Source organism: Rhipicephalus microplus, chromosome 2, assembly GCF_043290135.1.
Source record: "Rhipicephalus microplus isolate Deutch F79 chromosome 2, USDA_Rmic, whole genome shotgun sequence".
NCBI lineage: Eukaryota > Metazoa > Arthropoda > Arachnida > Ixodida > Ixodidae > Rhipicephalus > Rhipicephalus microplus.
The window spans coordinates 98,262,915-98,551,272 of record NC_134701.1 but is presented as its reverse complement, the minus strand read 5'-3'; the positions used below and the strand labels follow the sequence as shown (position 1 = coordinate 98,551,272).

The 288,358-nt window shown below is 45.3% G+C and overlaps 1 protein-coding gene and 2 long non-coding RNA genes across 11 annotated transcripts; 1 reads left to right on the top strand and 2 right to left on the bottom strand.

Moving 5' to 3' along the window:
* Window positions 1-97,411: 97,411 nt before the first annotated feature.
* LOC142796333 (uncharacterized) lies at window positions 97,412-159,835 on the bottom strand. 4 transcript variants are annotated; one of them, XR_012893754.1, is made up of 3 exons: window positions 157,940-159,835; window positions 156,232-156,457; window positions 97,412-97,733 (listed from the first exon to the last, which is right to left on the bottom strand). It is a non-coding gene; the product is annotated as an uncharacterized LOC142796333 (long non-coding RNA). The 4 variants fall into 4 exon arrangements; XR_012893753.1 differs by lacking the exon at window positions 97,412-97,733 and adding an exon at window positions 129,487-130,378; XR_012893755.1 differs by lacking the exon at window positions 97,412-97,733 and adding an exon at window positions 149,614-150,076.
* Window positions 159,836-161,462: 1,627 nt separating this feature from the next.
* LOC119170775 (uncharacterized) lies at window positions 161,463-278,476 on the top strand. 5 transcript variants are annotated; one of them, XM_075886692.1, is made up of 6 exons: window positions 161,479-161,614; window positions 183,343-183,401; window positions 217,533-217,718; window positions 228,420-228,530; window positions 258,252-258,377; window positions 278,303-278,476. In XM_075886692.1, exons 1-6 carry the CDS (start codon window positions 161,494-161,496, stop codon window positions 278,441-278,443), a joined length of 744 nt encoding a protein of 247 aa, XP_075742807.1. In that variant the 5' UTR covers window positions 161,479-161,493; the 3' UTR covers window positions 278,444-278,476. The 5 variants fall into 5 exon arrangements, with proteins under 5 accessions (XP_075742809.1, XP_037277928.2, XP_075742807.1 ...); XM_037422030.2 differs by having other exon boundaries at window positions 183,313-183,401; XM_075886694.1 differs by lacking the exon at window positions 183,343-183,401 and having other exon boundaries at window positions 161,463-161,614.
* On the bottom strand, window positions 184,157-204,431 carry LOC142796334 (uncharacterized). Of its 2 annotated transcripts, XR_012893757.1 has the most exons (4): window positions 196,854-204,431; window positions 188,735-188,958; window positions 188,019-188,115; window positions 184,157-184,300 (listed from the first exon to the last, which is right to left on the bottom strand). It is a non-coding gene; the product is annotated as an uncharacterized LOC142796334 (long non-coding RNA). The 2 variants fall into 2 exon arrangements; XR_012893756.1 differs by having other exon boundaries at window positions 184,157-188,115; window positions 196,854-204,423.
* Window positions 278,477-288,358: the final 9,882 nt, after the last annotated feature.

The window sequence follows — 288,358 nt, the reverse complement described above, 5'->3', positions numbered from 1 at the left end:
AGACACTTTTTTTAGTATTCATCCTAGAGCAATAAAACTTGAGCTGTTTATGGAAATTCTTATGCCGATTTCAAATGTATAGTTAGTTTTCTTGCGTGCTACACTCTTTTCGCTCTGCAACATGACAACGTGAAAACCTTAGCCCTTTTGCCCCCCCCATCTTTTCATCCCTAAACTTCTGTAATTTTTTACTATTCATAGTTCATAATGCTTCAAATAAAGTGTAGCGTGCAAATAACTAATTAGGAAGCACATACAAAATATGTAATCCGCAGGAAAAATAATAGACGTAAAAATTCGATATTTCGCCTACCCTAGTAAAGGTACACGTACAATTTTTATTATACAATATAATATTGAAATTTAGACTAGATAATTGCATTTGTCATACTTTGGAAAAATTTGGGCAATATTTCATGCAGATCCTTGCACTAGAAGTGCCCGAAAAAGAAGGGGCACATTGCAAAAAATGACAAAATTTGTGTTTTCAAAAAAACGAGTCCTAAAGTTAAAATTGAGTTTTATTTATGAAATATATCAATAAATCAGATGAAATTCGCACACCAAATATAACAACCTTTCTTTTAGTGGCCACTGCGAGTAAAATACGCCAGCACCACGAGTTTGTCCCTCTCGGGTTTTTCGAGCCGACTCCTCACATACATTTCGCTCACAGACAGGGCCATGAAACGCTTGCAAAACATCCGCTTCACCTCGCAAAGCTTTGCGCCAACATCAAGCTAGGAAGAAGTTCAACAGGACTGCGAAATTCAAACTAAGTCCAGTGTCATGCCATTTTGCAGCAATGTTTGTGCCACATACCATCGTACATAATGGCAATGTCGTCCCTGAAAATTTCTCTCACTCAAGATTCTCAAGACTGGTGCTGACGTCATCCATTGCCACATCACGAACTTTCCGGCTGACGGGTGTTAAGGTGTTAATGACTTTTGATGCATTGACTTTAGCAAGCCAACAACTGCCGCAAATCAGACCAGCTGCTCGTAGCCTATTCCTACAAAGCGCGCCGCACAACGGCTTTCACTTGCGAGCAATGCCGTTTTTCATTCACAACGGAGATAATTACACGAGAAAAGCATTGTTCAGCTGCACTGCTCGACAAGACATTGACCCCGCAAATAGGTTTCACAGCACATACAGGCGCGCAGCGGCCAATGGCAGTCACCAATTCGTACCATGTGATAAGCCAGGCGCGGCGCTTGAAAAACGCGCAAGAGTACTTCTTTTTATTATTTCTTGCGGTGCATAAGCGAGAAAAACTGTTATTTGAAGAGTGAGGCTCGACTCTTCAACTAATGTGATCAACAATGGCGAGCGACGGCGCACTATCGGCAAAAGGTGCTCGAAGACTGCACAGTTTGGACGTTTTAACAGGCACCTTGTGCTCTTTAGATGCAATTTAAGGCATTTCCAATCAAGTCTTGACCTGTATTATGTTTTTCATAACAGTAGAGGTACTAATCTTATCAAAACAGGTGAAAATAAAAAATATTTAATTCTGAAAAGAAGTTGCGTTTTTCGACCCACATCTCCCCTTAAGTATAAATTATTGTTTTCAACAACTATTGCCTTCAGCAGATTCTTATAAAGTAAAGCAAAGTTCCCTGTGGCCTAACTTTGCGGCTCAATTGGTCACGAAGAAATTAGGTTGGAAAAAGAATACCTTCATCTCGCGTTGCTCTGTTTGTGCTAATTTAAACAATACAGTGAATACACGTTCCTTGATTATGTGCTTAGTCGAACACACCGCATGTTTACACTGCTCCAAACAGGCGTGGAGTGTGTGTTTACTGAGCTACCGGAAGCTGCTGGTTCTGGCGGAAGCTGTCATGTCATTGTTTATGAATGTGATAAGCACTCCTTTGCTGTTCATTGCCTCATGCTACTGCGACCTGGAAGTTTAGCGTACCAGAAAAAATTGGGAAATATTATTGGAAACATTGCTGTTGCACGTTTTTACCTATACAACGGAAGCGTAGCAGTAAATGAGAATTTCTAGTACGTCTACAACTCATCTGCGACAACGTTTTGGCTGACGAGGCAGACTCTGGAAAGTTACCATTTGTTAGCGGAAAAGACTGAATATACCACACACTGTTGCAAGCAATGCGGTGCGCAGACGCCAGCAAGGGGCTGAATATATAGCAGTGTTTGTCTTTGAAGCCAACGAATCCATTCCTGTCGTGAGATGTGCGTCACTGGTGCATGTCTTGCTATGTTCGCATGCACCTACAATTTGGTGTATATCATTACACTAAATGCCTGGCTAATAGAACGCATCACGTAAAATTTATGTTCTTGCTGCACTCCCGTCAAGTCATAATAACGTTTTCATAAATACAGCTAACGAAATGACCGCCACCAGATCACAACAGCCTCGTGCGAATCATGTGATTCGGGGTACGCACATGATTTACGTGTTATTATAATGATTCTTGGGTTTTAACGTCCCGAAACCACCATGCGGTTGTCAAAGGGCGTATGGTCAAAGGCTTCGGAAATGTTCACCACCAGCTGGGGTACTTTAACTGTTGCCTAAATATGAGCACACGGGCTTCAACCATTTTCCCCTCAATCAGTAATGCGGCCGCTGCAGCTGAAACTCGTTCCTCCGACCTACGTTTCAGCAGCCGAGTGCCTTAGCCACTATACCAGTGATTTTCATGTTATAACTATAGTGGCTGTTATATATAAGCTCACCATACAATCACTCCAAGCAATAGTAATTTCCGTGATATCAAGCTTACTAAACGGCAACCAATGCAACACTAAGATGTCAATCAGTGATGGTGCACATCATTCGCACTTCATGGCATTCAGAGTAAGTCCTGTGATTTACGTTCATCTTACAGGCACGTCGCGCAACACCATTATTGATGTATACCAAGCAATAGCGATGCGTCCGCAGGCACATCATGAATGTGGCACGGTGTAAGAGTGGGCTCATTGGTATTCTTTTATGTCATGACCTAAGCGCAACATGTACGCATTGGACAAACAAAGGACAATGACAAGCGCTAGTCTTTGTCATCCGCTGTGTACCTTTGCACCCATTTTTCTATATTATGTTAACCGAGCTATACTTCAGATTTATATAATCATTAGTCGTTGTCATGTGCCATATAAGCTTGTCATATAGACACATCACAAGGCATACAATTAAGGCTTAGCAAACTACCAAACAGCTGCTGCGCGTTCATTAAGAACGTGCCTTTGTAAGACGTAGCATACAACACATGCCTGTCAATATTTTTATGAAACCACCAGTTTTACACGTTTGCCATACACGCGCTTCGCGAATAGTGATTTTACTGTGTACTCATTTTGTTAAATGGCTTGAATTGCCTCGAGGTCACGCGATGTTAGGTAATTTTGTAGATGCCGAGATAGATAATTGATAGGCTCAAGTTAGTATAAATTTTTTATGATATACTTGTTTTTTTCCAAAACCATGTGCGTGATAAAACTTCGGTATGAAGCATAAACAGCCTGTAAGAAGATCATGCAAGCAGTATACAATCACTCAAGCGAATTCAATGAATGCTGCGCATTTGTAGAAATAAATGCTTGCAGATATCATACAGTGGGATTATGCAAGTAGAACTAACAATATTTTTTCAACTGTAAACGGGCGAACGCATCTTGTAAGCTTCATAAATATAATAAATTATTGACTTCGCCGTCTCTAAACAAGAGTTAATGTCGAGTTAATTATATTTGTCGGCACCTACAACGTTAAATATAAAAATCTGCTTGCTAAAATATAACATTGAACTAAAAGTCAGATGCTGAATCATGAGAAAGAGACAGTGAGATACCAGGAAAAGTCAAGGCAATGAAGACAACGAGACACGAACCACGGTTGAAACGCTGCACTGTGAAAACGGGAAAGCTGGTTGAAGAAGAAAAAAAAAACAGAAAGCGAAGATTGAAACTCCTTTCGAGAGTGCATGTCGGCATAGCAGTTTGTCACTGAGGTGTACAGGAGTCGCTTGTTAGACATATTTAGGTTTATGAGGTGTACATTCTTGGAATGAGGCTGTGCATCGTATGGAGGAAACCTCTAAAGTCTACAGAAATCACTAGGCAACACGTTACGGCACGATGCACCTCGAACAGCTCATAAAAAGGTCTACCAGTACTTGAGGACCTTTCTCAGCAACAAGTGAATTGAAACGGCAGCAATATCTGACACCAGGTTTCACAATCTACGCACGTTTACATCAGAAAGTTTTTAGAAATGGCTGCTGTCTAGCCCAATAAACAAATGAGGTGCATACACGCCTCAATTCGGGTGGCCTTTTTTTATGGCTTCTCCCTTCTCCCTACGGCTATGGCGAGCAGTTCCTGATAACATGACTTGGAATTCTTTGATATTCTCATTTCAGATCCTATATAGCAATTATTAAGCACTAGTTTTCTAGAGAAACATAACTCAAAAACATTTTAAGCAGCAGCTTTTTCTTTAGCAACTTTTATGAGAGTGACAGCAGCAATCTCTGTACGGTTGAGACACATGTACCCTAAAATATGTAAAGTAGCACTGCCGAAGAAGCACAGCTACTGGTTTATAACACAATAGAGACATGTGACGCCACGCTCACGCGACGCCTGATTCGATGCTCATAAACTGAAGATTGAAAGATGTGAGCCAAGGCACCCAGTGGAACCGGCTGTCCAGTTGGTTCATTCCAAGCAGACTCTGGTTGTCTATGCTGTCAACTGACTTATGGTAACAAAGAATAACTCTGAGCGGGCTCAATTTGCCGAAAAACGCTTGGCTGTCTCAGCACTCCTTGCAAACCCCTCTCCCTCTAAAATGCATGGTAGGTGTCTTGATTGTTTTCGATACTTCTTATTATATGAAGTGTATGATGTGAGAAACTGGAACTAATGCGAGCACCAGCAATTATGGAGGAGATTCTATAAGCCATGACGTGTTTCGCAGATGATGAGATTATCACCAACTCATTATGGAGCTCATCGCTCTCAGTGCAGAGCAGCCATTTTTTTACGTTTTTTTTGCTTTGTCTATTTTAGAAGACCGCATGATAAAGCACGTTGTATTTACCACTAGTTATGCTGCACTCTTCACGCTCACAAACACATGGAAATTTTCAAGATAGTTTGAAAAAAGGGGAAAAACTTTTGTGTGACATACCTAACCCGCAAAGAGTTCGTGAGAGTAAACGGACGTTCATGCTAAGAGCTAGCACACCTCTTGAAGTTTCATGGAAAATTATCGTTTATTATTTTGTGTTCTTTATTGCTCGCTGACGTCAACTTCAATCGCCACGTAATCGTGTATCCACATAGCATCGAACAGCATGGTCGATGACTCGGCACGAAAGTTAAAGTAGACATAGAAATATTGTACACCGGCCGATTCTCCTATCTAGCTGCCTTCACATGCGAGTATACGTAGAAAAGTGATGAATTCGGTGGGCTCCACGAGGGATTTCGGAAATACAGGAACAAATGCTATTCAAGATGTTGGAAGACTACTTTGTCAGGAAACGTTGTAAAACACTTCTAAATACCTGCATAAAAATCCTACTGAAGCTATGCAGATTTATTCTCGTAAAGTTGGCCTGCGAAGATCTATTGAGATGCAAATGCAAAGCTTTCTTCTTTAGTCTACTTCTCACAAAGCGATGGCCACCTGTGTGGCGACAGCTTCGCAGCTCATTTATCTATTTATCTTAAAACTCGAGCTTGGTTTGAGAAAAAAAAGAGTTTCGCACTTCTGTTAGTTAAGTCTGCAATCACGTTTAACGAAATCCGGGGAACAACGGCACTGGACTGCGGGAGCAGGCACACTGAATGCTTCGCGTAGAATACGCACATCGAGTTCAGAAGATGTCCAACGAAGTTTGAAAACAGGAGGGTCTTGCCTGCCTTAACTTTTCCTACGTGCCTTTGATAATTTAGGTCTAAGTCTGGCGGCGTGCTGCAATGTCGTACTCACTCAAAATAACCGTGTTAAGCTTCCTTTTTTACTCATACGCATGCGTGAAAAGGTTGATCCATTGTTTTTCCTTAATAACCTATTGAGGTTTAGCACAACAAAATCAAGTTTCACATTCCACGCAGGCTGTGTTGATAAAGGGTCAAAATTACAATCTGTTAGTGATATAATATAACAACGTAATTGCAGTGCGTTCTTAGTTAATCTGTTCGGAATTAAAGATGGTGTATGGCAAATATATAGTCAGACAACTAATTTTGAAGTTTTCAACTAATCGTAAAATTCAAAACCGCGATCTTACAGGACGTTTTCCGAGTACTATAATGGCAAGAGTTAGGGAAAAGAGTTTATGGAGAGCACCCTAAACGTGCGCTTTGCTGGTGATATTGCATTGCTGAGTAAGTCATCCAAATAATCGCAGCTCATGATTACTGAATGAGACAAGGAAAGCAGAAAGGTAGGTCCTAAAATTATTCTGCAGTAAACCAATGTATTGTACAACAACTTCAAAAAAGAAGCGCCAAGATAGCAGTGCACTTGAAATTGTAAAATAGCACGTATACTTAGTATTCGTAGCAACCGCAGAGCCAGATCACAAGATTGAAGTAACTAGAAGAATAAGAATGGGGTTGAGTACATTAGGCAAGCATTTTCAAATCATGAATGGTAGATTGCGATTATCTCTCAAGACATGGTATTTAACAGCTGAATCTTGCCGGTACTTACCTATGAAAGAAAAACCTTGAGGATCGGAAAGAGGTTCTACGTTCAGATGAGGACGTCGCAGCGAGACTTAGAAAGGAAAATTGTAGATATAACCTTAAGAGACAAGAAGTGAGCAGAGCTGGTTAGGGAAGAAACCGGTGCCAAGTATATGACAGTTCAAACCAAGAACAAAAGTTGGACATGTGCCGGGCACATAGCACGTAGGCAGGAAAATCACAGGGAAAAAAGTGTAATTGACTGGATTCCTAGTTAAGGTTAGCGGGCGATAGGAAGACATGAAGTTACGTGGGCAGATAAGATGAGCAAGTTATAAAGTTAGATAGTGACAGCAGTAAGCACAGGACCAAGGTGACTCGGAGTGCATATATTTATATACGAATATATATATATATATATATATATATATATATATATATATATATATATATATATATATATATGCGTATCAAATTGATTAACTACCTACGTCTGGATGCTCTCCGGATCAAACCTTGGTGTGCACCGAAACTGGCACGGGCAAGAGGTAACAGTATATGATTATTAACACCATCTTGTCATCACGTCAATGACGTGGGAACCTCGTCGCATTCACCATACAAGCCTTTCCACCAGACTCACGTGGTATATACTTTAGGCCGTTGTATGAGCCACAGGCAAATAATAGTATACATGTAGTTAGGAAAGCGAGAACAGACATTGGTCGCATAACCGTGGGAGTGGGAAGAAACAGCGACATTAGCGTCATTGACGTGACAATTGGAGATAAAATTGTGCATTCCAGCGGAAGTCAAATCCAAGCGTTCTGCTAGGCACTCATTTGTTCTATTACAGAGCCACGCCACGCGTAGACCCTCTTTTGAAAAAAAAACAGCTCCTGCAGACGTAATGTTACTTCAACGTTCTTTGTGGTTGTGCTGTGGCTAGGCCTGAAGCCAGAATATTTTTTTTCGGGGGAGCGAGGCCGCAGTCGACGACGTTCAAAAACACAATAATTATATTTTCTCGTTAAAACAACCGCCTTCATTCGCATGTCGGAGTTGGAAGAGGTAGGTGCATGGACGTGCTCTTTGGGCAACCCTGTTGGCTACAGCACTGGGGCTTTCTTAGTAAATTTATACCAAAGCAATAAGCTCTGATTACGTACTCCTGTGGTGAAATGATTTCTCTGGTTGCAGTGCTGGCTCCATTTTTATAGCGGACTAATAAACATTCTTATTGCATTACTATTTTGCAAGCTCTACTCAACATTTATGTGACCTCACGATAATACACTAACAAAACTTCCGTGTGAAATTTACATCAATGCACTGTATAGTGCACTTAGTTTCTGTGCTCTAATATGAATGTTGACGTCACGCCGGAACATGTTACTCCGTAAATACCAGTCTTGAAATGCCCGTGAGCCCTCGACAAGCGCATAACTTCACAATACATCGATCCGCTTTGTCACACCTGGTTTAAAGCGAAAAAGACATAGCACTGCTCATTGATCACTTGACATCATGCTAGTTTGATTATTGTGTGGCTTCTGCCAAATTTTTATTTCTATTATTACTATTCAGCGCCACAATCATATGTTCATATAAGGAACGAGTCCGCCACGAGTGTCTGTCCACGAAACTAGATTCTCAGGCCCCAAACACATCCCGCAGCAATATGAAAACAAATCTGTTGGAATAGAGCACTGGTGTTGGTGCCACCGTCAGCATTGTCTGAGAGGGAAATTGTTATTGGCAAAGTAATATATGGGCAATCTTGACGTGATTTTGTCGTCTCCTTCACCACCTTGCCCTGTATAAAGGTAATATCAATAAGATCGCTCGGCGAACTGTACATTTTACTTGCGGGTATTAGCACGAGTAGGGTCGTTAATGCGGCTGGATCAGAGATCAAACAAGCCGGCTTACCTCCATCGCGGTGCAGGCGGTAACACCTCCACACCTCTTGAACCGGCTATAGAATGCTCAGGCAGAAAGTAAACGCCCCACCCGTCTCAAACGAGTTTTTATTGACGCGAGAGACTAGTGTGGAGGGTTCGAGTGCAACGGTGAACTTTGATATTACGGGTGCGATTGCCAGCGCTATTATCGGCAGCTATCATTGGGTGGCTTGTGCACCCGTTTACGTGCCGCGCTCTCACCGCCAATAGTGTCCCTGGAGTGGCCGTAATTTCTATCCTTTTGTAGTCTTTGGTAAGATCGCATACAAAACAGTCAGCAGCGAGCCTCATCTTTTATCACGATATGATTTGTTGATATCATATTCCTGTCAGCGTTTTGATGAAACATTTTTAGTTCAAGGGGAAATTTCATTCCATACTTCTGCGTGGCAAGCACGTGTTTGATCACAAAGCCATGCCTTCATTTGAAACCGGATTGTCAGAGTAACCTTTTACTACTCTCATGCACTCGGTCAATACATTCCGGCCTGAGTGATACACTACGCAGATATCGTAATCTTGTAGGCGTAATGCCCATCGGTCGAGGCAACGACATGGATCTTTTATTGACGACAACAAGCACAGGGAGGGGGTGGTCGATCACGAAGTCAAAAGGGCATCCACACATGTTAAGGAGAACATTTTTCTATCACTCAAATATTGGCAAGACACTCTGTTTCAGTGACAGAATTGTTGCTATTGGCTTTGCTAAGAGTTAGGTTTGCGTAGGCAACCACGTACTCTTGGAAGCCGTCTCACCGCTGCGCAAAAACAGCGCCCACCCAGACACCGCTAGCTGTCTGTGTGGATCTCTGTGAGTTCAGATGGCTCATATAGTCGCAGAATAGGCGGCGACGTGAAAAGGTGGCTCAGTTTTTTGAAAGTATTGTCACAAGTGGAAGACCATGCCAAAAGATCACTAGAACCGGTGATGAAACGATGGTCAAGGGAGCGATGGTTGTCGCGAAATTGCGGGCGAAGCGTCGAAAATAAGATGGTGTCTTGGTCAAAGGCCAACAAAGCTTGCAGGTCTACAAAATTTACGATCACAAGAAACACAAACTCCCACCAACGAAGTCATACAAACACACACAAACCACGCATTAGCGAATTCGCATCCGTAACATCACCCAAAAGTCATGCGCTCTAGGTTGATTCAGGCTCACTAACTTGAGTGTTCAACGCGTTGAGCGAGGCGTAGTGCTTAGACATGGTGACGAGATGGGTTGCTGAGTGGTGAGAGGGAAGCTTCAGACAGGTTGGCACTGGCCCCAGGAACTCGAGAGAGATCTTGATGCTTGCGATTGTGATGATGAAGAGACGGATGTAGTTCGCGACTGCATGAAGCCTGTAGCCTAAATTGGTGGACCGCAATGGTGACGTACGACGATCTGTCCAGCCACCCGACCACATCCAACCACTCACACCGACGGTCTTTTCCTTTTTTGCGCGTGCATGAGCTTTCTCGCCTTCTTCGTCCACTACCACACACACACAAGCTCACTCGCTCCTTGGCGTGCACAACACACAAGCTCCCACATGTTTTTTTCATCAAGCAATACAATCATAAGGCGAAACATGAGTGCGTCATATTAAGGTAAAATATTTCCCTGTACACGTGACTTTAACGTCGTAGTCTAAATACGGATCATTTAGGCTGGCTCAAACTTGCAACGCACCACATCAAGCAATCAACTGCACGACTCATTGCCAATTTACACAGCCTTCAAACTATAGTGAGCTCAACTCTAAACAAACGACAAAGGAAGTACTACAGAAATAGACTCCACCAAAGCCATTTGCAACGCACATATGAGGCCTTCATGCAAGCACTTGTGTGGCAGGTGACAAAACAGTAGAACAAAGCTCTAGCAAACTTGATCACGGGATAGCACTAGCTAGCATGAGGTAGACAAAGTTGGCGTGTTGTTGTGGCGGAAAGTATGCGGGCACTATTGATCGCTGGGTTAATTTCCAATCTGGCTACAAACGACGCTGATCAGTTCCTTGAAGGGAAGCACGGAAGACTAGCGCATAGAAAAGAAGTACGAGTCCGTCGTTTACACGGTTCATGAGCAGAACCGTCTAAGTAGCGCCGACTTGGGGCCAAAAGGGGAAAACCCACCGGGAGCGCGTCTCGCAAGAACCAAGGGATGCGCGGACGCTTTGTTTTAAATTGATTGTTTGAAATTCACGTGTGTTGTTTGAAAATGCCGCAAGGGTCAACCAATGAGTCAACCAAGACATAGTTGTGGTGTGGATTCATCTTTTGGTGACAATGCGGCTTTCAAAGCATGTGAGCGAGCTTGCCCCCCTCCTTCCTAATAGGTCATTGCCGAGTGTTGTGGTATGTTTTTTAACAAAGCTTCGTTTCATGCGTGAGCTGAGAGAGCTCGAGCCTGGGAAACGGCTACCGGTGGACGTCAGCCAGCCAATTTACTGGCAAACAGGGGCGTAAAGAGCGGTGAACTAACACGGACCCACGGACAAACGGTGGAGAGGGTATGACGCCACGTGTTCGGCAAAGAACCTATGGCTTTGCTTGTTGTGTTCTGTAACGTGTTTGTTACCAATTCAGTGTCTGTTATGAAAGTGCTCCTTAAATTGGTTATGGCTTTATGAGCCCAAACGTGTGTAGGCTTGTGTGAAGACCCATTGTTTGATTGAGGATTAAAAAGAGGGTGTTTGGATGTGAAATGAGAGCGGAGGTTTGGGCATGGAGTTAGACGCCTGAGTGCTGCAATAAACCGTCTCTTCACCATACAACCACTCTTCCTGCAAGCTGCCAACAAGCACTGGAGTCAAAGCTCTTGCCGAACCTCGCACACCTACTGTCCATATGTAGTGTTGAAGCTGGCCGAGGAGAGGAAGTAAATTGCACTTTACCCCATCTTCTGCGCAAGATGCTGAACTTCTTTGTAGCGGTGGGATGCATTGGCCTGTTGTGCCTTTCTGTAAGTACTGCCCTTTTATTGCATCCAAAGCATCTAACTGCTGCACAAAGGTTTAGCAGAAATTTAGCGGTTGTCTCTGACACATAGCTGGGTGCTACGGACGCTACCGCTCCATAGTGCATCTGATCTGTCTTGCTTTTTGCTTTCTTAGAGGTGGCTTCAACTATATGCTGGTCTACTTCTGCATACATAAGAGTTAACTCATTTCAGCGACTGTTCTGAGCCAGCAATGGCATTTTCACCTCTATTATGTCGGGTTGCCCCAACAACAACTGCTTTCTTGCTCATAACTGCAATAGCGCTAGCGGTCTTCGGCTGAATCGAGAGCCAAGGAAGGCGATGCTGCGAAAGATTATGTTGTGCATATGTGTATTTAGAATTGGACCAACTAGAACAAGGAAATACAAAGTTCTATTCTTGCTCAGTTTGAGAGATTGTGTTAACCGGCTTCCCTGCTAGGATTAGAGACTCCGATAAGCACACAGGCTGCTAGATAGCTGCAGGCTATTTTTTTAAATTTTGGCAATGCACAGCTCAAGACGTTTTATTTTCGGCGAAGCTTGCGTCATGGATGTGCTTGCACGCTCTTGAGGCATCAAAACCGTGTGTCAAAGAGAGAAACTTTCTGTATTGATTCTGCAGTTCTTTGAGCTTAGCAGACTTGATAGGCGACGCTGCTGCCCGTCATTCCTTTTTCCAGTCAGCGTTGGTGAATGCTACAGGGTCTCCTACTTCGAGAATCGCCAAAAGAAATTCGCCAACTACTGAGGGCCAGTCTCTTTCAGACCTGTACTCTCATTGCGGGTTTGCAGCCTTAGTAAATAGCCACCCGGGATGTTACCGATAATTGCACCGATTATAGGAAGCTCTATGCATATACCAAGCAGCTTTCTTGTGTAGTGAAGTGACGACAGATACAACCTTGCCTCTGGGAGCTAAAGTGAGGTTCTATTCACAAAAAACTATTGCACTGTCACATCCTGTTAGCGCCGCGTAAGGCACCAGACTTCAATTACCGACTTCTGTATTACTACCGGTATCACGTAACGCTCTCATCTTTTGTCCGAACACTTGCACTACGAATGTAGGGATGAAACTTTTGGTAAAGTCTCCTATACGTCGATGATTCTTGTCGTTCGTAACGACACCGAGAATTATGGATGCGTTCGTGCTTCGAGACACCTGAGAATTGGCTCACTCCTGTGTCATGCTTTTTTTAGTGTTAGTACAACCCCTGACTTCTCAGCTAACACGCCCGCCACCTGATTTGCGGGCCTGCTCTGCCCGCATTTGGCCGCAAGACGCCCCGTTCTCATACAAGGCTGACAAAGGGGTGCCCTGTTTTAAGGGGCGAAGCTTTTTATAGCGGCACCCGTTCGTCTTCCGTAGGATGTAACAAGTATAACATTTTGACCTCCAAGGTGGTGCCAGTGAGAGACTTCTTCTGTGCGTTGTTGAACAATAAAAAAACAGTGCTCAATGTACATGTCAATGGCTGCTAATGGGGAATGAGAGACAGGAGCATTCGGCTTTTAGTTAAGGCGCAGACTGCGACCACCATTAGCAGCCATTGGCATAAACATTGAGCCCTATCTGACAAGAAAAGGTTGCTACGTTATACTCGCTGGGTGTAACCTCCTTAGCTTTAGAAAGGTTTAGCGAGCATTGAGCCGCAGTGCCATGAATACAATGAACTTGTATATATCATGAATGAACTCGAGGTGGTTAAAAATGTGAAGTAGATACGAAGCGCAAGCCATAAGAAAGTAAAAGCCGAATTCTCCGCCTCTCATTTCCCATTAGCAGCCATTGCCATGTACATTGACCACTATCTGACTGAAGAAGTTTGCTACGTCATACTCGCTGGGCGTAACCTCCTTGGTTTTCGAAAGGTTTAGCGAGCGTTCGGCCGCAGTGCTATGAATACAGTGAACTAGTATATACCATGAACTCGAGGTGGTTAAAGGTGGGAAGTGGACCCGAAGCGCAAGCCGTAAGAAAGTGTGCGTGTGCCACCTCTCGTTTAGTCCTTGGAATGTCCGCTGGATGGCGGTGCTTCTACATGGGGAATCTATGATGAAAAGATGCGAGATGGTGGTACTTGGAGTGTTGAATAGATGGACGAACGGACACATAGACAGATGCATGGATGGGCGCATGAACGGACGCAGGGGCGGTTGCATGGATGAACGCAGGCACGGACGCACGAACAGACGCACGCACGGACGGGCTGATGGACGCATGGACGGTCACACTGACGGACGCATGGACGGACGGAAGCAAGAACGAATGGACGAACGAATTCTTCGCCCCACTCTTCATCATTCACTTCGTGGATACGCTGCAATTTTTTTTTTTGAACGACACGCCGCAGCGGCGTAACAGAAGTGGTAGCGAAAAAAATCATCGTGTTTGTGGCTGTGGCGGAGAATCCTTGTATATACATTCAGTTTGGGCAGAAGGGTCTCCGCGTGTCACTCGGAACTGGCACACGTTTTTCTGTCGCTGAGCTTCCATGACATGGCCGCATGCTCGTGACATTTGTGCCAAGGTTTTGCCGCTTCTCTCTTTGCTAAGTACTGGCAGCGTGTAATGACAATTCCTTCAGCTCAGCAGATAGAGCAACCCTTATGCTCTCATATGTTTTATTTGTACCAGGCAATTTGATTCATCGATCGACGTAGCCCTGAAGACGAACAACAAGCTGGCTACCTGTTTCGAGGTCATCAGGCTTACGCAACTGAAACTCTTCGCGGTGCTTGTATGCTTGAACCACAATCACTGTAGTAACGCTTTATTCTCTTTTTCATAGTCTAGCGAGTCTGTGGAGGACAGTCGTCCATCCACTTTGAGTGCCTCGCCCGTGGAAAGCATACTCAACGCGGTGTCCTACTTCACTCTCGGCCAGTGCTACTCTGTTGCCACCATTGTGAACCACCCGAAGTAAGCATCAAAACAGTCTTATTTTTTTGTCGAATGTCGAGATAATATTCCGGGTACATATTTGCAGTGGCACAGCAGGATCAGGAATGGCAGGCATCGCACTTCATCTACAAAGCTCTTCAGAAGACGCCCGGATCATGCATCGACTACAGAATACTATCCTAACAGTACGCAGCGACCATCACCATGACAGAACCGTCAGCTGACCTTTACTTTAACGGACCTGTACAAAACTTGCACACTATCTTCCAGCTTCAAGCAACAGTGGCATCCTACTGGGACTGGAAAATGGTCACAAACTTCAGCGAATACATAACCGATAAGGCATACAAATTTTACATCACTTACATCTTTCAGATCATTTAATAGGGGTAAAAGATTACAGAGAAAATTATTATCCAGTTTCAAGACCATAATTAGGGTTCAGTTACAGCACGCCTTCTCAATGCATTCGAACTCGGTAATCATAGTCCTCGGCAGCCTACACGTAATTGAGCAAGTAGCATACCATTGCGATTCCCTTTAGGTGATCTCAGACGTGTGGTCATGGAAATACATTCCGGCCACTTTCCCGTAAGACCCCATCTTCCACGTATGTTTCCATCTGCAGAAATATCACCAATACTCACCTTTTGCAAGCAGTGGTCAATGAAACTGAATATCGATAAATCAGTTGTCATGCATATAACAAATAAGAAACGCCGTTTTCATTATACGTATTCTCTCAACAACTGTCCATTGACCGAGGTTAACGAATATGAATATTTGGGCGTCACAATTACAAGCCACCTAACATGGTCAAGCCACACAAATAAAACGTGCTCATCTGCTTCTAGTAAGCTCGGTTTTTTGAGACATAAATAAACAGCGCCCTCAGAAATCAAAATGTTGGCCGACAATGCTTCTATAAGATCAGAGAGAGAGAGAAATAATTAAAAGGAAGAGACAGGGAGGTTAACCTAGACGAACTGGTTTTCTACCCTGTACGGGGGTGGGGAAAAAGGTCGGAAAGAGGATATATAAAATAAATTAGGAAAAAAACCACATGCACACACATTCAGGTAGTTCCGGTCACAGTCGTTTGGACAGGCCGGTTGAACGCAAGAAGAGAAAAGCGCCTTCACAGCCTTTTTATGCGACATAAAGTCCTGTCGGCAGCGCAGGAGTCTTTCTTCCGAAAGCGGCTGATTGTCCAGTTCATCTAGTGCACTGCAGAGTGACTGTCTCTGCGAGCAGTATTGTGGGCATTCACACAAAATGTACCAAGTTGTTTCATCACTGCCACAATGGTCACATGCAGCAGTGTCAGCCATTCCTATGCGGAACGTGTACGCATTGGTAAATGCGACGCCCAACCATAATCTGCACAGCATAGTAGCGTCTCGTCGGCGTAATTCTGGAGGAATTCGAAGACTGAGGGTTGGGTCTAAAGTACCTAACCGTGCATGGATGAAATGTGACTCGTTCCATTGTGACGTGGTGCGCTTGCGAGCAAGCATGCGGAGTTTCCGTGCAGCGTCAGTTCTGGAAAGTGGAATGGATATTTCATCGCTTTCAGAATGGGCAGAACGGGCAGCTCGATCGGCCCGTTCATTGCCAATTATTCCACAGTGACTTGGAAGCCATTGAAAGGCTATTTCATGTCCTTCGTCAATAAATTTGTGAGTCTTTACTGCAATATCAAATACCAGCTGTTCGTACGGGCCGTGACGTAAAGGTGATAAAAGGGATTGCAGTGCCGGCTTTCAGTCACTGAAAATTGTCAATTTTTGTGGCTGTTGATTGCTGATCAATTCCAATGCGGCACGAAGAGCTGTGAGCTCTGCTCCCGTTGATGTCATGAGGTGGGAGGTCTTGAATTTTCTTGTCGTGTCTTTTATCGGTATAACAAATGATGCCGTTGAACTCTTCTGTAAAACAGAGCCGTCGGTGTATACGTGTATACAGCCTTGATACGTCTCGTATAACAAGAGCAGAGCAAGCTGTCTAAGAGCAGGTGACGACATATCTGCCTTTTTCTTGATGCCAGGTATAGTTAGCCTGATGTTAGCCTCAGTCAGGCACCAGGGAGGAGTCGAACGCCTGGCGGCGGGTGTGAAGCATGTTGGCAAAGAATCGCGGTATGTGGTGACCGTTCGGCAAAATGACAAACGTGGTCTGTCTGCTGATAACGAGGCTAGGTGGTGGCAGGGTGTCCGAGCAATATGCCTTATATGTGTCCTGAGTGCCTCAACGTCGATATGTGTCGTGATGAGGTGGTCACCGGCGATAGCTATAGTAGCCATTGTTGACGCACTAAGAGGCAAGCCGAGGCAAATCCGGAGTGCCTGGGACTGAACACTTGTAGCGTTCGAAGGCTTGTTTTGCTTGCATTGGTCAATGCCGGTAAACTGTACCGCAGAAAACCGAGAAAAAGTACTCTGTACAGCTGTAGCATTGCACTGGGAGACATTCCCCAAGTTTTCCCTGCAAAGAACGTCAGTATATTGCAGATGTCCATTAACCGTTTCTTCATGTACGAAACGTGATCGCTCCATGATAGATTCTTGTCAATTATGACACCCAAAAACTTGTGCGATCGAACGTATGGTACAGTTTGACCATTGATGCTTATAGTGTACTTATCCATAGGCTTTCGTGTAAAAGCTACGAGGGCGCATTTCTCGGAAGAAATTTCCAAGCCTCGATTTCTGAGGTAGCGTAATGTTTCAGTGGCAGCTTTTTGAATTCTCCCTCGTAACTGCAGGCGTGTTACAGCTGATGCCCAAACGCAGATATCATCTGCGTACATTGATAGCCTGACCGTGCTTGGCAGATGCTCACTGAGAGCAATTAACGTAAGATTGAACAGCACAGGGCTGAATACGCCACCCTGGGGGACGCCACAGTGGCTGTAATGTCGAGATGTTGGACCATCTTCAGTGCTCACAAAGAAGGATCGCATTGACAAATAACTACGTATCCAGCAATACATCCGACCACCTACTCCTATATCTTCGAGAGCGGTGAGAACAGCTTCATGCGTAACGTTGTCATACGCCCCTTTAACGTCTAGGAACAAAGATGCGCAGAGACGCATACGGCCTTTTTCGTGTTGGACATAAGTGACCAGGTCGACTACGTTGTCACTCGATGCTCGACCACGCCGAAATCCTGCCATGGCATCTGGGTATATGTTGTTATACTCCAAGAACCACTCCAGGCGTCCAAGGATCATCCTCTCCATAACTTTGCATACGCAACTGGCCAATGCGATCGGACGATAAGATGAGAGGTCCAACGGTGACTTGCCTGGCTTCAGAAGTGGAACTAGGCGACTTGTCTTCCAGGTTGTCGGGAGCGTTCCATCTTGCCAGGATTTGTTGTACAACTCCAAAAGAACGATTCTCGCGCGTTCACCCAGGTGACACAAGGCCCTATAGGAAATTCTATCGGGCCCTGGTGCCGACGTGCATCCATACAGAGCTAGTGCTGCTTTGAGCTCCACGATGGAAAAAGGCATATCCATGCGGGAATCCAGTGTTTGTGGACAGTTAGTCGATGGCAATACGCTATTTGGCACAGGGAGTGGCCCACACACTCTGGCACAGAAGTCTTCTGCCACGTCGATGCCGCGTCTCTGTTCAGAAAGTGCGAGAGCCCTGAATGGTGACCACTGAGTGGGTTTTGTGCGGAGACCTCGTACCGTCTTCCACAATTGGGATAAAGGTTTTCGTGGGTCAAGTGACTCACAAAAAGCAGTCCAACGTTGTGACTCGAGTTTATTTATCCGGCGCTGAATCTTCTTTTGTATACGTCGAGCAATCCGTAAGTCTTCTATTGCCTCCGTGCGTCGGTATCTTCGTTCAGCACGCCGTCGGATTGCTCGAAGTCGTTCTAGCTCGACGTCAAATTCCGTTACTTTGGGAGAGCAGGAGAGGGTACACGTAGTATCGTGTATTGTGCTTTTAATTATCTCCTCTATGTCGAGGGATATGTTTGCTTCACATTGCTCTTCCATGCGAGACTGGAATTTCAACCAGTCCACTGTCTGAACACTATCGCGTATCTTAGCATGGGACAATCCTTCGATTTTGACGTAAGTGGGAATGTGGTCACTTCCATGCGTTCCTATGTCTGGAAACCACTCAGCATGCCTGACGAGGCCACGTGAGACAAAGGCCAGGTCAAGGCAGCTGCTATACCTTGAACCACGTAGGAACGTTGGACTGCCATCATTTAGCAAGAAAAGTTGGTTGTCGGAGGCGAAGGACACCAACTTTCTCCCTTTAACATTAGTTTTCGAACTTACCCAGATTGTATGATGGGCGTTGAAGTCGCCAATTATAATGTATGGGTGAGAAGTTGCTGACAGGATACCTTGTAGTCTTGTATGATCGAAACGGCTTGACGGAGAGAGGTAGGCACTCACAACCGTGATGGTAAGTCTCCTTTTCACTGTTATACTTATATGTTGATTGTCGTCATGGGGTGATACCGGATGATGAATGTAGGTGAGGTCGCGGCGAATAAACATCAGAACTTTGCTATTGTCCGCAGTTGTAGACGACATGAATGACTCATAATCAGAAAGTCTGATTTCTTTCTGCAAATTTGGCTCGCAGATGACAATGATGGGGAACTTATTGGTGTATACGAACCGACGGAAATCGGCGATGCGTGACCTCAGTCCCCGGCCATTCCATTGAATAATACTTGCTTTTCGGACCTCTTCTCTGAAAGCCTATATAAGACCAAAGTTATATTATGCTAGTGTCGTTTGGGGCCCACTTATAAAGAAAGATGTTAAGAAGCTTCAGATGGTGCAGCGAAAGATGGTTCGCTTAATCTTTATTGCCAACCACAGATTTCACTCGCCAACAACAATCATGGCCATTAATGATATCCCTACTTTACAATACCGAAGAGCTGTTGCCCGGCTGAAATTTCTACACTCACTTTATTTCCGTAAATTTATCATTAGTCCAGAAACTTATGTGAGAAATTGAATATCAAGACAAACTCGACATACGCACAGTTACTCTCTCGAACCTTACTTCGCACGTACTAATCTTTTCATGAACTCGTTCTTTCGTTGGACGATCAATGATTGGAACACATCACCTTTTGAAGCATTCTGTGATAATGCAAATCCTCACTTCGATAACTATGTATCTTTCAATTTTAACCGTACAACTCAAGATCTCAGACTGTCTCACGTTGTATCTGATTTGCATTCTCTGGTTGCAATTTGCAATTTTTTGCTGCCATTTTACTTTGTTCAAATGTTATCCTGTGTTCTACTGCCTTAACACGTTTTCATTGCTTGAAGTCTCTTTTTATTGAAATTAAATTGTGAATCACTTTTTATTAAGCCCCCCTGCTTGGTCTTTCGACCGAAGTACTCTGTAAATAAAATAAATAAAATAAATATACATAAATGAAGCCATTTTTCAGCCAACCAGAGAACTTTACTCCTCATCTTGCTTACGTAGCGACCACCTAGGTTGCGTAATATAGCTCTTCTGGTGATCATCACTCTCACCATACACTTCACCTACCGCTACATGCCTGACAGGCCATTTGAAATATTGTATAACTACCTTCTCAACCACTGCCGCTCTGAAAGCAGTCGCACTTTCGGGACATTTGGCTCAGTTTTGCCGCTTAGAAACAGCCACTGGCAATTTAAAGCAGATTACATGTTTGCGGCAATGTAATCTTCAACAGCTAGCCCAGCAGAAAGTCCAAAGAGTAAAACTATTGATCACAAGTGGCACTGACACGAACAAAAATTCAGCTACTGATATCGTTGACACAAAGCATGTTTGCATTTCACTCGTAAATTGAGCTGAGACTATCAACAATATATGCTCATTCAACGACGGTGACCACCTGGAATTTCCACATAGCGTCCTCAGCAAAGCACGCAATGGCATGTCCACAAACTCGCGCGACAACAAGAGAAATTGTAGCAAAGAAAACGACCAATGAGAACTTCAACGAAGGTGCACTTAGGGCTTGAAAAACATCAAAATATAACTTTCAATCCGAAGACAATGTTATGATGCAAGACATTTTCGCATGAAAGAGCGTCGCCGGAGACGCACTCTGCGTCTGAGATTCCACCGACTACAGCACCACAAAGAACACCAAGAAAGGCGTGGAAGCACTAATTGCACAACGCAAGCACTCGTACATCACGCAACTACAATCTGCGAAGAAGACGCAAACTAGAAGCACGGGTAAGTGCATCATAGACGACAAAAATACGACCAAGACCACATCCGAGCTGCTGCTGCTACAAGGTTTTCCAACCTTTCCTATTCCCCACAGAAGTTCAAACAGTATTGTCAGTATTCATATGTAGCCCCCACTGCTGGGAGCACAATAGTCAACAACGCCCACCGGAGTTGTAATAGAATATACCAAACTGCTCCCCTCGACCTTGAAGCTGTAGTGAGATTGTGGAACTCCGTTGAGACGTGAAACTATGAATTCGAACATTATTCTGCCTTATTCTCTTATTCATTTTGTTTTGTAGTTTTTATATAATGCCGTCTTTTAGAGGGACGGGGAATCCTGTGACGAAAGGAGGCATGCAGGAGGGCTGGTTGAAGCCTAGAAAGAAGACGTAAGATGGAAATAAATGTGGCGTATGAGCCAGGCCACATCTCCCATATATTGCGTCACACATCTGTGCAGAGCGTCACTAGCTTTCATTGCACAAGTGTCCGCACTGTGACATCAAGAAAAGCAGTAAGTACACAATGAAACAGCGTTTTGTTTAAAGCACTTAAATAACACCGACTTTTTTGAGGAACTAAACTACGCACAACTCCTAAAGCATTCAAAGAAAACTTATATTCATATTAGATAATATCATCACTACGACGTGCCACTCCCCTGCAATTTTAAGCGGCGTTACAGCGTTACTTTAGTTATTGACAATTCTGTCTCTAGCGGTTGCCCTGATCATGCCTTACTTTCTAGTAGAAATGGTGCCCTTTTGGAAGTTCATAGGGGCCAAATTGAATCAGTAGCTAATACAGCTGAAACACTGGAGCGCAATCGTTAGCTGAACGAACACGTATTTTTTTTATCGAGAACAATAAGAGATAACGCTTGCGGTGAATCACTGTACAATGTATTGCATTATTCAAAGTGCTAGATTATTGATTCTGGTTAACAAAAAAAATGCTATATAAGCAAAACAAGATGATGGAATGGTTGTAATTAATAACAATTTCTTCTGAACGAAAATACAGATTAAACGGGGCAGAAAGAAGCGCCTAAGTTCCATTATATAAATGAATTATTTAGAATTATAACATAAAAAATACCCTTGTTATTGTCAAATGATATATACTTTTTCATGGCCAACAAAAGTAAAACGAAAATTTGCTGCGTGAGAGGAGCTACATATTGCAACTGACCGTTTAACTTTAACGGCTGAAGGTGTATGATACTCAGGGCAGATTTCATCCCAAAAGTAAGAGTTCAAAGGCCTTACTGAATAAAAAGAAAGACACTCGCAGTACCCAGAAAGAGACTCGGGGATTTTCGCATCCCGTGGGCTGACCGTCACCCATTAGCGGCAAAAGAAGCGATGCGCTTTTGCATTTCTATGGCGCCCTAATTGGATAATTACTGCGCTGGCATATGCAGAGTGTAGTCGATGACGCTTCAGTTTCAAGCAGACGACAGAATTGATTAGGAGTGCTGGTTTTCTGAGATATGATAGATTGTCGGCTCTCTCGTGTTTTCATATAAACAAGTGCGACTGATGATGGCGCTCCCCGAGGCATTCTAATAACGCCTCGCCTCTGAGCACTTGCGGAATCCTTAATCAAGCTGTTCGCTTATCAGCGCGCTAATTTACTCATATTAACCACGTAAGGGGCTTGCAGCGTCAAACATATTAGTATTAGAGGCTAGTAAGTACACCATAACAAACAAAATAAAGCAATGAGGAAAAGTGAACTGGTTTGTGATAAGCAAAGCTCTTGTACATGCTGCAACAGTAAGAGTCATTCGTTATATCCATGCGGGTAGAGCTATTTATTTCAATTTATTAAGGAAGTCATACTTCACCTTGTAGCATAATTTATAAAAAGCTTTGGCAGCATCACAAACGTAGACATCCAGAAAAATAGGTCAAAATATGCCAATTACGCTGTCACAAAAAATACTCTTGTTTATAGGTGAGTAATGCGTTGTTGCTTTTCAGTAACACTGGACACCTGTGGTACTGCTTATGATGAAATTTCTTCAAACAGTTTCGGCTAGAAATCATATGTATAGACGTGCTACACTCAGCGTAGTATATAAATGTCTACCAGAACTTGCAGAACTTGCATGGGTTCTTCATTTTGCCTTACTGTGGCTAGTAATTATGCCATCTAATGTGACAAGGGATGGGAAAGTAAAAATATGAGCTTCCGCGTACTGCTATTTGAGTAACGAGTGGGTCACTTTCGACTTCGAACGCATTACAAATCGGTCAGCTATAACTCTTTGTCGTCCTCAGCCACAGCATTATTAACCTGACATAGTTCCTTAAAGAAAAGTAGCGGGTGCCTCGCTTCTCCGCCAAATGACAAATAATGGAATAGAGGGTGATTCGCTACGTTGCAATAATTTGATGATTTATCATGTTGGCTTCGCCTCGCAAATGCACTTGTTGTAGTCGCCCGAAAAGCGTTTACAGCATGGTCTGACAACACACCTCTTTCAGTTTTAGCTATTGTTGTACTGAGTGTTTCACGAAGGCCTATCGTTCTCTTTATTGTTTTCATATTTACACCACAAAAAATGTTCTTGTGACTTAACATTTATTGCATAGAATGGAAGTGATAGCGCTACGGTATGAAGCAGGCTGCAATGTCAGCCGGGCATGTGTTAGAGGAAGACGAAGTTGTCGGGTGCGGCCCGTGAACTTTATTTCTTCCTGCTATTGCTGAGTATATTTCTCTTTTTGTAAATAAACTCCACAACCTTATTTGAAAGGTAACAATTTTGGTGGAGGTGCTGCGTAGCCGACGAAGTACCATGGTTCTGCAAGCACGTGATTTATGCCGAAGTCGCCACCTTGCTAGGTTGCCTCGGCTACCACTAGCGAGTGAGATGAGCACAGAGGGAACCTGGATCCCCGCAGCTGCCGACTGTGCCCCAGTCCAAGCAGCACCACTAGTGCCAGCTTCAGCCGCAGCTGTTCTCTATTTACGTCAGTACCTGATAATTTCTCGTATACTTGTAGGTAAATCTTGCGAGGATGTGGACGCCTGGCTCATAAACTACAAATGCGTGAGAATATACTGCTAGTAGGACGCCATGACCCACCTGTCCAATGTAGTATTCTTATAACAGGCACAGTGCCCTGTAATATGAAAATCACGAGGATGCCCACACGTCATGGCATCGTTTCGTGTCTGAAATAAGGGCGTGCTTCAGACACTCTGTAGTAAAAGGTAAGCAAGCGCAACAAACGCTACTGCACAGAGCCTATATCTCAGGAGAGATGTTCCCGACTTATAGCGAGGCTATTTTGAAGCTCTGCGAAATCAAAGGAGGACAAAACTGACCACACGTTGAAGGGAATATCCTAGGATGTACATAAGCTCCTGATCACCAAAGAGAGCCTTGGCACAGTAGCCGATCCCACGAGTAACAAGCTCTCATTCGAGGCTATGAAGATGCGGTGTCTCACAGCGATGTTCGGTTGCCTACCGAATGTAATCTCTGTTGTGAGTGTTAAAGAATACACGCTAGATCATACTGACGAATACACGTCAATTGATCTCGCATCCACAATACGCGCGTCCACAATACGCGTGATCGACACGTTCACTCAATGGCGTACGAAGCTACACCCGTGCCACTTCCCTCTCATCATCACGTGTCGAGTGCCACAGCAGGCGTCAATGACTACAAGTACAAGCCAGGCACACCACCAGGCAACAGCGCAGTATTGCCGAGTGTGAGGACGGGAAAGGTGAACTGGTAAATGCCACCTTGTGAAATGAAGGCGGGCATAGCGTTTCCTAAAATTAACGAGAGGGACTCTGGTGGTGTGATCGTTCAGGGACCGTGAGAATGATAGGTAGTACGCGAACTCGTCTAGCGTTCGTACTTCGTAGCTTTGAACGGAATTGTGGCTTTGCGTATTGCTGTGATTTGGTGTTATTTCGAATGAAAGAAGAAACCATCTTTAAATTGTGAGCTGATTTGAAGTGGTGAGCCTAGAAGTTTAGGGTGGTGAAGTGCAACTGCTGAGCGTATGCTGAATTTCAGTTCTTGCCAAAGCAGACTCAAGCTACGCGAAGCGAACCAGGACCAGAAGTTCAAAAATTAGACAATTTCGTGCACTATATTTATCATTCTCATGATCGCTTAAGAACTCTGTGCTCCACCTCCCCTAGACACTAGCGCCAGAGTTCCCTCTAGTTTATTTATAAAAATGGCAGCATATCCACGGAGAGAATGATGGGGAGTGGGGCGAAGCATTCGTCCTTCCATTCGTTCTTGCTTCCGTCCGTTCCTGCATACGTCTGTATAACCGTCCATGCGTCTATCCACCCGTCCGTGCGTGCGTCTGTTCGTGCGTCCGTCCCTGCGTTCGTCCATGCATCCGCGCCTGCGTCCGTTCTTGCGTCCATCCATGCATCTGTCTGTGTGTCCATTCGTCCATCTATTCAGCACTCCAAGTACCACCATCTCGTATGTTTTCATCATATATTCGCCATATAGAAGCACCGCCATCCAGCGGACATTTCATGGACTAAATGACAGGTGGAACATGCACACTTTCTTACGGCTTGCGCTTCGGGTTTACTTCCCACCTTTAACCACCTCGAGTTCATGGTATATACGAGTTCACTGTATTCATGGCTATGCGGCCCAACGCTCGCTAAACCTTTCTAAAACCAAGGAGGTTACACCCAGCGAGTGTAACGTCGCAACCCTTTCTTGTCAGATCGTGCTCAATGTACATGCCCATAGCTGCTAATGGAGATCCCAGCGTGCGCGTTACCTAAACGCCGAATGCTCCTGTCTCTCATTCCCCCTTAGCAGCCATTACCATGTGCATTGAGAACTATCTTTTATTGTTCAACAACGAACAGAAGAAATCTCTCACCGGAGCCACCTTGGAGGTCAAAATCGTAAGGACCGCTATTTCGGGTATGTGCCACTGGTGCTTCCGTAATACGAGGGACGCACAAGCCACGCCGTAAGGAGCTTCGCCCCTAAAAACCTAATGAGTGCGGGGAACATCGAGCGCCAAGCCGGAGTTATTTCTCTCTTAAAAGTGGTGGGTGCTCGGCAGCACTGTTAATTGTACCCAGTAACGCCAACAATGGAACCGCACCTTCTAAATGCTCGAAAACCAGCCTACACGGTGCTTGCCTCTTTATCAAGCGTTCAGATACTGTACTGCTTTAGCCGTGCTAGTCGGCAGTGAAAGAGAGGAATTAAATGTCGCTTGAACTGTTACACCTAACTTTCAGCTTACAGCTGAAACAATAACCAACTAAGATGTGTGGATTATTCTAAAAGTGAGGCGTTCATGTTGTTACTTCGAAATGTACTGCGTGGTCCTTGCATCCACAAAAAAAACTTTTTACCACTAAAGTGTGTTTCAAACAGAAATTTTGGCATAGTTTCTCTTTGCCAAAGTTCTATTGTTACTTAGCTTATAGCACGAAAAATTCGAACCCTTGGTCATTATTGGGTGGGAGCGTAAACTTTTTTTTTTGAAGGGTGAGCAAAAGAATAACAGAAAACTGATGCCATGAGGTCCATAGCCTTGCGAATTCACTATAGTGTGCTCCAAACACAAGACACAATATTTATTATTCGTTCATCGGTCGTTTGGTTAGAACAACACGAATGATCTCTGGAGGTAGGATAGAGACACGTTTAAAGATTTTCAGTTTGCTCTGTCATTGTATGAGGTAAGGGCAACAGGCAAGTATCTGAAAACCATACAGAGCTGGACGAGGAAATTACAGCTTTTGCGAAATCGTCGTCTTGTAAGGGTTGCGTGCCTTCATTGCGATCCTATTCACTCAATATTGTCTCAAGGGCCACATAGTCTTGTTTTTGACTTGGAGCTCAACGAATAAAATTGCTAAGCACGCTCTTTCTTAGAAAAAATTATTTTCGTCCCCGATTTTTATACATGAAACGTGGGCAGTTGGACAAGATTGGAAGTCATACAGCAACTCTCCATGGACTCCTACGGCTCCTCGATTGCCCGAAGTGACTTGAATGCTTGAAGAGCACAACGCCAGTCAGAGTACATAGTAAGAATAAAACACGCGTTCCTTGTGGAGCCAAGAGCAATAAGCCTTCCTTAGCGCGTAAAGTATTCATCAAACGTGCGTGGCCAGGCATTCGGAGGAATATTTTTCGACCAAAAGCGTGGCTGAATATCCAAGTTGTGTCTATTTTTGTTTGTTGTGCTAGTTTGACGTCATCCGTGAAAATTCGCCCGGGTTAGTGATGTCATAGGAAAGTTAGAGTTCACGAAAGAACATTTCGTTCAGGATTTACTGAACTTTTCTCTTGCACCTTCGAATAGTGTAGATTTTTTTAAGAGTGGAGGTATTTAGGCTTTTGATTATGTTGGGTAGTTCAAACAGTAATTAGCATCATCGTAAACCAGTACGTGCTCGTTTGGTCTTTGTGAGCTCTGTTTTACGTCCAGAACACCTGCGCCAATTTTTTCACTCTGGAAAATTAAGACTAGGATGGACAAGTCTGTTATGAGACCAAAAGGCATATTACACTCGCAAGACCAAAAATTACGGAACATCATATAGCTGGCTAGAACAATCTAATATCACGTAACCTCTCACGTGGCTCAGAATTATGTGACATTACGCAACATCTATTTGCATGAGAAAATCATGTACCATTTAGTCACGTCATTAAAATCACGCCACACAGCTTAACAGCTCGTCACGATACATGTCTAGCCAAATATAGCTATGCTTCGTACTATTAGCATGAGCTTACCGTCTCTGCTAACAGTTTTCCATTATGCAATAAACTATGTCGAACACTACCTCTGCTATAGGGTTCGGCATCCCGCTACTAGTACAAGCCACGCTTTTTATTGCGATAGAAATTCTATGAACACTTTTGGCTGAATTTTGCAGCCAGCGTCGGCGTCACTCACCGTATATGTTTACGTCTCTAGATATATAATAACGCCAGAAAAAATCTAGAAAAAGGCTCCGGTGCGCGGAATCCAACGTGGGACCTCCGCGTCATGAATGCGAGGCGCTACCATTGAGATTCTGAGGAGCACCTCATTCGACGTTCCAACTGTAAGCTATTTATATTTACCATTTACCTCTGTCGGCGGGCATCTGGGGGGGGGGGGGGACTATCGTGTTTAAGTTATCAGCAACGTAGCACAATGAGCTCACGGAGGCTTTCATTTCTCGGTCGTAGTTTGGCCCGCGGAGAGGAGGGGAGTTGACAATCTCTCGCACGTCCTTATCTCCCGGTGGGGAGAATCATACGTATTCGTTGGCGTTCGGCTTGCACTGGAACAATTCTGTTGTAGTTACGGGGCGCGCAATAGACACTGCAATTGTTGCACAGCCTTCGTTTGTAAAAATGCTGCGCTTTTCAGTCCCAACGAAGTAACAACTGAGACGCTTATTCACGTGCACCTGTACCTGTGAGTAGGTTTCGTGCGTCAATTGTGCGTGAGAATCGCAGAGCACGTTTTAATCTGCTGTCCATTCTGCATGTAACCTTCCAATTTGTTGCTATCGCGTTCGTTGTTTCACCTTTGCGGCAAAGTTGTGACTTTTTTGTTTGTTCTATTCAGTGGGGGAGTCGACGATATGATATGTATGTTGTAGCCACTCGGCCAATGCTGGTTTATGTTCGCAAGGCTATTCCGTAACAACTAAGGCAATTCGCACAATATTTAGGTTTTGTGGACAACTGCATTTCAACAAAGATATGAACCTATTCGTATCACCTGATACTTTTTGAAAGTCTTACCCCCGTATTCACAAACGCTCATTGACTTGACTTTAACCCTTCACTTGACAGAGTTGCGCACTGCGCCGCTGCTCGGCTGAAAATGACGCTGCGCTACTCAAGAATAGCAACAAATTATCAGTGATATGCAGTGACTTTCCCTGCCTAGAAATGGCCTCCCATCCGCTTTCTCAAGTGAAGGTACAGCGTTAAGTGAAGGTGCGTTCTAGAATACTGGGGTGAAAGTCCTTTGTGGGGTCGTGGCATTCACATGACCCGCCTTTAGGAGGGAAGCCACTGCGCTTATACAAACACAGGCAGCGGCGCTTCGTTGCGTGTGGTCTGAGCTGATTGTCGGCGGATAAAATTGGTTGACTACAGTCTACTGCTAATATCTACGCTCTTTTCTATTGAATCGGTGCACGACGCCTATGCAACGTTAACATTACCCGCGAGTAAAGCGAATTCCGCCTTTCATACGGATGCTCGCCCTGGGTGACTCTCTTCACGTTTTCACGCTGAATCACGCCTTTGCTGTGTTGTTTGAACGTGGCTAGGATACGTTCCGCCTGTTGCGCACTGCTGTAGTGTGACTTTAAAATCTTTCTTATCTGCATACTACGAAAAAAAGAGAGAAAGAAATATCGCAGAAAGCCCGCATATCAGTTAGATTAGTTCAGCACCACCGTTCGCAACTTATACGCATTTGATTATTTTCTTTCATTCTCTTCCCCAATATATGTAGGACATTCGATAAGTCTTTTCGGAAAGCTTAGTGGTTGAAGGCGCGTCGCGCTACAGTGCGCTTTTCACGTGTACGCACATTTTGTTGCACCAGGAAAAATCTTATATAAGACTTGAGCAGAAAGCTTTAATTGAGGAAACGTGTATGATGGTGCTACAACAAAGGCTTCGTTAAGGGGACAAGCATGTTTGTTTTTTCAGACGAAAAATCACCACTGCTTTCCGCCAGTCACTAACAGCCCCAAACAAACGCTGAAAACTGTGGTCACCAACAGTGCCCCACAAACGCTGGAAAGAACGTAAAAAAGATGTAATTTTAGTGAAATCATGAGACATTATATGTAAAGCATACCGTCTGAATAATTTTCAACATGTGGGCCGTATACAACGTTCTTATAAATAAGCACACGGTTGCGCATGGTAACTATGGTTTAAGTACAGTTTCAATGCCGATGTGTCACAGTGTATGCGATAGTAATAGTTCTGTGCAGTGGTACCATGGCTAGATAAACGCAAATGGGCTTAACGCTCCTCGCATGATCGATGGACTACAGAACCCTAGTTGTACACCTACCAACCGCGTGCAGGTGCATGGCCTAGAGCCTGTGTGTTTTTTTTTACAACTGAGTCGCTATAAAACGCTGCATCAACCCACCATTTAATTATTGTGATGTTAGGGAGGATGCCAAAAGCATTTCGTGATGTACTTGAAACGGAGAGTGGCATCCACTCTGCAATTATTCTGACAAATAAAGGGTACACTGACAATAAATAGCACTCTAAAAAGTTGCAGTAGCCGTTTCTAGTACAATGCATTAGTATGCAAACAAGTTTAAATGATTTCGTGCGTCGTTTCAGGCACACGTAGAAAAAGTTGCACTACCGCTGACATAAACGGATAAACCACACTTTGAGAACATGCATGAAGTACGTGCACTTAGCAACGCAACTTGGCTAGGAGACGATGCAGGAGGAATCCGCAGTTCGCCTGGTCGGCCAGTTGCCGCCAGGCGGCAACTCTGCTCGATTTCGCGGCCAATACCTGATAAAAAGTTGAAGGACAACTAAATTCAGAAATGAATGACACTCTTGTTCTAAATAAGAGCACCTCTGAGGAATCACTAAAGAATTATGCTATATATACTTCGTGCATTACGCATTCCCTTTTTCGTAGTGAGTACTTACAAACGTTATTTCGCAAACTATCTGATCTATGGTAATATTATAATTATTGTTTCCTGTTGTCCATGGAAACACCTTACCTGCAGAAAAAGAAAGGAGTTTCGGGTTTTTAGTATAACCGTACAGTCACGTCCAAGAATCGATGTTTCTAACAATAAAGGAATGTAGCATAATGATCGGGAAGCAATTCTGCTTCATCCACGTTCGCATTGTCCATTGCTTGAATGCTTTTATTTTCGATTAGGCCTTGGCAGAAACTTATGAAGATGTCCAGAAATGGGGCATTGGGTGTGACTAATTCCAACCGGAAGGTAGGGGAAGTTGATTCGAGCTGGGTGCATTCACGCCACAAGCACTCGAAAAACACCTCTTTATGTAAGTTGAATGATTTTTCACAGTTATCCTTGTCATGTGCAAGTTGCGTGTCATTGTTATCTTAATGAGGAGAGCTACTAACTCCAAAATTTACTAATTTTTGACAAACCTGACAAGTGTGCCTCATATCATAAGTCAATGAATGCTGCAAAAAATTTACTTACGTTTTTTTAAATGCTAGACTCCTCCGAACGGCCTGATACTACTCTAAGAAGATAAATCACAACACACCACTGACGTTTTTAGGTTAGTAATGTTCAGTTCTGTTGTATATCAGGTACTATTTACAACAGAAACATTGTTCGTTACTATATTTCTTTTGAAAATACATCCCACGTTGCTAGAAAAATGGCTGTTGAAATATACCGGCACAAACTTTCTATTCGTAGATTTAGTGCGCCTTCATATGCGTGCCCTACAGTGCTATCACAAACATGAAACGTGAGCGGAGTGGTGGTGTGTTGCCATTCCAACTGCCTGATGAGTTGTTTCCGGGACAAAAACTCGTTAGAAATCTGGCAGCGCATGCTCGAGAACATTCGACGCTAAGTACACAGTGAATAGAAAAGTTTTCCTGCTTTGCGATTTACATTGAAAACTGCCGTGAAGTATTAAAAGGTAGAATAATATTGGAGGCAATATTGCAATGACTGGAATATTTCCATTGACAAAAAAATGAACTAATACTGCGTCCTGAAGGAGTCGATGTAATGCGAAGCATGCAGGGGGAAATTGACTGCGGTGCAACGTTTTTTTTATCATTACCTACACTGGCCGAGCCAAAGCGGTTTCGCCTGCACGTACAAGAGCCATGCTAAGCATGCGCAAGGAGCAGTGACGTCACGCAGTGCACAGCTGGCCCACCCGTGAAAGCCTGCAAGCACCTGGAGTGACGTCTTTATTGTGGGTAGGCGCTTGACTCGCGTGAGCTGACTTGTTAGCCTCATTATCCCTGCATCCGTGTGGCTGTCGGTCTGTCTTTCCATCCATCCATCCATCTGTCTGTCTGTCTGTCTGTCTGTCTGTCTGTCTGTCTGTCTGTCTGTCTGTCTGTCTGTCTGTCTGTCTGTCTGTCTGTCTGTCTGTCTGTCTGTCTGTCTGTCTGTCTGTCTGTCTATAGCTCACGCCTCGTATGTCCTGGCATATCCGAGTTAGGTCGCTTGTTTTTTTAATGCGAAGCATTTCTTAGCGCACTTTAGCGACATTGAGCGTATCTATCTATCTATCTATCTATCTATCTATCTATCTATCTATCTATCTATCTATCTATCTATCTATCTATCTATCTATCTATCTATCTATCTATCTATCTGTTTATCTATCTAGCCGCTTACGTTTGGGTGCTTTGGTGGTCACCCCCTTAACTTGGCGTGAACGAAAATTAGCATGGGAGAGCAAGATCATTTGACGAATATGACGTGCTGCTCAAGACCTCAAAAGTGTCGCAATCCCGTCACGTACGTCGTCAAACAGTTTCCGCCAGACAGTGGTACATATCCACGGGCGGGTATGTGCCACAGGTGATTGACACTTGGTATCTACCCAAGAACGACGAGAACAGACATGGGCAATTTTAACGTGCGAGCGTTAACAAATAACCGAAATTGGTAGCGTCAACCTGAAGAATGCAAAAAATGAATGTCAGGGTCCCAGCTGGAATCGCACCAAAGCATTGCGCGTGGCAATGAAGCATTTTAACACAGAGCTACGCCAGGTCTCGGAACTACTTTTCAAATAGACGTTAATCTTCGTGAAACGTCAATAGTGGTTACAATACTGCCTACCCAATTTTATTAACATTACACATGTGCTCCTTTCATACATCCGTCTCGTCAGGTTAGCGTCAATTGTGGTTAGTTGCCATGCACTCAAGTTGATTTATGTGGCAGTCAGTGTTCATGGTCAGCATCCTCGCGAGCATGAGTGATTCATATCAGCTTTTGGTATTGCCAATACGCATGTTCAAGTTGGCATTATTGCGCAAGTGCGAATAACTGGTTGTATAAACATCTGCAACTCTTCTACGCATGTCTGTGCGTGCGACATTTGTACATATACTTAGCGTCACTTCATGAACTGTCACACAATAAAAAAATTTGCAACACAGTAACCTTTCTTCCGCATGCTTCGTATAACGTTGATTCCCAGGTACGTGGGTTCCGCCAATTTTTTAGCTAGAGAAACGTTGGGACATGTTGTGCAATGACGCTAACAATTCGTACAAATGTACGCGCAGAATTATGCTGAACATTCGCCTATATTTTGTATAGGATGTTTAAAGCTGCATAACGATGTCAACAGTAGCACGGATGTTACAATTGCTAAAAGTGGTGAACTGATCTTCAACGCTAGTACTTCGAAGGATGTAGCCCTCACTACAATTGCGAAGACAAACGTTAGTGGGAGGAGCCTAAAAGTACAACTGGCGTAACCCAACAAGACGCCTGTACCATAAAAGCACGTTTGCAACGTTATAGGTTAATACCACAAGCACAGAAATCATAAATTACACTTCACCAGCCTTACTCTTCCATACGGTGTTTTACTGAATCAGTTCCAAGGTCAGGTGGAGCTTTTTGGCAGAATACTTGTGTCACGCAGAATGCATGAAATACTTTACTGTTTATGACACTGACATAAATCATTTGCATTCTTCGAATTACACCTGGTGATTTCAGCCTTCTTAGCACCCTCACACTGTCACCAATGCTTGCTTTTGCCGTTCCTTGGTAGATATGAACTGTCTTACACTTGTGGCACACACCCGCATAACGCTGCCCATGGTTTACGGGGTCCACATAAATGTGCAGAACACGGTTTGACGACGTAAAAGACGGTATTTTATGACTACTCTTTCGTGACCAGCCAAACATTTTCGTCAACCCTTCAACGCTTTCATTCTACGGTATAAGTGGCGCCATCACTACTCTGACGGCAAGGACACCTGCTGCATGGACGACGAAAGGAACCACTGGTCGTGATGTGACCAGAAATCATTCTGTCACTCTCCAAGGAATGGCGGTTACACACACCTCCAACCATACTCTAAAATGCGCAACGGTAGAAAGCATGGTTATTGCCTTCTTGTTCAGGGGCACACAGAGTTATGAAAGATTCGCAACTGTCTTCACACTCACGCAAGTTGCCCATCGAGTTACCTAAACAGAACATTCATAATGCTATCGGAATCCGAGAACTTCTGGAAGTTCTAGTACCAAAAAAAAAAGGCCGACATGCAAAGTAACAAAGAGCTGGGCACAGACATCCCAGAGATTCATGAGACGTGCTACAGAAGGTTTCCCGTGAGCATGCCACCAATATGAAATCAACAGAGGAGGACGACACCTAGAACAAGTTGATTAAACAGTTCGCACAGAAAGGACCTGCCAAAAAGAGCTATCCATATATTACGCTTTAGGCCATATTTATCGGAAAACGTAAGACAAGAATTTTTCTCTCGCATTAAGGACAGACTGTGAGGCTGTACGCATAACACTATGCACCAATAATTCATCATCATCATCATCATCATCATCATCATCATCATCATCATCAGCCTGACTACGTCCACGGGAGGACAAAGGCCTCTCCCATGTTCCGCCAGTTAACCCGGTCCTGTGCTTGCTGCTGCCAATTTATACCCGCAAACTTCTTAATCTCATCTGCCCACCTAACTTTCTGTCTCCCCCTAACCCACTTCCCTTCTCTGGGAATCCAGTTAGTTACCCTTAATGATCAGCGGTTATCCTGTCTACGCGCTACATGCCCGGTCCATGTTCATTTCCTCTTCTTTATTTCAACTATGATATTCTTAACCCCCGTTTGTCCCCTAATCCACTCTGCTCTCTTCTTGTCTCTTAAGGTTACACCTACCAATTTTCTTTCCATTACTCGCTGCATCTTCCTCAATTTAAGCTGAACCCTCTTTGTAAGTCTCCAGGTTTCTGCTCTGTAGCTAAGTACCGGCAAGATACAGCTGTTATATACCTTCCTCTTGAGGGATAGTGGCAATCTACCTGTCATAGTTTTAGAGTGCTTGCCGAATATGCTCCACCCCATTCTTATTCTTCTTGTTACTTCAATCTCGTGGTTAGGCTCAGCGTTTATTACCTGCCCTAAGTAAACATAGTCTTTTACAACTTCAAGTACACTATTACCTATCTCGAAGCGCTGCTCCTTTCCGAGGTTGTTGTACATTACTTTCGTTTTCTGCAGATTAAATTTAAGACCCACCTTTCTGCTCGCCTTGTCTAACTCCGTAATCATGAGTTGCAATTCGTCCCCTGAGTTACTCAGCAATGCAATGTCATCGGCGAAGCGCAGGTTACTAAGGTATTCTCCATTAACTCTTATCCCTAACTGTTCCCATTCTAGGCTTCTGAAAACCTCCTGTAAGCGCGCGGTAAATAGCATTGGGGAGATTGTGTCCCCCTGCCTTACACCCTTCTTGATTGGTATTCTGTTGCTTTCTTTAAGAAGCACTATGCTAGCAGTTGATCCCCTGTATATTTCTTCCAGAATGTTTATATATACTTCATCTACGCCCTGATTCCGCAGTGTCTGCATGACGGCTAATATTTCTACTGAATCAAACGCCCTCTCGTAATCTATGAAGGCTATGTATAGTGGTTGATTATACTCTGAGCATTTCTCTATTACCTGATTGATAGTATGAATGTGGTCAATTGTTGAGTAGCCTGTTCGAAATCCTGCTTGTTCCTTTGGTTGATTGAATTCTAATGTTTTCTTTACTCTGTTAGCAACTACCTTTGTAAATAGCTTGTATACTACAGAGAGCAAGCTGATCGGCCTGTAATTATTCAAGTCCTTGTCATCTCCTTTCTTATGTATCAAGATGATGTTAGCGTTCTTCCAAGACTCTGGTACCCTTCCCGTCAGGAGACCCCTCGTAAAGAGGGTGGCTAGTTTTTCTAACACAATCTGTCCTCCATCTTTCAGCAGGTTTGATATTACCTGATCCGCACCAGCAGCTTTGCCACTATGCACGCTCTCCAAAGCTTTTCTGACTTCTTCTATCATTACTGGTGGGGCGTCATCTGGGTTACTGCTAGTTCTTATAGTATTAAGGTCGTGGTTGTCTCGGCTACTGTACAGATCTCTGTAAAACTCCTCCGCTATTTTAACTATCCTATCCCTATTGGTAGTTAATTTGCCTTCTTTGTCCCTTAGTGCATACATCCGACTTTTGCCTATCCCAAGTTTCCTCTTCACTGCTTTGATGCTTCCTCCGTTTTTCAGAGCGTGTTCTATTCTCTCCATGTTATACCTCCTTACATCGCATACTTTACGTCTATTACTCAACTTCGAAAGCTATGCCAGTTCTATTTTGTCTGTAGTACTTGACACTTTCATGATTTGACGCTTCTTAATTAGGTTCTTCATTTCCTCGGAAAGCTTGCCAGTGTCCTGTCTAACTACCCTGCCTCCAACTTCCACTGCACACTCCATAATGATACTCGTCAGATTATCATTCATTGTATCTACGCTAACGTTGGTTTCCTCACTAAGAGCCGAGTACCTGTTCTGCAGCGATACTCTGAATTCCTGTACTTTCCCTCTCAGTGTAGCTCATTGATTGGCTTCTTGCGTATCAGTTTCTGTCGTTCCTTCTTCAAGTCTAGGCGAATTCGAGACCGTACCATTCTATGGTCACTGCATCGTACCTTGCCAACCACTTCCACATCCTGCACGATTCCTGGGTGTGCAGTCATTATAAAGTCTATTTCGTTCTTATTTTTGCCATTAGGGCTCCTCCATGTCCACTTGCGGTTTTCTCGTTTTCGGTAGAAGGTAATCAAAATCCGCAAATTATTGCGTTCTGCGAATTCTACTAGTAGCTCTCCTCTGGCGTTTCTAGTGCCGATGCCATAATCTCCTACTGCCTGGTCTCCAGCCTGCTTCTTCCCTACCTTTGCATTAAAGTCGCCCATCACTATAGTATACTGTGTTTTTACTTTACTCATTGCCGATTCCACGTCTTCATAGAAGCTTTCGACTGAAGCGTCATCATGGCTGGATGTAGGCGCGTAAGCCTGTACTACCTTCATTTTGTATCTTTTATTCAGTTTAATTACAATACCTACCACCCTTTCATTAATGCTATGGTATTCCTCTATGTTGCCAGCTATGATTCTGTGAATTAGGAACCCCACTCCCAGTTCCCTTCTGTCTGCTAAGCCCCGATAGCAGAGGACGTGCCCATTCTGTAGCGCAGTATAGGCCTCATCTGTCCTCCTAACCTCACTGAGCCCTATTATATCCCATTTAACACCCTCTAGCTCCTCGAATAGTACAGCTAGACTTCCCTCACTAGATAAGGTTCTAGTGTTAAATGTTGCCAAGTTCAAGTTCCAATGGCGGCCTGTCCGGATCCAGAGATTCTTAGCACCCTCTGCTGCGTTGCAGATCTGACCGCCGCCGTGGTCAGTTGCTTCGCAGCTGCTGGGGACAGAGGGCCGAGAGTTATTTGACGTATGCTTGTGGGAGGTAGTGGCCAGGTACTGCACCAGGGTGGCCAATCCTTCTCTGGTGAGGGAGTGCGTTCCCGGCGGTGGTTACCGGTGAGGCCGCACCCCAGGCCTCTTAATGCAGATCCATCAACACGCGGATTTTTTTTTTAATCTGGTTGGGAACTGCGCGGCACCGGAATTTGAACCACGGACCTCATGCATGCGAGGCGGATGCTCTAAGCACTACGCCATAGCCGCGAAAATTATAAGCGAAAAATATATATATATATAAAAAATGGACAAAACATTTGAAATGAGTAGAACTGGACTGAGTAGAACTGAGTAGAACTTGGTCGCCAAATGGAAGGACGCTGTGAAGGACTGGGTCTCGACCAAGCATTATTTTCACGTAAATTCAGAACAGTGACCACGAAACACAGTGCTCAAGCTCTTGGCGCATTGCGAGACACGAAAATACAAAGTTGACACGGTAAACCAAGTGGCAATCGTAGAATCGTCAACGAGCCGCAAAGGCCAGAGGCACTTTGCCAAAGAGAACGACCATACCTAAAAGGAAGCGGATAATTTTGTATCGCTAATGTTGCTACGAGAAAAACAAATAAACAAATAATTGTTGTATTTTGATTTTCAACTACCTCTTTTTGCCAGGGATGACCTGCTTTTTGTATAAGGACTGTACAGATATACGAATTATGACTTATTTTCTTCTTGAAGTTACTTGAACAATGCTGCTTCCCAGCGAGTTATGCTTAAGGCAGTGTAAAATTACTTCAAATAGCTTTTTATGGTAATATAGATTTTTAACGAGTAGGGCTGCCCCTAAAAGGTAAGTGGTGCCAAGGTTGAGATGTAAGCAATCGCTCCGTACTCAAGGAGACAACATTTACTATTTATACGCTAAAAAGAGAGAACCTTTACATAGAGGATGAACTTTTTTCTGGACACTCGGAAGTTGGATATGGTTGATTTCATTAGAATTATTGTAGTATATTTTCAACGGCACCCTATTTGGGTTGTACATGTTAAAAGTCTATGTTCTGAGGTGTCATTGGCCAATAGTGTCCTTGGACGTCTGCGTTCTATTCTTCCTATTTCTTCCTTTTCAATCTTATATCTTCTTTGTTAAAGTACTTTAGCATAGTGTCGTGTACTACTGGAGTGAATATTTCTCGCAAGTTGTATCTTCTACAAAAAATAGACTTTGAACAATCAGCCTGTTCTGACATAAAAAGTTTGTTAAGCATGGTACCAATACCACAATTATTCTTGTTTAGGTTCAACCTCAATCCAGCTGTTCAAATTACCAGGCACAAGAGAGGTTGAACTGTACCTAACCGAAAAAATGTTTATGGCGAACAACTATTGTACTTTAGGCTACTTTCTTCACTTGAATTCTCAATCCGCAGAGATTTTGATCCTCCGTCTGAACAAAACTGCCACTATAAACACTTCGTTCAGCTCATTCATTTTTTGGCCATTCTTCTCACCAACTGTTGCTTTTTCACGTTCGTGGCACTTCAGGACTATTTATGTCAACTATCTTATTTCTATTTCGACTGAGTTGTCTGAAACATTTTTGTATAATTTATGGAATGTTTTGCGTGTAAGTTCATTTTGTATTCTTTAGGCATATTTATCTATCATTCATGCTGCTTTGCCGACTTGTAACGTGGTCGAGACTACGTCAAGTTCTTGAGATTTTGGTCCTGTACTGCTCTCATCAAGAGGAAATAAAATGATTAAATAACTGATTGATTGATTGATTGGTTGGTTCGTTTGTTGGTTGGTTGTTTGATGAACTACGCGATATTTATGATCGTCTGTATTAATTAACAGAGCGGCTACACCGATTGCAGGCATCACTTCTAGCTTAGCTTCTCAAATGTGCTTTTAAGGAAGGAATGTTGACATAATTTTGAGGACACCAAAAAAGAAACATTTTTTTTGTTTTTATAGTGTACAATCTCAACGTTCCCTATACAACGAAACATGACAACACCCTGAAAATATTTTACCTTTATCCTAAAGTTTGTTATTGAGCAATGTCAAGCCATACCCACCACAATGTATGCTATTACAACTCAACATAGTTCATGAGTTTCAGAAATTTCAGTTGTGCTTGTAGCCTCAATCGAAAAATTCCCTGTCAGTCTCTCTGGACTGCAATTCACTCATCATTTTTTACGTGAACCACGTGCTGCTGACAACAAACAGGCTGGCTGCTGTTTTAGCATATATGTCGCGAGTCGCAGTCTTCTCGTCGGAGACCTCTCTTCACATACTGCTACGAAGCCACCTTCTCGATACCGAAACCAAAACTCTTGTTTAATGATAGTGGTAATAAAGATATTTTCAGTGACTTCAAAAGCCTCCACACCACTTTCTTGAAACCTGGCTTTTTAATTTAAAGAAGCAACCAGAAAATATTCACAATTCGTATCAATACTTCTTTGAATGAGAGCTGTCTTAGAGTGCGCTGCACGACGCTATGTTCCAGTGGATCCCTCAATGTGCAACACCAAGTTTACCGTAATGTAAGACATTGGAACAAAAGGCGACAAAAGCTCTGTTGAAATTCCTACGCCACACGGACTTGAACAAGCGGCTGTAACAGCAATGTCACACACCGCGTAAGACAAGACTGGACTATGACTGAGTGTGCGCGCGTGTGCTGCCGAATGTGCTGTGTTTATCTCTCTTCATTCTCTGCTCTCTATCTTTAATCTCGCCCATCCCCCTCCCATGCGCAGGGTAGGAAACCGGCTGCCTATAGACTGGTTAAGTTCCCTTCTTCTATTTTCCTTCTTTCCTTGCCGTAATGTAAAGAGTGCACAGCAGTGTACACGGCATTGTACACTGGAAACGGCTGTTGTATATCCTTCTCAGTGAAACACCTCACTCTAGCTACCAAATTGTTCGTATACTTTGTTCAGGGGTATACAGCTTCAATGAAATAGAATCCTCCATAAAGATAAGCGCAGAGTAGACTCCTTATTTGAGAAATATTTTCATTGTAATTCGCAACGAAAGTAAACGTCAGAAGCCCTCTTGTTTGCACTCGCTGCTGCGTTCCTTCAAACAGAAAAGCCTTCCTTGTTTGTCTTGGAATATACCGCGTGACCGAGGAACCTTCTGGATCTCATTTTGTACCGCGTGATGGAAACGCGATACGTATACGCGGCTGAGCAGAGCCTTACACATGACCGAAAGGTAATAGGATTTCTGGCTCGAAAGTCTTAACGCCGAGTGCCAGTCTTATCGAACTTTCTCATTCGCTATTTCATCGAAAACTTCAAAACACAGGATTGGCGCTAAATTGAACTACGCCAGTGGCAGTCGTCCAAACAGAGAAAGAGCAAAAGAAAAGTATTGAGAATGTATACGGATTGCTGATACATGGCACCATTTTAGGTGTGTATAGAACACGCAATATAACGTCAGCACATCGACTCCATGACCTAGGCACTTTGACACACTGTGTTATAGTGGTTATTTTGCAAAGAAAGTATCAGGAGCGTGATATTAGAAAAAGTGTTTCTTAATAGCTTATGATCTCACTCGGACAACTTGTACAGTGTGCTTTATATTACTGAGTTTCTGCTTCTCTTAGATCTACGTACTGTTAGAAAATACTGTTAAGACGAGGCTAATATATGTTCAGGGCAGTGGCTTAGATATTGGATTAGCTGCAGACAACAGTGAAAGACAAAAAAAATAAATTGCGCTTTTGCAAAAGCACGAAGACAAAAAAAAACGTACGCGCAACGTAATTGGCAGTAACAAAGGAGTGCGTACAAAGCTATACTACAGTGAAGAGCTAAGTAAGGCAAGCTGGGCGTTCAGTGATTTTGTTGGCAGGTTCATTCCATTGGCTCATGGTAAAAGTTAATAAGTGTCCGTAAATTTGATTCGTTGTACAATCAACCTGCAATCTTTGCCAGAGGTTCTAACTCCTATAACATGCAAAACGACGAAGCGAAAACTGAATTCCTTGATGACTTTTACTTTTAGCTTGTCATATTTATTTTGAAAACCATCATTAGTAGCATAGTAGTTTAGCTTACACCAGCATAATAACTACTGCCCAACATACTTTAGCATTACTTCATTTTTATAAAAATAAACACGTGCAAGCATTGCATAGGTTGTTAGTCAAAGCCTAGTATTGAGACCAAATGATGTTAGTGGAACCATGAATAAACATTAACCTCTTGTAAATCAATTTTTCAGAGCCAGAAAGATCTTGCTTTATGTCAAGAAGTGAAAAAGGTGCTCTTATTTTTCTGCTAGTGGCCCGCTTCGTCGAACGACTGTGACTTCCCAGTGTGTGTGCGACTGTGACTCCCCTATTCTCTCTCATTTCCTTTTTCTTACTTTTTCTTCTTGCCCTCCTCTTCCTCAGGGCAGGGTAGAGAACCAGATACTTGCTTACTGGTTGACGTCCCCGACTTTTTTCATACCCATTAAAATATATATATATATATATATTTATATATATATATATATATATATATATATATATATATATATATATATATATATATATATATATATATATATATATATATATATATATATATATATATATATATATATATATATATATATATATATAATGTCACCTGACGAAGAAAAACTGCTATTCCAAGGACTAAGCTTCCGCGCAACACAAACTTTTTGACGAATTCTACGTGCTCCGTGACCTCCACAACTTCGCTAGAAACTTCAGGTTGCATGAATATTTCTTGGACAGGCCTTCTAACCACGAAAAAGTTCACCGTAATAGAACAAGTGATTGGACACCGAACAGTAATCGAGACAACTGTCTGGACCTTTATATTACCGCAGTACGGAAAGATATAGTACACCAATACCACAGACAGAAAGCAAGAAACTTGAGAAAATATGAAAAAATGAGTATGAGAAATCTGGCATCTAGGACAGACATGACAATAAAACCCGCTGACAAAGGAGGAGAACTTGTATTCCTAATAAAACAGACTACTTACAAGAAGCTTACCGCCAACTAGACGACTCAAATTTTTACGAACGCCTCGCAGGTGATCCGACACACGAATACAAACGTATCGAATCAACAGCACTATAGAAACTGCTGGATTCAGAAAAGAATACCAACACTGACCACAGACTGAAGCAAGCAGCATGCCCTCGTCTGGGTCGCTTCGACATCCTCCCAAAAAAACATAAACCAAAAAACCCAGGTCGACCAATCATACCAGCCATAGGTACAATAACTAAACCCATTAGATGGTACGTGGAAAAACTAATAAGCCACGTTACATGCACCCTCAGGTCGTACATAAAAAACACCACACATTTTTTTCGCCACATTGCAGGTCTTTGTGTGCCGAAAAACTTGTTCTTGGTTACTCTTGATGTGTCCTCATTGTATGCAAATATTCCTCACGATACCGGCATAGCTGCATTAAAAAAACATGTAGACAGACCTTAGACAACCTGACACACCAGATTTCTCTGCCATCGCAAGTCTGACGAGAATGGTCCTAGAATAAATTCATTTGAATTCAATCAACAGTCTTTTCAACAAATTAGCGGGACCGCTATGGGCAGCAAAATGGCAACCAATTATGCCAACATAATTATGGGAAAGCAAGAATCCGAATTTCTTACCCAAAGTTTCTTGAAAATACTTTTATACAGAAGATACACAGACGGCATCTTTTTTATTTGAACCCGCAGTGAGGATGAATTTCACAGCTTTATCGACGCTTACAACGCTGTGCATCGATACATGTACTTCACATACACACACCTACACACAAGGAACCGTAAACTTTCTTGATGTTACCATAACGACAGAAGAAGAAAAGGTTTCTGCAACTCTATATCGCAAACCAATGAATCGACAACAATACCTCCATTACCAAGGCGATCACCCACGCCACTGTAAAAGCAGTATTCCATAGAGCTTGGCTCACCAGTTTAAGCGGATCTCCTCAGGAGACCCTGATTTTGGCACGAGCTCACAGATGCTAAAGCTTGTGCTCGATAAACGAAAATACCCGCCACGTTTAGTGTATGATGCCGTTCAGAAAGCAAGAAAACTGAAGTGTGATGACTTACTTATCAAGTGACCACCACAAGAAGACCCGCAACGAACAAACCGCTGCCTAACTTACAGCACGAACTTCCCTAGTTCCCCAACAAAATCCTTAAACGACATTACCACATTCCGGAATAAATTGATTGTCTGAAACGCGCATACCCGTGAGCATTTGGCGTCGTTTACCGACGACCACGCAACCATAAAGTCACACTTGTCTACTCTGAAATCAATGCTTCACTCCTAATAATTAATGCCGACATTGCTTAAAGTCACGATGTTTTGTATGTAAAGCGATGCAAGAAACAGACAAAGCAGCCAGCACACAATCCAAGCTTTCGAATAACATACGGGCAAACCTAACAAGCCATGCCTCCAATTTGGTATACCTACCCGAATGCAACATGCGCAGAATGCAGTGCATTTGGCAAACAGAAACACCATTTAGAAATCGTTTCAATAATCACAGAGCCCATGCGAAATCATCCCAAATTCTACCTCTATCGAAATATCTCAACTTCTCCAACCATGCATTCGGCAAACTATCAGTAACACTTTTCAAATGGGGTTTAAATCAAACCGGGAATGTGAACAACGCGAGGCATACCTCATCCACCGATTTAACACCATCGAGAGGATAATAAATGAGAATCTAGGTACAATTGCAGCAAATAACAGCTTATAAAACAATAACGGCCATAACAACAATGATTTCACGGCACTGCAGCTGCGATGGTCACTGCACAACTGTAACTACTTCTACATGTAACTACTCTTTCGAAATACAGATTTGGCCTTTTTCTGTTTCTACCTTACAAAACATTTAGTTGTGCCAAGCACGAAATGTCCGAAAGCGACCCAATGCAGAATCAGAAGGCCCGTATACTGCGTAATGCAGGAGCGGGCCAAAATTGACATTGCACCCGCTTGCCAGCCTCTGCGGCGATACCTGGCGCCTCTCTTTCAATGACAAGATGTTCACGTGACAGTGAGTAGGTAAATGTTTCTACTTTTAAAAAAAATTTTTTTCTCCACCCCCGACACGCCACAATAATGTGGCGCCGTCTGGCCGGGAACAATACGTTAGTGAAAGAAAGGATAAGCAGACCACGGGCATCTTAAAGAAGATCGCCGAAAAAAAGTAAAATGAGGAAAAGTGGGAAAGAAAAAGAAAAAAGAAGGATAAAAAAGTGGAAGGGGGTGGTCGGGGGGGGAAGGGGAGTGTTTACCTCGTGTTTTCAGTTTGTTAGGTACTCTTTCTCTCTCTCTCTCTCTTTAATATTGTACAAAGCTGAGCACCAACGAATTGTACCCTCATTCCTGATGAAGGCCAGGCCCTGGCTGAAACGTCGAAAGAAATAAGCTACAGTGTGACTCCTCATGGAAGATCTACCTGACTACTCTCACTGCAATGGCCACTCTGCTGCCAGGCAGACCTGGCTACATATAGTGCGTCTTTGTCTAGAGTGTTTTGAGGTACTCTTTGCATTATTGAATGAAGTGATGTATGCAGTCACACTTGACAGACGGCGAGGCGACCAGAAACGCTGACGACCACAGAACAAGAATCACAGCATGAATCTAAACATTTCCATAATTATTCATAAAAAACGACAGAAATATGCATAGGATTGCCAAACGTGCCAAGGATAAAAAATTACCGTAGTTTCCCGAGTGGGAACACTGGTTAGCATGAAGAGCATATATGTTGAACTGCGATAAATGTGGTTTGTAATTTGCGACAAGCGTGTGTGTTATAAGTGAACACGAGTAAACACGAGTGAACATGAGTTAACACGCACACCTGTATGCTGCGAAAGACGATGTTTATTGATGAGACGCTTTATTATTTTGAGCAAGTTGGCTTTATGGTCCGTAAAGTGAAGGGTGGGTGGGTCTGGTTGCAGCTGTCGAAGGTCAAAATTTGCAAAGACGTGGTCGATGCACGTCCCGCGAACCGTGCTCGGATGATGTTTGCCATCGTGCGTTGTTCACATGCGAGTGCCACAACTCCATGTAGTCGACCACCCAATCGTCCTTGATGACGTCGATGTTGAAGTCACCAACTATCACGAAGGATTGTCGTTGCGGTCATTGTTTCAAATATCCTTCCATGGCTTCGTCGACGTACTTCTCCTTGGTGGCACACGATAGGTTGGGCGCGCAGTATATCGTCATGGCGTCGACTCCGCAGACGCTAGCGACGCAGTGCTCGCCGTTGGCGCATTGTTAAGCGCCGGGCCGCAGTTGGAGGTCTTCGACGAAGTTGACGTCGTCACGCTTGACGTAAATTCTTATGCCGCCCGCAGGTCGTTGGAACCCGTGCGTGCACGCCGCCGTAGCGCATTCAACAACGTCAACGTCATAGGTGGCGCTCCACGTCTCAGTGAAGCAAAGCACGTCCACTCTGGGGAGTACGAGGTCTCGCACGAAGTCAACCGCGTCAGTGCCCAGTGACGTGGTGTTTAGCAGTGCCAGGGTGAAGTGGGACTCGGAGTCAACGTCGTCAAGCGCGCAAAAGCATACATATTCACCAGCGACATCAGAAGTGGAGCGACCGCAGAAACCAACCAACGAAGGGCGGCGCGCCCCGACACTCGATAGCGAGAGCCAGCCCCAGCCTGCGCATTTAAAGGTCGCGCGGCGCGCGGAGGGGAGAAGTGAGCGCAACGCGCACTGTGTTGCTTGAAGGAAAGGATGCACAGATGGCTGGCGGAGGAGGAGGGGAGGCTGCGGACGGCGACGGTGCATGACTAGCCCCTAGTATAACATGCTCCGCATGTAAAAAATCGCAGCACACTTAAGGAGCGACTTATCATGTGTGGTGTGAAGCTCACGTTCATCCATCTGTTCATGTGTCCATCCGTCCGTACATGTGGTGATGCGTCCAATCGCGTTCGTGAATGTAGACGGCGCTTTGGTAACAGCGACGAGACGTGAGCCAAGAAAGCCGAGCGCAAGCGTCTTAAACGCTCCCACCACTCAGCTTCTTCCATGCCCCACCAACGATCCATCACGTACATCGACTATCTAGGGGACATAAAGAGGAACTCGATCTCCACGTACCCAAGCACAGCCCGAGCAACAGCCAATCTGAGAATAGTGGTACAACGCTATCTAAAATGCCCTCACTTAACTGCAGTTTGTATTTTTTTCCATGAGACAGCGCCATCTATTACACTGTTCGTTAGATACTGCCTTCTTTTCTTTCTCGTCTCTTCTTCTCTCGGTTACGCGTGATGCGTGGCAAGGTTAGACTAAGAGGAGCTTCGCCCCTATTAGCCGTGTGTGGGTACAACACAGGAATCGGGTGCAACAGACTACATCTCCTAGAGAGCATATTGTGTGTGCAAAATTGTGAGAACTAAAAAAGAAGACTCCTGCAGGCATTTATACAAAAGTAACGTATTTTATCTGAAGGCTGTACTGCGTTAAGCACCAAGCAGTTTCTTTCAGTGTTCGTAATTTTTTTATGCCGAGAACGGCCGGGAGACGCACAAATAGTACAGTCGGCCAAATTTTAGCTATGTCGCATGATTAGCAGCTTTTTCTTTGTATCTTTGTCATAATACTCAACCAAGTTTTATGAAAGATGACAAAAAATGAATGTCCGCAAGGTACATGTCCACGAAGCTCGTTTTTGTAACTTGGTTTCATAATACGCCACTGACAGTAAAACAATTGGCTTGTGACCACAATATCTCCAGTTTCGGTAGACTGCACAATTTTAAGCCTCGTAAATTGTATGTAAAGATTCAACTATAGCCCTTGAGCATGATTTCTCGAATAGAAACACCGCACATCATGAATTGGCGGTATCTAGTTTTACTCTGAATAACTACACTACCCAAGCAACTGCAAAACTCTCAATACTTCAATCGGAAGTCGGTGCGGCACCCATTCATTCGAACTTTAATGCACTAGTCAGGACTTACTGCGTGTTCACAGTGACAGTAGGAGAGAAACCTAACACGCAAGTTCTGCAGCAAACCTAGTTAATGGATGTGATAGAAGAACGCTAATTTCAGAAGAGGAAAACGTCTCTAGTTAAAAAACAGGGACCGATGCCGCACATCTAATAAAGCCCTAATGACCCACAACGCACGCAATGTATCATGTTGCAATCATGAAACAATAAGACAAACTGCTCATGCGGCACAAACACAACCACTCTTCTTTTGTTGTTACGCAATTGGTGCTTTGCTCTTCCTGCTTCGTGCTGAAAAATTACCCGGTGTGTTTCATCGTTCGCATTTTTAATAACCTAACTGCTTTCAAGTAAGCTTTCGAAAACTGTAGCTGAACCTTTCCTTCAGCCATAAACGGCATTGCTGCCATATACAACAACAACTACTACTACAACTACTACTACAACTATTGCTAATATTGATAATAATAAGAACTTCATCTACAACAATACTACTACTGCTGCACCTCCTTCTCCTCCTCTTCATACGCTGGTCCTTCATGAAGACCATTCCTTGTCTACGACCCATGACAAACCTCCACCCTAACGGATTTACTGTAGTCAAACAGATTGCTTAAAGGGGCCCTGCGACATTATTTTAGCATGTATTTTTCATCCGTTCTTCTGGTGCTGTGGAAGGCTCCGATATCGTTGTGCTAATGGCAACGCCGAAATCAACCCTGCAATAATTTTATTTCCCGGGACACACTACTTTCATTTCAGACTATGGCGACACACATCGGCTATTTTTGTTATGGAAACTGACGTCATGTCAGGTGACATGACGATAAACAGTTCACTTTTGATTGGCTTGACGCAATAAGTAGCGTCTGATATTCCCATTGAGGTAGCTAGGCCATACAAGTGAATGCTAAAAACAGCTAACATCCTTTTTTATACTTCTTCAAAAAATTATTCTTGCTTCTAAATGATGTATTTTCAGAACAACGAACACAACACTTATAGCCTGCAATTGAGGCTACGATACGCTAGTAACTATAAGTGGAAAAGCATGCCGCGTTTTTAGCGAGCCGAAAATGCGACACGCGGTGGGCGCCGGCGTCGCCATAGAATGCGCCTTGCATGCAAGCCGAGAAGTGACCCCATCCAAAGCATATGTGCGTATCTTGCACAGTGTGACTGTGGGAGCGTCTGCTACCAGACGCATGTGGTTCGTAGTAACAATGCCAACGAGGCCGTCAAAAAGAGTGGTCATTTCCGGAATGTTTTTATGAAACGCGTGGTGTGATTGGAAGTGGTCTTTCACGTCAGCAGGCGAGTGAAATGGGAAAGAGAACGTTTCTCGTCGTCGTCGTCTCGAGTTCTGAATTTTGGGGACTCATAGGTTGACTTTCCGCGCGCCAATTTACAGTTTTTGTAGCATTCGTCTCAGTATCATCGCTATACGCATTCCGATGCTAACTAAGGCTTTGCCAAAAGTGTCGCAGGACCCCTTCAAGAAATGTTATGACATTCGTAAGCTTCACTTTTGTAAGTCTATGGGGCACATGTTCCTGCTTGCAAACTACGATGTGCGTGAAAACTGTCATGAGGATTGTGCCATACATTGCCCTGCTCTGTGATTGTTTGTGAATAGTGAATACGACTCATAATTCTCTTGAATTGAATAAAAAAGATTTGCACTGTTTTAACGTGTGCTCATCCTTATGATGAAAATTTTTCAACGTTAGAAAACTATATATTATTAAAAAAATAAGGTGCAAACAAAAGAAGAGAGCTTTTGCATGGAATGTATGAAATGTTACTTTGGGACATGTGCTCGCTGTATCGCTTTGATCGAGCTTCCTTGATATAAATTTTCTTGGGATATTGTGCATGAAAACTCAATAAGGTGGTATTCATTTAGCTGACAATTGTTGTCTTGGAATCAGTAAAATGTCCCAACCATTAGTACAAACCTTTGAAAAATGTCTCTTAAGCATGACGAAGTACTATGGACCATCGTGCAATGTGGATGCTTTCTGTGCGCAGACGCTAAACCTCTGTTAACAATAATAACAATTGATATGCCTCCACATACATCATACATTAGCACAACTACCATGCGGGGAGGCAAAATATCATGGGATGAGTCAGCTAAGAAGGCCCAAACACCACGTACCACACGTACGCCAGCAGGGAAAGAGGTCACCATAGATTTGTATTGTGAAGGTGTGCCATGCTATCGAAGCTGCTGAAGACTTCCTTAGAAAGGCTATTCCATTCAGTTATTGTGCGAACAAGAAAATAAGAATAATACACATTAACTCGTGAAGTATAGGTCAAGAAGCCCTCACAGAAATTGGTGCGAAAAGCGTTTTTATCAGATGAAAGCAGGTACAGCGTTTACTCAAGATTGAAATTACCAGCTGATAGCTGATAAGAGGTATTTAAGTGGCCGATTACTGTCCTGACATTTTTTGTTTGTAGTGCTGGGGTTAGCTTGACTTGCAGATTTCTTCGGGCTGTAGTATAATGACCAGAAAGATGCGCAAAGATTTTGCAAAAGAATTAGTTTAAAAGGGGGCAACACAGGGGTCGAGTTCGACTGACAATAATAAGTACGTAGATAAAACAATTGGCAGATTGCGCATACAGTGAAAATTGATAATATGCGAAGCAAAAATGAGAGGGGTGTAAATTTCACTTTAAAATCAGCACGACGTTGCGATGCGTAAAGGTGTAGTACACAACAAGCACGATTATAATTGTTATGCGCCCTCACGTACCTAGATAAAAGGCAATTATACGTTGCTTATAGTTGTGTAACGATGGCACTTCTAAAGTTTTCAGTACCAGCACCAAAAGTGGTAGGCATATATATCATGTCGCACATGAATTTCATGTCGTAATTATCAAGTTTGCGCCTGGTGTTTGCGTTCGTCATCCATTTACGTCATGTAATACTATATTGGTATATTGAAAGCTAGCAAAACGGCCGTGAGTGCACCATGAGCGTAACATGTATTTTTGCTTTACATGACACGCATGCAATGACTATCATACTTGAAGGTGTAATTTACCTTCGTCGCCCATTGACGTCACGTAATGTCAAATTTGGTATATGTGAAGCGACCGCGAGTGGAGCATGAGCGTTGGATATCGTCATGTTCTTATATGGCATGTCTGTCATAATTATCTTTTTTTCTACCAGTCATGTACCTTCGTCATTCATTCATGTCTCTTGATAGCAAATTTGTTATGTGTGAAGCTAGAGAAACAATCTTCAGCGCACCATCCGCGTGGCGTGCAGCCATGAATCACATCACGCGCACGTCATGATTTCCATAAAAGGGCCTGTCACTTGTGTTCGCCATGCAGTCGTGCCATACCATACCAGTTTTCTAATATCTAATGTGGAAGAAACCACCGCAAGAGCAGGGAGACAATGGAATGTGACTCATAATATTCAGCACATACGTCATCATTTTCATGTTATGACTGGTTCCTTATGCTTGTCATATAGTCTTGTTATGCCATACCAATTTTCGTATAGATCCCATTATTGAAACGGCCAAGAGAGCTAAATGTCGTAGGTGGATAGATAGATAGATAGATAGATAGATAGATAGATAGATCGATAGATGGATAGATAGATAGATAGATAGATAGATAGATAGATAGATAGATAGATAGATAGATAGATAGATAGATAGATAGATAGATAGATGAGGTTGATGTCACCGAAATTCACTGAGAAATGCTTCACAATAAAAATGACGTCATTATTCCAACCTTCTAGGTTGCGAGCTGTGGGAAGTGGAGTCTATACTGCGAGGTCCTGTTGGTTAGTGTGGAAGTTGTCATTTTACTTGTTCACTGCTTCATTCAATGTCAAATGAACGAAAAAGAACGCAGGCATTCCATTGCTTGTATGTGTGAGTGCGTGCATGTGCAAATGTGGCATATTCGCTTTGACCCTTTCGCTCCCGTTGACCAGTACAGCCGCCATGATTTTTTTTTACAAATGACTAACGATGACTATGCTATTTATTGAAAAAATCAGTCGCACATGAAGCCAATAACAATTATTTTGATCATAACCGTGCTTTTTTTTACACTTGAAGGAAGCACTTGTGCATGATGCACCGTTTTCGTATCGGCTTTGATTGTATGGTCATAGCCCATTGTATGATGGCTCGGTAAAAAACTTTGAAGCTAGCTTTTTTTCTTTCAGTGTTTCTTTTTTTCTCCTATTATAAAAGGTAAAAATTTTTATGAAGTACCTCCTGCTGCCGTAGACTTGTGGCTAAGGTAGTCGGCTGGTGACTAAGGCCCGTGTGTTCTGATTTGAGTGCACGTTAAAGAGTCCCAGCTGGTCCAAATTTCTGGAGCCCTTCACCACAGCGTCTCTCATTATGATATGGTAGTTTCGGGACTTTAAACCTCAAATCTCTATCAATTTTTTAAAGTACCGACTATTCTTTAACTTTAAATAAGTGGCCGCACGTACGCCATCTGATAGCGCGTTGCAGTTTAATTGAAATTAGAGATTTCGTCACTTGCTTCATGTTCAGATTCGGCCATATGAAAGCGGTGTTCTGATGAAGCATTTTACACAAGTTTCTCCTAGCATGAAGTTAACCTGTATTCTGAGCTCGTCGCCTAGATTTAGTATTGCTGTCTTTTTCTCTTATTTGCCATTATCTATGTTGACTCGTGCAGACACGGATTTCTTGAAAACTAGCAAACCCTTCCTATACCACCAATCGCGAAGATCGGTTGATGGCATTGATTTCCGCTTATCGTTTTTGCTGACCACATGGCGTCGTTTTTTTAGATGCTCCAATGATATACTTAAATCGATGTCGAACCCCACCGAAATCTTTCGTATGTTGCTTTCTAAAGTTCTATGCCAAACTATGCGGTGACCTGACGATGTGGAGCTTTTCCCAATTTCTTTTATTTTTTATTTTCTCTACTTTTCTACAGCATAGATGGACGGATGCTATGCCACTAGGCAGGAAGGATTGCACTTTTCTATTATTGGTATGTATTTTTTTATTACAGAGCTCGAAATTATTCGTATTCAATGTTGATCTCCCTCAGTTTATGTACTTTTGCTTTACCCCTCGAACGCAGAAACATGACTATTTATCAGAATACTATTCTGTCTTTAACATCTCTCTGAACAACGTTTCGTATCGAGAAATACGTCATAAGTGAAGCTCACTTTTAACAAACCCGCGTGTATATATGGCGATGCATGCGTGAATGAACTATGTGATGATAATCGCTGAAAATAGTAGTGCCAAGGCTGGACAGTTAATGTAGACGCCAAGTTATAGCTTGCTTTTCTACATGTTAACCTCGCTTTGTGCGTTGCTCGACATTCTTAAAAAAGAGGGGGAGGGGGCTCGTGAATAATCCACAAAACAAGCCAGGACCACGTGCAACAATTAAAGGTAGCACCAGCAGGTAAATCTGCTTGCTTCTTGCATATTTTTCAGCTGTGTAAATGAATACAACTTTAAATACTATGCACGTTATTGTCGCCTCGCCACGCATGCCACCCAGTGAGTTAATCAAACTCTAGGAGGAAAAGAGTTTTATCAGCACGAGGTAGGTGCATTCGGACAAATCTGGCTGAACTGTAAGTCGAACCTAAGCTAGGGGTTTAGGCAAGGACCCGTGAAAAAACAGAGGGAAAACGAACAGCAATAAGACGGGTCCAGGGCCATAAAAAATTTTTCCTTCGGTAAAAGGGGGGATGTAACTTTCTTGAAATGTTCCTTTTTCTTAATTGAAAACTTTGAAGCGCACTAAAAACAGACGGACAGGAGAGGCTGACAAGGACAGCGCTTGCTCTCACAAATAAAGGTTTATTAGTCAGAAATATTGTTAACGCAGATAAATGGCCTTTCGCGCATGTGCATCAGTACAGGGTGCAACAGAAACCACTCGTGTTAGGATTATAAAAATTGTGCATATTATGTGTCATTTATTATAATTTACAAGTACTAGGTGTCGAGATTAGTGTCGGTATTTCATCAAATCGTACAAAGACTGCTTAGCAATAGTGGGTTTCAATGGAGACATTTGTTTTCGATGCACAAACTCGCCCTTTTTGTGTGGTATGTCAGTTTGTACGATGGGATACGAGTCACAATGTACGATATTTTATAACTTTTGGGTGATATCCACAAGAAGCAGTTTTGTTTTGGAGTAAAAACATGTTGATTTTGAAAAAAAAGAGCTTAGCAGATGGTTTGTTTTATAAAATCTGGGAGTAAATTGCTCGAAAAACATTATGTGAAGAGTTCCAAATAATTTGCAATTAGGACGTTTAGAAACCCATGCAAAATTTGGGAGACCCTTAAGCTTCGGCTTTAAGACTTCAATGTGATAGCAAAATCTTGCTTCTAATGCACCCTTAAACACCTAAGTGCATACTTATTCACATGTTTTGTCACATACAGACGAACGCACACAAACACGCACACAGTAGATTGGACCAGCGCGCGCTATTATCGCCGAATGGGCTCATTTTCTTTGTGATGCCTGTCGAACAAAACGCATTAAAGAGTGCCTGAAACACTTTCAAGTAATCATAGAATGAATTCACTAGAAGAGCTTATTGCCTCACGAATTCAACACTGCAAATTATTTAAGAATCCGTCCAGTGCGAGTAGAGTTACAAAGGTTTGTAGCATGGTGCAATCGCATTATCTCTTCTCTCGTACCGACGAAAGCGCTGAAGCTAAGCAGGGAGAGGCGGCAGGGTAAAGAAACTACGACGCCTCGTTACCTTGAGCACTTATTTTTTCTTTGAATGCACGGCTTCATCTGTGTGACTGCGCGCGCACACGTGAACAAGTAGCGGCCTCCCGCGGCTGTCTCAGTAACTTGATTTTTAGGCTATAGACGCACAGACGAGTTTTTGCTCACAACCAACGAAGCTGACGCCAAGGGCAGCAGTTGTTCTGTGACACCAGCTGTTTAAAGCTATTGCGTTAAAACCTGGCTTATATTCAGGACATATCGGTGATGTTTGGGACACCGTAGAATATGAAAAAGTACATAAAAACTGCACTCATCCAGAAAATTGCCATGTAAAAGCTGGAAGAATTTTTTTTTAAATTTTGAAACAGAATGTAACTCGCGAGATGAGACGTATTGGACGGAAGTGGCGTTTTTAGATATTTTTGGGTCGAGTAGCCGGCAAGAGAGCGCAAAACTAACATTTCAACAGCGTGCAAAATAAGCACGACATGTTCGCAGCCGTGTCTGTCGAAAAACATTACTGTTTTTGTGTCGTTTGCTTCATATCTTTTCACTTATTCTGCAGTGGTCGTTGGTTTACGACCACCATGATCGCTTCCATGGTGTGGCAGTGCTTCCATAAACCTTCATTACATCGACGCAGGGATACACGGAAAATCTCCGCATCGAAACAGGAACGTGAAGAGGGTCGTCTGAATTGGTAGCTTTTATTCACTTTTGGTATTCAACATTCGCTAGCTTTTTTCACATTTTTGAATCTTCTTTTTGTTTTCGTTGTTTTAGTGCTATCTTTAAGGGGATGGTGAATACGGATGAGTTAATGTACATTTTCTGTGCAATCTTGCTTTCTGAAAGCAGAGGTGTACATCAGCATTATCCTACTGTTACCTTCTTGCGGAAATATGAACGGAATTTAGTGCACATGTTAAGGTTGATTAGAGAGAAAGGTTACGTGACAGGCGGGGACGTTACCCGAACAGTTTTTGATTTTGCTACCGAGCACAGGGGAAAGTATAATCAGGCACCGAAAGGTAAACAATTAAATATAAGGAGAAAGGATGCAAAAGATATTTACGGATATGATGAGTACATGACGCTTGATGTACTGTAAATAAATTTGTGAATTGAGCGTCTGGGCTCTACAGACAATGTTTTGGCGATGGTGCGCTACGTAGCTCGAATTCATCAGCCTAGTTACACCGATATTGATTATGGGGGCTGCAGAAATGCAGCACATTATACAACCGTGCATAGTGAAGTACTTCCAGATAGGAACCCACTTGTTATACTCCAGGAAGTTCCATATCTAAGCATGTCTCTTCCCAATTCACCCACCCACCCACTTTTTATCTTTCCGCTAGCTGTGGCGTTGGTTTGGCAGAGCCAACTCACAGAGGATAAGGTGGCTGATGCCTAGGGGAGCAGTGTACTCACTTAGATAGTATGCTAAGAAAGCCAGTCTTCCTACCAGTTAGAGTGTTCATGCAGATATACGCATTTTTTGGTCGGGCACAAGCGTTGATGCATGCCGAGAAACACGACAACTATTGAGGCACTTTAGTATAGATGCCTCAATAGTTGTTGTCAGAGGTCATCTGATTGTACACTGACAATCGCATCAGTTGAAGAAAATTTAGAGTTAGGGCTGAATTCTGGCACTAGAGAGTGCTAAGGAGTTTTTTAATGAATGATGCAGACCTAATAAAAAAATTTGATGCCTATATCTAGGAAACAGTGTATCTTTATAAAAACTTAACGATGCAATTACTCATACTAACATATTGCCATCGCAAACACACGGGGCAAAAAAAGAGGCCACAACAAGAGGAGACTGAAACTTGAATTTATTCACACAACATATTATGTACCGAACAAACATGAATGGAGAGACATACACAGGAGGGAAGGGTCCACCGTAGGCAAGTGTCATTGAGAAACGAGATTTTACTATCTAAAAGCAAAATAGACGGCTACCTGACACCATTTCGATCATGTTTTTCGTGAAATAGGGCTTCCGCGATCTCCCTGGTATTTATGTCATGATGGGGGAACGTATCAACTTTGCGCATAAAAAAAATCTGCCAGCCTGGCTATACAGTAGAATGCTCGGACGCCATACATGAGGATCTGGGGCAGAATACCGCTCAATTATGACATTTCTTTCCGATTGTGCACGACTGCAGATACAGGCACTGGTGGCGGCGACGAGTACTAAACCAGCGGAATCGGATGTAGTGATCTCACCGCAGCTTTCCCGCAAAAGTGAGCGCACTTTAAGTAAACTAGATTGTTCTTAGCTCTCTGCACCTCCTTTTCGATAGGTCGCACACCTCTTATTTCTAGCATAAACACGTGGAAATTGTGGTGTGCCCTCAAAGAGCTTAACGTAGGTTACCACTAAAAGTCAATGTACTTTGTATGTTGGCCTTGGAAATAAAGGCCCTCAAACTTACTGTTCCTCGCGCGTGCGGGCACAGATTGATTCATCAGCTCGAGAGTGGACGAGCGAATAGAAAAAAAAACCACTGAACGTGCCAATTCACTCTGCTCTCTTCTTGTCTCCTAAGGTTACACGTACCACTTTCTTTTACATTGCTCGCTGCGTCGTTCCCAAATTAAGCTGAACCCTTTTTGTAAGTCTCCACGTTTCTGCTCCGTAGGTAAGTACCGGCCAGATGCAGCTATTATATACCTAACTCTTGAGGGATTGTGGAACTGTATCTCTCATGATTTTAAAGTGCTTGCAAAATGTGCCCCACACCATTCTTATTCTTCGAGTTACTTCAATGCCATGGTTCGGCTCCGTGGTTATTACGTGTCCTAAGTACACATAGTCTTTTACAATTTCAACTATGCGATTACCGACTTCGGAGTGCAGCTCTTTTCCGAAGTTGTAGTACATTACTATCGTTTTCTGCAGATCATTTTAAGACCTACCTTTCTGCTATCCTTGTCTAACTCCATAATCATGAGTTGCAATTCGTCCCCTGTGTTACTCAGCCATTCAATGTCAATGGCTCAGCGCAGGTTACTAAGGTACACTTCTTTTGCTCTTATTCCTAACTCTTTTCATTCAAGGCCTCTGAAAACCACCTGTAAGCATGCTTTAATAGCACTGGAGAGAGCGAATTTCCCTGCTTTATGCCCTTCTTCTCAACAATCTCCTAAACATTCTCTCAACAATCGACCACATTCATATAATCAATCAGGTAACGGAGCAATGCCCACAGTATAGCCAACCATTATTATGCATAGAATTCATAGATTACGAAAAGGCGTTTGATTCAATAGCAATACCAACAGTCATGCTGACACTGCAGAATCAGGGCGTCGATGAAGCATATATAAACATCCTGAAAGAAATCTACAGGGGATCAACTGCCCCCATAGTGCTTCAGTTACGTTTATATCAATGCAATCACTGCCTCAATAATTTATTTTTCGCGTAAACAGTTCTCGGATATGGAACATTAGGAAGACATTGGCTGGTTTATTGCCGCAGCACAGGCTGGGAAAAACTTTTCTAGGGCCCTGAGGAGATGTGTTTGAATACAACAGCACCACAGGTTGCATTCACGTGCGCAGAGAGACAGAAAACTGCACGTGAATAAACATGGCCACTGAGATTGCGGGTGCACGGCGAGTTTCTCTCCGGCCGTCCCAATCGCACGGGGACAGCGTGTTTCCGGAGATGGGCGTGGCTCGCTCTTTTCTCCGCACCTCGGCACTCTTTCTTTCGGTCGAAAAGGCTGCCACGCTGTTGGCTAAGCTTCTGTGGGGCAGTGAAAAATGGTATTGCGTTTTTATATAATTTTGTGTTCGTTTGCAAATGTCGGGTCATGAAGAACAAGAGGCATAATCAACTCTGAAGCGTTTCATTTTCAAATGGCTTTTTTATTTTGCTGTAGATTGGCGCCGCCCATATTAGGCCAGTAAAAATTGCGATGTCTCCGTAAGAGATCCGCATGTGCGTGAAACTTCGAAGTTTGTGGGCTGCATATAAAGAAGGGCGGGTCACCGGCGAAGTAGAGGAAAAATGGCAGCACAATCCGCAATAAGGTTCAATCCGCAATAAGCGTTCTATGTCCATGGATCTCTTTTCACACTTGATTGGAAGGATTCTTCTTGTTCTCATTGAACTATCACTGGTTTTCATTGTAACGCGGCCGCGAGAATTCCTGCCTATGCACTAACGTAATCACAGCTGCGCTACGATGTGGTTTTAGTGCTTCTTAGAAGCCTTCTTCGCTTCTTAGGCTGGAAAGCTGGCCGTGAAGCCATGCTCGCCCCAACTGGTCTTCCCTATACATGAGGCATGTTCAGTAGGACTTCTGAACGACAAGTAAAACTCTGCTCGGCACGCGAGGGATAAATAAACAAAATCAAAGCATATGCATGGAGTGAATCATTAGTGGGGCGATGCGTCCGTTCATCCATCTGTGCATTTGTTCGTCCATGCGTTCATCGACTCCTATCACAGTACAGCACGCATATGACGAACGGACGGACGCTTGCCCCACTCATCATATATTTCACTCCGTGGATATCCTAGCTACACTGGATAAACAGAAGACCTACCAAGTGAGCTATGAAAAGCTTGTTCCATAAAAACAATAAAACCACGTCGCGCTATGCGTCGCAGCTGTGATTACGTTTGAGCGCCTGTTATAAGTCTCTAGAGAGCGTCCAATCTAAATCACGAGTAGTTCCACGAAATGAACAAGAAAGTAACCCATATATTTGCATGTCCCCCGCGAGTGCAAAATGCAGCATTCTCATTTCGCTTGTGGATTGGGCTGTCTGTATTTATGATTGCCGAGCGTTTTATAATCACACCTACTCGAAAATCCGGCGTTGGTGGCGCCGTTGACACCTTCAATGCACATGTTAGCGTCTAGTGCCCACGTTTTTTAGGGGCGAGGCTCTTTAAAACGACACCCTTTCTTCCCTCGTAGCCGTTGTAGTACGTACAAACATAACATATTGATCTCCAAGGTAATGCCGGTGAGATATTTCTTCTGTGTGTTGTTGAACAATAAAAAAATAGTGCTCAATGTACATGCCAATGGCTGCTAACGGAGAATGAGAGACAGGAGCATTCGGCTTTTAGTTAACGTGCACGCTGCAATCCTATTAGTAGCCATTGGCATGTACATTGAGCACCATCTGACAAGAAAGGGTTGCTACGTTATACTCGCTGGGCGTAACCTCCTGAGCTTTAGAAAGATTATCGAGCGTTGAGCCGCAGTGCCATGAATACAATGAACTAGTATATTCCACGAATGAACTCGAGGTGGTCAAAGGTGGGACGCAGATACGAAGCACAAGTCATAAGAAAGTAAAAGCCGAATTCGTTTGTCTCTCATTTCGCATTAGCAGCCATTAGCACGTACATTGAGCACTATCAGACAGGAAAAGGTTCTTACGTTATACTTACTGGGCCGAACCTTCTTGGTTTTAGAAAGGCTTAGCGAGCGTTGGGCTGCAGTGCCATCAATACAGTGAACTAGTATATACTATGAACTCAAGGTGGTTAAAGGTGGGAAGTTAAAGATGGTGGTTGAAGATGGTGGTACTTGGAGTTATGAATACATGCACGAACGGACGCACAGACAGATGCATGGATGGACGCATGAACGGACGCAGGGGCGGATGCATTGACGAATGCAGGAATGAACGCACGAACAGACGCACGCTCGGACAGGTGGAGGGACGCATTGACGGTCACACAGACGGACGCATGGACGGACGCAAGCAAGAACGAATGGACGGACGAATGCTTCGCCCCACTCTCCATCATTCACTCCGTGGATATGCTGCCAATTTTTTCTGTCGTTCATTCTCCCTGCGCCTCGCTCTCTCCTTCCTGTCTATCCCTTTACCTTTTAATCCTATCCTTTTAATCCCTCCTTTACCCCCATCCCTCGTAAGCTACTGTTGAGGTGTCCTTCCCCTTAGAGACAATGAAGGGGCTCACTGCTCTTTTCTTTCGATTTAGAGCAACCCACACACTTTTTATTTCTCAGTAGTGTTCGTCAACGAAAACTTGATTTTCTGAAAGACGCCATTAGACCGCGTGTGCGACCATTTGATTTGAAGTGGTCGAGATTACTGTAAATGAACACAATACTGATATTGCCATTGTGCTACCAAAATATATTCAAAATATAGATGACGAAAAAAAAGCGCTTTCACTGAGAAGGACGTAGGGGGTAAATGCAGGTCAGCTAATCGTAGCTTTTCACAAATTCCGGCAAACACACTTATCACAATATAGGTGAAATAAGTGGTACGATTACGGCACCTAACTTCTAGAGCGTAAGTAGAATTCGGTTGACAACCTGATAAATATTGGTGCACAATAAAAGAGTAAAACAATCTTTAACGATAAGAGGGCAATGTAATTTAGCGGCGATAGTTAGCAAAGTCTTCACCCATATACGCGTTTCCAGAAAAAAAAAATGCTAGAATGCTTCTGTTAAACAAAATATTACCTCCTTGCAATGATACATATAAGAAAGATTAAAGAGTTGCCAGGCTTTTATTCGCCAATTGGACCAAAATAAAAGCCCTAACAGAAAAGAATACTTGCCTTCAGTGCACCCAGAAGATTTGTTGGTGATTTTCGTTCACACGTGAAAAGAAACAAAAAATTGCAGATTCCACCTACAGTGGGAATCGATGATATGCGAAGCAGAAATGAGAAAGTGATATATCACTTTGAAATCAGCACCACGTTACGAGGTGGAAGTTAATAATGCCGTACATGACTTCTGTGTCATGATTTTCATGTTTCGGTGTGTTATTTACCTTCGTCATCTATTAACGACTATTAACCATTTCGTCATCCATTAACCTTTTCGTCATCTATTAACCTTCGTCATCTATAAACCAAATTTAGTATAAGTAGACCTAGAAAAACGACCGCGAGCATGTTATGAGCGTTGTGTAATGTCATGTTCTTATATGACACGCTTGTCAGGATTATAATGTTTGCACAAGTCATATACTTTCATCATTCATTGACGTCACGCAACACGAAAATTCATATGTTTCAAGCAAACAAAAAGGCCGCGATCACATCAAGAAGAGTGCAATATGCTCCAATGTAGCGTTGATGCGCGCACACGCTGGGCACAGCGGAGCTACGTTAGCAAGATGCGAGCACTCTATAGTCAGACGCCAGGCGCGACCAGCGTCCGTCGGTGCGGTCCAACGGCGACTGACACAAATTGCGACATGCTGCATTTTGTGCCGATGCGTTACCCAGACAACATTGCATATCTTTCTTATTGTGACGGAGGGATGCCGGACGTACTGAAACGCGCATGCGTCAAAGCAACGCAGCGTGGCACGGGCCTGCGAGTATATGGCAGGACCGGCGCCTGACAAGGCAACGCTGGCGTGCCGCGACGAAATGAACAACCGGCGAGCACGCGCACTATGTCACGTCGGAATGTATTGGCGCCTTGAATGTGGCATGTAGTCATGTTGTCACATGACACGCATCTTATGATTATCATGTCTCTACCAGTCACAAACCTTCGTCGTCCATTGGCGTCACGTAATGCCTAATTTGGCAAATGTGAAGCTAGCGTAACGGCCGCGAGCGCATCATGAGTGCGGCATGTAGCAACACCTCCTAGAATGCATGTAGTCATGTAACGTGACACGCATGTCATAATTATCATGTTTGTATGTGCCATTAATTTAGGTCGTCTTCTTGCGTAGCATAATGCTGAGTTTTTTACATGCGAATCTATAAAAATGATCTTGAGTGCATCATGAGCTTTGCATGTAGTCATGTTTTTACATGACATGCATCTCATGTTTATCACGTTTGCACCAGTATTATATCTTCGTCATCCATTTACGTCTGGTAATACCGAGTTTGGTATAAGTGAAGCAAGCGAAATGGCCGCCAGCACTGGATGAGCGTGGCATGTATTCATGTTGTTACATCACACGCCTGTCATGATTTGTGTGTTAAGGTCTGTCACTTGTGTTCACCATACAATCATGTCATACCATACCAGTTTTGCTACATGCCATCTGAACGCAAGACTATGAATTGTAAATTATGACATTCATGACATACATGCCATGTTTTTTATGTTATTACTATACGAATACATTCTTCAGTCATTTTATGCTACACCAAGTTTGGTATCGATAGCATTATCAAAACGGCCAGGACAGCTAAATGTCTAAGGCGGATAGATAGATAGATAGATAGATAGATAGATAGATAGATAGATAGATAGATAGATAGATAGATAGATAGATAGATAGATAGATAGATATGCGCAATGTCACTAAAGTTCGCCAAGAAATGCTTCTCATAAAAAAATAGCAGATCCCACGTACAGCGGGAATTGATGACATGCGAAGCATAAATGAGAAATGCTGATATTCACTCTAAAGTCAGCACAACATTACGAGGTGGAGGTAAATGATGCCGTACATGACTTTCGTGTCATGATTATCATGTATGGATGTGTCATTTACCTTCGTCATCTATTCACGTCGCGTGATACTAAATTTAGTATATATGGAGCTAGAGAAATGGCCGCAAGCACACTATGAGCGTGGTATATTGTCATGTTCCTACATGACACGCATGTCAGGATTATCATGTTTGCTCAAGTCATTTAATTTCGTCATCCACTGACGTCACGTAACGCGAAATTTGGTCTAGGTGGAGTTCGAAAAGGGCTGCGAGCACATCAACAAAGGCCCAATATACTCCAATGTAGTGTTGACGCGCGCGCATACTGGGCACAGCGACGCTACGTTAGCAAAACGCGAGCACTCTATAGCCTGACGCCAGGCACGACCGGCGTGGCCAGTGTCCGTCTGCGCGGCCCGGCGGCAACCGGCGCGATATGTGGCATGCTGCATTTCGCGCCGATGCTTTGCCCAGACAACACTGAGTCTCCCTCTTTTCGTGACGGAGGTACGCTGGACGCACTGAAACCCACATGCGTCAAAGCAACGCAGCGCGATGCGCACATGCGAGTTTATGGCAGGACCGGTGCCTGGGGTGGCAACGCCGGCGTGACCCGACGAAGTGAACGCCGGTGAGTACGCACACCACGTCATTTCAAAATGTATTGGCGTCTTGACTGTGGCAGGTAGTCATGTTTTCACATGACACGCATCTCATAATTATCACGTTTGCAGCAGTCACATACCATCGTCAAACATTGGCGTCACGTAATAGCAAGCTTGGTACATGTGAAGCTAACGAAACAGCCGTGAGCGCATCCCGAGTGTAGCGTGTAGTCATGTTACAAGACACGCATGTCATGTTTATCGTGTTTGCACCAGTATCATACCTTCGTCGCTCATTCACGTCCTGCACTACCAAATTTGGTATAAATGAAGCTAGCGAAACAGCCACCAGCGCATCATGAGCGTGGCATGTAGTCATGTTGTTACATGACACGCATCACCTGATTAACATGTTGGCACCAGTCACATACCTTCGTCATTCATTCAAGTACTGTAATGCCTAATTTAGTATATGCGACTGTAGCGAAACGGCGGTGAGCGCCTCATGAGCGTGGCATTTAGTCATTTTGTTACATGGCACACATGTCATGCTTTTCTTGTTAGGGTCTGTCACTTGTGTTCGCGATGCAATCATGCCGTACCATACCAGCTTTGCAACATGCCATGTGAACGAAACCACTGCAAGAACTGTAAGACCATGAAATGTAAATCACGACATGCATGATACACATGTCATTATTTTCATGATGTGACTGGTTAAAAATGTGCTCCATATACTCATGTTATGTCATACCAAGTTTGGTATTGTTACAATTATTGAAATGGCCAGGAGAGCGAAAAATCGTAGGTGGTTAGTTAGATAGATAGATAGATAGATAGATAGATAGATAGATAGATAGATAGATAGATAGATAGATAGATAGATAGATAGATGGATAGATAGATAGATAGATAGATAGATAGATAGATAGATAGATAGATAGATAGATTCAAAAGATACGCACGCTGTAATCCCGCGTGCTCTACTTTCTGCCGCAGTTTCCACCGCTCGAGGATAGATGGATGGATGGATGGATGGATGGATGGATGGATGGATGGATGGATGGATGGATGGATGGATGAATGGATGGATGGATATGGCTGTACTCTTTGGATCGGGTGGTGTCTAGAGGATTTAAGCTGTAATACTTAATGAACCAAAAACTAGATTTTTTTTCTTGGTAATAGTGAGGTTGAGGATTCGTACTTTGCACAGAAGGGTTTAATTTTCACTCGTGCCTTGAATTTAGCCACCAATCAGATAACCTCCTTCTAGTTAATTCTACCCGCTTAAAGTCTATTTTGCCCTCCCTGTCCCTAAACCCCAGTGTTTTGAAAAACTCTGTACCATCATCCTGAACTATAGGGTGAAGCCCTTTACAGAACATTATCAAGTGTTCGGCAGTTTCTTCTTCCTCTCCATACGCACTGCATACCATGTCTACCCCTTCGTATTTGGCCCCATATATCTTGGTTCGCAATACTCCCGTCCTGGCCTCAGACAGTAGAGAATTACTCCGAGTATTATCATAGATCCTTTCCTTGGCAATTTCCTGCTTAAAAGTTCGATAGATCTCTAGTGCGGACTTCTTAATCATGCGAATTCTCCACATGTCGGTATCAGCTTCCTTCACCTTCTTTCTAACCGATAATTTTTTTTGTTTGGCCCCCTGCTGTTTTTTAAGTATTTACCGGTCAATTTTCTGGTTCGCTTCCTCCATTTTGTATCGACATTCTTCATGTACAAGTAGCTGAATACCTTCCTAGCCCAACGCTCCTCCCCCATTTATCTCAATCACTTCTCAAATTTTGTCTTGCTGCTAACTTCCCTGCCCTCAAATGATGTCCATCCCATATCTCCTTGTACTGCCTGACTTGGTGTATTCCCGCGAGCTCCTAAGGCCAGCCTACCTATTCCACGTTGCCTAATTTCTAATCTTGCTTGAACTTCTGATCTCATGCACAAGACCGCATTGCCGAACGTCAGTCCAGAAACCATGACCCCTTTCCATATTCCTCTCACAACATCATACTTATTGTAATTTCACAGTGCCCTGTTCTTCATTACCGCTGCATTCCTGTTACCTTTAGTCGTCACGTATAATTCATGTTCCTTTAGGTACTCGGCCCCATTGCTTATCCATACGCCCAGATATTCGTATTTATCTGTTATCTCTGGTGTGACCTCCTGTATTCTGAGCTCACTACCTTCATTGTCATTAAAAATCATGACTGCTGATTTTTCCCTACTGAATCTGAAATGGAACCCACATTAAACTCGTCCTCTAGCGCTAGCCGAGCGTGTGAGGCAAGACTCGCTGGTTTTGCTGGGAGCCTGGCGATTGGGACGGCCAGAGAGAACGACGCCACGCGCCTGCAATTTCGGAGGCCATGGAATAAAGTATGCGAAAGAGTTAAATTACTTCTGCTCATGCACCAAGCTTTCTGAGCGACGTACAACTGGGCACCAAAAGGGAATATACGCCAAAGAATGAGAGCCGTTGCCGAGCATCTGTGGCCTCGTGGTGTTCTAAATTGGCTGCAAAAAACATTCTGTTCAAGGAGAATAATGCGGGTAATGGTGTGGCATAGAGCAAAGTACTGAGAAATTGTCCCTCTTCGTTGATGCCGCTCTTCTTTTGACTCGGAGAAGATGACACGCACTTGCAGGAAGAATTTATCACGCTCGACGCATATTTCGTGCCACACGCGCCGCTCACTAAGCCTAGGGCTCTCTTAGTCTTTGTTCTAACGTCTGGAACAGGGAGATCTCCTTTGAAGTTGCGCCTTTATTGTTTCATCGGCAACTCTTCTCTGCCACACGTTCACTGCACTCGTAGCATTTTCCGGAAGTAAGATGCCTCCAGGCGCAACCTTTGAAGTTTTACGACCGTTAGAAGAAGAAAAGGAAAAATGCAAATACCGTCGTAATTAGAATAGTGGTATCATCACGCCTGCAGTACACTGTCGCTATTAAAGACCATGTAAAAAAGCATGAAGCAGACACAGATGATGCCGAAGAGTGCGCCAATGCTGGCGCTTTTTTTTCTATCTATACATGTATGTGCGTTTGTCCTTATACGTTCCTTCTATTCCAAAGATGTAATCTAGCAAATTTTGTCCATTAAGGTATAATTTTTTGTTGAAGTTCCAAAGCTTTCAATTTAAACATCAGTTTGATTTTTCATCGAGAAATTGGTGTTGCTTCAATATTGGTTTATTTGTAGTTGCTCATACCTGAAGAGAAAAATTCTGGAAATGATAATGTTTGTGTTTCATTCTTCAACTATAAAACCCCGAAACCTATTTATTATAAATATCTGTCCAGAAATTTCACGAGACCGAAATGCATGGGTACGTACTAATAAAAAAACGGCATATAATATTTATTACGGGAAACTGGTGCAAACAGTAGGCCACTTAGTACGATAGCGTGGTCTTCATCGTCCGTTTGCCCCTCCTCCTTTATTTGTGTTATTGATCGATGAACTAGTACTATAACTGCAATGTCTATCTATCTATCTATCTATCTATCTATCTATCTATCTATCTATCTATCTATCTATCTATCTATCTATCTCTCTATCTATCTATCTATCTATCTATCTATCTATCTATCTATCTATCTATCTATCTATCTATCTATCTATCTATCTATCTATTTGTCTGTCTATCTATCTATCTATTGCAAGGTTGCATAACAATTTTCGTAATATACGTGCTTCGCAGTTTTATTGAAGCAACGTTCTCTGACTACAACTGTGAACTCTAGGCAATGTCTAGTTTACATTAATACTGTTTGGTTCCGGCTTAAATATCACGCAGTATGCAAATACTTTATAAGAAAATGAGAGCTAAAGTAAGGCGAACACTGTTATATTTCATGTGCAATACAATAGGTTTGTATCTGTAACGTCTAGCTAGCAATGTGTGTTTTCCGTACGTGATTCTCAGGATAAAAATCGCTTGTCTCTGTTTCAGCCATTTGTCTTTGATGCAGCTGGAAGCCGCTTCTAGAGACAATAAAGAATTCTGCGAAATGTTATCCTACACAACTTATTGGGTCAACCAGACCATGATCTTAACGGCTGCTGCCTACACCTGCGTCGGACTGACGCTTTCGCTAACAGTGGTGGTTGTTCAGCAGCGGTTCGTACAGTTAGCCAGAACATAAAACATCGAGCCCCCATGAGACAGTTTCACGCTTAATCCTAGTGAGTCACAATGGTCGCTCCACTTACTGCGACCTGACACCCAAATAATTAGGAGCCAGCACACCTCACAAATCGTTCAGATTCCCGCGCGCATAAACTCGCCCCTAGAATGCAGACTCTCGTGTGTGTTCTCTTGCTCGAGTGCTCCCCTCTCTATAAGGCCCTATATCCCGAAACGAGTCCACTTACGACTTCGAAAGGCAAGCTTATAATCCTTTCACTCGGTGCACGTCCTGTGCGGAGTTTTCGAGCCAACGGCACCATTTATCTAACGCGCACTTTTGAAGCGACACTCGAAAGCAGGATGATTGCTGGTTGTTTGAAGCGCCATATGTCCAGATTCTTCTGTACTCTTGAAACTTAGTTTGCCTTACGTGTAAGAACTTGAGCTAAATAGTGAAGGAAGAGCAAAGCTTTGTCCGAAAGTTTTCCCGAACTACGCAGATTTTGGGGGACTATGGAATCAGAGGATGTCGCTGGTGCTGAGTGTGCTCTGCACAAAAGCTTTTGCAGCCGTTCATTCCTCTCAACCTCTGTAGACAGCTTTTGCAGTCTGGGATATCACATAACTGTGTGGACGTGAAGCTTTAGGTATCCGTCTGATATGCTGCTTTCATATAGAAATTTTGTGTACTTGGAGAACATCTCCTCATAGTGTATTTTGCTGTCGAGGTATGTGAATGCATTTTTATGTGTGTATGCCTGTGCTTGCGCCGAATATATGTTCTTCTGCCAATTACGTTTTACTACTAAGCACTGTGCCATTACCACTTCGGCGTTTTTGTTTTCCTGGTGTTGCGCAGCGGACATGACCTTCTTTGGAAGACCTTGTTACCACTCCCTACTAACTGAGCTTTCCTCCTGAAAGATGAAGCGCATGATATTTGCAGCATCCTCCTTTTTGTACTGTAGAAGCCAGCTCTTGAAAGCAGCACCTTAAAGTGAAGTCAAACATCCGGACAGCCCAATAGACAGGAATTCTGTTCGAGGAAAAAGGGGGGCACCTTTTGAAAGCCTTGGAAAACACCTTTTTATCAATATTCACGGCAAAATACAGACCTCCCTCTGAACTGCGGGGAGAGGGTAGTGTTAAGCAGATATCTTTGAAGTTTTTACTTTGTACATTTCAGACACATTGTTGAAACGCTTACATAATTCGGGCAGATGGCACTTTTAGGTCTCTGTTGAGCACACCATTAGCCGGAAATACTTGATAGTATCTTGTTTGAAGTTAATATGTATACGTGAATCAAGGTTGTGCACTGGTGCATTTTCTGATAGCAAATTACAAGGCTTGGTACGAACTGTTCGTAGCTAATTTCTTCTGAAACGTTGTATGCCGCTTGATATATGTGTGCGAGTACTTTCCAGAATATTGACTGCACGTAATCTCTAAATACTATGAAAGGCACTTCAGATTGGGCTACACACTTGGCAATGTAGTGGTTCTAACAGAATCCAGTACATTCTTTTTGTTGTTTTGTGAAAGCCACGCCCTTCTCTAAGCGACATCATGGCTAGAGTTATTGAATAACAAACATATATTTTAATAACAAATACAATTTATACACAAAGGAAAGGTGAGGAAGTAATAGAAAGCATTTTCTTCATGAGGAAATTTAGCAGTGTTATGTTCAGTTGACTCATTTGAACAGAGCTTTAAGACACTTCCAAAAGCCCTGATTGGCTGTAGGTGTTCAGGAGCAGATGCACCATGCCAGTAAATGTTTAGGTGCATTCTAATAGTAAGCTAGCAACCTCATGTATTTAACATCTGCGTTTAGGTTATGAAAATGTTTTAGCACAAAGGTTTAGTCGTCCATCCTAACTTAAAATACCATCCCTTCATGTGGTGACCATACACGTTTCGATCAAGGAACGCGCTCGAGTGGAGATTTGCGCTGACACAAAAGACACTTTGTTGACTTGTAGGAGGTTGGACTTGTAGATCGGTGGCAATTAGTTGTAGTTCACTGCTGTTCTAGGAAAGAAAGAATACTTGTAACAGTTAACACGCGTCATTGATGAAGTAAATAATGAAGGCTTGTACCTTGTCGCATAACCTGACGAATATGCAAGAAGGTCATGCGCGTCAGTCTTGTAATGACCTTTCTTGATAAAAAAAATATAATTAATTGACATACACACTTTCGGTAACGCACTTTTACATAAAACTGTGACATTGTGTACATACTTAGTATCCTTCAACAATAAAAATCAGTAAGTTATCGGCACTCCGATTTGCGTTTTTGACATTATAGAGTTATTATTTTTTCAGTTTGTTTCTTCACAAGAGTGTGTTGCTCTTTCAAAGTGGTACTAAAATTTATATTGTCCTGCGGTTCAACAGCATGAGGACCGGTGGCAGTGTCACTCATTGCACTGCCAAGGTTGGAGTGGAAATGTGTGAGTAAAATCAGCTGATGTGTAGGGCGGTATAACGTTGAAAGTCAAAAGCACCTTACTATCTTGGTAAACTACTCGACAAGCAGGTCGTGCTGTTCATTGATGGACATAAGACACCTGATGCCATTGGAGACATCGCCTTTATGCGCAGCGAGTTGACGATCACGTATGTGCAGAGTTTATGACGAGGTGAACGTGCTCTTTGGGCCCGAACTGTGGCATCATAGCATAAAGCCGCCTCAAGACTCAGTAGAAGACTATCAAAGCCACCAAGTGACAATGAACTGCCATGTGAACGTGCGAGTACTAAGTTAATTTTTAGGTGAATAATAGTAAGCTACTTTTTATATAGATTGGCACAGGCATCGCAGAGAAAGTGCAGCATTTGAGGTTTAGAGAGACGATGCAGAAAATGGCGAAATCGAAGTAACGGGTTCTTTACGCATAACAACATTTGTTTTTTTTTATTTTTGAACAACATTTTTATCACAAATTCGCGAGCCTAAAAATTCAGAGAGAGAGGTACACGTGCTAGTACACTTGGTTACAATACAACAAACGGGCTCACAGTATTTTATGGCTTTGCCGAAGAAAACTAGAAGGGAAAGCGATTCTCTTGTTTATCCTTCTATACATTCTGTGTGTTTTACTGAACCTGAAAGCCACTATATGACCGATCTTGTACACCACCACGGTGAGTCTTCTTTCCAACCTCTCGCCGTACCTTTTCGCTCCGTCTAATTGTTGAATTTGATTTTCCTTAATTCTTTTCGAACTCCCTTTCCCCCTCCCTACATGTGCTAGCGTTTTCGACACCACCTGTTAAACTCGGCATAATATTTCATGTGGCGTGAGAACTCAGAGTCCTTATATTAAAAAGAAAATAATTATTACCTCAATTCTGGCGTTCCTTCATCTTTCTATTACCCTAAGGACCCGCTTCATGCCTAATGTGTGATTAGAACGAAAATGCTTCTTAAAGCACTTTTATTTCTGACATTCCCTCGTTTAACTCCCCGACCCGGTTGAAGTATAGGTACGTAAATATTTAGCTTTCAATAGCTGTCAGCACATGGTTTAACAACGTGCTGCCCCTATCTACACCTAGGGCGCAAGTATTGCCTGCGCATTTTTTTAAATATGAAAGCGACCGAAGAAGCTGATTATCTGTCATCCCTACGCGAATGAGCTTTGGAGCCTGCTAATTAGTGGTGTCGCATGATTCTTTACACTTACGCAACAGACAAAAGTTTTGTGAAAACTCATCAGAATTTCTGATGTTTTCACAAAATTTCTATCATATCTTAACATTGTGGTTAGAAAGAATGCGGCAGGTTTGATCTCAGCGCCTCCAGCTTGAATATCAAAGCTTTCGCAGCAACCTTATCTGAGCTTTCATGTATGTGGAATCCCCGTTCTTTCCTAGCCTATGTTCATTTATAAACAAAAGATTTACCAGTTTTCAAGCAAACAATGCTAACGGAATGACCTTTCATTAACTAATGACGAAGTACTTAACTATTCTAGAAGTTCATCACGAAACATATCACGAACTATTATTAGAGTAGCGTATTCTCATATATTGCGAGCATGGTAAAATGCGTTCAGGAAGGCGGTTTCAAATGACACTATCAAGGTATTTAAAAATTAACTTGCTGAAACGTGCACATTCCGGTTGTCACAGTGCAGGGTTTAGAGACTAAAGCTTTTTTCTTACAAAAATTACCATGCCTGCGTGGAAAGCGCAGTACAATCACGGCGAAAGCAGGAAGAGCAGCCTTTCAGCTTTCAGTTGGCCTTTCAGCTTCCAACTTCTAAGTACTCTTTGGGTATTGCTACAGAAACACCTACGTGGTACGGACTACATCATTATTGATAATTTTTGTGTAGTAGTGAAGCATTTCCTAAACCATCAATCGTCGTTCTTCGGAGAAGGGCGGTACCCCCAAAACACATGCAGAGACTTTTGCGCACTTTCGTGATGCTCTGGCTAACGACACCAAAGAATTTCGTTTGAAGCTTTTGTGATGGTTTGGAGCATTCGGCAACCTACTCGTTACGCAGTTCATATTGTGTGACGCCTGGTTGTTTATTTAATGTTCTGAAACGCTTTATTAAACACATTAGGAGAATTATTTTTACTAAACAAAGCGTGCCTAGTGTCAGTTTGCAACTGTGTTTCAAGCAGCACCGTGGCTCATGGTAGAATACTCGGCTGACACGCAGAGGACCCTGGTTTATTGTGCCATGGGTAGTTTTATTTGCTTGTTTATTTTTTTTAATTTCGCATGATAGTGGTCACGGACACCGGCGCAGTTTTCAGCAGCGGCGGCGGCCAACAACGGCTCACGCGAGCCTTGAGTCTAATAACAGCTTTCACTATCAAATATCAATTCAAAACAATGTTTACTTCTCACGACTAATCATTTCAGATATGCTCATAAGTTTTGTTTTGGAAGCTTCGGTGCTTGCGGCAGGGGTAGCTAGCAAACGTGGATACCTGTTTGCACGTTAAAGTTGTTCAGTAACTAAGTTTTCGATTCCAATCGGCTTCTTCCTCATTCGCATTCCATTTTGCAGAGCGGTAAGACGTTGCGATCATGAGTGCTACCGACTGCGCTTTAATAAATCGCCAGGCCTACACGCGGCACAGTCACAGCAAAAGATGGAATAGCGGTCTTTCAGATGATTTCCTGAACAATCTTTGGGCAAGTGCTACAAGCACACTTGCAGGGTACCCACTATGCCATAAATAACCGTACTTTTTGTGTAGTGGGCCGGCATTCACCATGTTATCCTTCATCATTCTTCGAAGAGTGATATCATTCTTCGGAGAAGATGATGCAGCAAACAAAGCTCCGAAAAATGGCGTGATTGATTCTTTTCCAGTATAAGACGTGATGCAGGAGTAAGAATGAACACGCTCACGAACGAACTCGCAAGGTCTCTGTTGAACACGCGTGGTTTTCTTCACGCCCGTCTTCATCACCTCGATCCGTGCTTACAACTTATGATTCCATCTGGTTTATCCCGAACTGAGGCGACCATTCTCTGCCACATGTGACTTGGGATGTCTTATACGAATGCCTATGTTTACCGCATCGGGTGGACAGACAGTGCTTCGTATGACTATTGCTGCGCCGAAGAAACTATCAAACGTAATTTGTGTCACTGCCCTCAGTACAGCTGTCAGAGGCAGTCCCTGTAAAAAGTTTGTGCACGCTTTGACGACCAGCTGGTTTCCGGAAAATCATTTTAGGAATGTCGGAAAGATCAAGCTTGACGCTGAAAAATGACGAAGGCCCACCCACTGACGATTGTGACATTACAGGGTGTGTGTGTTTTTTTTGCGCCTACCTCTTTCGCATTATCTCTTCTTTACTTTTCTACCTCCCCTTTCTCCTTGACTATATATATATATATATCGCATGAGCTTGGTATCCAGCACACATTGCAAGACGTTTAGTGCAGTTTTTTTATGAAGTGGCCGACGACGGTGAAGATATATATATATATATATATATATATATATATATATATATATATATATATATTTATATATATATATATTGTAATAAGCGAGACAGACACAACACCCCTTCATCGGGCAAGCTGTTCTATTCTGCCTCTTCTTCCTCGCTTTCCAGCCCATGCCCCACAGCTGCCACGCCGCTCTTCGTTACATTCAGCCACACTGCGGATCTGACAATGAAAAAAAAATTACAGTTCATTGCATCTGCAGCGGTCCGACTGCTTTTTTCAAGCGCGACACGTGCACCGCAAAGTTGTTTCTTTTGCGTTTATCGAGAGTGAAGTTCGCATCTGAGGTGTTCACAGGTGTTCTTGCCACAGGTGTTCGCATCTGAGGTGTTCTTGCCAGGCCCGCTGGTGCCCCTTTGCACCCAGACCACGTCACCAATGTTGTAAGTAAGAGCGGGTCTACGGCGTCTGTCATAGTGGTGCTTTTGATTTTCTTGTGCGTGGGTGGCTTTCTTGATCGTCTCCGTTCGGATCTTCTGACAGGCCGCTTTGCGATCGTTGGCACGTGGAATTATAATGGGAGCATCCAGACTGAGGACCACTTTCAGCTGTGGTAGTTTCCCATAAACAATTTCGTAGGGCGTTTTCCCGGTAGACGTCTGCAGTGCCATGTTAATCGTAAAAGCGGCTGACGGAAGGTGGACGTCCTAGTAGGCCTCTCCTCTTTTCCCAGCCTTCGTATATGGAGGCAGTCGTGCCTGGATGCACTGGTTGGTTCTCTCAGTAAGGCCGTTTGCTTGCGGATGAAACGCGGATGCGAAGTGGTGCTGCACGCCTGCCGTGCAAAGGTACTTTTTCAGTTCCCCACTAAGAAACGTTGTAGCCCGATTAGATATTAACTTTTGTGTTAAGCCATGTCTCCATTCAAATCGGTGCTTGAGGAAGTCGATTAGGTGAGTGGATGCAAGAGATGTCACGGCCTCCACTCCCACGTATTTTGACAGGTAGTCTACTGCTACAATGACGTAACGATTTCCCGCCGTGGTGGTGGGTAGAGGTCCCATGTAATCAATGCCAATCCTGTGGAAAATTGTTTCGGGTATCTGGATTGGTGTTAGTAATCCAGGTTGACACCCAGGCAGTCGCTTAAACTGCTGGCAATTTTTGCAACTGGCGACATAACAACGGACGCTACTTTGCATCTCCGGCCACCAAAGACGTTCTTGTAGTTTCCGGAGTGTGGCTCGTTGGCCGGTGTGTCCGCCTTCTGGGGAGTCGTGAATGACTCGTAATATTTCTGACCTGTGGGATTTCGGGATCACCAGGAGGTAACGTTCTTCGGATCGGTCCGCTCGCCAGACACGCCGGTACAACGCGATTTTGCGCATCACAAAAGCACTGTGATTTCCCTCGTCAGTGATAGATGCAATAATGAATGCCGAATCTTTATTCTACTGTTGGGCTCGGGATATATCCATCTGGGCGAAAAAATTTGGGTTTGCCTGGTTTGCTGCGCGCAGTCAAGGGGGCCCGTGAGAGTGCATCGGCGACGTTGTTTAGCCCCCCCGGCGTGGTGGCGCACGTCAAAATCGTATTCTTGAAGCGTGATTATCCACTGGGCAAATTTGTGCTTAAGTTGCTGCTTGGAAAAAATCCATACTATAGCAGCATTATCAGTCACAACAGTGAATTTACGCCCGAAAACATGTCTAAACTTATCATCGACGCTCCATACCACTGCATGATATTCAAGTTCGTTGGAGTGATAGTGGCGCTCGGTGTCTGAATGTTTTCGGCTGGCATAAGCGACCACTTGTTCCACGCCATCTGGATCATGGTGCACTAACACAGCTCCTAGGCCGACTTGGCTGGCATCAGTGTGCACTTCGGTGGACCAGTCTTCATTGAAGTGACTTATTATGGGGCAACAAGTGAGCTTTTGTTTTATAGCTCGAAAAGCATTTTCTTGTGAGACGCCCCATTAAAACCGCGCGTCTTTTTTAAGAAGACCACTCAAGGGAGCTGCGATCGAAGCGAAGTGGGGAATAAACCTTCGCAAATACGACGCCATACCCAGAAATGACTGAAGCTGCTTCAAGCAGGTTGGTGTGGGATACAGCGACACGGCAGCTATTCGCTCCGGGAGTGGCTGAATGCCGACAGGAGATATACTATGTCGCAGGTACAAAATCTTGGACACCAAAAACTGGCATTTCTTTTTGTTCAAACGAAACCCAGCTGCATAGAGTCTGTGTAGTACTTCGTCCGAATTGCGAAGGTGTTCATCCTCCGTTCTACCAACGACCAGGATGTCGTCTAAGTACACCACACAGGCTTGGTTTTTCAATAGTCCCAGCCCTGAATTCATCGCACGCTGAAAAGTGCTAGGAGCCGTTCTTAGTCCAAACGGCATGCGGTTGAATTTATACAAACCGAAAGGTGTGCGAAAGGCCTTTTATATCTATCTTTCTCCGCGACGTTAATCTGCCAGTACCCTGCGCGTAAATCAAGTGACGAAAAGAACTTGCAGTGACGTACTGTATCAACAGCGTCATGAATGCGGGGTAGAGGGTAGGAGTCAGGCATTGTACACTTATTGAGCTGCCTGTAGTCCACGCAGAAGCGTAGTGACCCGTTTTTCTTGCGAACAAGGACGACTGGCGCTGCCCACAGACTCGATGACGGCCTAATAGTGCCCGCGGCAAGCATTTCATCTACTTGTTCTGCGATCACTGCCCGTTCTCTTTCAGCGTATCATCGCATTGGTACGCATATTGGCGGATGATCTCCCGTTGACATGCGATGGAGCAGCAAATTAGTGCCTGGCAGTTCTGCTGTATTGCTAGCGAATACTGGCTGATGGGGAGCCAATATAGAAGATAAGGTAGGCGGAGTGGACGGCTCACCTGTCGGTGGTGGGAGGGTTGTGGCGGTAGTCCCAGCTGTCGAAAACCGGAGCTCTACGTTGCCGCGATGTATGGTGAGCTCAATGTCATCAGATAACAAGAAGTCAGCACCAAGGATCATGTCGGCCGGGAGGTCTTCAAAGACGAGAATGGCTGGAAGAACTTTAGTGCCCGCTGCCGTCCGGACTGCAATGTCGAGCATTCCGACTGGCATAGCACTTCCTCCAAGTCCGCATAGGGAAGGTTGCGTCCACGGTCGAATAGTGTCCGGAGCATGACGTCGGTGTAGCGCCTTTCGTTCGCACCAATATCCAGCAGAGCAGATAGGTCACCTATACCCTCAACATGAATGGACATCCGAGGAGTTTGACAAGCTTGGTAGTGGATTCGGGTCTAGAAAGGTTGACGACACTCCTTGGCGTTGTGGCCAATGCGACCGCACTTGAAGCATCCGTATCGTGTGGAGGCGTAAGTCGAACGGACTGTCGGTAATGTGTCCAAGCTAAGCTGACGGCGCGAGTTCTGCTGAAGTTCAGCTGCCTATTGAGCGAAAACCTGGGGGGACGCTTCAGGTGACTGGCAAGTTAGGATGGCAGCATGGGTAGGGTCAGCCAAGCCATCAACTACATACTGGCGGGCAGCCGGAGAGATCCATGTAATGCCACATTTGTCGAGAAGCCCGAGCTTATCGTAGACGAATTTACGGGCGTCTTCCGATGGAGCCCGCCGACGTGATCGCATGCACATGAAATGGTCGCCGTATGCGGATGGAAGTGGTGGGAAGGCCGTGACGAAGGCTGTAGTGCAGTCACTCCAGGATTTGTGCTTGCAGCCATCGTATTGATGCCACACTTTGGCGGACTCACCAAATCCATTGGGGTTTCCCCACACAGGTTCGGATCCTGCCGACTGCATCATTGTAACAAGCGAGACAGACACAACACCCGTTCGTCGGGCAAGCTGTTCTATTCTACCTCTTCTTCCTCGCTTTCCAGCCCATGGCCCACAGCTGCTGCGCCACTCTTCGTTACATTATATAAATATATATATATATATATATGTATATATATGTATATATATATATATATATATATGTATATATATATATGTGTGTATATATATATTATGAAGTCTTGGTTTGGAAGACCTTTATTAGGCCCGAGGAACCGGCAGCCGACAGCGGAGATGCACGAACCAAGATGATGATGATACGTGACAACGATGAGGATGCATAAGCAATACATGATAATGATGATAATGTACAGATGAAGAGGATTGGTATACTAAATGCCCACACTGATTCCCCCCACGTGAGAGCGGCCAGCCTGGCCGCGGCAAGTCAAGGGGACAAAGAACGTCGCATGAAGGGCTTCATACGGGAGACATGGACGACTTCAGTAGTTCAATAACGGCGATCTGCTGGGGCTACAAGTGGCGTCACGCGATAATTTACTGGTGAAGTTTCTTCAAGAACTGTGTACGGCCCGATAAATCGTGGCTGGAACTTGTCGCACAAACCAGGTGTGCGAATAGGCGTCAAAAGAAGCACTTCGTCTCCAGGTTGAAAGGATACAGCACGATGGGATTCATCATAAACCAGCTTTCTGTCTTGCTGTCGGGCTTCAGTGTTTATACGAGCACGTTGGCGGATCTCTGCGAGCCGTAAAACGTATTCCTCTGAAGAGGATGGAGATGAATCCGCATGGCAGGTAAAGAAGGAGACGTCCAGCAAAGAAGTAGGGGAGCGTTCATAAACTAGGTAAAATGGTGAGTAGGCGGTTGTCCGCTGAATAGCCGTATTGTAGGCAAAAGTGACGAATGGTAGAACTGCATCCCAGTTCTTGTGGTCTGGTTGAATGTAGGCGGCGATCATGTCAGCAAGAGTGCGGTGGAATCGCTCAGTGAGGCCGTTAGTTTGGGGATGATAACTAGAGGCAGTCTTGTGAGTTGTGCCAGAGGCGCAAAGAAGTTCGTTCACTAGTTGTGAAAGGAAGGCCCTTTCACGGTCGCTGAGCAATACACGTGGAGCACCATGACGCAGTATAATGGCTCGGAGGATGAAGTCGGCAATTTCAGAAGCTGAACCGGTAGTGACAGATGCCGTCTCGGCGTAGCGCGTCAAATGGTCAACGGCTGTTACTATCCATCGGTTTCCAGCAGCACTGACTGGAAGGGGGCCATAAAGATCGATGCCTACAACTTCGAATGGTGTGGCTGGGCATAGAAGAGGCTGTAGTGTACCGGCTGGAGCAGATGTGGGTATTTTTCTACATTGGCAGGTAGTGCAGGACCCAACGTACCGAGCTACTTTAGTGGTAATACCTGGCCAATAAAACTAACTTCGAAGGCGATCATAGGTTTTGTGGTAACCAAGGTGACCAGCCATCGGATGGTCATGAAGTGCTCTGAGGACTTCGGACCGAAGCGATCGGGGTAGAATGGGAAGCCAGCGCTGACCGTCAGGATGGTAAATTTTGCGGTACAGCACCGAGTTGTCCAGCGTAAACTGCGAGAGTTGGCGACGGAGCCTCGCACTAGGTGGACGGGAACTGCCAGTGAGGTAGCCTATAATACAACGACAGTATGGGTCAGCCAGCTGTCGAGAAGAAAAATCGTGCGGGTCGTCCGAAGGCAGCTGGTCCATAGAGGCGAGAGAGGAAACCGCCGTAGACGTGGACTCCGAGGGCGTGTTGTGCGAATTGATTGCGGAAACCCCGAGTGGAGTCGCTGGTAGTGGGCAGTGAGAAAGAGCGTCGGCGTCACTATGTTTTCTGCCACACTTGTATACGATGGCAAAATCATACTCTTGTAGGCGTAGAATCCAGCGGCCGAGGCGTCCCGACAAGTTCTTGAGTGTCGAAAGCCAACATAGAGCGTGGTGGTCGGTCACAGTTGTGAAATGGCGGCCGTGAAGATAGGGACGAAATTTCTGCACTGACCAAACGACGGCGAGGCACTCCTTCTCGGTGATCGTGTAGTTCCTCTCGGCTGCGGAGAGGACGCGGCTGGCGTACGCAACGACTCGCTCTCGCGAAGAGTTGTCGCGCTGGAGGAGGACGGCTCCTAAACCGTGGCCGCTAGCGTCCGTATGGAGGAAGGTCGGTGCACCATCGTGAAAATGAGAAAGTACAGGATCGGTCGTGAGGGCACTCTTCAACCTGTCGAAAGCCGATTCACATTCCTGAGACCACTGAAAGGGCGTACCAGAAGCAAGTAGCTTATGGAGTGGTGCGGCTATGGAGGCAAAGTTTTGTATGAATCGCCGAAAGTAAGAGGCGAGACCAAGGAAACTTCGCAAATCTTTCGGTTTCTCAGGGCGAGGGAAGCGAAGCACCGCAGCAGTTTTCTCAGGGTCTGGACGAATTCCGTCCTTGCTCACAACATGACCAAGGACCTTGATAGATCTGCTGGCGAAATGGCACTTCTTGGTGTTACTTTGAAGACGAGCGCCCGCAAGGCAAGTCAGGATCTCGTCCAAGCGTTGCAGATGTTGAGGAAACGTCGACGAAAAGACAACAATGTCATCGAGGTAACATAGGCAAGTCTTCCATTTCAGGCCACGCAGCACGGTGTCAATCAAGCGCTGAAAAGTTGCGGGCGCATTGCATAGACCAAACGGCATAACATTGAATTCGTATAGGCCTTCCGGGGTTGCAAACGCCGTTTTTTCTTTGTCATCTTCGTGCATGGGGATTTGCCAATAGCCGGAACGCAAGTCGAGGCTTGAAAAGAATTCAGCACCTTGTAAGGAATCGAGGGCGTCGTCGATACGTGGCATGGGGTATACGTCCTTCCTAGTGATCTTATTGAGTGCTCAGTAATCGACGCAAAATCGTACGGAACCGTCTTTTTTACGCACCAGAACCACTGGAGACGACGAAGGACTGGTTGAGGGTCGGATTATCTCCCGTTGCAGCATATCGTCTACGTTTTCCTCAATGATTTTCCGTTCGGCTAGGGAGACGCGGTAAGGACGACGATGCACAATGGATGTTCCGTCGGTCTGAATACGATGTGCTGTAGCAGTTGTCTGACCCAGGCTGGATGAATGAATGTCAAAAGAGTTTGCATGATTTTGCAACAAATCAAGCAGCTGCTGCTTCTGTGAGTCTGTCAAGTCCTTGTTGATGGCTGCTGTAAAGGCCGAGGAAGCAGTATGATCTCCAAGATGGCCTTTAGGGAAGGCAGGGGTAAGAGGCACGACGCACACAGGTTCCAGATCGGCAACGCAGGTGACAGTAGTGCCCCGCGGCAGTAAAATTTTATCTGGTGTGGTGTTCGTAGCAGCGAGGACAGCTGATCCATTGTTGAAGCGAGCCACACCTGATGCGAGAGCTATGCCTTTATTGAGGCAACGGGGCGATGGAGTGACCAAAATGTCACCAGAGTCAACGTCGTTGGACAAAAGAGTGACTAATTGATGTTCATTTGGGGGTAACTCGATGTCTACAGCAGCGACGAGTCAAAGTGGCCTGTAGGTTTCGTCACTAAGCAAGTGGTCTGTGTCAGTAAGATGGACGACACGTTGTGCACAACAAATAGCCGCGGAAGCAGATAAAAGAAAGTCCAAGCCTAAAATGAGTTCGTGGGAGCACGGAGATAGCACAGCGAATTGTATATAATGAAGAATGTCGTCGATTAGCACACGGGCAGTACAGAGAGCGGAAGGGCGAATCACTGTTCCCTGGGCTGTAACCAGTGTTGGTCCATCATAAGGCGTCGTGACTTTTCGAAGACGGGTACACAAATCAGCACGAATAATAAAAAACCCAGCCCCAGTGTCCACCAAAGCATCAACGTCCACTCCCTCAACTGAGACTGCAATCATATTGTAAGGGCGCGCTGGAGGAATTGGAGTACTGTGTTGGAATGCAGTTTGTCCTCCAAAAACTGCATCGCTTAGTTTTCTGGACGCCGATCAGAAGCGAGGGAAGCAGGCTGAAGAGGAGAAGAGGAGCGGCGGTAGGGCGATGGTGAACGGCGTCTGGTTGATTGATGACTACTGTGCAGTTCACCAGATGCTGGCGGAGATGGAAACCGACGCGGCGGTGACGAATAACGACGGCCCTGGTACAAGGCTCCTGCGGTATAGTCTCGTTCGCGTATGTCGTACCCTCGGCGCTCATCTTGCTGGCGCTTGCGGCAAAAGCGTGAAATGTGACCACGATAGCCACAATGATAGCACGCAGGGCGAGTCGATTCATAAGAAGGGTAGTAGCTTGTGTTAGATGCACCGGGAGAGAGAGCAGTGAGAGGGACAGATGATGGCTCAGGCGGTGGTGATGGAAAGCTCGTGGGAAAGGTTCTGGGAGGTGCGGCAACAACCGACGCGTACGTTGGTGGAGGCGGCGTCGAGCTGACAGTGCCTGATGGTGCGGCGACGGCATGCGAGAACGATGGGAGAGTACGAGCGACAGTGGGCTGCAGGTGGGCCATGTGGGTCATGGACGTGAGCTCCTCCCTGATGACATCCCGCAATGACGTTGAAGAATACTGCATGGGACACACTGAAGGTAGTGTGAATCCCATTGATTCTAATTCTTCGCGTATAATCACCCTTATTGTGTCTCGTAGGTTTGGATCTGCCGTAATACGGGCCGCGTCACTGTCCGGTTGTAGGCGCATAGACTCGAGTTCTTCGAGGCGCTGAAAGGTTGTCGCAACGTCAGCAACAGTAGCTGGATTCTGGATTGCAAGGGCATTGAATGCGACGGGTGCAATCCCCTTAAGAAGCTGGCGTACCTTGTCTGACTCTGTCATTGGGGTTTCAACCCTGCGGCAAAGTGAAAGGACATCCTCGATGTAGGATGTATACGACTCGCCGATGTGCTGTTTCCGAGCCGCGAGAGCTTTCTTTGCGAGAGCCGAACGAACAGTCGGTGTGCCAAAGACATGCCGAAGCTGATCTTTGAAGGCGAACCAGTCGGGGATGTCGATGTAGTGGTTGAGGAACCACGTCTTCGCGACACCCGTGAGGTAGAATGACACGTAAGCGAGTTTGTAGGTGTTATCCCACCGGTTAGCAGCGCCGACACGTTCGAAATCGTCCAGCCATTCCTCCACATCTTCCCCGCGCATACCAGCGAAGAGATGGGGCTCACGCTGGGGGCTGTTAATGACGTGAAAAGGCGCGGCACGCGGTGGCGGAGGGGAACGGTTGCAGCACCGACCTCTTCTTGGTGCGACATATTTCCGGACACCTGGCCCAAGCGGTTACCTGAACGTAGCTCCAGGGGGTAGAGTGGTCGAGAGGAGAACGAGGGATCTAACAGCACCTCCACCACGTATGAAGTCTTGGTTTGGAAGACCTTTATTAGGCCCGAGGAACCGGCAGCCGACAGCGGAGATGCACGAACCAAGATGATGATGATACGTGACAACGATGAGGATGCATAAGCAATACATTATAATGATGATAATGTACAGATGAAGAGGATTTGTGTACTAAATGCCCGCAATATATATATATATATATATATATATATATATATATATATATATATATATATATATATATATATATATATATATACATATATATATATATATTCGCATTAGCGTGGTATCCAGCACACATTGCAAGAAGTTTAGTGCAGTTTTTTTATGAAGTGGCCGATGATGGTGAAGAATTATGCCTGAAGGTTTCGTAATGGGTTGAAGTGTTCGACTTCGCACTCGTTACGAAATTTGCACTCTGTGGTGCCTTGTTGTTTTGCTGCTCTAAAACGCTTCGTTGCTGATATAACGCCATTTTTTTCCCGATAGCAAGCCTCCATGAGACAAGTTTCCAGCAAACTTCAAGCACCGACGCGGCTATGTGACAGAAATCTGGGCTGACACGCAGAAGTCCCGGGCTCAAATCCTAGTGTGTTGTTTGTGTGTTTGATCTACTAAGTATTTTTTTCTAACTTCGTGCGATAGTGGTTATGGACACCGGCGGCATCGGCGCCGGACAACTACAGCACACGCGACCCTTGTGATCTCATAACAGCTTTCTCTGTAAAAACGGTTCGATGGCAGTGGTGTTCACCAAATTTTTATATATATGTTCTCCCCGGCCGTGAGCCTTTCAGGGTTGTCGATAAGGTTCACTTTATAATGTCTTATCTCTAAGTCCGTGCTCTTCATCGGCTGCCATAGCACTGGGCTCAATACAGGCTGCTTTTCAACTACACTGTTCACCTGACAGATGAGTCTTGAAGATACTGGGAGTCCTTTCTGCATATCACTGACTCGGCACAGCAACGCCGGATAATCTTACGCGCATTGGAGGCCATGGTGTCCCAAGGGATCTCCGCTGACCTCCTCTAAGCAGCGTAACCAACCTCTCGGCCGGTCCCCTCTTTTTGGAATAGTAAAGTTTTAATCACCATCATCTTGAATCATCGTTACTGACTCGACAGCAGCGCGGAAGTCTCTGAAGTCTCCATGCACGCAAGATCAACTAGTAATGAATAATAAACGCTTGTAAAGCAAACCATATGACCTCCATCACCACATTGTTTTGTACAGGGTACTTTTTTACTGCGGAATAGAAGGAAACGTTCAGGATAATGACACTGCCAAACATGGACATGGCGCCTCAAGAAAAGTCATCAAAAATAGCTTTTTCGAGAAAAGACTCTCCGATACTCACATCTGCAAGTGACTTGGTGCGTCAAGCGATTCCTCTTGGCAGAGGCTAGTCACCAGTATGGGCCTCTTCAGAAGATCGATATCTCGTGTGACTTCAATACACCACCGGAAGAACTCAGCAGGCAACGAGAAATATGCTGGCACCATAGCAAATCGAAGAATGCATTCACCAAATTTTTAGGAACCAGAATGGACGAATGGACTGTCGTACTCTCCAACGCACGATCAATGCAACGTCCAAAAGATCTCAATTATGTCCTCTGTGATTGGTGGCTGTAAACGTCAGATAGAGTCAGAGAAAGGTTGCAAGGGGACTTTAACTTTAAGTTGCGACACACTCTGGGCCCACGGCAAGGCAGTCCCAATGTGTAAAGCACCACAAAGAAGCTATTAACATTGTTGGGAGCTTCGAGGCTGAATGAAACTCAGTAAATAGCGTAGTTAGAGCGTGTTGGGCTCTTTGTGTTATGTGTTTTTTGTGTATATATCCAAATCATCACCCCGCATCTGGAGTAGCAAGTCAGGTGGCAAGACACGAAAAGATCTCCAGCTCTTAGATTATTTATCTCTCGATTCTTCTGCGGCGGTTTCCCCTTTGCGTGACTGCTGAAACAAGCGATGAAGGTGCCGATTCTCGAACTCCTGTTGACCAATGTTCCCCCCCCCCAAAAAAAAACTACAGAACTTGAAGCTTGCTCCTCGTTCTTTCATTACTAACTTTTTGGCAAGGCTTAGTGTCGCCGCTGCGGTTCACTGTGCCCCTTTGTCCGAAATCTTGTCATAGTGCTATAGTATCTGTCGCTTGCCACAATTACATTGCCTAGCTGTGGCACTTTTTTTTTATCTTCGTCATTGCTGAACGACAAACTGTGCCCAAACGACCTCTTCAAGTCGCTTTGCTGTTCACGGACCTCGCCCTGCTTGTAGGTTGTCAGTTACGCAGGGCTTGAGTGCTGGGCTTCCTTTAGTAAAATGGAAAAGGTCACGTATGGAGCCCGATGGACATTGCATGCATATAAATCCGTAGGCTGTTGTGGACAACACCACGCGCTCGGACAACTATTAGATATCATGACAACTGAATGACCCTAATAAACGGCGTTTACATTGCCAGCACTTTCAAATTATATAAATGAAGCTGATGTACCAGAACTCCTTTTTTTCTAAACATTCAATAAACTAGAGATGTCCCAATGGTACTGCTTGATGATCTTAATCGGATGGGTGAAATGGGCTTGCATTGTGCAGATCGGCCTGCCTGTCACAGCTGCCGCTACTCAGTGAGTTTGAAGATTGCCAGAGGTCTTTCGTCTTTGTATTTGCAGATTTTCTGTTTACCATTCCAAGTACCATGAGCGATGAAACTCATTCTTAGCTCCCAGCGTATCTAAGAACGGTTAACTTTTGTGATGGACACGTATTCGCTACGACAGCTTCGTTTCGATTTTCAGTGTCCCACAGATTCAGCTCACATCATGGTGCTGAAAAACACCTCTTGCATTAGCTTTGAAAAACACCTTCGGTGAGGCGGACAACTTTCAGTAATACACATACGTAAGAATCTTTGAGAAACTAAAGTAGCACCAGAGATACATATAGCAATATTTATCTGACGCACCCCCCTCCCCACATCTCGCTTTGCGCACTTCGTTTCTGGGGTTTAGGCGGCCTTCATGGCTCCAAGTTCAGCTCGGCAGCTTATCTAGCCATGTCTGCTTTCCGCAAGATGGGATTTTTCTAGAAACTAAAACGGGGCTTTGACCCCTTTAACCTCAGCTTTTTCCAGGCAGACATCTGTTGACGACATTCAGAAAGAGTTGTTAGTAACTGGGATGTGTTCCAATTGTCGCACAGGAGGTATGATTTTACGTTCTCGTGCGGCTTTGGATTAATGTAGTACAAAATACAAACAAGGCTTTTATGCAACAGGGCAGATTAGCTTCATTCAGCAAGCACAAGCTGTGGATAAAAAAAAGTGATCGTACGCACAAGCGATAGCAGAACACACTCTTCCACTGCATGAGAGATGCATTTATCGACGAGGAATAGGGCCAAGTTCTGAATAATGAATAATTGATGTTTCCTTTCATCCGATCAGGCTGCTTCAATCTTTTCCGATGTCGGTCGCATAAGAGAGGTTATTTACTTGAATAATGAAATCACTAATTGGATGCCCGAGTGATTTCGACAACATCAAACGCAAAATGCGGGCGGTATTACTTTACGTTAAATCAAGCTAATGTCTATGCACAATTTCTTTCTTCACTAAAGTGTACCTGTGTACGAAGGTTTGCATTTTGCCATTAATAGGAGTAAGTCAGGTACACCTTAAAACATGGAACTCATTTAAATGCTCTGCAAAGTGAAATTCAGAAGCGGAAGAATATGAGTCTGAATAAGTATATAACAAATATAACTGGCGTAGGCTATGGAAGAATTGAAGCGCGAAGGAAGTGATCATTTTATTATTAAAATTGAAAGAACACGTGAAGGAAACCTTGGCAATAAAGTAGGATCTCAGGCCTAGAGCCTGAGCGCTCATGGAACGCCTACGGAAAGCATGCCATGACGACCTATGAAGAAGAAAAAAGTCGTGTAGCACTTAGCATGTCATGATTTCTTATTAGAATACTTGCCAATTTCGCTCGTCATACAGTCAGATAACCTAATGCATATTTGGCAGAAAGCTTGTGACTATCGAACCCCCAGTTTTTTTACTAGTTGTGCGTTCACCGCTAGACGTCCGGCTTATTCCGGCTCCGATGCAAATTTAGACATCCCTGCGCCCATGCCAGGAATGGCGGCACCCGCAGTGGCAGTCTCCAAGAAGTGCATGGCGCTTCATAGCACCACAGATAGCGGCGACACCCGTGTCTACTCGCTTAGCAGCCAGGCCTGGTCTGATGAAGACTTTAAACTCGTAAAAAGCTGTAGGGCGAAGCCTAGAAACCAAAGGTAGTCCCTGACTTCAGAAAAGTTCACTGTAAAAGGTAACCAGAAGGCTGTTGTCAGTACGGTTGTTTATGCACCAGATTAATGTACCAATAACTTGAGGTCACCCATCGCACAGCATGTCTCGGCACTTATCGAAGTGGTGGTGTGAAATGAAGGAAGGGACGTGGGAATGAACTCTCAAAAAAATGTTCTGGGTACCGACGTTGCACACGAGACAGCACTAAGTACATTGTGTAAAATTACCCGGAAATTGATGTCAATAAACTTCACTCGTACATCCCATTTTTGGGCAGTGATACCACTACTGGTTTATTCTGTGATGTCGAAATTTATGTTTTCAACACAGGCTTGACTAGTATTGTGAAGATAATAATTGGTGGCCTTCGATATAATACATACGTCTCGCATAAGCACATCTCGCTGTACCCTACTAACATTCAGAATATTGGCCCTTCCATATACAAGCAATAATGCTAATCATTATTCGGGTTTCACACCCCAACACCACTTCATGATTAGGAGAGATACCGTAGTGAAACGCTCTGGAAATTTGACCATCTGGGGTTAAAGTGCACCTAAATATAAGCCCACGGGCCTCATGCACTTTCGCATCAATCGAAAAAGCGGCTGCCGTGGCCGGAATTTTATCCCAAGGGAATAGGAAAGGCTAAGTATTTACCATTACTGAGAGGATAGTTGAAGTAGCGGGTGAGTTTCACAGAGGTCTGCACAGTACGCAGGAGAACCAGGATCTTAATGCAAGAACTAGCAGTAACTGAGATGACATTCCACCAGTAATGACAGAAGAAGTCAGGAAAGCATTACTGGGAATGCGAAGAGGCAAAGCTGCTTGTGAGGACCAGGTAACATCAGATCCACTGAACGACGGAGGACAGATTTTGCTGGAAAAAATAGCCGCCCTCTTTACGATTCATGAGAAGGGGTACGACCAGTGCTTGAAGAATTACAGGCCCATCAGTTCGCGGTTCTTCGTGTACAAGCTATATACATAGGTAATTGCTAACAGAATTTAGACAACATTAGAACTCAATCAATCAAAGAAACAAGCAGGATTTTGAACAGGCTACTAAACAATCGACCTCATTCATACTACCAGTCAGGTGGTTGATGAATGTTCAAAATGCACCCAACCACTGTATCATTTAACCTTCACAAATTACAAGAAGGCGTATTATTCAGTGGAAATTTCAGCAGTCATGCAGACGCTGTGGAATTAGGGCTTTGACGAAACATGTATAAACATCCTGGAATAAAGCGACAGAATGCTGATACCAATAAAAAGGTGTAGACAAGAGAATACAATTTTTTATGGTATTTGCCACGTGCTATAGGAAGTTTTCAGAGGCCTATAGTGGAAAGTGTTTGGGATCATTATGATAAAGTAATTTAGTAGAATGCGCTTGGCTGATGACATTGCGTTGTTGAGTAACTCAGAGAACGAATTGCAATTTATTATGAATGAATTAAACAAGCACAGCAGAAAAGTAGACGTTAAGATTATTCTGCAGAAAATGAAAATATTGTGCAACAACGTCGCTGGGAAACCTGCTTCCAAATAAGTATCAGTGCACTTGAAGTTCTAAAAGAGTATGTCTGCTGAAGACTGGCAGGACCTACGGAGCCGAACCCCGATATTGATTTAGCCAGACGAATAAGGCGGTAGAGCCTATTCGGAAAGCATTCTCAAATCATGACTGGCAGAATGCCACTATCGCTCAAGTGGAAGGTATAAAACAGCTGAATCTTGCCGGTACTTACCCACGTAGTAGAAACCCGGAGAGGCTTACATAGAGAGTTCAGCATAAATTGAGGACGATGCAGTGAGCGATGGAAGGAACACGATACGTGTATCCTTAACAGACAAAAAAAGAGCATATTGGTCAGGGCAAAAACCGGGGAAAAGGATATGAAAGTTGAAATCTAGAAGAAGTAATTGACAAGAGCTGGGCATATAGCACGTAGACAGGATAACTGCTGGTAATTATTGGTAGTTCACTGACTAAATTCGCTGAAGAGGCAACGTGTGAGGAGGAGACAGAAAGTTACGTGAACATAATAGATTAGGAAGTTTGTGAGTATAAAGTGGCCGCAGCAAGCACAGGACCAAGTTGACTGGCGGAGCTTGCGAGAGGTCTTTTTCCTGCAGTTGGCGTAATCAAGGTGAAGATGCTCACCCTTGACATTCAGAATAGGCCACCTTCGACAATCTTCACAATCGTTCAACCCACGGCCACTTCAATGCAACGAATGTTTTAGGTTTGAACACATATTGCACATGTACGCCACCTCCCTCTATCTCTCCTCTACTATGCACTCCTTCAATCACCTTTCAACGTAGACGCAGGCAGCATCTGCTTGCGTTTTTCTCCCTCTTTATTCTGTGTACTTGTGTATCTGTGTATGCAAATCAAATAATAATTAAATAATAGATAAATAGAGGACTGCTCACGCAGCACAACCATTTACTCTCCTCTTCGTACATATAGACGTCAGACTCTGGAGTTTTGCAAGCATGCAGCGCCATCTGTCCGAGCGATGGGTAGTGTATAGTCCGATCCCTATTAACAGTTTGCTGTGGAACCAAGTGCAACTAGCCTGTGTGAAGCAAGCACTGATGTATATATGAAGCGCGTTTGCACTGCGAACACTCAGAAAAAATAGCCATAAATTTATCTCTGCTAGTCTCAGAACGTGTTTCTCTCTCTCGACTTGATTTTGGAGATTCGCTAGTCAGACGTGCAAGCCAGCCACTATGAAGTTCTTTCCGGATCACTTACCAGAACGACGCGGAATCAAGAACAGATGCTACATCTCCGCGTGCTAAGAATAAAGGCCTCATTCGACGCTAATGTTGCGTTAGAAATTTAGGTATACGTGAAGTATTCCAGTTTTACCAATTTCCGCAGCTGTAGTACGAAGCATAACGGTGAGAGCGCTGGATACGGCACACTTCTAACGTGTTGGGTAAGCAAATCACTTGCGTTCTTCCCAGCCACTCACATGCGAAAGTGTGATAATGTAGACCTTCTCTTAGTGTTCAGTGTAGCCTTGACAGAAAACTGTGGTAACCTTGAGCAGGACTCGGACCGGAGTGCGCGCTGTGCAATGGTTAAAGGCAGATTGGCTGCGCGAGTGCGCGCTCATGATCCCTCTCCGCGACCACCCATACTCTGAAGTCGTTGTCACCAAGCATCATCGCGGACGTACCCATTGAAGGCTTAAAGTTCAGACTTTAACAAGGAAAAGTTTGCACGTGTGACATACTAGAAAATCGCTAAATGTCGGCAGTAAATTACTTTTTTATTCGTGGTCTCCGTGATTACCACAGCTATCTCGGACGCTTCGGTTTCGTCTTTTGTGGTACGATGAGAAAGTGAACACACAAGTATCCGCATTCGCAGTGTATAGAAACGGAAGACAATTGTCAACAGATAATGCCAGGAAGCGTAATAAAGCTGTTTAAGCCCCACGAAGCAAGAGATGAATGCAGAACGAAACTGCAAACGCGGAAATTACCGGGTTCAATTGGGTCTGAGAAAGTGAGCATCGCACCACTGATCGTAAGATACATTGCTCCTCTATGTCCGTCATCGCTTTGACAATATTTTGTGTGGGCAAGTTTGATGCATTTAGGCGTTATAGAACGCACGTTGGAGTGCTTGCCTTGAATCCGACGTCATGCTACGTTTGAGTGTTTTTGTAACATGGCAAAATAACAGAAATATATTTCGCAAGGTTCCTCGCCTTCAATTTAATAGGCTTCTTACTTTTCTTGTGTCATGGTGAAATGATGGAAAAGCTTCGAACCTATTTCATTTTCTATCAATCACGCCTCAACACCAACGAAAGAAGAAAAGCTATGCACACTTGTTAGCTCACGGCTGTTGTACTAGCCAGGTATGACCCGGTGGCGACAAGAGTGCTGGTGGCAGCGTTTTTCATAGTGCCACCTGTGTAGATTGTAATATCCGTATTCACTGGATATTTCCCTCAAAGGTAGTGCCGCTGGGAGATTTCTCATTTGCGTATAGTTGAAGAATGAAAATTGCCAGCGTGCGCGTTCAATAAAACAAACTTCTGGTCCCTGTGTCAAAATCGGAATTTTCTGTCCCTCATTGCCTAATAACAGCGATTGGCATGTTCCAGTAGGAAATACCCTTCCACCACTGCGTGTTTTTCTCCTCCCCAGGTTTGTCTCCTGCGCAATGACACGATGAGTTCCAGCGTCAACGCTGCCGCCAGTGTAAGTGTTAGCGCTCGCTGCTTCGCAACCGCACATGGCTCTCTTTAGCGGGCGTGATTTTTACTCCATTTACCTTTGTCCCCGATGCAGGGTATCAAACCAGCTCCGCCATGGTTGTCTAGTTGCTAAGGTACTCGGCTGCTGACCCGCAGGTCACGGGATTGAGTCCCGGTTGCCGCGGCTGCATTTCTGATGGAGGCGGAAATCTTGTAGGCCCGTGTGCCCAGATTTTAATGCACGTTAAAGAACCCCGGGTAGTCGAAATTTTCGAAGCCCTCCACTACAGCGTCTCTCATAATCATATGGTGGTTTTGAGACGTTAAACCCCACATATCAATCAAGGGTATCAAACCAACCGATCACAAGGTCAACTTTTCAGCATTTGCTCTTCTTGATTTTTATCTCTACATATCGAGCCAAGGACACGGCCATGAGCGAACAATGCGCGTAGTAGCATGTAAGCTATGCTGTACATCTTATTGACGTAATGATTTTTATGTCACCAGTTTTCATTTCTTTTGGTCATGCAGAAATGTCCCGTCAGAATAATTTTAGATATCTGAAGTTAAGAGAACATCTGCAGGAGCACTATCTTCATGGCGTGTAAACTACACCATTATTGAGAAATTATTGACGATGTTCTTATCTGACCAGTAATTAGTGGTTGTCGTGCCATCCCTTTATGTCATATCATATTTGGCATAAAATCCCGTCAACGATATCACAAAGGCACTGGCCGCTAGATGGATAGATAGATAGATAGATAGATAGATAGATAGATAGATAGATAGATAGATAGATAGATAGATAGATAGATAGATAGATAGATAGATAGATACGCCCAAGGTCGCCAAAGTTCGCTAAAAAATGCTTTGCATTTAAAAACAAACTGGTTCATGCAAAAACTCCCTGCCTGAATAAAATTATCCCAATAAAAACTGATAACTAGCAACAAGCTTCCTTCTACCACAACCACATCAAGAAACCAGATTATCTTTGTTTTCGCTGAAACCGAATGCTCTGGGTGTTCAAAAACAGGGAAAACACATTGCAGCCGTTTGTTCTTCGTGCGGAACACACAGACTATAAGCACTCTACGTGTAGAATTCAGCGGAGCTGCCATTACCAGACAGCGAGCAACAAAATTTGGGAATGCATTTAACAAGGAACACGGTGCAATTTAGTTTTGTGATGATAACAAAAAGATTCCATAAGTGTCTGCGTAATAAGAGGTGTTCAACATTTGTTCTGACGTCACGAAGGCAAACTCTAGACAAATGATAATAAAAATGGTACAGCAATTGCTCAAGGGAGGCCTTAGGGAAAGACACAAAGCCTTATAGTTAACGAGATGGGTGCTAGGCCTTCTTGTAGCTGAGCGTGCAGAGTAGAAAGTGAGAGTTTATACTTTTACGTTCGCGGCTTTCAGAACCGGCCATTGACACAGGAGCATGTTGAACCAAGGGGGAAGAAAAAAGATGAACCAGCTGCTGTACACCATATTGGATGCGTAGTACTTACAAACAGTGTAAAAAAAACAATCCTCCCATTATCATCTTCACAATTATATCGAACGTAGGCTGTCATTTTTGTCAAAAATATGTGCACAACTTCTAGTACCGAAGGTGTGACCTTAAAGACATGTACAATGGGGTGCCGAAACTTCAACACTACATTTTTCGCGCACATAACACGGCAAGCTTAAGCATAGAGTATTCTTTCTTGTGCGTCAACCGCAACCAGGAAGGGGACTTGCAGGCAAGCTTTTCAATGTTCCCGTGATATTGAAGCTGGTTAGATCGGGAATTATTTTCGTGTGCACACTCCAAAGCATACGCTCACTGAGAAAGAATTAATGGTGAACTATCAGCAAGAAGTTATTTGGAAAACATCACGCAAAAATAATAACGCTTGCTGGAATGGTTTCGCCGTAAATGCGACAATAAAAGAGAAAAGTGAAAGAACAAAAGATTCCGTTTGCTTATGCATGTGCAGTACCTGCTTTCTTTGGGTTAATTAGCTGTAATATGTAGAATGTAGTTGAAGCCGCGTAGTCATAATTCGTGTAGTCCTTTTTGTGAAGCTGCTGCAAAAGAAGGTATAAATTACGTCACAGCGAGGATGAAGATGCACACTCATGCCAAATACGTGCAAAGTGAAGCAAACGCACACATCAATGTTAAGGCGTAAATATAATATTCGTGTGATGTAAAGGATCAAAGACAGATTTAGAACGACATATCGCAGGAGCTCGATTGCAGCAGTCGCAGCCATCACTTAGAGGAGCATGCGAATCACCGCGCTCAACAGATTTGCCGAGGTTTCTTCGAGCGTTGTCTGGAAGTTCCTGCGAGACCATCATCTGCTGCTGCTACTAGAGACCCTCGAGCCAGTGGTGGCAGGGCCGGAACCCCAAACGGCGGTAAGCTGGTTTCGAGTAAGCGACGGGGAAACCTATTGTAAAGGCCACTAATTTCGTCGGAGTTCTGAAGCACAGCTGTAGTCTGCTTGCTAAAGACCCCGTCAGCCCACGCCTGCGTACTTCAATTGCACGACATACAAATGAGCTCGCTGGAATTTCGTGCAACGCACTTTGAACTGGTCACAGAGGAGCGGTGAGGCCTCCTTTTAGTGTGGCAAGTGTGCCAGAGGCAGCAGCTCACGACAGAGGTGAGCACCCTTGATGAGCATTGGTCCCAATGGCCGATAGTCTGCCAATTTCCAGGGGGTCAAGAAGCACAGGCAAAGCGACGTGGAAGGCAGGCTTCGCGGTACATTTCGGACACGTCGTATCAAGAACAACATCGACCAGCTTGCCAGAAATAGCAACGAAATTCGCACACGTGGCTGGTACGGCATAGTTAACGATGATCACATTCTTATGAAAGAATAATGTGCTCATTGCAGCCGAGAAAATAAATGGTAGAGAAGTAAAGGTAAGAAGGTCAACTAGTCCAAGATAACCGGTTCGCTACCCTACACGGATTGCTGCCGCAAGTTGAAATTATGGATCCGAATGTCCTACTCTCCTCTCGGCTGCAATAGAGGTTTAGGTGCACGTTGAAGAACCCCAGGTGTTCTAAATTTCCGGAGCCTTCCGCTACAGCGTCTCTCATCATCATGTGGTGGTGTTGAGACGTCAAGCCCCACGTATCATCATCTTTTCTCACCTGCTATGCCCAATCAGGGGCGATGCAGCGCCGTGATACGCCAGGAAAACAGAGCGTGCGTGGCGTGGTAAATAGTTGAGACCAGCTGACTTATGCGGGTGGCGAAACGTTAAAACAGCGCCCTGAACTCACCCACGCGCAAGTGCATATCTAAAGAATCATTAGTTAGTTTCTATATACATTGCCGAACTGCTTTTGAGTGCGATGCAACCGCCAACACGCCAACACTAACACAAGTACTAAGGCTGACCCAAGGGTGAAAGGGATTGTTAGGTCCCTTCGCAAAAGCTTGCACACGGAACGTATCTCTGCACACAGACCACAACTCGTTTATTGGTGATCTCATTGGAAACTAAGTGGTTTGTACACGGCCCGCATTCCTCTGTGGTTGCCCCATGAACGGTATATCCGTTCATTGCGACCTTTTATTCGTTTCTGCTCCTCTTTCGGGTGTTTTTGCCTTACAGTGTGCGATATTTTAGGGAGCTTTAGAAACTGGTAGCCTCATTGATTCGGCTCCTGCTTCTTCGATACTACCAGGAAAGCTTATACATATGCCCATAGCGGGAAATGAACTGGTGTTCAGTGCATTTCATCATACTCCTAATCAGTTTGTGCATGTCCTAGAGTAGCACTTCCATTGTGTCTCGAAGGCAATATCAGCCGACAGACCCGCATCTCGTATGGGAGCAGTAACAAATGAACGTCGAGGTGAATACAAAACAAGGTGACGTAAAGGTCGCGAAAAAAGCGAAGCACTTGGAATAGACAGCATTGGAAAACGATCGAATACGATGGAGAGGTAAGCTGAAACATACAGCTATATACGTAAGCACCAACGTTATTGCTTGGTTCTTTGCATACGATGTAGGAGGAACGGTGGGATCGATGCCGTGACCTGCCCTCTTAGCTATCGACGGCGACGTTCCCACTTAGAGAAAATTGAAGGCCGCCGCCGCACCATTTGCCGAGATTGTGGTGCCATACGAAAGATATAAATCTACACACAGTTATTTTGTCCTCGAGCAATGCATCTCGATTTATTTCACTTTTCTGTTTTGCGAAGCCTCTATACTACATGAAATGCTACAAACCAAAAAGGAGAGATCGAGGCCGGCAGTGATTTTCTAGGACCCGAAGTGGATGAGCTGGAAGCCGTTAGATCGATGTCGTTTCTGCCTCTTTTAGTGCATCAGAAGATGCAGAATGGTTGTGATACGGGAGGCAAACGATAGACCTTGTACATATATGCAGATGCTTGTGTATTCCACTACCTTATATTTAGCGGCGAAGGACCTTTGTGTCGCATCGTGTTGGCGTGTAGCGTCGTCGTCTTCTGCTGTTGCTACCTTCGTGACGGTTGATTCGCTTGAGCACAAGATCGGATTTTCTGACCAAGAGGGAGTTGGCTTTCTCTAGCTCCCGTCTCGGCGTTCACCGCCTGGCAACAGAAAGCGAAAGGCGTGCAATGACTAAGCAAACGCTGCGTCGCCCGCCAGAGACAACATGTGACATAACAAATATCACTGGCACTGCATCTTGACCTGCATTGTAGTGCTGATGTAGGATTTCTCTTATACACAGTGGAACAATAAAGGTTAGCACTGTGTGCGTTAACTAAAAGCAGACTGCGTCCTTTACCCCTTCACAGGTTTGACGTTAGTGCGGCAAAAAAGCCTTTCCCTAAATAATTCACCTCTCTCCCGGTTCATTTCTTGCACGCGGCTCGCACAGCGGGAAAGCATGGCGTATACTGTCTGTTCGGACTGTCTCCATCGGTAAGCGTGGTGATGAGCGACAGCGGGTGATAAGCCACGCATGAAAGACTTGTTTTTCCACCAAAGCGTTTTATGTCAGGGTCCGCCACGCCTCTACTGACGCATTTGTGTTACGAATGCAACGTTTTGAAGGTGTACAAACAAATTTCAAAGAAAAAACCGCAGCATATTCATTAGCGTATGATGAATAGGGGTGCGAAGTGTCCATCAGTCCGTCCGTGATTCCGGCCGTCCGTTCGTTTTGCTACCGTTCATCCGTGTGTCCGCCTGTATGATCGTCCGCGCGTCCATCCGTCCGTGCATCCGTTCATGCGTCCCTTCATCTATGCATCTGTTCATGCGTCCTTTCAAGCCACCGTTAATGCGTCCATCCACCTGTGCGTTTATACGTCCTCCGTGCATCTGACTGTCTCTCCATTCGTGCGACCGTCTATCCGTCCGTCATCCTAGTGAACGCCATGTCGCATCTTTTAAGCATATATTCTTCATATAAAAGTAGGGCCATCTAGCGGACATTCAAAAGACTCCCTCACTCAATGTTGCTAAAACCAAGGAGGTTACGCGCAGCTAGTTTAACGTGGCAACACTCTCTGGTCAAATAGTGCTCAAAGTGCGTCGTTTTGACACTAATTTTGTTTAGTAAATATCAAATTCAAGGCAAATTTTGTTGAAGAATAAGTCACCGATACTTATCTCTTCAAGTTATTTCATCAGAAACAACTATGTTTTATTCATGATCAGGATGCACATGTTTCCTCCTCAATTCAAACAAGTACCCGCGTGCCGCAACTCTAGTTCGGCCGTGGAGCAGGCTACTTACTAAACTCTTAAACAAAGGTGGTGCTACTTACGAAATTGGAGCTAGTGAATTGCTGTTACAACAATCACTACCTAAATAGTATTTGTAGGTAGTAAAGAGCAAGGTAGTAAAGTTACTACCGTACCATTTACTAGCTGCAGTCACTACCTACCCGTAAGTAGTAACGTAAATTTAGTAAATGTACTACTCTAATGGTTACTGGCTCCTGATACTACTTAGTGAAAGGTAGTAAAGTAAGTTTGTAATATTACTACCATGACAGTAACTTGTTCGTTACTACTTATTGAAAGTTAGTAAGCTAAGCTAGTAAGTTTACTACCAAGAAGGTCACTAAGTTTGTTATCATACATGCAGGAGGATAGAATGTGTATATAAACTTTTACGTTAAATCTAGTATTTGCCGATTGGCGATGCAAACCTTGGCACATTACTCAAAATCATGAAGTTCAGTAATTTGGCCGAATAGTGTATTAAATTGAAAAAACGGCATGTTACTACTTATAAAGAACTTACATCAGCTTAACTCATTGAAATATAGGTTAGATAAAAATATGAGCACCAATTCGTTTCATGCCAATTACGTATTAAGAAATGCTTAGCATGGCAGTAAAAACAAAGAAATACAGAGTTTAAATTAAAGATTTATTCAAAACTGGCTCTTTCTGGCACCTCAATCGTTCGCCACGTTTTTTTTTTCCCTCAGGTGCGATTAACAATTTCACTTGTGGCAATGTTGATGCACATCTTAGCCCGGAGAAGTGTTCAGGCACACCAAATCTGTTCTGGTTGTGCGGTGCATATTGCACAATAAATGTATTATATATCTGTACAAGGGCTGTCACACCACCATTGACATCTAGGACTTCCACTGTCAAGTCTTCAAACTCTGCGCTGATCTCCACTGCATTTCGGGGCTCTTTGCCTTTCAGGTCCAATGAGCTGTAGTCTTTCTGTAATAAAAATCAAATAAGCAAATGATGAACATAAGCATGACTAAATATCTGCATGAGTGAATATCAACAGAATTATTATTCAATTCAGTTATTCGTCCTACCTTTCTACTGTTAAAAACGTAATAAATGAGATGGTTTTATGAATATGAAGTGCACCATTGTGGACACTCGAGCTTAATTTTAACCAATGTTCATTAAAGTGCACCTAAAGCTCATTGGTGCTGCAACTTGTTGTATTTTTGTATTGCTATATATTTATAACATTCCTCATTCATGTTGCACATGCTTGCCCGCTGATGTCCGTGTATGTAAATAGGAGGGGCAGCTTGCGTCGGTGCATGGTTGATGACATGAGCGCCGGTAGGCTCGGTCTGGGACATGCTGCCTGACAGTGGGCGCAATCGGCGGCCTGAACGAAGCTCCAGCAGGTAGAGCGGGCTGCGGGAGGTAAGAGGACCGAAAATCCACCTCCACCACGTATGAAGTCTTGGTAGTCTGGGTTGCGACAGCGTTTAATTGAGGAAAGACCTCGCAAAACGAACGGGCAGAGCCAGTACACAGACGATGACGATGATGATGAACCAGAGTGGCAATGAGGACAGAGAGACAAGCGGATGATGGTGATTGCGATCATGCAGGGATGAGGACAATGCAAGTAACAAATGCCCACAATATGAAGTGCACCATTGTGGACACTCGAGCTTAATTTTAACCAATGTTCATTAAAGTGCACCTAAAGCTCATTGGTGCTGCAACTTGTTGTATTTTTGTATTGCTATATATTTATAACATTCCTCATTCATGTTGCACATGCTTGTATCTTTCGTACCTTCTATTGATTTTTTTTAATTATTCTCATTGCCATTTATTTACTCTTCAAGCAAGAGATCATGAGGAAGGACTTGTATTGTTCTATTTTGCATGATTTGTTGCTTTCTGCAGTTGAAGGGTGCATAGATTTGTTTGGCTCTGTTAGATTTCAAACGGAGTGTGGTGTTCATATCAGTCAGTTTCTCGAACGCTTATCATTTTACCTCAAGTCGACCTACATTTTATGGAATAACAAGGCTTTTATTCAAAAGGCCGGAATGTGGATTGGGTCATGCATAGCGCCCCTTTTAAGTTACATATTCTTAAGTAGAAGTGACAGATATATCGACGTACATCTTGATCAATTGAACATTTCATTTCATTTCACTTGATTACCCCCAAAATCCCACTTGGGGGTGTTACATAGGTGAAGAATATGTGTATATAAAAATTGTAAAATAACCCACATATGTTAATTGCACGACAGGTGATGGGTTATACTTTGCAGAAATAAAGACGGGCATATAATGGTGGCTGTGCTGTGAGAAAGGTCGTTTCATTCAGCAAATGCCCGTGGGAAGAAGGAGGCGGAGAATGTCGTAGTGCGGCTGCATGGTCTGGTGACTTGCAAGGCATGACCGGTGTGGTGAGATATGCGGGCGGGAGTAGTGATAAAGTCTGACCGGTCACCTCAACTGTAATAGAGCCTGTGAAACAGGGCTAATGTATCAATGCGGTGACACAGTGCAAGCGTTGATTGGGATGAATATTCTTTCACTGATGACAAACTGACATGATACGAATATAAAGAATGAATAAATCGTACCACGCGGTTCTGTAAAGCCTCAAGTGAATTCGTTAGATATGCCTGAGGCGTGCTCCGAATAGCAGCTGCGTACTGAAGTTCTGGTCTTATGACGAATTTGTAGGCTAGCAGTTTTAAATGTTTAGGAGCGTGACGTAAAATTCGTTTTAGAAATCTAAGCGATTTGTTAGCACCCATGATTATGTTTAGGACATGTTCGCCCCATGTTAGATCACCCAGTGTTACACCCAGGTATCTATCTGTAAGAACGTAGCGTGTCAAAGGCGACGTTACCGATTATGAAATTGAAAGTTAGGGGGCTTTGACAAAGCAAGAAGGACAATGATTTGCATTTTATTGTGTAAAGTGTATTGAGCCACTCATTAAACCATGCTTGAATAGAGTTAAGGTCATCTTGAAGTGATTGCTGCTCAGATGAGTTAGTAATGTTACGATAAATGACGCAATCATCGGCAAACATACGAATGTGACGTGAAACGTGCAAAGGTACACCGTTAATATAGATCAAGAATAATAGAGGGCCTAATACAATGAGGGACACCGGATGTTACTGGAGGAGGGTTAGACATCCGCTCAATAACAAAAACCGATTGCGAGTGGTCCTTTAGAAAGACTTCAATCAAAATAAGAACACTGGTATTAATGCTTTGAGCCAGAAAGTTTAAAAAGAAGAAGCTGAAATGACACTCCATAAAATGCTTTTGCGAAGTCTAAAAAAGATGGAGTCAGTTTGTTGATTACAAGCTTAGTTTAAGTGTAAATCCCGAAGGAAGTTAGCTAGCTAAGTTTCACAGGAGAAACCTTTACGGAAAATATGTTGCGAACAATGAAAGAAGCATGAACCATCAACCAGCCCAACTTTCACTATTTTTACATCCCAAGCAAGTCAGTTGAATCTAGAAAGGCCATGATTTCTGAATAAAGGATACGCTCAGTGATTGAAGAAATTGATTAAGAAAGTTTTAAGGTATGTCGATGACTATCTTGTTTTGCTAACTAACGACACAGCAGCAGACCAGGCAAGTTTGGTAAAAATAGTTGTGCAATTTTCTGAGTGTTTTAAACCTTTGACTCTGACCTAAAAACTACAAACAATGGCATAAAATTCCTCGATGTCTTCTTCACCTTCTACCCTAACAACATTTGTTAGGCATACCAACCATGCATGAACAAACTAGTCCTTCCTTACCAATCAGCTCACTCCAAAAGAATAAAAAGAAAAAATATCAGACATTGTATCTGTAATGCATTACGCAAATCTTGTGAGCACAAAATTGCCAAAAGTTTTCATAATCAGACAGATTGATTCTCATAGCAGGTTGTCCTCTACACGTTCAAACTTCAGTTGCAGAACGCTTGCTTTCTATGCTTCGCAACACAGGCTGTACAGCGCGTCATGATGCCGAGAATCTGAAGGACCTAGACGCCATAGCATACCATCGCAATATATCGCACAAAGTATAAAAATTGGCTGAGCGCCCTGAAGTAAAAGTTGTCTTTGCGGCTCCCATGAAGTTGGCCAGCCTTTGGGGCGGTGAATCCAAAAGTTGTAATAAGAAGCATCGAACTGTTTTCATTCCCTGCGTCATTTGGGTTATTTATTGTATCTCGTTTCCTTGAAGTAAAAAGTATATTAAACAGACGGGCCACTGCATTAATGATAGATTTTGAGAACATTGTAATAAAGTGAAAAATGACCAAGAAAGTTAACTGGCCATACATTGTAAATACTGTGGCTGCTCACCTTTATTCAATGCATGCAAAGTTACCAAGAGAATGTTTGACAAGCTTACTAGAGAGTTTATTGAGGCTGAGGCTACCACATCACTGGGGTGCTAGTTCGTCAGCACACCCTTATTTATGCTCAGTGATAACGAATAATATTTTCTAAGTAATTTATTTGTGCTCATCATACATATCAAGTGACCTTATTCTTCTTGTGGTATAGGTGAGCAAGCAGTGATAATAAACATTACGTTGGAAGTTAGCGCTTGTGTCGGGTGTCCTCTTTTTGTGTCCCCGTTTCATAGAGCGAGGTTCAGTCGTCACACTGCACCAACAAGCCCGAATTTGGACAGTTTCTTGATCTGCCTTCGCTTAACAATAAAAAATATGAGGTAATAAAATGCGCCAGGCACAGTGGTTTGCTGCACTGTCTGAATCACTTTAAGAGGCAGACAAAGTGGTTTTCTGTTCAGAAGCAGGACCCAGGAAAAAATATGTGCAACACACTGCTTGACAACATACTGAATATGTGATCCAAGACTGTCCAGTATACTGTGTAAGAAATTTGGTGTGAAATTAAGGTTATGTGGGTTTCCTTGGTACGCCACAAATACATTTTCCAAAAAGGAACACTTTCTTGGCATCACTGTAATGCATGAATGAGATCATGCAAAATTTCCTCCACATGTTTTTGTACAGAACATTTGTAGACAGTTGTGTAGCTCACATTATTACCATTCACAAATAAATAACTGGGAAAGAAAGTGAATGTTAGGTACAGTACTAGTCAACTTGGGGAGATTCGACAAGGATTTGTAATTACGCCGAAATATCTGATAACAGTTAGAAAACTCATAACGTATTACAATACTGTAGATGTTTAAAATGGAACGTACAGCGTATGAAACTGCCTTGACACGTCCACTTCAATAGCGTACAATATGAACAGGCTTATACGCCCTACGCATGATCAACGGCTAAAGCTAACAAACACCCCAGAAATATTTAAAAAATGGTGGTTACTCGCGAGCAGGGCCCTCTTCCAATACAACTGCCGACAGAGGAGGACACCGCCACAATCTTGGGGAAATCTGCCACCAAATTCCTGCTGCGTGTGCATGCGCTTCATGCTTCACCGTCCACACAAAAGAAAACTCGCCCGCGCTTAGCCTCACTTAACTTTGCCTTTACACTGATGAAATGCTACAGGCGAACGGGCTCGCCACGTAAAGAAAAGCTCACTTATCGCGCATCATACGAAAAACGTGTCGAACGTAGTTATAACAAAGCACCGACAGCAGCAATGTTGTACATACCTGGCGAGTGCTCCACGATACGGAACCCCACGTCCTCGCTTGAGTACAGCGACTCTTTGTAATCAGCAGCACTGGCAGAACGCAAAACACGAACACAGTGTGCAAGCACACTTGAAAATTGACTCCGATCCTACCCCTCTAGACGCTATCAGACAACACCCAGCGGCGGGCGCACATAGGCGGGTCGGCGGCAAACACCATCAAACAAGTAAAGTGGTGTCAACCGCGCAGACGCACACCACATTTGCGCATCCTCAATTTTTAATGCTGACCAGAAAGTTTTCTTAATATATTTGTATGGTACATATATATATATATATATTGCTTAAAAAACAAATTCTGGCTGTTAAGCGCAAGAATGTGAAACGGCTAATGAAGGTACACAGTCATAATATGAAATTCTATGTACACAGTGAACGCAATTCAGAACAAACAAGTGCACAACAGCGCTAATACCCATCAAAAGATTCATAAATTATGAATTACAAATACACAATTGTTGTACCAGTCCTATAGACACGAGACTTTATTGCAACGACTGATGTGGTACTTATATCAAAGTAATTAGATACCAAATACAAATTATACGCCGCAGGGAGATGTAGTATATATATATATATAGAGAGAGAGAGAGAGAAAGAGAGAGAGAGATTCTATGCCCATTGGGTCTAGATATGGCCGAACCCTCTCCCTTTACACAGCAGAAGCGGACGTGGACGTCTGTAATCACGCATAGTCGTGCGCACGGGAAGGGGGGGGGGGGTCTCTCTTTAGTTATCTACGAGGGGGGAAGTGTAAGGTGCGCGATATATGTTCTTAGCTAGAGAGAAGGGGTGCTCCTATGAACCTTCGCTCAGCCCCGTCGCCGGGGAAGGGCAAGGCTCATGCCCTTTCCCGAATTTCTAATCGTTGTCTGTAGCTTTTGCCGAAAATAATTGATAAAAATGTGTGGTTTTATAAGCCTTCGGCAAGCCCCCCTCCTCCTCCGCCTCTGATGGGGAACCGTGCGCGCCTCTCTCAATGCACGTAGGCATGTAGTAATGTTTAAAAGCTCAGGTTGTACTATTTACTGTGACATACATTTGCTACCTTTGGTATACTTATGAGGTAGTAAAATGGTCGCAATATGTAGCAACGGTGTCATAACGGTAGTTGTCACAAAACGAGCGCTCGAAAACGGGCGCCCCGCCAAATTCTCGCGACGAAGCACCGAGAGGTCGCAATTGTTGCATTCTGTACTTTGTTGCATTCTCTCAATGCACGTAGGCATGTAGTAATGTTTACAACCTCAGGTAGTACTATTTACTGTGACATACATTTACTACCTTTGGTATACTTATGAGGTAGTAAAATGGTCGCAATATGTAGCAACGGTGTCATAAATGTAGTTGTCACAAAACGAGTGCTCAAAAACGGGCGCCCCGCCAAATTCTCGTGACGAAGCGCCGAGAGGTCGCAATTGTTGCATTCTGTACTTCGTCTTCCTCTTACAGCTAGCTCCTCGCGCTCAAAGCCCCGATTCCGCTGCTCTTATTTATCACACACACACACACACACACACACACACACACACATATATGTATATATATATATATATATATATATATATATATATATATATATATATATATATATATATATATATATATAATGAAAAATAGTGTATACCTAAGTGCTCGTTTTTCCGTGTTTTAACACAATATTATTGAGATATAACAGACAGTGATGCCAAGGAATGTACAGGGGAAGTTATTAAAATCAATGGAATGTAAATAAGAAGAAAGAAAAGTGGATGAAAAAATTACCAACTGTGAGATGGAATCGAACCTACGACCTTCGAATTACGCGTTCGATGCTCTAACCACTGAGCTATCACAGCGGCCCTCCCTCCATCTACTTTTTTGGGTTTATCTGTGAATTTAGAAGTAGGAGCGACAGTCAGCGCCATCTATAAGCCAAACAACGAGTGTGAAAACACTCTTATGCGCATGTTTGGCGTCACGTAGCACGTCAACTTATTATGAGCGGGCAGCTGATTAATTGTCCCTCTTATACAACCTAAACACACCAAGTCTGCCAGTACGAGACCCTCGTTCAATGAAATAAGGGAAAGAAGTGTATACCTAAGGGCTCGTTTTTCCGTGTTTTAACACAATATTAATGAGATATAACAGACAGTAATGCCAAGGAATGTACAGGGGAAGTTATTAAAACCAATGGAATGTAAATAAGAAGAAAGAAAAGTGGATGCAAAAATTACCAACTGTGAGCCGGAATCGAACCTACGACCTTCGAAATACATATATATATATATATATATATATATATATATATATATGACTGGGAGACGTGCCCGGCTCATACGCCATGTTTGTTACGATGGCACTTATTTCTCATCTACTTCTCCTAACCATCCCTGCCTTCTTACGTCACAGGAATCCACCTCCCCCCGAAAGATGCCACCGGTTACAAACTATAACAAATTGAAGAAGAGATTAAACAAAATAATGGCCGAATTCACAGTTTCACGTCCCGACGGAGTTCCACAATCCCCCTAACTCTTCAAGGCTGAGGGAGCATTCAGGTGATTTTTATGACGACTCTGGTGGACGAGTTTGACTGTTGCGTTCTGGAAAAGGTAACCACGTTTTGTAAATGTTTTGAAAATTACTTGTAAATGTTGGTGAGTCTGTGAAACTAAAGAGCTGAGCTCATTTAATGCGTGAATCGGCATTGAAGAGTCTGGGCTTGGTCAAGTACCCTTCGAATTCTTCTGCTCTATTCCGGCCGTAGTGAGCGTTTTAGGCATGAGGTGGGTGAAGTGAGCAACCAAAAGGTCAAATGACGAAAGACGAGGTGGTGGGCCAAGTGTTCGAGACCGGAAGTACAGTGCACGGGGTGATTCCGTAACACGAGTCATTTGGTGCAGTGATGGCATAGAGGTTGGTTTTCGATCGAGCAGTTGCAAACAGCGGGGCTGCGCAGAGTAAACTCTTCCCGCAAACAGATCTGCTGCCTTTCAGTGAGAGGGTGCTTTAATCGGTCTTGTTTCCAAGGCCGATTCATTCTTGGTGTCCCAATGCGTGAGCAGTGCTTTTGACGGTGGCGACCGAGTGCGATTGTTTGCAGATGGTTGGCAATAAGAAATTACTCATCATAGTCACGAAAACGGGCGATCATCTCTTCTTTTATCTTTTGCCACGATTCGTCGTTTTCTAATATGTGTGTTAACTAAAATTTAAAAGCCTCACCGGAGATGTAGTCAGTAAAGTTGATGATCATCTCCCAATCCGAGCATGATGCAGCGGTAGCGTGGAGCTCGAACAGGTATAACCAGTCCTGCACGGGACCACCATCCGCTGCACCGGTGTACTTGGGGATGGGAAGGTCAGTCGATGGTTCCGTCATGATGGTTGCAACGGTGTCCAGTGGCGATGCAATTCTGTGGTCTGTGTTCGGTGACTGCGTCTTGCTGAGGTCCTCGATGATAATGGCCGGTTGATGAAGTGGTCACGAGGTCTTCGTCCTGTCGACTCGTGTGATGCTATGATGACTGGGAAACGTGGCCCGGCTCATACGCCATGTTTATTCCTGAGGCACTTCTTCCTCATCTGCTCTACCTAACCATCCCTGCCTTCTTACGTCATATATGTATGTATATATATATATATATATATATATATATATATATATATATAGGCCACTGTGCTAGCTCAGTGTTTAGAGAATCGAATGCGTTATTCGAAGGTCGTAGGTTCGATTCCTGCTCACGGTTGGTTATTTTTTCACCCACTCTTTTTTCTTCCTATTTACGTTCCAATGGTTCTAATAACTTCCCCTTACATTCCTTGGCATTACTGTCTGTTAGATCTCATAATTATTGTGTCAAAACACGGAAAAACGAGCCCTTAGGTATACACTTCTTTCCCTTATATATATATATATATATATATATATATATATATATATATATATATATATATATATATATATATATATATATATATATATACATATATATATACACACATATATATATATATATATATATATATATATATATGGGATATGGCACAACGGGAGCGTTGTCAACAAGGATAAATATATTTATTTCCCAACAGTTTCGGGAGGGGACCTCCCTTCATCAGGGGATGAGTTCAGGGGATGAGTATAACTCATCCCCTGATGAAGGGAGGTCCCCTCCCGAAACTGTTGGGAAATAAATATATTTATCCTTGTTGACAACGCTCCCGTTGTGCCATATCCCATACCTTCACGAAGACTAACTGGCCCAATGAATTATTACTCCCACTATATATATATATATATATTGTTACGCCTGAAGTAGGGGTACGGGGGTTTATTGAACGGAAGCTGGGATGGCGAGGCCGCACCGGATAAAACTGCCGAGAGATCTTCTTCTTCCCAAGTCCACACTTCTATTCCCTCTTATCAATCCGGCACATACACGTCGTAATATTTCCCCCTTCGCAGACGAAGCGCACCGCGCGTTTCATGCATCGTCCCGCAGTCTAAAAGCTTTGAGGCGAGCCACATGGGTAACCTCGGTCTTGGTTGATCGTCTCCCACTAGCTGTCAGTCGTGCTATTTTATAATCTACTGCACTGAGGCGCTCAAGGACAACGAATGGGCCAGTGTAGTGGGCGAGAAGTTTTGTGGACAAGCCACGCTTGCGGATAGGCTTCCACACCATTACAAGGTCTCCCGGTTCATATGTGACGTGGCGGTGCTTGCTGTCGTAGCGGAGCTTTGAGCGGTCTTGCGATGCTATAGTACGCAGGCGGGCAAGACGCCGAGTTTCTTCTGCAAGGCATAGTGTTTCAGCTAATGAAGGATCGTCATTGTCATAAAACGAAAAGATAGTGTCCAGGGTATAACGAGGGGGTCGAACGTAAAGAAGGAAGAAAGGGCTGTGGCCGGTGGTTTCGTGTTGGGCAGTGTTGAAGGCATACGTGATGAACGGTAAGACGTCGTCCCAGTTCTTGTGATTGGACGCCACGTACATTGAAAGCATATTCACCAGTGTGCGGTTCGTTCGTTCAGTAAGGCCATTCGTCTGTGGATGGTAAGGTGTCGAATGACGAAGTTCCGAGCCACACATACGGAGCAGTTCCTCAACAACGTCTGCCGTAAACTGACGGCCGCGGTCGCTTATTATGACGCGAGGAGGTCCGTGGCGCAGTATGATAGAGTGCAGGAGAAAGGAGGATACTTCGCCAGCAGTCGCAGATGGCAGGGCGGCCGTTTCGCAGTAGCGGGTCAGGTAATCGGCGCACACTACAATCCAACGGTTGCCTTTTGCCGAGCGTGGAAAAGGGCCCACGAGGTCAATGCCAACTTGCTCAAAGGGAGTGCTGGGAGGCGTCACAGGCTGTAGAAGTCCAGCCGGAGCAGTCGTGACTGATTTGTGCGTCTGGCATTGAGTGCAACTGGCCACGTACTGCTCAACTGACTGGCGCATGCGTGGCCAGTAAAATCGCTCCTGGGTACGAAGGAGTGTTCGCGTCATTCCCAGGTGACCCGAAGTTGCGTCGTCGTGCATGGCGCGCAGAATGGAGGAACGGAGTGTGTGCGGCACCACCAGCAAGAAGCGGGAACCCGTGGCCGAGAAGGTCCTCTTGTAAAGTAATCCTTCACGAACGCAAAAGCGTCCGGCCAAAGTGGACGCTCGTGCTTCAGCAAATAATGGCTCCAAGCTGACATCCTTCCGCTGTTCATTTTCAAAGGTGGTCTTGTCCGGGAATACTGGAGTCACTGACGCAATTAGGTGATCGAAATTGTCGGCATCGCAAAGTGTTGTAGTAAGCGGCATCCGCGAAAGGCAGTCAGCGTCAGCGTGCTTCCTGCCACTCTTGTATGACACCGTGAAGTCATACTCTTGCAAGCGGAGGGCCCAGCGTGCCAGGCGGCCAGATGGGTCTCGGAGGCTTACAAGCCAGCACAAGGAATGATGGTCTGTGACCACTTGGAAGGGACGACCGTACAGGTATGAACGGAATCGCTGTACAGCGAAGACGAGTGCCAAACATTCTTGCTCAGTCACTGTGTAATTCCGTTCTGGTTTACTTAAAGTTCTGCTGGCATACGCAATGACATGTTCCTTTCCACTGTGTCGTTGTACTAGAACTGCACCTATACCAATGCCACTGGCGTCAGTATGAACTTCGGTCGGCGCCGAAGGGTCGAAGTGTCGGAGAATGGGCTGCGATGTGAGTAAGAACTTGAGTTGGTTGAAAGACGTCTCACAGTCATGTGTCCATTCAAAGCTAGTACCTTGACGTAGCAGACTGGTCAAGGGGAAGGCAACGTCGGCGAATGCGGGAATAAATCGGCGAAAGTACGAGCACAGGCCTAGGAAGCTGCGAAGCTCTTTCGTTGAGCGAGGTGGTTTGCACGCTTTCACAGCTGCTGTCTTGCTCGGGTCAGGCCTGATCCCATCTTTGTTCACAAGGTGCCCAAGTACTAAGGTTTGTCGCTCGCCGAAATGACACTTCTTCGAATTAAGAACAAGGCCAGCGTTTCTAATGCATTCCAGAACAATGTCCACGCGTTCGTTGTGCTCACGAAATGTGCGCCCAAAGATCACGATGTCATCTAGGTAGCACATACAGACGTTCCATTTTAGGCCACGCAGAATGGTATCCATGAACCTTTCGAATGTGGCAGGAGCATTACATAATCCAAACGGCATCACGTTAAATTCATAAAGTCCGTCTGGAGTTATGAAAGCAGTCTTTTCCTTGTCCGCTGGATGCATGGGAATCTGCCAGTAGCCTGAACGTAAATCGATAGACGAGAAGTATGACGCCGAATGGAGACAGTCCAAGGCGTCATCAATTCGTGGAAGAGGATAAACATCTTTCTTCGTGATGGAGTTCAAACGGCGATAGTCGACACAAAATCTCCAGGTACCGTCTTTCTTTTTCACAAGGATCACAGGAGCTGCCCAAGGGCTCGATGATTCTTGAATGATGCCCTTTTGGAGCATTTCACGCACTTGATTGTCTATTATCTTGCGCTCGGACGGCGATACTCGGTACGGTTTTTGTCGGATTGGCTGTGCTGTTTGTGTATTTATCCTATGGCGTATACGAAATGGAGGAATGGAAGGCGTATGGTCACTCTGGGAGAAATCAAAAACTTGCAAGTACTTTAACAAAACGTCCACAAGCATTCTGCGCTTGTCGGCAGTCAGCGCCTTATCAACCATAGGTAAAACTTTCGAACTGTCTGAGCAGGCGGTCACTTGTTCATCCCGTCGAACGTCACTGAGGACAGCTACTGTTGTTGGCGAGTATTCTTTAAACGACGCTAGCTTAAGTCCTCCTGGTAGCAGCACCGGTTCGTTTGAATAATTCGTTGTCCAAAGGTCTGAACGACCTTCACTCACTGAAACTATGCTGTGGGGTACCAACGTGTTCTTCTTTATACAACTTAGATGGAAAGGCTCCACTAGCGCATCGAAACTGGTCTTATTGTCGTTAATATGCGAAGAAGCTACTGGAACGCGCACAGCACAGAAGGCCGGGATAACGGTATCTTCATAGACTCGGAGCGCACCGCTTTCCGTACCCGAATTCTCGATAAGTCCATGAGGAACAGCGTCACTTATGATAACTTCGCCATTTCGACAGTCTACAGTGGCTCCGCACATTCGCAAGAAATCTATGCCTAGAATGATGTCATGAGTGCTCCGCGGAAGAACCGTGAATTCTGTCACAAACACTTGATCACTCAGTAACACTGCCGCGGTACAAACACCAATCGGACACAACGAGTTGCCGCCCACGCCACAGAACGTTATCGCTTTCTCCAACAAAAAGGTCACCTTTCTTCCCAAACGAGCTTTGAACGCAGCACTCATGATCGACACGGCGGCTCCAGTGTCCACCAAAGCCATCGTATGTACACCATCAACAAAAACTTGCACTTTGTTTTTAAACATAAGCACCGGTGGAGGTATCTCTTCTTGCAGCGAATCACCAGCGACCTCACCCCCAGCGGCCGCGCTGCCTAGTTTTCCGGAGGCGGCGAAGGGTAGCGGCGCCTAGGAGACGGCGACCGATTGGAGCGAGGGGCTGGCGGGGGTGTCAGACTGCGGTCAGAGGCTGGAGAACGGTTTCGCAGCGGCCTTGGTGTCTCGTAAGATGCGCTTCCAGGGAACGTTGGTGCTTGTGCAAAGTCGGACAGGTGGGATCTCGGTGGCCAGTCGTACCTCGGCGGCTGCCGGTAGTTACAGTACCTGGCAATGTGGCCTTCGACGCCACAGTTGTAGCAGATGGGTAGGGGTCGCTCGCCGAACCACTGCTGAGAGCGCTGGGCTGTGTAGGGTCGCCTAACCGAACGGGGTGGAGCAGATTGCTGAACGGGAGCTGCGCGCCTCTGTGGGGCGGGGCCGGGACGAAGACGTTGGTCATACCGCTGGTCAGACGCGAATGAGTCTCGGCGTGGCCACGAAGCCCTAGCTTCGCGAACGTCTGTCACACATACTGATGGTGGCAGAGGAGCGAACGGGGCCGGGTAGTAGGATGAACAGGTAGGCGTATGGCGGATGGTGTCGTGGAACAGTGTGTCTTGTCGCTGTAGTTCTTCCCGCACTATTGTCCGGATAGTAGCGGCAAGGTCGGCGGGCGGGCTCACGTCGACGCTGGCGACCGTTGTTACATTTGCCAGCCTACCAAATTTCGGGGCAATACGACGGGTCTTTAGCTTCTCAAAAGTACGGCAGTGACGTTGGACGGCGGAGACGGAAGTGAGGTCTTCCCTGCCTATCAAAAAGTTGTAGACGTCCTCTGCTATACCCTTCAGAAGGTGGCCGACCATGTCCTCTTCAGTCATGTACGGGTCTATGATCTTGCAGAGCATCAGGACCTCCTCTATGTAGGTGGTACACGTTTCTCCAGGAGTCTGAGCTCTTTGAGCCAACGTGCGCTCCGCGCTCTTCTTTTTTGAATCAGAGTCGCCGAAGCATTTCTTGAGCTCTTCAGTGAAACGATCCCACGTTGTTAAGGAATCTTCGTGGTTTTCGTACCACATCAGAGCTGTTTCCGTGAGAAACAGCGCGACATTTCCCAGTTGGTCGGTGGCATCCCAGCAGTTGTACCGGCTCACCCTTTTGTACTGTGTCAGCCACGCATCCACATCTTCTCCTGCTCTTCCCGCGAACGGGCGGGGTTCCATATAGTGATATCGAGGTGCAGCTGGCACTGACCTTTGTGTGGTTGAGAAGGCGTGACCTTCGCTCTCGGCCATGGCAGTTGGTGTCGGTGGCAGACCGGCAATACGACGGCTCCGGCGAAGTTCGAACAGCTGTGGCTCCGTGGTTCGTCGACGTATACTGTACCCAGCACCTTCCACCACTCTGTTACGCCTGAAGTAGGGGTACGGGGGTTTATTGAACGGAAGCTGGGATGGCGAGGCCGCACCGGATAAAACTGCCGAGAGATCTTCTTCTTCCCAAGTCCACACTTCTATTCCCTCTTATCAATCCGGCACATACACGTCGTAATAATATATATATATATATATATATATATATATATATATATATATATATATATATATATATATATATGGCTCTCTTCCAACATACTTTGTGTTAGTAGTCCGCTCGGGGCCGCTTCTTTCACGCGCTTGAAATTCTCAGAACTTTTGTGTTACCTTGTGTATAGTGCTCAAGCAGACAATATACAGAAAAAGTTAAAGCTGTCAGATCTTGTGCCTACGGTGCTGGCTCGCGCTGTACTTAGACCTTGTTCAATGGGATCTTGAAAAGAATGACGCAATAACTCCAGCCTAGCAAAGCGCTAAAAATTTTTACAAAAACATAATTACAACTTCTATCTCCGTCGTCACTCAAAACAATAAACAGCTTCAGCGTAATTAGTGAATTGCTACATTCTTCCTATGCATCGCCCTCAATAGCCGGGTACCACTACCTGAAATATGTTACAGTAGTGCTAGTCTTTGGCGGCGGTCTCGTGATTTATACCACTTAAGAAAGCACTAGAGAGCTTACATTGCAGTAAGCGCTATGCACATCATTCCGTTTTTCTACGGTATATGATCATTTTGTAGCAGAACATCATTCTTACTTAACGTGTGGTGAGTTCAAAATGCTACAAAAAAGTAAGGATACATAGTAGGCCTCTAATAAGACAGTGAAGGGCGTGCGTCTCGTAGTAGACGCATGCTTTTTCACGAGCATGGTGTCCAGCTTTCTATGAGCCACTTGAGCACTCGGACTCTGTGTCACCATCTGACAACGGTAAAGTATAGTACAGGCGAAGTGAACTTGTCAGTCAGAGGAGCTGGTGACGCTGCACTTTGTTAGAGAACGGGTGTCGCAGTATCCCACTGCTGGCACTACTGTTAAGACTACTGTTGCACTACTGCTAGCACTACTGTTGCGTGGTCAGTTTGAACGAGTGTGGTTCTCGTGCTTGAAGCAGTCATGAGGACGAGTTCGAAGACAGAGAAGACTTTATACAGAGTATTAACATGTCGACGGTCTCCACTCTCGAAAAGAAGGCAGGGGGCTCTTCGGTGCGCGTGATTAAGTGGGAATGCTGGGGTCTACCCTCACATTCTCCTTTCCACGTGGTGGCAGACGTCCATCAATACTGCAACACTCGGTGGTGCATCATGTTCATATGCCGACGATAGTTGTCGAGCTCACTCAGGCTCAGTCGTCAAATGAATGTTGAGCTTCGGAAGAACTCCGACTCAGACACATGAAAATTTTCCTTAGCTGGACTCACGTGAAATCCCACCCACAAACATTTGCTGCCACCGGACTCACTCGGACTTAAACTCATTAAATCACTACTCACCCAAATTCACTCGCAATCCGACTCACTACTCGATTCGAGTCTGAGTGCATCGACTCAAAGGTACGGTAACCTAGAATTAGCTCCTGCAACTACCATGCCAATAGTGTCAAACACAATTGTTCAAGTATTATGTGCTTTTTGGTGCCATTTGACAGGGTAAATTCGAAAACTAATTACAAGTGCTTTCAAACCAGTAATGCGTGTTTTGTCGGAAGAGTTGATAGCAAAAAATTTATTAATCAAGAACCTTTCTTAAAGTATTGGTGGAGAAGCAGATTGAATCATCCCTCCCCCCGACCATGCGTGATTTGCGCTTCTGAATAATATATAATAAATTGGTGTATGAATGGTACTGCTTTAAGATACCTGGGAGAAGACGTGAGTATAAACGCTGATTTCAAGTAAGGCTAATATAATACAGCAGTAAGGTGACTAGATATCCACTTAGACAAAAGAAAATGGACCTCACTCAGATTCACTCGAGAAATCTACACTGCGCTTTGGACTCACTCGAACATACACCCACTACACTTTTCGTGAGCCGAACTCACTCAGATCCACACTCACGAAATTATTACTCTTCCCGACCCAAACAAACTGAGAGCGACGGCTTGATCTGAGTCTCACTGAATTCAAGTGAGTCGACTTATGAGTGTGCTCACCGACCTATGATAATGATGGCCACGCTTGGGCCTGCAAGTGTGAATACCCAGTAGTTGACGTAGGACCACAGGGTGTGTCATTGGCCGCTCTAGTGATAGAGTTGGGGAATCGATGGCTCGCTGTCGGCTCTTGCGGCAGCTGGACGGGCCAAGTCAGGCTTGACGAGATCACCAAGACGTCAGACAGGTAGCACCGAACGTCGGCGGGGCTTACTGTTCACGCCGATTAGGAATGTTGCTTAGCAATCATAGCACCGAGCATAGCAATGCTGCTTAAATATAACGACGACTCTCCGTAGTGGCCGGTGAGGTAGTGGCACAAGAACCTTCGCGTTGCCCACCAGCATCTTGGCACATCGAGATTCCCATGATGAGATGTCTGGCCCTCTCGTGTTAGAGCAGCTGCAAATTGAGACACCAGCTTAGATTATTGCAGCCGTTATTAGTATCTCTTATTACTGAACAAATTAGAGTGCATGTGTTTGAACACGGTGTTAAAGGTAATAGCCGTTGATGTTAACTGATAACTTTAGGGCCATATCCGGAACAAAATGTATCCTTAAGCAATTTTTAGTTTTCCTACTAGTCCTACGTGTGCTTATGTTTATTCTTAAGCTTCAGTTGTATTCGATCGTTCCTGCCATACTACATTATTGAGGATGCTCAGAATGACATACGCGAAAATAGCGCTCGTTATGGTCCTGCTTAATTATTGTCATATAAGGGGGTTCACAGAATAGTGTACAGAGCTTGTGCGGTATTAATAAACGGTAAGGCGAAGCTTTGCGTAGGCTTTTCTAAACCTTCCCACTAAGGAGGCTTAAGCTAGTTTGTAATGCTCTAAATAAAAAACAGAAAATGTTTTTTCAGACTTTCAATATATCTTTATCTTTTTACCAAGTATCAAGTGACAACAATATTATTTACCATTAGCGCCGGTAGTACAACTACTGGCAGAGGCAATATTTTGTTGCTTGCCGTTACGACAAAAACGTAATAGGGACAGACGTCAGAGATTGGTCTCTGCTCTGCAGCTGTACGGGCTGCACAAACAGTGTGAAAAGCTTAGCCACTGCTCATATATAACCGAGCGCAGAAGAAAGTGCTAGAAAGGAGAAAACACAACAAGAAACGAACGAACACGGTCCCTTAGCCGAGAAGCGTCAAACTCAGCTGAGGCGTGACAACTTGGTATAGTTGAGCGGTTCCGCCTGTCTCACCGGAAGCCACATGACACGATGTCTTGCATCAGAGCGGTTATCTTCGTGACTTGAGAGAGACAGCCCCGGTAGCCGACAGACAGCCATCGATTGCTTCCGTACTAGAGAGCGAAGCTGGAGTTTGATGTACTGTACTTCACTGTCTTTATCTTCGTTATCTTTTTAGATTGCTGGCAGTACAAAAAGTAGAAAAAATAGGCACTAGCTTGAAGAAAAAAAAAAAAGGTGGACTGATGCCTTCCATATGTTGTATAAGAAAGGCCTTTGAAGTGAAACAAGACCGAGAAATGGACGCTAGTTCCGAAGTGGCAAAGCATGTGATGTGTTTCAGTGAATTGGTTAATTTAAATCATCAGCTGTATATCTACGCCCGTTAACTGGCTGTATATTTACAAATTATTTATATTATGATGAAATGTTGCTCGCAAATGCTTTACTCATAATTCTTTTTTATCCCAGCACATGCTGAATACGAAATGTGACTGTAGTGTGGCGTCTGGCTCATGAAAATTATGAAGGAGAAATGCTTTGTAAGTAAAAATAGATGAATCTACAATATTAAGTGCTCAGGAAAGGTACCAGCAATATCCTTGATCGAAGCATCGATAGTTCACCCGATCGAATAGCGCAAACGTGCATTTGTCTCACACAACCGCTTATACTCGTACATAGTGGTACGCTTGCAAGCCATAGACTGAGATACATGCTGTATTTCTTTTGTTCGTACGCAATTGAGTGCGTCTTGTTTTGTGGAAATCAGTTCGGAAAACAAGGAACTATTTAATTAACTTAAGACCCATTTACAGATGATTGCATTGAACTGAATATTTATGACAGCAAAGAATCGAGTTCCCAGCAGAGAGGAGAGGAGGAGGTAAGTTTATTTACAGAAAGGCAGAGAGGTCGGCCTGAGTGATAGCTTGCTCTAGCCTGCTACTCTACACTGGGGTAAGGGAAAGGGGAAAAGAAAGTATAATGGATGACGATGGTGAGATAGAGAGGTGAGTATGTAGTGTTCTTTCTAGCTGAGACACATTTTATAGCCGCGCACATAGTCCAGTTGTTTCTAAAAAGGTAATAACTGCTCTTGTGACCCCAGTTGCACTGTTGGTGTCTGGCCAAGGGCCCAACATGGTCTCATCAGTTAATGACATACTGCGATATAGTTCAGTAGAAGAAATCAGTGTTTGTCGTTCACGTGCGTATGCTGGGCAGACACAAAATATGTGCTCAAGTGTTTCTGGCACATCAGAGTGTTCACAATTAGGACCGGTGTTACTGCGACGAATGATGTGTGCGTAACGTCTGGTGTACGCTACACCAAGACGAATGCGGTGGATCATACTTGTGAGTTGCCGTTTCAATTTAGGAGGCATGTGGAACCTCATTTCCGGGTCCCATTTGTGAAGTCGCTGGTGTCGCCGTTCGGGTTTGGTCCAGTGCTGAAGTGTGTAGCTGCGCATCACGCAGCGAAGCAGGGCGTTCGTGTCAGCGCTTGAAAACGCAATGCGTACTTCAGCGGCACTGCTTAAGCCATTTTTAGCTTCAGCGTCTGTCTCTTCGTTTTCCATCACGCCGCAATGAGCGGGAATCCACTGAAAAGTTATAAGATGGCCATTTGTTGAAGCAACCTGAATAAGTTCTGTGATTTCTATTGCCAAGCTGTAATACGGACCTTGCTTCATGATGCAAAGAATGGTTTGCAAAGCGGGTTTGGCATCACAGAAAATCGTCCAGGCTCGAGGTCGCTCTCCGGAAATAAACCTTATTGCCTCTCGGATAGCGACAAGCTCTGCCGCAGTTGATGTGGTTTTATGGTCCACTTTGAATCGTCGAGCGATATCCATGTCTGGGATGACAAAGGCTGCTGCGGAGGTGTTTAGCGTGGTGAATCCGTCGGTGTACACGTGCAGAGAATTACTGTACGTTGTATAAATGTGATATAGGGTCAGTTGTCTGAGGCCAACAGAAGAAATGAGCGACTTCTTCGTAATTCCAGTATTGTAAAAGAGATAGGTGGTTTAGGCAGGACCCATGGAGGCACTGCAGGGGCATTTGTTGGAGAAAACCTTGATGGTATAATATTTTCATGCCGCGATATTACTCTTGAGAAACTGCAATCTGGGTGAGTGGCGGGTAGTACTGACAGAGGGTGCTGTCTGTGTCGGCTCAGTAATCGGAGGTGAACTCTAAGTGGCTCGCAGAGCATGTATACACTGATAGGACTAGCCCGAGCCTCTGCGATTGTCCCATTTGTTGAAGTACAGCGCAGTAGACCCAAGCATCTTCTTAAGCATTGAGCTTGAACACTCCCTTGTGTCTTCACACAACTAGGTCTCATATTGGAAAGCACCGGCATGCTGTATCGAATGTATCCCACAAATAGAGCATTGTACAATTGAAGTAGCGATGATTCTGATGGGCCCCATCTTGCTCCTGCTACGTGGCGAAGAATGAGAGCAAAGCTCTTCAATTTAGATTTAAGTACTGCGACATGCCTCGTCCACGATAGATCTCTGTGTACGACAACCCCAAGGAACTTGTGGTGCGTTACAGCAACAGCAGGTATCGCTGTCCCATTATTAATATCGGGTATTGCGACATATGCTTGCGCGTGAACGCAAGCACTGCGCATTTGTCGATTGAAATAGTGAGCCCCTGACGTCGTAGATATTTGTATGTGATCGTCACTGCACGCTGTAGTCGTGCTCGCAATCGCGGACGAGTAGTTCCGGATGCCCATATGCATATGCCATCAGCGTATGCAGTGATCTTCACCGTGCTGGGAAGTTCTGCTGCTAGGCCGATCATTGTGACATTGAATAGGATCGGGCTGAGAACTCCTCCTTGGGGAACACCACGTTGAACCTTATATCGATCGGTGTCTCCGTTACTTGTCGTCATGTAAATGGTGCGGTCTAAGGTAGCTAAAAATCCAAGCGTAAAGTCGTCCACCGATGTCGAAATCTTCCAGTGTGTCAAGGATCGCATATTGCAGCACATTATTGTAGGCACCCTTAATGTCTAAGAAGACCGCCGCCACTAGTCTGCGTCGGCTTCTTTCCTCTTCAACGCTGGTGATGAAGTCGACCACACCAACAATGGCAGAACGGCCCCTTCTGAAGCCGTTCATAAATCCAGGAAAGAAGTTGTTGCTCTCCAGAAGCCACTCTAATCGTGCCAGTACCATTCTTTCTATCACTTTTTCGACGCAGCTGGCTAACGCGATTGGTCTGTAGGAGGAAATTGCATAATGACACTTCCCCGACTTAAGCGATGCAATAATGCGACTGCATTTCCAATTAGCTGGGACTTCTCCTGACTCCCATGAGGTGTTATAATGAGATAACAGGATACGTCGTGCTTCTGTATCAAGATGATTGAGTGCAGCACACGTGATTCCATCAGGTCCTGGTGCCGATGATCGGCGGGAGGCAGAAATCGCAGCGCAAGCTCATGTCTTGTAAAACGTACATCAAGGCGCTCGTGAGATGATGGAGCCACAATGGTAGTAAGAAGCTCATTAGTGGCAATACCATCAGTGGTGTCCACGATGAGGCTACAGTAGTCACTGGCTATCTCAACTTTTGTCCGTCCCTGATGCAGAGCAACAGCTTGAAATGATGGACGTTGTTGGGGAGTTATCTGCATACCTCGTACCACCCGCCAGATCTGTGAGGTTGCGTGGGGTCCAGAGATCCACAGAAATTTCTCCAAAGTTGCCTGTCAATCTTGTCAAGAGGCCGAAGAACATGTCGTTGAGCTCGAAGACAGGCGGAAAGCTCTGAAGGTGACTTCATTCGCCTGTATCGGCGTTTGGCACGGCGACGGATTGCACGAAGGGCCTCGTATTGGGAGTCAACTGCTGATCTCTGCATCGGCAGGTTAACCTGTTTGGTTGTGTCACGCAGTGAAGAAGCAATGATGTTCTCTACCTCGGATGGAACAGTCGTGCGCTCACAGCCAGACTTGACAAATGCCTTCAACATTGTCCAGTCGGTTTGACGGATGTAGCGTGTGTGCGTGCGGCGAAACCACCTGAACTGAACATAGGTTGGAAGGTGGTCACTGTTGTGAGTGTCCAAATCTGTGCACATACATGTGGAAGACAGAAGGTTTCTGGAAACGAAACAGAGGTCGAGGCAGCTGTTGTAGGACGTGCCACGAACAATTGTAGGTGATCCGTCGTTGAGTACGCTTAGTCCATAGTTGTATATAAAATTGGCTAAATCTTTTCCGCGATAATTCGTTGTAGTGCTACCCAAGAGAAGATGATGTGCATTAAAATCGCCGATCAAAATGTGTGGCCTTTGTGCTGCTTGAAGAATGGTCCCCAGGTTGAAGCAGTTCATCTGTGCACTTGGGTGTATGTATCCTCCTATTACGGAGAATGTTCGCTTTTTATGTGTTATAGTCAGGCTCACGTAATCATTGCTGGTATGCGACGCGACTTCATGTCTCAAGAACGTCAAATCACGGCGTATACAAACGAGAACTTTGCTCGTACATTGATCACTGCGGGACCAAATCTGTATATATCCAGATATACGAAAAGGTGAAACCATATTCGGTTCACATATAACGATAACAGTAAATTGATATTTAAAAACCCATTGTCTGAAGTCTGACAGACGGCCACGTAGGCCACGAGCATTCCATTGCATAACAAGCGACTGGCGCAAGCGTTCTTCGAACATCAGGGTCAGGTTCACTTACTGAAAAACCAGTAGAAGAGGCTCCAAAACCTCAAGTAGCTGCACAGCCGCCTTAGCAGCGGGAGTGTTTAGGCTGCTGAGAATCTTACGCATCGAACCCATCAAATTTTTAAGCATGGCCTTGACATCTGTGTTGTCCATCTTCTTGTTTTCTTCATTGGGGGTAGGGGCCCTATGTGTTGATGGCGCTACCGTAGCTCTTGACGGTAGTGAAGGCCATTGAGTCTCCGACGTGGGGAGGGCCAATGACTAGTTACATTGTACTTGCGTGGACTGTATTGGCATTTGAGCGTCTGTATCCTCCTTTCTGGCCGACAAAAGTAGGCTAGGAGGTGGTGAGGGCACGGTTTTGTGTGTCGAATTCGATAAGCTATGAGCACTGCTGCTTCGTTTGCGTCGATGTCGCGAACGGTGTTTACGGCGCCGTACAGCCCTTGCAGCTTCTCTGCGAGTGGAGTGGTCTCGAACCATCTTCTTCAGGATACTAATTTCATTCCTCATTTTGGGACATTCCTTTGATGTTGCGTCGTGGGCGCCTGAGCAGTTTGGGCATTTGGCCACAGCATTGCAGTTATCACCATCATGAGGGCCACCGCAATGCTTGCAGGCTACTGCACCCTTGCAAACTGCACTAACGTGCCCAAATTTCATGCATTTATGACATTGCAGAGGTTTTGGTACGTAAGGACGTACCGAGTGCCTCACGTACTCAACTTTTACATGTGTGGATAACGTCTTTGACTGAAACACTACTTTAACGCATCTCGTGCGTCCAAAGCGGTGGAAGCCAAGCACGGGAGCTGACGATGACAGCAGTTTCTCGAGACTCGAGTCTGTTATCTCCTCATCCACATCGTATATAACTCCTGTTGTGGTTTCTTCGTCGTACGCGGAGAATGCGCGAACCGGAATGTTTCCTAATCGAACAATCGCTTTCAGCGTGTCCAATAAGGCCTTCGTAGTGACCTCCACGGACAGTATGTTCTTTCGGGTATTTATGCGTATTTCTACGACTTTCCCTGGGGCGATGAGTTCAAAGTACTCTGACAGGCTGTGCCTATTTAGAGAGTTCAAGATGTCTGTCTTTGATGTCGGCACATACGAAATGGTGTACGACCGCATGCTACTCGCCTTTGTCTGTGCTTGCCGGCTAGTGGGCGATGTCCGGCTGATTTTCCTCTTCAGGCGTCGGCTTGGTACGACCACGTAGTCGCTGTCCGAAGCCTTATCTTCAACAGAGGAGTCATCAGAATTGTCAACGTGGGCCACGCTTGGGCTGGGGTGAGAACTTGCGTCAGATGCACCATGATGTGGTTGGCGCGGTCCCGGTTGCTGGATGGGGTTTTGATCCCCCATTCTAAGGGGGAGTGCCCCTTCGAGGTGTGTCGATTATTGAAAACTCTTGGCAAAAGCGATAGAAAACTCACAGAGCTCGAAGCAGAGGCTGTTCTCTGTGACAACTTCTTCCAATAGAGTTCCCAGATAAATTCATATAGCTATTACCATCATGCACGGCTTTTATTTTCAAAGTTCAAAGTGCCAACCATGAAATGCAAAGTGCGCTTCACGAAGTACAGGCAAACAGAGATGAGCGAAAGAACGAAATAGACAGACAAAGAAGCAAAGTTGGACAGAAAAAGAGATATCAAGAAAACTAGAAAGGTACAATGGAAAAGGCACAGACATAAATTGATACAATGAATGGGAGGAAAATAAGATTGAAAGAGAAAAAAGTAATACTTTCGGGGGATGGAACTTTATTTGTAGTCTTGATAAACGCCACTAGCGCTCACTGGGCTTCTCCAACGTTGCAGCGGGCAGGCTAAGCCTGACCACCGCATCTTTGGCTCTCCGGGTGGCGCGAAGCTGTCGCGGAGGCTGAAATTCAATTGGCATGTCCATAGGCCTTTGTTTCACGCGCATGCTCTCTTCAGGTGCAACTAACCTCAAATAATGTTTATAATTTCAACGTGATACCTAGTGTCACTTTATTTCGAAACTAAGGTTAGATTTTTGTGTGAAGCAACTCACGTTACACCCAGTTTCGCAATTTAAAATACGAATGTCAAGTGAAGTTTGTCGTAACTGAAGTTATCGTGTCCGTGTACCCAGTGCAATCGTCGGAAGGCGGGAACTGCAGAAATAGCGCACGCTGGTAGTTAGGTGCTCAAAGCTAGTTGTGACTTTACTAAAACATCAATTCAGAACTTCCTATTGGTCTGCTAAGCCCTCGCAGCTCTGTGGGTAATAGGTGTCAGCGCTTGCAGAGCCGCACATAGGTTCCTCTGTACACGAACATCTTTCTATGATGCCTCAGAAAAAAACCATGTCTAACAAGTAGCACACACTTAGACGGCGACGTTCACGCTTGAATCTCTGATCGTTGTATTTACACAGATGCCTTGCTTGCTTCATGCTTCATTTTGTGGTGAAGTGGCTTGTAGATTCCACAGTTTGTATTCGTAAGAGTGTTAACCTTGAGAATTGGACGTTTAGAGCGAAGGTGAAATTGCATGCAGACAGAAAAATGACGGACATGTTCACTGGCTGGTTAGAAAATACCCTGCAATCAACGAAGTATGCATGTTAAAGTGAGGATATTGGCTGTAAAAAGCAGTAAAAACAGCTTATTTCTTTACCTGCTAATAGTTGGCCATGAGTATTGTGATTTTAGTTTGCCACAGCAGGATATATGAGCGAATCATGTAAGGTGAAAGTTTCGTCCTGCTAACAGCAGAGAACTGCACGCAGAAAAGTGTGAGGAGGGTTAGGGTATGCAACTTATGATTTTGGTATACTTGCAATATAGATGTAATCAAACAAATGATATCAGGGCTATAACGCAGTACAAGCATTACGTAAAAAAGATAAAAATGTTGGTATAAGAAATGCTTAGCCTGTAAAGAACGCTGGCACGTGCAGCTTCCTTCTTTTCCACTCAATCATGTATGACTGAAAAGGATTAACAATTGATCATTATTTCACCTTCACAGCCTGCCTGCTTAAGGCACCTCGTTAAGCGCATGTTCATTCCTATAGGCGAAATAATACTAGTGTCACACGAGAATTTTCAATCACGATCACTGCCCATCCGAGTTAACCACGATCCGGGTTAGGTGCTGCTACATGGTCATTTTTAATCGTGATCAGGCCCTATCCAGATTAAGACCATCGTGATCCGCGCATCGTGTTCTATCTGAGAGATCGCAATTTTGTGTCGTCTGCACCCCCTAGCTTATCTTGTTCAAAGCAAAAGAAACAAGAAAATCAGGAATTGTTATGTATAAATAGATTTAAAAAGCTAAATATTTATTTCAAAATAAACTCTAAACTGTTTAAATAAAAAAGCAGATGCAATATTGCACATTTGTGGATTCACATTAACCGGATTTAGTTGTTGGAGAAGGAGACGACAAGCAGAAGACAACTCCAACTCTCGCACCGTTGGAGCAGTTGGAGTACCTCGAAGAAAATTGTTTATGAGTGTCACCAGTTTTACCAATACTACACAGAGCACGTGCACTTCCTTGTCGAATGAGTAGGCCTTCGCAGTAAGGGACCACGGGCAGGAGTGACAGGGTGTATTGAGGCGCCAGAAGTGAGACGCTGGCGTGTACAACCACATTGCCGTTTCACTGCAATTTGACGGCTACGAGCGGTGCCATCAGAAAAAAAATGAAGATTAAGATTCTCGCACAGCAATACAGGTATGTGCGAAGAATGCTCTACCAAATGATGGATTTATCAAATCACTTTTGTTGGTTGCACGTGATGTTTTAAATGCGAAGCACTTCTCAGCGAACTTCGGCGACTTTGCGCTTATCTTTCTATCTATCTATCTATCTATCTATCTATCTATCTATCTATCTATCTATATATCTATCTATCCATCTATCTATCTATCTATCTAGCCACCTACGACTTTTGGTTCTCCTGGGCGTTTCGTGAATGGTATCAATACCACACTTGGTATGGCTAAAATGACTGCATCATGAGAGTAACCGACTAGTCATACCAACACTGCTATGACATTTATGTCATGATTTACATTTCATGCTCTTGCTGCCTTTGCGGAGGTTTCGTTCACACGACATGTTGCAAAATTGGCATGGCATGGCATGACTGCATGGCGAACACAGGTGACAGACTTTAAGGCGGAATTCATGACTTACCTGTAAGGCATTCATGAGTCATGACTACACACCATGCTCATGTTGCGCTCACGGTCGCTTTGCTAGATTCACGTATATGAAATTTGGCGTCACGGGACATGAATGCATAACGAAGGTATATGACTGGTGCAAACATGATACTCATGAGATCCGTGTCATGTAAAAACGTGACTACATTCCACACTCACCATGTGCTCGCAGCCGTTTCACTAGCTTTACATAAACCAAATTTGGTATTACGGGGCACCCCCTTATTGTGGCCATTTTTCTCTCTTCATGCCATAGCGAAAAAAATTTCGGGGGGGGGGGGGAGGCACAGGGGGCATCTCCTGGCTACACTCCTGGTGTGTCGGTAATGTCGTCGGCGCGAAATGCAGCATGCCGCATTTCGTGCTGGTTTCCGCCGGGCCTCGCTGACAGACGCTGATCGCGCCTAGCGTCAGACTATAGAGTGGTCGCGTTTTGCTACCGTAGCGTCGCAGCGCCCAGCTTGCACACGCGTCAACGTTACGTGCGCTCGCTGCCGCTTCCCTGGTTACATATACCAAGTTTGACATTACGGGACTTGAATGAACGACAAAGGTATGTGACTGGTGCAAACTTGATTAAACATATGATGCGTTTCATGTAACAACAAGACCACATGCCACGCTCGTGATGCGCTCGTGGCCGTTTCGCAAGCCTCACATAATCAAATCGATATTGCATGAGGTGATTAGACGATGAAGGTAAATTCCATACCCGAACATGATAATCACGATATGCGTGCCATGTAAAAAATCTCTACGTGCTACGCTCATGGCGTGCTCGCAGCCGTTGCACTAGTTCCCCATTTACTGAATTTAGTATTACGCGACGTGAATCGAAGACGGTTGTAAATGACACGTTCAAATAATATAGTCCTGACACACGAGTCACCTGAAACTCGACTACATGCCATGCTCATAGCACACTCGCGGCCGTTTCGCTAGCTCTACATATACCAATTTCGGTATCAGGTGATGTGAATACATGACGAAGGAAAATCAGTCGTCTTAATGTGATAATCATGACATGGCAGTCATGAACAGGATAATATACTTCTGCATCGTAACGTTATGCAGATTTTAAAGTGACATGTCAATGTTCCTCATTCGTGCTTTGCATATCATCGATTCCCAGTGTACGTGGGATCTGCCAATTTTTTTGAAGTTCAAGTGGTTTTTGCACGAATAACATATTCCTGATAAATCCCTATCGTAAAAACTGCTGTGGTGGATACTGGAAAATACGGTGGGCAATGTGGAAATAATAGTGGGTGTGGTGAAAGTTATCATGGATATGGTGGGACGTAGTGAAAGTTATCGTGGATATGCCAGGACATACAGGGTGGTATGGTGTACAGAAGTTTAATAAAGTGAAAATGATGGTGCAAAGTAGAGGCTAGATAGTGAGCAATCATGGGACGCTCTGTCCACCATTGCGATAATGCTGAGAAGCAGTAAGCAGATGGTGGGTGCTGCTTATTATGAGGGGCCACATGGTGTACCAAGCTGAGAAACTCTTCCCACCATTGCGATAATGCTGGGAAGCACTAAGCAGATGATAGGTGCTACTTGTTATGGCGGGCGACATGGTGTACTAAGCTTCGAAGCTCTTACCACCATTGCGATAAGACAGGGAAGCAGTAAGCAGATGATGGGTGGGCTTATAATGGCGGGCAATTTATATTGTGTACTATGCTGCGATCTGTACATTTCATGTTCTACCACCACGATTTCTACCAAAGGTTAGGCCTACTGACCGAGCCCGTAAAACTGTGTTATCCGTGCTTCTGGGTTTCAGAATACATAAATTTCATGACTAGGAATCACATTACAGCACAGCCATGGCATCAATTAACCTAAATGAATCATTTTCATTGAGTATGGTGTCCGCGCAAAAAGCAACAAATATCGATGCGACGCGATTCCAGCACTCCCAGAAAGCGTACGTTTTCCTCACCGACAACCGCCGGTCGCACTCGCCGGCACTTCTCTAGCTTTTAAGCGAGAACACAGACTTGGCAATTCTTAAACTTGGGGAACCTATATCAAATCAAATCAAATCAAACTTTATTTCGTCCACAAGTGTGTGTGTTGTGGAACAGGAGGGCTCAAGAAAAAGTGGATTTATCCACTTGAGAAGCCTCGAGCCCCCGTTTTACATGGCATACAGCGAGAGCATGGAACTGATTATGCAGTACTGATATAATACAAATACTTATACTAACACAGTATTACAATATTTACAACAAACACTATACAATACAAAATGTGCACACAATCTAATGGTAAATCATTCACATAATCATGAGATCGCAATCAGCATTTCTTCATGCAAAAAATAACTGAAAAAAGACAAAAAGAAGAGAAAACAGTTAAAACTTGAAAACTCGTTGAACAGAATCTATACCTTTTTACAAAAAGAAAGAGCATCAATCCTTGGCGGCAAAGAATGCTTTGATTGCACTGTTTCCAGTTGTCTCTAAAATTACTTCACATTGATGGAGTTCATTTAACAACTTTGGAAGCGTATGACGAAGCATTTGTTTGTTATCATAATGCGTGAAAAAGGTATTTTCCAGTGATCATCATTTCGTGAATTATATGACCTTGTGAGTGGTGTCAACTCAGAAAATGTACGAAGTAGTACGTCTTTATCGTGCTTGTATTTTCTGGCTAGATTTAATGGATACAAAGTGTGTACAAACGTGATGTTATATTTGATAAAAAGGGCTTTTGTGTGCGCAGTTTTTTCCACGCATGCAATGTGGCGAAGTGCTTTCTTTTGTAGAACAAACAGGTGGTTCAGGTTTGTTAACGCAGTTGTGCCCCAGACTAGACAGCAATAATTTAAGCGAGAAAAAAATAGTGCATTATAAATATGAAGCTTGACAGCTGTTGGCAAGTGGAGTTTTAATTTCGCCAGAATTCCTACCACCTTTGCTACCTGTGTAACAACATGATTTATATGAATGTCCCATGATAGATGCTTTTGAAAAAATACACCAAGTGATTTTGCTGAGTCAACAATCTCGATACGGGAATTTCCCAAGGTAAGATTCAGAGTGGGTGCTACAGGTGATTGTGGGGGTGTGAAGATAATAGCTTTTGTTTTGGCTGTGTTGATTTCAAGAAAATTGATTACGCTCCACTTGTGTAAGTCGCGCAGAGCTATGTTAACGTTATCTTGAAGAGTTTCGTAAGAATTGCTGAGAAAGAAAATAGTTGTGTCATCTGCATAAGTTATGTACTTTGCTCCATAATTAATTTTAGAAATTTCATTTATATAGAAGTTAAATAATAGTGGTCCAAGTATGCTTCCTTGAGGTACACCAGAGGTAATTGCCTTGTGCCGAGACAAATTGCCTTAATACAAACACATTGCATTCTATGTTGCAGGTAAGACGTTATAAGAGCGAGCGGTGTGCCTCTAATCCCATATAATTGAAGTTTTTTAGTGAGTGTTAAGTGGTTTAGGTGGTCAAATGCCTTAGAAAAATTAATGTCTATGCCAGCTATTACATTTTTTTCATGGAATGCTTTTAAAATGATTTCTTTTTGCATGACAAAAGCAAGTTCTGTTGATCTCCCTTTTCAGAATCCAAATTGAGTTGGGCTAATTAAATTGTACTTGTTTGCAAAACCAATTATTCTGGCATTAATTATCTTTTCTAAGCCTTTGGAGAACACGGGCAGTATGGAAATCGGTCTGTAATTTGATAAGCTATTTTTTTCACCGCCTTTGAATATTGTAATAACTTTTGCTACTTGCATTTTCTTCGGAAAGACGCCCGTAGAGAGAGCAAGATTATAGATATGCGTAAGCTGTGGCAGTATGATGTCAAGAACATACTTGACTGGCCTAACTTGAATGCTGTCAATATCGCATGTTGAGTTGTTCCTAAGAGATTTATAAACGTTATCTATTTCACTATCAGTGGTGGGATTCATATATATGCTTGCCGAGTTCCTGCTGATCCCCTTTATTGCCTCAGGGGAATGGGAGCTAGGAACTGGATTTACAAAAAAAACTATTAAATTCTTCAGCTAATTCTGCTCCTTGTATGACTTGATTGTTCAACTTTAGTTCATGAGTTTCTTGGTTTTTAGATGCACGATTTAGTAGCTCATTAATTTTTCTCCACATTACGTCCAAGTTCTGTTTATTTCCGACGTCAAAATAATTGTACAGATAGTTTCGCTTTGCATTACGTAATAAGGCATTAGTTTTGTTTCTATGTAACCGAAATGTATCCCAGTCGGCAGCGTTACGCGTTTTGAGAAATATATTGAAAAGCCTATCTTTATTTTTAATCATTTTGAGGCACTCCTTATTTACCCAAGGCTTACGCGCTTTTTTACTTTTTTTATGTGTGATTAATGGAAAAGACTTTGAGTATGCTTCAAGAAATAGGCGCGAAAATTCAACATATGCATTATCTGAAGTCGTAGACATGTATACAGTATCCCATTTTGTATTTTCGAGGCTGTTGCGAAAGTTCCGCGAGGTTTTTTCATTGATGTTTTGAATTTTTTCGCTCGTTATAAAGGTACGGCCAGAATTAGGCTTTTTGGTCAACAAAAAAATGGGCAAATGATAACTAATGCTCGATGCTAATACACCACTGATGACTTCGGGCTCTGGTAAGTTTGTTATAAACAAGTCGATGAATGTTTCCGTTATATTTGTCCCTCTAGTGCATTCTTTATTCACATTATTTGAGCAGTATGAAGATAGCATTGTGAATACCTTGTGTTGAGCATTTGAGTAATATAACATGTCTATGTTAAAATCACCACCTATAATTAATACTAAATTGTTTTCACTTGCATAGCTCAATAAGTCTTCCAAATGTGCAATGAATGCATCGAAGATTCCATCTGCAGGGCGGTACATTACAGCTATGACATAGTTCTGTGGTACAATTATGAGACACTCTGCATCATGAGTTAAACAAAATTCAGGAAGTAGGTCACAAGTAATGCACTTTTTGATATTTAGTAGCACTCCTCCACCACGTTTGTCCTTGCGGTTTAAGTGAAAAGTGCGATAATTATCATTCACTATGGCATCACAGTCCGAATTCAGGCACGTTTCAGTGAGCATGACTATGTCGAACTTGAAATAAAACCGATCTAGGAAAACGTTTAGCAAGTCTTGTTTATGATAGGCAGAGCTGATGTTTAGATGGAAGCACGTTAGTCCAATAATGCTTTCGGAAGCTATTAGTCGGTTGACATCTTCGGGTTGCAATGTAATTTTCGGTACAAAATCGTGGTTGAAGGCGTGTCACTGTACATTCAGATTATTTTTGCAATGTCACTCTCACAGTGTACGCGAACTACCTTGGACTCTTCGTCCTTGCGGGCAAAAATCTTCCCATCCCTTGTCCAAACAAATTTCCGTTCACATGCCTTTTTCTTGCTGATTGCCATCCCGAGCAATCTCTTGAGAGTAGGGCAGAGGTGCTCGTTAACAAATACTGCCTTATTTGTTGAGCGACCGATGTCACTTGTTGATAGCCTAGTTTTCCTAGCCTTGAGCAAAAAGGCGTCACGCTTTGAGCGGCTCTTAAACTGCACTACGATTTTTGAGCAGGAAGCATTGTTCTTGGTTTTCACTCTATGGCAAATATCATTGTCGCTTGCTGTTATTGGCTCATTCAGGGTTGTTCCCATCTGACACAGAATTTCATGCAGATTTTCATTACTACCCTCCTAAATTTCCTTGATTTCCACATTGCGATTTCTAGAGTATTGCTCGCTATTTGTGATTCTTGTTTCATGATCATTTAGTTGTTTCATACACCTATCACAATCCTCTTTCAGTGATAGGTTCTCTTTTTTGAGGGTCTTGTTTTCTTTTTGCAGCGTTTAATTGTTTATTTTGCTCTCATCAAATTGCTTACTTAAGAATTCAAGACTTTCTTTGACTTCCCTCAACTTCTTTCTGAGCTCACGTTCAATTTTAGATTTGAATTCTTTAAGTTCTTTCCTCATCTCTTCTTCGAAACGAGCAGACATGGTTAAACAGGAGATAAGTCAATAGTTTTGGCAGCAGGGAGCAGCGAAAAAAAAGCGTATATATGGGAGCGATATCCAACCTGCGACGATAAGAAAGATGTGTCTTCAGGCGTGTTCCACGCTGCCCATGCTGCTGCCAAGTGGTCCGGTGCACGATGGTGTCCGGCTTATGTAGGCTTCAATAGCCCCTGGCGGCAGAACGATGAGGCGGCTTCCAGAAGATACTGCGGCCACACCCCCAAAGTAGGCACGTGGATTTGCAGCAGGAGGAGCTGTGGCTTGTTTGATGGGGTTATCTGCGACGATAAGAAAGATGTGTCTTCAGGCGTGTTCCACGCTGCCAACGCTGCTGCCAAGTCATATGATAGCGTAATGCTTCCAGCAGACTGCATTCATTTATGCCAAGCCGTTATGTAGTTGTTACTATAGCGGATTCGCTACAGCAGTGCGCTCGCACGACTTCCCTCTACGTGGCGCAAAAAGCAATCCAATACACAATCAAATAAATTAGGTGGGCGTGTCTATGGAATAAGCCTAGAGGCGTCATAAAGTGTGAGCAGATGTCGCCCTTTGGAACGAGCACGAAATGGATATTAAACTTGGCAGACCCCGCCGGTAAACTGTAGGTGCTCCCCAGTCCACTTGGTTTTTTTTTCTTGTGGTTGTGAATGGTACCAAAAACATAGCGCTGGTGCCACTATCGCAGTGGCAATTGTTACAGGCAGCAGTTGCGTGAGTTTAATAAATGTGCAAATTTTTGTAACAGGTGCAGATCTCGTATACATCGAGTACACGACAAACAAAACTGAAGTTGAACCGTAAGTCTATATGTCAGCTATCTGTTTAACACGACAAATACGTCACGATGGTATAGCGCAGTGGAACGTAGAATACCTGTACACAGTATCGTGCAAGGTACTGTATAATGATCTACTGCGTATACTCTTCCCACTTCCGTTGTACCGCTCACTGAACTTTAACCTTCTAGGCCACGATGTGTTGAACCGAGTGCGCAAAATGTACATTCCACCGAATTCAAAAACATTCTTCCATAAACTCCTCTCTGAAACATTGGCGGTAAACACATTGTTAAAAAGAAAGAGTATTTTCATTCCGTCTGTTAACTGCCGTCTATGTGATGTGCCAAAAACGATTGAACATTGATTTGTTAGCTGCAAAGATGCCATACTGTTTTGGGATGTTTTGGGATGAAAAAAAACGTTTCGTCATTAATTCTCACACGATGCGTTATCTTCTATCAGCAGCGCTTGATGATGTACCATATGAGTTGTTTTTACTCATGGGTACGCACAGCCTATAGAAGACACGAATGCAAGACCGCAATGCAGAGCCCACCACCTCTTCAAGCACACACTTCATTCAAATGGCTATCCACCTCAAAAACATTTACGATGTGCTAGACTTTAGACCAGATTGGTACTCAATCTTAGAGAACTGTTCGACCTCACCCATTTTTTTTGTTTTTGCCCCACCACAGTGGTCTAGTGGCTAAGGTACTCGGCTGCTGACCCGCAGGTCGCGGGTTCGAGTCCCCGCTGGGGCGGCTGCATTTCCGATGGAGACAAAAATGCTGTAGGCCCATGTGCTCAGATTTGGGTGCACGTTGAAGAACCCCAGGTTGTCGAAATTTTCGGAGCCCTCTACTACGGCGTCTCTCATAATCATATGGTGGTTTTGGGACGTTAAACCCCACATATCAATCAATAACTTTTTTGTTTGCATAACACGATGTGAAGACCTCTCCATGTGAGGACCTCACGCTGTGTTAGCCAATGAGTGTTCATGACTAACGCTTTAGCGCTTATTTTCGCGATTTGATTGTACTCTTGTTCGCTTGATTTGTCTTTATTGCGAAAATACTTTATTAAATACCATGCAAAAAATGTTATGGCACAGTGGTGTTTCCGAATGGGAATTCACAGGTTGCACGTTCGATCCTCCGTGGTAGCTTTTTTTACGAACAGGTGTTTTTACATCGTTTTTTATACAATTTTAATATTTGTGGCAGCTCGTCACGCTGATTCTGACGCCATTTCACGCTCAAGCGTTGCCGACACTGCAGCATCCACCATATCTCACCATGCGCCATGGTGGACGTTTTCCAGCATTCACCCACTGAATTAATACAATATAATGGTGGGTGGGGGTTCACACCGTGCCCACCATTATTTTTTTTCAACAGGGATGACTGTAATATATTATCGCAAGCTGAGTTTTCTCAGTATTATGTTTTACGGCAAGCAAGTGCCACTTGGTGCATTTCATATGACCCATGTTCAAACTGAATTCACGTGGGCCATGTAGCAGCGGCCATAAATTTCATCGAGATCAAAAAACAAACAGATCAGGATCACCCTGTTCACGATTAAACGTGCCTTTGTGACACCGTTATAACTCATGCTGGCAAGTCTACTGACTTGTGATATGTATTTATTATGTCCATCTCGGCTATTTGCTCATGTTCAGGGTTGATTCTAACTGCACAAGAACACTACATTGATATGAAGCGGCCATTTATGATCGATGCATGAGCACAGACGGCAATTTTTGATACATCGCCGAGAAAATATGGTTCTCTTCTGAAGTAGTCAGGTGTTGTAGATCTTTCAAAGAAAGAAGGCTTACCTGAATGTCGTAAGTGGTTGATGTGCAAGCTTTTGTGAATTATTTCTCTGGAAGTACTGTGGTCCTCAAGACCGGTCAGTGTTTTTGCGTTACCCCTGTTTATTATTCAGTCAGCCTGCATTGCTTGCATTGCAGACAAACCGAGCCCGCAAAGAAATCCTTGTGTCATATTAGTAATATTAATAAATAACAGACAACAATGCGAGAGAAAGTTCAAGGCTCATTATCAGCAGTATTGTGACGTAAATGTGAAAAAGGAAGAACCTTAAACCCCACTGCGCTTGCGCGCCCCATTTGATTCTATTCCCCCCCCCCCATGCCCCCTCTCACCTCGCAACACCGGCGCCAGCAGCGTCTGCTAGCGAGTTTCTTGATTGAAAACACCTACTGGTCGCGGTGAACAAAAATGCACTTGCAGACTCGTATATATAAGCTCTGAATCTTTATTTCCAAGATGGTGCTGGTGCTCCTGTGTGCTGCTTGCGAATACAAATTCGCAGCTTGCGCGCACTAAAAGCGGACAGCGGGTCTCCATCCGATCAAAATGTTCAGTGTCTCAATGCCCATTAGCAGTGATCGGCATGTTCCAGAAGGAAAAACCGGTACATCACTACGTGCTTTGCGCCTTCCCAGGCTATTCTCCTGTGCAACCCCGCGATGAGAGCTAGTGTCAATGCCACTGCCAGTCAAAGCTTTAGCGCCCACTGGTTCACGTCTACACAAAGTTCCCTTTAAAAATAGCTGGTGTGATTTTGCCGTTTATACTACGAATCGCTAAAATTAGTTTTTGCTTGGCAATGAAAGAAGTACGCGAAGGGGCTTTGCCAGCGAATAAGAAAGGAAACAGAAACATTGCAGCTATTATGCATATGTATAAGAAGTCGTATGGCGACTTCTTATACATATGCATAAGGGAATGCATTGTTTTGTGATAAGTGCATGCAGCAACGCTCCTAATTGTGGAACTTGGTGCAAGTTCTCCACCGTTATATCACTAAAAATTAGGTTAGTCGGTCACTCTTAGCAAACGACCACTTAAAACAACGCATATAAGGCGGGAAGTATGTCATATTGCCGACGCCTCTAAATGGCACGTTGGGCAGCCCTCTTATACAGCTTTCTAAAGTGGCCCGTGGTTATGCGGCTGTTTTTATGTGGCCTCTGGCAAAGCGGCAATTTTTATGCGGCTTAAGTTAATGTGGCTCTTCTATATGGAAAGCCATCTCGTGTCCAGAAGGCTGTTAAAAAGAGACCGCTTAAAGTAACGCATACGATCGCTCAATGTAGGCGGTATTTCAGGTAATATCTGGGTGTATTACATAACGTCCAGTATGCAGCCAAAATATATCCAGCACTTTTAACATTTTTTAAATGCATAATAAATCTATTTTTTGATCGGTTATAACGTCCTTGTTACTTTTGTTTTATTTTTTTCTGGTCATGAATATGCATTACACACTGCAAAAACACTGCACATAGGAGTCATAAATCACATATCAACAACACATACTTCACCACGGGGATTTCAACCCAGGCCAACCGCCTGACAAGCAGAGATTGTATCCACTACACCACAACCCCACACAATCTGAGTCATCTAACGTTGCTGTATATATGCACCGAACGTTATCTTGGGCGGTTTGACCATCTACTACAAGTCAACGCCTAAATTTTGCATGTGTGCACGACCCTAGACGAATCCTCGCGGGCAGTCAGCTTGTGTGCTTCTAGCCCCGAATTTGTGCATCCGGCACGGAAACAGAAGTGAACCACAAACGACGCGTTTCTGAGTGCATTTTCAATCGCGGTGGCATCTTACAGCAGCCGAACGTGTCCTAATGTGCAACCAGCTGCTAAAGGAAACAAGGATTTTAATATGCTTGAAGAAATACAGCCAGGACAGGTAGCAGTCAGCGGATATCTATTCCTCCCTCATCTCTTGGCAAAATACGTTCATACTACAGTCTGCTGCGTCCTTCGCGAACATCATGTTGATTGCGCAACTATACTGTACGTAGACGGGCCAGCTTTCATTTCACGCGCGCCTATTTCTCTGTGAGAGGTAAGGAATGTCAAGCAAAATTTTATTGTTGAGGTAAACGTACCACCAGCGTTCACAAAAACAGAATGCGGTCTCCCGAGCTCAAAGCTGACCGCAACAGTGCGCGATGCCGTGGAATTGTGAAGCAGAGGAGGATAGGGGCGTTGAAGGTTGCTCGTTCTCCTGTCCGCTTGTTCTTCGTAGTAGGAAGATATCTCCCCCATAGCTTCTACAAACAATAAAACGTAGTGACGACATGACTGGCACTTGGAAAGAGCACACAAGAACTCGATTGCATCACTTGGTCGAGCAGATTTATTTTCGGCCAAGCGGCCCGTCAAAAGAAGCAAGCAATGCTTGAAATCAAATAAACTCTTAGTTTGATCCTTCGATCGCTCTCTGAAGGCAAAATGTGGCCTAGCATAAAAGTGCGCAGGTTCCCTTTACGGAGGAAGCCAGAACGGGGGAGGGTGAAGGTTCATATTGTCCCCTTCCTATTACGTAACTGTACGGGGCTGGCTTTGTGGTTCCCGCCCCCTCCCTGCCTCACGTCCATGGGCCCTAACGTTCAGTATAAAGCAACAGTTATCCAATAGTGCGAAAGTAGAAGCAACTTCATATTTAAATATTGTTGTCAAATGTAAATAACCCCAAAATAAATGTCCAGTTGTTGTATACCTGGAAGGTTCATTAACGCGTCGGTCTACGAAGAACCCCTCTTGATATTCTACGTAGGCTAACGTGCCCCCTTGATGAAATATCAACTCTCATGTAACATCCTCACTATTACTGGCATTTGAATAGGCACATCGGCGTACTGAATAGGGAAGTTTCAAGTGTTTTTTTCTATGAGCTTTCTATACATCGCACAGCTTTCCCTCACAATTTTGTGAGGCACAACTTTGCAAGCTTGTCAGCCGTCGACACTCTGTCATCTTTCAGTCTTTCCAAAACTCTAGATCACCAATTTCTAAGCATATAAGGAATTACTGCTGCCTCTTGTTTTGTAATGCTCTTCAAGACTTTCAAATCTGGTTTCCAAGCACTTCAGAATATGAAAGCAAGCATTTGCACTCACATTTGCCTCGGCCTTCTGTAGAGCACCTCAACAGCTGGTCGCGTGGCAAGTCTAGCCAAGTCTAGTGATACTTAGCACTACAAGCAAAAGAGCCATTATGAAGTTTTGGTTGCGACAGCGTTTATTCGAGGGAAAACCTCGCAAAACAAATGGGCAGAGCCTGTACACGTACGATGACTATGATGATGGCCCACAGTGGCGATGAGGACAAAGAGACAAGCGGATGACGGTGATTTTAATGAAGCAGGGATGATGACGATGTAAATGACAAACGCCCACGCCATTTGTAGTAAAGTCTTGACTAGTAGCAAATCTTTGGCGTTGTTGGCTCCAGCCTTGCGCCCCTAATGCAACAAATTCTTTATTATTTTGCCAATGAAGGCATCTATGAAACGCAGATAAGGGAAATGCTGATACGTCACATGAAGTGGGGGTAATGATGTTAGTATGTTCCACTGTCTTTAGATATGCTATGCGCCGCTGGTCACAAGTGAACATGAAGGCGACGACTGTCTGCATCTGACTGAGCTGTAGGTGGCATCTTGGGGGAACTCCAGCGTAGTGTTGCGAGCACGTACCATGAGTCACGTTATATCGATCGCCTCTTGGACAAGCTATCAAGCATTTGCAGGTTTCCATCATCATGCAAGTGCCACTGGAGGCACCCTTTCATCACCATGGCTGGTACTAAGAGCAGCAGAAGCGTACATATTTCATGCTTTCAGGCTTCTCTTTAGTTTACTTTGCTGTTGCGGCGTTGAGAGACAGTAGACAGACTGTGTAGAGGAACAGATCCACGCGATTTTTGTCGGCCTTCGCAAGGAACTTTGTAAGAAAACGATATAGCCTAGCCAGCCGCCTGGTGCTCCTTCATACCGGTGTGTTTGTTAAAATATCGGCTGCTGTAAAATGTGAATGGGTCCCAAGTTTTCTTTTTTTTTTTGATATCACGCTGTTGTCTACTTCCGCAGTACCCACAAAAGCACTGGCTTGGCGCATCAGCAGATGTCTGGAAGTGGTTAGTATAATATAGCTAACGCGAAAATTAACAATAGCTACTAATTTGTTTTCCTTCGCCCACAGTCTTCTCAATAGCACAATTTACAAGAGCCAACTTCTTGAAGCGCAACATGTCAGGTCAGGTACAGCTGCAAGGTCAAAGATTTTCACAATGAAATTGCGAATTCAATACGCATCGCCCTATCTGCACCCAAGGCAACGGCATCTTAGCTGAACTAAGCATAAAATGAAGAACAAGAACGACATTCTATCATCAGCAGGCAATCATTCGGTGTCGAAAAAGGACAGCAAGCTGTTCGGACAGTATAAAAACAACCATCATGTGAACTCGAATACATTGAGCATGAATTCAGTAGAGCAGCTGTGGAAATCCAAGCGTAGGTATAGATGGGATCTCACATTAGATATTCACTCTGGGTGAGAGCTGGGATGCCTTTCAAAAGAGCCCTGAGGCAATGCGTTGAAAGCTGTTTCACTAAGGCTCTCACAAATGCATCTTTCTCTATCGTAAAAATGGAGAAAAGAATCTTGCTGCTGCGTTCGACAATGCGCGAAATGTGATTACAAAGTTTCCAGAAACTTCCAGTTCGGATGTCTGACGGTGTACATGTCATATTTTGAAATGACTGGGAAGATCCATACGCACTTTCTGCTCGCACATAAAAAGTTAATGGCTAGCAACACAAACCCTTGCTTGCAAATTGTGAGAGAAAAACAACAAAAAAAGCAGCCCTTAAAGTCAGTGAAAATCACGTGCCAGCAGAAGCCGTTTCCATCATCACGACAATCAGAGCGCAGGCACTCTTATCCGCGTAATCCTTGTTAGAAGCAGAGATTCGGAAAGCTCTTGTGCATATAATTTAGAAGTTATTCATTAGTTTCTATGTGGTAACCTTTAAAGTGTACATGACAGTGCTCCTGTAAGTTACAGAGGAACGTTTATTGTAAAGATTAACTTGTAACTTGCTAAGGCGCAACGTGCATTAAAAGAACTATGCCTGTCTCCTCATAGATGTACTACAATCTTCTGACATTATATTTATGCCATAAGTCTTTAAGATTAAGTTCTTGAGATATACAGTACTCTACTAAATACATAGCGGCATGGGATTAGACCCTCAGCCTCTGCGCATCTCGTGCCGAGGGTTTCAACGAGACTGATAGCGCCACATGAAACTTCTAGAGGTCGCGGTTTTTTATTCAATTTAAAGAGTGAACTGCGTATGGCTTTCATTGCAACAAAATAAATAATGATACACTGAAAAAGATGCCGCTGGATCAACCATGATTCTTGTATGGTAGTGTCTGTGAGAAATAAATGTATTGGTGGCTTTGTTCTTTATGCTAACACAAATAATACATGCACGAGCATAAGATATGAAACTATCACTCAAGTGCAAAGCGAATTAAAGTCCGAGAACGGAAGAAGAAAAAAAACTATTTGTTGAAAATGTCAAAATATTGTCACGTGCGTCCTGAGAGAAGGATGAAGGCGACAGTGCATACGTGCGTCTGCATGTTTTTATGCAGAGCGCAACAACGAAAAAGACGAGGAACTCTCCGGCGCGCGGTAAAAAAAAAAGGCCAACCCGCTTCAAATATGCCCTCGTTCTTCACATCGCGACACTGGTGGAGGTGTGGGGGCCTGCAACCTGATGCAGGAAAGCGTGTTTCTGGACCGTACAACCAGTCCGAAGCCTCAACATCTTGTTACGACTCCAGTACACCGATTCAACCGGCTCCTACTAGGCCTAAATCCAGAACTCTTCATCGCATCTCCTCTTACCAACAAGGCACCTCTGCAACGTCTGCGAATCTTCCTCCGGTCCAGACGACTCATTCTTACCAGGTAACTGTTGAGCTTCCTCTTGTTCCCGAAGACTTCCGGGGAGAACCGTATGAAAATGTCGAGGACGGGCTCCACCAGTTCAAGCGGACCACTGTGGTGAATTGCTGTAGCGCGCAAGACAAACTTGGCCGTTCCTGATTCGCAATGGAAAATAGCGCTCGCCCATGATAGAAGAACAGAAACCTATTTTCCAAACCTAGGACAATTTCCGCCAAAATATGTCGAGATGTTCCTGAGTGCGGACTAACGGGATCTCACACAACAGATGATTGAAGCGCGCGTGCAAGAGTCAAACGAAAGCGTCGCAGTGTTCACTGAGGATATGGCCCGTCTATTTCGCCGCGCGGGCCCTGACATGCCTGAGGCAAGGAAAGAGTTTCACCTGATTTTGGGAGCTAAGGAACCGCTTTTCACCGGCCTTGTACGAAATCCAACAACAACAGTGGATGAATTAATCAAAGAGGGGACTGTCATCGAGCGGGCACTCCGGCAACGATGCCGCCACTTTGACCGCCTGCCCGACCAAATCCTGTTGGTGCCGCCACTCTAAACGCTGCCGTTTCCGAAAGCTCTCTACGGCGAACGATTAGGCAAACAATGCGGAATCAGCTGCAGGCCCTCGGCCTTCCGTCTACTGAGCCTCCAGTTGCTTCTGTTGCGTAAATCGTGCGCCGCGAACTACGGCAAGCCTTTCCATCGCCGGCGCCACCACCTGAACCCAGTCCATTGATCTATGTTGATGCCGTCCGCCGACATCTGCCTGCCCCAGAAAAAGCACCCTTTCAGCCACGGCCCATTACCTTGCCTTGGTGGCAGCGGTAACTTGTGCGGGGACCGCCAATACGCCGGACCGACTCGTGGCGCAATGCCGACTGCCGACCCCTTTTTTTCCACTGCGGCGAACCAGGCCACATCTCTCCCTACTGCTGTCATCGAGAAGCCAGGTTTGGAAACTTTTCTCGTCCCACTTCATTTTATTTTAAAGATCCTCCTGACTATGGTGCTGTTCACCTGCTGACCAACCAAGCGTCTTCGCCAAGTCGTCGCTGGTGGTCTCCTTCATCTGCTCGAGGTCACACTTTCCCCAATTGCCAAATTATTCTGACGCCGTCAGAAACCGCTCTCCAAGCCCGTGCCAAAGAAACGTATTGCCTCGACTTCCCGGGGCAAGGTTGCCAATCGCCGACATGCCAAAGAGAGCCCCTTCCTTCTACACAAAGATGACATGGTGACGGTGATGATGAAGGCGACAACAAGCACGAGTACTAATGCCGATGAAATTGTACATGCCGACCTTAGCGTAATTATAGGCGGACACTACGTAACAGCACTGGTTGACACTGGTGCCGACTTCTCGAATATGCGACAAGAGCTTGCCGACAGACTTGAGAAGGCCAAGACGCAGTGGAGTGGGCCGAGCGTAAGGAGTGCTGGTGGACAGCTAATGAAGCCAACCGGTAAATGCACCGCTCAGCTGGTAATAATTGATTCGAACTTTGTCGCCGCTTTTGTCATTTTACGAGACTGTTCTAAAGAGCTGATTTTGGGTAGGATCTTCTGCGAGATTACGGTGCTGTCATCAACATTACAGAACGTATCGTCACTTTTTCCGCCCATCCTTACGTCGACACCACTACTTAAGAACAACTGCAACGTTTACATGTAGCCGATGATGTGATGCTCCTGCTGAGATCTTGCTGCCTTGTGTCGTTGTTATGTGAACGGCCGTGCCATAATAATGTGATAGTGGAGCAAATAGACATGTTATTGCTTACGCAAGGTGTTTCGATAGTGAGAGGCATTGTGGCACTAACTGATGGGTGGGCAGAAGTGCTCCTCACCAACTTCAGCAACGAGCGCCATCACATCCAGAAGGGCACCGTAATTGCCTTCTATGACAATGTAGACCAAGCCAGAGATTGCTTCACTTTTCAGCCAGACGACGCGACCATCCCAGGCTCGACACCTTTGCCTGTCAACATTTGCTCTTCACTATCGCCCTAGGATAAACAGCGCCTACTAGAGCTGATACACCAGTTCAAAACTGTTTATTGTGCACGTCGAAAGTCAGGCAAACACTACTGACCCGGCACCCAATCATCGTTGGAGAAATTACGAGACCAATTCGACCCCCATACCGTGTGGCTCCAAAAGAACGCAAAGAGAACCAAAAGCAAGTTGAGAAGATGCTCCAAGAGGACGTAATACAGCCTTCCGAGAGTCCCTGGACATCCTCCGTGGTATTGGTGAAAAAGAAAGACGGCAGTTTGCGTTTCTTTAGAGATTGCTGCAAGTTAAACCAAGTCACGTAGAAAGGTGTCTAGCCACTGCCACGCATAGACGACTCCCTTGATCGGCTGCGGCATGCACGCTATTTCTCATCGATGAACCTGAAAAGTGGCTTATGGCCAATAGAGGTCGACGAGAGAGACCATGGGAAAACTGCCTTCTTAACGCCCGACGGTCTTTATGAATTTAAAGTGCTTCCATGAGGGTTATGCTCAGTGCCAGCCACTTTTCAGCATTTAATGGACACTGTGCTATCAGGACTGAAGTGGCAGACATGCTTGGTCTATCTAGACGACATTATTGTCTTCTCAGTGACATTCGAGGAACACCTAAGTCGATTATTTGCAGTTCTACAAGCTATACGTTCAGATGGCCTCACATTAAAACCAGTGAAGTGCCATTTCGGTTTTAGCGAACTTTGATTCTTAAACCACGTGGTCAGCCATGAACGTGTTCAAAGTGACCCGGCCGAAATTGACGCTGTCACAAAGTTTCCCGCACCGCAGGACAAAAAAGCAGTGAGACGTTTCTTAGGCCTCTGCGCTTATTACCGACGATTCATCGCCAACTTTTCGTCTATTGCGGCGCCTTTGACACGGCTCACACGAGAGGATATCCCCTTTTTTAGGGGCAAAAATGTCCAAACTGCATTCAACTAATTACACCAACACCTCCAAACTCCTCCGGTTATGGCACACTTCAACGAGGAAGCGCCAACAGTACTTCACACCAACGCAAGCAATGTAGGCCTGGGCGCCGTACTGATACAATAGTAAGATAACTCCGAGAAAGTGATTGCCTACGGCAGCAGAGCTCTCTGTCACATGGAAGAGAACTACTCGACTACCGAGAAAGAGTGCCTCACCATGGTCTGGCGGTTCTGAAATTTCAACCGTATCTGTACGGCCGCTCAATCAAGGTCGTCAGCGATCACCACACGCTTTGCATGCTCACAAACTTGAAAGACCCATCCGGCCGTTTAGCACGCTGGAGCCTTCAACTTCAAGAGTTTGATATGACCATAATTTAAAAATCAGGGAAGAAGCACACCAACGCAGACTATCTCGCGCGGTCACCCGTCGAGCCTGCCGCTATTAATGACGAGTCTATGGACGCTGCATTCTTGAAAGTCATCAATGCAGCCGCTATTTCACAAGAGCAGCGCAGTGACCCTGACCTGCTTCCGCTTATCGACTTCTTAGAAGGAGGACGTGAAGACGTGCCGCGAGTTTTTTTGAGAGGACTGCCATCTTTTTGTTTAAGAAACGACGTTCTATGCAAAAAAAAAACTTTTCTCCCACCAGCAGCCCATACTTGCTCGTCGTCCCTGCATCACTGCGAAAAGAAATTCTGGAAGCCTACCATAACGAAGTCACCTCCGGGCATCTGGACTACACTCAAACATTGTCCTATCTGCAAAACAGTTAATACTGGCCGAACCTACCTGCCGCTGTAAAACATCACGTCCAAACATGTGCCGACTATCAAAGACGCAAAGCACTCTTCGGCAGGCCGGAAGGCTTATTACATTCGGTCCAAGCACCAGCAGAGCCATTCGCTCAAATCGGAATAGATTTCCTGAGCCCATTCCCAACTTCTACCACAGGGAACAGATGGATTATTGTCCTTACCGATTACTTATTACTTGTCTCGCTACGCCGAAACTAAAGCCATGCTGAGGGCCACAACAGCAGAAGCGGCTCGTTTCTTGATAAAAAACGTCGTCCTTGGGCACGTTGCTCCAACAGTTCTCATCAGGGATACAGGAACTGTGTTCATGGCAGAACGTTTGGAGTCGGTTCTCAGGCTCAGTGGTACAGCTCACCGGTGAACTACGGCGTATCATTCACAAACAGACTAACAGAGCGGCTTAATGGGACCCTCGCAGACATTCTCTGCGTGTATGCCGACACAGAACAAAAGAACTGGGATGAAATCTCGCCTTATGTGACCTTTTCCTATAATACCGCCTGGCAGGAAACTACCGGCATGACGCTGTTTATTTTAGTACACAGGCGGGAAGTCACTACAACGTTGAACGCTATGCTGCCGCACGAGTGTGACGACACTCACGTTGACGCCGAAGAATTTGCTGAGTGCGCCGAAGAAGTCTGACAGCTAGCGCGCGGGCGTATTTGTCACCAGAAACACAAAGATGCGAAACGGTGCGACCTACGACCTAAATTGGTAACCTACACACCAGGCGACAAGGTATGGGTCTGGATCCCATTACGTCAACGCGCACTTTCAGAGAAGCTATTACGACAATACTTCGGCCCATATCGAGTCATCCGACGATTGAACAACATCTACTACGAAGTTATTCCCGACGGCGATTGCAGTTTCAGTGGCCAAAACCGCTCACCCGAGACCATGCACGTCATCCTAATGAAACCCTACTTGTCCAGCTAACTCTCGTTTGTCCTGTGGGTACCGGTGCATGTGTGCGTTTTTATAAGTAGAGCGTCTTGGCTGTGCATCGGGACGATGTCATTTTTTGGGGGAGGCAAATGTCTTGCGTGTCCTGCGAGAAAGATAAAGGCGGCAATGCTTATGCGCATCTGCATGCTTTTATGCAGAACACAACAACGAGAAAGACGAGGAACTCTCTGGTGCACGGTAAAAGAAATGATCGACCCGCTGCTTTCTCAGCTTCTTCAAATACAACCTCTGTCTTCACATCGGGACAATATACATCCATTACGTCAACTTGTATTTCTGCATAATAAAAAAAGTTCTTTTCCTCAGAATAACAAGTTTTCCTGTGCTGGTCGTACTTTCCCCGAAAGCATATTTTGTATTCGCATACAGAGCAAGAAAAGATATGAAGCGAGAATGTTATCATGTCAGAAGACAGGTCAATTTGGACGCGCTATCTTTCAGCAGATGCCACTGTCAGTAACTGCTATCATGTGAAGTAACAAAAAACTAACTAAATAAATAAAAAACAACTACAGTATATTAAAATAAGAGCCTCTGGCTTCTGCGGCGCAACCAAGTATAACACAGAGCAGTGCCGATTCTCGGCATATCATTACAATCACATCCCACGCAGGCCTCATGTAGAGTAAAAATAACGTTAGGTGTAATAGAGCCTTTTCGAAGAGCAAATGAACAAACAAGCGTCACAAAGTGCTAATAGCGCCATGACTGTTTCCTACCTCAGAAAAAACGTGATTTAGTCACTGTGGGTCAATTGCGAGTGTACTGTAGTAGTTGCCCCACAGTAATAAAAAAAAAAGATACTCTAGAAACGCTGCTGTTTCACTTTCAATGTGAATGTGCTGTGTCTTGCTCGTAGGTCTGTGGTTTTCTTTAGATCAGTCGGTTTGAAAGCAATACACGTGAAGTCTGTTATTCAGGCCATAGGCGATACTGTGCTAGCATCAGCGTTAGCGAAAGTGCAGACGGGTAGGGGGTGATTAGTTTGCAGTAGACAAGCAGGCTCACACTACAGCATGCTTAGAGTTCGTATTTTTCAAATGAATTATTTCTCTCCTGGTTCGTTCTTACAGCGATGTTTTCTTGTTCCAGTGCATGTACATGAGGTGGCGTATTTCATATTTAAGCTAGTAGCACAACCTGTAAGTAAACTCGTTAAATGCTCGAAATAATCAGTTTTTTGCATCTGTTGTAGCTGCGTACAGTATGTTTTTTTCATGCAGCATTCTTATGCTGTTCTAACTTATTATATAACACATTCACTCCTACTTTTGTTATCACGAAAAATTTGCGTATTTTCTACAAACTTGATAGGGTGTGTGATAGTATACCCTATCGGCTTTGTTCGTTTCTAAGTCTGTAGATAAATACATTAGCATTCTTTATGCGTGCAGCGTTACAACAAATATTTTTGACCTAAAATGGCTGTTTTCTTGACTGGGCCTTTGCGCAACGAAATTTTCTTTGTTATCTATTCTATTTTTTTTCTCAGTGCATTTGACACACGGAAAGCGGTCAATCTACTCAGCGTTGCTTTGTTGTCGAATGAAGCTGTTGAGTGGGAGAAATAAATTTATTAGGTTACCACGTTGTTACTGAGATATGGCTCCTGAGTGCCTCCTCCCAGTAGGACTCACTGGTGAGAGGTCCTCGAGGCCATTAAAAGCAGTCCAGAGGACAAAAGGAAGTCCAGAGGGCCCACGAACTGGCGGAACGCCACAATGTTCCCGCCCCGACTCGGGCGTCGCCTACAGTAGCGTCTGCTAGAGTTTCCCTCGTGGACACCCTGGTGGCTTAAACTTCTCAGGACCATATGATGAAGTTCTTGACTGACTGGATTACCACGTTGGAAGTGAGTTGATGTCCCTTGCAAGTGGCGCGAGAGTTCCACCATGAAGTTGGCTTTTATTTGCCTTTTCAGTAAAAACTGTTGCACTTTTTTAGTCCTTGTTTTGTTTTATCAATTTTGTATCCGAAGTGGAGAACAACCCCAGCACAATACCGAGGAAAGGCCAACAGCATCCACCTTTTACTGATGCGTATTGCGTTGGCTGAGCCCTTTACAGCCACCTTTATTTGATTCAACATCCTTAGCGCGAAAGACTGAAACTTCTACTGCATGTGGGTGTACTTCATTATTCAACGCCAATGCTACCACGCACTATGAGAAATATTTATAGTTTAACGGTGCTAATTAAAAAAAATTTTCATATCGAGAACAGCATATTAGCGTAAAACATCCACGAGCCTCTCATATGCGTAAACTACGACAAACCTGTAAACAATTTCAAACCAGTGAAGACAAATGCACAATAATGTTCCTACCAGGTTACAAAACGTAATTATTCTAATGCACACTCGTGCCTCGTTACCGATGTTTCACTGAGGCAGGCACATCTTTTTCCTTATGCAGTATGCACCACTTCAATATCCTATAGACTGGTTTCCAGAAGTCTTAGATATTACAGCCTGAATAAATTTAGCTACATAACCATTATAATAATAAGGTAACCTGAATCGTCATACCTCCTTGTATTCACTGAGTGCTCATGTTATTTTACCATAATGTTAATGCACTAGGCCATTTGTCCTGTAAGGGATCCCTCTCCTTCCCCTCAACATTCTGTACTCTATAACATATTTATAGGTACAGCACTTTCAGTCACAAAATTTGTTCATCAAGAGCGCATACATTCTATTGTTCTCGATTTGTTGATTGTTGGCTTTTGTAGGAATATGTTTCTTGTTATATATTTTTCGGCTTGCTAAACCGTGGTACCGTATCAAGCACTTTAGACGTTCGTTCGTTTGCGTGAATAATGTCCTGCTTTAGACCCACCCCCCATGGGAGGCCCCAAGTGGACTTACAAGATAAATGAACGAATAAACGAATGAATAAAGCATAGTGAGAGAACAAGGCGGAAAATGTTTATATAGACGCTGAATGATGTGCTGAGAAATATGTCACAGGTATTGTGGTATAGCGTATACAGCAGATGCGCTTTTTACCGCCATCATTTCAAATCTCTGCTTGGTGTCTGCATGCTCAACTGTGTTTTGAAATTGTGTTGAGTTATTGCGGATGTTTTTCAATACCTGTATATGTGCAATATCTGCATATTTACGGTCATGCATATGTTGAGTTTTCTTTTGCTTCCATATTTATTAGATGCTGGTTAATAAAGTGTCAGTTTTTACCATTTTATTTTCAACCTTTAGAGCTTCATTTTGCTGTCATATTTAGGTTAATGTTGAAATTCTTGTTTACCTTGCAATGATCATGATTGAAATGTCCACCCTTCTGTTATCGCCTGCGTCTGATTACAGTATTTAAAGATAAATTAAAATAAATACTGGTAAGTAGAAATATTCCACTAAAACAGGACACAGGAAGTTGGACCTGACTCCCATTTTTCCTGCCCCACCGTGGTGGTCTAGTGACTAAGGTACTCCGCTGCTGACCTGCAGATCGCGGGATGAAATCCAGGCTGTGGCAGCTGCATTTCCGATGGAGGCGGAAATGTTGTAGGCCCGTGTGCTCAGATTTGGGTGCACGTTAAAAGCCGCAGGTGGTTGAAATTTCCGGAGCCCTCCACTACGGTGTCTCTCATAATCTTATGGTGGTTTCGGGTTGTTAAACCTCACATGTCAATCATTCAATACAATTTTTCTCTTTCTGCTTCAGCGCAAACAGAAATAAAGTTGAAAGGAAGTCTCTCCAGTTATCTGTTTGTTTCTAGCAAGCTACTGGTTGCGCTGCAGACTTTGTCGTTTTATTGGGCTTTCAAAAGTAACGAGTGGCAAGTTTGCTAAAACGTTGAAAGTTGACAGCCACGTTATAAAAATGAATTTTATCAAAGCGTAATACCTTATTCTTGCTAGAAAACTGGTATGAGTTACAGCTGCTTCGATGCAAATCAAAAGCACGCCCTGGGCGGAATGGTACTAACGGTCGTTGCCACTTCCAGAGAGAGAGATATAGAGAGAGGCGGCTACTTCATCAAGGTTCGTTACCGATAACTGGGAGAGTGCCCCCGCTCCCATCCGGCAATTCCCACGTCGGTACCAACAGCAGGCTCTCATTATAAGTGCACCATTAGATTGCATATGCTGCACACACGTGCTGGTACTATGAGGTGCAATAGAAAGATGCTAACGAGTTCCAGACAGCATATACCCTACATCCAGTGGAAGGGAGCTGACGAGATTGTTATAAAGTTTGTCTTTGGGGAACTTACTTGTGACCTGTGCCATATTTTAATAATTTGCGAAAACCCCCATGCCCAAGCAGATAATAATAGCCTACATTTAGACTGCCTCACATGTCTCTAAAAACCTATGCTAGTGAAATACTTTGCGCTTAACGTTTCAATTATAGACCGGCAGTCGAAAGCTTGTAACGTGACTAGCACAGAATATAAAGAGCTCTCGTTTGACCAACAGATATAATGTGAAGAAAAAAATCAAGGCAAGCTATCATTATGTCGCGGGTGGCTTCAAAGCAGCCAAAGTGCATGATTCTGAAAACTACTCCGACTGCTTCTATATATAGAATTCGGAGGAACACTCTATAAATAATCTATGGTTGCCTCGCCAATGGGGTTTCGTAAATATGGCACTCGATTGCAAACCCGAAGTTCGCGGAATGAAATTTCAACTGTGGCGGCTGCAATTTCAATATAGGCTAAAATGCCTGAGGCCTGTACACTTAGATTTAAGTGCACGTTATAGAACGACAGGAGGTCGATTTTTTTGTAGTTTTTCCACAGCGGCGTCTTTCATAATCATGTCGTAATATCGGGACGTTACACCCCAGAAAACAACAACGATGGCTTGTTTCTAGGTGGTCTTACCCGACTGATGGAGGTGTTTGGTTGGTTGATACTAGGTTGTCGCTAATCTTTCTCGAAGTTGTTGCTAAGCTGTTTTTTAATACAGAGAGGTTACAGGTAAAACACAGACAGCCTCGTACACGACAGAAGTGTCCAAACTGCAGAGAGAGAAACTGGCACTGAAACGATATCCGCACTTCCGTAGTCTCCATGCAGCCGCTGTTTCTTTTCCCGTTTCCTAGTATTTCTCCGATATGCAAATTCAGAATCTTCGGCCTGCCACCGTCATTTTAGGCATTTGTTGTACTAACTGTCGCTATTTTTTCTTATCAGTGGTGAGTTATGGTATATAGCTTATCCACGAACTGTAGAACATACCCGTTTATGGGAATAATAGTTTTCTGGTAGGTTACGTTTAAAGTCAACGCTGTACATGAATATCTAGAAAATACCGTTGTGCTATAGCCAAGGAGTAACCTTCGTTTCCACACGTATTATTTCTTTTAAAATTCCTGATTTCGTTTTTACTCTAAACTATTTAGTTAAAGCTGAACTCCAAGCTTTTGGGTTTCAAACAATGTGGTAGAATAGCTAGCTTCTTACTTCTAGAAACACCAAAACAGACACGTAAAACACGTGAAAGGCACAGCCGAGAACGCATGCCAGATGAATCCTCTGCCGCACATAAGATTGAATATGCACCGAATCGTTGGGAAGGGGGTTTTCTGCGCTGTAGTCTCGGCATGGCGCTCTAGAAACACTTCCCTAAATTGAATCACGACATCTGTAATGTGCTTTTCGGCAGAAACGTGGCTAGGTTTGAACTCATTGATGGCGCTACTTATGAGAAATATTTGAGCAGATGGCGTAGTGGTGCCTCAATTAAAGCAGCTGGAGTTCAATGACAACACACTACAGTGCACGCTTAGCAGGTGTTTCGCGACTTGGCGCAGTTTTATCCTGAGTCTTGTGATTAAAATATGCATGTCTGTTTAACTGATTCACGGTTGTCTTTCATTGTATATTATTTTGATCATTTCTTTTTTACCTCTTACGAAGATACTTGGCCTCAGTCAGTCGGTAGTTTTTGTTAAATACCGACGTTTTCAGCACAATGTCATTGTTATGCCATTACTTCGACCAATTGAAAATCTTGCAATATCACTGTTGTGTTTGCTTATTTGTACATTTATAGACTTAAAAGCTTTTGAATTACAGATTGAGCAATATGATATGATCACAAATCAATTTCCGACTATTCATGAAGAAATGTACAATAATAAAATCTAAAAGTTACGAAGTGTAAAACAATAAATATACAAAGTGTGTGCAAGTATTGTTTTAATGCACGGTACTTTTATTGATTCAAAAGGTGTCACAGTGGCCAATTAGTGCGCAGTGCTTTTCTCCATCTGTTGTTTACGCATAGCGACCCTACAGTTAACGTAATTATTCGATTAAGAACCAATAACGAATTTTTTAAAGTTACTGAAACAATCTTTACTTTTTCGGCACACATGTAGGTATCAATGTAGATGCCACTCTTCAAGCCATTTCATAGTTAATAGTTGACAGTGTAAATAGTACAATGAATGTACCTTGTGCTTTCTCAGGCTTGATTAGTGGTTGGTTTTCATTAACGGTGTATAAACAAAGAAAGCAGCTCTCAATATTTCTGTACAACGCGCATTGATAGCGAGCATCTAGTTACGACAGACTTAATGACTGCAAGTTTTTCCCGAGGGCTTATTGGTCAGCTATGTGGTCGTTGCGATCGCACGTGCTTCGTGACGACAGCTGCCAAAAAAAAAACAAAGCAAGTTTGTCACACTCACCATCACGAATACGAGAAGCACTGACTAACACAGCCAGGTATGCATGCACATATATAAATAATAGATAATGAGCACGAGTGCACGACCACCGCTGTAGCTTTATCGGGGAAAGAATCACAGACGCGTAATCCGAAGGTCGCAGTTCTGGCCCCTTTAAGTGGCAAGTTGCCTTTACGTCCACCTAAATATCTTTATTTATTTTTATTTATTTATTTATTTATTTATTTTCATACCTCAAGGGCCTCCTAGAAAGAGGCATTACATGAGGGGTGGTACAAGTGACAAACTAGAACAAAAAACGAGGGTAGGGGTGAGGGGGAGGTGTGCTACCAACATAATTATATACAAGACCGTAACAACAATAACTGAGTGAAGAAGCATAAAAGTAACTACATGGCCGGACACGCTACAAGTTTTACATTGGGACCAATCAGAGCTTAAACAGCTTGGATAACCGCGCTTCACAGCAGTACAATGGTGCAAACATACAAGTCAGAATGCAAACAACGGCAATGAGCTAGGTAGCTATAAATTTGGTAAAAACAGAAAATCTTCACATCTATATCACGATTACTACGGTACGCCAGAAACAGTTCAACTATGTACCTGTACAACTACTTCGGCTTTCTTGCCTTTTGCCTTTCAGTGATGTTTCATCAGCAAAAAAAAAAGAAAGAGCTATTTATAACCTTCTCCTAATTCAGTAAGTTATGCCATAAGGGCATACACGCCAAATACTTGCTCATTATAGGCAAGGCACAAGTGCTCGTTGCGCATTAATGGGTATAGATTTTCTTGATCTTTTATTCTATAGCAGGCAACCATCATAGAATAATTTTAAGTGCGCGAAATATTTGGAAGAATCACTGGCCTTTTTATGTTACGAATCAGAATCTTTGATTGATTGATTTGTGGGGTTTAACGTCCCAAAACCACCATATGATTATGAGAGACGCCGTAGTGGAGGGTTCTGGAAATTTTGACCACCTGGGGTACTCAGAATCTTTGAGGAAAGCTTTTTTGTGCAAATGCTTTCCGAGTTAATTATTTAGGTGCCTTTGCGATGCCTGAAAAAGTTTTACAAACCAAATTTAATGAGGAAGTGAATGTCACGCTTCTTAAATGCTATTCATTAAGGTTTCTATAAGCATGAATTCCGGTGCAATTTCAACCATATTTATATTATATATTTATAATGTAACTTTAACAACCCTCAAAGCACTAGGGTGGTTCATGTAATGCAGACACTTAGCAATAATTTTAAACAAGCAATAAACGATGAGTGAAAATCGAAACTAAGGGAGGCAGCTGCCAAGTGGTGGGTAATGACGGCACGAAATAAGCTACATGGCATCATGGCTAGCCAGCGTGTTAACATTGCACAGGTGCTTACTTTCGACGGGAAAAGCAAGTTGGCGATGTCATTGAACGTGGAATCACCCTGTGTTAGCCCCTTTGAACTTATCAATGACGAGTGCAGTGGCGCCTGCTGCTACATAAAGAGCGCAGAAACATCACCTCTTGATTTCGACCCACCGGCGCGTGAAGTACCTTACGTGCCCTGCATCGACCTCCTTGTTGCTCAATATTGCACGTAAGACCTCATGTCAATGACGACTTACAGAATATGACGCTAACAAAGCCAAAGTGCGCCCCCGTCGTCGTCACCTCGTAAAAGGAAGCGCACGCTGCTTGCACCTGTAGGGCAGGTTAAGGCTAAAAAGGATAGGTATTTTACGCCACTTACGCAAGGTGGCTTGCGTTTACATGTGTGCGTTGGTGTAGAACCAATATTTATTCAGCTCATTTTCTAAAAAAACTAATTAAGTTATAGTTGTACAGGTTGACATATTTTATCTGAGTTCTAAATGAAACATCGGTTGGAAATTTTATTACAGCAGTTAAATTTGAAACGTCGCTAGGGCTCCCCAAAGGCCCAAAGGTTTTCGAGAACTGCACCCAAGTGATCATACTATCGCTAACTTATCGCCGTAGGCTTGTTTATGATGATTGTGCGTGCTGAACGAGTAGAGTGCAGATTCACCCCGCTTATGTTCCGTTGATATCTGCATCAAATAAGTTATGGCTGTGTTATTGTCATCCTCAATCTAATATCTCTGACACGACATCGTATTTTTCGTGAAATGAACGATGCTATTGTCTACACTGTACATGCACTGGGTAGTTTTCATGTTCTCGTCATCTTCATGCTGTTATTTTAGTAGCAGTGAGGTGAATGTGGTGATGTCACTGCCGCTGCAGTGACGTTTTCGTTCTGATACTGTTATCGTACGTGCATAAGTATTTCTCCATTTTTTGCGCAAAATAAATGCGTGGGACTGAACATTGATTAACCTGAACACATTACGTACAAAAATAAATTAACTTAGTTAAAAGACCGTGGTGCTATCGTCTGCAACCGTGTTCATCATCGTTGTTTTGCGTTATAAAACATTTACGAAACTAACTGACCCTACAATCTTACCGTATTCTCAATATTTACATACATTATTCGTTTTCAGTAATATAAGTAGTATTGAGTGCCTAATACTTAACTACTATTCCTTTATTACCCTTCTGATCAATTGTCAGTCAGTGTGACGATTCTGCCGGTGGGCTACTGTAGACTTGACGGTATAGGTCAATAACGAGAACGATAGTTAATCAGCTAAAATAACCTTCAGCAGACTGACCCTTCATCACTAATAAACACGTGCTGTGTCGCTTGCTTGCGTATCTTAGTTGAAGCTAAGAGCAGCTTCACACGTGGCCTCGAAGAGAGGAAACTGGCTCGCTTCGCCGACCAAGTGGCCGGAAAACCACGCAGCACGGCCAGCGTGCAAGAATCGCTCCGAGACCAGATTTTCCGCCACGCGAAACCGGATTCGGTTTCCGATTCGCAGCCTTGGTTGCACTAGATTGGAACACGTGACCAAACCAGCCGGCCGCAGATTCAACATGGCAGCACAGGCGTCGGCGGTGGCTCGCACCGACTCAAATTGCAAGCTACCCGTGCAGCACGACCAGGCTTGACGGCCTAAATAAGGACGCGTTCATCGAGCGTCTGCATTGGATCACGATCGCTGAGAACTCCTGAAGAAGACGGGGCAGCGGCAGCCAGTCAGCACGCCCCAACATGTCTCGCTTTGGCGTACAGCCGGTTGAAACCGCGCCACCGCAGTCGGCGCGTTCACTCGTGTCGTTTCTGCAGGCCATTTCCCGGAACAAAAATTGAAAATGTGCGAGCTTTTTATTTTCACTACTTTGTGTCAATAACTAGAATACGAACTTTTGTCTTCAGAGAGCAGGCAAAATCGAGACAATTGTCAAGGTGGTGACGGCAGTGGTGGCGGGATGGGGCAGAACGATTGTGAACAACATAGGCGCGCGCTGTCGAGGTTTTCCGGGTGCTCTGGCGTTTTTGTTCTCTCCTCACTTTCGTAGTGTGAACGTGGCATAAGAGTCACGACACCATCGAGTGTGTAAGGGTCATAACACCTGCTTCGGCCAATTCTGGAAAGGGATTACTAGGGCGGCACATTCCTAGCAGATCTGCGTGGACGTTCCAATTTGGGCATTTGGCTTGCTTCTTCATCTCTTTTCAAGACAGAGAGGGGGTAGGAAGCTTAGAGGTGGAAGAGGAGGGAGCGTTAAGTCAGCATAGATGATTCGCTGCGCCGGATGAAATCGATGGCGGGCCTTTCGCAAGCCAGGATCACTCGCGCGAGGTGCTAGTCAACCGCTGTCGCGTGAAGTCTTCTTCAAATTCACGTCTGGCTTTGCGATGAGCTTGTTTGAAGTTGAGCACACCGCGAACGCAATTCTCATGGCCACAGCCGACGCCAGATTATCGCGACGTATGCGTGGACTGCGCAGCTATACCTTTATAGAAGCCCTGTGCCTCTCTCCTTCTAACCTCATTAGGTCAAATCATATAGGAACAACCACAGATTAGACACTTCGTTTTTATTGGTCTATTTATTGTCTCCCATTTTTCTGTCGTTTGTTGGCATGCCATCAATTCTATGAATTCCGAGTTGAGATGGGCGTTAGCCTTAGTACTCAACTTGATTCTCTTTGCCCGTTGAAAAAACATAAATATGAAGGGGATTAATAAATTCAGTTTATCCTTAACGTGTAGGTAAACAAGAAACATCCCGCATGGTTTCACGCGGGTTGCTTAAAAACAGAAATAATGTTAGAGATTAGACAAGCTGCTAATTAATGGCGAACGGCATTGATTCGAAGGATTATGTGGTGTTACTGCAACGTACCAAGTACCTTTTGCGAAAAACAAAAAAAAGAAAAGTGACTAACAATCTTCTTATCGTGTAGTTATGAACGAGGCTTTGTTTCCTGTAAAAAACACACTTCACATCAAACAGGTTGTGTACGTCAGTTGGGATACGTTCATGCACACTGCCCAATAGCAGTCCCTTGTTATCAGGCTGGCAGCTTTTCCCCCCAACGAACAAAGAACAGGCGCTCGAAATCACAGGCACTTTTGAAACAAAATGGCTTATCGAAATGGTGCCTCTGACAGATTTTTATCACCGGAAAGTCTGCAGGAGTAACCTACAGCAGCCAAGGTTTTATTGTGATGCCACTTGAGGCAAGGCAGTGGTTCGGGCGATCTCCTAAAGTGACTTATGGGTCGAAATTAGACAAACAGACAGGCTCGAGAATTCTTTATGCTCCTCGCTGTATTCGTAAACTCTATCAGCTTACGACTGCTTTTTGCCTACCGCAGACCCATCTATATCACCACAATTGCATGTTTCACTCCATTTTATTTTTATCGCGCGTGCATTATCATCTCATTTAGAGACAAGTATTTTATTACTGATGTTAATATTATATACACGCTGTTTCAAGAAACTTGTAAAAAATTTTCAGAAAAATGGAAATGCGATATTTGTGCTATGTTTGTGGCTACACGAATTATAGTATACCAAATACAATCATTTTAGATGAAACCTGTAGAACAAAAAAATAATCAAGTAAATCATTAGTCGAGATATGTGATTATTTTTAATTGCAGAATCGAATTTGGTCATATGAAGAAGCTATTTTGAAAGTTTGAGAAAGTGGCCTTTCCTGTTGTTTAGAAAGTTTTGAAATTCAGGCAAGTTTGGGCAATAAACCACATTTGAAGCGCGAAAGAATGCAATCATCACAGTTTTCCCAAAGGTGCGGAACGAGTGAGCGACGTCATATTAACTTTCAACCAACACTGTTGTGTGCCTCTGTGGGCTGTGGGCAACGCTGGCTAATACGGCACTTATGGTGCACACACCTTTAAAAACATGGAATAACTACTACACTAATCGTTGCCTTGACAGGTTACATAATTAAGATCGTCTGCTTGCCACGCTCATTAGTGTGCCGGTTTAGGTTTTGACACTAAACTCACTAAAATTTGGATTTTTCAGGATATCTAATACCTGAAAATTTTGCTATACCTCAAAGCATCATTAGATGCCTTCCACTAGAGAAATAAAATTGTGAAGGCAGAGAGCACGCTGCAATATCCTGATATGTGAAGGTTTCTATGCAAAATGATCCTGTGTAAGCTCACTGCCAGGCAATCCTATGTTTCATCAGTGATCCCCATTCTGTAATTTCTGCTGCCATGATACACGTGAAAACTTCTGTATCTCATCTTCATACTCATTCCTAAACGTGAAGCATTTCTTTCTCCACTGCAGGCACTTTTGCCGATCTATCTATCTATCTATCTATCTATCTATCTATCTATCTATCTATTTATCTATCTATTTGTTTATCTGTCCGCCTGCGTCAGCAGGCTGTCATGAGCAGCCCTTAAAATATTGGGTAAATCAAAATTGGTATAAGAAAATAAGATGGTTTGGTGATTATGACTCACTGGTCATGACAGTAAGCCTGTCACAGTACCACCAAGTACTCCGTCAAATTCCACCATACAAGTGTGGCACATACCCGTATACCTACCTGTGTGGTGAGTATGTGCCACAAATATGTGAGTATTCAAAATCAAGATAGGAGCCAACAGATGTTAACACGTAGTCGGATAATCAGGGTGTGCAGTGGAGGTACTTCAGGCAGGCTTGCCATTGGTTCAATGGGAGGACCTACCTTTGCCAAAGGCTCCTTGACATCATTGGCGTGTTAGCTTTAAAGGCGTTATAGGTGACATCACCTCCTGTTCGGACGTCTATCCCTGTCTGTAATCGCCGTCTGAGAACGGAGGAGCACGAATAAACTTTACTATCAGAAGCCAGCAGGCTTGGGTGGCCGCAACTACACCTCCCATGAGGGCACGTCAAGGGCTTGCCTCGATGCCGCCTCACGGGCATGCTGACTGAAAAGAAAAAAAATCTATGAAGCAGAACAGTGCAGCCTTCGCTTCATTTCAAGTTAGGTTGCAATCGTACAGTGTTCTGTTTACGAATATAGGGATACGGGAAAGCAAATAGAAGAAAAATCACAGCAATATCTACAGAGTGAGTGATGATAATGAAGCATTACTCCATCTGTCCGCACGTCCCAACGGACGGACATAGGCAAGGACGTACAGTTGGAAGCACGGACGGACTCACGGATGGATGGACAGATACTGTTTGTTATTGTCGACTCTAGTCACAAGAATATTGCCATAGGATCAATTAGTACACTTTAACATCTGTCAGCCAGGCGTGGCGTCTACGCTAATGCGCATTCTGGAACGGACTGTAACGTCGGAATAACATGTGAGCCGTATGGAACTGCCGACACACAGATACAGCTTTCACGGATATTGCCGTTTAGTTTGCCAGTCTTTCACCACGTTCCGCATGACCTTTACCTTTGAAATCTCGCTCGATGTTGAGAAATGCTTCGCGGCAATAACAGAAAAAAAACTAAAAAAAAAGTTGGAGACGTGGCTTCGTTTGCCGCCGTTCGTCGTCAATGACGACAGAGATAAGACCGGCGAGTTGTAACGTTGAAGAGGCTAGTCGTCCTTCGATTCTGCGGCAACGAATCATTCTACGCACCAGGAAAAAGAACGCTGCCAAATTGCACCAGAAATCTTCAAAAGAGAGCCAAACGTATTCTTTTCTTTCTTAGAGCATTGGTTATATGCCCATCGTTTGTCCAGTTCATGACGTAGAGGAGAAGCCACGATCATGCTGGCGTGGCCGCGGCGTCAAGCAAAATTAAGAACAGCTGTGCCTAGCTAAACAAACGTAACCATAAGCGAGCCTCATAAAGCCATGTCGATCATCGTAAAACCTAATTAGCTACGCATAACTAAGCTAATGAGCTAATGAAATGATACCACAATAAACCCTATTTAGGACGAGCCACGCAAGGTAAGATGTGCGAAGCTTAGTCCAATACTAGTCAAGACCGAGCATATATATATATATATATATATATATATATATATATATATATATATATATATATGAATATATATATATATATATATATATATGTATAAATATATATATATATATATATATATATATATATATATATATATATATATATATATATATATATATATATATATATATATATATATACATAACTCGGCCACCAGGGGGCCCGGGTTGGTTGAGGGGTTTCACAACAGCTCGGCATTCGGACCTCAAATCTCCGTCAAAACGGTGAGTAATAATCTAAATTTCCTCGCATGGTTTTATGAGGCTTCGGAGCACTTTGAGGAGCACGGTTTAGCCACCCAAATTAGTTACAACTTCAGAAATTAACGACTCATACTTCGGGTAAGCCTAACAACAGCAGCCACTGGCTCCACTTCGATCAAATCAGGAATTCCGCAAGAAAAGCTACTACGCACCTGGAAAACCACCCTCGATTCTTCTTGGGACGTTCCGGAGCCTCGCCGCTACCATTTTATCTTGAATCTGCGGGAAAAACGGTTTTTCTTCACCGAAAATCAACTGTGAGTAACACGTGTATCCGCCTTATGGGGGCTGCCATGTTGACAGGGGACTTTAGCACCTGCCCCCTCGTGCTCAAAGATTGAATGAAAAGGCAAAAGATCACAACAAATATTGGTAACTTTATTAAATCACGCAGAAGGAGGATTTCGGGCTCTGAGCTGAATCTTACCAGTTTCTGACCGGCGAAAACAAACCCACAAGCAATTTTTCCCACCTTATAACCATAAGGGGGCCGCCATCTTGTGTGGGACCAAGCCACTTTGAGGACAACGACTCATATCTCGGCTTTTACACACCCCAGGACGACAAATAAGATCCCAATTGATTCGTTAAAATCTGGAGATAGCCGTAGAAAAAACCGCGAGCGCCCAGTTCAACTGAGAGCGTCAAAAAAGACTTATTTAGAAGACACACTCAGTGTTGCCGGACTGCTGTTACTGCTTGAGCTGGGTTTGGCGAAACAGCTTCCACAGCGAATTGAGCCCACCGCAACTGCTCCTCCACCTCTTAGCCAATAAGCACAGATTATTCCAACTGCGGGAGCGGGACCGGCCGCGTCAGCAGCACGGGTAAGTGAGCTCTGCACATATCTACCTATAACATATCTACCTATAACTTTAGCAATTTTGGTCCTAGAAGGGTCAGAGTGGTGTATATTTGTTCGTGAAGATACAAGGAGTTCAACCGCTACAAATACTGCTATTACAAACGAAAATTTTAAATTTTAAGAACGGAAAACGGTGTGAATCTGTGAAAACAGCAACAGTCGGACCATGTGCCCGGTGCCGCGCAGTTCCAAACCGGAAAAAAATCGCGTGTTGATGGAACTACAATAAGAGGCCTGAGGTGCGGCCTCACCGGTAACCACCGCCTGGAACGCACTTCCTCACCAGAGAAGGATTGGGCACCCTGGTGCAGTATCTGGCCACTACCTCCCACATGGATACGCCAAATAACTGGCGTATGGATACGCCATAAAAAGGCCGGAACCGTGTCGCTCTTGGCCAAATGCCGTCACTTGGGACCTCTCGCAGTGTTCGTTTGATTACAATCGCTTGCTACGGCCATCTTTGCTTTGGAGGCGGGGACTCCTTTGGGCACAGCGCATCTGTTTTGACGAATACGAAACTTCTCTTTCCGTGCGCGCTGTGCTGCGAAATACTTTTCATGCAAGAATTCCATCGCTGTTCGTTTCCGTGATTGGTTTTTGCACCATCTGCTGCCAGACCAAGACTAGTGATGGCCGAAAGCTTTCTATGATACCGCTCGTTAAGCAAAATGATCGAGTTGCCACAAAAAACATTGTTACATACAATCGCAAATGAGAACTTCAGGCCGACATTCTTGAATTCACTTTACGAAGTAAGTTGCGCGTCTCTCATTATGGGTATGGTTTCATGTTTGCTGTACTAAATGCGTGCTCTAACACCATAGTCAAGTCGCCTTTAATAGTGCAGGATGTCGCGATCTCTCACTCAGGTTTCATTAACGCTTCTGCGGGTGCTGTTTTTTTTGTCAGCAATACATCGTTACGTGAACTGCTTGTCGTCATGCGCCGACTAGTTTGAGTTCGCGGTACTGGTTTGTGCGCTTACAATGTACGCGGAAAGACGCTCGAAATTTTGATTAGAGAACTCCAGAGATATCACGTTGCTATGTTGAATAAACAAACCTGGAGTGCATAAACTCACAATAAGATTGGTACTTTCCATTAAATTTTCTTGCGTGCTCGTATATTTCAGACCAAATCGCTCTCTGTGGTTCGTTTACGGTGACCGATCAGCCGGGGTACTCGCGGTGCAAGGGCATGCAGCGATGCAAAGCGTGCATGCCTTTGAGTAGCGCCGCCGCGGTGGTCTAGTGGCTTAGGTATTCGGATGCTGACCCTCAGGTCACGTGACCATATCCTGGCTGCGGCGGCTGCATTTCCGATCGAGGCGGAAATGTTGTAGGCCCGTGTACTCAGATTTGGGTGCACGTTAAAGAACACCAGGTGGTCAAAATTTCCGGAGGCCTTCACTACGGCGTCTCTCATAATCAAATGGTAGTTTTGGGACGTTAAACCCCACAAATCAGCATGCCTTTGAGTCATTGCGTGCGTACATCGTTTAGAAACCTCACACATACGTGTCGTTTCGAGTGATAGTTTATTTGCTATTTCGTGTGAAGGATTATACCCACGAGTGGAGCTCTCGTCAAGTAATCGCGTATGGTGGCACGTTGGTTCATTCATACGCTAGCTCATTCTTTCAGTGATGTAGTTCGTACGAGAGATACGTCCACGAGGCGCACTTCGGAAATTTATTTGGTGTGCCTAGCCACTTACAAAACAACCACGGCTGTTCGAGCGTATAAACTGTGCACCTTCTGACATCATTAAGGCCTTAGATGCCTCACCAAACGTTGAAATTGGCCGTCGGCGACATTGTCGTACAGCGTTGACAGTGACAACGCGAGCTGTTGCTTTCACTGCATGACAGTCGCTGTGAATGCTCTCCACACATATTGTATACCCTATATACGGCGAAGCTTGCACCACGCATGCGCTTAGTAGGGAAAGACAGTCACAGGGTCTCATCGGGCGTTATCGCGCCTGCTAACAGAAAGGTAAGCCATAGCAGCCACACAAGAACGTTCGAGCGATGCTATTTACAGTGTAAAGCTTATTCGTAGACGCCCTGAACTATGGGTCAATAAAAAAACGGGGGTTCTCGCTAAGCTTCACATGATTGCGTTTGAAAACATACATACTAAGAGGTCATGCGCACATATTTAACATCTGGTCACGGCGACGCCGAGTGATGCGATCGAGGCGTGATCACACGTACGCGTTGCGCGTGCGTGTGATCTGTCCTGGGCCAACGTTACACTCGTGAGATACTTTTAGGGTGAGTTAGACGGTTGGCACGAACGCTCTCAGCCCGCTGTCTGCCGAGCAAGCGCTCTGGTTGTTAAAGGGCGTCTGCTACGCAAGACAAATGCAGGTGGCATTCATCTTGCGCAGGTGGCGACTGCTCGAGTCCAAGGGCCTCGAGCAGTCGCCTGAGGCACGGAAAACGTTTCACCACGTTTTTCGTAATGTTCTCTGATTTTACACTCTAACCGGCAAGCTTTCAATTGCGCTAAAACAAACAAACAGAAAAGCTGTTAAAAAACTGGTTCTTGTCTCCTTTACAATTCTTGCACTCGATTTTGTATAACCAAATAAATCCACCTACAGAAACGTGGTAGCGTGACTTCAAAGCTGTGAAGTGCCATCTGTGAAGTGCTGGAGCCGCGTACATGTGCAGAATACCCAGCGGCGCTTTGGCAGAATCCGCTCGGTGTGCCGAATTTTTTTTAACCTGCAGATCTTGCGAGCCACATGCGGCAGACACTCGTGGCATGTGCTGTGCAAGCTGCTTTTTTTTTTATCCACCAGGATGTTCCGTTGCAACTGCGCAGTAAAATGCAGGCCAGGTTCTTTCGACTTTTGAATTACAGGCCGTTTCTAATCGCTGTGGTGCCGGCAGCGGTGCGAGAGCATTGGGCGGCTCACACTTGTACCATTCTGCTGGGTCCACGTGAAGGTGGGTTTTTTTTTCGTCGTTTGGTGAATATCGCAAAGAGACTCCTGTCTCCTCACTTCGGGCTTGCACTTTCCTCTCTTTTTTTATGCTTCGTGCTTGCGTAGTGCGCTATCTGTTCGATAAGAAACTACCAGCTAGCCTGAAAATCTGACTGCAATAGCTGAAATGCTCTTTTCCCCGGAAAACTGGGAGCCGCGCAAATGTTTCGCGATGATGGGTGCAAGCAATCGCCTATTCACAGTCCAGCTATAGCGCTGCTATCTTGACCATTTCATTGCTTAAATTTTGAAGAAATGCTGTCGGCAATATGGCGCTTATTTCTCTATAATCCAGCTCTCATTTTATGGTTAATGTTATGTTCTCGAGAAGTCCCTGGGGCAGTTCTGAATTTCACGCTAAATTCTGCGTGAAATTCGGCTCTATGCAGCGAGTTAATTCCTTGGTTTCCGTAGAGTGTACTACAGACAGGGAAGTGCCCGGAACGAGCTTCAATATTCAATAAGTGAAGCTTGAACAGGGTTGATCCGCGTGTGGCGCTGTGGTCGGTAGCGTGCACCGCGTCCTCGTTTTAAGAGTTGCGTGGGGCTCCGCCATTGTAGTGCAAGGGCATGGTGCCCGCTTCCCACTCAAAGGGCCCGGTTTCAAATCGCAGCTGTAGATCATGCATTTTACCACGAAAGTGATTTGTTCCGGGGCCCACCACAGCTCCCTGACGTATTCCCGGCATGTATATGACGTAGTAAAATACATACTAACACGTTTCGAGGAAAAAAAACCGAGAAAGAAAGGTTTCGTAATGGGGCGTCAAACTAGTGACCTCGCACTCCTCAGCGCGCTACGCTAGCCACTATGCCAGAGAGCGATTGTTCTGCAGTATGGTAACTGGCTAGCCATTTATATACACCATGCAAGGTATATTAAAACTGGTAGCATAAGTTCAATAGAAGCCCATGCATCCTGTAATAGGTAGCTCGTTGCCACCGTCGCGATCTACGTGAGGAGATGCCAACAGCAAAAAACAATATTAAATAAAATAAAGTATGACGTGACAACCGGAAGCGGTAGAGACATCGTGCATATCACTTACATGGTGCGAACTTGAAATTTATCCTAATTGCTGATATCTTGCGTGTCTTTATTATTACGCGATGTTGTTGCGCCTTGTTCCTCCCTAATTGCATGCGGAAAAGTAAAGAAACAAAAAACAGAGACTGAGGAAGCAAAGTTGTTTTATTAGCCAAATGACGTACTTACAATGTGCACAAGAAACTTCGCAGAGGCTATTATAAGACAACTGTTCACGGGCACAAAAGCATAATAGTTCAAAAGCTCACGTTGCCCAATCGTCGAAAACTTCTGCAGCGAGGCAGCAGCTTTGAGATTACAGCTTTGGCAGCTGTAGAGTACAGCGTCTTACCTGTCGCGTTCGCAGTCACCAAAGGCTAGAAGACGCTCGCCGTGCGCCAGCGGAAGCAGTCACAGGAGCGGCAATTCACACATTCTGTGATCTTACAACAGTAAACAGCACACACATATACGTAAACTTCTCAAGGTACCCGATGCCTCGTTCACCTTGTAATGCTCCGAACCTAAGAACACGCCGAACTAAGCAGAAACTCAGATAACATATTGCCACAGATGACCTGCACACTCCCATTTGATATTGCCTTGATACGCCCCCAAAACCGTTGGCCCATGTCACCAGACTGCTTGCATTTGTCCGCTGTTTCTGAAACCAAACGGAAAAAAAGGCGCTCAACGAAATACCGAAGGCTACAGATTTGTTAAAGTAATCTACTAATTTTTATAACAAGTTAAATTAAAACTAATAAAAATAAACGTGTAAATATTTTTTGCTTTCGTTATTTGTCCTGTTCTCGCCTATAGTCGCGCTTCAATCGTCACGCGGTTGTTGATGCCTGTCGCAATAGGTTTCGGACCACTTTTCGTTCTAACCTTCACGACCTATTTAGATTCACCTTGCACCATGTACCGCTGGCGGTTCTCAGAGCTCAGCAATTTCAGCGCGTTCCCGTCATCAGCAGCCAGGTGGCACGACGGCCGCGCGCCGCTCTAAAGGTCGCTGTGCCGCGCCAACCTGCACGTCGCTGTGCGCGTGCGTCTGCACACGGTGGGGTCAAAGTTCGGTTACAGCGTCTAGAAATATGATCTCTAGACACTGCCGTTCTGTAGCTTTGTGGCTTATAGCGCGCGCGCTTATCTCGAGATTCTGTTTCTTTGTAGCTCTCGTGCTTCCACCGGAAGTTTGCTTTGAAGTTACAGTAGTTGAAGAGAGCACGAACGTCATTTCGCTCGCTGCCGCCATAGAGTTTCTTAAAATTAACTAGAGGAGCCTCTGTCGCTGCGATCGATAACCAGCAATAAACGAAGCCGCAAGTACGATTTGCCGCCCGCAAGTACGAAGACTAGGCAAATGTTTGTACTACTCATCATTCCCATGGTCGCTACGGTTTCATTTTCAAGGAAAGAACAAACGTTTTTTGAACTTTGTGACACGATTCGAAATGGTAAGCCTAAAAGAATAAGGTTGTGAAGCGCACACGCTTAACATTTGCTATTTTTTTTGCGAAAAAACAGCTCCAAGCTACACAAACACCACGGAGCCAGAAGCAGGCCAGAAGTACAAAAATTAGACAAATGTGTTTACTACTCACTCGGAGGCAGGAAATTTAAGGAGAGGTTCTGACGTCACTCGTTGTGAAGCCGCAATGAAGCCGGAAGTCGGCCATATTGACTGGGCGAATTCTCCTCTCTTGTTTACATATGAATGTGAAGCAGAAGGCGTGACTCATCTCTGTCTCGAAAAGCACGTGGCCTGCGCGCTGCGTGCGCCGGTGCTATCCGAAACCAACGGAACGGATTTCAACCCGCTGTCCTGCCGCGATACGGTTGACGAAATCTCTGCGTATGGCTGTTGTACTCTTGCACTGCCGGCGTTTACGATAAACACGGCAAGTTGCACGTTAAGCTTTTTTTATATTGATGTGTTCTTTGTGAAAATAAAGATGATATTTCGGACATTGCCGCGTGACGAACCAGGCACCGAAATTTGTACAGCTTCTTTCAGATCACTTTTTCCCCTTTTGCGCTTCTCTTTAGGCTTTATGAAATTTTCGGTCAGACTGTGGGCTAGACACAATGATAAAAAAAGAAAAAAATGTCTTCCCTAAACTAAACCCGGAGATCCGTAATTATGCTAGTGAAGTCGGCGTCGCTGGAGCTTGTGTGTGTGGCAGCCCGTTGAGTTTGCGCCGGCCTCTTTGTTTTCGCCCCTTTTTTGTCGGACGCACACTGGTTCCTACGGATATCCCAAAGGCCATGATTTCATTAGGACGAAAGCAACGAAGACCACCCGAAAGTGCGTGGGAACACATCTCCAGTGTGATTCACGCGCACTAGTAGCTACGGATAACGGAGACCAGTGTTGCGAATGTATTTACTACTTTAGAGTAGAAAAGTACTCCAGCAGTCAAGATGGCAGCCGTTGTGTATTTCGAACAGCCCAAAAACGTCGTCGTCTTCTTCTTCGCACCGCCCGCATAGCTGCATAGCCGCGAACCCGCAACATCGACCTCCGGCGGCGAAAAGCGCCGACCCGGCGCTTGTTAGCAGGTGTTGGACGAGATGTACGGCTTGAGGCGAGCGACGTGGACGATGTCGGAAGATGTGGAAGGTATCGAAGGGTTTAGAGGTGCTATTTCATAGGTAACATCAGTTACCTGCCGTAGCACACGATAAGGTCCGGAATACTTGGGTAGAAGCTTTTCAGCCAGACCAACATGTCGCGACGGAGTCCACAGAAGAACGAGGTCACCTGGACTAAAGTGGACGTCCCGATGGTGGCTGTCATAGCTACGTTTCTGACGGAGCTGCGAGTCCGAAAGGCGCTGGTGGGCAATCTGACGGGCTTTCTCCGCGGTGCTAATAGCGCGGCGAGCATATGCTGTGGACAGGTCGGTAGGGTTGGGTACAAGCGTGTCGAACGGCAATGTCGGGTCTCTTCCATACAAAAGGTAAAAGGGAGAATATCCAGCAGTGTCGTGGCGTGAGCTATTGTAAGCGAAAGTGACAAAGGGTAGCGCAATGTCCCAGTCACGATGATCCGTCGACACGTACATGGCGAGCATGTCAGTGAGTGTGCGATTCAGACGTTCTGTGAGGCCGTTTGTTTGAGGATGGTAGGCCGTCGTAAGCTTGTGCTTGGTTGCACAAGAACGAAGTAGATCGTCAATTACCTTAGATAAAAAGTAGCGACCGCGATCGGTGACCAGTTGACGAGGAGCACCATGATGTAAGATGACGTCTTGAATCAAAAAGTCGGCGACATCTGTAGCGCAGCTGCTTGGAAGAGGTCTCGTAATAGCGAAACGGGTCGAGTAATCTATGGCGACGGCGACCCACCTGTTACCGTCGGTAGAAAGAGGGAAAGGGCCCAGCAGGTCGAGGCCGACACGATAGAAAGGCTCGGCAGGTACGTCGATCGGTTGAAGGAGCCCGGCGGGGTGTACCGCTGGCCTTTTGCGGCGTTGGCACGACTCACAAGACCTAACATAACGTTGTACAGAACGGTAGAGGCCGGGCCAGAAAAAGCGTCGGCGGACACGGTCGTACGTTCTGGCAACACCAAGGTGGCCAGCCGTTGGTACATCATGTAGTTGCTGAAGTACGGTCGAGTGCAAATGAGTGGGTATTACGAGTAGTAGTTCGTTTCCCACATGGTGCATGTTGCGGCGGTATAAAATGCCGTCTATGAGAACGAACATGCGAAGCGAATTGTCTGTACAGCCTGTGTTCAGGCGGTCGATTAGCTCGCGTAGGGACGCGTCACGCCGTTGCTCACATCCTATGTTGCCGAAAGCAGAGAGCGAGGAAATACAGATGGACGCGTCGTCGGTTACTAGATCTGGAGCGTCAACGGGGTACCGAGAGAGGCAGTCGGCGTCTTGGTGTAAACGGCCAGACTTGTAAACCACTGTGTATGTGAATTCCTGGAGGCGCAGAGCCCAACGAGCAAGGCGCCCCGTTGGATCTTTGAGGGCTGAAAGCCAGCATAGAGCGTGATGGTCAGTGGTAACTGTGAAAGGCCGGCCATATAAATAGGGGCGGAATTTACCAACTGCCCATACAAGCGCCAGGCACTCGCGTTCCGTAATAGAGTAATTGCGTTCGGCAGGAGAAAGGAGCCGGCTGGCATACGCAAGAACTCGATCGTGACCGGATTGACGCTGGGCTAAAACCGCGCCAATACCGTAGCCACTAGCATCAGTGCGGACCTCGGTTGGAGCAGACGGGTCGAAGTGGGCGAGAATCGGTGGCGTGGTCAGAAGTGTTATGAGCTGGGAAAAGGCCGTGCCTTGATCAGGACCCCACTCAAATGGTACATCTTTCTTCAAAAGATCAGTGAGGGGGCGTGCGACCTCTGCGAAGTTTCTGACAAATCGTCGGAAATATGAGCATAGGCCCACAAAACTTCGAACGTCCTTGACACAAGTCGGTACAGGAAAATCCAGGACAGCTCGGACTTTGTCGGGATCGGGGCGGATGCCGGAGGAGTCAACGAGATGCCCTAGAATAGTAACTTGGCGATGCCCAAAATGGCATTTCGAGGAATTAAGTTGGAGCCCAGCCTCTCGAAATACTGAAAGAATTGAGGAAAGGCGCTCGAGGTGAGACTTAAAGGTTGGGGCAAACACAATCACGTCGTCCAGATAACACAGGCAGATAGACCATTTAAAGCTGCGCAAAAGCGTGTCCATCATCCGCTCGAACGTTGCCGGCGCATTGCACAAGCCAAACGGCATTACCTTGAATTGGTAGAGACCGTCAGGCGTTACAAAGGCGGTCTTCTCCCGGTCGAGGTCGTCCACGGCGATCTGCCAGTAACCGGAGCGTAAGTCTATCGAAGAAAAATAGGTTGCGCCATGAAGGCAGTCCAGGGCATCATCAATACGAGGAAGCGGGTAGACATCCCTTTTGGTGACCTTGTTTAAATGCCGATAGTCCACGCAGAAACGCCAGGTATTGTCCTTCTTTTTAACTAAGACTACAGGGGACGCCCACGGACTCGATGAGGGCTCTATGATGCCTTTTGTGAGCATCTTATTCACCTCCTGTTGGATAACTTGGCGTTCTGATGGTGACACTCGATAGGGACGCCTGTGAATTGGAGCTGCATCACCGGTATTAATGCGATGTTTGACTTGCGATGTTTGACTTATGGGCCTACCGTCAAAGTCAAATATGTCCGAATAGCTCGTGAGAAGATCAGTGAGGTCTTTGACCTGAGACGGCAAGAGGTCTGAGGCAATCATCTTAGTTACATTGTTGAGCCGTGTAGATTTGGCTGCGTCGGTGCTATGCAGGTTCGGCGAGGCGACTGTGGCCAGTTCACGTGACACTGATGAGATCTGGCACTCGTGTGACGGTGAAAGAGTGGCGAGAACAATGCCTTGTGGTAGGATTTGAGGGCTGAGTCCGAAGTTCAGAAGAGGAAGGCACGTCTTGTTCGCTGTGACAGTTAATATGGTGTACGGGGAGGAAACGTTGCGGGCCAATAAAACACCGGGAGAGGGAAAGACCACGTAATCCCCATCCGGAACACTGGGATATGGTTCAACTGTGACACAAGTTAGGGCTTGGGGTGGGAGGCGAACAAACTCAGCGCACGAAAGCTTGTTCTGTACCATCTTCGACTCTTCGGTGGCCGCAGGCAAGTCAAGTTGCACGACGCCGGCTGAGCAGTCAATTACAGCGGAGTGGTCGGACAAAAAATCGAGTCCAAGGATGACGTCATGTGGACAGTGAGCGAGAACATGGAATAGAACGGACGTCTGGCGGTCGGCGAATCTCACACGCGCGGTGCACATTCCGAGCACAGCCGGGGTCGCTCCACTAGCGACACGTACAAATAGGGACTCTGGCGGCGTAAGGACCTTGTTTAATCGTGCACGGAGGTCAGAGCTCAGAATTGAAATATGTGCGCCGGTGTCAATAAGGGCAGTAACAGGAAGGCCATCCACTTCTACATCAAGCAGGTTCTTGTCCGTAGTCAAGGTCAGCAGAGGGTTTTCAGGTCGGGAGTCCAATGCAGCGTCACCTCCGGGAGCTGCATTGCTCAGTTTTCCGAAGAAGGGCGTCCACTAGGGTGGGGCGACGAATAGCGGCGGTGCTGAGGTGACCTGGAGCGACGGTCATGCGGGGACGGCGAACGGCTGGACCGGCGGACTGGTGTCGCAGGAGTGCCATTGTACGGTCCATCGTCACGAGCGCTGTACTGCAGGGGCCGGTGGTTGTCGTCACGTCGATAGCCAGGAAACGACCGAGGTGGATACGTGCGGAAACGACAGTAGCGGGAGATGTGTCCTACACCATGACAATGAAAACATATAGGCTTGTCGTCCTGTGTCCTCCACTGAGCAGGATCACGATAGCGGCGGAATCTTTCTGGTGCAGGAGAAGGCGCTATGGTACTGACCCGAGGTTCCGTCAACGAACACACAGGCTGCAGCCCAACGTTTGCCAGCTCCTCTCTCACGACCTGTTGGATCAACGAGATCGTTGGTCGATCATCAGATGGGCGGGTCAGAAAAGACGGAGACGCGGCCTCGATTTCTCTACGAACGATGCGAACCACACTTTCGTTGTTATGTGGTTGACTGCATGGCGGCTGAAGGTCCTCGCAAGATGACGTAGCGGCCGTGTTCGGAAGTCGCAAGAAATTCTTGGCGACCCGGCGACTCTTCAGCTCTTCGAATCGGCGGCACTCTTTGATGATGTCATCAATGGTGGAACAGTCTTTGGAAACCAGTATGTTAAAAGCATCATCTGCAATGCCTTTAAGTAAATGGCTTACTTTGTCTTCCTCGGACATGTTGGGGTCGGCACGATGGCAAAGGGCGAGAACGTCAAGGATGTAGGTGACATATGATTCGGTCGTAGTTTGTGCCCGACCAGAGAGTTCTTTAGAAGCGGCCCGCTGGCGTCCGACGGCCTTACCAAACAGGTCACGAAGCTTCTGTTTGCAAGTATCCCAGCTGGTTATGTCCGCTTCATGAGCCTCGAACCACGCGCCAGCTGTTCCGCAGAGATAGAAGCCAACGTTGGCGAGCATCATCGTAGGGTCCCACCGGTACACTGCTGCAAACCGCTCGAACTTCGGAATCCAGTCGTCAACGTCAACATGGTCGGTGCCGCAGAAGTTGCCAGGGTCGCGCGGTTGCGTCAATACGACCGGCTGTACAGGCTGCGCCGGAGTCGCGGCTGAAACAGGAGCGGCAGAATTGGTTTCTGTTGCCATGGTCGGGCAGTCGAGAACACGTCCGCTTCGAAGTTCCGTCTTGCGTCGTACCCAGCGCCACCACCAAAATGTTGCGAATGTATTTACTACTTTAGAGTAGAAAAGTACTCCAGCAGTCAAGATGGCAGCCGTTGTGTATTTCGAACAGCCCAAAAACGTCGTCGTCTTCTTCTTCGCACCGCCCGCATAGCTGCATAGCCGCGAACCCGCAACACCAGGATCGCGTTAGGGTGAAAAGTGGGAAAGTTAGCCGCAAAAATGCGGGAGAAAAGGTCAACATCACTTGGTCAACATGATTCAAACGGCTTAGTCAGCTTTTGAATGCACAAGGACACACATCTAGTGAGGTGCACCTAGTTACCTTGTGCAGGTGCGTGTAGATATTTTAACAAGTTTTGCTACACTACAGACAATATTGCGGAGAGTGAGACAATATTGCGAAGAGAGAGCGTCTTAAGCGAAGCAGAACAGGAACTTTATAGCGCAGAAACATTTGGTAACTGTACAGGAACATGAAAAGAAAGATTAGATTACAGTCTTATTAAGGGCCTGTGGACCACAAATGCATCGTCCGTTGTCATAAGAAGCAACACCACATAATTGTCACTAACATGCAAGGCGTTAATTGAACGAATGCTTGAGCACAGTGGTTATCTTCTATGATGGCTTTACAGCATAATTTTGACGGACGCTGCAAATTCGTAATACGTATATGCGCGCTCGTTCCGTGGTTTCTAGTTCAGATACCTTGTTACAACCACCACCGGAGGAAAATCGCATAGCTAACAATGCAGCACAAATAATGGCTGCTGTCGAACACCTGAAGTACGCCACGGTTAGGTGCGAAGGCCATGAAAACGCGCACACTGCCGCTGGACCGCCTGAACGGAGCCGCACCGCACTACATCAACAATCGAGTGAATGGGCATGGAAGCATCACAATGATGGGAGGCTCACCTACGCTGTTGTTCATTCTGCAGTTCGTCTATGGTGCTGCTGACTACGGAAACTGTTCGCAAGTGTCATTAGCCAGTGCGTTCACCACTGGACCTACAGCCTCGGAAGTGTCCAGCGATGCCACTACACCTGAATTAGAGTGGCTGAACTCCTGCCCGCACGACCAGCTTCAAGGTTTCCTCCATTATCTTGCTCTACCTCAACTCGTTGCAGCTGCAGGAACATCGACAGCCCCACCTACGCCTCGTTTAAAACCGATTGCTGCGCAGTCGCCGCTCATTGGGCATGGAAGCATCATAACGATGGGATGCTCACCTCCACTGTTCATTCTGCAAATCGTCTTTGGTGCTGCTGGCTGCGGAAACTGTTCGCAAGTGTCATTAGCCGGTGCGTTCACCACTGAACCTACAGCCTCGGTAGTGCCCAGCGATGCCACTTCACCTGGATTAGAGTGGCTGCATTCCTGCCCGCACGACCAGCTTCAAGGTTTCCTGCCTTATCTGGCTCTACCTCAACTCGTGGCAGCTGCAGGAACATCAACAGCCCCACCTACGCCCCGTTTAAAACCGAGTGCTGCGCAGTCGCCGCTCATCGGGTATGGAAGCATCATAACGATGGGAGGCTCGCCTACTCTGTTGTTAATTCTGCAGGTTAGTTACCTGTCCCAACTACCTTGCCATTGTTTTAAATCTGATTATACGTCTCTAGTCGTGCTTCCATGTCCTGAAGTCTTGTTTGAACCTTTGTGCTCGCTGCTTCTGCTTTTGTATGGGGATGTTGAGCGCAACCCGGGTCCTAATGAATCATCGGCTGCTCTTGCGGAATTTCTTAAAACTGTCAAAGATTTAAATGAGCGATCAATCAGAATGGAAACAGTACAAAAATCAGTTGCTGAAACAGTGTGTGAGCTAAAAGACCAGCAGAAAAACACTTTTCAAACCATACATGATATAAAGGCACGGTTAGAAGCTGTTGAAGGCCAGACTACACTTCTTCAGCAATGTCGGGCCAATTTCAGTGAGCTACATGATAAATTTAGTCGACTTGAGTCGGAAGCCTGTGCACTGCGTCATTGGCTAGACGACGCAGAGGACCAATCTCGACGAGATAATGCAGTTTTTCATGGCATAACAGATGTTGAAAACGTGGCGTATACTGAATCTGAAGCTAAAGTTTTGAGCGTCATTAATGATAAACTGAATCTGAGCCTTAACAGCGATAGCATTATACGCGCTCACAGGCTCGTTCGGTTTATGAAAATGAAAACAGTGCCGATCATTATCAAATTTGCTGCATGCAAGGATAAAGTAACGGTTCTTGCTAAGTGTTCCTTGCTTAAAAATAGTAGCTTTGCTCTAAGTGAGGATAGCCCGGCCGCGGTGGTCTAGTGGCTAAGGTATCGACTGCTGATCCGCAAGTCGCGGGTTCAAATGCCGGCGGCGGTGGCTGCATTTCCGATGGACACGGAAATGTTGTAGGCCTGTGTGCTCAGATTTGGGTGCACGTTAAAGAACCCCAGGTGGTCAAAATTTCCGGAGCCCTTCACTACGGCGTCTCTCATAATCATATGGTGGTTTCGGGACGTTAAACCCCACAAATCAATCAAATCTCAATGAGGATTTCTGCCCCACCGTGCGCGAAATTCAAAAGAAGTTAAGAAGGCATGCCAAAAGCCTGCGTACGTCGTATAAACTTGGGTACAAAAAACTGCATGATGGCGGTAAATTCTTTGGCTACAATGACATAGATGACACCATTGTTGAGATCGGTATCTCTGAAGTTGCATCGAATTCGCATGGTACATCCTCTCGAGCACTCCGCTCTGGTCGCTTTCTTCAGCATAAAAATCGCTAGGGACACGTGAGGGGAAACGGTGCTACTCGCTCGAGATTAGAATTTTCTATTTTATATACTAACATTCGTAGTATCTGCGGCAAAAAGGATGAGTTATGTACAGTAATCAATGATATGAAAGCCGACCTCATCGCACTAACTGAAACATGGCTTAGCAGCAAGATATCTAACACCGAATTGTTTCATTGTAAAAATGGTATATAGTCTACCGCAGGGACCGCTCTGACAGAGTGGAGGGTGGAGTTTTGTTGGCCGTGGACGAGCGTTTTGATTGCTACTTCATACCAATTATTTCGAACATTGAGTCTGTGTGGTGCTGCTTGAATGTAAATTTCAAGAAAGTTATTGTTGGGGTCTGCTATCACTCCCCATCAAGTGATGCGTAATTTTGTGATAGCTTGCACGACTGCTTGAATCAAGTCACGGTTCGTTATCCCAAAGCACAACTCATACTAATGGGGGACTTCAACTACTCGAATATTGATTGGTTGCACGCATGCCCACTTACTAACCCACCGACAACTGAGGCCAACCAGTTTATCACAACTTGCATGGATTTTGGTTTAACAAAAATCGTCACCTCACCCACACGTGTCACTCAAACTTCTTCTTCCCTTATAGACCTACTACTAACGTCATCAGAGACTGTCACGTCACCTGCATTGCACAAGCCTGGCCAGAGCGACCATAGTAATTTGCATTTCACGTTCGATTTGTCGCATGCACCATCAGTAAATCAGTCCAAGAACATCGGAGACTACAAGAATGGTAACTATCTAGCCATTAATAATGACCTGAGCTCCTTTTTAGACATTTTCTTTCCAGGTTATTTTGGGCGCTCAGTAGAAATAAATTGGTGTTTGTTCCCTAATAAAGTGTCTGAACTAATTCATCTCCATATCCCTCTTCGCCATGCGTACTCCAATAAGCAAGCTCCATGGTATAACAGATACCTAAACAGACTTTCTAACAGAAAAAAAAGACTTTTTAAAATCGCTAAGTATTCACATAAACAGGCTAACTGGACAAAGTACAAGACAGCCTCTTTAGCAAATTCGCGAGCGCTAAAAGCTACTAAATCCACGTTCTTAAATGTAACCCTGCCGAACATCCTGAAGACTAATCCTAAACGTTTCTGGAGTATAATGAAACCACTTAGCACCAGTAAAGTATCATTGCTTACACCCACCGGCGATCTTGTCCCCGACCATCTTTATTCTACTGTGCTAAACGATACATTCATTAAGTCGTTTCTTCATCTAATTATACCCAACGTCCTGAGCTTCAGTCGTACAATCATTTTGTGATAGATCCCATCACGTTTGACATGGCATCGTCACGATTACCGACAACCTGAAACTTACGTCTTCTCACGGCATTGATAGAAATAATAGTAAATTTTTAAACAAAACCAAAGAATACAGTTTCATCATCCTGAAATGCATATTTTTACAATCGTATCATTATGGCGTACTACCTGAAGACTGGAGAACTGCTGTGATTATTCCAGTACATAAAGGCGGTGATCAACATAGTCCATCTAACTATCGTCCTATATCTCTCACATATGTACCATGCAAAATAAAGGAACATTTAATGTTTTCTCATCTTGTTAATTTTTTAGAGGATAATAGCTTCTTCTCTCCAACTCAGCATGGCCTTCGAAAGATTTTTTCTTGTGATACTCAAGTAATTTTTTTACTAATGATTTGCATTTATCTTTGGACTTTAACTTTAACTGACTGTATATGTTTTTTAACTTACTGCATATTCCTTGACTTTGCTACAGCGTTTGATAAAGTTAATAATTCCCTGCTCTTATATAAACTGAGTGTTCTAAAAATTGACCTTGCAGTTTTTAACAAAATTCATGCATTCCTTTCTTGTCGTGATCAATTCGTCAGCACTAACGATGTTAATTCTTCCACTGCACCGGTTGATTCTGGGTTTCCCAAGGATCAGTACTTGGCCCCTTGCTATTCCTAATCTATATAATTGACTTACCTTCTACAGTAATTTCCAGAATTTGATTGTTCGCTGAAGACTGTGTGATTTACCGTAAATTATGTGAGGACAATGATATTCATTCTAAGCAGGCTGATCTCAATAACATACTTTATTGGTGTCATATTTGGAAAATGGAACTAAACATTTAAAAATGCAAGTCTATGAGGATTCCTCGGTCGAGTACAACTTGTCCAACTTACTTTCTTCACAGTCACCCCCTTGAAACTGTAACATCTTATCGGTACCTTGGCGTCCACATAACTAACACTTTGTCCTGGAAGTTACATACAGAACATATAGCGTCGAAAACTAATAAAACACTGGGTTGCCTTCGAAGAAACTTTTTTCTTGCTCCATCGTCACTAAAGTTATTGCTATATACTACATACGTCCGTCCTCAAATGGAATACGCTTCATCTGTTTGGGACTCTGGTCAGGTAACATTATCACACATGTTGGAATCCATTCAAAATTGTGCAGCTCGTTTCAGTTTGGCTAAGTAACATCGTTCAGCTAGTGTCACTCAAATGAAGGCATCTCTAAACCTCATCCTACTAGTTACCCGCCGAATGCGCACTCGCGTTTGCCTGTTTCATAAAATATGTTATCATAATCCGAAACTCCGTTGCCGTTTAATCCAAGCTGCTCCCTTCATTTCTCTTTGTAATCACCAACAAAAAGTCACACTCCCCCTTTGCAACACAGTAACATATGCCCAATCATATCTCCCAAGAACGTGTAATGAATGGAATTCCCTACCTGCATCAATAAGAAGCATCAATGAATCCATTCAATTTAAGAATGTCCTTAACAATTATTACATAATTACCCCCTGTATGTTTGTTGAACAGTTTATTTGTATTGCTTAGTGCCTTCACCACGTAAGAAAAATAAAATTAGTGTTATCATTTGCTTTATTATGATGTGAGTTGTTAGGAGAATTCATCTTTGTACCTTAATTAGTGACAATATTTTTATGTTATTTGCTTTGTAATCCTGGTTTTTTCGCGTTGTGCATGCCTTTCCCTTCTGAAAGATACTATGTACCCTGAGAGTAAAATAAAGAAATAAATAAATAGATAAATAACAAAACGCCGCCATTGTGTCCAGTGAATATGGCCGTGCTTGACGTAATTTCCACCACATGCCCCGCCGCGGTGGTCTAGTGGCTAAGGTACTCGGCTACTGACCCGCAGGTCGCGGGTTTGAATCCCGGCTGCGGCGGCTGCATTTCCGATGGAGGCAGAAGTGTTGTAGGCCCGTGTGCTCAGATTTGGGTGCACGTTAAAGAACCCCAGGTGGTCGAAATTTCCGGAGCCCTTCACTACGGCGTCTCTCATAATCATATGGTGGTTTTGGGACGTTAAACCCCACATATCAATCATCAATCGTAATTTCCACCACATCTTTTACGCCCTGTGCCGGCTGAGCATGCCCTCTTCTTACCTTTCCTTCCTCCGTGACTACCCATCATTCCCATGCTCGCTTAAGTGCCGTGCGTTGCAGCTCCCATATACACTTACGCCAGAGTTTCCTCTAGGGTATATCAGCAAACTCTATGGCTGCCACAGCCGCGTTTACAAAAAGAGCACACTGCTCACCCACGAAAAAGTAAGAATTGCGACTGTTGTTCGCGCTCGTCCTGTGTATGCTTGTGCCTTCTTTTTGTGCGTCTTTCTGTTTGAGCAGTGTGCTTTGAGTGTCGAGCGGTAAGAGTTGTTTGTCCGCGCTCGTTCTCTCTATGGCATCATTATGCACATTTAGTACGTGCTGCTTTCTGGTTAAAGTTCGCACTGCAAGTTTCGAGATACTTGCCGTTTTTCGCATGACATGGCTTTTTGTTACTGTAGCATTCATTCCTTCGTCCATGTGGCGAAACAGCGCACAATGAATGCTCACTACCTCTTCGAGTTCACATTCTATATTCGTGTTATAATGATTCCTATTCTAAAAAGAGAGATCAACCACGTGTTTTATGCTTAGCGTTACTTGTACAGCTGTATTTGTTTGCCTTTGTTTTTTAAGTCAACCTTCAATTGTTACGCATTTCTACAAAGAGTTCTAACATGTGACGTAAAAAAGAAATTTGACAGCGAGCGTATTTGTTTGCAACGCCATGGCATGGCATTCTGTGAAAACGTGAAGTATGGCTTCTGAGATCTTAGCGAATACGACACTCGTCTTGCGTGGGCTTATTAAGCTGCTTCCTATGGCTGCTGGCTCGCTCAAGAGGAAAACCCGAGAATGAACGACCTACGGCCAGCGGGAAACTGGCTATAGGTATGAACACTGCAAAAGCAGCGATGATCTGTGTATTCTTTCAAAGCTCCTTCTGCCACCAAAGAAAAATCTATTTGGCTGGTAACTTTAAAGAAAATTGATAAATCCCACGTACAGTATAAATCAATGATATGCGCATCCCGAATGAGCAAGGTTGAATTGTTACATTTAAATCAGCACAACGTTAAGAAGCGGACGTAAATTATGCCGTACATCACTTCCGTGTCATGATTTTCATGTTAGCGCATCGCATATGAGCTCGTCGTCCACTCACGTCACATAATACCAAATTTGTTGTCCGTGAAGCTACTGAAACGGCTGTGAACGCATTGTGATCGTGGTATATAGCCATGTTCTTACATGACACGCATATCATGAATATAATGTTTGCCCCAGTCATATATCTTCGTCATCCACTCACATCACGTAACGTCAAATTTGGTATATGTGAAGCTAGTAAAATGGCGGTCTGTACACCATGAGTATAGCATGTAATCATGTTTCACGGCGAAAGCTGTTACGAGATCACAACTCCGATCTCGCGCAGCGCCATAGTTTTGCGCCGGCGCTTCCGCCGCCGCTGGTGTCCGAGGCCACATCACGCAAAATTAGCGACAAACCTTACACCAATGAAATAGTAGAGCTTGAAACTGAGTTAGCTGGGTGCCAGCCCAGCATTCTATCACTCAGCTATGCCAGTGCTTGGGACTTGTTGGCAAACTTGGCCTAGGCAGGTTTGATGCCGGGAAAGCAATCGCGTTAATACGACTTATAAAGCGTTTTAAACCAGCGAAAGAACAACCAGTTGTCGCACAATGCGATCAACATAACGAGCGGGCCATCTAATGCTCACCCATTACAAAAACGTGTTCTTGTTTCCCTAATAACTGTGATACATACCACGTATACAGCCATAATTCCTCATCGTCGTCGGCCACTGCATGGACGATTGGCACAAAATTTCTTGCAATAGTTTAGCGGATACCATGCTTCTCAGAAGAGTGATGAAGAGTAGCACAACGAATGCCGGCCTGCTACCCTAAAGTTTTTATTATTAATGCCGTAGTGGGTACCCAGCCAGTGTGCTTGCAGGAGTTACCCGATTCGCGTTTAGAAAAAGCTCTGAAAGGGCGCTTTTGTAGCTTTCATTGTCACTATGCTGTGGCTTCCGTGCAGGCCTAATGATTTTACATGACACGTATGTCATGATTACCAAGTGTGGGCGTGTCATTTACCTTTGTGGTCCACCCGCCTCACCTACTTCCAAATTTGGTACATATGAAGCCAGCGCAAACGGCTGAGAGCGTATCATGAGCATGGCATGTAGCCATGTTCTTACAGGAAACGCTTTTCATGTATCATGTTAGCATCAGTCACGTATCTTCGCCATTCATTCACGTCACGTAATACCAAGTTTGGCGTATTTGAAGACAGCGAAATGACCGCGAGCGCATCATGAGCGTGGCATGCAGTCATGTTCCTACATGACACGCATATTATTAGTATCAAGCTTTTACTAGTCATATACCTTCGTCATCCAAGCACGTCACGTAACATATTTGGTATATTAAGGCTGGTCCCTGGCCGCAACGTAGGCAATAAAACTTCTTTTTTCTTTAACTCGTTCACTTCAGCTGAGCGCCTATACATTGTAGGTATTGGCCTTGCTGCGTCCCGTCCGTAGGTTAAGCTAGGACGACGGAGGCTTCACATCAAAACAAAGAAATAACATTTAGTTTACTGAAACCGGTATACGGTAGGATCGGCTCAGGGGTGAGACAGCTAAGCAGCGTCCAACATTCCCGGCAGCAGCAGTCGACCAGCGCGGGTGACAATCTCCGTACAGTACACTGTAGTGTCCGTCCTTCATGGCAGCCAAGGTATCTCTCCTACGGGCAGCATGCAGGCTGGGCTCGCCCTTTTGAAGAGAGCACCACTATCGTGTAACAGGGGGCTCTATGTTGTGATAGCTGGTGGCCGCGATTCCCACAAATGCCCCCTCCCCTCAATAATGCGAACCGGGGACCAGAGGTCCGCAGGTTTTTTTTGGCTGCAGGGACCCTGTGGCAAGGAATAACGAGAAACCAATAAAAAATTGGCCCCGTATCTGCACGGTATACTGCTAATGTCGCCGAAAGACGATAGTCTTGCGTCTAGAGAGAGTGAACAAAGCGTTCATTTGATGTTCTGCGCAAGAAAATCGGTGAATGGTATTCTGGAGGCACTGCGTTAGAGTACCTCGAACGCGCAGTGGAGGTGAACGAGCGCATCAAGTCACGCCACACGTGAGACAGGAGTGCTATCTGGCAGTTATCCTGGAAAACAGAGCACGTGGCATGCGCGCCCGTCTCTGAGGTGATAAGGTGCAGAACGCAAGGCGACGGGTAAGTGCCACCACGTTGTCGTCTTGGCAAAGCGTCGGAAACACCTGCCTTTTCACGCAAGCGTTGCATAGTCAGCGCAGCGTGATAAACGCTGCGGTCATCAAAACTACTTATGTATGCCTTTTTTAGTAAAAAAATACACATACATCTTATTGACGTGTTGTTATGGTTCCTCAGATACGCACAGTAACGGCGTTTTTAATTGACAACCGCACAAGTATAAACGCTGAACCTTGAGCAATACTGGCGGGCGCTGTGGATGGGGTCGGCCGTATGGAGTATCGTTTGGCCACTTAGGTGCCGCGTAGGATACCGTTAAGAGCGAACAAACAGACAAAGGTACAGACAGACAGACAGACAGACAGGCAGACAGACAGACAGACAGCGAATGATGTTGGGGACTTTAAATTTGCCTAAGAGAACATAAAGTATTAAGCCCTGCCTGCAGCACCGGTGTATCGCAGGCTGCCAAATTGAATATATATATATATATATATATATATATATATATATATATATATATATATATATATAGGATATGGCACAACGGGAGCGTTCTCAACAAGGATAAATATATTTATTTCCCAACAGTTTCGGGAGGGGCCTCTCTTCATCAGGGGATGAGATATATATATATATATATATATATATATATATATATATATATATATATATATATATATATATATATACATATATATAATAAAGAACAGAATAAAAGAAAGGGATGACTACCACCAGGGGAACGTTAGCCAAGGGAGCGGACCAGGAAACCAGGGAATATATTTTGTATTTACCATAAACAAATTTACATTCTATGTGTGATCTTCATCTTGACATACAATAATTCTTCTTTTGTCCCCTTGTGCAAACTAATGCACATACTATTTTTGTCTTCTTTGGTCTTGGCTAACAATTATTCTTCTGTTGTCTTCTTGTTATGTAGGCTTCTTGTACCCTTTGTAGTCTTCGCTTGATGTCCTTCCTTGGAGTCCTCCTAGATTCTTCTCCTGTGTTGATCCCCCCCCTTTTTTCCCCTTTCCCTACAATTTCTTCACCACTGCCCAGGTGTCTGAACTGTCAGGGTGTCTTCACCACTCTCAGGGTGTCTGAACTGATGGAGAAGGCAATCAAACTTTTGCCCCTTGAGTTTTCAAACGTAGGTTCACTTTCCTTATTGTTTAAAATAGTTAAGTTATTTTTTATTATAAACTCTTTTACTAATTCCTCCATATCATCTAATTTGTCCCCTCCCAGGCTATGGCTTTTCGCATTAAAATCTCCTGCTAATAATACATTCTCTATATGTGCTTTTTGAATATTATCTATTTTAATTAATAATTTCTCTACATCACTTTTGGGTGGAGCATAGCAAATGATTGCGAGAAGTTGTTTGTTCTTGAAATTTAATAAGCCTGCGACCACATCTTGTTCTATCTGTATTAGACATATATATTACTTAACTTTGAATGGGAAATTAGAGCGACTTTTGGATTGTAGTTATGTGCTATGATTTTGTCTTTTATCGGAAACGGGATAATTTTTCCTTTCAGACGGTATAGTTCTTGAATTAACGAAATATGATGGTTTTTTGCTGTTGAGAATTCCTTAAATTTAGGTTGGCTTTAAAAGATCTTGCTAAATTTATCTGTATAATTTCCAAGTTTTCCAATGACTTTGATTTTGTGCTGCAGGCCATTTTTTTTTTGAACAGAGAGAAAAGTGACCTAATAAACTGAGTTAGAATGAGGAAACGACCCTGGCTGCTTAGTCTTCTGTTAAATCTAATTCTAATTGGTGAACAATTCTATAGAGTTCTCGCTCCCTTCTGACCTGGTACGCAGGGCAGTTCTTTGACATCATGGAGTCTTTTATCTTCTCGGGTTCGAATTCTTCCTGTTGGCAAGCATTACACTTGCACATTTCTTAATGACGTGCACATTTCTTAATGACGTGCACATTTCTTAATGGTGGCTGCCGTTACATTCGGTACATCGGGGTGTTCTAGCCTGACACCATTTCTGGGTGTGTCCGTATTTTGTGCAGTAAGTGCACCTAGGTAAAAACGTATTGTCGAACATCCGACATCTGTTCCACCCTATGTTTACCCACTGCTTGTGTTGTAGTTGTTCCCAAGCTTCCTTTTCCAAACTTAAGATCATCGTTTTACCAACTTTTCCCTTCAATGAGGTTACCATTTTTAAGTCTTCTTCTCTGAAGGTTAATCCGTTCTGGGAAATGAGCTTATGTATTATTTATTGAGATGTGTGTTCTTTGTCTACCTCAATGATCTTCAATTCTGGTCTTTTAAATCTTGGTCTCTGGGTCTTCACTTTGGTTCGTAGTTCGGGGTCGTGTCCAATAAACTTCTCTAGGTTTTTTAGTCCTTCTTTTGAGGCGGTAGTTACGACCACTCCTTGCTTCCTAACACGGATCTCTGGGTCGGTTAACCCGATCTCCTGCGGGTCGACCCATTTCTTTAGTACAGTCTGTACTTCACCCAAATTTGGAGTATCCGATAATACTAAGAGAGCAACTTTAGTTACTTGATTTTTTCTCTCCCTATTCTCGCTCTGGAGAGCATCGGGGGTTTGGTTACCCTCCCTTGCTTTACTGCACTTTCCTGTGAGGACCTCTGCATATGATGGGCCCGTTGCGCTTGTGCTCTGCTTCTTTTCTTGGTTCCCTTCTAATCTTGCTACCTCATGAGTAGCTTCCAAGGCCAGGTTTTTTAACCTAGAGAAGTCTGTAGGGATGCTGTTCAATTGCTGGTGTTTTCCTTGCTCTCCAGCGCCCAATGCTAAAAGGGTCCTCATCAACGATTTGTAAATTTTTGTCAGTTTTTTATCATTTGTTTTGCCAATGAACTCTTCCTTGTGGGTTCTTGTTCTATTCCTCCGCCTTTTTTGTCTTTTTTGTGTCCTTTATAGTCTGTCCTCTCCTGCATCGAATCCCGCTGGGACTGTGATGCCCTAGTTTCACCTATAGAATCTGTGACTCTCCTTTCATCTTTCTTGTTTGTCTGGGTTTTCTCGTTGGGTTCTGTATCATTTGTAAGTTTTCCCCAAGTTTCTGTAGTGTCTTCGTCTGACGACCACAAATCGTCTTCATAGTCTGAGTCGGGTGTGTTAAAGTTTTTCCGGCCCTGATCTTCTACCAAGGTAAGTGTCTGGCCCTCTTTTTTGTACCGGCCTCCTGGCCTCTTTTTCCGACTGAATGCTTGCTATTTGTCTTCGTTTTTTTTCCTGGGCTTCTTCTCAGCATTTCTTTTTTTGTTACTGTATTTTTCTTGTTCTTTCCCTTTATTACGCTATTCAGACGCAACTACGAAAATCCAACTCTAAATGATTGCTTCCGTGTGTGTCCCGCAAGAACGAGAATTCAATAATGTGCGTCTTGTTTTATCTTGTTTTGTGAAATTTTGGACAACGCCAAATTTAACCCAGGAAAGACTAATCGCTTGGCAACACTGTACTTGCTTCCAATAAAAACCGCTTTTCCTTTTTTTCCTCGATAGAATTAGATAATCTGGGTATTTCTGAGACTGCCTATAAGTTTTTACGGATCGTTCAACACATTTCTTATATTCCTGAAAGATGGGGAAGCCGAGATATAATTCCCTGTTCTTAGGGTGCTATGCCCAACACAAGATGGCGGCTCCCATGCGGGGAATAGCCGAAAAAGGGCTTATTTTATTTTATTGTTTGCGCCTTAAATCCTGCTAATTGTGCCTTGGAGCTTTAAAACTTGGCTCTGTGCGATTAATTAGTAGTTTTTTTATTGATGCGGTTAGCCTACTCAAAAGATTTTCTAACCTCCAGGGGGGGTCTAGGATTCCCCACTCAAGGTGGCAGCCCCCATAGTAAGAAAAACACGTGGTGACTACAGTTTGTTTTCAGTGATACAAGGTTTCCCTTCGCGGACTCCAGGTTCAGAACTCACTCTCAAGGCTCGGAATATCCGAGGGAGGATCCAGGCTGGTTTTCAGGTGCGGAGCTGCTTTTTATTGCGAAAATTTTGCCATGTTCGAATCGTAGTCACTGAAGGTTGCCCTTAATGACGGCTTCTCTGGTGGTTGGTTTTCCAAAACCTCTTTTGAGCGTAAATATTGCGAAATACTCAATGACTTTTCCTTATTATAACAATTTTATGATATAGAATGCAATAATTTGTTGTATTTTAATGGATGTTCATTTGGTTTAATGATTGAGTTGGATTTGGTTTACTACCGGACCACGTGGTTTTTATGGGCCAAATACAATGGATTGAAAAAACTTTTATATCTTTGGTTCTACTGAACCTAGGAAAATAAAGTTTATATATTCTTGAGCCTCTCGAAATTTCACTAGAGCAGTGCCGAATCTAGAGTTCAAAAAGTTTGTAAAACTTTTTAAAAAAAATCTTTGAATTTCGGAATTCTCATAGAATGGATCGGCTTTCTGCGTCGATGGTCCCCAAGAAAGACTATCGTCTATGATATATTCTCGCCACCGACGACATTATTTGCGTCTTGCGCCAAACAACGAGGCGAACATAACAGCCCAACGAAAGAGATGGATGGACGGATGGATGGATGGATGGATGGACGAAAAACTTTATTGGGGTCCAGTAGGATTCCACCGCCGCTTTGTAGGGGTAGGATCGCGGGCCGCTCTCACGTGAGGACGGCGAGGCCTAGCCTGACCGCCACAATGTGGGCCTTCTGGACAGCCTTGAGTTGTATGAGAACCAGACTCGTGAGCATTAAATGAAAGAATTTTTTTTTATTTGGGCATAACACATACAGGGTTTGCCCGCAAGGTAAGGCAAAAGGAGGACTTAAACCCGCTGACTAGGCCGTACCTCGCTGGGGCAGCAGAGACAGCGGATTCGAAAGTTGCAATTTCACTAGAATACAATAAGTCAACATGAACATAATCCCTAGTACAATAAGAACATGATCGCTAATTACAGTAAGAAAGTAATGATAGTAATGATATAGTAACAACAAGAACATAATCACTAAGCAACAAGAACATAACAATGCAGTGACCAGTAATGCTTACTTACAGTAACACTTAGTACCAATGCTAATGCAGTAACCAAAGATATTAACATTTACACAACACAATTATTTCGAAGCAAGAAACATGTTCATTATTGACTGTGTAAATTCATGAATTGTTTCACAACTTCTGGCTATTTTAACAACATTACGATACATATTACATAAAGACATAGTTTTATACTCAATGGTTTGCATACCATAGTTTGTCCTGGCCTTCTTCATTACTAGTGATGTGCGGCGTAAACTGTCCCCAGTGTCTCCACTGAGGTACCGGTTCGAAAATGTCTTAAAGTGGCTGGAAACTTCTTTAAACAGCCGAATGCAAATCATTGATCTGTAAGAGTTTCTAATGTCAAGGATATTGTAGCGCATCATGAATTTAGAAGACCCTATGTATTAATTTGAAGAGTTAAGCAAACGAACAGCTCGACGCTGTAGTACTGCTAGTTTTTCTATATCGATTTTGTTTCCGTTCCCCCATACTAATAAGCCATAGCTAAGATGCGAATGTACAAATGAAAAGTACAGTTGTCTGACGAACTTGACAGGCAGATAGCATCGGATTCCTCGTAGTAGACCAACAAAGCGTGCTACCTTGGTGCGGACCTTATTTATGTGCTCTGACCAGCCTAAATTTATATGAAATATAACACCTAGAAAAGAATGGCTTGTCACATGCTCTAGTTGCGATCCACAGTATAAAAGTTTTACATCGTAGCTTATTTCTTTATTCTTAGAACAAAAAACCGTAAACTTTCTTTTCTTCGCATTTAGGTTAAGCTGATTTACATACAGCCCTTGGTGAAGTTCTTTTAACCAAGAATTTGCTGTAATTTCTAGTTCCTAAAGGTCAGCACCAGAAAAAAACACATTAGTGTCATCTGCGTACATGATCAATCCATCTGTGAGTGGAATGTTTACTATATCAATTATATACGCGATAAACAATAATGACCCTAAAATTGAACCTAGGGGTACCCCACATTTAATCGAGCTTTTGTCAGAACTGTAATCTTGCAGGGAAGTATACTGCAATCGAGAATCAAGGTAACTATTCATAAGTTCTAAGGCTGCGCCGCGAATGCCATATACGTGGAGCTTGTTAAGCAATTTTTCATGTTTTAAAGAATCGAAGGCCTTTCGAAAGTCTAAAAATATGCCAACGGTGAGTGATTTTTCTTCAATATTACTTATAATTGTATCTCTGATTCTTAGTTATGCCATTTTGGCTGGCTTATTCTTTTGAAAGCCATATTTTTTATGCGAAATAATATCTTTATCCAGTAGAAAGCTATTAAGGCGCTTATATATATGATACGCTCAGCAATTTTTGAAAATAATGAGAGTACCGAAATCAGTCTGTAGTTGTTTAAGTAATTGTGATTCCCACCCTTAAAGCTTACTGCAAGACGAGCTAGCTTCATTTTTTCAGGAAAATACCAGTGGGGAGTATGCTGATGCAAATATGTTCCATGGACCGCATATTATGTGAGCAACTGCATCAATAGGTTGAGCTTTGATGCCATCCTCTCCAGCGGCTGACTTGTTACTCAAGGACTTAATATTGTAAAAAATCTCACTTTCAGATGTAGGCGTAAGAAATATTGTCTCGCTGACACGATTACCAATGTAACTTTCTTAATTTTGATTTAGGGAAAAACCAAATATAGAGGTTGGAGCACCAGCATTGATAAAATGATTATTAAAGAGATGAGCTGCATCATTACCGCAGCACTTAACATCATTTACAACAATCTCTGACGGCACATTTTGTGAACAGGAACCTATTAGCTCGCGGTATATGTTCCACATTCTACGACCATCACTCATGGAAGTTTCAAACTTACGCGTATAGTATTCAGATTTTGCTTTCTTCAGATCACTGTTGTGGTTGTTCCGGACTTGTTTGAATTCTTTTATTATTTGGGGGTCTCTTGTCTTTAAGAAGTGACTGAATAATTTGTCTCTTTGTTGAATCTGTTTATATAGTTCATGATTTACCCATTTCTTTCTAGCTCTTTTAGGCCGTACCACAGGAGAGAAAGGAAATGCTACATTGTATATTTCTTTCACTTTGGACACAAATAGATCATACGATGCTGAGAGATGTCCTTCAGCATAAACATCACAGCAATCTGCATTGGAAAGTAACGTTTGAAATAGCTGTATACTTCGACTATTTATAACACGCTTGTAGTTGTGATTTCTATCAATGCGCACAGAGAATGGTAACGCAGCAAATATCGGCAAATGATGACTTATGCCAGAGCTTAGCACTCCAGAACATGTTTCGTTTTTTGTGAAAGAAGTGAAACATAAATTAATCAATGTTTTTGAACTCAGGGTTATCCGCTTAGGAAGTTCTATAAAGTTTTCACAACTATTTGTTAAGATAGGTTCAATAAGTTAGATACTTTCATTATTTTTTGAAAGTAAGTCAACATTGAAGTCACCAACAATAATCGAATAGAATTTCTTCATGTTAGCAAGTTCAAGCACTGAGCACATATAATGAAGTAATCCTGTTAGCGCACCTTGCGGTGGGTGGTAGACAGCAACAATCAGAATGTTTCTAGAAACTACAGCAACACATTCAAAATCATCGGTCACACACGTAAATTCAGGAAAGATTTCGCAACCATGGCATTCGCGAGCATACCGAGAAACGCCACCGCCTCGTTTTCCGGAACGATAAACTGAAATGTGCTTATAACCCGATGAATGTATGACGTCATGCCCAGCCGCGTACCACGTCTCTGAAAAAGCTAGGAAGTCAAAGCAACAATTTAGTTGCGATAGGTATGTCTCCATGTCAACTTGCTTATTTCTTAAACTTTGCGTATTCACATGGAACAGTGTAAGCCCTTTGTCACAAGAACAGCTATTCTTTGCTACCAAGTTGTTAAAAGATGCAGCACTGTGATAGGACTCCAAATTTGTGGAATTTGGCGGCGTTTTATGATTTTAAACAATTTTTTCTAAGTCACTTTCCGTGGCCAGCCTTATTGCGCGAGCATTCGGCTGCTTGCGCACAAAGATAGTTCCCTGTGAACCCCAAACGGATTGATAGTTCAATTCTCTTGCCCGTATTTTCGCAAGCCTTAGTAACCGCTTGTTTGTAGGAGTCAGGTTATCGAAGAATTTAATGCCCTGTGTTTTGCTCCCGAGATTTTTCTTCTTTTCGAACCACGCAGTTTTTAATGTTCTTGTGGCAAAGCGCACAAGAACGACAGTTTCCTACCCTCTTTTGCACGCAGACGGTGCATTCCGTCAATATCTTTTTCAGATAGTGACGGCGGGTCAAGCTGCGCGGCAATCTTATTTATTTCTGTTAGCAGGTTCTCTCCTTCTCATTGAGCCACACCATGAATTTCCATGTTCTGTCTGCGGCTGTACTGTTCTAGAGTGTCCATTTGTTCTTTTCAATTTGAAAGCGCTGTCACCTCTTGCGACTGTTGAACAGCCTCTATTCGGCGGCGTAATTCACCGATACCTTGTTCCAGCCGATTTACAGCATCTTTAAGGTGATCGTAGGTATCAGACAAATGCTGCACTGACCTTTCGATGCTAGGCTGTGCCCCGCCGCGGTGGTCTAGTGGATAAGGTACTCGGCTGCTAACCCGCAGGTCGCGGGTTCGAATCCCGGCTGTGGCGGCTGCATTTCCGATGGAGGCGGAAATGTTGTAGGCCCGTGTGCTCAGATTTTGGCGCACGTTAAAGAACCCCAGGTGGTCGAAATTTCCGTAGCCCTCCACTACGGCGTCTCTCATAATCAAATGGTGGTTTTGGGACGTTAAACCCCACTTATCAATCAATCAACCTTTCGATGCTGTGCACAGTTTCTTGCAAGCACATCAGTTTATCTAACTTTGCTTCTAGCGCTTGCATTTGCGACAGCTTTTTGTTTATTTCAGCAAGCTCAGTTTGAAGGTTCACAGATGGGCCTGCTGTGTCAGTGTTCCCTTGAGCAATTTCACACGCAGGACATCTAAGTGACTTTTTAGTCGCATCTTTCATCGTCCTAAATGACCTAGCTGTGATGCCACTACATTTCCCAATGTGGAAGTCACTGCTGCAATCGACACATCGCATGATGACACCAACATCACTAAACGCTGTTTTACAAAAGGAACAAGCCTTTGCAGTAATTTTTGCTCGAGGGAAATGATACACATGTGAAGACAATTTAAACAGTTTTCAGGACAGCAGCAGCAGCGGAAGTGGTGAGTGATAAATAAGAATGCAAAATAATATTGCAGACACTTTCCACTAACCTGCCAGAATATCAGGCGTGCGTTTAGACGGGATCCACCTACGCCAACCGCTACCGCTGCTGCCCGAGTGAGTCCGTTGGCCAGATGTCGATCCTTTTGTAGGCTCCGTCAGTGGTAAGGTCATGTGTCTCGGTAAGGGTCACGTGCCTCGGCGATTCGTAGTGGCAGCAGTTCGTTACGATGCAATTTGATCTGGTAGCGCAAAAACGTCCAGCGATAATCGTCTGCAAGAATATCAGGCGTGCGTTTAGACGGGATCCACCTACGCCAACCGCTACCGCTGCTGCCCTGTTAGAAAATTCAGAAAATTCTTCATTTTTTTCGTGTAAAGAGGGGCACCTCCAGAGAATGTGGTTAATATCACTGCGATTGTGGCAGTCCGGACAAAGTCCTGAAATATCGGAGTAATGGCTATAGGTTACGAGGCTAGGGTATGTTACCGTCTGAAGCATGCGAAGAGAGATTGCCTGTGGCCTAGACAACTTTTTGTGTGGCAATGTAAATATCCTACGGCCTAATTGATAGTGCTTCGTGATGTCTTTAAAGTTAGTCAAAATGTCCTTAAAATGAAGGTTGGGGGCTGATTACTCTGTCTGAGAAGCACAAATCCCGGTGCGGTAAGTGAAGCCTCGTGCCTTAGTGTGGGCTAGCTTGTTGACATTAGGAAGGCCCCCATGCTTCAAGCCAAGCTGATCAAAGAACAAAATAATAATATGGTGGGTGAGTTCCTTCTGAGCGAGAGTTCTAAAAACTTTCTCGCACACGGAACTAGAAGCGAAGGCTCTAGGAGCAGATTTATATTCCTTATAAATCTGCGTAAATTCCTACGTTTATCTCTGTTTCACAAAATATTCCATAGTTTAACGGGTATTCACAAAGAAAACTACATATCGGAGCCTACGTATATATCTGCTCGTACTGATCACCCCCTTAAAGTGCGCGAGTTCTCTACCAGAATTAACCTTTTTAAGTATTCATTTTTTCCGCGATCAATTAAGCAATGGAACAAACTACCTCATGAAATTGTAGCCGCGTCCAGGGAAACTTTCGCCACTGCGCTGGAACATCATATCTTATCGTAGCCTGAGCACATATTAAGGTTGCTTATACTTTCGTCTCATCTCTCTAGCGATCTACGCTTCAGCTCTTTTTTTTCGCCTGCTTTTTATCTGTGTGTGTATATATATGTATGTATATATGTGTGTGTGCGTATGCATTTTATATATATGTATATATATATTTTTCTTGCTGCTGTACCTTCACACACGTCAATGTTTATTACGTGTCACCATTGGATGCTTTATTATGTATCTGTATTTCTTTTATGTTCAACTCAGTGTTAATGGACTATCGCCTTTCTGCATTTTGGAATCGTTATCTCCCCCCTACACTAATGCCCCTCGCGGGCGCTGTAGGTACTGTAAATAAACAAATAAATATCAGTCCTTTGTGGATCAAGGAGAGCTAGTGCAATGGCCATCTGTTCTGCATTGTAAGAACTGGTTTGAACCGACGCCGAGCATAAAATCTGACTTTTAGTATCTACGGATATTGCTGCAAAGTGAGCGGAAACGCCGTACTGGGCGGCATCAACAAAGCATGAAACAGACGAGTGGTTGTGAGCTTGAGCTAAAAGAGAGGAGGCTCGAGTGACACGCCTGCCCACGTTGTACTGTGGATGCATGTTTCCTGGAAGGGGACACACTTTGATGCGAGAGGGTACATAATCATCAAGTGGCGTATTTTGCACATCGAGCGTCAGAGAATTGACTCCAGTGTCAACCAGAATCTTTCTCCCCGCTGCTGTGATCGAAAGCCTGGCAACCAGTGCCGTTTTTTGAGTCTCGATAACTTCTTCAAGCGTGTTGTGTTTCATAAGGTTCTCAGTGCTTGTGCGCATAGGAATGCCATAGGAATGCTTTTCGTTATGGGGATGTTCAATTTATTTATCTCATGAAGTTGCCACCTGTGCATAGATGTGACATAGCTTATGTGGCTCATCAAGAATGCATGGAACATTCTGAGCATGTTGTCCTCTCGAAGACCACCCCGACTGTTGGAAATGCGTGAGATTAGTTAGATGACCCCTGCCGCTCTGGAAGTTAGACGGTCGATCATGTGGCTGTTCTGTTCGTTAGCCTCAATAATCATGCCCAGAAAGCGTATAAAGTCCACCCTTGGAATATGCTGCCCCAATGCCGTGTGCAGCCTAATGTCAATGTCGGCCGGTGGTTGCCAGTTTTTAGACTTCGGTCCCCGTCTCGTGGGTCGATATAAGAGAAGTTCGGACTTTGACGGTGAAACCTTGAGGCCCATTTCCTTTATGTCGACTTCAACACAGTCGACGGCCTCTTGAAGAGAGCTCTCCACAGAGCCCTGTGAGCCATAGATACTCCATATGCTGATGTCCGCGTAGATGGCGAATTTGATGCCTTCTTGGTTTGAGAGCTTGGCAGGAAGGCCGCACACTGCAATGTTAAACAGCAGTGGGGAGACGACTGAGCGGCTGAGCCCTATGAGGTACCGAAGGAACCGAGATCATAGGGCTAGACTTGAGATCTCCTAGCTGTATAGTGGCTTTTTTATTGTAGAAGAACGAGCTGGTGAACTTGTGAAAGTTGCTCCTAAGTTGAGAGAAGAGTCGGAGGCAAGTATGTGGGAGTGCGAGACTTTGTAGAAAGCATTTTCAAGTCGAGTCTGAGAATGGCTCTAACGTCTTTCGTATCCTGATCTATGATGTGGTGCTCCAGCATTTTCATGACATCTTGAGTAGATGGTGTCATCTCAAACCTATCATGTTGTACGGGAACAGGTTAGTCTTCTCTATGTGCTTCGATATCGGAGCGTTGAATCGTTGATGACATACTCGGCGACCTTGCCTATACAAAACGTCAGTGAAATGGGTCGCAAGTTGCTAAGACTTGGTCTCCGGCCAGGTTTAGGTATGAGAATAACCATCGCTATTTTCCTATGCTCAGGCAAAATCCGCATCACCCAAATACGCTTGATTTATTTGGTGAGGATAGTGACACAGTTATTGTCTAAGTTGCGTAGTGCCTTGTTTGTAATTTGTAATGCTATCCAGGCCCGGGGCTGGATTGCCATTAGGATTCTTTAAGGTGGTCTAGACCTTTGCTTCCTGGTCTCACAGATTCCATTAATTAGAGAGGTGATCGCCGGGCTAATTCCAAGGGCCGAAGTATCGGCCCCTCAAACTGCACCACAAAAGCGCGGACAATTCAGGAGCGGTCCTATTTGGCATGCCAACGGACGCTGACTGTGGCCCAAAGAACAAGTCAGAGCCGAGAGTTGATAAACAAAACAAAATTCTATACTCAAATAGGCAGATCAAATTATCCACAATTATGCACACTCGAAAATACTTGAATACGATATGTCACCAATTAAACAACGTACTATACAGTACAATCAGCTACACTCGAAACAGCGGACACGAGCAACAATACGCACTACAATGCAAACACATGCATCAAGTAACCAAGACACTTAAGGACTAAAGAGTCCGAAAACTTATTCAGTCCAAAGCGTTCGGAACAAAGCGTGAATGTTTCTTTCCTAGGAAAGTCTCACTCAACGTCCAGAAGTGTTGTCGATCCGCTGCCCCCGAAGTTTCTTTTCCAGAAAACTTCGAGTCTTTAAATGGCCGCTCTCCAAGCACGAGACTTCCCTCGCCGGTAACACGTCAGCTTCACACGCGCAGCTGCTGCAACGCGTCTTCGCTCGCTGGCAGTAAGCACACACTTCTGCTTGTAGCACAAGTCTTCACCCCTCAGGTGGAAACTTTCTTCATCACCCGCTTTGTCACTGAGGACAGAAGCTTCCGCCGACACGGCAGAATGACCCTACGCACACTTACGCAAAGTTTTCTTCATCTGCTGCCTATGCACACGGGCGAAAACTGTCTTCATCTCCTGCTTTGTCACTAAGGACAAAACCTTCGCCGACATGGCGAAAACACCCTACGCACACTGGCGCAACTTTCTTCTTCTCCCGATTTTATTTATTTATTTATTTATTTATTTATTTATTTATTCAATTGTTCCTATAGCTACAGCGCCCAACTGGGCATTATTGTAGGGGGAAACAAACAGGAAAAGATACAGGTATTATATACAACATAAAAAGCAACAAACATTATGTAAGAATAAAGATAACATCAGCACTGTAAACATAAATAACATTATAAAAAGACTAAACATCATGTTACTAAGAGGTTGATACAGGCTGTACAACAGGAAAAAGCAACAAAACATAATATTAAAGTAAACTTTTAAACATAAATTACCTTTATAGATACATGACCTCATAAGAAAGACAGATAGAAAACTCAACTTGACAGATGCTGTAAATAGTGAGCTCAAGCTCGAAATATCCCACATATGTCATGCAAAACCTAGTTAAACATTCTGCGAGGGCTTCATCAAAGGAAGTAAGCAACGACAGTACAACTTCATTCGGGAGACAATTCCAGTCATGGGCTGTCCTCGGAAAAAAATAATGTTTATATAGGGTGATCGGACACCTGTATTCCCCAACTTTCAGGGAATGGTCTACACGGGCAGATCTATAGGTAGGATCAAGTATGTAGGTTTTGTTCCTTAAGCCTGTTGGACCTATAAAATTTTTTTGGAACAGTTTCAGGCGCATGTATTTCCGCCTGTCCTGCAAAGACGGCCCTCCAAAATTGTCCCGTAGGTCAGAAAAGCTTTTTTTGACATCATAATTTGATGACAGAAATCGTGCTGCACGCTTTTGGATGCGCTCTAATTTGTCAATACATGTCTTTGTACCGTGGTCCCAAGCGGAACATTCATATTCTATTGTAGTGCGAACATTTGAAAAGTAAAGAATTTCTTTTAACTTGGGAGGAGCTTGCTTGAAGTTTCGCCTTAGGAAGTTGAGGACCCGACTAGCCTTCGCTGCTACGTAATACATATTGTCATTCCAGGAAAAGTCATTTTTGTATAAAACCCCTAAATATTTGTAGCTGGTACAATCGTGTGGCTTTCTCCATCAAGAGAGTATTTCGTATTTAAAGTATGACGTTTTGTAGAAAACTGGACAATGTTACATTCAGAAAAGTTTAGCGTCATATTCCAAGTATTGCACCATAGTAGTATATAGTCGAGGGAACTTTGTAGTTGTACGCTGTCATTCAAAGTATTAATTTCACGGTAAAGACAACAGTCATCGGCATACAATCTGAGACGGCTTGATACTCCTTCGCCTATATCATTAAATATGAAAAAAAAGAAGAGGCCTGAGTACAGATTCCTGAGGAACACCTGACAAGACTGTTTTATGTGATGAGGTTGTTCCGTTAGGAACAACACATTGTTTTCGGTCAGTAAGGTAAGCCTCAATCCGCTGGAAAAGAGCCGTAGGAATATTAAATTCAGACAGTTTTACAAGCATTACATTATGTGCTACCGAGTCAAAGGCTTTTTAGAAGTCTAAGAAAATACAGTCCACCTATTTGCCATTATTAATCGACAGAACTATATCATGAGAAAACTCAATCAATTGAGTGTCGCATGAGAGACCTCCTAAAACTATGCTGTGCTTGGGTGAAAAAAATGTGTTCTTGGAGGTGAGCCATTAAGTTAGAGTAAATGATATGCTCTAGTACCTTGCATGAAACACTAGTTAGTGAAATAGGTATGTATTTTCGACTCTGTGTGTTATTGCCGCTTTTGAATATAGGAATTACATTTGCAGTTTTACAGTCACGCGATAAAGCACTGGAATCAAATGACTTTTGATAGAGAATCATTAGAAAAGGAGCAAACGATGCAGCACAATTTTTAATACATAATTCGAAATGTGATCGGGTCCGGGGGCTGTCTTCACATTCACTTTTCGTAGTAGCGTTATTATTCCCTGCTCACAAAAGGATATATCACTCATTTGTGGTAAGATCAAAATAGTTTTTAGGCCACTGGCCTGGGAGATCGACTGTACGAATACAGATTCGAAGTAGTTACTGAACTTTTCAGCCTTTCCTTTAAGGTCACCGGCATAATTATTGCGATCTATAATATCTGGAATAGAATTTTTCGCCGTTCGCTTGGTTCTGACGTACTTCCAGACTTCTTTTGCGTTAGCTTTTAATTTTTCGCCCATTGCATCTAGATACGCGCTTTCGGCCTCACGCATTTCTTTTGCTATATTTTTACCGAGTTCCTTCATCTTGCTGAAAAGGTTTGGATTCGGCGATTTGCAGTGCCTGCGATACAGGCGATGTCGTTTACTTATCATTGCGCGAATATTTCTACTAATCCATGGTTTATCTGCCTGACGCTTAGATGTGATTACTCGAGATGGAACGAATGACACTATGAGCGATAAAAGTTTGGTTTTCAATAGGTTTCATGCAGATTCTATGTCAAGAGCAGAAATGTGCTGTTTGAAAAAAGACACGAATCGTCAAGATCCTGTGATAGTGAGGCATAATCGGCTCTATCATATTGGAACACATGTCTCGAAGGAGGAGTTTGGCAACACTTGAGAACACAAGATCAGTGTGCAAGAACAATTCCATGGTCGCTTATACTGGGTAATAAATTAACAGAACTAATGTGTGTGCGTTCAGAACAAAACAAGGCTAGCACATTTGCTCTATTTGGGGCTATTCTCGTGGGAGTTTGTACAAACTGGAACCGGCTATGTGCATTATTAATTTCACGAAATGGAGAGTAAATAGATAACGAAGTGGTTATTTTCGGCTGGTGACAGAGCCGGTTATTATTTCGTAAGTTAAAATCTCCTCCAGGAACGGTATACGTTGCATCTAAGGACAGTAGTATGTTATTTAGGTCGAATATACATTTAGAAGTATTAGAAGCAGGTGGTCTGTGAAATGACCCAAATGCTATCGAAGTGCCATTAGCTAGGGTGAGTTTGCACCAGGCTGTCTCAGATGATGCACTTTTAACTCCGATATGACTAAAATTTAGACTACTGTGAAGCATGACGAAAACACCACCACCACGTGAGTTACGATCCTTGCGGTACACTGTGTAATTTGATGGGAATATCTCGTTATTAGTTATAGTGCTGTCCAACCAAGATTCAGTATCAATCACTACTTCAGAGGTAACCAGATCTAACAGCGAATCAAACTTCTCTTTTGTGTTTTTAATACTGCGACAGTTTATAACAATAACTTTCAAGTCGTTTACTTGGCGCAGTCGCTTTTCGATTAATTTTTTGATGGCTATTGGCCCACCCGGATTACAGAATCACTCTTCCTGTAATAGAAAAACACTTCATGTCCCATAATTAGCTTATTGAAATTTAATTTAAAAGAACCACCGTGGTCACGGCATATTTTTTTCGAGCAATCCTGACATTTTTGAATAATCTTGGCTAATGGAAAAATTTGTTTCCCTCAGCTTTGAAGCAGCCGCAAGCATTCGTATCTTTGAATGACAAGAAAATGACAATCAGCGGCCGTGTTAATTATACTTTGTACTTCCCCAATTGGTACGCTCTTTCAATGGATGTTGGGCTGACTGAGATATCTAGTTTATCAGAAAAAATAAGGAAATAATTTTTCTTCGGATTCTGCCCAAGATTCGTTTACAGTGTCCATAAGGCCATAAATTATCAAGTTGTTACGGCGCTATCAATAATCTGAAGCATCTTGGCCATCGTGCTACGCCGCCAGTGATGAAACGGTTGTTTCAACACGTGTGGATATATTTTCGATTGCCGCTTTTAAGGGCGGTACAGACGAGGCGCAAGTTTCTTCGCGTTCCACCTTGACAGCCAGTTCCGTTACTTTTGATTCAATCGCCTGCTGGTCGGACCGAAGTGATCGAATTTCGTTAAGAATGTCTGTCTGCGTTTGAATCAATGACGGTATCTGCATAATAGCCTCAAACATTTTCTGTTCCTGCTCAGCTGAGAGAGGTCCAAGGTTTTTCTCGATATCACCACAGCATATTAAACACGTTTTGATAATGGCCGCAATGCATTCACAGTAACAACCGATACAACTTATTAGGTCAACAGCAATCGTACGCACAAGGCGAGTGGGATCTAACGCGAGTTTTTTTAACGTTTTACCCCTTACAGTACGATATGAACAACCAACCTGTAGAAATACAGCGTCTAAGCTTCTGGCATCCATGTCGGCGCCAGATCCTGAAGTGGCCGGTAGCAGGAGCAGCTTAAGTAGTTTTCTGTCTTCCGATGGGCGTGGTTGGCAACCAACAAAGAAGTTTACAGCTGGCAGCGCAGATAAATCTAGTGGCGCTTGACGAAAACAGGCATCTCCCTTCTCCGCGGCTCGCCTAAATACTTTTTGCGCTAGATTCCAGAAAATTCTAATTGTTTCGTCGGCGCGGTGCAGAGCCAAGGCTGAGGAAAGAGCGAGACGTTTCGAGGGCCTTCGGCGACTCGTGACGCAACTCTACGTTACGACGCCCCTGTCCTTCCAGATCTTTCCAGGGCTTGCTTGGCGGCTGATGTGAGGAGGTTTGTCGGTGAAACTACGCTTCCGACGGAGAGAGGTGGCGCGCCCGGGGACTGTAAGGATTCTTGTTTTCTTCTTTAGCTTTGACCTTGAGGCGTCTCTTTGGCACTTGGTCGCCAGAATTTGACGGCGCACTCTTTTTTGAATGCTCGTTTATTACACCTGGAAGGGCTTGTCCAATTCGAAGGCTGGTGATCACGTGTATTTTGCGTTGCCAGAAAGAGGCCGGGTTGTATTCAAAGGGAGGTAATATTCAAAGGGAGGTTGTATTATTCAAAGGGAGGTGTATTCAAAGGGAGGTTGTATTCAAAGGGAGGTGAGTGGAGTATTTCGTCTACCAAGCGCTTGCGGTTGGTTTTAGATTTGGTCTCGTGCAGCAGGTTTTTGAGGAGGTCCCACTTTCCCCAACTCTCATTTGACCATCCACCGTATTTGCGAATCTTGTCCCAATGCTGTTTTTACAGCGTCTGACAGTGAGCGGATACTTCCTGGTTGAAACTTGCAATGTGTTTTAGCAGTCGTCGATTCAGGCGGTGGGCTTTCTACCTGGCAAGGAGGGCGCTTTTAGCCTCAAGAAGATGGGCAAGCCTGCTATCTATTTTATTGACCGGAAGATCAGTCTCTATCGTTTTGGTGGCCGACTGGACGTCTTCGACCAGCTGAGACAGCCACTTGTCGAAATACTATGGGTCATTATTATCTTCTGCGCTCTCTGCTCTAAACTTACCAAAGAGGTCCTAGTCTGCGAATTCGAAAACTTTATGGGGCTTTGCCTGAACTTGCATTGTCGTACTCAGAATACAAGGTCACTACCGAAGTTTAACCATGGTACCTCCCCCGTGGTTGCGACAAAGGGGAGGTCTGGATTAGTATCTTTAGAGCAAGAATTTTCAGTGCGGATGGGAAACGTAGGTTAAGTGACCAAAGTCAGATTCAGATGTGATACCGCTTGCCAGAGCTCGGCTCCCTTGGCAGTGATGTGAGGGTTGCCCCAAGCATGATTCTAGTGGCTAAGTTACTCGGCTACTGACCCGCAGGTCGCGGAATCAAATCCCGGTGGCGGCGGCTGCATTTCCGATGGAGGCGGTAATGTAGGCCCGTGTGCTCAGATTTGGGTGCACGTTGAAGAACCCCAGGTGGTCGAAATTTCTGGAGCCCTCCACTACGGCGTCTCTCATAATCATAAGGTGGTTTTGAGACGTTAAACCCCACATATTATTATCATCAGCCCCAAGCATGATGGAGTGCGTTGAAATGTCCCGCTATCACTATGAGTGCATCCACTTTCCTAGCGATCGTAATGGATTTTGATAACACTGAGGTGAAGTGATGGTGCGTGCCTCTTGGATAGCTATATATGGGCAGCATGAAAATGCTATATTTAAGGTTGCTGCCTGCTATAATTTCTTAAAGAATATGCTCAATCTTGCTATCTGCCATGTGCAAATTGTGGCAAATGTAAGTGTACTTCTTGGACACAAACGTGCAGATACCGCGGCCATCTAGAGGTTTCGTGACGTGATGAGTGTAGCCTGACAGGCTCACTGTTTCCGTAAGCGTCTCCTGTAGCATAGTAACATGTGGTTGAGTTGGCTGGGATTTAAAATACGGCTGTAGGGCTGCTTTCTTTGACTGGGAGCCCCAGAAGCTCAACTGCCAAATTACGAAATTGTTAAGGTGTTTCGCCATTGTTGGGCCCTTCAAAAGCTCTCTCCTGCGGTACGCTACGGGTTGCCACCTTCTGCATGATCCTGACCTTAGGTATTACTTGGGCCGGAGAAGCCTCGGCTGATTTTAAAAGTTTAACTTGGTCAGCCTCGATCTTTGTGACTCTACTGTCCGATATCGCGATCGACTCAACTGCTGCCCTGAAAGCATTTTTGATCTCATTCAAGGTATCCTTGACCTGTGTTTTGGAATCTGTGTCTTCGTTCTTGGCTGGTTGTTCTAGCGATCTCCTTTTTATTGGTTTTGCCCTGTCTGGACGTCCATGGGAACCTCATCGTGACTCGCATCTGATGCGGCCTTTGTACAGGTAACTGTGTTTGAAGGACACTAAAACTAAAGCTGCTGTGATTTCCTTCGGACGGTTATTTCAGCCCTGAGTTGCTCGATAAAGGCCCTTGGATTAGCATTGTCTCTTTGCGTCTGTGGATATATATCTGAGTGTTGCTCTGGATTGGTACCATCCTTTACCTGTGGTTGGGAGCCCTTGATCTTGAATGCCAAGGTATGGTGAAGATTTCCTTGCTGCACACCGTTATGAACGGTAGGCACCGTGAGTTGAAAAGGTTTTTTCTCTGGATCTCAAACGGCCCCTTGCTCTGCCTCTGGGACGGGATCGCCCTCGCTATGGGTGTAGCTGTTGGCTGACGTCAGGTGGGCACCAGGCGGGCTCCAGTCGTAGCGCGGCCGCCTGCAGCGGCTGGCAGTGATGGGAAGTCCCCTCCACCATCTATGAAGTCCATGTTGTCGGCGTCTTGTTACGCAAATTTCAACGTATATTGCATTAGTCGCTCTCGTCTTCGTCGACAGACTATGTAGGGCACTTGAAAACGATGCTTACACGTCTTGTCTTCCCTGAGATGTGGACCCCCGCAGAACTTGCATTCTGGGGTGCAGACGTGATCATTCGAAGTAAATGACATACCACAGCCTCTACACACCGCCTCTTCTGGATGGCAGGTGGTGAGAATTTCCGGAACCCTCCACTACGGCGCTTCTCATAATCATATGGTGGTTTTGGGACGTTAAACCCAGCAAATCAATCAAAATCTTCTGCATGGCAGCGCCGCCGCCCTGGTCTATTAGCTAAGGTACTCGGCTGCTGAGCCGCAGGTCGCGGGATTGAATCCCGGTTGCAGCGGCTGCATTTCCGATGGAGGCGGAAGTGCTGTAGGTCCGTGTGCTCATATTTGAAAGCACGTCTAAACCCCAGGTGGCCAAGATTTCCGAAGCCCTCCACTACGGCATCTCTCATAATACTCTGGTGGTTTTGGGACGTTAAATCTCACATATCAATCTATCTTCTGGATGGGGAAAAACATCGGCTCGATGACCTAGCTTTCCACAGGCATACCATACATCCGTCTGTTGACGATACGGGGTGCAGTGAACCAAACTATTTTCTCATATAACCTAATTTGGGACTTTTAGTCCGTCAGAGAAGATGATCACCGTGGTGCGATTAGCGATTATTTTCACTTGGAGTGCAGTCGGGTTCATTGGGTGTACGATAAGAGAAGAAATTTATTCTTGACCGATGTCCGCGTCAATACCTCTGATGATACCTTTGCTTGTGTCATCGGGGGCAGCTCGGTAGACACTAACATCCAGTAAAAGCAGTAATAGCGGTGATCTTGGAATACGCTCTAGTGTTCCTCTCCACTGTTGTGCTTATAACTGCGATGTTCTGCATCATGTTCGGGCATACCACGTCTTCCGCGACTTCTTCACTGAGCGCTGCAGTCACTGCGAGTGACTTCGCAAACATAATTTGACTCACAGTTCTCATGTCCAGACCATTTTAGGTCTCGCTATGACTCGATGGTAATCTGTTGGAAGGTGAGGAAGTCTAGAAGCAGCGATAAGACACTTATTCACTGCAGCTCGGGAGTGCTGAGACGACCACGCGTCGCCTTGCATAAAGACGCTTGCTTGCGTCTTGGTTCTGGGGGTATGCGTCCTACGAAGTTTACGTTTAGTGGAAGCCGCAGACCATCCAGAATCTTGAAGATCATCGGGAGTGATATTCACCCCATCGAAAGAGACCTGCACAGACATGCCGTGCGTAGAGCGCTGAAAAACCCTTCCGAGAAGGGCCGGCGGCCGCTCCACCGTAGGTTCAGCCTAGCGCGCTTAGCTGAGCAAATGGGCAACTTAGTCCAACCAGAAGAGTCTCGCAAAAAAGTAAAAAAAGCTTACCCACCCTGAAACACTTGGTATCCGTGTAATCCGTGTGGTTTTGTGCATCGAATGGCTCCAAAAGACGCTCACAAATGCACAAAAATTTGTCCAAAAACATTTTCAAACACGGAACTGATGTTTTCATATCCACACGGGGCGGCGTCCACCTGGTGGTCCCCAACAAAAAAAATCGCAGCATATCCACGGAGTGAATGATGATGAGTGGGGAAAAGTGCTGGAGGGTTTCATCGCTAAACCATGGATCATGCGCGAATATCGCCTACTACATCATGAAAGACATGTCAAACATGGAATATATTTATACAAGAAATTTTATTATTCGTAAGTGGTAGCTATACGTCGCTTCTGTTTCCCCTTCATTATAACGGCTTTATGGTCGGTGAAGTGGTGTATCGGTGATGGGGTGTTGTGGGATGTTTGCAAAGACGAAGTAGTTGGCAGTTAGCAAAGGTGGAACTATAAGCCGGCACGTACATACATACAAGGGTCATACTCTTGATTAGTCATGGAATCTGTTAACTTATACAGAAGTTTCGATTTATGAGTTATTCTCTATGAGGCCCATCCCACCTGTTTGCTTGGATAGCTGAAAAAACGAAGCGTCATTGAGCGAATGTGTCCGTTAAACAGCAAGCTGAAAATTAATATTGTTCTGATTATCATATTGTCCGGCCTGTTTCATGCGGGGCGCACCGAGGTGCGGTCTGGCTTGCTGTGTCGTGTGGGTGAGCGGGTGCCTCACGTTTTTTTTTTATTTTTTATTTACAGGATTTCTGCTGGCTTCAAAGCGAAGCCATAAGCAGGAGTGGGTAACATATAAATATAGCACATTGGACATTTTCACAATATGTTACGCACAGAGAATGCCGCGGACACACACGTTTTAACGCGGTAAAAAATATACAGTGCATGACATGCAATTGCGCATAGCATAATACCTATGTAAGTGCGTACTAACATCACTTATGTACTAACAACGCACTTGAACTGGTATAGCGCATTACGGGGAAGAAAAAACGGCCGAGCAGACCGACACAAGAGGACAGAGCGCTAACTTTCAACTGAGCTTTATTGTCAAATTGCATCAAATAAGTAGACCGGCGCAAGCATACAAAACCACCCTAACGCAACGACAAGATAAAACACAACATCACACCGTCACATATCACACATTCATAGGCGGTTACCCTGATTAAGGAAGGCCACTTCATGTTCAGATAAACCCAAAGAAGGGGCGCTAATACATGTGCTGCCAGCTCTTGCTATACAATGCCCTTCTATAATTTCTCGAGTTAATTGTGACGGATGCTTTTTTTATCACTTCACACTGGTCAAACATGGGGTACATCCACAATCGCGGCAGTGAATTCTAATGTGGCCTTGGATTGCTTTGTGAGCATTATAATGGTGCTCTTTTAGCCTTTCATTAAGGCATCGCCCCGTTTGGCCGAAATACCACATACCACATGAGAATGGAATCGCGTGAACAACCCCCACTACACACGGCACAAACAGAGTTTTGTGCTTAGTTGCGCAACCAGTGGTGTGTGATTTGAGAGGGCTGACAGCTTTGCAAAGCCGCTGTAACAACGCAACGTCACAAAACAGAGTGCAATTATGGCAGGAACATGCAATAAGTTTTTTAGCTCCGATAAGAACGACGCCACTGTCGCCACTTCCACAATCCCAACAGGGAGGCGATTCCACTCACGTACAGTTCGTGGGAAAAAAGAGCCCATGTACGAGTTCGTTCTGCAAGAAAATTCCTGTAACTCTTTCTGCGTGATCCGCCCGCGTGGGTCGTCACACGACTTTTTCTATATACGCACTTGAATCAATGCCAAGCTTATCGTTGTAGAGCAGGTACATATATTTTAGTCTTTAGCGATATCGCCGCAATTCTAAAGCTTCCAAGTTCGCTGTCTGAAGCAAAGCAGTGACTGACGTAAGGCGATTGTATGAGCGAAAAATAAATCGAGCAGATTTTCTTTGTAGGTTTTCTAGTTTATTAATATTTTTCTTTGTGTATGAGTCCCAGACCACGCAGGCACATTCCAAAAGGGGACGAATGTAGGTTTTATAGGCTAATAGTTTGATTTCTTGCATTGACTATCGTAACGATCTTCTAAGATATCCAAGCTTTTTCGTGGCTTTCTTTTCTAGAAAAGTGATATGCTCATTCCACCGCAAGTCTGAAGTAATTATTAAACCTAAGTATTTATAACAATTTACAGCACTAAGACAGCGACCATTTAATAAATACTGGAAAGTAAGTGGTGCCTTCTTTCTTGAAATTGTCATTGAGATGGTTTTTGTAGTATTGATGCTCATCTGCCATTTTTCACACCAAATATGTATTTTGTCCAGGGCACTACCTCATATTGCCTGGTCGGCAGGTAGTTTTACTTCCTGATAAATAATACAATCGTCGGCGAAAAGTTTGATTCTGACAGGTATATTGTTTACGATATCATTTATATAAACTAAAAAAATAGTGGCCCGAGAACCGACCCTTTGGGAATGCCTGATTGCATGGGCGCCGGGCGTGAACACGAGCCACCAACTGATATGCATTGACACCTAGACGATAAGTATGACTCTATCCATGAGAGAAGTGAGTTATTCTTTAGAATGGGTTTTAGTTTTAACAAAAGCTTATAGTGCGAGACGCGATCAAATGCCTTCTGTAAGTCCAAAAAAATTATATCGATTTGACTCTGTTTATCTAAGGCTGAGGCAAACTCGTGTATTGTCTCAAGGAGTTGGGTAACCGTCATTATTTCCTTACGGAAACCCTGTTGGCAGCAATCAATCAATTTATTTTGTTGCAGAAAGCTTGACAAGTGCGTAAAAATAATATGTTATAGCCATTCTGAGCAGGTACACAGTAAAGATACTGGTATGTATGACTTAAATAGTGAAGGATTTTCTGCCTTAGGGAGCGGAACAACCTTCGCGCGCTTCCAATTTCACGGGAGTTCTGCAGTGGACAATGTTTTTTGAATGTAATAGATAAATACTTTGAACACCATTCTGCATACCTTACTAGAAATGCGTCGATTTTTTTATATTGATTTTAAGGAACAGTGATAAGACACCTTCAGCAGTTATCATTAAGTCAGAAATTTTAGGTACGTCCTGAGAAATCACAAAATTTAGTTTTTTCTCATCGTCATTTGTGTAGACTGAACAGAAGAACTTGTTAAACGATGACGCAAGGAGTGATTCATAAGTTACCAATTCTCCATTAATGAGGATTTTATATACCTGTTGCTTCCTAGGTGACAAGTGTCGCCAGAACTTCGCAGGAGCAGAAAGCAGGAAGTTCTTCAAAGATATGTTGAAAAAGTAGTATTTTGCCTTCTTTATGGTTTCAATTAACTGCAAACGCATATTAGAAAATTTTGATACATAAGAAAATGACGGATTATGGCGCAGTTTTTCGCGCATCTTATTTAGTTTGCGTGCAGCTCGCACTACTTCCCTCGCCGTCCAAGGGCGAGCTGATTGCGTTCTGATAATCTTTGAGGGGACATGACTTGAGACGCATTTCACATCAAGATTCTTGAAAAAACCCCACAAATTTTCGACAGAGCAACAGCTTGATTCATACATATCACCGAAATCAGAAAATCATATATCCAACAGGTCAAGAACGGCGACGTCCTCAGCACGAGTGAAATTTGGCACTACGCGTTTTTCCTTCACTTCTTTCCTTACGTGGAGTGGAAGGCTTAAAGATAATAATCGATGATCAGATACACCGTCATGATGCACAAAGCAGGATTTCAAAGAGGGATTCTGAGACTCTCAAGAAAAAGATCTAAAATAGATTGTGCGTTACTTTTAACACGGGTGGGTTGTTTCACTAGCTGTGTTAAGCCATGAAAAAGAACAATGTAGACCAAGAAATCAGCAGCACTATAAAGTGGTTCCGGGAAGTTCTCGTCCCAAATAACTTGAGGAATATTAAAATCGCCAGCTAACGATATATTACAAGTGCTCGTGTTGCAAGAACAAAAAACACCGTTAAAACCATCAAGAAACGCCTTCTAGGCATACGGAGGGTGGTAAAATGCACCCACAATCAGGTTCATTTCCTCAAGGTGTATTTTAATAATGAAACTTTCAATACCATCTCTATCGGAAAGCCTAGTCACATTGAGGTAGTTTTTAAACAGGACGGCAACACCACCACCACGAGATGGTCGCTCTTTCCTATAAATGCCATACCCTGGGGGCACTATTTCGTCGTTCTTAATATCTGAATGTAGCCAGGTTTCTGTTATTGCAATCAGATGAGGTGCATGCGCTATTGTGATACTTTCCAGGTCATAACGTTTACTAATGATGCTACGAGCGTTCAACTGAATGCAGCGAAGTGAATTCTCTGATTGTGCTTTGGTTTACTGCGGAGATTCCTTAATGACATTACCTGGAAGTGGCGCTCATTCATTACGGTATGCATCCCAAACGAACAGAACACTTTTAACTCGGATTTCGTCGTAGATTAATTTCACCTTTTTGCCTGCCCTTCGATTTTCCGCTCTGCTTTCCCAAAGTTTTCTTCTTTTACGCCGCGTAGCTTCCGAGAAGTCCTCAGAAATCAAGAAACCTGTACACTTTAGTTTGAAGCATTTTTTAAGCACAGCAATCTTGTCGCGGAAATCAATATACTTTAGAATTATAGGGCGAGGCTTACGTAGTTGTTTGCACTCAATTCTGTGAATTATTTTCGCAGACGACACTTTTATTTCCAGGATATCGGTAAACACACCCTTCAACACACTTTCGCTGAGTTCATCAAAACTTTTATTAGTTGTTCCGGTATACCGAAGACAATCAAGTTGTTCCGCCTATTTCTATCTTCAAGATCAGCTAGCTTGCTTTCCAAGCTTACGACCCTTTCTTCTAACCTATACGTCATTGTTTTCACCTCATTTACAGCCGTAGCAACTTCGACTTTTTTTAACTTCAGCTCAACGGTATCCAGCCTTTACAGAATGCTTCTATGACCATCCAAAAGCTCAGCAACTTTTGAACGTCAGGGCCGGGATTCGGCTCGACGTCGCCACAAAACAAAAGCAAAGAGAGAAGCATTTCGCGTACACCAGAACAAATTCTGCTTAAGCTACATGAGCATGTCAGCTGGACAAAAATGGGTTGTCACATTTGACAGATGAAACATCATCACTAACCTGCATGAAGAAAATAAACGGATTCGACATGATGTCGACGCAAGGCCAGCCGACATGCCCACTGAAGAAGCTCGATGTATGCCGTGTCTTTATATCTCCGTCTGGTGACGTCGATGTAGCCGCACGTGGCACTTCCCATCCTTCCCAGCACCGCTTGTAGTGCACTGGTTGTCCTGCGCAGTCTTCAAAATTTTTCAGGGGTTCAGTGAGGACGAATGTGCGATGCGTCTCTCGGACCGTCGCCGTAGATCCCAAGACGAGAAGCTGCATGAAGAAAATAAACGGATTTGACATGATGTCGACGTGAGGCCAGCCGACATGCCAACTGAAGAAGCTCGATCGGTGCCGTGTCTTTATATCTCCGTCTGGTGACGTCGATGTAGCCGCACGTGGCACTTCCCATCATTCCCAGCACCGCTTGTAGTGCACTGGTTGTCCTGCGCAGTCTTCAAAATTTTTCAGGGGTTCACTGAGGACGAATGTGCAATGCGTCTCTCGGACCGTCGCCGTAGATCCCAAGACGACAAGCTGCTTGAAGAAACTAAACGGATTTGACATGATGTCGACGTGAGGCCAGCCGACATGCCAACTGAAGAAGCTCGATCGGTGCCGTGTCTTTATATCTCCGTATCGTGACGTCGATGTAGCCGCACGTGGCACTTCCCATCCTTCCCAGCACCGCTGGTAGTGCACTGCTTGTCCTGCGCAGTCTCCAAAATTTTCCTGAGGTTCTGCGAGGACGAATTGCAATGCGTGTCTTGGACCGTCGCTGTCGATCCCAAGACGAGAAGCTGCATGAAAAAAATAAACGGATTTGACATGATGTCGACGCCAGGCCAGCAGACATGCCCACTGAAGAAGCTCGATGGATGCCGTGTCTTTATATCTCTGTACGGTGACGTCGATGTAGCCACACGTGGCACATCCCATCCTTCCCAGCACCACTTGTAGTGCACTGGTTGTCCTGCGCAGTCTTCAAAATTTTCCAGGGGTTCAGCGAGGACGAATGTGCAATGCGTCTCTCGGACCGTCGACGTCGGTACCAAGACGAGAAGTTGCATGAAGAAAATAAACGGATTTGATTTGATGTTGACGCGAGCCAGCCGACATGCCCACTGAAGAAGCTCGATGGATGCCGTGTCTTTATATCTCAGTCTGATGACGTCGAAGTAGCCACACGTGGCACTTTCCATCCTTCCCAGCACCGCTTGTATTGTACTGGTTGTCCTGCGCAGTCTTCTAAATTTTCCAAGGGTTCAGCGAGGACGAATGTGCAATGCATGGCTCGGACCGTCGCCGTCGATCCCAAGACGAGAAGCTGCATGAAGAAAATAAACGGATTCGACATGATGTCGACGCAAGGCCAGCCGACACGCCCACTGAAGAAGCTCGATGTATGCCGTGTCTTTATATCTCCGTCTGGTGACGTCGATGTAGCCGCACGTGGCACTTCCCATCCTTCCCAGCACCGCTTGTAGTGCACTGGTTGTCCTGCGCAGTCTTCAAAATTTTTCAGGGGTTCAGTGAGGACGAATGTGCGATGCGTCTCTCGGACCGTCGCCGTAGATCCCAAGACGAGAAGCTGCATGAAGAAAATAAACGGATTTGACATGATGTCGACGTGAGGCCAGCCGACATGCCAACTGAAGAAGCTCGATCGGTGCCGTGTCTTTATATCTCCGTATCGTGACGTCGATGTAGCCGCACGTGGCACTTCCCATCCTTCCCAGCACCGCTGGTAGTGCACTGCTTGTCCTGCACAGTCTCCAAAATTTTCCTGAGGTTCTGCGAGGACGAATTGCAATGCGTGTCTTGGACCGTCGCTGTCGATCCCAAGACGAGAAGCTGCATGAAAAAAATAAACGAATTTGACATTATGTCGACGCCAGTCCAGCCGACATGCCCACTGAAGAAGCTCGATGAATTCCGTGTCTTTATATCTGTGTATGGTGACGTCGATGTAGCCACACGTGGCACTTCCCATCCTTCCCAGCACCGCTTGTAGTGCACTGGTTGTCCTGCGCAGTCTTCAAAATTTTCCAGGGATTCAGCAAGGACAAATGTGCAATGCGTCTCTCGGACCGTCGACGTCAGTCCCAAGGCGAGAAGCTGCATGAAGAAAATAAATGAATTTGACATGATGTCGACGCGAGGCCAGCCGACATGCCCACAGGAGAAGCTCGATGGATGCCGTGTCTTTATATCTCCGTCCGGTGACGTCAATGTAGCCGCACGTGGCACTTCCCATCCTTCCCAGCACCGCTTGTAGTGCACTGGTTGTCCTGTGCAGTATTCAAAATTTTCCAGGGGTTCAGCGAAGACGAATGTGCAATGCGTCTCCCGGACCGTCGCCGTCGATCCCAAGACGAGAAGCTGCATGAAGAAAATAAACGGATTTATATGATGTCGACACGAGGCCAGCCGACATGCCCACTGAAGAAGCTCGATGGATGCCTTGTCTTTATTTCTCTGTCCGGTGACCGTCGATGTAGCCGCACGTGGCCCTTCCCAACCTTCCAGCACCGCTTGTAGTGCACGGGTTGTCCTGCGCAGTCTTCAAAATTTTCCAGGGGTTCAGCGAGGACGATTGTGCAATGCGTCTCTCGGACCGTCGACGTTGGTCCCAAGACCAGAAGCTGCATGAAGAAAATAAACGAATTTGACTTGATGTTGACGCGAGGCCAGCCGACATGCCTACTGAAGGAGCTCGATGAATGCCGTGTCTTTATATCTCCGTCCGGTGACGTCGATGTAGCCGCACGTGGCACTTCCCATCCTCCCCAGCACCGCTTGTAGTGCACTTTTTCCTGAGCAGCATTCAAAATTTTCCAGGGGTTCAGCGAGGACGAATGTGCAATGCGTCTCCCGGACCGTCGCCATCGATCCCAAGACGAGAAGCTGCATGAAGAAAATAAACGGATTTGATATGATGTCGACACGTGGCCAGCCGACATGCCCACTGAAGAAGCTGGATGGATGCCTTGTCTTAATATCTCCGTCCGGTGACGTCGATGTAGCCGCACGTGGCCCTTCCCATCCTTCCCAGCACCGCTTGTAGTGCACTTGTTGTCCGGCGCAGTCTTCGAATTTTTCCAGGGGTTCAGCGAGGACGAATGTGCAATGCGTCTCTTCTCAGGGCATCACAGGGCGTCACAGGAAGCGCTGAACACCTTGCTGGTGAAGTGCGTTGTTGTCTGTGATCGGCTGGGCAGAAAATTCGAACCTGGTGAAGGTTTCGAGAAGGCAGTGCCATACTTTCGGTGAAGTTAGCTTGCGCAAAGGAAACAATTTGACCCATTTTGTGAAATGGTCAGTCCCAACAAGCAGGTACTGGTTTCGCCGCGGACTCATGGGAAACGGACCTATCACGCCACATGCTACCATTTGCCATGCTGACGTACTCCCAACTGATTGCATTGGTCCTAACGGTTAACCACTCTGTGGTTTTCACCCTTTACCAAACTGAACAAGAACGCGCCTAGCGCAACACATTCTGTTTTAATCCTTGCCAAGCTACTGTGCGACACAGCTTCTCGGAAGTTTTCTGCCCTGAAGAGTGACCAGGTGAGGCAATGTCGCGTTAGTATGCTATAAATGATTTGCGAAGTTTGCGAGGAATGAGAACTCGTAATGGTGATTATGCATTACCGTCGTCAACCTGGAGAAAATACCAGCACAAGAGGCCTTCTTCTCATAGCAGGTAGCAGTCGGTCTCATTGTGGCTTCCTGTGTCAGCTGGTTCACGATTTGGAAGCTTCTCTGACATTTTACCACAGAAGCCACCACTCTGCTGCGCTGCAAGCAGCTCCTGTTTAGTCACCAAATTACCCCAACAGGAATGCATGGTTCCTCGTGGCCTCGTGACCTCACACACTGTTTCCGGCTCTACCTGAGGTTCAAATACAACGGCGCACATGAAAGTGTGTCAGCGGCTGTGTTATTGCTACCCTTCTTGTAATCAATGACATAATCGTAGTACTGCAACGTAAGCGCCCATCGGACAATCGTCAGAGAGTGTTAGGTAATTGTTTCAACTAAGACAGTGATTGATGATCAGACTGAATAACAAACAGAGTCCCATTGGAAAACATATCAAACTTTCTTACTGCAAAAATGATGGCTAAACATTCCTTCTCCGTTACCGAGTAATTGCGCTCCTCACCATTTAAACTGTGGCTTGCGAAAACAATGTGCCTCAGAGTGCCGGTGCATGCCTGTAAAAGTACTGCGCCAAGGCCATAATAACTTTCATCAATTCGCAACAAAAAAAAAGTTTGTTTAGTTCTGGCAGCGGAAGGAATGAAATGCTGGTAGTCGCTCTCAAAAGCGGGTCAAAATCTGCTTCTTGCTCACTTCTCCAAAGCCATTTAGCCCCTTTCTTCAGCAGCTGTGTTAGTGATCGAGCGATATCTGCACGCTGCGCAATGAAATCACGATAAAAAGCAATTATTCCTAGAAACCTTTGCAATCTTTTATTGTTTCGGGGCGTTGGGAAATTTGCGATTGTACGGAGCTTATCTGGGTTTGGCTTTAGTACACAATTGTCAATAACAAACCCAAGCAGATTGATCTTGCTAGTAGCGAGGTATAATTTTTTGGGATGAACTGCTACACCAGCTGCTGACTTGCGCTGTAAAACTGTATATAAGTATTCAAAATGCACTTCGAACGTGCGCAAAAACACCATCCCACCATCAAGATATCCAAGTGCATAGTTACACTTTGCATCATCCAAAGCCCCCATGCGCTAATGGGAACAGGAGTGTTAGGAAAGACCACAGGCATACGCACAAACCCAAAGCAAGCCTCTATGGCATGTGGATGCGGTTTTCGGGATATCGTCAGGGTGAACCTCGATTTGTAGTTACCCTCGAGAGCAATCTATAGTCATGAAGAGCTTAGTGTTTACAAGCACATTGGTTATGCTCGATATTGCTAGCACAGGATAAGAATCTCTCACCGTGACCGTGTTGAGTTTGCGGTAATCCACACAAAGGCGTGCCGTACTGTCTTCAACGTAAACTGCAGGGAGCCAAGCCAAAAAGAACTACCAGTTAAGAAGAAGATTGATTGATATGTGGGGTTTACTGTCCCAAAACCACCATATGATTATGAGAGATGCTCAGTTAAGAAGAAGGTGAAGGAAACGGAGACTGACATATATAGAATTGACATGATTAAGATGCGCGCACTAGAAGTCTGTCGAACTTTTAAGCAGGAAATAGCCAGGGAAAGAATCAATGATAATACTCGGGGTAGTTATCTACTGTTTGAGGTGAGGACGGGAGTATTGCGAGCCAAGACATATCGGGCCGAATAAGAAGCGGTAGACACGGTATGCAGTGCATGTGGAGAAGAGGAGGAACGCGTCGAACACTTGATAATGTTCTGTAAAGGGCTTCACCCTATAATTCAGAATGATGACGCAGAGTTTTTCAAAGCACTAGGGTTTAGAGAAAGAGAGCTCAAAATAGACTTTAAGCGGGTAGAATTAACTAGAAGAAAGTTATCTAATTGGTGGCCAAAGTAAAGGCACGAGTGAACATTAAACCCTTCACTGCAAAGTACCAGCCCTCAACTTCACTATTTAAAGGAAAAAAAAGATACATCTAGTGGTTAGCTCACTAAGTATTACGGCTAGGTGGCGTGAGCTGCCGCCCGATATCTAAAGGGTACAGCCAAATCCCTCCATCCATACATCGGCGTTTCACACTATATATATATATATATATATATATATATATATATATATATATTGTGGGCATCACCATAATCAGCTTGTCTCTTTGTCCTGATTGCCACTCTGGGTCATCATCATCGTCATCATCTGTGTACTGGCTCTGCCCGTTCGTTTTGCGAGGTCTTTCCTCAAGTAAACGCTGACGCAGCCAAGATTACCAAGTCTTCATACGTGGTGGAGGTGGATTTTCGGTCCTCCGACCTCCCGCAGCCCGCTATACCCCCTGGAGCTTCGTTCAGGCCGCCGCTTGCGCCCACAGTCAGGCAGCATGTCCCAGACCGAGCCTGCCGGCACTGATGTCATCAACCACGCACCGCCGCAAGCTGCCCCTCCTACTTACATACACGGACATCAGTGCGAACCCCCGCTCTTCGCTGGTCGTCGGGGAGAAGACGTAGAAGACTGGCTTGATGACTTCGACCGCGTAAGTGCCGCTTATAGGTGGGACGAGGCGGCCAAACTGCGTTACCAAAAAATCTGACCGGAGTCGCGAACACATGGTATTTTAACCACGTCGTTGACTTACTGGACTGGGCTACCTTCTAGCAGCAGCTGCGACACGTCTTTGGGACACCAGACATTCGATCCGCCGTTGCGAAGAGGACACTCGATACTCGCCGACAACATCCCGGTGAATCGTACACTTCATACATCGAGGGTGTCCTCGCACTCTGGCGGCGTGTCAATCAATCCATGCCGAAATCGGACAAAGTGCGCCATATATTGAAAGGCATTCTGCCTGTTGCCTTTAATGCCCTCGCTGTGCAAAAGCCAGCTACCATCACTGATGTCGTGACGACATGCCAGCGCCTTGATGCGCTGGACTTCGTTCGCCTTCAACCGGACATTGGCGTTCACCTTCAACCGGACGTCAGATGGCCATCTGCGTGATCTCATCCGGGACATAATACGCAAAGAATTGTGGTCTATGGGCTTCACACCTCCTACTACGCGACCTACACAGCCTTCGGGAATGCCCTTACGTGACATCATCAGGGAGGAACTTACATCCCTGACTGGCTCTGCGCCCGTACAGCCACCTGCTTTTCCCCCTATATCCACGTACCCTCAAGTTTCTGCCGTGCCTCCCAGCGACGCCCACGCGACATTGCCGCGTCCATCCTACGCGTCAGTTGCTGCATATCCACCGGTGAACTACCATTCCGTGCCCTCTGACCCTTCGGCCCACCTGACCGCGCTATCTCCAGGTGCCCTGAATGCCTTCTATTCCCCACTGGGGTGCTCGTCTCGCCTTGTATGCTACTACTGTGGCTATCGCGGCCACATATCTCATTTCTGCCGAAAGCGCCAGCAAGATGAGCGTCGGAACGGCGTGCGTGAACAGGATTTGTACACCGGGGCGTCTTATCAAGGTCGGCGTTATTCGTCTCCCCCGCACCGGTCTTCATCTCCTCCTGCATCGACTACACCACGAAACAGCCGAAACACGAGACGCGGCTCGCCTTCGCCCTTCCGCCATTCCACTTCTCCACTTCGGCCCACCTCATTCACCTCTGATATTCATTCGGAAAACTAAGTGATGCAGTTTGTGGAGGAAAAACTGCATTGGGAATTAGAACTGAAATTCCTCCATCAGGCCCGTGTAACATGGTTTTTGTGGAAGTGGAAGGAGTGCGAGTCCATGCTTTGGTAAATACAGGTGTGACATTGTCTGTGATACGTGCTGCTTTGTGTGAACAGTTAAGGAAAGTAATGCCTTACGATGGCCCCCCGTTAGTTGCTAGCCAGGGGAACGTCATTCGCCCTTCCGCGTTTTGTACTGTCCGTGTTTTCATCGACGGCATCCGCCACCATGTCCAGTTTGCTGTCCTGTCCCGCTGTTCTCACCAACTAATTTGAGGGTGCGATTTTTTATCATCTGCTTCCGCGGCGATTTGTTGTGGACAACGCGTCATTCACCTCGCTGACACCGACTACATGCTTGACGACGACAATCAGAAGTCACTTCGTCTGGTCGCTGCGAAAGACATCGAACTGCCGCCACTACAAGAGCAAATTGTACGCATTACGTCCAATGACATCTATCACGGGTATGTATTGGTCTCACCGTCACCACTTTGCGTTCGCAAAGGTATAGTTCTTCCGTCCAGTGTCGTTCGTTTTTGCAAATGCTCGGCCCTTGTCACCGCGGTCAACTCTACACCGGAGAAGATCTTACTGCCACAGGGCACTACTGTGGCCCGTGTTGCTGACTTCGAGCCTGTATTTGTCACGCCACTTCAGGCCATCGCATCCAAAGAACCTTGCCTCGGTGAGCATGTTTCTTCCTCCGCCTTTATCGCCGCTACCATCAGTGAATTGACATATTCACAGAGGCAGCAGGTGCTCGCATTGTTACAGAAACATGCGAATTCTTTCGATATTTGCTCGTCTAAGCTGGGCCGCACTAATACTACAGCACATCGAGTTCAAACTGTAGGGACATATATCGTACACCGCCGACCATGCCGCGTGTTTCTAACTGAAAGAAAAATTATAGAAGAAAACGTTGCCAACGAGCTTGAATGTCTCCAACGAGCTTGAATGTCTTGCAGTGGTATGAAGCGTCGATGATAAGTTTCCGCATTATCTTTTCGAACGTAAATTCACTGTTGTGAATGATAATGCTGCTATAGCTTGGATGTTCTCGAAGCAGCAAATAAAGCACAAATTTCCCGGTGGATAAACACTGCAAGAATACGGTTTTGACGTGAAACACCACGCCGGGGGGGGGGGGGGGGCTAAACAACATCGCCGATGCACTCTCACGGAACCCCAATAAATGCGTGGAATGAAGCAGGCAAACCCACATTTTTTTCGTCCAGATGGATATATCCCGAGCCCAAGAGGAGGATAAAGATTTGGCATCCATAATTGCATCTATCACTGGCAAGGGAAATCACAGTACTTTTGTGATGCGCAATGTCGTATTGTACCGGCGTCACTGGCGAGCGGACCGATCCGAAGAACGTTACCTCCTGGTGATCCCGAAATTCCACAGGTCAGAAATATTACGAGCTATTCATGACTCTCCAGAAGGCGGACACACCGGCCAACGAGCCACACTCCGGAAATCACAAGAACGTTTTTGGTGGCCGAAGATGCAAAGTAGCGTCAGTTTTTATGTCGCCAGTTGCAAAATCTGCCAGCAGTTTAAGCGACTGCCTGGATATCAACCTGGATTACTAACACCAATCCAGATACCAGAAACACTTTTCCACGCGATTGGCATTGATTACATGGGACCTCTACCTATCACCACTGCGGGAAATTGTTACGTCATTGTAGCAGTAGAATACCTGTCAAAATACGTGAAAGTGAAGGCCGCGCCATCTCTTGCATCCACTTACCTAATCGACTTCCTCAAGCACCAATTTGAATGGAAACATGGCTTAACAAAAAAGTTACTATCTGATTGGGCTACAACGTTACTTAGCGGGGAACTGAAAAAGTACCTTTGCACACAGGCGTGCAGCACCACTTCGCATCTGCGTTTCATCCGCAAGCAAACGGCCTTACTGAGAGAACTAACCAGAGCATCCAGGCACGACTCGCTCCATATACGAAGGCAGGGAAAAGAGTAGAGGCCGACTGGGACGTCCACTTTCCGTCAGCCGCTTTTGCGATTAACACGGCACTGCAGACGTCTACCGAGGAAACGCCCTACGAAATTGTTTATGGAAAACTACCACAGCTGAAAGCGGTCCTCATTCCCACAACAGTTCCACGTGCCAACAATCGCAAAGCAGCCTGTCAGAAGATCTGAACTAAGGCGATCAAGAAAGCCACCCACGCACTAGAAAATCAAAAGCGCCACTATCACAGACGCCGTAGGCCCGCTCCTGCTTACAACATCGGTGACGAGGTCTGTTTGGAAAGGGGCACCAGCGGGCCCGGCAAGAAGCTACTCCCTAAGTTCGACGAGCCGTTCATAATTACTCAGCGTGTAGGAGAAAATACGTGGCATATGAACACCTCAGATGCAAACTTCACTCTCGATAAACGCTAAAGAAACAACTTTGCCGTGCATGTGTCGCGCTTGAAAAAAGAAGTCGGACCGCTGCAGGTGCAACGCACTGTAATTTCTTTTTTTTTGTCAGGTTCGCAGTGTGGCCGAATGTAACGAAAAGTGGCGTGGCAGCTGTGGGCCATGGGCTGGACAGCGAGGAAAAAGAGGCAGAATAGAGCAGCTTGCCCGACGAACGGGTGTTGTGTCTGTCTCGCTCATTACAATATATATATTCCCGTTATTCGAAGGTCGCAGTTTCGGTTCCTGCCCTCGGGAAGTTATCTTCTCACCCACTTTTCTTTCTTGACATTTACATTATAGCCTGTTTATCGTGAATTACTATCCTGAATTACGACTCGGTCTAATAACTTCCCCTATACTTTGCTTGGCATTATTCTCTGCTAGATCCCATTAATATTGTGTCAAAACACGGAAAAATGTGCCCTTAGGTAGACTTATTTCTCGTATATATATATATATATATATATATATATATATATATATATATATATATATATATATATATATATATATATATATATATATATATATATTATATGCTGTTTTATTATGCGAATAGGAATACAATCTAATCATGAATGAAGCTCAATTATATACACCCCACAAGTTTTAGTCAAAATACTCTGCGAGAAAAAGGCGCTGTTCTAGTCATTAGCTTTTTCAGCCAGAAATGGCCCTGTTGAAATTTTGTATACAGCCTGCATCAATGGGCTCGGGAAGCAAACTTAGCTTTCGATGTAAAATGAATTGTGCTCAGTAGGTTTCTCTGGGGCTTGCGCACTCTTAACTGTTTAACCACCGTTCACTTCCCACGATTTGTTTGTCAAAGCAGTAGCGCACAATATATCAGCCTTACGTTGCCACGGCTTTTAAAATAACCTTTGTTGTCAAGGCAGACACGAAATTGAGGTGGCGTATTTGCGCTGGACACTCAGCGTGACCGCGACGGGGACACCGTATGAGAGCGTATGAACCACATCTATACGCTCATGCCTGAAACACAATGTATTTGCTGGGTCCGTGGAAAAACCATTCTTTTTTTCACACTAGCTATTAGTTTCTCCGTTTCGAAACATAAATGCTTACGCGACCCGATATAGAGATAAATGTCCGCAGCTTTATTGCATTCAGTGCACAGCGGGGAAGGAGTGCCGCTTACTTTATTTGTACCTATATACATTTTCCAAATAAGACAGTAAGAGCCACGCGGGCACGGCCAGCCCGCCTGTGTTGCCGCCTTGCTTGTGGCAACTTACGCTTATCCAAACAGAAACGATTAAACGAAAAGCAACACCATGCGTGCGCAGAACGTTTCAGTCACGTGCAAGAAATTGGCAAGTACTTATCCAGCGCTGGACCCCCCTTAACCGGCCTGTGGAGTTAATTGCTTGCTGTGCGTGCAGTGTTCGATGCCGTCCAACGTGGAGTTGAAGGCCCGGCTGGCTGACCCCACCCGGTTGATCCCAGTTGTCCGCACCATGGCACACGCGCACGCAGTGCTGCGCCAGGAGGACACCTACTTCGGTGCAGTGCAAGGAAGGCTCAAGCTGCGCCTGCAGGAGATGCTCACCGAAAGCGGAGAGGCTCAGGTGAGACATCGTCTCCCCGACGCAAAGAGATTGTTCAGACCAAAAGTGCAAGCATACGGGAGGACAACATTGTGGTATATATCTTCTATCACTTTACTAAATAGTGTTGTTCGGCTATTTGATTAAAGCTGAAGGAGGGCTATGGCGACGCAACTGACAAGGACGAAAAAAGATCGCCAGCCACCTATAGAATGGCTGTCAGATTACTGGGATATTCAAAAATTAAGGTGAGAGCTCAAAAAAATTATTAAGCCGCCTTTCGGCGCCCACATCCCCTCCATCGCATGTTGTACACCTTTGAAAAATAAAAGTAACCATGGATGTTTGCGCTTCTTAAGTTTAGTAAAGAAAAAGGTGCTTATATTCAGAAAACAAAAGAAGTAATAGCTATAATGCAACGGGGTGACCACTTGGCTGAAGGCAGCAGTCGGCTTGTTCAAGATGAAACTCTTCATTAGTCATAATTTCAGCGCGAAAAAAGGCAACAAACACATAAAAATACACGCCACTGGCTTTATGTGTCCGTTTTGTCTTTTGGCGCTACATCATGACTATTAGCAAGCACGAAGTGTTCCGAAAGAAAGTGCCTTTGCTTGTTGAAACTCTTTGCTTGCGCGGGATTGTGGCCGCAAAATAGAAGGTTAGGTTGCGGCAATACACACTGGGCTATGATAGCGCTGAACATAGCGTCGGTTGTGGATAATCTGATCCCCGGCAAGGTGCGTCGAAATGTATACTTGCGACTATAATCGTTCCAGTGTTATTTCTGGTGGCCGCGTTTCATCGGCAATAAACTAAGCTGTTCTCGTTTGTACTCTGAAGCCTTGTGCAATGATTTTTAAAATGACCTGTAATACTCTCAGACGGTCTATAGCGTAGTGCACTTGACAGTGTCGACATGTGCAAGGGATCGGTAACATAAAGTGCGAGGAAGGCTTGTCCCACTGCCCTGCTCTGAAAAAGGCATCGTCCCGATGCTTTAACGTCGAAGAAAGTGCAATAATAAAGCAAGAAAGTACAGTAAGCTACAAATTCAAACGAGATATTAGAGTAATCAAGCAAGAGGTATGGTTCTTGGGTTCTCTAATGCGCGTAAAACGGCTTGAGGTGCTCGACACAACGACTTCAGGTCGTGCATGGCGCCGTTGAGAGTTTGTAATGCCCTCCTGAATAACCTCGTAGTCTCGAGCCCCTAGATGCCGAAGCACTTTGTGTGGCTTGAGGTATCGGCGAATGAGTTTTTCACTGAATCCACGTCTTCGTATCGGCATCCACACCGAATCGACGGCGTCGCCAGGCCGGCATTCCACATAGCGTCATCGAAGATTGTAGCGGTGGCTGGTGGTCGTCTGCTGATTTTTGGTGCGTAAGGAGGCGAGCTGTCGAGCCACTCCGGTGCGTTGCAAGTAACTGGTCACGTCGAAATTCTCTTTATCGGTGGTAGATGGCAACATTGCATCGTTGCCGGGCTCCTTTTGTCGATCATCTTGTACAAATACATCGGTGTTGTTTCTTGCACTACTGTGTTGCACGTGAAAGTCACGTACGAAAGTTCGGCATTCATTTCTTGTGTTCGACGTAGACGTACATGGCCAGCATATATATATCTGCGATGGTCTTACTAAGACGGCCGGTGAGGCCATTTGTTTGCGAATGATAGGCAGTGGCCCGGCTGTGGCTGGTTTGGTTGTATCTCAGTGTCGCCTGAGTTAGCTCCGCAGTAAAGGTCCTACCTTTGACGGTAATAAGGACCACGAAGGTGTCATGGCGCAGGATGATGTCTTCAATGAAGAACTTTTCTACATCGGTGGCACTGCTTCTAGATAGGGCCCCCGTTTCAGTGTAGCGGGTGAAGTAGTTGGTAGCTACGAGGATTCATTTGTTCTCGCGCCCCCGGTAGGTCCATGTTGGTTTGATAGAATGGTCGGGGGGGGGGGGGGGTTGATCGGCCGAATAAAGTCTGCTGGTTTTGTCAGTGGAGCTTCCGTCGCTGAGAGTCTTGGCGTATACTGACGTAGCGAGAGACGTCGGTGACAAGGCGTGACCAGTAGTACTTTTCCTGTGTTCTTGTGAGCGTGCGGCAAACACCGAAGTGTCTAGCCATCGGGTCGTGATTTAGCGCCTGGATTTCTTCCGGTCTCACTGCTGAAGAAACCACAAGAAAATATTTGGCTCGAAGGGGTGATAAGTTATTTAGGAGAGTTCCGTTTCGCAAGAACGATGCGAGCCTTACCTTGAATGTCTTCGGAACAGTGGCGGTCCTGCCCTCAATGTATTCTATCAGGCCACTAAGTTCCTGGTCGGCATTTACATTTACCACAAACGAGTCATCGACACTTGTAGTTACCATGAAGCGGTCATCATGCTAGTGGTCCTGCGGTAGGGGGTATAGACGAAGGAACGAGACAAGCTGCCAACCTCTGTGTGTTTTTTTCGGTACTTGTAAACGAAGGTAGCGTGACATTTGTGAAGGTTTAGGCTTCACCATGCGATGCGACCACGAGGTTTTTTCAGGTGTTAGGTAGAGTGCTTGGGCAGAAAAGGGGAGTGGAATTCTGGGTACTGCGAACAAGTCGCTGAGGGGCTGCTTGCCTGCGGAAAGCCGTTCCATCCCGAGCATTATCATTTCAAGACAGGAAGTGAGGCACCATGTAGTCCAGCGTCGTAATCGACCACAATGGGTTTTGGTCACGACAACATTCCTCGAAGGAACAGTCGCACCGCAGGGGTCCCTTTGATGCGTCAGCCTGAGCGTGAGACCCATCACTCCAGCGACCATGCACGCGCAAGGGGACACTGTAGTGGAAGTGTGGTGATGTGGGTGGAAGTTGAATAGGGCGGGTGTGGGAGGCCGCATCAAAACGTGTGTATGTCTTGGTATTGGACAGTGTAGTTTGATGCCCTTTCTCTCGTCCAAGGATCTGGAGAAATGGGAGTCTTTATAATCATTCTTTGCGGGCTGCTTTGTGTGCCGTTTGATGTAGAGCTTCTTTTGGAGAGACCTTTTTTAAACAACACTGTTAAGAAGTAACTGTCCTCTATGTAATCTATGTAAACAAACCTCTGTAAATATCTTCCGAATAATGCGTCTTCCTCCTAGCAAGGCGGGCTAATAGTGTGCGGTGTGGGGGGGGGGGGGCAGCTACCCATGATGAGACCTGCCGGACCCGAGCCGTAATGACTGGTCACAGAGGTGGTTTGCTGTCAGACCCCTGTCTCAAGACAGGTTAGCTAGCGAACACAAGGTGTGGTGGTGCCTCACAACTTCTAAAGACCTGCCGTAGGCGAAACTTTGATGTCCCCCTAGTGATGGCAAGTACTCCTTTTATGTTGTATAATAGTAGGCTTACACCTTTGCTAGCAACCGGGTAGCAGGCTTCATGACCCCTTACAGTCAGCCTCTGCAGAAAAACAGCGTCGAGTCCTACACTGCCTCCGTCGGTGTACACTTCCATGTCCGCAAATTCGTCGAAATGCAGGAGTAATGAAGGCGTCTGCAGACGTTAATCATTAGTTCTTGAAATGCATGCTTTTGCGGCGTTTCCCACTTGAACTCGACGTCCGTCCTTGTAAGGTTAGTAAGTTGCTCGGCGAGGCGAGTGAAGTTTTTGACGAATCTCCTTCAACAGGCAAACAGACCAAGAAATTGACGAACGGTCATCCTGTTGAAGGGTGACGGGAATAATGTAGCAATGGCGAATATCTACTGCGGGTCGGGGTGTACTCCGGACTTACTCATCACATGGCTCAAGAACAACTCTTCTTTGTACGGGAAGGGGTACTCTTCTGGCTTCAGGGTGAATCAGTAGGTCTTGATTGCTTGAAGTACAGCTGCAAGGCACTACATGTGTTCTTCAAAGTTTGAGCAAAGCACAACGACGTCATGCAGATACACAAGGCAAGTGTGCCACTTCAAGCCGGCCGGTAATGTATCAATGAGGCATTGTAATGTCGCGGGGGCAGAGCAAAAACCTAAAAGCATGACCTCGAACTCGCAGACCATCTGGCGCTATAATTCCAGTCATTTTTCAGTTTTTCTCATCGACTTGGATCTGCCAGTCTTGAGGTCCATCGAAGAAAAGTGCTTTGTGCTGTGGAGCGGATGCAGGCCATCTTTTTTTGTGGGAAAGGATACACGTCTTTTCACCTTGTATAGGTGGTAATAGTCGATGAAGAAATGTAAGATTCTATGTATATTCGTCACTAACACCACAGCAGACACCAAGAACCTCTAGGGAAGCGTGTTTATGTTTTAGCAAACCATTGCGCTGACTCATTTCTTTACGGCTTCGCGTTCTCTCGTCTAAACTGGATACGGGGTCTACTGGATTGACCAGGCACTTTCTTCAATTATACGACGTTTTCGCCGCTGGCGTTTGTTGAATTTTAGACGACGAGGAAAAGCAGTCCTTGAATTGCAGGAACAGAGTTTTTAGCTGGTCTTGTGTGTCCTTTGGAACGTTCGGGTTGATGTCGACTTCTGTTTGGGGGCGTCGATTCATCGAAGCAGCTTCGGTAACGTCGGCAAGGGTGAAAGCGTTGCTGATATGTACGAATTTTTCATTTTATGGAACCGTTATACCAATATTAAGGTGTTTATATTCGTGGCAAAAATGTGCCAGCAGTACCTTTGCTTTGCCACCACGCAACGCGGCGATGCCTCTTGCGACGCAGATCTGACGGTTAACAAGCAGGTGCTGATTGCACTCGATGACGCGTTCGAAGTCTGCGGGCTTTTGGGAGCCGACAGAAATGATAACGCTACAGGTAGGCGGATCGGTGGCGTGTTGCGTCACACTGAGCGCGTGGTTCCTCAGTTTTGTCTGGTGTAGGCAGCGCTACAGTAGCAGCGCTACAGTAGCAGCGCTACAGTAGCAGCGCTTTTTCTCGATTTAGACCTTAGGATGACGACGCCGTGTTAATTCAAGAGCTCCATATGAAGTATCACATCCCTGAAGCAGTCCTGTAGAAGTAGAAAGCTTGACGCGATAAGTCTCAAGACTGATTGTTGGCCCAGTTGATACTTGCTTAACGACATACTTCCGCCGTGAATGATCACAAACACAGGGTAAATTAAGGAACGCAGAACGCTTGGGCTTGTCGTTGTGCATTCCTTTGCTCCGTCTTTGTGCTATTTCGCGGCTAAAGGGATAAGCCTGCTTAGTAATGGTGACTCTTGCTGCACAGACAACAACCGGTGTTGCTATATAACCCTCAGCGGTCCACAATTCAGGGCCTTGCGAAGCAGTACTCACTTTTTTCAACTTCGTTGCGAAGGGCCCATTCACGATGGAACAGTCAGCCCAGTGTCGGCGAGTGTGGTAACGTTGTGGCCGTCGAATATTACGTCGAGGACGCTGCTTTGTCATCGTTCGTTGCGGTTGGATCGTGTCATCGGGTCACGACTACGTCGGTTTGCTCCGCTGTTTCCACGTGGCGTCGTGAGGTCTTCCTACAGCCGTGAATTTCCGCCTTATATAGGACTCCGCGCTGCATCCCCCGTCTTTGAATTTCGTAGCGGCGTCGTTATGAGCATTGGCGGAAGATCTTCGTTAGTTCGTCGTACAGCAAACTCACCTTCATGAGGTGATGCCTATAGTTTTCCGAATGAGAGCTCGGAGTTGGAGCCCTGAGCAGGGCAGCGATGCGTAGAGGTGTTGTGGTCTGGCGATGGTGTAAGATGTGGTCGCCAGGGTGTCCGCTGCCCTCCTGCAATGCAGTCGGCGATATCGCATGGTATTTCACCCCTTTGTGCACGCGGCCCGTTGGTGACTAAGCCGCCAAGTCCCATCTGGCGGTACTGGTAGCAGTGGTAAGAGTATCCAGCTTCTCCAGAATGGTGGTCAGCTTATTTATTTATTTATTTATTTACTCTGTGAATAAGAAGACGCATCGTTGGCAAGCAACGTCGCCACCGCTTGGGTACTGTGTTCTGGGCTCCACTCGCTCGCATCGTGCTGATCGTCGCTGGCATATGCTTGACCATTGCTCTGTCCCGACCATGTTTTCATCGTAGGGCCACCGTCGTAGCACACGCCAATAAACCCCCTTTTCAATTGGTGGATGGTGCTGACGTTCCCGTCACCTGAACCAGGGTGCTGCCATTCGCCGTTGCCTAAACCTGCAGCTGCGCAACCGAACGCTACCTCCCATCATGGCCACCAACAACGCGCAACCTGGCTCTTCCACTCCATCCTCCAGCAACCCCGGCGTTCTTCGCATGCGAGAGCCCAAGGTCTTTGGCGGAGCTGATGAGACCGACGTGGAAGACTAGTTCACTAACTACGACCTGCAGAGCGCAAACAACAAGTGGGATGACGCAGACAAGTTGACTAATGTCACCTTTTATCTCGCTGACGTGGCCGAAATGTGGTATAACAACCACAAAAACGACATTACGACGTGGCCCATCCTCAAAACGTCGTTTGCTGACGTTTTTGGCCGACCCGCTGTCCGCAAGTCCAGAGCCGAAAAACGCTTGCGGACTCGCGCGCAGAAGCCAACGCAATCGTTCACCAGTTACATCGAAGACATTATTGGTCTTTGCAACCGTGTGAACACCGCCATGCCCGAGTCGGAGAAGATTCAGCACATCCTCAAAGGGATAAATGACGGCGCATTTCAAATGCTCCTGGCCCGTAATTCTGCCACCGTTGCGGAACTAGTGACTTTGTGTCAAAGTTTCATCGAGTTGAGTAAGCAGCGTGCCCTGACTCGGCCATTTTCCTCACACGCGAACTCGCTTTCCAGTCTTTCGTCTGATCCCGATCACTCACCAACTCTGCAAGAGAATAAAAACTTTGTGCGTGAAGAAGTAGCTCGGCAACTGTCGTTGATTCCCTTCACGCAGCAGCCACCAACCTCTCGTCTGCCCTCACTACTCCGCGACGTTATTGCCTACGCGGTAGCTAAGGCTGTTCCCATCACTGCCCACCAGCAGCCTGTGGCCATGCCTGTTCCCCATGCGCCGGCTATGCAGCCCGTGGCCGCGCCTCTTACGTATGCCCAGGTGGTACGCAGCAGACCCCGTCAGCACAATTTGCCACCCATGTCTTTATTTGCTCCCCACTCCGCCCCTCTTTGGACACCTTGGGCCGCCCCGCGAGTAAGCGATTCCTGGTGCACTCCTGACAATCGACCGATCTGCTACGCCTGCGGTACTCGAGGACGTGTGGCACGATATTGGCGCCGTCGCTTCCAACCACTCCCAACCGCTACTCGGCCGTTACCTTATGACCCACAGCCCATGTACCTACCTGCTGCCTATCCCTCACCACAGTATGGCTACAGTAACCTTCCCGAGTCTCTGTCACGCCAGCCACGTCTCAGATTCAATCTCCTCGCTCCCCGTCTACTCGCAGGTGATCACTGTCCCCAATGCGTCTCCGACCCGCTTCCTCCAACCGGGAAAACTGAATGCGTCTCCGACCCACTTCCTCCAACAGGGAAAACTGAACGCTGCAGTTCCAGAGGCAAGAACTGCGCCGTGGTCGCTCAAGTCCTCGCTTCACCTGATAACGTCGTCGCCATATCTGTCGATGATGTTTTTACCGTTGCCCTCGTCCGCACAGGTGCTGCCGTTTCTGTTATAGCCGCCCAGTTCTGCCGCTCCCTACGCAAAATGACCGCGCCGATCTCTGGACTATCGCTTCGTAGGGCTATAGCGCACAACCAGTTCGACCTCTCAGCACCTGTACGGCCCGCATATTCATCCAAGACTCTATGTACGTTGTCGAGTTCGTCGTCCTTTCGGTGTGCTCACTTGACGTTATCCTCGGGTGGGACTTTTTGTCACATCATCAGGCCGTCATCGAGGCACGCGCTAAAGTTCAATTTTCGCGCCTGTGTGATGAACCTTTGCACGAAACGCTTTCTTTCTTTCTTTCTTTATTTTACCCTCAGGGCTTTACAGCATTGTAGAGGGGAGGGGCAAAAAGCAAAACATACACTTAATAAGTCAGCCAACGCACAAAAAGTACAAAAGATTCAATGAGAAAACGAGCAAAAGCGAAACGGGCAAAAGCACAACAAACAAAAAAGAGGCAAAAGCGAAACGGGCAAAAAGCAAAACATACACGTAAGAAGCCAGCCAACGCACAAAAGGTGCAAAAGATTCAATAATAAGAAAACGACAAAAAAATGCGGTGTGAAATACAAGTTACGAATACAATGAGGTACTATCGCGTGCGCGACATGTAATGCATTTTACATGGAAGATGTCAAGGCCTGACGGAACGCGTCAGGTTCAGTAATACTGGCGGTTGATGTTGACAGAAGATTCCAGTCACGACATGTGTTAGGAAGGAAAGACTGGGAAAAGGTGACGGTGTTACTTCGAGGGATATGCACTTTGTGGAGGTGATCTATGCGGGATGATATGAAAGATGCAGGCTGCAATAAGCGCGATTTTAGAACGTGATTGTGATAGAATATTTTTTGGAACGCGCAAAGGCGAGCGATTTTTCTGCGCATGACAAGTGGAGGGAGATTAAGCCTGACCTTCATGGCAGTTACACTAGATGTTCGATTATAGCTGCAAAGAATGAAACGTGACGACCGGTTTTGGTGCGGTCACCAAAACTCGTCGTGCGTGAGGACACTGAAATTTCGCCAGCCTCTCTTCCGTTGCTGCTGTTGCGTCGAAATGCCGAAGAATGGGAGGAGATGTTAGCTGACTACGAAGCATGGCCAACGCCACGTCGCAGCCAGGAGACCAGGATGAAAGGTCTGCGTCACCGTGTCGGAGGTTGGTCAGTGGTGACATGATCGACGCAAACTTTCGAACGAAGCGCCGGAAGTACGAGCATAGTCTGACGAAACTTCATAACTCTTTCACTGTAGTAGGTTTCGGGAACTCAGCGACTGCTCGAAGTTTTGCAGGGTCGGACAGAACTCCATGCTTGGACATAATGTGCCCTAAGATATACAGCTCTCGCACGGTAAAGCGGCACTTTTTTGAGCCCAGCATTGGTTAAGCACGTCATAACCAGTTGGAGTCGATGCAGATGTGTAGTAAAATCGGGAGAGAAAACGACAATGTCGTCGAGGTAGCATATACACACAGACTACTTCAGTCCACGCAGCGTGTTGTCCATGAGTCGTTCAAACGTGGCAGGAGCAATACAAAGCCCAAAAGTCCTTACGTTGAATTCGTACAGTCCATCTGGTGTGATGAACGCAGTTTTCTGGCGATCAGCTTCTGCGATAGAACCCTGCCAGTATCCAGATCCTAAGTCTAAGGAGGAGAAGAATTCGACTCTTTTCAAGCTGTCAAGGGCGTCGTCGATGAGCGGTAATGGATAGACGTCTTTCCGCGTCACCTTGTTTAATCGCCTGTAGTCGACGCAAAATCGAATCGATCCTTATATAAGCCTGCAAGCTTCTGCAGAATGGTGGCAAAATGGGTAGTGATCAGGGGTGCGTCTAACCTCGGTCTTTGTCGAACCGCAGCGCTGGTCGACATACTGTAGGGGTAGCGTCGGTGGGGTCAGCGGCAGAGCAATATCTTATCGTGGCGTTGGGCTGCAGCAGCGTAGCTCGTGGCTTGGGGCTGAGGCTGTTGTGCTTCAGGAGTACCCAACGACTGTTATATTTCCTCCCCGCAGTGCTATCTGCGATCAAGGAAACTTGTGGCTGCTATGCTGGGAACATTCGACGAAGCTCTTTGCGCAATTATGGCTTTCCGTAGGTGGTCTGAGCAGAGGGATGGTCGAATGTCGGCGTAGCCTGGGGTCAAATGAAAAATAAATTACAGCTAGTACCATCTCCAGTGCATTTTGGATTGTGGTTGTGGTGGCCTCTTTCAGAAATGTTGTCATTAGTGGCTCCTCATAAGTCTCGCAAGAGCTCCTGCTTGACCCCTCGCATGAGGAAACAAAGGCTCTTCTTTTCGGTCCAGTCTGCACCGTCGTAGAGGAAAAGCCGCCACGCCGGTGTAGACATCATTCATACACGCGGCATCGAACATTCTAGTGTTTTCGCTGGTGGCTGCGTTTCTTCGAGAGTGAACTCAGATGTTCTAACTTGTGCTCTAAGTCTCTATCATGATTGTATAATACTCCTAAATGCTTTGAGGCATTATAGAGCGTGCGACGCAGCATAGTGACACGGGCATTGTAGCAGAAAATGTGAGAAAGGAGTGTGGAAATACTCAGTTCAAAAGTTTGAGTGACGTAACTCGTGATTAAAACACGGTGCTCAGCTAACATGGATGCAAGCTTAAGAGATATTGGAAACAAAACAGCGCAAAATGGCGAGCAGAAGAAAAAAAAGATACAAACAACAGCACTGACATTCAACAAAGTTTATTCGTATTTTTTTGCAAACCTAAACGAGAGCGAGGAGAAACAATTATAAAAACAATGTTAAAAAATGAACTTTCATCACTGCTGAGCATGCAGATTGCGCATACAAGCAGATAATAAATTAGCCTGTGAGAGGGAAAAACAGCGAAAAGTCCTAAGCATGAACCAGCTCGCCGAAGCCGCGAACCTCGCGGATTCGCTTACCCGTCAAGGTAATTGAAGGCTGTTCCCGCACGAGTAGGTTAATCTATTCTATGTTATACAGGTGCTGCTATAAAGGTCAACACATAGTAGTCATCCTGTAGTCATACCTTGCGGAAGGTACCTTTACTTAGTTCACTTCGTCGAAAATGTTGGGTGTGCTTGATGCCAAGCGTGGTCGTCTATTGCGCTGCAGGACGAGACGGCCACGCTGTACTTCTACGACCGGCCCGACACAGTGGGTCCCAAGCGTAGCGACTACGACTTCATCCGGTTCTCCACCATCGACGAGGCATCGGTCCTCAAGGTGAGTAGCACCATGTTCGGCACTAATCACACCGTGCTGCCACCTGCCTCATGCTGCAACACTGCGGGCGCTCATTCATAGGCTCGTGTTGTTAGTAAAACCATATGCGTCAAGCGTGGTAACAAAAATTCACAGTTTTGCCGCAAAGCCGAAGCAATGAATGTGATAGCAACAATTTTAAAGGTCCCGCGCAGAATGGTAAGCAGATCGAAATGTGCCCCGCGTTTCTCGCGCACAAATTATGCACGAAGCGTTATCACAGGTAAGGATGCACGCGAATAAGCGTCTCATATGTTACATCGCTGAGTCTGAAAAGCGCGCGCTTTTTTGCGAACAGAAACTGCAATGATTGCAATGACCTTTGTGCGCCCGGTAACTACAGCGGATCGTTCCACGTTGAGCCCGAGGCCAGCCAAGGCGTACGATCCTCCCCTCCTCGCCACCGCGAGATAAGGGCGTGCGAGGGAGCGTAGCTCCCCTTTTCTAATCTGGACAAAGTACGCGTAGGAGACAAGGACAGTCGTCGTTGCGCGATATGGCGACGTGCGCTCATTGCGTCATCTTTCCGATAATGCCAAAAACACAGCAGCGGTAAGCTGTAGATATAAATAGCTTGCCGTTTGAACGACGGAGAACGTTTTCAGGGTTGGCTCTGTGGTTAACGCCTCGATTTCACGTCTCAGAGGTCCCACGTTCGATTCCGCGCAAAGGAGTGCTTTTTTCTGGAGTTTCTTTCTTTCTTGCGTTTCACATTTATCGATACGAATACATACACGGTGCATGACGCCGACGCCGGCGGAAAATCCAGCAGAGGGTGTCCACGTAATTGCTATCGTAATAAAACGGGAATCAGCTCAACACAGCGCATACTTCTAAACGAGTATTTTAAAGCACTTACCGCATTTCCGGGAGGTGCAAGTCGGTGGCACGGCATCGCTTCACAATACCGTAGTAAAATCGGCTTCCTGTGGGTTATTCGCCACATTATCACCGCGGTTTGTATTTCGATGTGCGGCTTCTATATGCAGGCGTGAGTTATACGCAATAAATTATGGCACCAATGTAGACAGGGCTTATCTTCTTACGCAGTGCACTGCGAGCACGTGGCGCTGGAAGTAGTCTTCGACCGACCCTCCCCCCCATTTTGTTTCGCGAAGTCAATCGTATACACTACAATTTCTTTCACCTCTTTCCCATTCAGTTACGGTATGCCACCGCTTGCGCCAACAAGGGGTGCAGATGACATGCCCATAGAGCCAATGGGTACACGATGGTAGCATAGCATAAAATCTAACGGCAGGGGAAAAGACACACAAAAAATAAAATTGTGCTCTAAAAATTGTTTAGTAGTTTTCACTCTAAACTTAACTTTTACAACTAAAAATATTGTTAGCATGATTTAGTTGTACATATTGGCTTCATAAAGCACAAGGGCGCTTTGATATGGCGACTCGCATACTGCAGACGATGCCGTGGTCTTCTTCTCTTGCGTCGCGGCTGTCTCCCGCTTGCTCCGGCAATTCCTTGTCCGACTCCATACAAGCCGTTTTTCAATGTGCGCATTGTAGCGAATTATTCATTACAAACTCAAAACCATCTTGCATACTGAATATGTAGGTTAGTGCTGCCACATGTAGGCCGAGCAAAATTAGAACACCGGTAACAAAAACTTGCTGCGATACAAACCATCTTATGGCGACTGCATTGATGTTTACATAAAATAAAGGCCAAATAAGTAGCGTTTCAGCATGTATACCAGTGTGGGATATCATGACTTTAATGTTTCCGCACTGAAGGTTCTACAACAACTGCCCCTGAATCAGGACACACACACAGTGTTCTTGCTTCTTTCGGGAGAGAGTGTTCTTATCGCCGGCGCCTGTGTTTGGAGGCATCGCCGCGACGCGCAGGCGCAGAAGCGGCGCGCCGACCCGTTTCACCGCACCCCCCCCCCCCCGCACGCATAGAGGAGCCGTCAGGGTTGAAGAGGTATGCGGACCCGCACCTGGCGTCCAATGCGGGTGGTGTAGGGTGCGAGCGTAGGCGTTGCGGACTGTTGTCGGCAAATTACGGGAGGCGTGCTGGGGTTGGTAGGCTCCTGGGAAAGGATGTATGATGGCTTTAGGCGGTCGATGAAAACGCGTACATCCTTTCCACTGATTTGCAGGGTGAATGTTTTGTCCTCGCGACAGACGACTTTTTGAGGTACGGAGTAAGGCGGCTGGAAAAGTGCGCGTGCGGTCTCGTCGTGGAGGAAGGCGTGCGAGCATGTTGCCAGGTCCTTAAACACGAACGGGGTCAGCTTGATGTGGCGAGCTGCTGGTGAGGGGCGCAACGCGCCCATTGTGCGACGGAGTCGAGTGACCAAGTATGCAGGGTCCGAGCCGGTTACATCAGAGGTCGTAGCAGAGAGAAGTTCTCCAGGTAGGTGAAGTGGCTCCCAGTAGATGAGTTTCGCGGGCGTGGCTTGAATATCTGGCTTTAAAATTGCGCGCAGACCGAGAGCGACGGCGGGGAGAGCTTCGAGCCAGGTTGAGTGAGGGTGGCACTTGATGGCTGCCTTGAACTGCCGGTGAAACCGTTCAATCATCCCCTTGGCGCAAGGGTGGCAGCTAGTTGTCCGTGAACGCTCGAACCCGGTGGATAGCCCGAGGAACCTGAAGAGTTGAGATTCGAATTGCCTTCCTCGATCGGTGGTGATTCGACGAGGGGTGTCGAAGCGTCAAAACCTAGCCGGAGAAGAAGGCTGATGCGACGTCTTCTGCGGTGATCCTTTCGAGCAGGCACACCTCGGGCCAACTAGTGTGGAGATCGATGGTGGTGAGGCAATAGCGGTAAGAGCCGGTTGGTGGGAGGGGGCCAATGATGTCGATGTGGACGTGCTGGAACCGTTCCGTCGGGAGGGGGAATTCTCCGAGTGGCGACGTGACGTGCCGGGTGATTTTGGCGCGCTGGCATTGAATGCATGTGCGTGCCCAGGTGCGGCAGTCCCGTTGCATTGAGGGCCACTCGTACCGGTCAGTCACGAGGCGTGTAGAAGCTCGGATGCCGGGATGACTGAGGTTGTGTAACTGGTTGAAGAGGCTTTGGCGATGCAAAGAAGGGACGTATGGTCTCATTCGTCCTGTTGAGATGTCACAGTAGAAAGCGTCCGTTGACCCAGGGATGGTAACTTTTTGAAGTTGAAGGGAAGAGCCACTCTCGAGGAGCTGCTGGAGTTCGGTGTCCATTTTCTGAGTTTTGGCGAGGGCGTCGGTTGTAACGGTTGGTAGCTCGACAGCCGAGACGGGAGAGAGTGCGTCGGCGACCACGTTTTCCTTTCCGCTGATGGGGCGGATATCTGTGGTGAATTGAGCGATGAAGGACAGTTGGTTCTGCTGGATCGGTGGAAGTTTTTCGCGGCGTTGGGAGAAGGCGTAAGTGATAGGTTTATGATCGGTGTATATGGTGCAGTGCTGTGCCTCGAGGATGTGGCGAGAATGTGGGACTGTTTTGTAGATAGCAAGGAGCTCTCTGTAGTAGGGTGGCCAGGTCGTCTCCGCAGAAGGCGAGGTGGCATCGCCGATGCTGCCGGAAGGTGGGTCGGCTTCGGGGAAGAGAGTTTCTTCGACAAGAGCGCCAAGGGGCGCCAGTTGTTTCCCACACGCTGCATGAGAGAGGCTCCGACGGTGGTGCTAGAGGCGTCTGTGAAAAAACCCAGGGGCGCCTCTGGCTTGAGATGGGAGAGCTGCATTGTGTTGCAGAGGGCAGTTTTGCAGTCTTCAAATGCTTGCGTTAAGGCTTGGGTCCAAGTGACAGGATGGTTGCCGCGTTGACCGGCCAACGCATCATGGAGATGGGCCTGATACGTGGCCGCTTTAGGCACAAAGCGCCTGTGAAAGTTGAACATGCCCAGGAAACAGCGAAGGTCCTCCACTGTGGCAGGCAGCGCGTAATTTTGCAGGGCCAGGATGCGGTCAGGCAAGGGTCTAGTTCCTTCTGCAGAGATTTCATGGCCTAGAAACGTGACGACGGGGGCGCCGAGCGTGCTCTTTTGAACCTTTATGAGTAAGCCGTGTTCGTCGAGGCGCTGGAACAGTTGACGAAGATGTTGATGTTCCGTTTCGTTGCGGGAGAAGATCAAGATGTCCTCTAGTTAGACGAAACAGAAGTCCAGACCACGGTCGACGTCGTCGATGAAGCGTTGGAAGGTTTGCCCTGCGTTGCGGAGACCCAAACTTATGAAAAAAACTTCGAAAAGACCGAAAGACGTGATAATTGCGGTCTTTGGGACGTCATCCAGGTTTACAGGAATTTGTGTGTTGCCTTTACGAGGTCCACCACTGAGAAGATAGTGCTGCCGTCTAAGCGGTGTGCAAAGTCCTGTATTTGATGGACGGGGTACCTGTCGGGGACGGTGCGGGCGTTGAGGGCGCGATAATCTCCACAAGGGTGCCAGCCAGTGGTCTTCTTTGGTACCAGATGAAGCGGTGAGGCGTAATGTCCCTCCGAGTGGTGGGCAGTACCTTCGCGGAGCATGACTTCGAAATCGGCCTGTGCGTTTTGTAGGCGGTCCGGGGCTAGCCGACGGGTGCGGCATGAGACCGGGGGGCCTGGAGTACTACGAATGTAGTGCATGGTTGAGTGGCGCACCTCTCGCGGACGCCGCTAGGTCGAGTCAGGTCGGGAAATTCTGCGAGGATGTCATGGTATAGCGACTGGTTCCCAATGGTGAGTGCCTTGACGTTAGGCAGTAGCGTGGTCGCACGTTAGCCCGGTGTGAAGAGGCCTGTTGTAGCGTCGATAAGTCGGTCATATAGGCAGTCAGGCAGAAGATTGTAGTACGCCAAGAAGTCGGACCCGATGATCGGCTCTGTGACGTCACGATTTCCATGGAAAATCTCGACGCAGGTTTTTGAAGTTGATATTAAGGCGGAGCGAGCCGTAGGTCTTGATGGTCGAATGGTTCGCCGCGCTGAGCTCAAAGGACGTGCAAAGACGCTTGTCACGCAGGAAGGTTCGGGGAAAGCAACAGATGTTGGAGCCACAGTCGACGAGGAACTGCCGCTTTGTGACTTTGTTGGTGACGAATATGCGACGACCTCTAAGTTGGCAGCTCGCGGCCGTCTCTACGGGCTGCCGTTGAAGTTTACTTGATGTCCAGCAGAGCAAGATGGTCGACATTTGCGGGCTTTGTCCCCAAAGCGGCGATGGTAGTAGTAGGGGCCGTTATCATTTCCGTGCGATGAAGCGGCGTTGGTGTCTTGACTTTGGAAGCGTTTTTGTGGACGCAGCTTCGGGCTTTGATCCAGGTGCCTTTGAATTGAGTCCATCTAACGGGTGATTTCGTCGACACGGCGCGCGAGCTCGCTGCTGGACTGTCGGGTGTGAACGGCGTTGACGGTGAGAGGCGATGCTGGCAACGTAATCTCGACGACTTCATCAGCGATATTAGAGAGCTGGTCAGCGGCAGATTCGGCTGCACCTGGAGGATGGCCTGTGCATGCTAGGGTAGACGCTGAAGCTAGATGATAGGGAGGAGGAAGTCGTCAACCGGGGTGCTGCCCAAGAGGTCACGCATGTAACGCGGAAGCTGCGATGGCTTGCCGTCACCGAGTTCTTCGTGCTGGAGTAGGTGACGCACCTTTTCGTCTTGTGAAGGGGAAAGCCGGCAGATCAGTTTCCTCTTCAGGTGTAGGTAACGGTCATCAGCCGGGGCATTCGCAAGTATATCGCGCACATCAGCCGCATTGCGAGAGTCTAGATGGGCGACGACGTAGTCATAGCGCGTCCGGTTCTGAGTGATGCGTGCCGTGGAAAACTGCGCCTCCCCTTGAGCGAACCGTATGTCAGGCGCCTCTGCCCAAAACGGCGGAAGATTGACGGCGGCGTGACAAACGTCCCCGTTGGTGGCGGCCGCAGCAATGGAGGCGCCCGAGGTCGCAAGGTCCTCTGGAGCGAAGTTTTGGGGGGCGTGACCCAAGTGGGGTGATGCACGGTCGTCGGACGAGAGTGCTTCATTTTCATTGCGCTACTGCCGTTCCCGTAGCTGCTGCTCGTGGTTCTGGATCACTTGCTGCTGGGCCTGCAGTTGTTGTTGCAGTTGTTGAACTTGTTGTTGAAGGGCAGCAAGGATTTCCTCGTCGGCTATGGTGGTCTGGTATGTTCGTTTTCCGGGTCACCAGATGTGGGATAACATAACTTTAATGTTTCTGCACTGAAGGTTCTACAACGACTGGCCCTGAATCGGGGCACACACACAGTTTTCTTGCTTATTTCGGGCGAGAGTGTTCTTATTGCCAGTGCCCGTGTTTGGAGGCATCGCCACGACGCGCAGGCACAGAAGCGGCGCCGACCCGTTTCACCACACATGTGAATAACATGCACACATTATCGTTCGCATGCGAAGCATGTGCGCACTACGTATAGCCCCACCATTGATGTCCCAAGCACAGAAGCTGTCTGGTGATGAGTGATAAATACATCGACCTGTACGAAGTCTTAGCTGGTGTAATAAAGATATACTGCTAAAGCTTCTGCACTTCCGCATTTCAAGATGTAGCAGCACTGGGTCTCCTTCTCTGCGACCCCTATGCAGCTGCCACTACAGCGAAAAGCTTGGGCCAGCGAAGAGCTTTAGCAAGACAATGTAGTAATGCTGTCCTTTGAATTTATGTACTAACCATAACTGAACAAACACCTTACTGCCGCTTCGACAAACTCGATGAGAGTGGCGATTTGGGCTTGTTGGGGTAGCATTAATATATAAGTTAAGACAAACAAGGACAAGAGAAGGCACTTTAAAGATAACACAGCGCTAACTTTCAACAACAGTTTATTACTCGCAGACCACGCTAATATATGTACTCCACAATGCCATACGTCACGTGCGCGTAGCTCTCACAGCCATAAATTGTAACCCACGCGCAAGCATTAGCACTTGACCACACTGTATCACACGCATTTTGTTTTTCCTATTGCGTAACCACAAAACGTTTATCGCGAATACATGTAATCGAATTCTTTATTCGTCAACATCACTGATGAACTGCTCACACAAGCGTCACCAAGCGCTGAAATTTTGCCAGCTTCCATTATCAACCGCGTAATCCCACATCTACATCTACTTATAATAACCGTTTCTTTAAATCTAGGTGTGCACTTACATCTCTTGCAATGAAGGTAGAGAAAACCGCCAGAAACAACGTAATTACTTTGTTATTGTGCTCGCGCAAGCAATCATTTATGCATCTACCGGTTTGTCGATGTAGCACTTTCCACAAGTAAGTGAAGTCAGGTAGGAAACACACGTGAGGCATTCGAAAATTGGTTTCTCTGCTTCTTTTGGCATATTTTCCCTTTCATTTTGTCTGGCCTTGTGCTTCTGCATAGGCTCATCAATTTATTGGTTGCTTGAAAAACTACGTTTGTGCCACGTTTTAGCGTGATCTTCGCCCTGTGAAAGAACTTTTGTATGTATGGGATGATGGCAAAGTTTTCCTTTGCGAGCAAGCCCTATCCACCTATTCGCAACCTTTCTGTAGCGCTTTTTTGTGCAATCCTCTTGCAACTGACACGACGAGGCTCTTAGAGTACCCAGCATCGCTTAACCGCGAGACTTGTTGTTTGAAGCTTTCATTCATGAGACACTGGAAAGACTTCTTTAGTGCCTCACTCATGCACATCTTCCTGATTCATCGTTTTACAAGTTTTTTATGTGCGGAGTGTAACTGGAACAATGGCTTATTCGCTCTAGGTTCGTAACACCAGCACGTGTTTTTATCCGAGAATTGAAAGCCAAAAAGTACAATTCCCATTCATGGCATTTCAAAAGCCACTTCAAATGGGTTAAAAGAGTCACGAAAAACTCTACGCACGTTAGTACATTGAGTGTTAAAATCGGCAGTTGTGTGATCGATAAAAACTAAAAAGTCATCGACGTGTCCTAATCATGCACAGAATTGTATTCATTCAGGTGCTCTAATTGGTTGCTGTGCAGGTCGGCTCTAAACAAATTACTCAAAACTGCTGCTAAGCAAGATCCAATGAACACTCCTTGTTTCTGCAATTACAGGGTACCGTTTTTTTTTGCAAACGTTAACGACAAGCAATATCTAAGACATTCTAAGAAACTGTCGACGCATGTACTGACCAATACATTTCCCAACACATACCAATACTGCTGATTGTGGCATACAGTAGTACAGATTTTTAATATCAGCAGAAAACGCTATAAACATTAGAGTTTTTCGTTTCCTGACAAAACTTATCACCTGCTCTAAACATTTTCTCAGGCAGGAGTCATTTATGTCGAGCAAGTTTAATGTTCTTTGCAGGTACACAGCTACAGCTTCCTGCTATGTGTCTTTCTCAGACACTATCATTCTGAACGGTACACTTTTCTTATCCATTTTAGCGCTAAAGAATGCATAAACTGCCATTTTCATTTTTCTGATACCACTAAGCACACCTTCTGCATTCATCTTCTCACACAGTTCTATTGCTCTTGCTCTCACTTTTGCAATCAAAATGTCATTCTTTTCACTGAAAACTGCCATAATAGCACTTCTAGCCTTTTCTTTAAACTCATCATGCAAAAACACCGCCAACTTTTCTTCTTTATTAACCGGAAGCACACTGAGAACATGGTGTGCCAACTACGTTTCGACGCGTCTGAGAGGCAAACTACGGCAAGAAGGCTTGCACAATTTCAAGGCGTCCACATCTACATTGATGATCCTGGTGGCTTGGTCTTCGGGAGCCCTCCTTGAAACCTGACGCTATATTGATAAGAGTTCAGGCTTCTGCTTTTGGGGGTGCATGATAACTATTTTAGTATTCTCGATGGTGTTCCGTTCTTGAACCTGCTGCGTGAGCCATCAACTTGTAGATTAAAAGCTACCGGGCGCCATGCTCCGATGTATCGGCAAGTCTCGTTCCTGACGTGATTTTGCGCGAAAAGTCACGTGTTGGGCCAACGCTGCTGGCTTCGTGACATCATGCTCATGCTTTCTTTTTCTTTCCTGCATGTTTCGCCCCGTAAAAAGGCGGGCGTCGTGGACGCAACAGTCCTACCCACATCCTAGGACTTAACAATAAAGCTGCTCAACCGCTGAGGTACATCCGTGGCCAAAGCAACACTTCGATGCATATAGACACCAGAATTTCCATTCAATCACCCACTCCAAAGCACTAGGTATCATTATTCATCATCATCATTATCATCATCAACCTGACTACGCGCACTGCAGGAAAAAGGCCTCTGCCTTGATCCGCTAATCAACGCGGCCTTAGGCTTTTCGTTGCCACGTTGTGCCGGCGAATTTCTTCATCTCATCGGCCTACCTACCTTTTTGTCTGCGTTTGCCTCCTCTGAAAAGCCAGTCACTTACACTTATTGACCAGCGGTTATCCTTCCTACGTACTACGTGTTCGGTTTATGTCCATTTCTTCTTCTTGATTTCAACTATCTCAGATATGATATCCTTAATCCCGCTTTGTGCCCAGAGCCACCCTGCCCTCTTGGTGTCTCTTAAGATTACATCTGTCATTTTCCCCTTCATTTCTCACTGCATCGTCCTCAGTTTAAGCTAAACCCTCTTCGTAAGCTTCTAGGTTTTGGCTCCGTATAGGTAAGTACTGGTAAGAAGCAGCTGTACTATGCCTTCTTCTTGAGTGTTAGTGGCAACTTGCCATTCATGATTTGAGAATGTTTGCCGAAAGCGATCCACCCAATTCCTATTTTCTAGTTATTTCACTCTCATTATTTATTATTATTATCATTGTTGGGCTCCATGGTACTACCTGTCCTAAGTAGACATATTCCAATACAACTTCTAGCTTCTCTCCAACTATCGCAAAATGCTGCTTTCTATGGAGGCTGTTGCACTTTAGTTTTGTGCATATTAATTTTCAGACCTACTTTTCGGCTTTCCGTGTTCAGTTTAGTAACAATTAGCTGTAATTCGTCCCCTGATAATTACTTATCAGGGCAATGTCATAAGTGAATCGCAGGTTACTACGATACTCTACAATAGCTCTTATTTATTTTATTTTATTTTATTTATTTGTATACCTTAAGGGCCTCTAGGGCATCACTTAAGGGGGTTTCATACAGTAATCTGTGACAACAGCAATTTTTTAACAAGAAAAGAAGACAAGAAAACATGTGCAGGCTACACAGTCCGTTAACCAAGATAAGCGAGAAATAACACAGCAAGGTTTTCCCAAGCGAGCACATTGAAAAAGCTGCATGACACGTTATACAGCAATGCCTAAGATTGTCCAACAGATTCAAGGAACACAAATAATGCAGACTGAAAAGATAATTGCTGTGTATGCGTTACAATGATGGCAGGCAGAGCGTTCCACTCGGTTATCGCTAAAACAAGGGGTGAGCATTTGTGTTTTTTTGTGCGAGAAAATATACGTTCGATTTTATGATTATGGTCGACGCGTGCGGAAATGTACAAAGCAGGCTGAATGAACGTATGGAGGAACGGCGAATCACTGTGGTATAATTTGTAGAAGAAAGATAAGCGGAAATTTTTTCTGCGCATGGCAAGAGGGGGAGATCTAAATTTTTACTAATGAATGACACACTTTCGTAGCGGGAATAACATGACAAAATAAATCGCGCGGATTTGTTTTGAATAGTTTCGAGCGTATCAGTAAGGGTTGCTGTGTGGGGGTGCCATACTACGGAAGCATATTCTATGGTTGGCCGGATAACAGTATTGTATGCGTGAAGTTTGGTGTCTTTGTTTGCAAGTTTCAGGTGGCGCTTAAGAAGACCAAGTTTCCGTTGTGCTTTCGCGGTAATGTATTCTACGTGGCTAGTCCAGGTTATATCAAAGTGGAATAAAATCTAGATATTTAATAGATGGAACTGTCTGAATTACCAAGTTCTTCATGACATACTCATTGGACGAAGGATATGCAACGGATGAAAAGCGTACGTGTTTGGTTTTGTTTACATTCATTTCCATTTGCCATAAATGGCTCCATTCTGCTTATTTTGTCAAAGCGGACTGCAAGATGTTTACGTCGTTTGGTTCAGTGAATTCATTTTAAATTACGCAATCGTCTGCAAAGAGGCGCAGTGAAGAATTAATAATGGATCCGATGGATCCGATATCATTATTATAGACTAGAAACAACAGAGGGCCTAATACGGATCCATGGGGTACCCCGGATTTGACGGCTCTGGGAGTAGCGATAACGCTGTGAGTAAGAAAACCGCGTATCCACTGGGTTGTTTTATCGTCTGGCTGTAGATTACAAATTTTAGTCATCAACCTTTTGTGTTGCACGTGGTCAAACGCTTTAACAAAATCTTTAAAAATTGCGTCAGTGTAGCGGGAGTTATTCAGAGAATCATTTATTCTTCCCAATTTAGGGACCTGAAGAGCGCCTGTAAACACGCGGAGAATATAATTGGAGAGATTGTGTCTCCCTGTCTTACACCCTTCTTTATTGCGATTCTGTTGCTTTTTTTAAGATGAACAATGGTGTTTGTGGTCCTGTGGATCCATAGTAAATTTCTTCCAGAATGGTAATGCAGACTTCTTCGATGCCCTGATTCTGTAGTGCCTGCATTAATACTAATGTCTCGGCTGGATCAAACGCCTTCTCGTAATCTATGATATGAAGGCTATGTCTAGGGGTTGGTTGTATTTCGCTCGTACATATATTACGTGATTGATAGTATGAATAGGCTCTATTATAAAGTAGCGCGTACGAAATCCTGCTTGGTCCTTTGGTTGACTGAACTCTAATGTCGCCCTAATTCTATTGGCTATTATTTCGTAAATATTTCGTAGAGAACAAATAGTAAGCTAATCGGCTGTAATTTTTCGAGTGTTGACATCTCCTTTTTTATGAATAAGGATGATGCTGGCGTTCTTACAAGATTCTGGTACCCTTTCTATCATGAGACAGTTCGTATATAAGGTGGCTAATTTTTCCAACACAATTTCTCCGCCATCTTTCAGGAGCTCACTTTTTACCTTATCCTTTCCAGTGGCGTTGGCTCTTTGCATTCCTTCTATGGCTTTCCGTACTTAGCCTGTCGTTACTGGTAGGATTTCTAATTCTTGTGGACTATTATTGCTTTTCACGATATTATCTTAGTTGTTTTGGCTACTTTACAGCTCTCTGTAGAATTCCTCCGCCACCACGACTATCCATATTGGATATGACACTGCCTTCCTTGTTCCTCGTTGCATACATCTGATTTTTGCCCATGCACAAATCTGCCTTCGCGCTTTTAAACTTCTGCCGCTTTTCACAGTCTGCCTAATTCTCTCCGTGTTATACCTACTGATGTCGGCTACCTTACGCCTATTGATTAGCTTCGCAAGCTCTACTTTGTCGATTGCATTTGGGGCTTTCATGGTTTGTTATCTCTAAATAATTTTTCGTCTCTTGAGATAGTTTGCCAGTGTCCTTTCTAGCGATTTTGGGACGTTTAATCCCACAAATAAATAAATCAATCCTCTCTATAGGGACTGTACCTCCGACTTCCGTTGCACATTCTTTAATGACACTAGTAAGATTATTGTTCATTGCGTCAACGCTAACCTCCAATACCTCGTTTAGTGCCTGGAATGTGTTCTGGAGCGTGAAGGCCCCGTTTCCGCTCAGGGGGGTCAGTTAGCCAAAAGACAAGCGAAACGCTGAACTCGAGTACTTTCCCTCTCACCGCTAGTTCATTATTTGGCTGCTTGCGTTTCAGTTTTAAGTGCGAAACATTTCTTGGAGAACTTTGGCGGCTTTGAGTCTATCTATCTATCTATCTATCTATCTATCTATCTATCTATCTATCTATCTATCTATCTATCTATCTATCTATCTATCTATCTATCTATCTATCTAGCCGCCTACGACTTTTAGCTCTCCTGGCCATTTCGATTGTGGTATCCATACCAAACTTGCGGTGGCATAACATGACTATATGAAGAACATATTTGACTAGTCACAACATGAAAATCATCACAAGTATGTCATGAATGTAATGATTTACATTTCATGCCTCTGCAACTTTTGCGGTGGTTGTGTTCACTTGGCGTGTTACCAAACTGGTATGGTGTGGAATGATTGCATGATGAAACAAGCGACAGACTGTAACATGAAAATCATGACGCGCATGTCGTGTAACAACATGACTGAATGCCACGCTCATGATGCACTCGTGGCCGTTTCGCTAGCGTCACTTATACCAAAATTGGTATCACGGGACGCGAATGAATGACGAAGGTATTTGACTGGTGCAAACATGATAATCATGAGATGTGTGTCATGTAACAACATGACTACATGCCACGCTCATGATGCACTGGCGGCCATCTCGCTAGCTTAGCTTATACCAAATTTGGTATTACGGGACGAGAATGGATGACGAAGTTCTGCCTTTGTGATATTGTGAAAACACGATGAACATGAGATGCGTGTCATGTAACAACATGACGACATGCTACGCTCATGATGAGCTCGCGGCCGTTTCCATAGCTTCACATGTACCAAACCTTGCATTACGTGAGGCGAATGGACAACACAGGTAAATGAAACATACAAACATGATAATCCCGACATGCGTGTCATGTAACATGGCTGCATGCCACACTCATGATGCGCTCGCGGCCGTTTCGTTAGCTTTTCATATGCCAAATTTGGTATTACGTGACATCAGTGGAGCGCGAAAGTATGTGACTGATGCAAACATGATAATCATGAGATGCACGTCATGTGAAAACATGACTACATGCGACAGTCAAGGCGCCAATACATTTCGACGTGACGCAGTGAGCATGCTCACCGGCGTTCATTTTATCGGGTCACACTGGCGTAGCGACCCCAGCCACCGGTCCTGCATATACTCAACATCACTTAGACTATTGACAAGGCCCCTCCAAGGAGAGCGTGACGTCACGCTAGTTGCCACCCCGGCCATCGTCGCCACTCGTCCTCGTTATATCTGCTGTGGGCACTTATTGAAAGCCGGTGTTTCTTTTTTTTGTTCTTTTTTTGTTCCTGCGCGGTCTGCATTTGTTTACGCCTGCCTTTACACTTTAGTAATCAAACTGTAATAGTCAGAAATGCATTTGTAGAAGTGGTTTAATTAGGACGAAAGGCTAAAACCATCCTACCTCATTTCTTGTTCAAGGTTTTGGTTTTTCTGTCAGCTGCCTTTTTTTGTGCGGTGCTTTGGATGGTGTCATTTCGAAGTCTACAAAAGTTGTTCAGAGCGACATTTGTTGCAACACGCACTACATGCCGCACGATAGTCTCAGAGGTATGGCCATTTTCACTAGTCTCTAGCTCAACATCTCCTAGCAGTGATGTGGTAATGGAGCTTACAATGCCACGTTGGTTGTTCGACGCGAGGAACGCCTTTGCATTTTCTCCCTTGGTGAGCTTTTCGACAACAAGCGTTGTCACCAGCACCATATGCACAGTACATGGCTGCGGAAACTTTAAGCTTCCTCTTGACAAGTTGTCAATCATTGTGTTACCTTCCACATCTATGTTCCTGCTCTCCAAGACGAGCACGCTGCTGCAAATTGCGCATGACAGCTTCTTCAGAGCTGAATGAGCACAATATCCAGCGATATAAGCAACGACCTCCATGTCATGCTTTGGGTTGGAAATTTCATCATTTGAGATGTGAACAGAGAAGTTATTTTGCGACACTTCTGTGTCACTTTCGCTGCTGATGTCTGGCTGCGGAAGCATCAGCAGCTTTTGCAGACGAAGTTTCTTTCAGACTCCAGAAGCTGCCTCACGGAAACATGATATTGTGCACCAGCAAGCTGACGGTAGTGACCGAAGCGATCTTCAAGAGTGTCAGTTTGAAATTTTCCCAGCAAGACATACTTGAACTTCACTTCTTCTAAACAGTACCGCGACAGCTCAACAAGGGAGTAGCAAGTGAGTCTCAACGCAGAATGTGTTTCCCTTGCCAAGCAGCCACGTCTCATGTTGACGCTGCTCCAAGCATCCAGCCAGTCTACCATGCCACTCAGGAAAACCAGCTGTTGATCCACCGTAGAACTCACTGAATTTTGAAGGGTGTCGTTCTGTCGGCGACCTTTCGAAAGGGTCTTCACGTTGACAATTTTCTACCACGTCGATATGATGTTTATGAAGAGAGCTGTTGAACTGGCACATGTGGTTCCAAGTGCTTCGCCACGCGTCTCAAGTGCGTTTGATACAAACGGATTAATGACATTTAACACCAACTTTACATTTTGTCTCTCCATAGGTGTTGGATTGATTGCCTTAGAATTTAGCTTGTAGCCAAGCTTGAGAAGCGATATCTGCTCCAGTGCATACAGCTGCCGTACGGCTTCAAATGATGCTGCTTTCATTCTGGGCGGCCCCTTGGGCAATATTCCTGACAGGCTCATTTCAGGAAAGTAAAAGCATATTCCTTCATTTTTTTTATTCATCCAGTTGCTCCTGATGCATTTCAGTATGTGCACAGGGTCTACGACATAAAACAGAGGCCGATTATTGTCGGCTGGATGAGGATATACAATGCTTACTTTCTGTTTCTCTGAGAAAAACGACATCATCTTCCGGTTGGGGGAACTGTTGTCGGTAATTACAGCAATGACCCTGAGGCCCAAAGATTTCACTTCTAAAATTACTTTTTTGCAGAACTCATGTAGAATTTCCGCGGTCATTTTAGCAACAGGAAGAATGTGAGGCACATCTTTGTTTGATGACAAGAGCGACTGAAGCATAAAAACATGAGCGGTTGTGGCTGCCTCTTGAGAATTGGCTGCAGATCCAACTATGCTGCCCCCTTTATAATCGAAGTACGGCTTGATATGAATTTCATCAACCATTAGCGTTACCGTCTTTTCTTGCGGCTGCATGCACTTCACTCTTTCTCGATTGTAGGAGAGGAAGTTCGTTTCGTTTTGCTCCTTCAGTGGATCGCCTCCATACTTGGAACAAACGCGGCGCAGGGTTGAAGGATGGGGTAAAGTCAACGTCGACGCTGATCTGGCAAAGTTATAGGCGTGCGGAGATATGGAGTGCAGGATGCTATAAAACACTACTGTTTCAGCACTGTAGCGACGAATGGGGGCAGCGAGTGCGAGCGCTATTTGCTCATTTAGCAAACGAAACAAAGCACTGTGTTCTTCGGTCGTGTCACTGTCTTGAGACAGTTCATTCAATAAGGAGCCGATGTGCTGCAACACTGACGCGGTTTTCGACGGAATTGCAACTTCAGGCGTCTCAGTCTTGTGGTTTTCTAGCTGCTGGAGCAGTGAGGACAACGTCGGGATGTCGCGCACTGCGTTTAGAAGTGCGCCTCCGCAAAGTAATGAAACCAGCTTGATCGTACCTGCTGAGACTGCAAGTGAGAGATAAGGAAGCACAGTGACGGAAAACCTCACGTGCGGTGAAGGATTATCTTCGATGCGGAGAAACATCACACAACGATCGTTGGCCTTGATGGTCCAGAAATCATTACTGCATACAGCAGAAAGCTTGCCTCTTAAGTGTTCGAAAGAGGACACAGCATTTCTCTGCTCTTCGCTTTTTTTGCGCATATAGAGTCCTTAATCGATTTGCACAAGGCCTCGTCTTCCATTCGAGCTCGTTTCGAGACAGGAGATTCTTGACGATTGCGATTCGTGCTCAGGAAGGACGGACAGTTCGGAAACAGCGATGGTATAGCATCTCACACTTGGCGTACCTTCTCACTGTCGACTGTCAATGTCCGTCCCGACGCTGCGTCGAAATGTGACAGCTTTGTGTTGAAGTCAGCCTCGAGGAAGTGGAGTTCACAGACCTGCGCCAAGCATAACAGTGACTTCATTACTTTCATACGAAACGGGCTAAAGGGAACTCTGACACGAGCCTGAGTATTTTTGTTCTCTTTTACCGCACTGCCCTACCTGAAGCGCGACAAAACTACCATCATCACTCATGATACTCGCTCCGTTCAACAGTAACAGAGCCAGAACGCCAGTTATGCGATAGAGCCGGTAAGACAACAAATTTCAGCAGTTTCTCACCTTGGAGTTTATGCATGGTGTGAAATCCTTTCGTGGAATAGCTTTTATCCAAGACTTCTTCCGTGCTTCATCCTTGGGGAATGCGAAAATACGCACTTGGGGACCACTGTCATAATTGCTGCGGCACCCGGGAACACAACAACGTCCCATGTCGCACTGATCGATGTGTAATCACATACTCACAAATACAACACCAATAAAATAGGACACGTGGGAATGGACGAAGACTCAGAGCAGTGCGATGCAGCACCAAGCCTAACGCAGTCTAGCCAGCGAAGCAGGTAGCGATGAAAGGCAAACCAGTCGTGGCTTGTCCGCCGTTCGGGGTAAAAAAGTGCGCGGGGTGACCAACTCCACCACCTGAGCGACGCGTCTTCGGCCACTGGACAGTCGGTGATATGCCCGAGGAGGGGTTCAGGCTGCCACCCAGGATCCGGCGAAGGACCACTCTTGCGACGCGCCTCACGAACAAGTAGAAGATGCGTTTAATTTACATATTTGCAAGAGAAGTACATTGCAACGAGAGCGTACAGACGCGCCTTTCCATCACAAGGGCCCAGAGTGCACTCGAGACGAGCGGGCCAGTGAAGTCCAGAGAGAGAGCACACCGCACTCCCGACACGCTCCTTTTATAGCCGTCCGTGCACGTGCTAGACGCCGACTGTGTGTCCCAGCGACGCTGATGTGCATTTCCTGCGGCGCACACAGATGCCTCCCGCGTTCCTGCAGGACGCGGACAGCGTTTGACCGTTACGTCGATGAGCGTCCCTTGCAAGCCACCTTGCTGTGCCGTTCCACGGCCGGACTCGACGCTTCTTCCGCACGCTCCTTACGGCCTTCTCAATACCGGCGCCGCGCATATATTTTTTTCTGACGCGTAGAGGGCAGCACCACCTTACTGTAAGCTCCGCCGGCTCCCCGCGTCGCCGACGGCTTCCCGCGTCGCCGACTGCGACTTTTCTTGACTGCGTTCGATGACCTCGGTAAACAATGCATCAGACACGCTCAGGCACGCTAACTGCACTAGCGTAGCCATGGTTTATTGTTGCGTGCCGCTGTGTGTGTCACAGCAAAGGAAGACACCGGGTGTGTCGTACCACCAATTTCCTAGCGATGAGGAACTGTGTTCGAAGTGGAGGAAAAATGTTTCACGTGAAAACCTCGTCATGAATGACAAGTCCGCATCGACTGTAGTGTGCAGCAAACACTTCACGGAAAATGACTATGTTCCCGGATATCGTATCCGGAAACTGCGCCCAGGAGCTGTGCCCACGGTCTTCGATCAGTATCCTTCGTATATAGTCCCGGCTACAAGAGGCCGCGTAAAGGACCTGCAGCGCGTGGCCCCTCGGTCACCTCGGCTCCTCGACAGTCGACGAAATGGAAAGCGGAGTCATCGCCGTCTACCTACGGGGAGTGGATACATCGTTATGCTCGTCAGTGAGTTTTAGTGTGATGCTTGTGTAACGATGCTGACGACTACGAACAAACCTGATCCTTTGTATGTTCTGTTGCACAGCCAGGACAAAAGTGCACTCCACTACCCAAACCGTATGTTTTTGACACTGTTGGACAACATTGTTACTTTCTTTGAAAAAGCTGCTAGCAAACTTCCGCGTACAAAAGTGCATGAAGTGCATGAAACTTCTGGTTACCCCACACCTCGAACAATCACCCGTCCTCCTCTGCCCAGAGGGTGTAGACAGCAGCCACGCAAGGCGCACAGCTCGTTTAATTGCGGACAAATTCGTCAGACTTCTCGCTAACTACACCAAGATGGTGAGCGATAGAAATGAAAAACCACTTGCTTATGTGCACAAGCCGTCTAGAAAATATTTCAGACTGTGATGAGTATGTCATGGAGGTTCGCTTTATTTGTACTATGCATTTGTGTTTGTGTTAATTTGAAGTTTGAAGTTTGAAGTTTGAAGTTTATTCATCATCATAGTTTAAACATACATCAATTATCCAGTGGTTGAATGGAAACGGGTGGTGAAAAGGCAACGGAATGCCTGACAATGCACCAATCCCCGCCCAGACCACAATAATGCACAACACTCAGCATGTGTGTCTAGAGCATAAATACATAGATTCAATACAGTGAAATATACAAAGTGTAGACGTAAAGCGTGGAAAAGATAAGAAATAATTACACATCTATAAATGCACTCTTTACACATAAAAGCCCTTTAAAATCCTATAAAAACAAAAACTTAGTTGTGAACAGTTGTGAGGAAGTGAAAAATTTACAGTGCGTTTCAGCAAAACTACACGAGTTGCACTTCATTAACACAAAAAAAAGACATATCACGTTTGAAGCATGAGTAGATAAGCGTGTATCTTCTTTTTGAAAATTGCTGGGGATTGACTTTCATTCACTATGGTGGTGGCCATGGTATTTGAGTTTAAAAACGAAGGAATAAGGTGCGCTAGCTTTTGTCTACCGTAGTTGGTCCGAGTCCTCTCACTGTAATAGGTGGTTCTTCTGAAGTTATACATTGGTAGTTTCCGGGAGTAAGTATCATGGAATTTAACTGCGTTTGATTTGATTTGATTGTAAATGACTGTCGCTAGCTTTTTATGAAAGATATTTTCAAATGTTAGGATTCCATGCTTAAGGAAAAGAGGAGCAGAAGGCGTTCGACGCGGAACATTCTCGAATATACGTAGCTTTCTTCTTTGCAGTCGGTGAGTCCCAATTTTATTTTTTTTGTTGTCGAGCCCCAGATTAACAGGCAGTATTGTATGCGGGAATAAACTAAAGCGTAGTAAAGTTGCTTTGTCACCCAAAGTAGTAGAAAGCACCTAATTTTTTCAATCACACCAATGGACCGTGATACCTGGGTACGTAGTTTATCTATATGACTAGACCAGTTCAACGTTTCGTGAAAAATGACGCCTAAGAACTTTTGAGTCTGAACTCGCTCAATCGAAACTCGTCTGAATGACAGCTGTGTATTACGGAGAATGGAATGGTTTCGAGGGTGAAAAATAATGTACTTTGTTTTCTTGATATTTAGTTCTAACTGATTTATTTTCAACCATAGAGACAAATTGTTAAGCCAAAGGTTAGCTTGTTTTTCTATACTAGAGATATCCTGACCGGAAAAAAATACATGAGTGTCGTCTGCGTATAATATAATATCTGCTGTTAGAGGTACGTTTACGATATCGTTTATATATAATAGAAATAGAAGTGGCCCAAGTATGCAGCGCTGTGGGACACCATAATTTATCTTGCCCATTTCAGACTTTGAGTGTTTCATATCAGTATATTGGAACCGGTTACTAAGGTAACTTCTTATTAAATTAAGAGACGAGCCCCATATTCCGTATTCGGTAATCTTTTGTAGAAGAATTTCATGCTTAATAGAATCAAACGCTTTCCTAAAGTCAAGAAATATTCCGATTGTGAGGCGTTTTTGTTCAAAATTATCGATTATTTTATCTTTAATAGATAGTAGGGCTTTTTTAGTAAACGCTAGCAATTTGTATTGCTAGCGTGGATTTGAAAGAAAAAGGTATTTGTGCAAACCTCGCACAGAAATTGTTTTTTTATTTAGGTTCTAGTCCACCTTACGACAAAATAAATGTTGCTTTTTCTTTCTGAATTTTGTGCGCTGTAATGGTTTACTGTTGCTTGTGACAACACGCGTGTGCGAAAATCCGGGAATGCTGCCGGAATGGTTGCGACTGCGTAAGCGGTGCTCTCAGAGGTCGACTTTACCATTTTAACTTCATCACATGCAACGACCGAGCTGTATTGTGGGGATAAAACGTTCATCTTCAAGAATTCAGGCGCCGCAGTTGGTTCTGTTCCTCGTACTCAGCGCTGTTATGATGGCCATAGCGCTGTGGCGCGCACACTGCGCCCGTGAACGCGCTTGGAGGCGGCGGAGCAACAGTGGTCTAGCAGCGCCACCCCGAACTTGCGGTGGCAGGCAGCAAAACGCCCCAATGCGAAGGCCGTAAGGGGAGCGCCGGAGAAGGAGTCGAGTCCGGCCGTGGCCAGTCATAACATCGGACAACTAGCGTGACGTATGCCGTCTGGAGAGAGGGGTATGAACAGGCCTTGTGAATAGTCTAGGTGGTGTTGATATACTCGTAGGCACGTGCCGCGCTTTGTTGCTTTGACGCGTGCATGTTTCAGCGCGTCCGGCGTCCCTCCGTCACTAAACGAAGAAGACGCTGTGTTGTCAGGGTAACGCATCGGCGTGAAATGCAGCATGTCGCATTTCGCGCCAGTTGCCATCGGTCTGCACCGACGGACGCTGGTCGCGCCTGCGTCAGACCATATATATAGAGTACTCGCTCTTTGCTAACGTAGCGTCGCTGTATCGAACGTGCACGCGCGTCAACGCTACATTTAGTGTATTGGTCCCTTCATGATGCGCTCACGGCCGTTTTGCTAACTCCACATATAACAAATTTGGTGTTACGTGACATCAATGGATGACGAAATATATTACTGGTGCAAACATCATAATCTTGACACGCGTTTCATGTAAAAACATGACAACATACCACACTCATATTGGGCTTTTGCAGGAAAGAGACAACTTCCAGGGAGCGATAATCGGAGCTGAATCTGGTGTGTGGCGTGACCACTCTTACTGCACATGCACGTCCACTCCCGCTCTCTCTCTCCTTCCCTACACTCTTTCCTCGGTCGCCTCGCGATGCCGACGCACGGAGCGCTGCTAAACTACTCTCGCTCCACCTCTCTCTCTTCTAGGCCCCCTTCTCACAGCGTTTATTCCATCATCGCGCATTCGCCCCTCTCCCCTTCCACTCCTATGCTCCCCCTCTCGCCTTGCAATGTCGACGCAAGCAGCGTCTGCTGGGCTACGCTCACTCTCCCCTCTGTCTCCTCCTCTAGGCATACTTCCCCAGTGGTTAGAAGAGGAAGGAGGCACCTAATTTCTGCAGCCCGGTAGGGAGCAGGGCACAGTGCCTGCCTGGGGCATTTAGACTCCCATTGCGCATGCGCGTCTTTTCTCTCACCCTTTTAACCTCTCACCTCGCAACGTAGATAAAGGCAGCGTTTCTTAGCGAATATGTTGATTGAAAAAACCAACAGCTTGCGCTGCACAATCGTTCACTCGTCACCCCGTACATATTGACACTGGATCCTGGCCTTCGAGGTAGTGCATTGGAAGGTTTCTCCTGTGCATTGTTGACCAATAAAAAGTTGCCGCATGTGCGTTAACTAAAATTGGATGGCGGGTCTCTATGTACAATCGGAATCTTCTGTACTCACTGCCCATTAGCAGTGATTGTCATCTTCCAGTAAGAGAGAGAGAGAAACAACTTTAGTGAAAGGCACGATGAGGTTGTTGACTTCAGCGTGCCGGTGGCGTCGAGGGTGGCGGCCACGACCGTTTCCGCCCAGGAAACTGCTACTGCCTGAACACCGTAATCAGTCGTTGACAGGAGTGACTTCCACTCCACGAGAAAGGAATCTGGCAGTAATGTCTTTGGTGGAGGGTTCCCCTCACATTACCAAAGAATGTGATTTTTGGTAGCCCTCAGGCAATCGCAATGTTGGTTGTGTGGTCGAATGTTTTCAGGGTAAATTTTAGACAGCCGGGGAGGGTCGGAAAAGAATTTGTTTGAATTTGCTTCCAGATCGTAGCCTGTTCTCTTGTAAGGTCAGTATGTGGGGCCGCGTATGTTTTGCGGTTCTCTTTGTAATAATCGGTAATTTTGTTATGTGTGGTGATCCCTTCCTGCGAAAAGTTCGGGGCAGAAGATTTCACCTCACGGTTGGCTAAACCTCGGGCTACACGGTGATCCGCCTCATTCCCTGGATTCCCCGCGTGACCATGCACCCATACAAGCTTTAGCTTATCGCTTCGTTAGTTATTTTTTAGGATGTTGGCCGTGAGCGGACCAACACAGCCCATCATAAAGTTCGTGAGGGCCCTTTTAAAATAGGATAAGATGTAATTAGTTGCCTTAACAGGGTTGGGCAGTGCAATGGCGGCTTCTTCTGCCTCCAAGGCAGTGGTTTTATTTACGGTGGATGCAGTAATAGGTTGTCCATGGTTGGTGACCGCGCATTCGGTGTAACGGTCTCTCGCCTGACGGGTAGCATTGACATAAAGTGCGGTTTGGTGATCCTGAAAGATTTGCGCGAGTTAGTTCTGCCCTTACCTTTCTTATTTTGTCTGCAAGCATGTTTTTGGGCAGGGGTTTAACTTTAAGGTTAGCATAGGTTACCACTGGTAAGATAATCCTGTCTGTGAGTGTTAAACTAGCGCGTCCCACGAGAGGCTGAGTATCTGCAAGCTTACCTTGGTGCGTGAAAGTCTTCTTGGGCCGTTCAGTGCCCTTTGATTAATTCCTCCACTGTGTTGTGGATACCCAAACGTAATAGTTTTTCGGTACCTGCGTACCCAGGAAGTCCCAGTGCACGCTTATATGTCTGTTTTATCAGAGAGTTTTAGTTTTTTTGTATCTCTCTTTCTTAGATGGTAATAGGGGAACGAGTAGGTGACCGTACTGATTACAAAGGCATGAAATAATTTGCAAAGGTCTCGTTACTTCATTCCTTGATTTTAGTTGCTCCTCTCCTTAGCAGCCTTGTGATTTGTTGTACTGTGGCCTGTAGTTTTTTCAAAGCTTCTGCATTATAAGCGTTATGCTGGATGAGCTATTCTAACACTGATTGTGAGAACAGTAGGGACAATGTTTTCATTTACTATGATATAAATCGCAGAGTGTACCTTATTGTAGGGGTCGTCCTTTGTGCTCCTGTTTCTTATTATTAAGAGCTCGGATTTCTAGGGGGAACAACTAACGCCCATTTTCTGTACGCATTCCTGTACAGTGTCTGCTGCTCTTTGTAATGCTTCGAAAATTTGCCCATCTGAGCCCGTGCAGGTCCATATGGTAATGTCAGCAGCATACAGTGAGTGCCTATTGTGTGGGATCTGATCCAAAAGCGCGGGCAAACCACGCATGGACATGTTAAAAAGGAATGGGGATAACACGGCTCCTTGTGACGTGCCGCGTGTTCCTAGGGTGATTTTGTCGCTTTTAACGTCGCCTAGGCTTAGCTCGGCCATGCGTTCATGCAGGAAAGTTTTGATGTAATTGTAAGTGCGACTATCCACGTTCACTTGGGCTAGGTTGTCGAGCACAGCAGAGTGGGAGACGTTATCAAATGCTTTTTTATATCCAAGCCTAGGATAGTCCTGGCAGCCACTATGTGTCTCGGATTTAATATCTCATATTTAAGTTTCAGCATTATATCTTGCGTGGATAACTGTTGCCGAAATCCCACCATCATAGAGGCTAGCAGGTCATTCGACTCTGCATAAACTGTTAGTCGTCTAAGAATAACGATCTCAATCACCTTCCCCAGGCAGAAGATAAGAGAAATGGGCCGAAAATTATCCAGCTAAGGAATAAAGAGAACTAGTGCATGTTTCCAACTTGCAGGCAGTGTTAGACGCCCAGTGAAAAGGTCAGTGATTGCTGTCATGGACTTATCCTCTAGGTTACACAGTATTTTGTTTGAAATTTCGTCTTCTCCTGCAGCGGCTGTCGTACGCATGCCGTTCAATACCGCACGTATTTCTGCCTCGGTAAAGTCTTGATCTAGCTTCTGGTTAGTATTTTCACAGCATTTCGGCATTCTCGATGAGTCTACATGTAGGTTTAGATACTTAGATTTTATTTCTTGCAACGATTCCTCATTCGTGCCCGGATATTTGTAAATGAGCTGATGCATTTTGTTGCGCGACGCGCTTTAACTCTGCTCAGGATCCAATAAGTGCCTAAAGAGCTGCCATGTGTTTTTATTTCTTAGCTGGCCGTTGAGCCTGTCTCAGAGCTAATGTCGTTATGTTTCATGAAGTTTCTGTGAATACTCCTTGATATCCCTGTTGATTTGCGCTAGTCGGCGTTTCAAGTTTTTATTGTGCTTCTGGTGGAGTCATCAGCGATGTGAACTGGCTTGTGCTTCACGTAGATGCACAAGCTTCGAGTGCGGGACGGGGCCATCCCACTCCATTGGAGTTTCGCAAGTAGCTTGTTTAGCATTATTACAAAATCGGCAGTCCACTTAACAAGATTTTTGATAGAGGTGGTGGAGTGCTTGTCCCTAAGGAATCTAAATATGTCCCATTTGGTGTGTTTAGTATAGTAAATCTTGTAGAGCCTTTAGTAGGTACTTGGATGAAAGATAGATAATGATCACTTTCTAGGTGTCGTTCGGTGTTTTCCCACGCAAATGAATAATCGTTTTAACAAGTGTAAAGTCTGGGTGTGTGTTCCGACTGACGCTGTTCCCAATTTTAGATGATCGGTCGAAAAGCGTTTGTAGGGTCAGTCTCATGGGTCTCTAATCGTTTTCCAAATTGTAATTCTTTTAATTGCGGTCACATTTGCTGTAACCCTATTCGGTGTGTTTCGCATTGAAGTCACCAATTATTACCAGTTGTGAATGACAAGCTACTTTTCTTAGGAGAGGGGCAGCGTGGATACTTGCGTCTCTAGGGGGAACATATAGGTTCGAAATGTAGACGCTGCTATCTGAGCATTTCTTAGGAAGAAGTTCAACAAAAGTGTGAGCTACGTGTGGATAATGCAAGTCATGTCAGTTATCCGTGAGGTTAGGTTGCACCAGTATGGCAGTGGCGGTCGCCTATCCGAAGTAGTAAGTTCGTTGAAAGGGGCATATCCAGTCAATTTCGCAGGATAGCCTGTCTCTTGTAACGCAATTATGTCCGGTGGTTGGTCGGCGTTTTGGGGGTGAAATTCCAAGGCCGCCCGTTTATTTCGGTAGCTCCTGAAATTCCACTGTCAGAAGAGCGTGCGAGTGGCGTTGGCCATATCGTCGTGAATGTGGCGCTGTCCTGACAAAATTGGTCCAAAAATGTCTAGAAATAGGTTGCACGTGAACGAAAGATGGAATGATTGGTGTCTGTGATACGATTACGTCTGCCGCAACTACACTCTCTGTCATTGTAGGAAGCGAACCAAAGCGAGCTGTATGGTTAGAGAGAGCTGTACTCAGGGAAGTGACACTATCTGTGAGCTGTTTGTTGTGAGCTGCTTGTTCCGTAGAAATTTTGTCGAATAGGGCCTCTAGCTTTTCAATTCCTTCATTTATCTGCGTGACGTTCGAGTCTACCAAAGTAATTACGGTTCTTGGTTCGGCAGCCTTATGCTTCGTGCCCCTGACCTCGTCTAAGTCCATTGAGGTAGTCGTTTCAGCTTGGGGGACACAAGCCACAATCTGTTCGGAGTTGTTTGTGGCCGTCGATCAACTGACAAGCGGCGAAGCGCATAAAAGCCTTGCCATCAAATGTTCTAGCGTTATCGCTAGCTATTATGTAGGTTTTAGAATAATCTGTAGTGTTTACGAAGTGGGCTTAATCTTGACAAAATGATCTACTACCTTTCCGAAGCTTTTGAAACAGTGTAGGCGTGGTTTGCGCTGAAATTTCCTGGCAGTGAAGCGGGCTGATAACAAAAGATGAAGTGAGAATGTGGCAATATACCAGTGACATGGACGAGGGAGCAGACTGTAGGTACCAGATGAAGCTTCATTTGGCTGAACTTGTGCCCGGTGAATTATTAGCCAGATTACAGCGATACACACGGTCACTGATAACAGTGAACAGGGCGTCGGCCGTTGATGAACTGAGTATCTTCGGTGAAGTGCTTCGACAGTTATACATGCGCCATGGAATTGTCCAGCCTTATCGCTGTGTGTCGTGGATGCTCTGGAATAAGGTCGAGTATTCGCGTCTCGCGCGCAATCTCAACGGGACGATCGACTACAATCCTGACGTTTCTTGAACACTGAAGAATTGCTGACACTCTTTGTGGGCGTAAGCGGGACCTAGAACACGGAAAATAATTAAGGTGCGTGGCAGTATGGTAGCCATTATCTTCTGACTGTAGTAAGCAAAACTACTTGAATAGTTTTGGTTTTTCCAAAAAGGAGTGGTACCACTCCGTTGACTGTTGGTTTGTTTCTACACGGGCATAGGATATCCAAGCATCATCTCCTGTAACAATGCGCGAAAACAAATGATTCTTGTTTTGTTAGTAGCGGTCCCAGAATGATCATCCACTTGACATTCTTTAGTGTTTGAGTTCGTCAGTAAGCATTCGGGTACCAACCTTATACAAGCCTTGTGATTTCAGCTACAATTGTGCGAAACTAGGGGATCTTTGTCTGACAGGCCACTAACTGTTAGTAGTTAACGAAATCGCACTGCCCAGTTCATTGGAATACTTTTTTACTTGGTATGAATGATTGGCCTACCGCCCCGCTCTTCGTCGTACACATTTGTGAAGCCATTTTTAAAGTTTTGACACCGTACTCTGACATGTCTTCTATTCATGATTATTTGTCCACAAACTAGAAACAACTCCTTATAAATTTTATTCTTTTTCAGGCAAAAAATAGAATTGCACTGTGCACCTCGCAACAGGCGGGAGCACCTATTTTTGCTTACATTATCAGCTGCATTACCCGACAAACAGATCAACACTAAGCCATATAAGACTGATGCTTGAGCTAGCTGGTGATTGGGAATCAACATATTTGCACAGCGCAAGACTACGAGTAGCTATGACGTAACTACAGAAGAAATAAGGACAAAAAGAGCGCTTACTTCAACTGAAATTTCATTAGCGAAAACGCTGGAAATATATACTCGTGACAGAACATCACTGCGCAATTTGTCATTTCTGTCATTTTTCTTCTGTAGTTACGTCGTAACCACTCGTAGTCTTGCGCTGTGCAAATATGTTGATACCCCGCCGTGGTGGTCTAGTGGCTAAGGTACTCGGCTGCTGATCCGCAGGTCGCGAATTCGATTCCTGGCTGCGGCGGCTGCATTTCCGATGGAGGCGGAAAGGTTGTAGGCCCGTGTACTCAGATTTGGGTGCACGTTAAAGAACCCCAGGTGGTCAAAATTTCCGGAGCCCTCCACTATGGCGTCTCTCATAATCAAATGGTGGTTTTGGAACGTTAAACCCCACAAATCAATCAAATATGTTGATACTAAGCCAGAGCAGTAACTTCAGTATTTCTGTGGAGAAAATAACAGATGATGCTGTGCGGGCATATGTCTATCCTGACGTGTTGGGAAACGGCTGACTTTAATGAATAACCCTCGTATAAAAGGTGATAATGTCAATTTGACAGCAATGGTTACTCGCTGCCCAATTCTCCAACATTGCGGCCATGAATTCTAGCACTTCGTAGCTGTCTAGGGTTCTTTATGTCCCTATTGTATGGGCATATGTCATGTGCAGTGTATTAGGAGTGTTACTATCTGGTTCATCATTTCTATTTACAAATCAGTGCTTTCAGGAACACCCACATGCATCCTCTATTTCTTGTGCCAGCTGATCAACAATGACCCAGCTAGGGCAGGTCTAAACTTCCATTCCATAACAAGCTTAACGAAAATTGTCACTTGTTGAAATGTCTGACTCAGGCTAAGGCTAGTCATTTCCGCCAACTGTTACTCAGTTGAAATGTGTTTCAGCTATTACCTCTTTAAAAACATTAGAACTAAGGTTCTTTTTAGGCGTGAGGCGGTAAATTTTTTGCCAGATGTACGAGCTTGGCACAACTGAAAGTGGAGCTGGTTGGTCGGAATTCGTCACAACACCATCGGACGCACAGGCAAGAAAAGGGGAATGTGAACCATAGTAGCGAGAACACGTTATTTCTGGAATATCTAGCATAACAACGTGGCTTTTTTTTACCAACGCCATGTGCCTCTCGCCAATTTGCCAAAATATAACATTTTGGCTCAGGATAATCTGACACTCCATCTTTGGAGCACAGTTTTGAAGCTGCTTATTTGTTACAGCTATAATCCTAAACGCACTTGTGTGGGAAGAGAGACACCGGGCAGCACGGTATGCAAGTACTGCGCAAGGGTCGCCCAGCGTAAATATCGTTGTCTGGCGCTTCGTTCCGCGTACTATACGTATAACAGGGATGCAGAACGAGCCAAGACAAAAAGTTACTCAATTTAAGCAGGCAATTTTATCAAAAAATGCCTATTTATGTTTTATTATTTATCCTTCAAGCCTGTGAGTGGCAGTGTTACTGTTTAATTGTATACTCCGCCATTCACGTTTGCCAATAAAAAACGTAAGCTCACTTGCTTGACGTCTTTTTTGCAGGTTAACGGGACTCTAAATCACCTGCACTGACACAGCGTGTGTATTCATAGCAGCGTTAAGCTGCCGTGTGTGCGAATGCTATCCCGCAACAGCATATAAATAAATGCCAACAACCTCATTTTTGCACACCGACCACCCGCACCCGCCAGCAATACAGCATACATATTGTTTTAGCTTAAATATGAGCATATTTCTTTAATACTGGCATCTCGTGGCGGAATAATTTAGTCCACAATGCCGTTGCTATCGTTCTTTTCGTTACACTGTCACAGGTGCAGTTTCCATTCTCTAGGTGGTAGTACAGGTGTTCTGTGATTGCACTCTCTCCGTGCAATTGGGATGGCCGGTGTGACACCCGCATGCGCGTAATCTCGCAGTCCATGTGCAGGCGCTAGATAACGAAGGCCTCGTGAATAATCAAGGTGCACTGATGATTAAGGCGTTAGGTTAGTGATGAAGGCGTTGGTTACGATGACAGGGGATGATAATAATGATTAACGCGTTGAAGTGCGCGTACAGTCATTGGGATTGTTCCATGCAGAGGATGCTGTCACGAAGCATGGGCGTGCGTGGCATAGTGAAAAAAAAGCGACACCTCTTCCTGGTGGACCAGACGAGAGTGCACGTGGACACTGTGGAAGGACTCGGCGACTTCGTCGAGCTTGAGGTGGGTAAACAGGAACAGCACGCGCTTCCGGTTTTGCTGTCAGTGCGGTGCTTTTGTCGAAATGTTAAAATAAATGTTGCCTTTGTGTCTGTCATTACTACGCCCTCAACCCTACCTTACAGCATGTTCATCGCCTTAAAATCTCGGTTGTAATCGCGGCACACATTAGTGGTCCGGTCTTTCGTATGCTATTGTTGGGACGGGTGTACACGCGGGAGAAGTAGACACGACTACGCGGCATGAATCCCAAACACTACCTGGTTTTATTCAGGTTCCCTGGGGGTTCCGGAAAGCATCGGAAGGTAGCGCGGCCTCACGGCTTGGCCCTCCACAGTGCTCCCGTCTTAGTGAGTTGCCGAACGGAGTTACAGGTCCAGGCGAGTGGGTGTTCTTGATAGACGCCCGCTGTGCGCAAGGCGGGAGGGCACCTTGCAGACTTGGGCTGGTATTGGATCTGGAGTCCTGGCGATGATTCCCTTAGCGGAGGCAACACGGTGTCGTCATGGTTCATGCGTGCTGACTTGACGCGGTCCAACAACACAACCTCCTGACGGCCGCTTCTCCTGATTGTGTATTGTTTGTTGCCACGGTGGAGGAACTGCTATAGGGTAACTGAAGAGCTCACCGGGCCACGTAATTTCGTACGGACACATACTGGCACAATGCGAGCTGTGGGTCGACGTGTACCACATGGAGGCCGTGGAAGTACCGCACGCAGTTTGCTCATGACGTTACGCGGGTGAAATGCATAGTCACTGCAAGATATGGAGGCATCTGATCTGTGCGCAAAGAGCTCTTTCGGAAGCCTGAGTGTCGTGCCGTAGACAAGCTCAGTGGCACTGCAGCCAATGCCTCTTTCAAGGTGGACCTCATACCCATAGGAACGAGTAGGAGAGCCTCGTCCCAGTTGTCTTCCTCGGTTGCCGTGAACGCATCCTTGAGCCGGTGGTGAAAGCACTCCACCATGCCGTTGCTCATGGGGTGGTACGCCAGCGTACGAATGTGTGAGATGCTGATGAGCTGGCTCATGGAGGTGAAAAGGGATTATTCAAATTGTCGGGAGCAAGCTGTTGTTATCGTGGAAGGCACTGCAAAACGCGCTACCCAGTGGTACAGGAAATCACTCGCAACCGTCTCGGCAGTGACGTACGCGATAGGGATGGCCTCCGCCCAGCGAGTGAACCTGTCGACAAAGGTCAGCATGTAAGCCTTTCTGTGGCAGGGTGGCAGGGGGCCAACGATGTCCAGGTGGACCTGATCAAAGCGAGAATCTAGATGGGAGTGTTCCCAGCGCCTTCGAGGTACGGCGTTGTATCTTGGAGCCCTGGCAAGCTACACATTCACGTGCCCGGCGTCGGACGTTCCCATTTAGGCCAGGCTAGAGAAATCTTGCCGTCACTTGTCATTGGGTGGTTCTAATACCCAGATGAGACAGTCTGTGCAAGGACTCGAACACCTGCCGACGCAGGCTCGCGGGCACAAATGGTCGAGTTTTACTGGCCCTTGTGTTGAAGCAAACCTTGTCATCGTATCCAGGAACTAATATCCACTCAAGATATAGGGCAGTGGTCGCAGTCAACAGGCGTTTCACTTCGTCATCGTCACGGTGAGTGGCTGCCAAAGTGGGAAAATCAACCTGTATTGTGGGCATGATAGCGTTTACATCATTCCGTGAGTGGGCGTCCACTACCTCGTTGTCGCCGGCTTTGACGTGGCAGAAAATAGTCGTGAGCTGGCGTACCGTCTCTTTCGCGAGTGGGGAAAAAACCTACCTCACTCGTCGGTTATATGTATGTATTGTAAGGTGCCCCGCCGCGGTGGTCTAGTGGCTAAGGTACTCGGCTGCTGACCCGCAGGGCGCGGGTTCAAATCCCGGCTGCGGCGGCTGCATTTCCGATGGAGGCGGAAATGTTGTAGGCCCGTGTGCTCAGATTTGGGTGCACGTTAAAGAACCCCAGGTGGTCTAAATTTCCGGAGCCCTCCACTACGGCGTCTCTCATAATAATATAGTGGTTTTGGGACGTTAAACTCCACATATCAATCAATCAATGTATTGTAAGGTGGCATCCAGGACCCTCAAAACTCTTTTTTATTGTGTCGAGTATACCCCACAACTTGAAATGGACTGGTGATGATGGATATGTGTAGATTAAAAGATGGGACACATGAATAATGCTCACACTTATTTTTCCGCGCGCATGAGTGACCGGCCCGGCTGAGACTTAGGGAAAGTTACGGCAAACAAAGGGTTTAAGACGTGAAACGTGGACCATTTCGGAGGCACGGTAATGACGGTCCGAGAAATCCTCGACGGGAGTGACAAGGTAATTTAGAGGAGATGCCGGTTCACAAACATAGTAAAGTCCGAGAAAGAGTTACTGAAACTTTTCACACAATCCGGGTGTACAAACAGGTGTCTAAAGTAGTACTTCATTTCCAGGACGGAAGGTGACATCACGATGAAAGCTGTCATAGCGTTGCTTGCGGTCTTGTTGACTGGCCTCCGTGTTGAGTTGAGCACGTTGCCATGTGTCAGCGAGCCTGAAGACGAAATGTTCGGGCGTAGTCATGGACGTTTTTGGCGTAACATTGACGAAAGGGGCGTCAATGGTAAATGCCTGCGCACGACCGTAGACGAGGAAAAAACCGATTACACGGAGGTTTGTTGAACATAGGTGTTGTGTGCAAACATTACGAATGACAAGATTTTGTACAACTTATCGTGGTTCGGCCCGGTGTACATGGATATCATATCGATTAGAGTCCGGTAGAATTGTTCTGTCAGGCCATTTTTCTGCGGGTGGTAAACGCATGTGGTCTTATGAACTGTGCCACAAGTTTTTTGAATTTCGTCGTCACGAATTGTGGACAGGAAGGCCTTGCCTTGGTGACTCAACAACGCGCGAGGTGCACCATGACGCAACACAACGGCTTCTAAAAAGAAGGCGGCAACGTTTGAGGCAGAGCTAGTGCGTAGAAGAGCGGTCTCCGCGTACCGCGTGAAGTGGCTGACGGCTGTGACGATCCAGCTGTGGCCCGCTGGCGTATTGCGTAGGAGCAGTTCGCACTGTGGGCGGCGCTTGTTTGTCGTCTGCTATAAATTTGCGGCCGCGCTTCAGCTCATCGTGAAGTGCGCCCGAATTAACAAAACATTGAAAATAGTTGCTTTATCTCAAGCTGAAAGGAAAATGATGGGAATGGTCTATAACCAGATAAATGTCACCTGACACATCAACGGGATCACCGTCTTTCGGTCGCCTTCTCGTTAGATAAAGAATGGCCCGCTCGAGAAAGCTTTCTGGTGGCGCCAGTTAAAGGCGCTTGTAAATTTGTCCTTCAGCTTACGAACTGCAGCAGCTTTATTCTGGATCAGTGCGCATGAAATGCGCACTTCACAAGAAAACAAGTCATGCTTGTTTAACCACCAAAAATATCAGTCAGGTACTATTTCACATAAACTAATTTCTTTTAAGCTTTGCCAAAGCTTTCTAAGTGAGCATGACCATGCACTATGCGGACAAATTTCAATGAGCGGGACGAAGGGCTTCACGATCTTCATATTTGCAAGGTGTTTCAGCGCGCGAACAAAGGAAAAAAGGACAGGGTAGACAGAAAGAGCGCTGCAGCGCTCTTTCTGTCTACCCTGTCCTTTTTTCCTTTGTTCGCGCGCTGAAACACCTTGCAAATATGAATACGCACCAACTAGCCCAAGCTTCCACTCTTGTGGGCTTCACGATGATCTGGTGCGCAGCCGCAACTCTAGTAAAAGACAAACGGGCACCGCCCACAGCACTCACTGCTCCTGCGCGGAACTAATTGCTGCAGCCAGCCGGCGGTGGCGCCGAGCAGACGACACGTGCTCCGGTGTTCCAATTAACAGTGAACCCCTCTGTACATACATGTTTCAACGCGTGTGTTACGTGCGCGTCAGGCATATTCCGCGTGAAGCAGCGATTGTTGATGTAGCGGTCGTGGGATGGGGCAGGTGTTGCGGGGGAAGGGACGTGGCGGCAATTGCAGGGCCTGCGGCGAGCGCGTGGCAGGCGAGGGAGAGAGTGACGTCAGCGTGCACTGCAAGAGAAGCGTGACGTCAGCGTGCAGCTGCGGCGTCCCCTACTTGGCACCGCGTCCATACCTGCGGCGCGCGGCACGTTTGTACGCAAGGATAGCGTTAAAATATGAACACACTGGCGGGAAGCATGCCGCGGCGGCGTCCCGCCCGTCGGCGCCACTGCACGGCAGCCAGTGGCACGCTGTCCATATTTTGGCGGCGCCACGAGAACAGCGAGACAAAAATGGACATGTCAAGGCGTGCGCATACACTGCTGGCTCACGGCTTGTCTTCTTCCCGGAAGACGCAGAGAGGAAAAGGCACGGGTGAGGAGGCGACGCTGATGTGAGGAAAAAGGGAGGAAACGCAGGCGCTCATTGGTTGTTTGCTTGAACAGTAGCCGGCGGCTGCGGCAAAAATAGCCCAGCGAGCGATTTGTTCGGCGGCAGAAATTCCACGACGCTCCGTGGGGGAGAGAAAAGCAACGTCTCGCGAGGGGTGAGCGGCGTGTGGCAATGTGTTTGTACCCTTACAAAGGCTAGTCAAAGAACTGCATTGCATCTAAATGTGTTGAGATCTGCACGATGCAATCAGCCACTTTTGAGACGTCGTCTCATGTCTCTTCTTTAGCTACACTTACTGACCTGCCCTTCGGACCATTTTGTACTTAATGTTTCAACATTCGATACGTAATCGCTGATTTTCAGTATTAGGCTGAAAATTGTCTGCGTAGTAAACTTGTAAGCTACTCCTGGTGGCGCTATGGGTTGTTAAACATCGTTTATTATTACTTCTATAAAAACGCCCTTCAATTTACAAATCTTTCTCTCTGTTACTATGGGGACTGTTGAAAAACGAAGGTCAATTTTATTGGCTCAGATTTTTGTTAGAAACATTATTAGTGAGAACTATCTGACAACAATGCCATGGGTGATGTTATTCGGAGTAATGCTGATATGATTGGGAAAAAAAGTAAAATTACCATTGGACATTTTTTTCACCGACTTTAACTTCTTCACATTTATATCGAAATCGCCTTAGATAACGTTGTCCGAGCCTTATTTGGCATTCTTGTCGGTTTGTTTTTATTATAATGTTGACTGCTGAACCTCTTATGAGTTTATATATATAGATTGCAAACCATGATCTCTCTTTTGCTGATGTTTCTGAGAAAGAAAAATGAAGTCACGAGAGAGAGTAAGAAAGAGACCAGAAAAGAAAGCATGGTGCAGCAAAGTGGGTGCAGTCTAGCTTGGGAAGAGTTTGGCCAAAGAGTTCACTTGTGAGCAACGAAGAGGAAGACCCGTACCCGATCGTCTGGCTACATTTAAGGTGAACGAAACAACTGAGCGAGCCAGCAACCGCCGCCCCTTCTTCCTCGTTTATTTTTAACGCACTCCCGTGGCCGGGAAACTCGCGGCAATGTTCGCGTGCACAGCAGCAAAAGTTCAAGCGGACACTGGCTAGCGAGATGCGAACGATAGAAAAGGGGTTGTTACATGGCAACGACGGAAGGCTTTAGGGAGACAGTGACGCTTGTGGAGGCGGTGGTTTGTCTTACGGGGGAAGTCCTCCAATCTCGCTATAATTTGCAAAATACTTCGTGGTCACGTTGTTGGCTATCTTCAGGTCATACAGGGAACATTCGCACTTTTGGCGTCTCTTCTTGTAATAGGATGAGTCTGACTTTATTCTGCTCTTGTAGACTCTGAAGGCTTTTTGATAATCAGCATTTTCCTCGGGTTGATGTTGGCGTGTTATATGAAACCTCTGCAGATGCTGCGCTAATAAGCTCCGCTTGACAACTTCGAGTGTTAGGTGGTCTTGATTGTGTGTCTGGCTCGCAGGTGCTTCCTATCGGAAGGAAAAATCTAAGGTCAGCGACGATTCTTCTTCGCTTGACAAGGATAAAGACGATGCCAAAGGATTTTGGTTCCATCGGGCAGTGACATCGCCAAGGGCGTGAATCTCGGCAACTTTTGAGGGCAGCAGAGGTTCGTGCACGTGCGCTGTTGTTAGTAGCACATTGTCGGTGTTCGTTACGACATCTCGGCCGTCGGCGTGCAACAAGCCTACGTTTACGAGTGCGAGATTCTGAGCCATAGTGGCGTATCTGGTGGCATCATTGTCGTAGCCTCCCGATAACATGTTGATGACAAGGCATTCCGCTTCGCGAGAGTCGTTGTTTGTGCCGAATCCCTGCATGATTCCCATGGCGTACTGCTGCAGCTGTGCTGTGTAGTGCTCGTACACGAAGCGCAGGTCTCTAGCGTCAGACGCTATCTCCTTGTGGTATTTGGTGGCGTCGTAGTTGCTTATGAGGTCCATGTTTGGCTCATAGTGTGGCTCATCGTAGCGCTGCTGCTCATCGTACCAATTGTTGATTTGCTTGGGCTTGAACGTGCATAAACTCAAGATCCTACCGCCACGATCGGGCTTGAGGCGCATGTAGAACGAAAAGTAGGGCTCCACGTGTTGTTCTTCGTGAGGCAAGCCGTGGGGGTACATGGTGCCACACGACGAATAGTACGTGTGTTCGTCGTCTTGGTCACGGAAGTAAGACGTGTTTGCCAAACAGCAGCTCTGGTAGTAGGAAGCCGGATCTTTGGAGTGGAATCTTGTGCTAGTTGGTGCGTATAAAATATTACTAAATGCACCGGAAAAATTGCAGAGGTCTTGCGAACGGGTTACTACACCTCGCGCAAACTCTGCCTCGTGCTCTGTGGCGCACATGTCTCGTTATGTCACATGCGCAGTGGAAGTCGTCTACTTGGTTTCATTGACGTGTGGGCACGTCTATGTCGTCCAAACCAGCAGATGCATAAATGACTGCCTCCGAGAATATCGAAAGAATGTGCACAGTGTTGTACAAGAGCACCTTGCAATTCATTGCCGAAATTGTGGGTGGACCCCCCTCTTTGATCAGTGTGCTCTATATTGGCAAGGCATAGGAATCAGCTTACCGAGAAATTAGTAAAGCCGAAAAATTCACTTGCTAGGTGATAAATGTGTAAGCACCTCATCGGCTGCTTTATCACAGGCAGAACTCGATTACCTGGCTGAGCTTTGAGGCAAAAGAGGACCCGTCACAAGCGCTTTGATACTGACGCATTGATTATGGCTTGTATCTTATCTTCATGTTGTGTAATCATTGTTTTTTAGGCATGTATATTCTTGTCACTTTGTGAAATAAAGTTAGTTGGAAGTCAGCGCTCTTTCTGTCTACCCTGCCCCTCTTTTTATGCTCGCGCGCTGAAAAAACTTGCAAATAGGATCTTTGGAGTCGATGCACACAGTGCACTTCGAGTTTTCCTTAGCCATCGAACTCTCCGTGGCACACCTTGTGGACAAGTCTTAGCTCCGAAGCGCCATGGATCGCGTGGAAAACGGCAGGTCTTTCGGTGTGTGCTCAAAACTCGTTCCACTTGAGGTTGCCGTTGAAGTCGGAAGGTCATTGGAAGGCGAAGCCGTCGCTTGCTTCGACGTCGATGCGGGAGGAGTTCTGAGGCCGGTCGAAAGTGCAGTCATGGCCTGCGGCATTGTCGAGGTGAGAGGGGTTGTGAGGGCGGTTGACTGTGAAGTCTTGGTCCGCTGTGACGTCGAAGCGAGGGTACTCGATAGGCTGGACGAAGACGAAGTTGCTGCTTGCTTCGACGTCGAGAAGAAGGGGGTTGATAGGCCGATCGAAGATGACGCCGCGGTGGGCTGCGATGTGTATGCGAGAGGCTTATTGAGTGGGGTGGGTGTGACTGTGACAGATACGGGCTGGGTAGTGACCACGGCTTGCTTGGCTGTGTGGCGAAGTCTCCCTTGAGGGCAGACGACTTAGGCCATGAACTCGCTGGTGGTAGTGAGGCCTGCAAACAACTCTTTATAGTGAAGAATATCTTGGGTATCTATGTTAGCAGTCTAGGAGTTTGGCGTTCTTCGTGATGATGAGCTCGAGTACATCTACGAGCTTCTCAAGAGGGCTTGACGAGTCTTCCAGCAAAGCGTCGAGTGATAATATGTGTTGCGTGATGATTTTCGGATGAAGCGGCGCTTGGTGATTAGTTGATCCGTGGGTGAGAGTGGAGGACCAGGCGACCGAGTGGGTTTCGGAACCAGAACGAAGTGTGAGAAACGAAGAAGGGGACCGGGACCCGATCATCTGCCTACATCGAAGGTGAACGCATCAAATCAGCAAGCCAGCGCCCGCCGCTCTTACTCGTGTTTGTTTGTTTGTTTGTTGCCTGTAAGTACTGGCACATACCCACTCTGAAGGATTGGCCATAAAATATTGTAGTAGCCTATATGTGATACACTGCATTATAACAGGTGATTTCAATGCACATCATCCGACATGGGGAAGCTTGAGGACAAACTCGAAGCGGTGCTCACAGATATCGTTTGTGTCAGACCACAACCTGCGCCTTCTGAGTGATGGCAGCCCGACATACCTGCGAAGAACGACGTACAGCAGCTGCCTCGACCTGACACTGGTGTCCTGTTGCCGAAGTTCAAAAGTGCGGTGGTTTACTGATATCGAAACCCATGGTAGCGACCACATTCCGACTTATGTCAGCATTGATGGCCAAGAGACTGCATCCTCGCTGGTCAATCAGAATATAGACTGGACAATTTATTCCAGGTGCATGATTCTCACGCGCCTGAAATCGTTCCTTGAACGGCACAACATTTACCCCGACTCCATAGCGGGAATTCAACGAGGCCGTTCATCGATAGACAACGTCATCAATTTGGTGTCGTAAGTAGAACACCAGAAATTTGGAAAACGACTAGCAGTTGCACTCTTTCTTGATGTGAAAGGTGCATATGACAACATTTCCCATCAAGCTATACTAGACGCACTGCTGTTATTTGAACTGGGAAGGCGAATGTTTCCATAGATCCGAAGCTACCTGACACGAAGATCCTTTTTGTATATACTGAAGATGGCCCGACCTCAGACCACTACACGTGCTGTGGCGCCCCGCAAGGTGGTGTTTTAGGCCCAGTTATTTTCAATCTTGTCTTGCTTGGCCTGGTTGAAGCTCTTCCTGAAACAGTCTGGTTCATCGCTGATGACATCTGTGTCTGGGCATCTGCATTGACACGCCTACAAGTTCGAGCAAGGATACAGAGGGCAGCGTCACAAGCATCTGACTATCTTCGCACGCAAGGCCTAACAATCTCAATATAAAAATGTTCAGATTGTTAGGCCTGTTAAAACCTCTCCTGGAGCCCTCACGTGACTAACTTGAAAGCGAAATCGGTATATATTGTCCACGTCCTGAAAGTCATCGCTGGAAAAAGATGGGGTTCGTCATTGAGATCCATGCAACAGCTTTACAAGCACATTTTATTGGTGTACTGCGCTACAGTTCTCCTCTGCTTTTTAAAACCTGCAGGACAAACATTCAAGCACTTCAGAGCGTGGAAGCACAGGCACTACGTGTTTGTCTTGGCCTACCAAGAACCAGCTCAACCACTGGAACAGTTATATTGGCTCGGGATCATCCGGCTACGACTTACGTCACAACCGACGTGCTGAGAGCACATATTTGGCACATTTCACGGATGGCATCGAGTCATTTGACATTTATGCCAGAACAACGACCGCAGGCATCGTCCTCTAAGGTTGTCAGCTACCAACCCGCTTTGCTACCGTCCGGTTTTATACCTTTGGCGCGTTCACCGTCCGCCTTGTGGAGCCTACGACAACCCGACGTGCACTTTTCCGTCCCAGGAATAAGAAATAGAAAAGTCCTTTCTGCCTTGGCCTTGAAGCTAGCGACTTTGGAATGTTTACAATCTTTCTACGCTGACAGAATACACGTATACACTGATGGATCTACCACTCAGACTAGCTCCACCGGCGCCAACGTCATTCCATCGCGACACATCAACATCACTTACAAACTTTGTCACGTCAGCACATCGACTGGTTCGGAAATTGTTGCCCTGCGAGGTGCCATCAAGTATTCATTTATTAATTTATTTTATTTGCACCTACTGCGGGCTCAAATCCGGCACATGCAGGAGTGGAAACATAGAGGTAACATGAGACATAATAACGCTCTACATAAAGAAAAGAAAGAAAGTATTGATACACATAGAATACTTCATGATTCACATGTATACATTTTTAGAAAAATTAATCTATTCTAGACAGTTGACCAAAGTTTCTAGCGTAGAACAATTCACAGCATTGACTGGTAGCCTACTCCAAAAACTAATGGTCATTGGGAATAAAGAATATTTATGTGTATTGACACGGCTAGCAGGTTGAAAGATGACCTTAATATGGTTTGTCCGAAGTGAGTGTTTAAATGGGTCCTGTAAGTACAGATTGCGCGGTATCTTTAAATGACCGTGATAGACTAAGGATAGAAATTTAACCTAAAAATTATACTTCGTTTGGATAGTGGCTGAAGATTCGCTCTAATAATTAGGTCAGTAACGCTTGAATGCCGCAAATAATTAGAGTAGATGAACCGTGCGGCTAATTTCTGAATGCGTTCAATTTTGTCTATTAGGTGTTGTTGGTGTGGACTCCATATTATGCCAGCATATTCTAAGGCAGGGCGAATAATTGTCTTGTATGCACTTAATTTGACTTGGGCCGGAGCATTTCGCAACCTTCTTCTAAGAAAGGATAGCTTCCCTACCGATTTTTTGTAGACGGTGTCGATATGAGGTTCCCAACTTAAGTTTGCTGAAAGCGTGACAACAAGGTATTTCACCTAATCACTTTTAGAGAGTTCAATACTTTCTAAGATGTACGAAAAATTAAGCGGATTCTTCTTATTAGTGAATGTGAGACATTTGGTTTTAGATGCGTTAAGTCTCATGCCCTATTTCTGGCACCAAGCGCAAATATTTTATAAAAAGTTATTCAAGCCGATTTGGTCCTTTGTGTTTGCAGAATCCATCAGGACTCTGCAAACACACGCTCAGCAGACCACTAGACTGATTCGTCACATAGCGAACCGTTGGGCAGGCTATACGCGAGCGAAACACACTTCGCCTCATCCAGGCTTACGTATGAACGCCTTCTCTTACCTACCTCCCCGACATATGGAGAGAGACCAGCTTAACACCCTTCTACGGAGTTGCAGAAAAACGGCTCTACGCCTTCCGCCAAGCACATCTAATGAGAGACTCTTTAAAATTGGTATACATAATACATTTGAGGAACTTGCTGAAGCCACCTTTATGGCACAAATATGACGTCTGTCTAATTCGGTAGCTGACCGTGCTCTTTTGCCCTAATTAAACTTAGCCCCAATTGCACAATCACGCGAGAGGGTCCCTCTTTCTTTTAACTTCCGTACTCAGATAAACTTACCCCCCATCCCGAAGAACACGCATCGTGTGCCAGACGATAAACGCAGAAAGGCAAGAGCTCGGGTTCTCCAGCGACAATATGGCGTGAACCAGGATGTGGTCTACGTGGACGCAGCGGAGCATGCGCAAGGATCCCGCATAGCTTTTGCGGTGGCTGACAGTCAGGCAATTCTTCAAACTTTGTGCTCAATTGTCACAAACTCCTCCAGAAGGGCAGCTATCGCGCTTGCTCTCATCTCTGCACCCACCACCACAATCATTAGTGACTAAAAATCAGCTATTCTGAACTACGCCAATGGCTTGATATACCGTAACGCTGCTCGCTGGCTACGCTTCTGGCAGCCTTAGCGTTCCACAACCCTCGCCTGGATTCCAGCCCATGCCGGCGTCCTTGGCAGTGATGAGGCTCATTCTCTAGCCCAAGGTCTCACATTCCGGCCAGGAGAAATGCAGCCCCATCCGCAGGTCGACGAGTGCTTGCTCTCTTTTCATGATATTCTATCGTATGTTACTGGGATAAACGAAGAATATACACACCCCCAGCCCAATCCTTAAACATAGCGCAGGCCGCACATTGGCTACGCCTACCAACTCGAACTGCTCCATACCCCGTATTACTGAACACCCGTTACCCAGACCAATTCCCCTATTCGTGCAAACTTTGCGGCAAACCAGGAGATTTTCTCCACATCCTCCTCACATGTCCCACCTTCCCAGATCCCCCACCTTCTGTTGTGGCAGTGTCATACTGGGAGACCATCATGACCAGCACCCATGCATTCGATCACCGCCGGATCATCTTGTGTGCCACAAAGAGAATCGCACTTCATGGGCTATCCTTTGCTTTGTGAGGTTGCCTCCTCATGGTGAGGGAGCACCCACGTGCCATGATGGGGCTCGTCCCCTCACTCTAAAGTGGCCATAAATGTTTCTACCACCCCTCCGACTAAGGTCGCTGACTCGCAGCATGTTGGAGTTGTTCAACAACACTGCCCGACCAGAAGGAAACGCTGCGCGTGTCGCCTCTTTTCTTTGGCCGGCCGCGATTACTCACAGGGCGAGTGTAAGTACGTAACCTGAAGCTACATACAGGCGAAACAGGCGCGTTTTAGAGCTTGTAGCGATAAATGAATGCTGTGAGTGACGCAGACACTTGAAGTAAGGTCGCCACCTAGGGGTGTGTTAAAGAGTTGGCTAAATTCCACTAAAATGGGCGGGGACGCTTAGGAATTTCACGTTGAAGGAAATAACTGCAGATGCCAAGGTCCCGATGCATTACTGTACTGTATTGTTTATTATTTATTTCTCTGATTTGCACACACGGATACACAAGGACACAGAGGAAAGAGGGAGAGAGCAAGCTGGCCACTGCCACCTAGAGGGGCAAAACGCCTGCTCAATCTTTCGGGGGAAGGGAAGAAACAGAGGAAACAAAGATTAGATGGGAGAAAGGGGAAAGAAGATAAGAAGAGAAAAAAAATGACGTAGACTTCGACAAGTATGAATAAAAAATAAATAAAATAATAAAAAGAAAAAAATATAAAGAAGAACAGTAAAAAAGACCGTCTATAAACGGGTGGCCACGTCCGGTTGCTTCATAAATGTAAGGAGAGCTCGGTGGACCTGGTCGTGTCGAGAAGCACTACCACTCGGAAAGACGTAGTCGTCTAGGGCCGCGCACTTGAGTCCTAGAAATTTATATTCCTTAATCAGCAAAGACCGGTGCGTAGAAAATGCGGAACAATGCACTACGAGATGCTCAAGTGCTTCGCAGGAGCCACAAGCTGCGCACAACGGGCTGTCCACATGCCCTTGAAGTGTAATCGTTCACGCACCAGCACAGAGCCCACTCTTCGTTTGTACAACAGCGCTCGGGAACTACGAGGCAAGTCACGGCCACGAACACGGGGAGGGAACGATCTATTCGCCACACGCTGGTCTGGGTGCTGCTTTAGGAGGTGTCGGCGTATAAGCAGACGAGAGTTGCCCATCGTACATAGAATTCCCGGACAGTCATATTCATCATGATTGCATGACGAAGCAAGGCTATCCGCTTCTTCATTGCCCACAATACCCACGTGCGAAGGCGCCCACTGTGCAGTTAGGCATACCCCACGTGACAGAATATTGGTAATGGATTCCGTGATGCTGTTTAGAATAGGACTGTCGGTCTCCTTGCTGGTCAGTCTGCTAAGGGCACCACGAGAGTCGGTGAGCATGACAATCTTCGATGCTGGTAACCCTTCTTGTACGTACTTAAGGGCGACATCAATCGCTGCTAGCTAGGCTGTCTCCGACGATGAGGGGTGTGGTATTTTAAACAACCGCCTGATATCGGTTGAAAGGCAGAAAAAAGCAGCAGATGTGCTCAGGCCATCGCTGCGTACAGAAGCATCCATAAATGCGTTTACATAGTCTTCAAAGTTGTCAAATAAGTGTGAATGGGCAAATTCGTATAGTTCCGAAACAGGTTGGTTACACTTTTCATGTATTTTTACAATTGACAGATGGGTAGGAAAGCTACATGGTCTGTGCTCTGTCGATGTTAGCAACTGAATAATTTGGCCGGGATTGCAGTAATGTCAAGGAACAAAGCCGCCATTTTACCCATTCGAGAAATTGGGCGCTGTAACAACCTGTTAAGGAGTGTCTTGTCGTGTAGGGCTCGGTTCAGATGCTCAATATGTTGTAGTGCTCTCTGGTCAGCTTGCAGCTTTAGTGGCAACTGGTGTGCTTCAGTCAGTAGTGGGATGGATTGTGCTTCACGAGGTAAGCCAAACAGTACTCAGAGGGCAACACGATGATCCTGTTCCAGCTGGGACATTAAAGCAGGCGACACATCCAAGACTGGCAAAGCATACATCACGCAAGAGAATACAGTTGATCGGTAAACCTGTAGTGCCGTCTTCTGATCAATGCCCTCACCCCTAGCAGTCAAGGCGGCTACATACTTGAACAGGGACAGCGCTTTTCGATTCACAGTTTTAGCAGCAGGGCGCCAAGAAAGGCGATCATCCATGATTACACCCAGGGAGCGATGTTGGTGTACCCACTGTATCGGTGTGCCTCCGAGGTAAAGCCTGCTAAGGCTTCGATGAGCGCGTTGCTTTGGATGATACGCGATAGCAGCGGACTTCGCAGGTGAAACCTGCCGACCAACTTCCACCAAGTATTCTGAAGTTACATTCAGAGCTCGCTGCAATATACCACAAAGACGTGGACCATGGTGTGACGGACCACTGACCAAGAGTGCGATGTCATCAGCATAAATCGCTATGCCTATAGAAAAGTCACATTCTTCGGTAATCGACCTGGAAGTCCAGCAAGTACGCTGTTAAAGAGAAGCGGTGACAAGCCTTGCCGGACGCCACATTTCACAGCCCGCGGTTGACTCTGTACTTCTCCAAAGCGCACTTTCATTCTGCGCTCAGATATAAAACCATAGAAAAAGCGTAACAGATGACCTTAAATTCCTCCTCTCATCAGTGCACAAATAATTGCCTTACGGGGCACCGAGTCAAACGCTTGCTGCAAGTCAAGAAATAGAACATACGCTGAATGTCAGTTTGCTCGAGCAGAATCAAACAATAATACAAGATCTGCTATACTGTCGAGGGCTAAACAGTGGTGACAAAATCCGCTCCTGACATTGAGAAAGTGAGCTCCTGTAATCTGGCGTCCAGACGAAACAGTACCATACATTTCATCAGGTTCATAACATTAGAAGTTAGTGATATTGGCTGGTATGACATCAGGAGTTGTGCAGGGCGTCCAGGCTTTAAAACTGGCTTCACCACAGACGATTTCCCTTCAGCAGGAATCAGACTCATTTGCCACACTTTGTTGTATTCGTCCAGGATACTTTGATGAAAGACCTCATCTATGTTTCGCAAGGTTCGGTACGGAACACCATCTTCGCCTGGGGTGGTGCGACGGTAACAGAGGCTAAGTGCGTGACGTAGCTCTGCCAGGGTAAATTCTGCCTCATCCATCTCACATGGAGGTCCATATAAAACTGGTGCCGAACGACGACTGGCGTTGTCTTTTGACATAGGACAGGTGAAAATATTGGCAAACTCTTCCGCAAGAATTTTCGGAGTCCGTCCATTCATGATGCACAATGCTGTAGTTAGATTCTTGCAGACTTCAGGTGTTCGTAGAGCTTTCAATATGCGCCATACAGTCCCAAAACCGCTCGCCATATGCAACAAGCTACACAATGTGGCCCAGCTTCTTCGAGGAAGTTAATTTGTGTGCCGCCTAATGGCTGCATTTAAGCTGTTATAAAGTGTCCAATCAGAGCTTGTTTTAGAACGCTGTGCCCTCCTGTAAGCACGTCGTCGACAAGCATGTAGTCTCAAGAGCTTTAGGTCAGGGTTTGGCTTGTCTATGCTTCGCAGCCGTCGTACTGTAGCTTGCTGCAGGCATTCACTAACTAGTTTGAACAGGTTATCGTTTGATGGCGCCCCCGCAATCAGCTGACGGAACTTGTCCTAATTTGTCACTGTGTAGGCAGCACTCTTGCTGCTAGGAGAGTTCTCTGGAACCAGCCAAATGGGCAGATAATCTGAACCCCATGGGTCAGCCTCGCTTGACCAAGCAAGACGCACATCTCTCGTTGATATGACAACATCAATGGTGAATTGTTCCTTTCTTCTGCCGACAAATGTGGATGAGCCATCATTAAGGGTCTGCAGATCATGTTTAACAATAAGCTCATTGATTTCCACTCCACGATTATCTTGAGGGCGACAACACCAACGAGGATGATGTGTTATTAAATCTCCAGACAGCACAAATGAGTTACACCAAGATAGCAGGCACTCCAGCGATGTGATATCCGAAGATCGCGTTGGCCGAAAATATATGCTTGCAACAGTCGCGGTTGTGTTCCTTAGATTAATAGCAACTGCTACATATTCAAAGTTAGCGTCGCAGAGGTTACTTGTGTCGATAACTGCGAAAGGAACATCAGATTGTATGTGGGATGACGCTTTCGAAGCATTTCGTGGATGCCTGGTGTCTGTACACTGGAAAGATGCACACGCCATTACCGTGCATCGGGTATTGCTGTGAACGCCCACGTAACCTGGAAGTCTGAGCTCGTCATTTCTCACATGGGTTTCTTGGAGAGCTATAACATCCGGCAGGTTCATTGTTGCAAGGAGCCTAAGAACGAAATCAGAATGGCGTGGTTTCAGAGACCTGACGTTCGATTGCAGCACATAGATACGGGGCTTGCGACAAGTGTTCATGTTGTCTTTAGTAAAGACTGTCGAGAACTTGGAGGAGAACCTCCAAGATCTGTTGTGCGGCTTATGCTGCTGGCGTTTGACGACCCGCTATGAGAGATCTGACAACGTTATCAAGCATCTTAAGCATGGTTACAAGTTGGGCATCATCATTGGCAGGAGCCGTTTCTGGTGCCCTGTTTACAGTTTTATCTACTGCAGACATAGCCTTGGCGGAAGCTGGTTCCGAAACTTTATGAGGCGTGACCTTTGAGGAGGATGAGTCCGACGGCTTTGATGGTAGCGCCGGCCACGATGTTGCCGAAATGCTGAAATTGCGCCTCCCTTCTTCACTTCGATTTTTTCTGACTGTACTATTTTTCGGACGTACAGGTGCATCTTCAGTTGTGCCGTTGCCAGCTACTTGATGGGTGCTATGGCTAGGCGTCTTTTTTCGTGATGCTATCTTTTTGGTTTCAGGACCATCCATTTTTTCTTTAGCTTAGGACATTCTTTGTCCGTTGCCAAGTTTTCGCCACCGCAGTTAGGGCAGCGAGATGTCGCACTATTGCAAAGTGTTACGTTGTGATTCGCACCACAATTAGCACAGACCACAACACTTATGCAGAAACCCTGTATATGTCCAAGCTTGAGACATTTGCCGCATTGTAGAGGTTTTGCAATAAAAGGTCGGACCCGGTACTGCACTGGTCCGGCCTTTATGTGACAAGGTAGCTTTTCGCACCCGAAAAGAATCTTCACACACTTCGAAGAGCCAGGCCTTCGAGCGCTGATGACTCTGCATGGTGGCGTGCAAACTATCAAACTTTTCAAAACGTCGTCTGAAAGCTCTAGGTCTAGATCTGATATAACCGCAGCTATTACACTAGCGCCCTGTGGAACAAAAGCCCGCACGTTGACGTTGCATAGCTGAGATAGACCTAGCAGAGTTTGTACCATTATCTCATCTGTTGTGTCTACGGCAATGATATTTTTCCTAGGATTCACTCGAACTTCTTGAATCAGACCAGGGGCAAGTTTGAAGAAAAAGTGATGACGCTTCTATTAAGAGATAGCGTTCAGGCTTACCGTGACGTCGACGGGCACATAAGCAACTGTCGTAGTCACGATGCTGTTGTATGTTATGGTCTCTTCACTTGAGGGCGATGCCGTAGACTTCCGTCTTGGCTGTCGATGCTTAGCAGGTTGAAATGCATCCGAGACATTCGACGTTGCATCAGACTCGGAATCGGCAGCTTAGGATGTCACTGAAGAGCTGAGCCGCTTCCTTGCAGTGGCAGGTCTACTCATGCCGCTGGGCAGGTCCACCACCATCTCCTCCATAGCTAAGCTTGCAGGGAGGGTCTCCCTAGCAGAGCAGAGGTCTTGAGGACCAGTACAGGGCGTTCTGGGTGCGAAAGACGCACGACGACACAAAAGAAACAGAAAAAAATTCACCAGCCAAGAAGACTGACAACTGATCAATCTTTACCAAGAATAATGTGACAAAAGAGTGATAGATGTAATCAACATATTTGCACAGCGCAAGACTACGAGTATTTACGACGTAACTACAGAAGAAACAAGGACAGAATAAAGTGAACTGCGTGGATAGTAGCTCAAAACGCGTGGCTGTGATTCCCTATCTACATAATATTTCTCACAATTTTAAAAAGATAGGTGATAAGGTTGGTGTGAAAGTGGTTTTCTCTGCCCCAGAAAAGCTTTCAGCACTCTGCAAACGAGTGAATGCGCAGTCCGCACGAAGGAGCTGCTGCACAATCAAACATAGAAGGCTATTAGTAGCATGTGTGATAGCCGTGGTTTTTTTGCTCTTATTGTCATGTGGCAAGATATATGTTGGGCAAACGGGCCGGTGCCTGAATGAGCGTTTAAAGAAGCATCATTACAATTTATACTCATCTGTGCAAGGTCATTTGGGCATCAATTGTAGGGATTGTAGTGGCAGGCCGGAATTCGAAAATTGCACTGTTGTAGCCAAACACCATCAACAGCTAACACGAAAGAATATGGAGGCCAATGAAATGCAAATGCTGGATGATCGATGTATCAGCATGCCTTCGCTTGCTCTGACTAAAAAAGAAATCAAGTTTCTGGTTTTGACAAAATAGATTGTGAACTTGTGCAGAGCCGTGGCGTTCTAACCTTACAATGAGATGATGATTACCTTGCTGTGATGCAATAGGTTGCGTTATTGCGCGATGATGTTCTGTCACGAGTGTATATTTCCAGCGTTTTCGCTAATAAAATTCCAGTTGAAGTCAGCGCTCTTTCTGTCCTTGTTTTTTCTGTAGTTATGTCGTAACTACTGGTAGTCTTGCACTGTGCAAATATATTGATTCCCAATCACCAACTTGCCCAAGCATCTGTCTTATCAAGGTAAATGTAAAAGGTGTATTTTTAGCGCACCAAGCCTGTGTGTTAAATTGAGTCTCGTGAACGTGTGCATGTGAGCATAATTTTGAAACGACGAATTTTAAAGATATACGCGACAACATTTTATTGCATCATTTCCACGCATTATTGAAAAAGCGTGCCCGCCATCTGTTGACGCAGACTATGAGGTCATGGGTTCGACTCCCATTGACAGAAACTTTTTCTTTGTCTTTCGATTATGCGAATTTTTTGACGTCATTTTCGTGATGAGAATACGTCACTTAAATCTTGGTGAACCACGGCTTAAAGCTCTTTCGTGTTAAAATAATGACGACATATTGAGTACACACGAATATTGTTTTGTGTGCATAAGCCTCGCAGTCAGCCAAGAACCCATCAGTTATTTGTTCAGAGCCTTGTTATGTACTCTTATTTATTGAGTGCCTGTCTTCTGTACTAAACTAGAAATAGTTCACTGTGGTGGCAGAAGCCTCTGCGGTGCAGTGAAAAGAGTGCAACCTCAGTATGAGTCTTTTGCTATATATGTGTGCTTGCGAATGTAGCTTGCGAGTGTAGCTTGCGAATGTAAAATGTTACTATGCTTCTGTGACAAAATGTTTGTGAGAAGAAAAGTCCCGACTTACATTGCCACTGCATTTGTGTGTGCTGCTATACAGCGTTGTTGTACCTTTTCTTGTATTGTAGTCAGTTACGCAGAAGTCATGATGTGTTTTGAGGGAAATCGCTTCCCCAAAAACCAGCGTGTAGGAGTGTGCGTAAGCGTTTTATGCAACTGGTTTCATATAAACTAATGACAGAATAAGACGGTATACAGCAGCATTAGTTTGTAAGAGTATTTGTGGGGCACTTGGGATATTATCTCACTCATACCAATGCTCGCGTTCGCTCACTCGTAGGTTGTGCTCGAAGAGACGCAGACGACCGCAGATGGCCAGGCCATAGCCGAAAGGCTCTGCAAGGAACTTAGTATAGGTGAAGATGACCTCATCTCGGGCTCGTACATCGACATGCTGCCTCACCAACCACTGTGGCAATAAAGACCCCAGAGTGGTCGTCTTCTTTTCTGTCCATTCGCTCCTTAGGTGGTGTTGCAATGCCGACATGATAGTCGATGTTCGTCGGACGTACCAACCGACGATCCCATCGCGTGACGAAATGTCATGTGACGTCATAACGATGCTCTAAGCTTCGGTAATCTGTGGCGTTATCATGGCGTCTTATGGTCGTGTGATGAAGTGTTCTTGTATGCCTAGTGTTGATGTGGCACACAGTCTATGCCGATTATCAATTTTCGCATTCGATGAGGAGCGGCCGCGTTCAGAGTCTGCTACAAGAAGCGAACGATGATTATGTAAAGTTTTGAAACGCGAAACAGCCTGGGGTACCATATGGTATCGCCGTCTAATCTTTCGCGTCTCCGTCACGCACGTCCCACCTTTGATAGACCGAAGCTGCGGAGGAGGCTGTGCGTCTCTAACGCTGGCGTTTGAATGCATGTAAATACATCGTCACCGAAGGACTAATGCGTAAGTGATTCTTAAAGAAAAAAAATAAACAAAGCCATTTCGGTCTGCCGAATTCGGTGACACGGCTAAGCTTTTTGTAGTAGATGGGGTAAAGGAGATTAAAAAAACTTGGCCCCGTATGTGCATGTTTCACTGCAAATGGCGTCAAAAGACAATAGGGCGACGTGCATTTATGTTGGTGCCCACTTCGTCACGCAGCACTGTCCTCAGCTTCTCTACAGTGTGGCGTCGGTAGCACGTCGTTCCGTCACTCGCGCGCTGGGGATGCCTTTGATAAGCAAATGGACCACGTGATAATAATGCGTACCGGCGAAGAGAGCATGGGTAATCCTTTCGCCGACGCTGAACCGAGCAGGCCGTTACGAGGCCACCGACAGTTTTTTCACGCAATTATTTCGATCAAACAAAGTTCATAAGTTCATTTCTTTTCAAGTCGCCTCGTCTCTGTGCTTACGGGCCAAGACCGCTACGTCAGTGTGACATTTGGTGGAGGTGCTTGTGGTTGGAACACCCTCTTCAAGCCGTGAAGCTAGCCTCTTACGTAAACACGACCGCACCGAAGCAGTGAAGGTAGAGAACTCGGGAAAAATCCTAACCAGTCGAAGGTGCCTGGGACTGCTTCCAGAGTACGGATGGTTGCGAGACCCTGAACGACACGTGGCAACCCATCTTTCAACAACGATGACAAACGCCACTGCTCCCGCTACGTTCACGTTCCAACAACTGAAGGAACCACTGAAGTTTCATAGCTCCGCCTGCGAGAACTTGCGAGAATGGCAGGACAGGTTCGAGAGTCGCATCGTATAACAATTGGTCGGAAAAAGACAAGCTGCGCACCGTCAGGGAAACCAGGAGGCTTCCCTGACGAGTTGGGACATTTTTAAAGGACGATAATCCCACATGCCTACCGAAAGGAACCGGCTGAAGCCATGCTCCAGACCCGTCAGCAGCACCCTAGTGAGCCTGTAACTGTGTTTGTCGAGGAAATGCAGAAAATTTTTCGACACGTACACGACGATATGTCTGAGGAAAAGAAACTCCCGTACCTGATGCGAGCCGTTCGTCGGCCTCATCCGCAACCCGTCGAAGACAGTTGCAGAATTTGTGACAGGGACGGCAACGATTGAAAAAAACACTTGACCTGCGAGCCAGGCAATACAACCGCAGCTTGCCAGCTGTTTCCTTGAGCAACGTTGGCTTTGATGCACTAAACGCTCATAGTCTTTGCGCTACCATACGGAACATAATCCACGAAGAATTTCAGGAATTGCTCCCTGCGGTTAGCCAACACGTCACACCTCCGACAAGCGTCATTCGCGACGAGCTGCATCAGGCGCTCGGAACAGCATTTCCTACCCAGACGGTCCTGCAACCAGTGCCACAGCCAGCAGTGATGACTTATGCCGATGCCATTCGTAGCCAGATGCCTCTGGTCACGCGCACGCATACGTGCACACTGTCACCGCCGACCCAGCCCTACACACTGTTACCACGACCGCCGCTGCAAAGCCGACATATGGCTTATCAAAAAGCCACTTCGAAGAAGGCTGACCTTTGACAGATACCAAACTGACGTTCCTTATGCTTCCACAGTGGCGAACCCGGCCACTTACTCCTAACATGCCCTTACCGCCAAATGGGCCTACGGGGTTTCAGCGTCAACGCCGCCCACCCCCTTCCAGGCCAGCGGCTGCATGAAATCGAGGCATATCTGAGGGAAATGGAAGGACAAGCGCAGTCCCGCCCTATGTTGCCTTCACCGCAATCACGCCGCACCCAGTCGTCACACTTCGCGCGTTTGTACAGAACAGGAGGGCGATCTTCAAGCCCTCGTCAGGGAAACTAACGACAGCGACGTACAGAGGTGACGCCGCTTCTCAGCGAACCAAGCAAGACCCTCCAACGCCACGAACCGTTGCCGCGGTGTGACAACCCGACGGCGTGAAGCGACGATCTGACGCTGGGTCACTACGTCTTAACATTGCGACAACGCCCAAGTTAGAAACTTGCACTCGACGCAGCTGTGACTAGTCCAAGTGACACACCGCACAATCGACCACTACTCGACCTCGAAGCGGTACGCCAAGCGCCGACTCACAGCTCATGATCAACGGACGTCAAGTAACCGCGCTCGTTGACACTAGCGCCAATTACTCAGTGATGAGCAGACCGTTTGCAGCGCATCTCAGGAAAGTCAGAACTACGTGGGACGGACCACAGATTCACACGGCAGGAGGGCATCTTGTAGCGCCAATCGGACGTTGCGCCGCACGAGTAATTTTTCACAATATTGCGTACCCAGTGAACTTTGTCGTTCTGCAACAGTGCTCAGGTGACGTTATCCTTCGAATGGATTTCCTGACCGACAATGGTGCATTGATCGTCCTCAAAATGGGATCTTTTACGCCTACCAGTCGTCACTGGAACGCACCGGCTACAAAAAGTGCCCCCCTCGCAATCCTTGATGATGAAGTGACAATCCCACCTCGTACAAGCGTCTTCGCATCCGTCCAAACGGAAGAAAAATCAGCCGGAGTCGTCATCGTCGAAACGAATGCGCAGTTGCTTTTCGATCGACAAATATGTGTCGCACGTAGCACGGTTCAATTACATCGAAGCCGAGCAGACTATTCTCGTAATGAACTTCAGTTCCGAGCAAAAGCACTTGAATAAAGGCACGACGATCGCATTAGTAGATCCTATTGACGAAGTAGGAAGCGCATGTACGCTGTCACAATCATCCGCCGACGTATCATCGCTGATGAAAGATGACCCGACCTTTGACGTCAATCCTGCCCTTCCAGAGCACAAGCAAGAAAAGTTACACAGCCCTCTTCTGGGTTGTGCAGAATGTTTCTCAAAGACATCGAAAATCGGACACACGCCGATTGCGAAGCACCGTATAATCACCGACGAATCAGTCCGACCCATCTGCTGGAGCCCATATCGCGTTTCACCTCGAGAGCGTGATGCAATCAAAACACATGGCGAAGAAATGCTTCGCGAAAACATCAATAAGCCATCAAATAGCCCGTGTTCTTCGCCCGTCGTACTCGTGAAGAAAAAAGATGGTACTTTGAGGTTTTGCGTCAATTACCGCCGATGCAACAGCATCACGAGAAAAGATGTCTACCCACTACCGAGAATTGATGACGCTCTTGATCGACTCTGCAGTGCCAAGTACTTTTCCTCGTTGGACTTGAAGCGCGGATATTGGCATATTCAAGTCGATGGAAAAGACCGGGACCGCATTCTCTACACCGGATGGCCCATTTGAATTTCAAGTCATGTCATTTGGAATTTGTTCTGCGCCCGCCACATTTCAACGGGTTATCGACACAGTTTTGGCAGAACTCAAGTGGCAAACCTGCCTCGTTTATCTCGACGACGTCGTTGTTTTTGCTGCAAACTTCGAATAACACCTCCAAAGGCTGCAGGCAGTACTCGAGGCAATCAAGTCGTCGAGTCTTGTCAGGGAAGTGCCGCTTCGCCTACGAAGAACTTCTGTTTTTATGCCATGTGGTTAATGTTGATGGCATATGCCCTGACCCCCTGAAAACAGCCGCCATCGGAAACTTTCCACCACCAGCTGACAAGAAGGCGATGCAGAGGTTTCTGGAACTTTGCGTATAATAAAGGCGTTTCGTCCGGAACTTCTGACAAATCGCCAAGCCTCTTACTCGCCTCACAAAATCCAACGTAAAGTGTTAGTGGAGGAAGCCATAAGAAGACTCCTTCCGGGAACTTCAGCGACGGCTACAGTCGCCGCCACTACTTGGTCATTTCGATGAGGATGCCGACACCGATGTTCACACAGACGCAAGTGGCTTAGGGCTTGGCGCTGTATTGGCCTAAACAAAGGACGGGCAGGAACAGGTCATCGCGTACGCTAGCAGGTCTCTTTCGAAGGCTGAATGCAACTACTCGACAACCGAAAAAGAGTGTCTGGCTGTCATCTGGGCTGTCAAAAAGTTTCGACCGTATTTGTACGGCATGTCATTCAAAGTAGTCATCAACCACTATGCCTTGTGCTGGCTCGCTTACCTGAAGGACCCGTCTGGCCGCTTAGCTCGTTGGAGCTTATGGTCACGGGAGTTGGACGTAACAGTGGTGTCCAAGTCGGGAAGAAAACTTTCAGACGCAAACTGCCTCTCAAGAGGATGGATGGATGGATGGATGGATATGGCTTCACCCTTTAGATCGAGTGGTGGCTAGCGCCGCCAAGCTATAATACTTAATTAACCAAAAACTAGATTTATTTTTTTTCTTTAAAAAGTGAGTTTGAGGATGCGTACTTTGCAGTGAAAGGTTTCTGTCTGTCTGTCTATCTATCTATCTATCTATCTATCTAACTATCTATCTATCTATCTATCTATCTATCTATCTATCTATCTATCTATCTATCTATCTATCTATCTATCCATCTATCTATCTATCTAGCCGCCTACAACTTTTAGCTCTCCTGGCCGTTTGAATAATAGTATCGATACCGAACTTGGTATGACATAACATGACTGTAGCAGGAACATATTTGACTAGTCGTAACATGAAAATCATGAAATTCGTGTAATGAATGTCATGATTTACATTTCGTTGTCTTGCTGCTCTTGCGGTGGTCTCCTTCACACATGTTGCCAAACTGGTATGGTATGATATGATTACATGGCGAACACAAGCAAAAGGCCCTAACGTGGAAATTACGACACGCATGTCATGTAAGTCATGAGTCATGAATACACGCCACGCTCATGATGCGCTCGCAGCCGTCTCGCTAGCTTTACATATACCAACTTCGACGTTACGTTATGCGAATAGATGACGAAGGTATGTGACTGGTGCAAACATGATAATCATGAGATGTGTGTCATGTAACAGCATGACTACTAGCCGCACTCATGATCCTTTCGCAGCCATTTCGCCAGCTTCACATACACCAAATTTGGTATTAAGGGACGTGAATGGACGACAAAGGGAAGTGACTGGTGCAAGCATGATAATCGTGTGATGCTTATCGTAACAACATGACTACATGATACGCCCATGATGCGCTCACAGCCGTCTGGCTAGCTTCACATGTACCAAATTCAGTATTACGTGACGCGAACGGAGACATATGTAAATGACATGTTCAAACATGACAATCATGACATGCGTGTCATGTTACAACATGACTACATGCCGCACTCATGATGCGCACGGGCTGTTTACGTCAAATTTGGTATTACGTCACGTGAATGGATGACGAAGGTATGTGAGTGGTGCAAACAAAACAATTATGAGATGCGTGTCATGTAAGAGCATGGCTACATGCCACACTCAAGGCACCAATGCACTTAGACGTAACCCGGTGCGCGTCTGCTCCACCGTTCATTTCGTCGCGTCATGCCGGCGATTCCACGCCAGGCGCCGATCTGCCTGGCTTATACTCCCAGGCACGCGCCGCACTGCGTTGCTTTGACCGAAAATATATGCTTGCAACAGTCGCGGTTGTGTTCCTTAGATTAATAGCAACTGCTACATATTCAAAGTTAGCGTCGCAGAGGTTACTTGTGTCGATAACTGCGAAAGGAACATCAGATTGTATGTGGGATGACGCTTTCGAAGCATTTCGTGGATGCCTGGTGTCTGTACACTGGAAAGATGCACACGCCATTACCGTGCATCGGGTATTGCTGTGAACGCCCACGTAACCTGGAAGTCTGAGCTCGTCATTTCTCACATGGGTTTCTCACAGCGTATAGAGCATGCGCGTTTGAGCACGCCCGGAGTCCCTTCGTCGCGAAGCTAGGCAGACGCGTTGCACCTTTGGTAACATGGTTGGTGCGAAATGCAGCAAATCGCATTTCACACCGGTTGCCGCCGGGCTGCTCCGACAAATGCTGGTCGCGTCTGGCGTCAGACTATAGAGTGTTCGCGTTTTGCTAGCGTAGCGGCGCTGCGCCAAGCGTGCGCTCGTCAACGTTACGTCGCAGTATATTGGGCTCTTCATGATGGTGTCTACCGTTTCACTAGCTTCACATATTCCAGGTTTGGTATTACAGGGCGTGAATGGATGACGAAGGTATGTGACTGGTGAAACATGATAAGTATAAGATGCGTATTATGTAACAACACGACCACATACCACGCTCTTGATGCGCTCGCGGTCGTTTCTCTAGTTTCACATATACTAAATTGGTATTGCATGACGTCAATAGGCGGCGAAGTTAAAAGACACGTCCGAATATGATAAAAATGGTATGCGTGTCATGTAAAACAGGACTACATGCTACACTCATAGCACGCTCGCTGCCGTTTCGCTTGCTCCACAAATCTCAAATTTCGTATCAGGTGGCGTGAACAGATGATGAAGGTAAATGACACGTTCAAACATAGTAAATATGAAATTAAAGTTTTATAAGGCATAACTTACCTCCGCCTCGTAACGTTGTTCTGATAATAAACTCACATATAAACCTTCCTCATTAGTGCTTCGCATATCATCCATTCCCACTGTACGTGGTATCTGCCAATTCTTTTAAGTGCACAAGTTCGCTCAAATAAAGTTTATTTCTTTTCAAGTCACCTCGTCTCCGTGCTTACGGGCCAAAACCGTCACGTAAGTGTGACAATCGTCTTGCGTCTGGAGAGAGTGAACAAAGCGTGAATTTGATAGTTCTGCGTAAGAAAATCGGTGAATGGTATTCGGTAGGCGCTGCGTTAGAGTGCATCGACGCGCGCAGCTGTGCAGAACGAGCGCATTGAGGCACGTCACACATGGGACATAAGCGCTATCTTAGAAAACGTAGCGCATGGCGTGCGCACCCATCTCGGAGGCGATAAGGTGTAGAACGCAAGGCGATTGGTAGGTGTCATCACCGTGTCGTTTTAGCAAAGCGTCGGAAACACTTGCATTTTCGTGGAAGCGTTGCATTGTCAGCACAGCGTGATAAACGGTATGGTCCTTAGAATTACTTATGTATGCCTTTTCTAGTATAAAGAGATACGTACAGTACATTGACGTGTTGTCATTGTGCCTCAGATATGTACAATACTTGCTTTTTAATCGATAATCGTGCAAGTATGAACCCTGAAACTTAAGCATTATTGGTGGGCACTGCGGATGGGGTTGGATTTTGACCGTTTTCGGTATTGTAGCAGGGGACAAACAGACAAGTCCACCGACAAACAGATAGGCAGAAAGACAGACAGACAGACAGACCAAAATTTTTGCGTTAAAGGTCCCCAAGCAAGACAATCGTCTTTTAAAGAGTAGAACAAACAGAAAGACGGCGAAGCACTCGCGGCACACAAGTTTCGAAAGAGGAGAGAAGGGATAGGAAAGACGAGAGGCACGGTCCAAGGAGTCCGAAGACGAAGCAACGCTCTGCGAGAGCTACACTGCGTCAGGAGATCGCGGACGGTGGGTCGATCGGTGAGAGCTACGCTGGCGTCGGGAGAGAGACGCAGGTCAACAGACGACTCGCTCGTGCAAGTATTTAGGTGCGTCACCTTGGAAGCAGTAAAGCGGTAGAAAAACGCTTAAAAGGAGATTGTGGAGCAGAAAAACAAATCACAAGAAATGAAGAGAATGGCTTAGGAAAATATCAGCGAGAAATTGGAAAAGAGCAGGCAAACGCAAGAAAAGAGCTGAATGCTACAGATAGACGCATAAAAGGAGAATAACCGACAGATTAGAGAGTCATATCGAAAAACGCTTACGTTAGCGTTAGCGTGTGTTTCCACTCTACCACTAAAACAGAACGCGTTGCACGCTCACTAGTGCGCTTAAAGTACAGCGAAATGTATTCCCGCTAATGCAAACGCAAGTACAAATGGCGCAGTCTTTATCTATAGTTGCAAAAACACTGTACGCACTTTAATAACCTCAAGTGCGCCACTAAATTTAGTTGACGGGAAGTCACCGTTTCGGCGTCTTCGTTCCACGTTTGGATCAATAATGCGTGTGACGGCCCAAAACACATCGTTCTCATTCGACATATGGCGTAATCGAGTATTCCTCAATACCCATATTATCTGGCTCAGCTTGAATGGTAGCCGCACTGGTCTTATCGTGGAAACAAAGCGAATGAGTACACCGTCACCATCTCTGTGCTGCTACCTAAATCATGGGCCAACCTTAAAGACAAGTTTTACTAAGCCTTCCTCCCCCCAACTCAACTGAGTGTCTACGAAAAGTAACTCTTTTGTGGGCAGTACATAGCTGGCGAAGCGTCATCGCTCAAATCTAAATCAAATTTACTTGGGAATGGAGGAGTTGAACAATGCAGGCTGATGACTCTGAAGATTCGAAGTGGATTGCTCTCGCTTTAACAGGCACTGCAATTACCCGCCGCTGTGGTGTTGTGGCTATGATACTTGGCTGCTGAACCACAGCTCGTGAGATCAAATACTGGCATCGGTGTTGGCATTTTTGATGGAGGCGAAAATGTTGGGGCCATGTACTCACTGAGATTTGGGTGCACGTTAAAGAACCCCAAGTGATCGAAATTTCCGGAGCCCTCCACTACGGCATCTCTCATAATCATATGGTAGTTTTGGGACGTTACACACCACATGTCTATGTATCAGGGCACCGCCATCTTGTCCTACGTACGGGATCTCTTGCGTGCGTTAGCGTTGAGCGCTGTATTCAGTTAATAGTGTTCGTACGTAAGAGCTCAGGTTTCGTTCTTTTCTGCATATGCTTAGCTTGCAGCACGCAACGCAAACACTGAATCCTCGTGTTTGCTGTTGCCAGCTATACTAAAACTCGCTATAATCACAACACTCAGATAAGCGAATCAAACGTGCATCCCTTGCGCGCAGCTGTCACGGCTGAATCTGCGTTGCGAATTGAAAGATGTGAAAACTCTGGATGCCTGTAATAAAGCGTTCTAATTGGGAGGTAATGTAGCCTAATCACTGAGTTTATTAAGGTTTTTATGCTGCACCTAGTGATTCAATATAACACCTACAGCGACTTTCAATAAACACAAACTGATAATTTGTTTCCATTCGTGCAAGTGTTGATTTATAGCAACCAGCTATTTAGCTACATCAGGTTGTTTTTATGTCTTCTTCCTATTGTAGGTGTTTAGAAAGATTATTCTGTGGTATTTGGAGGAACTTGCCTGTATAGTAATTGTAATGAATTGTTTATTCCGAACACAGAAATGGTTTTAGTTCGTCAAAAGAGCGTTACAAATTGTTTTTCTATGGAATGACGTTCCATAGTTGGAGACAGAATCAGGCCAATGATTAGAAAAATAAATTAATGTAGCAATACAGCAGTACAGAAAATAAGCGAAAAAATACATCGCAAGCGTGAAAAGGGCCAGTATAAACTGGAGAAAGCAGAAAAAAGAAGACAAAAGCCAGAAGCACACACCATACAAAATAAAATTATTTCAGCACTTATATGTTGTACAAAACTCCGAAATCAGA

Bases quoted from the DNA above. Each gene is read 5' to 3' on its own strand.
- LOC119170775 (XM_037422030.2), top strand. From the start codon at position 161,494: ATGCAGGCCAGGTTCTTTCGACTTTTGAATTACAGGCCGTTTCTAATC. The intron at 217,719-228,419 runs GTGAGACATCGT...ATTGCGCTGCAG, and splicing joins CCGAAAGCGGAGAGGCTCAG to GACGAGACGGCCACGCTGTA. The intron at 258,378-278,302 runs GTGGGTAAACAG...GCTCACTCGTAG, and splicing joins GCGACTTCGTCGAGCTTGAG to GTTGTGCTCGAAGAGACGCA.